The sequence below is a fragment of the Ursus americanus genome, chromosome 26 (assembly GCF_024610735.1).
Source record: "Ursus americanus isolate L20-20 chromosome 26, mUrsAme1.1.p, whole genome shotgun sequence".
NCBI classification, from domain to species: Eukaryota; Metazoa; Chordata; class Mammalia; order Carnivora; family Ursidae; genus Ursus; species Ursus americanus.
Genome location: NC_142152.1, coordinates 40830130 through 41110647, shown reverse-complemented (window position 1 = coordinate 41110647; position 280518 = coordinate 40830130). Strand labels below are relative to the sequence as shown.

General features: G+C 52.5%; 5 protein-coding genes and 1 long non-coding RNA gene across 9 annotated transcripts; 3 read left to right on the top strand and 3 right to left on the bottom strand.

The window, feature by feature from the left end:
- Window positions 1-1836: 1836 nt before the first annotated feature.
- SLC25A47 (solute carrier family 25 member 47) lies at window positions 1837-7349 on the bottom strand. Its single transcript, XM_045775435.2, has 6 exons — window positions 7227-7349; window positions 5302-5345; window positions 4899-4970; window positions 3976-4158; window positions 3002-3314; window positions 1837-2698 (listed from the first exon to the last, which is right to left on the bottom strand). Exons 1-6 carry the CDS (start codon window positions 7252-7254, stop codon window positions 2418-2420), a joined length of 921 nt encoding a protein of 306 aa, XP_045631391.1. The 5' UTR covers window positions 7255-7349; the 3' UTR covers window positions 1837-2417.
- A 10986-nt stretch (window positions 7350-18335) lies between these two features.
- SLC25A29 (solute carrier family 25 member 29) lies at window positions 18336-31512 on the top strand. 3 transcript variants are annotated; one of them, XM_087856217.1, is made up of 5 exons: window positions 18336-18642; window positions 24296-24339; window positions 27846-27999; window positions 29327-29410; window positions 29721-31512. In XM_087856217.1, exon 5 carries the CDS (start codon window positions 29757-29759, stop codon window positions 30477-30479), a length of 723 nt encoding a protein of 240 aa, XP_087712343.1. In that variant the 5' UTR covers window positions 18336-18642; window positions 24296-24339; window positions 27846-27999; window positions 29327-29410; window positions 29721-29756; the 3' UTR covers window positions 30480-31512. The 3 variants fall into 3 exon arrangements, with proteins under 3 accessions (XP_087712343.1, XP_045631356.2, XP_045631358.2); XM_045775400.2 differs by lacking the exon at window positions 27846-27999; XM_045775402.2 differs by lacking the exons at window positions 18336-18642; window positions 24296-24339 and having other exon boundaries at window positions 24492-27999.
- An 8598-nt stretch (window positions 31513-40110) lies between these two features.
- YY1 (YY1 transcription factor) lies at window positions 40111-68781 on the bottom strand. Its single transcript, XM_045775386.2, has 5 exons — window positions 67994-68781; window positions 51681-51843; window positions 43922-43982; window positions 42106-42264; window positions 40111-41279 (listed from the first exon to the last, which is right to left on the bottom strand). The coding sequence occupies exons 1-5, from the start codon at window positions 68658-68660 to the stop codon at window positions 41097-41099; spliced, it is 1233 nt and encodes a 410-aa protein (XP_045631342.1). The 5' UTR covers window positions 68661-68781; the 3' UTR covers window positions 40111-41096.
- Window positions 68782-116886: 48105 nt separating this feature from the next.
- DEGS2 (delta 4-desaturase, sphingolipid 2) lies at window positions 116887-136996 on the top strand. The gene is made up of 3 exons (XM_045775442.2): window positions 116887-117033; window positions 131945-132687; window positions 134324-136996. The coding sequence occupies exons 1-3, from the start codon at window positions 116952-116954 to the stop codon at window positions 134468-134470; spliced, it is 972 nt and encodes a 323-aa protein (XP_045631398.2). The 5' UTR covers window positions 116887-116951; the 3' UTR covers window positions 134471-136996.
- On the bottom strand, window positions 136719-280235 carry EVL (Enah/Vasp-like). Of its 2 annotated transcripts, none has more exons than XM_045775439.2 (14): window positions 279991-280235; window positions 192714-192882; window positions 186423-186600; window positions 155240-155303; window positions 151999-152066; window positions 150103-150332; window positions 149257-149378; window positions 146179-146239; window positions 144972-145035; window positions 143263-143329; window positions 143108-143170; window positions 139465-139531; window positions 139084-139141; window positions 136719-137205 (listed from the first exon to the last, which is right to left on the bottom strand). In XM_045775439.2, exons 1-14 carry the CDS (start codon window positions 279993-279995, stop codon window positions 137168-137170), a joined length of 1254 nt encoding a protein of 417 aa, XP_045631395.1. In that variant the 5' UTR covers window positions 279996-280235; the 3' UTR covers window positions 136719-137167. The 2 variants fall into 2 exon arrangements, with proteins under 2 accessions (XP_045631395.1, XP_045631394.1); XM_045775438.2 differs by lacking the exon at window positions 279991-280235 and adding an exon at window positions 207767-207915.
- Window positions 208149-215485, top strand: LOC123778195 (uncharacterized). Its single transcript, XR_006775834.2, has 3 exons — window positions 208149-208351; window positions 210145-210262; window positions 214261-215485. It is a non-coding gene; the product is annotated as an uncharacterized LOC123778195 (long non-coding RNA).
- Window positions 280236-280518: the final 283 nt, after the last annotated feature.

The following is a 280518-nucleotide window of genomic DNA, read 5'->3' as shown; positions in this document are numbered from 1 at the left end:
CTTAGGAACAGTATCCTGGGTCAGTGGTCAGGTGACCCCCAATGGTCACTATTGGTAAGGGCCACAGCCGCTCCCAGCCCTGCATTTTGCTAAAAAAGCAGATTCTGAAGGAATCCCCTGGGGTTAGGATGGACAGGTGGAACAGCTCGGCAGGTGTCAGCAGGAGGTCAAGTCGCAGCCCCTGTGGTGTGGGGACTCCTACCAGAGGAGCTCCGACTGCCATCGCAGCTGAGCTGGGGCTGGGGACAGGGCACTGCAGGGGGGGGGGGGGGGCTGGCTAGGAGCAGGGAGCACACAGTTCAGAACAAGAACAAAGAAGGGGGCTCCCTGCCATCAGACATGCAGCTCTCCCAGGGAGTTCTGTGCCCCTTGGCCCTTCACAGAGGCGCATGATTCTCCTGTCGGCTGTGGGAGGCCTGGGGACACCACCCTGTATCTCCCACTTGAAATTTCAGGTGCAGCCTGGACTTCATTAAGGTGGCCACGGTTAATGGGAAGACCCAGCTGGGCCCGCCTTCTCTTCCCCATTTCTAAAAGAGGGGGCTGGGTCAGCCCTCCAAAGGGCCTTGCCACCTAGAGAGCATTGAGGACCTGGGACCTGGCCTTCCTGCAAAGCCATTTCGCCAACGTGGGCCGGGCTGGCATCTCCAACCGGAGTCCCCACGCTCCCCAGCTGTGACTGGCAGAGCCGGGAGTGCTGCCAGTAACTCTCCTTGCAAGGCTAAAGCAAATGGGTACCAGTCGTCTTGCCAAAAGTGGACGTGGGGTCAGGGTTTTGATGAATTCTCAACATTTTGTTAGCTGGTACCCTTTTCCCAGCACCTGGCTAGAACGCCAGCATCTTTAACTTGAAGCTGGATGAACTTCCTGAAATCTAGGGCAGGACTTCCTTCATTCCACACCCCCTGAGCACCTACTATGTGCTAGGCCCTGTGCTGGAGAGTCCAAATCAGACGTGGGTGCAGTGGGGTGTCAGGGGTGTGGGGCAGATGAGTGACCAAAACAAGGAGCTAGGGCCCCATGGGAGCCTAGAAAGCAGCCTAGTGGTCAGGCTGGGAGAGCTTCCTGAAGGAGGTGATGCCTGGGATTCGGAGTTAGCGAGGCAGAGAAGGGGGAAGGGTATTCTGGCAGAGAACGCTGGGTGTAAGTAAATACAGTATGACAGGAGCGGACTGGGACCGGAAGGTCCACCCACGTGTTCTGGGAAAGAGTTTCCAGAACACAAGAGGTCCTTTGGTCCAAATACATGGTCAAGGCCAGTGTCCGTGAGTGAGGATAATCGAGGCAGGTGTTGGCCGGCTTTACCAGAGCCCTGGCCCCTGAGAGCCCCCGTGACTGGAAGCCGTGTGGTGCCAACTAGAGGACTTGAGAAGTGTAGACGCCAGTCCACCCACCACCCCCGCCACAGCGGGCAGGCCCAGCTCCCTCTGAGCTGTTTGCTCACTGGTGTCAGGCTGTTGTGATGACCTGTGCAAGGGACCTGGCACCCAGCAGTGTTCAGGACACACCACCCCCTCCCCTCCCTCCTCCAGGCCCCTGTGGAAAGGTGGCTCTCAGCCAAATGTCCGGGCAATGGAGGGACCAGAACCATTTCGCTCAGAAAGGGGTGGGTTTGGGATGAGGGTGGTGAGGAGAGCAAGCCTCGTGCTGAGGTTGAATGGCCACCTGTGACGGGGCTCAGCGCCCCAAAGGCCAAGGGAGTAGAGCCAGCCGGAGTGCTGGGCCTCAGTGTGCCAATCTGCATGGTGGGAACATCGGCCACACAGTCGTGGAGGGCTGGGCCTCTGAGGATGTGCTGATTGCCCGCCCCACAGACCACAGCGCAGCACCACGGACCAGGCTCCGAGCTAGTTTATTGTCAACAGCTCCCCGCTGAGCCTCGGGGACCTGCCTCAGGGCAAGGGTGCGTGAGCAGATGTGGCCCCACGCCGGCCATGGCCGTGCAGTCAGTGCCCTCTCCGAGCAGCCAGTGCCGGGCCAAGCGGTCCGGCACACGAGAGCTCACTGCACAGCCGAGGGCAGCCGAGGGGGGGGCCTCGCAGGGAGGGCGGCCGGTGCCAGGCCGAGGGACCGGGTGGAGGCGCGGGGGTGCTGTGAACGCGGGCGGCAGGGAGGGATGACAGAAGCGCAAACGACTCCGTGTGACGGACGTCCTCATCCAAGAGGCCCAGTCCTCCCCATGTGACCCTCAAGCCAACCCCAGGCTGACGGCCGACGGCCCCTTGACCTCCTTGCGGTGCGGAGCCGCGCGGGCGAAGCCCCAGGCACGGCCGGCTCTGGCTCGGGGCGAGGGGGGGCTCCGGCTGTCCTGGGTGGCGGCCCGGGGGGCCCAGACCCCAGCGCTCGTCCGCGCCTCTTCCAGCCACCGGGACCTCTGGAAGCCGCCCGCCGGCCAGCCCCCGGGGCGTCGGGGCTGGCTACGTGGACAGGCTCCGGACGAGCCTCAGCACGGCCTCATAGGCCACAAAGACCACCATGTTGACAGGGAAGGCACGACAGCAGTTGAGCGTCAGCCCCTTGAAGAGGACCCGCGGCCCCTGCTCCCGAACGCTGGTCACCACGCAGTGCAGAAGGCCCCGGTAGCGCCGCTGGCCCTGCCCGTCCGCCTGCAGGCGTGACTTGATCACGTCCATGGGGGTGGCCACGGCCCAGGCCAGGACCCCGGCACAGCCCCCAGCCACCAGCACGCCCCAGACATCTGCAGGGAGAGAGCCGAGAGCGCCTCAACCGCACGCCAGCCGGGGACACCCAGGAGGCCAAGCGGGGGCCCCCCGGAATGGAGCCCAGGGCTCGCACCACCGACGGGACCTGTGCGAAGCCACGCAGTGGGTCTGCCCTGACTCCCGGTGTGGAGGGCACTGAGGTGGCCCCCTGGGGAGGCTCTGTGGCACCCGCGCTTGGCACGACCGCCTCCTCTCCCGGCCCCGATGCCCACTGTGCTGGGCCCGACCCCGCCTGCCAGGCCCCGGACCCCGCCTGCCAGGCCCCGGGCTCCGCTCACCTGGCTGGCTATGGCCAGTGGGGGTGAGCTGCTCGCAGAGGAGGGTGTAGGACAGGAAGTAGGTGGCGAAGGAGTGGCCATCCCGGAGGAGCAGGGCCGAGCTGCCCTTGTAGAGGCCCCGCAGCCCCTCCTCACGGGCCACTGTGGCCAGACAGTGCAGTGGCCCTCGGTACTTGGGCCCAGACACTGAACGGGAAGGGGGCGCCGGGCACAAGGGGGGTGCAGCCGAGGGCCACGAGGCCGAGGGGCGCCGCTGCTGCGTCTGTGTCTGCAGGCGGACCTTGGCCACCTCAGTGGGTGAGGTCAGGAACACCTGCCGCAGAAGGAGCCGGGGTAAGGAGGCGCACCTGCTGCCTGCACCCTGCTGGGCCCACCCTGCCTTAGCCTCGTGTTGCCCACGGCAACAGCTGGGGCGCGCCGCTGGCCCACCAGTCACGGTGCAGCAGGGTTCAAAGCCAGGGCTTGCTTCTGCCGCACATGCCACCGGCACAAAGCGGGCCCGACACACGATAGGTGTTGGGTAAACATCTGTGACTCGGGTTCATGGAAGTATTGATCACATAATTAACATGTGAATGACATTCATGTCCTGTGTAATTAATATAAGTAGTGTAAGAAAAATACAATACTAAATGTTTTTAATAACATTCATAAGTAACATAATATTCCTGATAATACTGGCTGCCATTCTGTGGGGGCTCGTGCCTGTCAGACTCTGTGCTGGGGGCTTACACCCATAACCTTACTTGACCTTCACCACGCCTCTTAACTAATGAAGAGACAGAAGCTCAGAGAGGCTCCCTAGCTTGCCCAAGGTCAACTGAGCCCTCACCCACAGCATCCCGCCCTCATCCAGTCTCCGCACTGCCCCAAGCCTCGGTTTCCCCCTCTGTGGGGCTGGGTGGCCTCTCACGGGGTTCTCTCAGCCTCTCCCAACCCCGCAGTCCTCCCCCCGCCCCCCCCACCCCACTCACGCGGACCAGGCCAGAGGCAAATCCCGACAGGGTGATGTCGGTCTTGGCGGGCTTGGCGTCGGGGCTGCCGTAGCGAAATCGGCAGATATGCGCAAGGCAGTGGCGGTAGGTGCCGAAAGACACGGACGAGACCAGGGACACGGTGCACACGGGCAGCGAGAGGCCTCGGTAGAAGCCCCGCACCTGGCGGGCAAACAGACAGGACCCGAGGGCCCGAGTCAGGCCAGAGGTGCAGACCGGAAGAGGGCTGCCCAGAGGGGCCCTGGGCCAAGGGACCTGGGTCTCAGTCCTGCTCTGGCCTCCCTGGCCATGGGACCTCAGGCCAGTTTCTTGCTGCCAAGGCTCTGTGACCTAAACTGGGGATCGTAACACTCCAGTTTCGAGGTTATGTGAGGGACTGAAGAGACAGAGGGCCAGGCTGGACCTAGGACAGCTATTTGATGATGATGGTGATGACGATGTTGAGTAGCATGCTTTATTGTTGCTGTTTCTTCATTTTTCATCCCTGGCCAGCATCAAGCCCCAAGCTCACTTTGGTAAGTATCCCTGAGTCCCTCCTCTGGACCTGGCTCTGAGCTGGACGCTGGGGACACCTAACAGCTCTGCCCAGCACAGCTTTCAAGGGGTGCCCAGCCTGCAGGGGACAGAAATGCAAACACTCAGGGTCCCTCCCTGACCCTCAGAGGCCCTAGATGCCACCTGTGGACCCTCTCCTGAAGGCAGGACCTCATTCTGAGCACCTCCTATGTGTGGGACGCCTGGCTCTCATCCTCAGAGAAACTCAGCAGGTCAGTACAATCATTCCCATTTGGAAGGTGACAGAGCTGAGCTCAGACAGAGCACCCCCTGGCTGGTTGGGAATGGCCAGCCTGGGCTCTGAGGTCCTGACATCCTCCTGCCCATTACCCTGGGCCCCGGCCTACCCGCTCTTGGCGGTACGTGTCCCAGACGCAGTGCCAGATGCCCCTGTACTTGGGCTCTGTCTGGATCTTGACCTGTGAGAGAAGTGGACTTCAGGAAAGGGTGGCTCCAGGCTGATGGCAAGGTCAGTAGGGCTGGGGGGGGACGCGCCAACGCCTTGGTTGTCATAGCTGTGCTGACTGACTGTGGGCAGAGCAGGGACCAGGAGTCCCGTGTAAGACAAGAAACCCGACGCGCAGGTGAGAAGATGGGCTGACACGGCCCTGAGGAGCATGGGGAGGGCTAGTCTGGTTAGCAGACTGGAAAGGTCTTCTGGCCACGGATGGATGCAGGAGACTTGGAGGGCAGCCTAATCCCAGCCAGGGGCCTTCGGACGGGCAGTGGAAGCCTGCCTATTTGCCGTACCTTCACCGTGTCCAGAGGGTAGCCCACAGCAACACCGCAGACACCTGGAAGGAGATCAGAGGGACCAGGTAAGGAGAAGGAGCTGCCTGATGGTGTCTCATGGAAGGAGTCGGGGTGAACCCCGACCAGCTCCCGCTGAGAACAGACACACACTTCTTGTCCACACCGCATCTCATCAACCCTGAGCGCGTTGATGCAGAGAAGGACACTGAGGCTCAGGCAAGCGGCTAACAGTTTCTCCTTCCGTGGCTTAGCCCAGCAGTGCCTCGTGCCGAAAGCCAGGGACGCATTTTGGGGGAGCCTCTGTTTCAACACTTGCTGGGCCCTGTGTCCAAGCCAGGCAGCTCTTGTCCTCAAGCCTGTGAAGGGTCTGTCTGCCTTTCGGCTGCGGGGTGTGTGTCAGGAGGAGAGGCACAGACCCCAACAAAGGCCAGGAGGTGGGAAAGCCCAGGTCACCCAGGGCTCTGTGAAGGACTGCCTGGAACCACAAGTCTGCATGGAACAGAGTGGGATGTGAGGCTTCCTAGACCAGGGCCCTCTCCCCGCAAAGAGCCAGTGCCACCATCCTGTTCCTTTCTCCTTTCCTGACACCAGAGCCTCAATGCCCCAGCACTGCCATGAGGAAGCCAGAAAGCCACAGAGCCCTGGGGGCGACCTACATACATACCGTGGGGGCGAGGGGTGGTGAGGGCCACCCGAGGACAAAAAGGCACTTGGGGGCTCTGCCCTATTTACTAGGCATCCCAGGACTCAACAAGTGTGCACGAATGAGTGAGTGAGTGAGTGAGTGAGTGAGTGATGAACGAACAAAGGACTGACTGAACGACTTGGTTAGAATTGCCCTCCTTGACCCTCACAGAGACCTCACCGAACTATCATCCATCAAAGCGCCACCACAGCACCACCTCCTCTCTGGAGCCCTCCCTGACCCCTGCAGCTGGGCTGACTCTGTGCCGGAAAACATATCGGTCAGAGCCCCGGTCACGTGGTTTTGCTGCTGTCCCACGCATGCCATGTCTGTCCTCCACAAGGACAAGGCCCACATCTGATCTGACCTGGAGGAAAGATACAGGACTCGAGAGCCCTTCGGGCTTCGTGCTCTTGGCCAAGTCAAGCCCCTTCTCTGAGCCTCCTCTTCAGGGCCTTAACACGCCAGAAGCAGCTGGCCTCAGGCCAGGTGCATAGTCAGACCTCAGAAAGGTCACCGGGGAGGCCAGGGCTGCAGCCTGTCCTGGGTCAGCACTGCCCTCCCCTCCTGAGGGAGGAGGACACCCCACGCCATTCCCAGAAGTATCGACCAGCACCCACTGCTGTTTCACAAGACCGGCAAGGCTGAGGGTGCCTCACCTAAAATAGGGTCCCAGCCTGCAGGGGCGGGGGGCGGGGGCACCCATCGGGCCGGTTTCCCAATGGGCCAGTTACCTCTCTGGGCTTGTCTTTTGCAACCAGCCCTTTCCCCAGAAGGGAAAATAGTTTGGGAGGCCAGCAGCCTGGGACAGGGGGCAGCCAGCCAGAGGGTGTGGCCGGGGCTCGGCAGGGCCTCTCCCCCTCCCCGACCCACCCCCTGCAGTCCGTGTTTCCGGACCCAGGCCTGTTCATCCTCACTGCCCATCCTCCCTGGGCCTCTTCTTCCTTCCCACAGCTCAGCCATCCCTCTCCACGCTGACGGGTGCGAGCCTCCCCCTGGCCCAGGCAGAGACCACCCTCTGTCCCCGTTGGCCCCCAGATGGTCCCCACCCCCACCCCTGCCCGTGGGCCCCCAGGCTGAGAGGGTCAGGCCAGCGCAGACTCACCTACCCCCTGCGCCTCCTTCCAGCCCCTGCAGCCCACAGTGGGGCCTGACCACTTCCGGGGCCCCTCCCACCCCACGACTGTGGGACAGCTACTGCCGCACGCCTCCTGGTACCCCCGTGCCTGCCTCTTACCTCCGATGGCTCCAGCCACAAAATCCATGGGTGCTAGGGAAGGCCCTGGGCTCTGCCTGCCAGACAGCAGTCTGCCACCGCCAGGGTGGCCTCGACAGCAGCTTGTCAGCTCCTGGCCGACCTTAAATAGCAGGGACCGGGGGAGGGACAGGAGACGGGAGCCTGCTGACCGGTGGCCTCGAAGGCAGAGGCCGTGCAGGTCAATGCCCAAACCCAGGCACCAGGCAGCTGGACTCCCTCCCACCCACCCCTCAAAGGACCCTTGTCCCAGTGCCCTTGGGACCCAGGGGTCAGGGAAGTATGTGAGAGGCCACGGGAGATAGGAGATTCACTGTCCACACTGCCTGCAGGCCTGGGCCCCAGGACCAGGTGCGGACACCTCCGGGGCTGTGATGCCCCTGTCCCTCCAAGCCTTCATGGTGTCCTCCCAGCAGCCCTCGAAGCTCCATCCTATTCACTCAACCAACCCCATCCGAGCTGGGGCTGAGCTGAGGCTGCACTGAGTCCCTGACCTCAGAAGGCCCCAGAGGGCAGGAGGGAGTGGGGACGAGCACGGGGAGGCTGCACGAGCCCCCCTTCCCCCACCATGAGCAAACACGGGTCACAGCCCAGCGTCTGCTCCATGCCCTTCATGCTGCCCTGGCCCCACACTCTCCGGCTGCACCCATATCTGTCTCCCGCTCCCTGGGCCCCACCGGGTCTGCCTCTGCTCAGCCCCCAGCGCCCAGCACTGACCAAGGCCTGAGGGGACCAAGCCCTGAGGGGCTCACTGCTAGGGACTAGGGGCCAGGGCTGCTGATTGGGCCTCTCACTAAGTCAGGGCGCTCCTGAAGGGGAAGCAGGGCTGATGGTCCCATTTTACAGATGGAGCCACTGAGGCCCAGAGAGGGGATTTGTCCGAGGCCATGGAGGTAGCAGGGCTGGATGTGATTGCCAGACGCTCTGGAACAACCAGCCCCTCTCTGATGCCAAGGGCCAAGCCCCAATGCCCATGAGTTTGCCCCCATGGCCGTCACCCAGCGGGCCCTCCCAGAGGCTCAGCATGTGCTCCCAAATGACCCACAGGGCAGCGCTTCGAGGTGGCCACGGGAGCACTCAGGCTTAAGGAAGCCGTGCAAGTGCCCAGGGTCACACAAAATGAGTGTCCCGCTGGCCAGAAAGCTGCAGGACCGGGGTAGAGGGGCACAGGGTTCAGACCGCCTCATCCAGGTGGCCCTCAGGTGAGGGACGCATGTCTACTTGTTTTCTTGTGCTCTGACGGGTGGACACAGGCTGGCCTTGAACAGGCTGGGTGTTGATGGGCAGCCCCATCCCCACCTGTCCAGCCATTGCAGGGTGAAGGGGGGACAGACTGGCAGTGGCAGCTGCCATGTCAGAGGGCAAAGGGCAGGATGCAGCCCGCCCAAGTTCTGTCCTGATGCCCAGCCCGGCCTTTAGAGATACACAGCTCAGTGTCTGCTTGGGAGCTCGGCTGTTTGCGTTCAGAGATTTTATTTATTTACTTGTCAGAGAGAGAGAACACGCGCGTGAGCACGGGGAGGGGCAGAGGCAGGCTCCGCACTCAGCAGGGAGCTCAACGCGGGGCTCCATCCCAGGACCCCGGGATCGTGACCTGAGCCCAAAGCAGACGCTTCACCGACCGAGCCACCCAGGCGCCCTGGGCTGTGTGCATCCAAAGCCCAGCTCTGAGACCACAGCAGCAACCACACAGACAGGAGTCCCTGCCTCGTGGCTCTTACGTTCTAGGGAGGGAGACAGACCACCAAGAGATGAGGTGACAAAAGCCCAGAGACGGCCAAACAGCAGCGAGCGCCAAGGACAGAACCAGAGGAAGGAGGAGACAAGGGGCGAGTGGGGGTGGGGCGCGGGCAGCCCAAGAGGGTGACCTAGGAGACAAGTGTGTTTTCCCAGTCATTGCAGCCAAGTGTCGCCGGCCCTCTGCCTCCTGAACAAACATGCCCAAACTTGACCCTTCTCCACAGCAGACACAAAACACGCCACCTCACCCTTCGGGCCGCAGTTCAGGAGGAAAGGGTCCCCAGCCTGCTGTGGGCTTCAGGCAGGCAGGGCCGTGTCGGACCCGTCTCAGCCCACGGCACCCAGCGCAGGACCGCCACCCTGGGGAGGCTGGGCGAATAAAGGCGACGGACGGGCATGGGGCGCCTGGGTAGCGCAGTCGTTAAAGCGTCTGCCTTCGGCTCAGGGCGTAATCCCGGTGTTCCGGGATCGAGTCCCACATCGGGCTCCTCCACTGGGAGCCTGCTTCTTCCCCTCTCACTCGCCTGCTGTGTTCCCTCTCTCGCTGGCTGTCTCTCTGTCACATAAATAAATAAAATCTTTAAAAAAAAAAAAAAGGCGACGGATGGGTGGATGGACAGACAGCTGGCCGGGAGGACGGTCAGACTAAAGGATGGATGAGTGGGTGGGTGGATAGATAGGTGGATGGAGGGATGGACAGACAGATGGACTGAAGGATGGACAGATGAATGGATGGGGTGGAGGGGTCGGGGGTGAGTGGACTGACAGTGGAAAATACAAATGAATGAACAGAGTCAGCGTGGCGTCCCCTGCACATACTCGGTTTGAGCTGACACAGGAGGTGGCAAAGAGGCTGCTGGGTGGCTGGGCAGTCAGGGGTCTTGGCCGGGGAGCACCCCACACGGTCTGGGGGAGAGCTGGGGCCCCCACGGCCTGGGTTTGGCTCCAGGCTCAGCCTCTCCCAGATGGGCAGCCTTGGGCCGGTAGTGTTACCTCTCTGGGTCTTGCATGGACAGCAGAGGCAAAGCCCATGGGAGCCCTCTGGGGCCACTCCTCTCAAAGGGCCGCTTTACTGATTAGCACCAAGGCCGGCGTGAGGCCCTCCTCTGCCAACACCAGAGCCCCACTGAGTGCGGCCCAGCCTGGCTGGTCTTCCAGGAGGAGGCAGACGTTGCACAGGAAACCCAAGCCTGGGCCTCCGCAAAGGGCTCTGGGAACAGGGGGGTGGCGCTGGTCCCACTGGGCACAGGGACTTGCTGGCCAAGGGGCTTAACACATTCCAAAACGCATTTTTACATTTTAAAAGAAAAAGAATAGGGGCGCCTGGGTAGCTCAGTCGTTAAGCGTCTGCCTTTGGCTCAGGGCGTGATCCTGGCGTTCTGGGATCGAGTCCCACATCAGGCTCCTGGGCTGGGAGCCTGCTTCTTCCTCTCCCTCTCCCCTGCTGTGTTCCCTCTCTCGCTGGCTGTCTCTCTGTCACATAAATAAATAAAATCTTAAAAAAAAAAAAAAACTCTAAAAGAAAAAGAATAACTATAAGTTATTTTTTTTTAAATCCAGACTGAAGAGAGAGCATATGAAGTGAATGCCTCACCGTCCAGGTCTAGGTCCTGCTTTCTAGTCAAATGCAGGCAAACACAAACATTTCCTTTTTTGTCGTTTTTTTGTTTTCTTTTGTTTTTGGGGGGGGGTGCAGAGAGAGAATCTCAGGCAGGTTCCACGGCCAGTGCGGAGCCCAACACTGGGCTCGATTGCACGACCCTGAGATCATGACCTGAGCCGAAATCGAGAGTCGGGTGTTCAACCGACTGAGCCACCCAGGCGCCCCAAACATTTTCTTTTTTACTGTGATTTTGTGCTTTGCTTCTTCCCTTATCGACATGCCTGGGAGACCTTGCCACCACCGCCCCTGCGACCTCCCACACCGTGCGGCTACCGCAACGTGGCCGAGGGTGTGCGGGGCGGACGGAGGCTGAGCCAGGCTTGGCCCTGGCCCTGCCCGTCCTCACTGTGCAACTCAGGAACCTCGGCCTCACAGTCCTCATCTGTAAAGTGGGAATTCCATTACCCGCTGCCGTCCAGCTTTGGGAGTCCTGGAGGGTAATGTCCGTAAAGCCGTTGGAGCCATCGGCACACCACGTATCTCCATGATGATTTAATCCACGAGTGGTAGAAGCGGACTGGTTTCCAGTCTAGAACAGAAAGTCTTTTGTTGTTTCCGTGGGGCTCACTCTCAAAGGGGGACTGCTGAGCCCAAGATACCCGATCTAGCTTTCATTTTCACATATTTGCCATTGGGGCAGGATTTGGAGAGGTCGAGGAAGGGCAGCGGGCTTTCCTGCCAATGGAAATGGGCCAGGAGCCCAGAGCGGGCACGGGGGCCCAGGCTGGCTGCAGACACTGGCAGCCTTGGCATTTCCAGAAAATGGGGCTCCAAGGTCAGGAGAGCCAGATCCTCACCCAGCTCACTCTGTGACCCCCGAGTTACAGTTTCTCCGTCTATAGAACAGGACAGGAGATGAGAGGGTCCTCTCCAGGCTTGGCCCTGCCGTGCTCCGCTGTGATCTCCGTAAGGCCCCATTGGTTGCTGCAGACCACAGGGCCCTGGGAGTGGGTGAGAATGCACACACCTTTGGGACAAGAGTGTCTCTGGTGTGTGGGGTGGGATGAGCCCCTGACTCATTCCTTCCACACACCCTGGCCTTCCTCTCACATCCTGAGGGGTGAGGGCCCTGGGCCTGGGGTCTGGAAGCCTGTGTGCCCCCTCCCCACGCGGGAGGGAGGGGCCTCAGAGCTAAAAGCATATAACAAGCTTTCCCTGATGCCTTCCTGCTGGCATCTCCGCCCCGGAAAGGGCACTCGGGCCAGGCTGTGCCTCTTCATTCCTGGGCGCCCGAGCCCAGCTCAAGAGCTTTCGGGCCCAGCATCTCCCGCTGGCCACGTTTCCAGCCCCTGGCAACCCCTTCACGCCCTGCCCAGGGGGCGTCTTCAAGTCTGGAGTCCACTGGCTGGAAGGGCTGAGACAATGACCAGCCCTGGGCCTCGGATGTCGCATCTGGACAAGATGACCTCTGACCCCACCCTGATCCAAGACACAGGGAGTTGGTTGAGCAACAGGAGGCCCTCTCCAAAGCAGCACCAGAAGCCAGATGGTTTAGGGAAGGGAAGCTATTGACTTCTGCCAATCAATCAATCATCACTCATTACAGTGCAAGTGTCCCTACGCAGGCTTCCTGCTGGGCACTGGGATCCAGGAATGACCTGGATACGACCCTCGCCCACCCGCAGGCCCAGCCTGGCTGCACAGTACATGCAATCCGTTACTGCACGACAGATTATCCCCAAACTGAGCAGCTTCAAATGGCCAACATTTATTATCTCACAATGTCCGAGCGTCGGCAATCTGGGAATAGCTTGGCTGGGCGGCTGTGGCTCAGGGTCTCCCATGAGGCCGTCGTCAAGCTGTGGGCCTGGGCTGCACCATCCGAAGGCCTGACGGGGGCCGGACGACCCCCTTCCACGGTGACTCGCTCGCGTGGTTGTCAGCGGGAGGCCTCGGTCCTCGGCACAGGGGACCTCTCCACAGGACTAGTCCCGACATAGCTCCCAACTTCCCCCCAGAGCTGGAGATCCAAGAGGGAGAGCCAGGGGGTGGCCACAATGCTTTGGTGACTGCCTCGGAAGTGACACGGTCATTCCCACTGTGGCGTAGAAGCCGAGGACTCCCAAGGGGGCTGAGGACAGGGACTCCAGCAGACGGAGACCAAAGCAGCAGGGCAGGTGGCAGAGGGGAGCTTCTGGCTGGGGGAGGGGAGGGACTGTCCATGGGCAGCTGCCCCAGGAAGATGCTGCCTGGCTGAGCGGCCATGACAGGAGGAGAGCCACGGAGGAAGGAGGGACACAGAGGTAGCGTGAGGCCCTTCTGGGAGAGGCTGTGGAATAGGGGGACTCCAAAGCCAGGATTCCTGCAAGACGGCGGGGCTCCTGGATTCCAGGAGGCTGAGGGCATCTGGCCCTTCCTCTGCCTGTCTCTGGAGCTGCCCCCGGCTCCTCCTGCACCCGCGCTCCCCGCAGTCCTGCCTGCTGTGTCCATGACTGTCCCAGCAAGCCTCAGGGCTCACTCAGTACATGTGGTTCTCTCCCCGCTGCCCCGCCCCCTCCGGCCTTCCTCGGTGCCAGCTCCAGCTCACCCAGCTGCCCAGCCCAGGGCACCAGTGGGGGCACACTGCCCTCCTCTGGCCACTGCTCTCAGGTGCCTGCTCACACGGCCCTTTGGCCTGGGACAATGGTCTGCTCATTCGCCCCCCCGCCCCCCTGCAGAGTGTGTCACCCCAGAGAGGGCAGAGCCAGGCCGGCTCACGTCGGGCCCCAGCACCAGCCCGGAGTGTGGGCTCCAGGGGGCCCTCGCGCTGCACGACCTCCGAATGAGCAGCAAGCACACGGTGTGTCTGCCCCACGTGGCTGGGCGTGGCCCCTCTGTCCCGCCTGGTTGGCCCAACCCAGCTGCGGACCACCCCTGGGGCCCTCCAGGTCGGGGGGCACCCTCGGGCAGGCCCCCCGTAGGCTCTATTTTTAACCCTGAAGCATTTGCTACGAGTCTATTTATATCGCTCCCATCTTGAGTTTCTGGTCATCTCCTAATCCGGCCCGAGCCTCCCCTGCTCCGGCCTCTCGACTGCTCCAAGGCCAAGCGGGCTGGGAACCGTGCCAGGCCCGAGGAGGCCCACAGCTCACCTGGAGAGGCGGCCCCGGGGAAGGGGCAAGGAGCCCACACAGCATGCTGGCAGCTCTGGGGCTGACTCGCTTCCAGCGAATCGCTTCAAGTCTACTGAACAAGGGAACTCTGGGCCCCGTGGACTTGGGAAGACAGTGGCTGGCTGTCCCCAACAGGTCCCCGGCCCTTCAGCCTCTGAGGCCCAGAGTAGACTCACTTAGCTGGGGGCTGAGTCCCTCCGAGAGCAGACTGGACGAGAGGCCAGAGACATCGGGACGGCAGCCACTCGTTCACTGGGAGACAGACCTGTCAGAGCCGGTTCTCACCAACGTCAGGCAGCGAACCCACAGCTCAGTCCCCCAGAGCCCCTCGAAATCCCCCCCCGGCTCACTGCAGTCCTCAGCACCCTTCAGAGACCTTCTGAGGCTGGGGCTTCCCCTCCGCAGTTGGACAGTCAAAGATGCCTCTAGGAAAGCCCTTCTCTCTCCGATGAAGACTTCAGTGAACTCTTCTCGTGTTTTCCTACAAAGGTGCCTGCCCTGTGTGAGCGCCTTCACTTGCTCTGACCCCTAGGATCCTCCCGAACCCATCTTACAGATGACAACCTGAGGCCAAGAAGACTCACAGGGTCACACAGCCAGAAGGGGTCCGAGTTGAGACTAAAAAGCAAAACAGCTTGAGTGAAGCTTCCAGAACCTGTCCTTGGAGACAGTCTCAACTTGTGGTCCCCAGAGCCACCTAAACACCCCCGAAGGGGTCACTTTAAATGCTGGTTTCAAGCCCCTTTGCTCCAGGAGTCTGATTCCTTAGGTCTGGGAATCTGTGTCTTAGCCAGCATCCTGGGAGCCTCCAATCCTGGAGGTCTAGAGTGGGGAGCCTGTGGCTGGGGCCCCACAGCAGGATGGGCCAGGGCCCCCATCCCCTCACCCAGGCCTGACTCCTCAGCTGCCTGTTCACCCCCTGCCAGAGTTGGCAGGGTGACCCCTGATTTTTTTTTTTTTAATGTAGGCTCCACACCCAGCAGGGAACCCAATGTGGGGCTTGAACTCACGACCCCGAGATCAAGACCTGAGCTGAGATCAAGAGTCAGATGCTTCACCAAGGTGCCCTGTGACTCCTGCTTTTGAGTCAAAACTGACAGGCAGGGATGCAGGCGTCTGGGTTCTGCAGACACACGCCACGCATACACGCACACACACACACACACGCACCCGCCTCAACCCAGGAGAGGCACGTCCCCTTCCTGTATCTCCCTGGCTCCTTATCAGGGCAGACTGTAGCCTAGCAGGGAGAAACTTTGTTTCTGAAGTTTTTAATTCTAAAAATACGTTTTAGAAAAAACTATCACCCAGAACCCCCAGCACCCCTCACCTCTTTTCCACAGAACACAGGTCCCTGGAGAAGCCTCAGGGTATCAGCCAGCGAGGCCTCCCACTCACCTCACCCCCCACCCAGGGCCCATCCCCTTCCACAGCCCTGGCCATTCGGTGATTCCATCACCTTGCACATTTATTGAACACCCACTGTGTGCCTGCCTTGTTTAGGGTTAATAAAGGAGACAGAGAAGGTCCCTGCCCCGGTGAAGCTCACATTCTGGTGGGAGAGAGGTGATTAACACATAGAGAAACAAATAATGTCACTCTAGGAGTTGAAAGAAAGCAGTGTGGGGAGGGGCAGCAGGCTGTCCACTGTAGACAGGGAGGGCCAGCCAAGACCCTAGCGAGGCGGTGAGGAGTGGACAGGGGCCTGAGTTTTGGAGGTGATCTGGGCAAGGGAAGAGCTTCCCAGCCAGAGGAAGCAGCCAGTGCAAAAGCACTGGGGTGAGCATGGGCGTGGAGTATGAGCTTGTGGCCAGGTCACCTTGGGCTTAGAGGCACTGAGCCTAGGTTTTATTCCAGGCGAGCTGGGAGTCAGTTGACAGCCCTGCCCTCCCCACCCCACCTCACCAGGTCAAAACAGCCTCCTGTCACTGAATCCAAGTGAGAGAGAACAGAGGTGATTTTCTTTTCCTCTATTCCTGCTGGTGTTTCTAATCCTTCCACACTGGACCCTCCTTGTGTAAGAAATTATAAAAGCTGTACAAAATAAAAACTTGCTCCATGCACTTTTCAGTGACCTGGCTTGACCCCTGGTCCCCTGTGCCACTCCCTCCCCCACTCGCTGCCCTGCTACTGCTCTGGCCTTGAGCCCCTCCTGCCCCTACAAGTCTGGGGCCTGAGAAGAGCCCTGTGGGGTGGCTTCCCTGGGGCTGGGGGTGGGGCCTGGGGCGCTGGGGCAGGTGAGGAGTTCAAACAACCATACTTCCTGCTCTCATTTTATCCTCAGGAAACGAAACAGAACAGACACAGAACCCGACTGCTGATGTCATAACGCAGGCTCAAAAATACAGGCATTGCGTATTCATCAACTTGGCCGTGACTTCCCTGTTTTCCCGTTCTGGTCTCTCCTGAACTGCCACCAAAGCCCCTGGAGGTCAGGCTGCTGACCCCCAGGGAGTCAGGGCTCACGCTACCTGCCCCAAGCATGACATTAACTTCAAGGTATGTGCATTCTCTTAAAAAAAAAAAAAAAATATATATATATATATATACACACACACACATACATACACACATATATATAATTTAAATATTTAAATAAAAATCTATAAAATATATATATGTAAGCAGGGTGCCTGGGTGGTGCAGTTGGTTAAATGACTCTTGGTTTTGGCTCAGGTCATGATCTCAGGGTTGTGAGATCGAACCCCACGTCAGACTCCACACTCAGTGGGGAGTTGGAGCCTGCTTGGGATTCTCTCCCTCTCCTGTTCCTCCCCCTGCTTGTGTGCTCTCTCTCTAAAATAAATAAATCTTAAATATATATATATATGTATATGTATAAATTATATATATAAATAAATAAAGCAGGTCATCCTTGTTTCCTTCTCAGCCGTTTCATCATAAGGTTCTGACTTACTGCCCCGTTAGGGTACTTGACTTCCTTCTCAAACCTCCAAAAGCAGGGGTAGCTGCAGACATCATCGTGCTTCACCTCCGGAGGCGTTGGCAACCAGGGGACAAGTGTTCCTAGGGGTGAGTCACCTGGATGTAGTTTAACTGTCATGCCTTGGAGGCCTCCAGCCGCTGGAGTGTCCCCACAGTCAACTCCTGCCCCTGTTTTGGGTCTGGGCTTCTCCTGGGGCCCACATGCTATTCTGGTTCCTTGAGGTCAGAAGCTGGCGATATTCAAACCCGGGCCTCCAGACCCCTAGTTCAGGGCCCACCAGCCATCACGAGCACTGGACTAGGAGTCAGCAGACCTGGGTTTGGGTTTCTGCTTAATGAATGTTCTATCTAGATTCTAGAAGAATAAAAGGAAACGACACATGACTGTTGGATTCCTGGTGGCCTCCGTCTCACCATGGATCACTGCTTAGCTGACATATACCCTAGTGTCAGAAATACATAATCTGTAAAACCTTGGGTAACAGATCCATTGTAATCCCTGTCCCAATTTCAGAAACGGTACAGTGAGAATAAAAGAACTGTGTGACCTGCAATCCGGAAACACCGCAGGGAGTGTGGTCCCAACCACAGGACCGTGAAGAAGGAAGTTGGGCCCCAGGCCCGAAAGGTGTTATCTCACCCTCACTGTGAAGGAGAAAGTGCCCAGCCAAGTCCAGTCCCAACCGGACAGTCCAGGCCTCCTGAGGCGCTGGGGAACAGGGCAGGGCAGGTCTCTGAAGGGAAGGGTCCTTGCCACCGCCAATCTCAGGGACTCTCCCCGGGCAGACGACGTCGGACCGACTCCTCCCTCGTCCCCCGGCCGCCCGGCTCACCACGACGCCTGGAGCCCAGAGCCCTCCCACATGGGCCGTTTCGCCCCGTCCCAGGGCCTCGCGGGCCGCCCCTCCGCCGCGCCGCTCTCAGCCCGTCCAGGAACCTGCCCCTCTCCGCACCCTTCCGAGGCTCCCGCGGCCCCGCAGCGCGCGGGCAGGTGCGGGCCCCCGAGGGGCGCCCCACGGCCCTCTTCTCCTTTCCAGCTCGCTCCCCGCCGCCAGGGAGGGCGGGCGCGCTCGGATCCCGACACCCCGATGCCGGGCCGGGCGGGCGCGCAGGCGGAGGGGCGATTCGCCGCCCGCGGGGTATCACAGCTAGTGTCCGAGCCTGGGAGGGTCCTGGCTCTAGGCGCCCGCTGTCGCGCCTGTGTCCCCATTACACGGGCAGACACCCGGGGTTCGGCGGGGGAGTCGGGATCTAGCCCCAGGCCCCCGGGTCCGGTCCAGAGCGAGCACACCCCGCCTCCCACTCAGCGGACCCGTCTCGCGCACGCCGGGAGGTTCCCGCCCCGCACAGGCCGCCGTCAGGCCCCGGACTCCCGGGCCCGGCCCCACCGTCCCGCCGCCGCGCGCACCGGGCCGCCTCTCCCGCCCGCACCGGCGCGGGCGGGCGCACGAAGCACATTCTTTGTCTGCAGCGCCGGTGCGCCTCCCCCGCCCTCCACGTCCCCCTCACCCCGCCCGCCCCGGACACGCCCAGCCAATGAGGCGCGGCGGCGGCGCGCAGGGCCCGGGGTGTTGTCCGCGCCTCGCCCGCCCATTGGCCGCGCTCTGCACCCCGCCGGGGCCCGGCCGGCAGGCCCGAGGGGCGGGGCGCGCGGCCCGAAGTGAGGGACCGCGGGCAGCCGGCGGACAGCAGCGAGGGCGAGCGAGCCGGTCAGCGAGGGACGTGCGCGGACCGAGGACCCGCGCACCGAGTCGCCGCCGCCGCCGCCCCCCGACCCCGGCCGGCCCCGGGCTCCGCGCCAGGAGCGGCGGCCAGGCCGAGCCCTAATCCAGCGAGCCCGGGGGACCCCCGACGGCGACCCGTCCGGCGAGGGGCCAAAGGAGAAGGACGAGGAGGAAGGGCGGCCTCACCGGGTACCCGGCAATGGCGCTCGACTTCCTGGCTGGATGCGCTGGGGGTAAGGAGGCGGGCGGCTCTCGCCCCGAGCGCCCGATCTCGGGATGCCGGAGCCAGGCGTGCGGGATGGGAGGCCGGCTCACCTGCGAGCCCTGGGCCCCGGCGGCTCACCCTGTGGCCGGGGTTTCGTCGCCTGCAGAATGGGGGATAACAATGCTCTCGTCTCACTGGGCTCTCGTGGGCGTGAATTGACTGCAGGCCCGAAGGGCGTCTAGCGCGCAGTTCGCGAGGGCACGCGTCGTTTAAGTCCTTCGGGGCACGTCCGGACGAGAGGTCTGGGGCGCCGGGGCAGCACGGTGGCTTGGCCAAGGCTGGGACTGCCAGGAGGATGCACCAGCGCCCCTTGCGCCCTTCTCGCCCGAGGCCTCGGGCGCATCTCCCTCCCCTGCTCCTGCATCCCCGGCCCGCGCCCACCCGGACCAGAGCCCCTTACCAGGGCCCGAGAAGTTTGGGGTTGGCTCCACCCTCTTCCCCGCAAAGATGTCTGGGCGGGGCTGGGGCCACAGGACAACCCCCCGGCGGGCTGGCCTTGGAGGGCACTGAAGGGCGCCGGCCGGACCCCAGGCGCCGGACCCCGGGCGCCGAGTCACGCTTTGGCACGCCGCACCTTCCTACGCCGTTCCCTGAGCTGCTGGGGGGCGACTCCACCCAGGTGGCGGCGTGGACTAGCCCTCGTGCTCACGCGTGCGTGTCACTGATGTGGGGCACCTTCACCCAGGCCGGGCTGCTAGGGTCCTCCCCAAGCCTGTGTCCCGAGAAGGCAGCAATCAGTGTGCAGTGGGGCTCTGCTGTGGGGCGTCCGAGGCACCAGGCTGGCCACTTCCCTGTTTGGCCTGTAGTTTCTCTGCTTTTACTTGGAGAGTTAATTTACGCAACTGGTATTAATTGCGAGCCAGGTTTAGCTAACAGGTATTCCCCACCGAGGTGACAGAGGAGCCGCTAGGAGTCGGCTGCGTCACCCCAGGCCTAATCCTGCGCTGATGGTGGGCTTCTCTCCTCCAGCACCTGTTTATCTGCTGGCGTTTGGCGCTGGGCTCCCTGGAGCCAGAGGAGGGACTAGCAGTGGCCTCAGGCATTTAAACCTCTGCAGTTTGAGCGTCCTACTCTGGGCAAGAGGAGACTGGTGGAGAAGACAGTGTGCCAGGGAAGTGATGTGTGTGAAGAGATTTAAGAACTTCCCGGATTGTTACCCAGTCGGGCCTCAGGAAACCACCGGGCTGGAGCCTGCTGAAGGAGGGAAAACCCCAGGGCTTTTCATAAATGAGTGCATTTCTCCCAAGCCCAGGCCAGAGCAGACAGGAGGGGGAAGCCTCTGCAGATCCAGCTCTCAGCTCCCCTATCCCCCAATGACCCCACTCCTGCTTTCCCTCCTGTGGCGGCACCTGCCCCCACCCCTGCTGGCTCCTCCTGTGCCCCAGGCTGTCCTCTACCCAGCCCTCCCCCTCTACCCAGCCCCCACCCAAGTGATGGCTCCATGAAGGTGGGCTGTCCCATGTCCAAAGACCCTTCCCAACTTCTTGGGGAGTGTGGGTTCTTTCCCCCAGAGGGGCAGGATTTCTTCTGATTTCTCCTGGGTGTCCTGGGAGCCCCTTGCAAGCTGTGGGGTTTGGGGTAGGACCACTCATCCTAAGGCCGGGCCTGCGTAGGGACCCATCCCCCCAGGCACACGTGTTCAGTCACTCGAGGCTCTTGCTCACAAAGGGCCGCTCCTGGAATGCCTTCTGCCCATCCTTACCAGGCCCACCCAGGAGATCCTGTCCAGGCTCCAGGGTTGGGGCGAGATAAGAGTCCAGTACCACACCCAGCTATAGGCCACAGCCCCCGCCCCCACTGCCTCCCTCGGATCTAGGCACAAGCCTGGGGCTGGCGGTGCGCACCCGCGTCCCTGCTGTGTGAGCGGAGGCCTGAGTCTCCCAGGTGCCTGAGGATGGAATTGGCTGCCACAAAGATTCTTGGCGAGGCTCGTCAGCCCCCGCTCCCCCCTGGGATCCTCTCCAGCTCTTATTTGACCCAGGAGAAACCTTGGTCTCGAGAAGTGGAGGGACTAGTGGGACAGTGACTTGGTTTTCCTTGTACCCCTGGCTGGCCTTCTGGGTCCCTGGCATGGCGCAGCCTGCGCAGAGGGACTGTCTAGGAAACAAGCCGGGTAGCACTCCCACCTCGGCGCCCAGGCCCTAGAGGCCCCGCCTAGTTACTTCGTTTTCGACTCCTCCTGGCCTGGAGGCTCAGGGCAGGGTGAAGGCGGTGCTTCTCTTTGGTGCCCTGGGGTCCCTCTAGATTCAGATTCCTGGGAGGGAGAAGAGTACCTCACCTCTGATTGGCTGAGTGTCGGGTCACGTGTTCAATGTCGCCCTCTGGGAGGTGGGGCAGGCACCTTGATTGACAGCATCCCGGCGCTCAGGCCCTGGGACGGTCAGAAGGCCTACCTACGCTCCCTACCAGGGGGTCGGTGCCGGGTCTTCAGCTCGCTGACACCCTGTGTTCTGAACGGAGTTCTCCCTGCCCAGGGCGTGGATAGGAGAAGGTGTGGAGAGCACCTTCATGGTGGGGCCGGGAATCCTGCCTGGGGAGAGTGGACCCCCCTCCTACCCTGGAGGGCCATGATGGGCTGAGGGTGCCTCTAAGAATCCAGCTTACGTTCGGCAGTGGGCACTGGCTTTGGAGGTGGCAGAAAGGGTCCACTTGGGCCGCCTCAGTGGCCTGTTCGGGAGCTGGTCTCGCAGGGCTTCCTGGCTCTCAAGGTAACTGTGAGGTTAAAAGGATAAGGCTTTGGGGGACAGGAGGCCCTGATGGAGGTGGGCCCCAAGGCCCCTCTGTTCCTGTGAGTGGGGATGTCCTAGGTGAGGCAGGAAGCCCCTCCCCTGAGGGCTGAGAACCGAGCCTCTGGGGAAAGTAGGAATGCAAATGACTGCCATTGGAGGCCTTGGCAATGGAGGCTGATGGGGTGGGGGTCATCCCCTCCCATGCTGGAGGCTGGTGAAGGCTGGTGCCAGAACCTGGGCAAGTCTGGGGTCAGAGGCAGGACGGGCCGCAGGAAGAGAACCTCCTGCATTTCCAGTGTGTGCTTCTTGGGGACCCCACAGCTGGGCCTGGCTGCAGAGGGCAGGGAGGGCCTGAAGGGCCCAGAGCTGGAGAAGCAAGGCCAAACAGCATACCCCAGGCAAGTATCAGGTTTCCAAAACCGCAGGAAATCAGCTACAGTCCCAGAAAATAAATTCTAGAACTAGGGTGTTCAAATATAGAAAATTTACAACACGAAACGAAAAAAAGAAGGTGGGTTGCAAAAGATAGAAACGAAGTGTGTCTCAGAAGACCAGAGACGCAGGTATGGAAGTCTTGAGGGACAAGACGCCTTGGGGCTGTCTTTTCATCTTCCTGTGGATGTTACGGGTTCCAGAAGGAGGAAAAGGTCTGGAGATATGATTAGGATGAATACGTAAGAGTGGAAATTTTCTCTGTGATCAGAAAAATGCCTGAGTCTGGGGAATGAAAGCGCTGGTGTGGTACCAGGCAGGGTTACTCTTAAAAAAAAAAAAAAAAAAAGACACACCCTTGGCATCTTGGTGACATTCCTGAAATCTAGATAAAATCTCAGAGGCTTCCTGATAGAACGCATCAATTATTGACAAAGGAGAAGAAACGCACTGGCAACAGATTTCTCAGCTGCAGTAGCAGAAGCCAGAAGATTCTGGGATATTGGCCTCGGCTGAGAGCCTCACCAGAGCACAGGTCCCTTGTTCCCTGACAGCATTAACGAGATAGATTTTGCAGAGGAGCAGGAATGCGGAGGCCGTTGCCCTAAATGTTACCTCTGAGAAAAATGGCAACTGATCAGAGTAGAGACCCCCAGAAGGGGGTAGCGGTGAGGAGGAGAGGGAACAGCTCTGAGTCTCGTGGGGTCTCTGGGTGTGTGGGGTAGGGGATAGAAGGGGAAGCTACAGGGGTGGGGACCTTCTTGGGGTGGCTGTTCCTGGGGTGGGGCAGCGGGGGGCAGAGAGAGCCTTGGGGGTCAACGGTTCTTAGCCTGTGTCTACAAAATGATTCTAAGGGTTAGAAACAAGAAGTAACCTTTAGCTGAACTTAAACGTTAACAAGCAGAAGGAGGACAAATGGCAGTTTGCCCGAACCAGCAAAGATGCAGAAAGGAAAAGGAGTAAGAGAATTCATTCACATAAAATAAGATAGAGTCGGGTCAGATGTCCTGTCTTGGCAAAATCAGAGGCCAGAGCTGAGCTGTAGCTCCTTTCCAGGAGCATCGAGAACAAAGCAGGAGGACCAGGTTGACAGTTCACTGTCACAAAGCTATACCAGGCACACGTAACCAAAAAGAAAGCAGGACTGGCAAAGTTAGTATCAAACACAGTGGATTCTAAGGCCCGAAGCATGGAACAGGATGGAGAGGACACCCTACAAAGATTTGCAAGTTGTAAAGAGGCTGCATAGTGATCCCTACTAACCTCTGGGCGCCCACCACGATACCCAGCCCCAGCAGGGGGCAGGAAAGACGAGTGGTTAAGGAGGAGGGCTCCAGGCCCAGAAGATCCAGGTTCAGAGCCTCACCCCACCAACTAAGGAGCTGTGCAGCGTGGACATACTCTCTCGGCCTCCCATTCCTCATCTGTAAAATGGGCTAATAGTCCTTTCTTTACATAGAAGAGGGAGAGTTAGTATACATACGAAACTAACAACAGTGACCCCCAGGTAGAAATGTTACTGTTTGTCACTCAACAAATAGTAACTGTCTTAATTATAGATACTCCTAGCAGTAAAAGGAGAACTTTAAGAAAGTCACACACAAAATTCTCGGGAGGAAGGCGTGGGAGTTGGTGCTCGGGTTACTGCACCTCACTGAGCCTCCCCTTCTCCTTCCGTGAATGCGGAAACAAGGTGCCTGATTCCTGGTGATATTTACACCTGAACAGCACGCAGGACTCTGAAAAGTATTTAGGAGCCGATTTGGGGAGTGAGCCTTTGTCCTTCGAGGTGGGGCTGGGTTTGGGCAGGGCTTGAACCGATCATATCGGGCAGATCACAAAGGCCCACGATGCAAAGTCGGGAACTGACTCCCTGGGCGGCAGGTGCCGCCCCTGCAGGGAAGGGAGTGGCCGGCCCGTGTCTGCAATACCTCCGTGCCTCGCCTCGGGTCCCGGGTCAGCACGCAGGGTGAGGAGGGTGAGGGTGGGGGGACCGAGGCTCACACCTAGTACAGGGGAGGAGAGTGAGACGCAGACCTCGAGTTCCTTGTGAGCTGGGCCATCTGATGAGTGGCAGCGGGAAAATTCACATCTGGGTGACTGTCTGGGCCCCCGTGCCATGCTGGAGGTGTTTGCGGGGGCCAGGCGGGGGAGGGGGTTGGGGGGAGAGACAACTTCTGTTGTCAGGTGTGGTCGGAGAGTAGCAGGGGAGGGAGAGACACCAACTTCAAGTTGGACAGATCCTGGCTCGTGCTCAGGGATGTCACCCTCTTACCCTCCCTGCTCACGCAGACCTGAGGACAAAGGAGCTCACAGGGTGCCTGGCACACAGTAGGCGCCTGGCACACAGTAGGCACCTGGCACACGTTCTCTGTTCCCTTCAGGCGGCTCCCAGGCGGAAGCCCCCCCCACTGCAGGTTTCTGAGGCATCCGGGTGATGGTCCTCCTTTTTCCCTCCAGGTGTGGCAGGCGTGCTCGTGGGACACCCATTTGACACGGTCAAGGTGAGTGTCTTGTCACAGTTTTCCTCTCAGGTCTTTGTGGAGGCGCAGACCGTGCACAGAGGCCTACAGGGCAGAGGCGGCGGGAGGCCCCCTTCCAGTGACCACCTTAGGAACACCTGTGCGGTCTTCCCACAGGTTCTGGAATACAGGTAGACGCTGGGTTCTGTGACACCCAGGTGGACGGCTGTGTGTCCGCGTTCCTTCTGGGTCTGGCCTTGCCTCTCCCAGCTCGGGGCTGAACTTAGAGGCCCCTGAGACTGAGACTGAGAGGCTGACGGGCAGCCTTCCCCTTCCCAGAGCGGGGGCCACCCACTGTTCCCATGCAGAAGCCCTCCAGACGTCTTCTCGAAAGAAAGAGCAGTTCAGAGAGAGAATACAGAGAGACAAAAACCCGAACTTGTCAGTATTTCCCACGCATGCGATCTTCACCGAGTGGTAATCACCGCGGCACGAAATCGCGCAGTTGGTTCCCAAGGGCTGGTGTGCACTTGTGTGGAGTTCGTGGCTCCAGAGTGTGGCCCTGGGGCGAGCACTCGGTCCACAGCTCCTCCGCGATAAACTGTCCAAATCCAGGTTCTCAGAGGCTCACAATGGAAACAAAGGAAATCCATGTTCTCCAGCTGCAAATTCCCAAATAGGATTTTGTCCCTGTTGTTGGGGTTTTAAGTCCTGAAACCAGCCAAGTCTGGACTTTTCCTTGCAGGCTTCACCCGGGAATCAGCGCGAGCTGTAAGCAGCAGGGCACTAGGCCAGACCCTGTGACCCACTGTAAACACTGAACTTGGCAGTGCTTACTGGGGACGGCCAAGGCAAGGATGTCAGCCCTAGCTGGGTTTGAGGTCATTTCCTGTCCCCTCTTTTTTCAGTGGAAGTCAGGTGGTCCTTGGGCAAGAAAAGGACTCGGGACCTCAGCGCTGGGGTTTCCTCCAGGGCAGGCCTGAGGGCCTAGCTTCACTTACCGGCTCTGACCTGAACGAGTTCTGCCCGAGGCCTTGCGCAGGTCCAGGCCCCCTGCTAGCCCATCTGCTGTGTGACCTGGGGCCGGCTGCTTCACCTCGGGGCGCAGGGTTCTCATCTGCTGCGTGAGGCCGCGGGCAAGTTTACGGAGGCCCTTGTGGTGCCGGATGCTCGTCAGTCAAGTCTGGGTCGCACGAAATGCTAGTTCTGCAGCGCAGACCTCCTCCTATCCCATCGTATGCGGTTCAGGGAGAAGGCGGAAGGAGCAGGCTTTGCTCCCACCCAGCGGCCCGTGTCTCCACACGGCCCGCCGAGAGCCTGTCCTCACCGCTGCCTGTGCGTGGCCCACAGGCCGGAGCAGCCCAGGAGAGCCTGGCATTGTCTGCGCTCTGCTGTGTTCAGATCTCGTGTCACATGTGGTAAATGCCTCTGTATCTGGCCAAGAAGTGACTCTGGATTTGCTTCCTCAGCCCAGCTTCGCAGGGGCCAGGTCTCTCTGAGCCATGACTCGGCCTGGGCATGGCCAGGCCCCCCTCAGCTAGCCCCGCTCCCACTGGGCCCCCTCCTCAGGGACCCCCAGGCTGGGGAGGACTCTGTCCTGGTGGCTCTGGCCCCCTCTGAGCTCCTGGGCCACGACCCGCACCCCCGGCAGTGACTGGGCGCAGGAGCCTCTCCACCCCACAGAGCTCCTGCCCCTAGGACCCTATTCCTTACCTCACCCCTGGAGAATGGTCTTTGAAGAAATCCACTGGTGAGTCCTTTTGGCCACGGCGGCCCACCTGCATCACATCTGCGCACACCTGTCTTTAAGAGCCAGGCTTCTCATGGATAGGAAGAACCGCCCCCAGTAATCCGCTCATCACTCAACTCGAGACCCCTCTCATCCTAGTTACGGGCTCACTGTTGTGTTGTGCTATCAGGGAACACGCTCCTTTGGTTTAATTTAATGCTGTGTCACCAGTGGCCTTATTTTTCTGTTTTTAAGATTTTATTTATTTGACAGCACAGGCAAAGCGGCAGGCAGGGGCAGAGGGAGGGTCAAAGGGAGAAGCAGACTCCCCGGGGAGCAGGGAGCCCCACGTGGGGCTCGATCCCAGGACCCTGGGATCAAGACCTGAGCCAAAGACAGACACACTTAACCGACCGAGTCATCCAGGCACACCACCGTCCCCCCCGCCCCCCGCCCCGAGCCCAGTTGCCTTATTTTTTACTGGCTCTTTTCCAGCATAAGAGTTAAACAATTCTTATTAAAAGAAAATTGGGAAAGGTAGAAGAGCTCCTTATTTCCGTATACTGACAAATCCGTTTTCCCACTCTGTGCACTTCCTTCAGGACCCCCTCCACCATCGTGCCTGCCACGGGCGTGTGGTATTTTTAAAATATCATCGCGTACATACCCAGTTATTTAGTTCCTTTCTATTACAAAGGCAATGTAGGTTGTAAAGAAATTTTTAACCGTTATAGAGACATATAAACTAAAAACAAAACAAAACCCAGTCCTTCATAGATCCTCTCCCCAACCTTCATTAGTGATCTCTGCTGAAAAACAGAAATGTACACAGACCCATATATATTCCTGAGTTCGGCCAAAGTGGGATTGACTTCAGTAGCTCTGTTGTTTTAACTGAAATTTAACACATGTAGAAAAGTGCACACATGTCAAGTGCATGAATCTACCAGTCATCGCGAAGCACATGCCTGGGGAGAGCAGAACAAGGTCAGCCCCCCCCAGAAGTCCCCCAGTCCTCCTAGCAACCCCTCCCCTTTCTACTGCCAAGGACATGACAGTAATCAGGGACATGACAGTAATCAGGGACACTGGGTCTAAAACTGCTTTTGCCGGGGAGTGGCCATCCCAGGGCAGGGGAGGGGATGTCCCGGGAGGTCGGGGGCTGGGCCCTGGGGGCTCCGTGCCTGGATGTGATGTTGACATTTTATGTTGCTCTAACCGCCTTTACTTTCTAAGCTAGGGGCTGTCTCCATCTGTAGCAAAAGTGTAACTTTGTTGTAGATGAGCGTAAGCCTCACCCTGGGGAGCGCTAGTAAGTATAGACCAGGGGCACCCGACCCTCCTCTGTCCTTGCTGAACCACACCCTGGGCATGAACACCCCTCCTCCTCCCCACCCCACACAGTTCCCTCCCTGACTAGCAGGGGACAGGGAGGGCCTGAGGTGAGCTTGGGCCCGGCCCAGGTCCTGGGGCGGGGACCCAGGTGGGGCTGGTGGAGAAAAATCAGCCCCCTCTGGATCAGAGGGTCTTCCCACTGGGGGTCTCCCAGCCCGGTGGAGAGCTGGGAACCTTTTGAGCATGTGTGCCAATGATCACTTTTCCAGGGGCAGGCCCCCCAATCCTCAAATGGGATGTTAACCTCAACTCTAGAGATTACAAGACTCGGGCCCCATTTCACCCCCAAACCTGGTCCCCCAAACTGCCAGCCAGCGAGTGCTCAGCCCGGGTCCAGGGGTCACAAGCAAAGGGGAGGGGGCCTCCGTGCTCCCCGTGGGACCCAAGCTGGCCTGAGCCTGGCAAGAGCTCGTTCAACCTACAGGGACTTCAAGCCGCCATCCACATGTGGCCGAAATCCGCTCACATGGCCCAGTTAGGGGCTGCACGAGAGAGAGAAATGTCCTACCAGAGACCCCAGAACCCGGAAGGGAAATGAGAAACCTCTCATCGCAAAAACAACCTGAGCAGAGCTCAAGGTGTTAATACGTTATTAAGTGTTAAGGTGTTAATATGTTGTTAATAGTTGCACAGCGCTTCTGCTTTTCTCCACTGCAAATCCACCCCTTCCCTGCCAGGCCCGAGCGGGGCAGGCAGCCAGGGTGGGAAGGGGAGCTGGGGTGACCCCTGCATGGTGCCCTCGCTTGTCAGCCGCTTCTCAGAGCAGTGGCTGCCAACTGCAGAGGTCCTCGTGTGCAGAGATGGTGCTTTTTTGTTCTTCAGAAACATTCTTTTGTCAGTGCATTTGGCAAGAGAAGATCCACTGGAAGGCTCTTAGCAGCCAGCACCTCACCCCGCTCTGGCCCTGACCAACACAGCCGAGCCACTCCTGTTACTGGAGAGGATAGACAGCCTTGGCCAAGTTGCAAAACATCTCTGAGTTTCAGTGTTCCCATCTTTGAAGTGGGGGTAATGACACCCACCTTGGCTGGTGATTCCAGGGTTAGGCCCTCTGGTGCTGCCGGGCATGGAGGGGTGTTTGTGCTGTGGCCCTGGCTGTGATAGTGATTTCTGAGTCAGCTCCTGAGCACATGACTTAACCTAGCTCACCCCCCACCCCCATGACCTGGATTCTGAGTTCGGGAAATGTGCTCCGGTTCCACACTGTGGGGCCTGCGTATCAAGCACAGAGATAAGCTCTCTGTCAACAGAGAATAAAATCAAGAGGTTCTGGACAGGGCTCCAAGAGCAGCTTGGCCTGAGCCCCCACGTCCCGAAGGTGGTGACATAGTCACCAAGGAGGCTATCAGCTGCTCTCCTGTCACTGCTTTGCTAACTCATGACCACTGTCCTCACCAGGGGCTACTGGCAGAAATGAGGGGGTCCCTCAGAGTCCAGGGCTCACTGCTTTTAACACCCATTGCAGCACTGTCAGCCCCCAAGGAGGGGAGTTGGGTGATAGGAATTAAGTGGGGAGTCCCTCCGGCACCAGCCATGGTTTGCCACCAGGACAGTGGGGAGGTCTGGGAAAATGCTTTGTGCTCCGCTGTCCGCACATGGTGCAGACATACACAACCAGAGGCTTAGCCTCTACTTCTCTGAGATCTTGGGGACCCTCTACCCCCTGTGCAACTGGCTGTCTGCGGCTGTTGCCCACTGATACCCCCCGCCCCAAGAGGCATGGACACCCGGCCCTGCCCCATCCCAGAATTCCAAAAGCCATAGAAAGCTACTTGGCTCCCTGCCTCCAGCGACCAGCCTTGGGCCTGCAGAAGCGTGCTCTGCGGGCTGTCCTGAGTGCTGGGGCAAGGGAGCTGGGAGCTTCGGCTGGGCTCGCCCACCTTTCACTGGGCCCTGTCCTTGCAGGTGCGGCTTCAGGTCCAGAGCGTGGAGAAGCCTCAGTACCGAGGGACCTTGCACTGCTTCCAGTCAATCATCAAGCAGGAGAGTGTGAGTGGCCTGGGCCTAGGGGTGGCGGTGGGGAACCAGCTTCTAGAATGCTTTGGGCCCCAGACCGCAGAGCTGGAGAAGGTGTCCGGGGACATGGGCAAATGGGGACTTGGGAAATGGGAAGGTGCGAATGCCCAGGCCTCTGACATCCAGGACATGGGTTCTAGCAGAATTCGCCTTAGTCCTCTTGAACGGGGTTGGGGGGTGTGCTGGGGCTCCGCCCTCCCTGCAGGCAGGGTCCTGGGGAGGCGGGCCGGGCCACCCAAGCAGGCGCAGGGGCGCGCCTGACGCGTGTCCGTGCGCCCCGCAGGTGCTGGGCCTGTACAAGGGCCTGGGCTCGCCCCTCATGGGGCTCACCTTCATCAACGCGCTGGTGTTCGGCGTGCAGGGCAACACCTTGCGGGCGCTGGGCCGCGACACGCCGCTGAACCAGTTCCTGGCCGGCGCGGCGGCGGGCGCCATCCAGTGCGTCATCTGCTGCCCCATGGAGCTGGCCAAGACGCGGCTGCAGCTGCAGGACGCGGGGCCGGCGCGCACCTACCGCGGCTCGCTGCACTGCCTGGCGCAGATCTACCGGCGCGAGGGCGTGCGCGGCGTCAACCGCGGCATGGCGTCCACGCTGCTGCGCGAGACGCCCAGCTTCGGTGTCTACTTCCTGGCGTACGACGTGCTGACACGCGCGCTCGGCTGCGAGCCCGGCGACCAGCTGCTGGTGCCCAAGCTGCTGCTGGCGGGCGGCACGTCGGGCATCCTGTCCTGGCTGTCCACCTACCCCGTGGACGTGGTCAAGTCGCGGCTGCAGGCCGACGGGCTGCGGGGCGCCCCGCGCTACGACGGCTTCGTGGACTGCGTGCGCCAGAGCTACCGCGCCGAGGGCTGGCGCGTGTTCACGCGCGGCCTGGCCTCCACGCTGCTGCGCGCCTTCCCCGTCAACGCCGCCACTTTCGCCACCGTCACCGTGGTGCTCACTTACGCGCGCGGCCCCGAGCCCCGGCCCGACGGCGAGGCCGTGCCGGCCGCGCCCGCCGCCCCTTCGGGGTCCGGCCTGGCTCAGCCCTCCAGCCTGTGAGGCCGGCGCCCGGGGGCCGCGGGCCCTGGACCCCAGCGGGCCTGGGCTGCCCGCCGCGCACCAGCCGGGGGGCCCTGGCCGCAGACTTGATGTCCGCGGTGTCCTGCGCCGGCAAATAGGGAGCCTCCAACCCGCGCTGTACAGTCACCGAGCTCGGCGATGATGGCGTGGAGCGCCCCGCGCTGAGCCTGGCGCTGTTGCTTGGGAGTCTTCGGAAGCCCAGTCGACGCTCCAGCCCTTTCCTGGGATCCGGGCCGCCACCACCGTGGGGTCTTTGACGACCCACCGATGGGCCACCCAGCGCCTAACCTCACATCGGCCACCTGTCGGGTCTTTCTTAGGGACGGAGAGGCAGCTCCGGGTGCCCCCTGGTGTCCCGGAACCGAATGCTCTGCTGATGCACCCCAGCTGCTCCGTGGCCCAGCTGGGCATGCCCCTGCTGCCGCCACTCCCACTGACCCGCTACGGGCTTGGGACCTGGTGGCGGCTCCGTATCAGCCTAGGGGCTGGGCTTGGGGACCAGGCACAGGCCAGTGGGAGGGGAGCTCAATGGTTAAGTACAGCCGCGGGAAGGGAAGGCTTGTCACCCTCTGGTCCTCAGGCTGCCCATCTATAAAATGGGGACATGGGTCAGCCACTGTGTGGGGCTCTGGCCGGTGGCCAGGGTTCCCTGAGATGTGCAGAGGAGTCATCAAGGAGATTGGCGTAGGAGGATTCCCACTCCCCAGCAAATGATGTCTCTCCCAGGGAATCTCCTTATGCTTAGTGTTCCCATGAGGCCACGGAGGAAGGGCCTGTTAGTGGACACAGTACAGCGTGGCCATGTATTTGCACAGGGAGGTAGATGGTTTTGCACAAGCTGGAGATGACTATGGCCTCTTTTATCCTGAGCGGGGCTCAGCCTCTTGGGCAATGTGATACGGTCTCCCAGGAGGCTGACTGGGGTCAAGGAAGATAAGACTCCCCCCTATTCGCGTGGTGTCACTGTTGTATAGAAACTGCTGAAGGAATAAAATATTCTTTGTTTTCTTAAGAGTGAAGCCTTGCTTGTGTCCATTCCCCACCCCCTCCCTGGAGTCCGAGGGGCCAGCTTGCTGGTCTGTGCTCTCCAGCCCTGATGGCAGCCCGAGCTGTATGACCAGGGCACGCTCCAGCCTAGGTCCAGACCCTCAGTTTCCTCATCTGCAGAATGGGGCTGACATAGGCATGAGGACTAGGTGAGTTAGCTCACAAACATGCTGGATGACAGTGACCTTGCAGCAGTTTCCCTGGGCCGCCATAAACCAAATCCCACGGCACAAACTGATGTTTATTCTCTTGAAGGGCTGAGGCCGGGCGTCTGGGATCCCGGGGTGGCAGCTGTGCGTCCTTCTGGAGATGCTCAGGGAGCATCCTTGCCTCTTCCAGCGCCTGGCGGTGGCCTCGGCTGCTGGCCATCCTGCTCCAGTCTGCCCTTCCAACTTCACTTGCCCGCCCCTCCCCGGGCATCTCTGTCTCCTCCTCTTTTTATCAGGACACAATCACTGGCACATGGGCCCAGCCTCCTCCAGTATGACCTCAGTTTGACTAATAACATCTGCAAAGACCCTGTACCTGGGCTGAGGACTTCAACCTGTCTTTTTGGGGGACACAAATCAACTCAACAGAGACCTTCTCCCTGATGGGTGTGTTCCAGTTGGCCACGTTTTTAACAGTTGCGTGGCATTGTACAGATAAGCCCTCTTTATTTACCCCGCTAGGCTCAGGACAGTCCTCTTGGAGAGAGCTGACATCTCAGCAGGGTCGCAGCCCCCCGGGCCATGGAGGGATCAGATGCAGCCGAGTCCCACGGGCGGAGGGAGGGGCAGTGCAGCTCACGAAGAGGTTGGAGAGGCCACCGGGCCAAGTCACGTAGCAGCGCCGAGCCTCCTAGGTGCTGACCTAATAGCACCCTGCCCTTTTCTGATGGAACCCAGTATGCTCTGGGTTTCAGCGTGTCTGGATGAAAATACCCTTCCAGATTCCCTTGCAGCTGGAGGTGGCCGCGTGTCCCAGATCTGGTCAGTGAAAGCGGTGGCTGGGGCTTCTGAGGAAGGTTTGTAAGAGGAACAAATGCACCATGGCACGTCCCAAGGAAATGGGGCTGGGATGCCCGTAGGGACAGTGGAGGCAGAGGCAGCCCTGTGACCTTGGTGGACCTCTGGGCCAGCCTGGTCTGCTCCTTCCTTGGGTTGTCTGCCAGGCATCATGGCCACAGCCAGTTTTCCCCGGGGGAGTGACAGGCTCTAGTTCATGCCTTAGAGACCCCACAGGAGGCTGTGACGCACGTGGGCCACAGGGGTGAGGAGGCCTGGGGGGATGTTATGAACCACAGGGCAACTCAAGGCTGGGAAGGGAGGGCTCCAGCTGCAGACAGGCGGGAGCACGCAGGAAGGAACGGTGATGGATGAAGCCGCCGTGGCGGTTTGAGGGAAACTGAGTCAACAGAGACTGTCTTCCCCCGATTTCTCCAGTGCTGGAGGCCAGCCGTGGCGAGGAAGTGTCGGCCGGTCCTCTGGTGTGCACACAGGCATTGATGGCTTATTCTCCTCCCTCTGGGCCCCAGGTGCAAGGAATGACTACGGCATCGTGCCCCTCACCCCCCCCCCCCACCGGCCACTTTCACGGAGCTGTTCAGTGGCACTCATAAATCAAGAGACCCTCGTCCCAGAGCAGGCCACTCCGAGCCACCTATAGCTGGCAGGTTCTGCGATGTGAGGACCGCTCACGCAGCCTCCACTTCCCCGCAGCCCTCCGTTCGCAGCAACAGCCAGTCTGGGGGAGCCTGGGGTTCGCAAGCCCTCACCACCACCCCCCCAACAGGCCTGGCCGTGCATCCGCTGGGCCGTCCTCCCCCCTGCAGCAGGAGTGTCCCGAGAGCCAGGATCAGCCTGGGCTGGCCCCCTTGACTCCCGTGGTCCGCTCGCCAAGTTCTGTGGCCGCAGGGGACGACAGCCTGGAGCCATAGTTCAGGCACCAGAGGGGCAGGAACCTTGGGCAGGCCCGGGTCCCAGCCTGGGTGCTCTTGGTCTCCACTTCCTTTCTGCAGTGGCCCCCTACCCTGACCTCCGGGGACCTACCCACCCTGAGGGTGGTGGTGCTGGTGTCCACTGTGTCCCGGGCACACTGGAGAAGGGGCAGAGGCTGCGGGAGCCCAGCCTGCGGGGGACACTGACTCCCACCTTGCCCTGGCCACACTCTCCCAGGCCAGCTGACATCTCTCAGGCTGTGATGATCAGTCTCCCTTCAAGGAAGCCCCCCCAAGGGCAGGGCCATGGTGTTTCCATAAAGTTTCCATGGAAGAGTATGTTGAGGTCACCAGAGACAATGGTGGGGGCCAGTGACCGGGCATTAGAACCGGGTGACAGTGGCAGAGCGGCATGTGGAGGGGCAGGGTAAGGCGCGAGTGCAAGTGGTTAGTTGAGGGGGAACCCCGCCCACCGCTGCCTGCGGTACAGGGATGCAGGGCTTCCCACCCCTTCCTCCCGAAGTGCCACACTGAAGCCTCCTGGCCTGGGCAGCTCTTCTCCCAGGTCCTGACTTTCACCCAGGACAGGCGCGGTCGGCCACGGGGGGCCTCTGTTCGCCCTGCCCCACCTCCGGCGGAGCCACCCCCTCCGCGGTCTGGCGGTGCACCAGGAGCCCTCCTGGAACGGCTCCCCTGCCCTCCGGCCTATCCCGGCGGCTACCGGCTGGCAGCAGGAGCCTTTTCTCCTGGACTCTCGCGGCCCGGGCTACCCTCCCACGCCTTACTCGTGCGGAGGAAGATGAAACCCTAGGGACCCAAGGTCACCCGCACTCGGGTCTGCGCCCCCCCTCCGCCCCTCCCACCAGCCGTGCTCAGGCCCTGGCAAGTTCGACAGCAGGCGAGGCCGCGGGACCCCTAAGCGTTCCCGCCCCACCGAGATCCGGAAGTCGCCCAGCGTCCCCAAAAGGGCTGGCTTTCCGGGGGTCCCGGCCGCCCCCGCCACGCGCACGCGCACCCGTCCCCACCCGCCGCGCGGCGCGAGAGCAGCCGGGCGCAGCGCCCCCCCGCGGCCGGAGGTGGAGGTGCACCCGCCGGTGCGGGCGGGGCCGGGGCTGGAGCCGCACAACCACCGACCCACAGGCCAGGCGCGGCCAGAGAGAGAGAGCCGGGAGGGCGGAGGCGAGAAGGAATTGGCCAAGGCGAGGCGTGGAAGGGCAGGCAGGAGCCCCCGCCGGGGCTGTAGACTCACAGGGTCTAGTACATAAGCAACATGCTGCAGGAGGCGCTGGGAGAAGGGGACTGGAGCCCGCCCTGCCACCGCCCTGCTAGATGTAATGCAAGTTCCCTTAACCCCCAAAACAGCCTGACACACAGTTCGCCCTCCAGATTGTGAGTGAATGAGCCAACCCCGGAATTCAAGGACAGGGGAAATGGAAATGAAAACGTGCAGGGGGAAAGTGAGGAGAGGTAGGAGAGGTTGGAGAAGTGGGTCAGGGCTGGGGCTTAGCTTTGACGCTAGGTGGAAGCTTCGGATCTTATTCTGCAGGGTTCAGGTGGGGTGGTGAGAGAGCCAGCCAGGAGACTGGCACAGTACAGTGACCGCAGGAAGCTGGAGACGAGCAGCTGGAAGCAGAACAAGGGGTTGAGCGCCGGCTGGCCGTGGGCAGCCCCGGGGGCCAGCTTCCAAGGCCAGCAATGCACTGTTCCAAGACTGGGCTGGGGGAGGGCACAGAACCCTCCATAAATAGGGACCAGGGCTTCTCTGTAAGAGGTAAGAGGGGCCGCTGGCCCTCACCCCCCACATGAGGCAGCGTTACAGAACTCCTGGTGCAAAGAGCAGTTTGGAGGAGTGCATGAAGCCATGCTTTGCAAGGCCTAGCGCGGTCCTGGGCACAGGAGGTTCTCAACACGCCATGCAGCCAGCAGGAGAGCAAAGCAGGGACACTGGCTTCACTGTTATCTGGGGGCGCCAAAGAAAGCAAGTCCGCAGCCCTCGGTGATCTCAGTTCCTTCCCATCTAAAATCTGGAGGCACACACGACTTTCCACCACGGCTGCCGCTCAGCTCAACCTCAAGGCTTCATGCATCAATTCGGGGCCTTACGTGGGCCTGGGACCCGCCGCCTCAGCAGCAGCGTCAGCAGCCCCTTGCGTCATCAGCAAAAAGAAGGGAAAGTCACACAAATTGAGGAGAGTAAGACTACACCTCCCGGTGCGATCCCTCAGACACCAGGGCCCCGGCCAGGTGCATTTTGCTTTTGGCCAAATCCTAGGTAGCTGCCAGTATAGTTCATCCAGTTTTTAAGTCCATCCCCATTCGTAAGTTCTTTCCGGCACCGGAGCTCCCAGAACTCAACGCTGGGGGGTGGTGGGCCCCAATGCACGAGCATTTCTTTTGGCTGTGCCTTCTGGAAAGTGGGTGAGGTCCTCACGAAAACTCCGGCCCGCTAGTCCCTCCTGGAGCTGAGAGGTTGAGGAAGCATTTCTGGCTGGTGTGAGCGGAGTCCTGCGAGTTTCCACTCCTGTGCCAGAAGGGAACCCGCAGGGCACTGCCCCAGGAGGTACGGCGGCAGGGGCTTGCCGCCAGGTTTATTGTGTAACCAGACTCCGCAAGAGGAGCTCTGGAGGACTGAGGGACAAACAAGAACCACAGGCATGAGAAAGCTTAACAACATTATGCGTTTATTATATTTTATAGAGCCATGTTACACATGCGTGGTGCTTCAAACGGAGTTATCGTTAAAATGTTTTTCTGGATGCAAAGCCATCTGATGCTTGACGCGGATGCCTTAAATACTAGAATATTTCTGCATCTATGACCTATGAGCTAAGGAAAAACCAAGGACGACAATTCCAGAAATGGCAAAGAACATTTAAGAAAAGATGTACATGAGACACAATGCTAAGTCCTTGAGGCAGGGCCTACAGAAGTTACCAGAAAGTGGATAAAAACAGAATTGTTCTATGAAAATGGCTTGAGCAATCACCATCTGTAGATAATAGAGCCTCATAACAGTTATGGATGTCGTAGAAAAAAGGTTATTCTGTTTGGTACTGATGCCCTTTCCCCTGCGCTATGTATGCAGACATTGTGCGGCCCCCAGACACAGCAGCAACAGAATACAGCACAGCAGCTGCCCCCTCCCTGCAACATCCCAACGCGGGTTCTTACGGCGTCTGAGCGTCTTGAAGGAAAAGCAATTCGATCAAACTTGCCACTTTGTGGAAAATCACTTGTTGTGACTTAGATGAACGTGACACCACCACACACTCCCCACTCCGCAGACTCCAAGAACGCGGTCAGAAACATGGCGAGCGGGGCGATCGGCCTGCAGTGAGCTCGATTTGCCTGCTGACCTAAGCTAACGCCCACGTTCACACTCACCATTCCCTTCCAGTGTTGATAAGGGGAGTGGAGGAAGTGTGGCAACAGTATGCCACCCACCCCTCCCACGTCTCCACACCGTCCCAGCTTCAACATCCTCTCCAGCACCCTGCTGACCGGCCTGGAGCGGGTGCCGGCAGCCTTCCAGCCACAGATAGCCCCACTTGTGGAGGGGCCAGCCTCCTTCTAGAAGCCCAGTGCCGCTGCTCTTAAAGGGCTTGCACTCACACTGACTGCATGCAACCAGGGGACCTGAGCACAACACGAGCAAGAACCAAGCTGGCCAAGGCCAGTCAATTAGGGTGCAGGACACCTAGCCAGACATTCGACTGTCTGCACAGGCGAGAGGGATTCTGAAGGCGCGGAGGACCTTCTGTAACGTCCACATGCAGGCGATGGCGTGCATGCCCGAGCTGCGAGGAAGCAGAGCCTGGAGTTCAGGTGGCATGCACCTGCCATGACCTGCTGGGCTTCCACCCGTGCCAACAGGAGCCAGGACACAGGCTACAAAGTCAGACAAGTGCCGGGGGTCTGGGGCCATCCAACGACAGGAAGGCCGCTGGCTCCCACAGGGCACGAAGGGGACGCCTGTGGACAGCACCTGCTCTCCCGCTATACTGACCTTTTGGGATCCTTGCTCTTGCTCGTGGTCAGATGTCCAGAAAATAGGAGGAACTTAGGAATCCAAGATTCATAACACGGCTTCCCTGAGCCCTGCTGATCCCAGGCCACAGAGGAGTCACGCAAGAAGCGATCAATTCTCTCTGCCTGCCGTGCGGGGTGGAATCATCGGGTTTCCAACTCAGGAACTTGGAGGGGGCCAGGTGTTCCGGGGCCACAGACATCAACTGTGAGGTGCGTTAGGACAGCTAGGTTTTGCTGGGCAGAGCGGGGGATAGCAGTACGCCCCCCGACCCCACTGGGGCAACCACTCGGGCCGCCCGCAGAGTCTCTCTGGGTTCTTGCTGAATGGAAGGGACTCTCCTCTATCTGTGCAGAAACCATCTAGAACTCTGCCTGCAAACACTGGCAGGCATCAAGCTAGGATTCTGTCAAAGGGCCTTGCTTGACTCAAATTCAGCAAAATAAGCGACATTTAAAAGAACCTGCACATGAAAACCAAACGGGGGAAAAAATCTCGATTTTCCTCAAATCCTCAGGCCTTGAATCTAGGCACAGCACACAAACACCATATGAAACCAACAGTGTGAGTTCAATGTCACCTTGGAAAATAAATGTCACTCTGGGGTGACAGTTCTTTATACAAATATTATGCTTCCCCCTAAGCCCCCACTACCAAAAAAGGGGGGAAATAATAATAAATCCAAAAATAGAAAACAACATCTTGTTAACTGTAAACTTATCCTCTGGAACTTTTATATTACATATGCTAGAAACATGCATTTATCTCAGGTCGGATGTAAGAAAATATGTCTATCAGTGTTACTTATAAATCACGTTAAGCCTCAAGACAAGGGACTCACTGTTAGAACACCACTTCAAACTGCAGTAAATTACATCTTTAGCAAAATTATAAATTCTAACCACAAGCACGACGGGTTTCGGTCACAGCCAATGAGGACAACGGCTCTTCTTCCACGGCCGCTCACTGATGAGCTTCCTACACTACTGGGGACTGAGAGCGCCCCACCAACCACGAACCTGGAACATGCCACCGTCTTCAAACCCCCACTTCAATTCCTGTCAGAGAGGAACTCTGCAGACCACGAGAGAAAGACACACGGACAAAGGGGCCTGGGGAGCGACGGCTGTTCCCCTCAGAGACAGAGGGGCGGAAGAGATGACCAAGGCATCCCCCAAGGAATCAAGGCACAGAGGAAGGGGGGACCTCGCTCCACACAGGAGCCTGGCTTCTCTGTAGGTCACGGTGTGGCTCTGGGGGCCTGCGGGCGACACATCCCCACGGCATAAGTTGGCCTGGCCGTGGGCCCCTGGGCGGGAGTCCCGAAGACAGCGCCGGGCCCGGGCTCCCGTGTGGCAGTGCGGGGCGAGGGTAGCACGGCCCTGGACTCCTAAGGCGGCCACCACCCCACTGACGTGGCCTTTCAGTACGGCCACCCAGAGACTGCTGACCTGATGGTGGAGAGGGGAAAGAGGGGCGCTTACACCACGGCCACTGGTGGAGGCCTCCGCCCCAGGTCTAGTCAGAGAACCATATGGTGGCACTGGGGCGCGCAGCCCCGAAGGGACCTCCGCCACCGGCTTACCTCTCTCCTGACTGCCAGATACAGCAAAGCCGGGCTTATCCCGAGAACAGCTGGGGTCTTCTGATTAACTCAGTTCCATCAAACTACCCAATGGACACCAGATTCTGAACGAATAAGAAAAAGCGTCTCAAGTTAAATTTGTCATTTAGGATTCAGAAAGGCACTTCAAAATTCCGGAGAGCCACAGGGTCCCTGTTATTAGGTCACCAATCCTCCTGTACGGGACCGATGGAGAAGCTGTTAAGAGACAGGGCTGCATATTTGACCTGATGGTGTCCCGGACATCCGGCACACAAATCTCAGACAGTAGCGAGCTCGCCAACGACCTCGCAGAGTCCAGCGCGCAGCACACACGGCACGTCTGCGTTTTCAATAGATGGGGTTTTGCTGTATCATGGCAGTTTATAGAATCGTCTCACGAGTCTGGTATTTGACTCTAAGTAAAATGCAAAACTCATCATCTCACATTTAGGAGGTCGCAACGCGAGGGGTCAAGTACTCACTGGGTACAGTCTTCTTCATCATCGAGTCACCCTGCTGGTCTGCGCTCGGTATCCGGGGAGAAGCAGACGGAAGCCACTGGCGCGCACCTGCTACTGGGCCAGCACTGAAAGACTCCGCTAGATGGAGGAACCAAGGCTCTCCAACCAACGGCCAAGAACCCTAAGTGCTTCTCGTCAGGGCAGCCAAGGAACCGCTGGGGCCGCCCTGAAGGCAGCCCGCGCCGGCAAGCGCCCTCTGGTCTCCTCTCTGCTCGCGCCCCGTCTAGGTGACAGCTTACCTTGCGAGCACACACACAAGTTGGGGCACAACTGCTTCAGTCACACGTTTGCTGGGGGTGGGGGTGGAGGGTGGGGGGTGGGGAGCTAAAATCAAAATCCTATCACCAACGGGCCCGGTTTGGGGTACTCTGAGGTAGTTCCTTAACTCGGGATGCCTGTCACCTACTCTCTCCCACAATTCAGCCCGCGTAGGAAGTCCCGGAGTATCTATGCACCGCTGCGATCACACGTCACTATAGTTGAGTGCAAAATAAAGGGAACTTGAGTTGCTTTATTTAGCTTCCAATTTCTGGGAGGCTCGAGAATTAGAATTATTCTGGACAACAAAAGGAAATAAGACTGTGCTTACAGATCTTTTTCTGCCATTCTCTTTCCGTAGGACTGCTGTTTTATTGTTGCCCTTTTCTGTTACACGGGGCGTACACACCGGGTGGTAAAAGGTACAATACATTCTACAACGGAGCACCACTTTCTGTAACTGAACAGGCAAAGAATTACACTGAACATCAGCATCTGGCAGTATTTTTCGGAAAAAAAAAGTGACTAAAATGGGTTTAAATTGATTAACACTATTAAATCACATCTAATATTTGATACTACATGATTCGATACAGCTATACGGTACAATTATACAAAATGTGTTAACATCAAAGAATACAACCAAAATTAAGATAGCAAACAAAACCTATATAACTTTTTTTTTACAGGAAAATACTTTTGAAGTATGCATGTAACTGCCCATTCTTTTAAAGAAAATCTACTGCAAGCAAAGTTATCAACCTCCAGAAAAATCACACATAGCATTACTAAGCATATCCCCAAAAAGTGTACAATATGCACACTTGGAAAATACAAAATTAAAAAAATTGTAAGCAACAGGTGAGCTTCATATTTATAAGAATGTGAAAAGAAGTCCCATTTTTAGCACTGTTGTATAAAGAATTGTCTTTTGATGCGAAGTTCATGAATTGTCCTCCTGTTGGGACCACACTTTACAAAAACACCGTGTTTTTGAAACGAGATTACAGAGCAAGATAGAGCATCTTAGCAATGTCATCTTATTAAAGTTTTTTTTTTTTTAAATTTTTACTACTTTATCAAAACATGTCCCTTAGGTGTGTAGGATTCATTTTTAAAATTCTTTCCTAGAAACAATATACAAAGGAGAGGCATATTTATTCCCAATCACACTCCTGGAAGATGCTCCCTGGGGTCGAGAAGGGTCTTCGTCTTCTTCTCACTGGTTGTTTTTGGCCTTAGCATGTGTTAAGATGTGAGATTTCAGGTTAGTTGACTGAGCAAACTTCTTATTACAGCCGTCGAAGGGGCACACATAGGGCCTGTCTCCGGTATGGATTCGCACGTGCGTGCGCAAATTGAAGTCCAGTGAAAAGCGTTTCCCGCAGCCTTCGAATGTGCACTGTCGAGGAAAGACCAGAGATAACCCAACTCAGCGACTGTGACGGGCCCGAGAGGACGGGCGGCAGGCACCCGCGCCTGAGAACAGCCCGCCTCTCTTGCCGCGCACCTTGTCCTCCCTGCTCTGGGGGACACGCGCCAGTCCAATCCCAGGACACGGTGCTGGGCGGGGGGGGCTCGACCTCTGCACGCAGGGCAGCTCCTGAAACCCAGGCACAGCCCTCGGGAATTATTTAAATATGGGGTAAGAGAGACACTTGACAAAACATCAAGAGTCTTCCTCGGGATCGTGTTAGGGTCCTAGTATTTGTGTCGATGGTTCAAAGAAGAAGATACAATTAGTTGGGAAGGTCTCTGGTGTCAAGTATCAAAAAGAACCCTGTTAAATTGAGTGCTGCATTGCTAGTTTGCTCACTTGTGATGGGTTTCTAAAAACAAGACAAAACATGACCCATATGTATTCTTATACGGTAAAATATTGGAAGTTCCCTGTCAGTTACTAATTCAATATACGTCCACCAACTACAGGGAATGAACCGCTTCAATTCCACAGTGAATGCACCGGAAAAGCAGTTTTAGGCTTGCTCTTGAGCAACCCAGTTTTTCTCCTAATACGAAGTACACCCCATCAACAGCCCGAGGCACCCCGCCCCCCGTTCTCCAGGACCAGAGAGACTGCACACGGGGAAGGCATACGCTGGGCCAGCCCTTCCGGACGCTCCAACGGGGCACCATCCTTGGTGGCCGCGTCTGTCTGTCTCTCCGGCACCCGCAGCCCCACCTACACTTGCAGGGTTGTGTGGGGAGGGGGAAGGGACCAGCTCTACCTGAAAGGGCTTCTCTCCAGTATGAACCAGTTGGTGTCGTTTTAGTTTTGAGCTCTCAACAAAAGCTTTGCCACACTCCGCACAGACGTGGACTCGGGGGCCGTGGGTGTGCAGGTGCTTTCGCATGGCAGAGTTATCCCTGAACATCTTTGTGCAGCCCTTCGGACAGAGAGAGAGGCTTAGCGGTTCACACTGCAAACTTACAAAGGATTCAACCACTTAAAACAGCCTTCCCTGACCCGAGGAACAGAACCACCCCCGACCCCCCCCCCACTTACATTTTACTCAGTATCGCAGTAGAAATATTAAATGACATAAGACAAAGCCAGACAGCTGGGAAAGGCCTTCTCGTTTAATGCAAACCCTGTGTTACAGATCAGGAAACTGAGGCTCAGAGATGTCTTTAAGTAGACTTGCCCAAGGTCACACTGCTCGTAGGAGCCGAGTTGGGGGTAGAACCCAGCAGCCTGGCTTCCAGCCACACCAGAGCTGCCTCACTCAACTCTGTCCCCCAGACGAAGTAACAGAAGCCTTGGTAAACAAATGGGGTTGAAATGACAGCAGTCCACCACTACCTTTGGTGGGCCCCATATTCTGTGCTGCAAGAATGGGCTGTCACTCCCCATCGCCTACTGTTCCCTCTTCTCTGCCTCTTTCCCCTTCTTGACAGAGAAAGCAGCAAGAGGGTCTCCAAGGAATGGCAACTACAGAAGAAACTGATTTTGTGAGACACCAGGAAAAGCAGCAGGCACACGGACACCAGAGCGGGGGGGGGGGGGGGCAAATGGGCGTGCGGTGCTCGGGACAAGCATGGCCTTCCCAATTTCTTCTGCAGTTGTTGTCCAGGGATGGAGCGGGTGGGGGACAAGCGGACAGCACAACAGGAGGACAGCTTCACAGGCACGAGGGAGGGGGAAGCCGTGGCTTTGGCACCTTGACCCCCAGGCTGTGCTTCCATTTAGCAAATGGAATTTTTTAAAAAATGTAATTTGGAAAAGAAGTATGCAGAGAAGCTAGAGGGAGGACAGCTACTTAGGGCCTAACTGTTTTCAAATGCTTCTTTACCTACTGGGCCCCAAAGGAACTCATTTTAAATCTCAAAATCTCCACACTAAGTGTGTCAGAAAGCCACACGTAGAACCTGTGAGCAGTCATTAGAAGGCCATCGCCAAGTCAAACCCACCCTTCTTCAATTACGGATTTTTAAGAATTCTTCATCCCATTACAACTTTCTCCCCATCCACATGATTCTTCTTTTTCTGTTAGTTTTACATCCATCCAATTAGATGTGAAACAGACCAACATCTCAAAGTACTTTTTCAATGATCCTTTTCTTTGGAAGACTAACCACATTTGAAAACAATTAAGCACCCCTCTCGTAACACACAGTTAACAGGGCAAATTAAGAAGATTGTGAAGGAAATATGTAGTTTTATTAGGCTTACTTTTAGCAACATCCAAAATAATTTCCAAATTTCCATAATGAGTTTACAACCCCACAAAGGTCCATGGGTGAGACACAACCCAATGTCTTAAGACTGACTTGTTTGTGATCCAAAAAGAATAAAATCCTAACACTGTATATTCAATATATAGTAAGAGCAAAAACAATGGCGCCCTACAGTAGCCCCATTTAATAGCATTTAATGGTCTTTACTGAACAACAAAACTGACATCACAAATATAGCCTCTTGAATTTAGAAAGCAAGGATTACAGTTCCTCAATTATTAGACAGAAATAGAAGTGCAGATTGCTTATGAGCTCTCTAAATCCTCATTGGCAGTTTAGCAAGCACTTTCCCCTAGCGTTACTTACTTTATGAGGGCAAGCTATTGTTCTTGGAGCATCGTCTTCTTTAATTTTTCTTGGCTTCATTCTTACCAAAAAGAAAAAAAAAAAAAAAAAAGGAGAGAGAGAGAGAGAGAGATTTGTAGGAGTGGGTAGACTCATCTGGCATAAATCATATAGCCCCTAAAATGTTTTCCTTACAGATACAAACAACTAAGGCTACAGTTTGTGTCCAGGAGGGAAGGGATGCGACCACGTTCACTGAGTGCCCGGGAGGGAAGCACCCTTTCCATTTCACAGATGTGGGTGCCGGTGCGCGCAAAGCCCGCGCGGTCTCGCAGCGAGTGAGCTCGGGCAGCTCAGACTGGCACTGAGGTCTGTGTGCTTCAAGTATCTACGCTTCCCTCCAAGCTCTTTAAATAACACGAAAGACCACCAGCCCAAACCACAGAGGGATCTCTTGGTGGGAGCAAAGCAAGGTATCCAGGAGCAGCTGCTGTGGTAACAAAGAAAAGGGAGCAGCAGATGAGGGAGGGTCTTAAACACAGATCCCTACAAAACTGCTTAAAAAAAAAGGAGGGAGAGTTTGTTTTATACTGACAGACATTATCTTTAAGGGAGATAATTTTTTAAAAGGGTACAGAGTAGTCCTTGTAAGCAGAAAATCATTTATATACGTTATCTCTGGAAAGAAACACAGTAAATGAACTAGGTATTACTGTTTTGGGGAGGAGCCCCCAGGGACTGGTGGACAGGTGGGAACACCCCATACCCTTTCCCACTGTTGAATGTTATCATACTACTACTTTTGATGGTGGGGGTGGGAGGGAGGTTACCGGTTTTCAAAAAATAAGTTTTGTTTTTTTTTTAACGACAGAGATTTCTGCCCCTGCTTCGGGACGGGGGTGTAACGGGCGTCCTAATCGCACGGGCAGCGGGGAGAGCCCTGTGTGGACGCACTGCCCAAGAGCTTGCTAATTCGGTAGCTTACCTACCTGCTATTTCCACTGAACCAACCTTTGGTCTTTTTTCAAAACTTTCTCTCCAAATACTCCCTACCGAGCTGTGTGTGGTAGAGGGGTGAGAGATTAAGAGCTCCTAGAGAGACTAGAAAAAAAGATTTACATTTCCGAGACAGACGTTCCTTCTGTCCCGACGTGTGCCCCCTCACCGTCCTATGTGAGGACGCACAGTTAAACGAGCCACGAGGTCAACGAAGCCTTACCAGTAAAAGCTAACTTACCAGCACACTCTCATCACAAAAGATTTCTGTGGTCATCTTTAAGTTAGCAAAGGCCCTAGTGCAAAGGTCCTTCTTCACCCTTGATCTGGGAAAAGGATGACCTGAAGATTTTGTTTTATAAAACCTGAACTAACAAAGTCATCTAGTTAAACTCTCCATCCCTGGAGAAGCACTGGTAAAACAATTTATCTGGTGGCTGGAACTTACTTCTAAGGGAGTTTGTTCAAGATGGTATGAATTTCCTACTTTAAATTCTGAGAACATTTTCAGCTTAGTATCCGCCCCCCCCCCCCCCGTTCCAACCCTGTAGATATACTCGTTCTTTCTTATACTTGGGGGATGATCCCATCAGTTAGCAAATATTTTCTAAATGCCTGTTGTGTACAGGGCTTTGAACCAGCCTGTTATCTTAAACACCATTAAACCCTGAGCTCACATAACTTCATAGGACAAAAATTTGGTGCCACTGCGCCACCTGGAGGTTAGACCAGAGTGTGGAAAACAAGAGTGATTCACATGAATGGGTTCTAGTCCAATCAAGTATTAGTAGAAAAAAAAGGGTATATTAAGAACCAGGCTTCAGTCTTCCCAGTGAATAACATTTACTCTTCGATGATTACACTGAAATGCCTCTACGTCTCTCTTGACTGTGGACATGGCTACGTGATCATGTCTGTCCAAATGCGCAAGAGCAGTACTCCCCTAAAAGAGGGTGCATTTTATTGTTTGCAAATTATGTTAATAAACCAACTTTAAAAAACGTCCACTGGGTTGACAGCTAAGTCGCACAAACAACTGTTTTCTGCGGGGTCCATGTCAGTGAGGTGCCTGCTACAGCAGGACAGGTGTGCCCACTCAACCCCCCTGACATTTTCTTAAATTTCCAGGTACTGGATTTTTAAAAACTTTTATCACGGAAAATTTCAAATATACACAAAATTAAAGGGCATAGTCCCAACTACCATTTACTAAACTCTCGATTTCTTAAATGTTATCATTAAGTGGTATTTTTTCTTAAAATGTCATTTGCAAAATGTGTGCCAGCATGTGGCAATATAACTGATTTTAGAATGAAAGCTTAAAATGAATTTGGACAAACACCCCTGGATGCAAGAAGGAAGTGAAAGGTTTAATTGCAGCCACTCTTAAGCTCCTTGGCAAATCCTCCTTCTTCACCACAGAGTGGCAAATGAGGCAGTGTGTGTTGGTGCCTTTTATATTTTATTTGAAGGCAAACACTGAAAAGGTCATTTTCCAAAAACTAGATTGAAAGTGGGTTTTTGTGTGTGTGTGTGTGTGTGAGTAAAAACTAAAATTAAAAATCTTCATGACACCAACTGATATATAACCTACAAAATAAAAAAATTTGAAATCCTAAAAAAGTAATTTTTAAAAAGACTAAAATCATATACTGCTACTTGGAATATCCCTTCAACCCGCCCAAACTACTCAGAATAACCAAGATTTGAGTTTTTCCTTGACTGGGAACTTTACACAGACCGACACCGACGGCAGCGGAGGCGCTGGTGGACGTGGGGGCAGGGGGTGGGCTTGGCGCCGACTCCTACCAGCTGCACGACCTTGAGCAAATCACTGAACTTCTCAGCCTCAGTTTCTCACTCTGTAAAAAGGTGGAATGCTACCTGCTTTGTAGCTGCCAAGACTCAAAGACCGGATGTACGGAAAGCTCTCAAGGAATGACAGCTATTCTTACCCCTGGCTATGTGTTAAATGGGCCTAGCTAAAAATGAGTTCATTACTTTAAAAAAGCCAGCCGTACTGAACAGCCCAGAAGGTTCTGGTGCTCCAAGCCACCGTCTTCAACTAAAGGGCTGAGAGACTAGAGAAAAACGGCACGAGCTGGGTAGCAAGGCACCGTCCATAGGTTACAAAGTACGTGGAGGAGCCAGGTACCCAAAAAGAGCAGCCTCCTGTTCAACGAGGAGCAGAGAGCACGCTCCATGCGGCGCAGCCGCTGGTTTTGCCCTGGCTCACTCTGCACACTTCGGGGCGGGGGGGGGGGGGGGGAGGGGGGTGGCGGGCAGCGCTGTAAAGGCCCGAATCCGGGACCAAAAACCTGCAGGAATCTCCGGACACCACTTCCAGCAGACCGAAACCAGAGTTCTAAGTTACGGCTCAGTGTCCCAGACGCCAAGATGAACCGTTTTTAAATCAGAGATTCTCCCATGAAGATAAACCTGTTCACGGCAAAACAAGCTTAGCTGCCTTCAGCCTGGACCCCCGCCCCCAGGGACCTGCGCTGGTGGGGCAGAAGCTCGTGTGGAACCCAGCTTCCCTCTGCAACCGCGACTCCCCTCACTTCTTGGTGCAAAGAAGAGTGGTGCCTCAGACAAACGAGACCAAGCTCTCCAGACACGGTACCTCCTACGGAGACAGCACAGACCCCTCGGACGGTCCTCCCAGCTCTGCTACCCCAGCTCATCTTTACGCTAATCCTGGGACAAAGGCTCAGGGTGGGCGGTGGACGACAATAAAAATCACCAACTTGTGACCGACCTTACCGCTCTTAATTCTGACCTTTCCAGGCCCAAAGTTTCCGAAGGGCTAACTGTAGTTAACGAAAAAGGCAAAAAGGCTGTTCATTTAATCAGGAACGAGAACTCACCAGGTCCCACCCACTGGCCACATTTTGAAGTATTTAAAAAAGAACAAAGCCACCCCGCCATACCTGGACTTCTTATGCTTGCCCCGCCCCCCCATGTCACTGATTTACTTACTCCTAACCAGTTCCCTAGGCTCAGTGCGGCAGGAACCCCAACCATTCTTTGGGCAGTTCCAAGTCCAGTGCAGAACCCCTCACCCCAGCACACGGAGGAAAGGGAAAACCAGCTAACACGCTACCTCAAGCCAACCGCTGAGCCACGGAGTGCAGATGGAGAAAGGGGGTTCTGTGGGTCTTTACAAGAGAAGGCGGGGTCTGGCCCCCAACAATTTGATACTTGGTGCCTCTTTGTCTTTAGCTTTCAGAGTCCCAGTCACCAATGCCGGGGCCCCTGGAAAATCCTCTTCAGCGGTTGGTTACACACACTCTCAAAACACGAAGACCTAACAAAAGAGGGCATTCCAGGCTCCAGTATCTCTCACCACCGCCACCGTCCAATTAGAGACTCGATAGTTTTACGTGATCTGTCCCAGGATGCTGAGAACAACGGGGATGAGCGGGAGCCCAACCCTCTCCCCTCACTTTGCATACACTGGCAGGATGAGCAAGATCTCATTCTATTCCGTACACAAAATGAAATCTTTAACAGAACGATTAGAAAAGAAACACACACTATATCAGATGATTATGGACATAGATCGCTCCTGTAGAATGGAACTGTGTGCTAGGGTCTCATTCCTTGCTCTCTGAGTCCAACACAGGAGCTTCAGGACCAAGGAGACACTGGCAGAGTCAAGCCAAACAAGTTCTCTGCACTTCAACCATCATCAAATTTATGCCTTTTAGGCCACGGCTTTCTTAGCACTGCCTCTCTCTTCAGGGGGTTTCTGACAAACTTTTCCTTTTTAGAAAACTCTTTCCCATACCACAAAGACCTTCTGGCTTCCTACTCATTCTGTGCACTGCTGAATGAACTCAACTTTTCCTGAAGAAATCCCTACACCTCACTGACTGTCTTCTCTCAATGGAATGGGTTTCCAGGATGCCGCACAGCTGCCCTCCGGATTTTCCATCCACCAGATTCTTTAGGGAAGCCTCCTTTTGATGTGCGCCCTTGTCTTCCTGGAGTACAGCCTCCAGTAACCCCTCGGAAAAGGTAAGTGCGACATAAAAGGACCCCTTCTGTATATTTGTCTACAATTGCCACTTTTATGCGTTGTATTTGACTGACAGCTTTGCTGGGTCAAGAATTCTATGTAACTTTTCCTCACAAATCTCAAAACGTGGCTCCACGGTCTTCTAATTATCTACTGCTGGTGAAGAAAAGTCTCATTCAGATCCAGTAGGGTTGAAGGCAGCCCTAAGACAGGCCCGACGCCACTTGGGAACCAAGCAGAGGCTTCTATTCCACCACAGTGACCCGTGTGCGCCTCCTGAGTGCAGGGCTGAAACCCCGGATTTTCTAGTCAGGAAACTGGGGACAAACTTCCAGATCAGCTGCCCCGATTTGGCAAGGAGGGTGAACAAAGCCAAGGGTCACCAACACCTAATCACTTCTGCTCACTACCCCCAGGTTCCTGCTGTCGGTAAAATCCTGCTTCAGCCCTCTGCTCCTCCGCTGACATCACTCTGCAATGTGTAATTTAGAGAAATGTGATTCGTCCCCCTCTTGGACCTTCTGAGCCCTCCCCTGGCTTTTGTGATGCTGTATGTACTTCCCTGAGCCACCCCGTCTGACTGAAGGAGCCCTGTGCCCTGTCGCTGGTTCCCTCGCCCTCTGATCACGGGGCTTTCCCAAACTGTCCTCTCACAGTGCGGATGGCCGTGCCACCTTCAGCCGTAGCCACCATGCAGCAGATGAGTCTAGCCCCGACGGACTTCCTGAAACCAACCCAAGTCCAACAGCGATGATTCAATAGCATTTAAACCAAACAATGCCCACCCTGAACCCCAAACCGGCCCCGTCTCCCAATCTCATGCCACCTGAGGCGCGAGGCACTGAACTTCCATTCTGATCCCTCCTTCCCGGAGACACACAGCCGGTCTGGTTCTCAATCTTTTCTACCATCTCCTGCCACCCTGAGCTCATTTATTCTTTCACAGTCTGGCCGCCACAATCCTGGCTCAGGCCTTCATGACCTCTCCCACTTCCTGTCTGTACCTGTGCCGACCCAGCCTGGAGACAGTGGACACGTCATTCTCAAAGTCAACCTCTGATGAGAGCTCCTCTGTACTCTTCCCACACCTCTGGCAGCTGTCCACCACACACTAAAAACACCCACAGACGCTGGCCCAGTATTCAGAGAACTCAGTGAGCTCTTACACTCCAACTGTCTCGCTGTGAGCATCCGAATCCCCAGCCAAACCTACTTATTCTTTTCTGAGCGTTTATCGGATGGGGGTTGAGCACCTAACCTTTCCACCGGGCTCATGCCACGCTAGCATGAGGCCCACCACGGAAACCCCACCTGCCCCTCCAAATCTCAGTGTTTTTCAGGCTCAAGTCAGATGCCACCCCCTCTACAAGGCTTTCCTTGACTCCTGCATTCCATATCTCTACCCCTGGGGACAGCAGCCTCTACCCTCGCTAAATTCCAAGTACGATAACAAGAGATCACTAACTTTAAAAACACATGACAATGCTAAACACTGGGATGCATTTTGACTCAATCTGCTCCAAAACTCTAACCTCACTGCTGATTCTATCTACAGATTCCATTTTTATTTGTATTTTGGGGGGGAGATATGGAGTAAATCTGAGTAGCATACCCGTATTTAAAATACGAAAAGCAACAAAAGCTGGGGGACACAATGTCATTAACAAAAGGACAGAAGCCTTAACTTTTTTTGTTCAGCTGTGATCAATCAGAAATAAACTCATGTGTAGACTCCCTATGGCTACAGTTTCATGGGAGAGGAGAAAAGGGCACAAACCCTTTTATTACAACACCTCTGACTCTGACACCCATCTGACACATGGGGAAACTGAGGCTCCCAATGGCAGGTCACCCACCTTGTTTTTGGCAGGGCTGGGACAAATGAGGACACTCCAGAGCCTCCAGCTCTTATCTACTCCACTCTGCTCTCAAGAGAAAGAAAGATGAGGCCCCGCTCTGCTGCTAGATGGTGTGGGATCACAAAGATGTCTCTCTTTCTCATCCTGTCCTTGCCTAAATGTCCTGGCTATTCCGGCTCCATTCAATCTCAGGGTGGGAAAAGAAGTCATCCCTCTGCTCCAGAGTTTATGAGTTCATTTCATTTATAATTGTCTTTGAGTGCGTTCTCACATCCTCATTAAAACTGCTCAACGGTGCTGGGAAATAAATACTACAAGAGGGGGCAGAGGCTTCTGCAGGAGCCCAGCCCGCTTCAAGCACAACAAGCCTCTGCTGGGTCCAGATCTTCCTGACTGCTTACCTTGGCCGGTCACAAGGGTCCCCGCCATAAATATTTGATCTCTTCCTGTCATGCCCGCTTCAGTGGACAAAAACCCGGGGAGCTTAACTGATGACCCGCTGAAATACGAACGGTCAGCTATGCCCGCCCGGCTCCGGCCCAGGCCCCCGCAGCCTGCTCTGGCACCCCGCCCTGCAACTTCCAACGCGTCCCGGGAGGACAGGAGCTACTGTAGAGATACCCATTTCCAAACAAATTCTGAGCAGTTTTATTTCTTCACAAGCAATATCAACTACAGAATTCAGAAGTATTTGCTTCATCTCACTGTCTGCAAGGATCTAAAATGGGGCCGCGCACATTAATAGCATCGTGAGCCCTACAAACAACACGAGCTGCTTTTGCTTTCACAAGTTTCCCTGGAGCAAGACTACGAGCCACCATTGTAACTTAGGCACAAAGAACACGGCTGCCGACTCTCAAGTACTTTCTATAATTAGAACGAAAGGAAAGTTCTTAGGGCTTACCTAGCAAATTCTGCCAGTTGTTTGGGGTCTGAGAGGTCAATGCCAGGTATCCCTCCAGGAGGAAGCTTCTTCCCTGTCATGTACTCTGAGTAATCAGGAGGGGAGTTCTCACCAATGATCTGCTCTTCGACCACGGTCTCATGGTCAATATCTTTTTTTTCATCTGAAACACACCATAAGATTGATTATTTTAGCGGAACAAAAATGTGTTTGTGGGCAAATACATTTTAAAAACTATGAAAAGCGCTTTCATTAGCAGCTTCTGGAACGGGTGATTTATAGCCGCTAGCCCAATTGCTTAACCACCCAGTCTTTCTCCTCAGTCTCCTGGAATCCTGTTTCGGCTTGAAGGTCACCAAAATCCGCGATGCCAGACGCAACGGGCCTTTGCGCTAGTGCTCCTTCCGAGCCTGCCGGGAACACTCCCCATTCCTGACCTGCCTTTCACTCACCTGGTTCCGCTGCCACTTCTTCAACTGGCTTCTTGTCAAGCTTCCTTGCTTCTCCTCCCACCACTTCTCAGAGTTCTGCTTTCTGTCCACCCTACATATTTCCTGTGAACCAGCAACACACTGATGTTGACGGAGTCTGATGCCCCAGCCTTTGCCCTGCAGCCGGCCTCCTGCCTTCCCCTCTAGCCCCTCATTCTCGCTGCTCTCTCCTCACTCTTTGCTTCCGCTCTGCTGGCCTTTCAGTTCCTCACGTGTACTCCCAGCCCTTCACCCTAATCCCATGGCCCGTATGCAGGCAAGTTATAATCAACAGCAATGTGATTTTTGGTGGCCTTTCCCACTAGACAGTAAGCGCCGCGAGGAGAGATGCTTGTCAATTTTGATCCCCAGAGCCTGGTTCTGCACAGAGCTCATCCTCAATAAATACATGTTCAAAGACCGTAGGACATCTCTACTTACATGTCTTACTATCGTCACAAATCCAGTAAGTTAAAAAAAAGGAATACTGACCCCCATAATTAATCTCCTATAATCCAAACACCAAATCCTATTGGTTTTTAGGTCTTCTCCCTTTGTCCCACTGCCATCAAGTTAGTTCTTAGTATCTCAAACCTCAACAACGATCATAATTTCTCAATTCATCTTCCCAATTCCATTCTCTACCGTAATGACGCTATAAAGGATCAACTGATACAGAAAATGTAAATATTTTCTTTTTTTTTTTTTAAGATTTTATTGATTTATTTATTTGACAGAGAGAGAAGCGGTAAGAGAGGGAACACAAGCAGGGGGAGTGGGTGAGGAAGAAGCAGGTTCCCAGCGGAGGAGCCTGATGCGGGGCTCGATTCCAGAACGCCGGGATCATGCCCTGAGCCGAAGGCAGACGCTTACGACTGAGCCACCCAGGCGCCCCAGCAAATGTAAATATTTTCATCTGGTACGAACCCCTCAGAGGTATAAATTATACTTCAACTTGGCATCCTGGGTCCCTTGCAGCCCGCTCCCAGTTTACAGCTCGCCTGACCTTCCATTTCGTCTAGTCACAAGCCCTCCATAACGCAACCAGGCTGTGCTCTCGCAGGTTACCTCACAAGCACTTGGCAGGAGACAGTCTCCAAGGGCTTGTGAATCTATCGCTCTGGCCTCAGATTCTTACCTTCTCCTTGAACTCCTACATTAGTTCTTGATAACAACGCTGACAAATTCTAAATCATGCTGTTTTGAATTTCTGTTGGCCTTGCCTCTTACGCTAGAGTCAAGTGCCCAGAGGCCCAAACTGGCTGGTCTTCTTCAACTACTGTGGTGCTGAAAGCAGAAAATAGAGACGCTCCCAAGTTTTCCATGCGGACTGAAATGTGCTGCTTCTCCGTCAAAATGTTTCACAAAGGGCAGTAACAACAAATTTCTGAAGTGAAAACTGGCTTGTTCAATTCTTACCTTTCCCGCAGTGCTAAAAACACAAGACCAAAGGGGCGTCTGGGTGGCTCAGTCAGTTAAGCATCTGACTCTTCATTTCGTCTCGGATCATGATCTCAGGATCGTGAGATGGAGCCTGGCATTGAGCTCCGCGCTCAGTGCAGAGCCTGCTTAAAATTCTCTCTCTCCCTCTGCCTCTGCCCCCGTCCCCACTCTCCCTCTAAAATAAATAAAATCTTCAAACAAAACAAAAACAAAACACAAGACCAAAAACCAACCAAACCAAACCCTACAAGCGACATCACTATCAAAAAATGGTGTCTAGCTGCTTATCGCCAGGTTCTCTGACATTAGGGTATGAGGCTCAGGTGAAGACAGAATGTAGGGGCGTCTGGGTGGCTGAGTCAGTTAAGCCTCCAACTCTTGGTTTTAGCTCAGGTCGTGATCTCAGGGTTGAGATTGAGCCCCATGTCGGGCTCCACCCTCAGCATGGAGTCTGCTGGAGATTCTCTCCCTCTGCCCTTTCCCTCAAGTAAATAAATAAATCTAAAAAAAAAAAAAAAAAGGCAGAATGTAGGTTCATTTGATTCAAGTGGTAATTATCATGTTCCATCAATCACTCTCAGTGACGAAAAGCACAGAACAGGATACTTTTAAATCTTAAATGTCTCTCTTCTCCCCCTGTTCTTCATTTTATTTATTTTTTAAAGATTTTAAGTCATATCCTACACCCACCGTGGGGCTCGAACTCACAACCCTGAGATCAAAAGTCGCACGCTCCAGCATCTGAGCCAGCCAGGCGCCCGCCCACCCTGCATTTTAGAGAACAGTATACGTCACTGCCAGGAACCAGGGCACAGCAGCGTTTCTCTGGATGCCTACTGTGCACACACTGTTTCCATCCCTGCGCACATCACCCCAGAAGAGGGCAAATGAGCAAGTTCGCTCCTCACGGGAGAAGCTGAGGCCCAGAGGGGCTCTGTAAGTTGCTCAGGGCGAGCTGGCTAACTGGGCAGTGAGGGGCCGACATGAGCGCAGGAAGCCTCACTCTGGGACCCGGGGCCTTGGCTGTGAAGCCAGCCGCCTCCAGCGTGGAACCAGAACGATCTCAACAATACATCCCGGGTAACCTCTTCGCCGATGCAGCAGCCTATGGAGAACACAGCCAGGTGCCTTCACGGAGGACAGGAGCGGAGTCAGAAAGCTAGGACTCGGCCCGTAACCGGACTTTTTCTCGGGGCTTTGGCAAGTCCCTCACCCTCCAATCTTCCCGCCCAGGAGCAACGACACACGCGGGCTTTCAGGTGCCGCGGAAATGCACGGCGGGCCGGGAAGCCACCTGTCCTCCCCGACCTGTCGTACCCATGAGAGCAGTGCCAGCAAGGCTGGGCATCAGGGCTGCTCCGAAGAAGCTCCCGACGAGAGGGCGCCTCGACTCCGGGCCCAGGGAACCGCGGGCTAAGTCACACTCGTCGCACAGCGCGGCACACGCCACCTGAGGGCCTCCGACGTGCCTGGCACTGCTCCAAGGCACCGGAACAAAACAAAGTCTCTGTCCTCACAGAACTTAAGATTCTAGTGAGAAAAGCCGTCTTAGTTCGGGCTGCTCTAACAAAGAGACCACAGACTGGGGGGCTTCAACAACAGGAACTTATTCCTCGCAGTTGGGGAGACTGAGGTGCCAGCCAATTCAGCTCCTGGTAAAGGCGCTCTTCCTGGCTTGTCAAAAGAACTTTCTGGCTGTGCCCTCACATGGCGGAGAGATGGATCGTGTCTCAGTCTCCTCTTTGTAGAAAAGGGCACTAATCCCACCAGGAGGGCTCCACCCTCATAACCCAATTAGTTCCCAAAGGCCCCACTTCCAAATACCACCACGTTAGGGATTGGGACTTTAACTTATGAATTTTGGGGGACACATGTCAAATGAGGAAATGCTTCCTGAAGATTGAGACTCAGTTCTTAGTTCCAACATTCAGCATCGCCAAGCACCCAGAGGACAGTCATTAACATCACCAAGAACTATTAATACACGTATGGAGTGAGTCTAAGTAGAGACTGACAAGTTTTACGATCCCCAAGTATAGCCAGTGAGCTGGACCCAGGCTACCAACCATCTCCCCACCACCTTCACGGTTTCCTTTCTATTATTTTTTTATTGAGAGAGAGAGAGAGAGAGAGAGAGAGAGAGAGAATCTCAAGCAGGCTCCACACCCAGCACAGAGCCAACGTGGGACTAGATCTCCTCACCTGACAGCATGACCTGAGCCGAAATCAAGAGCTGGACACTCAACCGATGGAGCCACCCAGGTGGCCCTTCTTTCTACTGTTTAAAAATTTTTTGGTTAAATAGATGAACATAGTATTTATCATTTAACCATCTGTGAATGTGCAATTCAGTGGCATCAAGTAAATTCACAATGCTGTGCAACCATCACCACTATCTATACCTGAGACTTCATCATCCCCAACAGAAACTTGGTACCCATCACACAACAACTGCCCCTGCCCCCTTTCCCCTGGTAAACCTCTATTCTACTTCCTGTTTCTACGAATTTGTCTACTCTAGGTACCTTCTATAAACGGAATCAAACAGTAATCGTCCTTCTGTGTCTGGCTGACTTCACTGAGCATGTTTTCAAGGTCTACCCACATCGTAGCGTGTACAAAATTTCATTCTTTTTCATGGCTGAATCCTCTTCTTGTACTGGCATACCACATCTTGTTTATCCACTCATCTACTGATGGCCACATGAGCTGCTTCCACCTTCCGGCTACTTGGGTAATGCTATGGATAACGGTGTGCACATATGCCACTTATTTTTAGAAACAGTTTTACTGAAACACAGCCATGCTTGTTCGTTTACACGTTACCTACTTTCCTGTTACAGTGACACTGGAGCTGATTAGGTGCCTTAAGATGGCCTACAAAACCTAAAACATTACTATCTAGCCCTTTACAGAAAAAGCTTACTGACCTTCTACCTGTGTGATGGAATTTTACTTAGAAACTAGGATTTAAACTACAGTGGAGATTTTTCTACGGGAAACAAGGAACAATTTCTGTGAGGTTACCCAATAATGGGATTTATTTCCAAAAGAGACAACAACCTGTCTTTAAAACAGGTTAGATTCGAGTTTTAATTTGGAGGAGGACTACGCAAGTCTGGGTAATGAATCAGATAAGTGGGGGGTAAGGTGGGTGGAAAAGGATGTTAAGTATGCCTTCTAAGTTTCTGGTTTGCATTTCTGGGAGGAGGTCATGAGCCAAGCTGGAGAATGATGGGGGAAGAGACAACGTGCAGCAGAGGACCTGGAATTCCGTTTTAATTTGAGGGACCTGGGAGACACCTAGTGGACAGACCTCAAGGAAGTACTTGGATATGCAATTGGAGGGACAAGAGAAATGGAGATTGAAGAGAAATATATGGACATCACTGGCACATGGCCTGCGTTTAAAGCCAGAGAAATAACATCTATTGAAAAAAAAAAAAGACAGAGAGGAGAGGGTTCAGAACGAACACCTGGGTAACTCCAACGCAGAGTGAATGAGGAAGACTGCGAAGGAGACCAAAGGGATATGTCCAGATGCAAAACTAGCTTTGGCTCATGAGAATTGTACTCAGTGACTTGCCGAGTGAAAATGACACACAGTCGAGGCAGTCGGCCCCGAGTATAGACAATAACCACATGGTCTGTACATAATGTTAAAACCACAATCAAACTGATTAAAGACAATCTGTTTTTGAAGACCGCTATTCACCTGCACTTCTGGACAATGTCTGTGAGACGGTATTCTTGCCTTAAGAAATCTTTTGTTGGGTCTTTCTAGGTAATTGCTATGTGCTTTCATAACATATATTTAAACTTCACATTACCACGTTTGTTACTTATTCCTTAATAGACAGTGTATGACACGAAGGTTCATTTGGTAAACTCTTTGAAGGCCAGCACACAGAAATCATCAAAAAGGTCATTAACTATTCAACAACACAATGTCAGGAAATAAACTATTTATACAGAAAAAAAATCATATTTTGAAGAAAGCTGCTTGAGAAATGACAAAAGATGTTCAGTTTTACGGTTGGAGAAATCAAAGACAATGTTTGCCTCATTCTCCTTCCTTCCTTCTTTCCTTCCTTCCTTCCTCCCTCCCTCCCTCCCCCCTTCCTTCCTTCCTAAGTAGGCTCCACACTCAGCATGGAGCCCAACGCAGGGCTTGAACTCACGACCCTGATATCAAGACTTAAGCTGAAGAGTTGGACATTCAACCAACTGAGCCACCTAGGCATCCCATCTCATTTTCACTAAGAACTGGACACACACTAAAGCAACAAATCAAAGAATGTCAATGTCTGCTATTTTTTTGGCCATTTAATCTGATTTTTGCAAAAGAAAACCTTTGGAAGTTTTTGCAAATATGAACTTATGATGCTCTAATATTTTTATTACATTTACAGGCCACAATACCATATAAGCTTCCCCTTAGTTAAAAAAATATTAGGGAAATGTATTATTTTTTCTCTTTGTACAGTTTTATTAAAACTTGTTTTTCTGATATATATTCAAATAAAATTCCCACTGTCTGCACTGGCCATTATTTTATTCTTTTCACTTCATAATTGCTACTGAAACAGATCTGCTGCCTAGAGAGTGGAAGAAGGTGTTCACTGATCTGCTCTGAATGTCAGATATGTATGCCTACTGGCAATGGGGTAATACGGAATACACATCCAGGCAAAGCATGTTCATGAAGCGAAATATCTAAATCTCCTTTAAAAACTGCTACACATATAAAAAGACTGTTGCACATACATATGCCTCTCTGGAGTTTTCCTTGAAGGCAGGACTTAGCTAGTTCTCTCTCCACTGTTTTAGGGAGACAGGGTTAACCCACACAAGAAGTTTCTGCAATGAAACTGCAATGAGTTTCTACAAGTAGTTTACCTTAAATTTATGATTATGATTACCAGAACACAAGTGGACAAAAACAAATTAAAACCAAATTTCAGAATTCCAAATTGGAAAACGCTGAGAATACAGGTCACTGATTCAGAGGGGGTGGGGGTTGTGTGGCAGGAGAACATGTCTTAAGGAGAACCTCTAGTCAAATCTGATCAGGTGATTCCAGGACTCACGAACACTGGCTACAGACGGATGAACTACGACAACCACACCAAAGTAAAACGGCCTCAGATGGAAGCAGGAGAAAACACAGTCTAGCCCATACCACCTATAACGGGGGCACACACTTTGTATTCAATGGTTCGAAGGCAGAGGACCCCCTCTCTGAGGCACAGTCACAGGGCCAAGGGCAGCCTCCCGCTCCCGCCCGCACTTGCTGGAGGTCCTTGCCCTCACTGGTCTCCTCACATACGCGCCTCACCATCTCACACCAGCACAAGGGTGGGTGCAGCACCATGAGATATCTGAAGAGAGAAAACACATTCACATAACTTTTATTACAGCATATGGTTATAACTCTTCTATTATTAGTTACTGTTAATCAGTAGTTAAGGTTTTTTTTTTTTTTAAGATTTTATTCATTTGAGAGGGAGGAATAGGAGCAGAGAGAGGAGAAGCACTCTCTCCATGGAGCAGGGAGCCCGACCCAGGGTTCGATCCCAGGACCCCGGGATCATGACCTGAGTGGAAGGCAGAAGCTTAACCGACTGAGCCACCCAGGTGACCCCCATAGTTGTTTTAAGTGGGTGTGGTTTTAAGTGTGTTTCAGGCCTCTACTGGGAGTCTTGGAACACACCCCCACAGATTAAGGGAGGGAGGGCTCCTGTATAAATAAGCCCTTGTCCTATCCCCATCTCTCAACTATTCAGTTTACTTCTATATTACCGAAGCTGTCATCACTCCCATCCTAGCTGGAGAGACAAAGCAAAGAGACTCAAAATAATCTCTGGTCAAAAAGATAGCAATGGGGCACCTGGCTGGCTCAGATGGCAGAACATGCGACTCTTGATCTCGGGGCCATGAGTTCGAGCCCCATATTGGGGGGGGGGTGTAGACTGCACTTTAAGTAAATAATCTTTGAATAAAGACTCAAAATATATGTTTTAAAAAAAGATAGGATTAAGGAACTAAAAGGAAAGGCTGGAAGCACTCTACGGGTCCATGAGGAGGTTTAAAAAAGTGGTCTGACTTGCCTTCCCCACTCCTACCAAAGCGGCCCTCTGGCCAAGTTACTCGACGTGGGAGAAAAGGTATAAGGTAACTACAACTACACCTTCCCCTCTGCCCACCTCTCACCCCCACCCCATCCACTCTGCTTTCCAAAGCCCAGACCTCCTTCCTTCAAGAGGCCTTTCACTCCTGTCACTGACCCTTGCTTGGCTTCTTCATTTCTTAAAAAAGAGAAGACCAGTGGCATGGCTGAATCCAGAGAACGCTATAAATGGCAGCCACTGTGTCTGGGACACAGGGAGGAATGAGCCAGAACACCTTTGTTCCACTTTCCCCACCCTCCTGGGCTTAAGGGGAATAGCAGGTCCTACGCTTAGTGCTTGTGAAAGAACGCTCAACTTTTGTTAAAGGATAGTAAGCATGTAAAGAACATAGAAAATTCTGAGTCGCCTTCAATTAGGTTACATTTTAAGTCTTTGGCTGTTCCAAGACGTGAAATTCCGAACACCACACCAGCTGCAATCTGCACCGTGACTCGGTGGTCCTCTTCATATATAAGCAGTTTACTTAAGAATTCAGTCCTCAGGGGGCGCCTGGGTGGCACAGTGGTTAAGCGTCTGCCTTCGGCTCAGGGCGTGATCCCGGCGTTATGGGATCGAGCCCCACATCAGGCTCCTCTGCTATGAGCCTGCTTCTTCCTCTACCACTCTCCCTGCTTGTGTTCCCTCTCTCGCTGGCTGTCTCTATCTCTGTCGAATAAATAAATAAAATCTTTAAAAAAAAAAAAAAAAGAATTCAGTCCTCAGAAAAGCTTGATTTCCCAACAAGTTTTTCTCATGTTAGCTAGAATCAGTTATCAGTAGCATGCTTTCCTTTTTTATCTCAACTGCCAGGAAGCTCATGAGGGTTGACCCTAATCTTCCTTTTTTTCTGTGATCCTGATGTTCTATTTTCAACAATTAACATATTTATTTACCTACTTACTTACTTATATGGGTTGGCTAGATTTTGTTCCCCTGTACTTTTCATCTCAGGCCACCAGCTTCAGTCTGACCTTTCTAGGTGACATGGCAAAAACGACATCGACTCACCACTGCCATCATCCAAACCTTCACGGGGAAACGGGAGAGCTAACAATTTGAGATTCATTGCTAAGCAACAGGCAGAAATCAGTCAGAGGCTGTTTCCACGTTTCCGCACCAAGAGAGACCTTAAGATGAGATAGTATCATTTACTGAGTACCTGCTTCATGCCAGCAACTGTCCTATTCCTCAACACAAACAAAACCTCAAAGACACTAATCCCATGTGTTTGGTTTAAGAAATAAGCCTCAGAAATGACAAGTCATGTATGTGAAGCACAGTTAAGTGGCAGATCTAGGATCTGAAACTAGCATTGGCTGTGTAGTCCATGCCTTTCCTAAAAAGGGAACACTCCTGCACACCCTCTCCTCACCCCTCATACTTCTTTTCCACCTATGTGGTCAGAGAGGAGGATGGTAGTCTGCTCTCTAGGCCGTGATTCTGCCTCACTGCGTAATTTCCATGTGCTCAATCACTCGGTACGGACCGAGAATCTTCTATATGCCTAGTGCCATCCTAAGACTGACGGTTAGAGGCCCAAAACTTACTGTAGAGGAAGCAAAGAGAAGCAGGTTAAAAGAAAAAAAAGCAGGATAATTTCAGACAATGCTACAAAGAGAATAAAACAGGGTTAGGAGACAGAGAGAGAGTGGAAGACCAGGGAAGACCTCTTGGGAGTGGAGTTGTGAACAAGGCAGCACGAGAATGTGAACATCTGGGGTCACCGCACTGGAAGCAGAGGTAAGAGCAAAGAAACAAGCTCAAGAAATGGAAAGAGGGCTGGTAAGGCTGGAGCACAAAGCGAGTGGAAGGAGGAAAGAGGAAAGGAAAGCAGGGGCCAAATCACGTGTGGCCTCATGATAAGAAGTTGAGATTTTACTTAATGTGATGAGACATCAGCAGGATGTGTGTGTATATGAAAACACAAAACACAGTATTTACCATTTTAAAGTCTACAGTTCAGTGACATTAAGTATATTCACACTGTTGTGTTAGAGGGGGGTTTTAAGCAAAGAAGTGAAGCCATCTGATGGAAGTCTTAGAAAATTCAGGAAGGTAAGAGTGTGTGCCTAGATCCCCAGATGTGAAATCCAGAAGTCTGTACGTAGTCCTCTTTAAGAAACTATAAAAATCGGGGCGTCTGGGTGGCCCACCTGGTTAACTATGCGACTCCTAGTTTCTGCTCAGGTCATGATCTTGGGGTAGTGAGATCCAGCGCTGAGTCTGCTTCAGAGTCTCTCTTCCTCTGGCCACCCCCCCCCATGCTCTCTCTCTAAAATAATCTTAAAAAAAAAAAAAGAATCTGTAACATCTATTTAATACAGGAATCATATGTATTAGTACAAACTACAACTGAGTTACCAACAAAGTAAGAAATTAAAAGCCAATTGTCAATTCGGAGAAGGAGTAGCAGCTTCTCTCCCTCCAAGTTTCTGGGTGCTTAGGAGCTAGAAGACAGAAGGAAAAGAAGGAAAGAGGATTGAGTTGAGAACTGCAAAAAGATAAAGACACTTCAGGGTGTTTTCAAGAGTGTAGGGGCACCTGGGTGGCACAGCGGTTAAGCGTCTGCCTTCGGCTCAGGGCGTGATCCCGGCGTTATGGGATCGAGCCCCACATCAGGCTCCTCCGCTATGAGCCTGCTTCTTCCTCTCCCACTCCCCCTGCTTGTGTTCCCTCTCTCGCTGGCTGTCTCTATCTCTGTCAAATAAATAAATAAAATCTTAAAAAAAAAAAAAAAAAGAGTGTGATCACCTGTGAAATACTAGAAATTCTACTGAAGTCTGTGACTCTGCTAGAAGAGACAGGGTCTGGGCTCCAACAGAACAGTCTCCAGCACAACAATGGCAGCCTCCTTCCCTTCTCCACACTTCTTATATTTAAGGGAAACCACTTACACTAGAAAAAAAAGTCCTTCACAACCATTTACATTGTCCTCATGTTTAATCCTATCTGAGACCACTGCGTAACACCAAGGCATCAAATGGTTATTAAGAATTTTACTGAAGAGTTCCTAGTAACTCATTCACCAGGTCTTGTTAAAATTTTAGAGTTCTGCTTTAAGAAAGTGAGTATACTGCTTCCCACGGTCATGTAGGAGTTCGGGAAGGAGTAGAATTTCTTTTTCTAAAGGAAGTCATTTTACAAAGAAACAAGGTCAGAAGTTAAGATAGTCCAAGGCAAGATACTTTGGTCAGTGCCCTCTAAAGTGGAAATTTGATGCTGTTACTAATATGATTCCCAGAAACCACTGGGCTTGTTGTTATTGATAATTAAACACAAAATTAAACAGAATGGGACCCACTAACACAAGGCACTTGGGAATGGGAAAAAGTTCTCTCACGTACTGTAATTAAGTCCGCCACACATAGGAAGGTACAAACTTATACGGTATGGTCAAATAACTTCCAGAACCTCCACACACCTTCCTGATATTCTGCTAACAGTAATCAAATTGATGTTACTGTCAACCTCCAGGTAGCGTTTCAGATGCCAAATTTTACAAATCCAAGGTCTGAATGTTTACCCAACGATACTAGAGAATACAACCCGCTGGTAAATATTCAGATTTAAAAATTATAACAAGTTTTCACTTTCACGTACTCCTCCTATGGGAAGAGCAGAGTTCACAGAACGGTCCCCTGGGAAGAGCAGATCAGGGATTAACACAGGAATGCAGACCTCAAGAAATGTTCCTTCTGTCATTGTTTTTACTTATAACCTGTTACAGACTCCTAAACTTCTGAGCCTTAAAACAAACCCACCTTACTAAGCAGACTTTAACAACAACAAAAAAACAGGAAACTGTTGGTAAACAAACACTCAGGAGTGTAGCATACATTTTTAAAGTTATTATTTTATTTTTTCTCTTTCAAAGCCTAAAATGCTAGCTATAGGTAGGTCAGGAGCCCTGACCTTTTCCCAGTAGGGATTTTTCCTTTCCCACTAGGGGGAGTCAGCTGTTGCCGGTGGGAGGGAAGAGGAGAGGTGAACAACCTGGAGTGGAGAGTCTGACAGCACAGAGGCTGTATCAGCAAGCCAACTTCCAGGACGACTGGGTCAGGAATCAGGATCTGTGACTTAGACTGCCCTATGTAGGTCACAGGCTTGACAAGATCACTCTGGGGGTGCTTCTGTGGCTTGGCTCGGTGGAATTTTATGTGCACGGCATCTCTCGTCAAGGATAAACAGGTAAAGGAGGGGGAAGGGAAAGACCCGCAGAGGAGTGGCAAGTGGTCGGGACTAGTAACTTTTAGCAAACTTGAACCTTCTGAATATAAAGAACTGAGACACAACTGAATACTTTTCAACTTTCTTTCACTTTGCTGATTTTAATATCAATGGTTTTCTGGTCTTAGATGTTTTGCTCAATCCAGCATAAAGCACTTCTATATTTGGTCTAACAAAAGATAAGTAAAATACCAACAGCCTTGAGTGAAGGTCACAATTTCTAAAAACCTGAAACCTCAAGATTTTAAAGCCTTCTTAGGTTTCTCTCAAAATGAAATGTTTTAGGGGCACCTGGGTGGCTGAGTCAGTTAAACATTCAACTCTTGATTTCAGCTCAGGTCATGATCTCAGGGTTGTGAGCTTGAGCCCCAGATCAAGCCCCACGTGTCAGGCTCCATGCTCAGTGGGAGAGTCCGCTTGAGAGTCTCTCTCTCTCCCTCTCCCTGCCACCCCCCCCACGAAGGTGGGGGCACTCTCTGTCTCTCTAAAATAAAAAAAAAAGCCCTAAATGTTTTAACTACTCAGGTTTTAACATGAACTTCCCTACTTGGCCATGATTAAGTGGTTTAGTTCATAGTAAGCTCTATAAAATAGATGTCACTCCTATACAATACTGATGACAATCAAAGGACAAATATACATATGAGACTGTGCCCTACATTTGGCAACATGGAAATATTCATTAATCATATGCCAGGAAAAAATCCCAAAAATAAACAAGGGCCTTAAAACGGTGATTTAAGCATGTTTAAGACACAACTGAAGTGTGATGAAGCACCAAAAAACGCTAGCCTCACTGAGCCTTCAGCTTCTCCTGTGCAGAACAAGCAGGTCCTGCTCTAGGGCCTACACTACAGAATCTTATCCAGCCTTAAAGGAATGAAGTATGCTCTGCAGTGTGGATGAACCTTGAACACGGGCTCAGCCAGACACACAGACCACAGATTGTTATAATTCCATTTAAATGACATGTCCAGAATGGCCAAATCCAGAGAAACACAAAGTAGATCAGTGGTGGCCTGGGGCTGGAGGGAGAGGGCAAATGGCGAGTGACTGCTCATGGGTATGGGGTTTCTTTTTGAGATGATGAAAATGTTGTGGAATTAGCTGGCCGCAGTGCCCACACAACCTGGTGAATACGGCAGAGGCCACTGAACTTCACCCATGTGAATGACATCATTTAAAAAAGGGGAAAGAAAAAAGCAGATCTCTAAGGATCATTCCAGATCTAAAACTAGTCTGGTATAGAACCACTAGATTCCCGTGCCACTGTTATTCCATTAAAGAAATGCCAATCACACAGACTGCTGTGCTCTGTGGGCAATTAGAGCGAGACGGCACACAAGCAAAAGAAACCCATAAAATCCAAAGATTTGGTTTCCACAAACATGCTGGCTCCCACTAAGTTTGTTTTTTTTTTAGCCTAGAGGTACTCACAAGTAACTTGAGCGCTAAGAATACCCTGTGTACAATTTTTTTTTTTTTTTTTTGGTAAGGGCTTCAGGTAACTAAGCTTGGACTTAGGCAAAACTATCACCTCACAGCTCATTCCCACCCAAAGGACTGTTTTAGTGAAACCACAGTGGCGTTCAAACTCCTCGCCTGGGATCAGACGAGACTGAGTCTGTGAAAGCACTGAGCATACTGCCTTCCGCAGTCAACACACACATGGAGAGATTCAGCCTAGCAATTCACCTGCTTTCATTTCTTCACCTATTATCAATGATCTCCTTATTTCAGTTCCTAAGATTCCACTACATTCAGAATTTGAACTTGGGGCATGCGTGGTTAATCACAAACTATTTAGCTTCTCTTTGGGAATAATTCCAAACGACAAGGAAGAGGGACAGTTCACCACAAAACATGTCTGAGGAAACAGGCCTTACTATGTTATTGCCATCAAATATTTATAACTAACCTTTAGGCACAGATTACTCTGTAATGCACCAGACAACTAACTCTGCATAGAAATGGGCATTAAAATAACCCCAAACTGTGCAACTCTGTAAGCAGCCACTTGCACAGGGGAAGTAATGACTTTTAAATGCTGACTTAATTGTAAATTAACTCCCATTAGTCAGGCCCCTCAGACCTTCTCCCCTGACTGGCTGACTCGATACACTTCACTTCATCAAGTAAAGCCTCCATTACCAAGTTTTCTGGGTATAAAGAAGTAGGCAAGCTATTTGTTAAGATCAAATGCAAAATATATAAAACACCCTGGTTTTCTAAGTTTCTGTAAAACCCACATGTCCTTACCATGAGAAAAAGTAAATTTAGTTTTATGTGGTTAATTTATCTTTATATCAATATCTACTTTCAGATGGTATCCTGAATTCAGCAAAACTCAACACCCAACTTGCCCCGCTCTTATTCTGCATATTAATAGAAAGACATCACTTCTGGTTCCAACACGATCAGTGTGCATGCTATCAATTCTACAGAAGATACTCTGATGACTATGAAATAGGTAGACAGGTTTCATTTAAACATATGCCTGTTACTAAAAAACTACTCAGACTTGCAGAAGGACTCTGATATCGAGAACAGCAGAGCCTGTTCACACTTGCTATTCAATTGTGGCAGCAACTCGGATGCCTTTGCTCAGTCCTCTCCGAATCCTAGATGCATCCAACAACGTTAGTTATCTCGTCAGGGGCTTTCAGTAGATAGAACAAGACCAGCCTTCCAGTCCAGCCTTTTCGCCTTCTACATCATCTGTTTCTCTCAATCGTTAACGATCCTTTAATACTCAAGGGTCAAGACACTTTGAGGCTTCATCCGAACAACTGATTTCACAGCCTTACCGTAATGGGGGGAGGCGGGGCGGGGGACGGAGGACGAGGAGGGGGAGGGTTCTGCAACTTAAACTTAGAACTAAGTGTAGTCATCCCAAGTACTAGATTAACTAGCCACGGCAGGATCACTCTCAAGTCTATTTACTATCCCGGCAATCTAGACAGCATACGAATAAGGTAACAGAACACTGACATGAAAAAAACCAGCTTTCTATAATTATGAAGTAAAAAAGAGAAGACAAACATGTAGGTAAGTCCCTTTTGTCCTACTTATTCTCTCTGGCTTTCTAGAATCTTTCTCTTCGCAGGGAAAGTAAGTTGATCGCCTACTATCCACCAAAAAGTGAGCAAAGACAAAATACTCGATTTTATTAATTTAGTGACAGCGTCCCCAGCTGTGCAGCTAACAGACCTATCTGCAGAAACAAACACTTAAGAAAAAAAGAAAACCTTCCCCAAACATAAAGGGTTAAGAACCACCTACAAAACCTCGCGGACCCTCTCCCCAACGTGCCGCGGGGGGGGGAAGGGGGGGCAGGGGCGAGGACCTCGCCGGCAGCGCGGTGACAGGCCCTGGCGGCGCGGAGCCCGCACACGCGAGCCCTACGTGCCGCCCAAGTCCCGCCCCACCGAGGCGAGCGCGGGGAGCGCGGCCGCGGGCAGAGTCCGGCCTGCGCGCCGGGCGTGGGAGCGGAAGGCGCCTCTCGGGAGCAGCAGAGGGTCCGGGGAAGGGGGCGGAGCGGGGCCACGGGCGCCCCCTCAACTCTCAGGACGGCGGGGGGTTGGGGGTGGGAGGCGGCCGCGGGCTGCCCGGCCAGGCGCGAGGTCCGCGCAACCCGCCGGCGGCCCGCCCCGCGCGCCGCCCCGGCCTCGCGGGGAGCCAGCCGGGCGGGGGCGGCGGACAACGGGCCGGCGGCCGTCCGTTGGCCCGAGCGCGCCCCGCCCCGCCGCGCCGCCCCGCCCCGCGCCGCGCGGCCGCCCCGCCCGGGGAAACTACGCCATTGCGGCCTAGCGGGCGGCGCCGCGCCTCCCGCCGCCATCTTCGGCCCGCCGGCCCGCCGCCCGCCGCCCCCGCCGCGGCCCGCCATCTTTTGGGGCCGCCATACTTGCCCTGCGAAGAAGATGGCGGCGCCCATCACACACATAAAACATGGCTTCCCTTCAAAACAAAAACATCCCGGGGGCCGGCGCGCGCCGGCGCTCACCTGAGGACCACATGGTGACCGAGAACTCGCCCTCCAGGGTCTTGATCTGCACCTGCTTCTGCTCCCACTTCTTGTTGCCCGCGTCCGCGCCGCCCGCCGCCCCGGCTCCGCCGCCGAGGTAGCCCTTCTTGCCGCTCTTCTTGCCGCCGCCCTTCTTGACGCGGCCGCCGCCCGACGACGACGAGCCGCCGCCGCCGCTCTTGCCGGCCGCCGCCACGGTGACCAGCGTCTGCTCGATGTAGTCGTCGTCGCCGCCGGCCGGCGCGGGCACCGGGATGAGGATCTGGTCCTCGAAGCCGTCCTCGGCGCGCAGCCCGTCCGAGTCGTCGCCGCCCACCACCTCCTCGCGCGTCTGCACCAGGATCACCTCCTGGTGGTGGTGCACCTGGGTCGGGTCGTCGGTGACGAGCGGCTGCAGCGCGATCATGGGCGGGTGGTGGTGGTGGTGGTGGTGGTGGTGGCCCGCGTGCCCGTGGCCGCCCCCGCCGCCGTGGTCGCCGCCGCCACCGTCCTCGTCGTCGTCGTCGTCCTCCTCCTCCTCGCCCACCACCGTGGTCTCGATGGTCTCCACCGGGATGGTCTCCACCTCGATCTCGTGCAGCTCCACGATCTCGGCCGGCATCTCCGAGCCGTCCGTGGCGATGTAGAGGGTGTCGCCCGAGGCCATGGCTGAGGGCTCCGCCGCCACGGCCGCGGCGGCCTCGGCTCCGGGGCTACGGGCGGGCGGGCGAGGAGGCGGCCGGCCGTGGGGAAGGAAGGCAGAGGGAGGAAGGCGGCGGGCGGGCGGGGGGAGAGGGGGCGGGCGGCGGGGGGAAGGGGCGGGCGCGGCGGCGGCGGCGGCGGCGGGCTTCCCCGCCTCCTCGCCTCGGTGCGCCCCGCGCTCGTTCGGCCGCTGCTCGCCCCGGCGCCCCGCCTCGCCGCGCCTCGGCCGCCCGCTCTGGCCGCGCCTCCTCCCGCCCTCCGGGCCGGCGCTCCGCTTCCCCCTTCCTCCTGCGCCTCCGCCTCCTTCCACACAAATACCAACTCCTCACCCCGAGCCCAGATCTCGCCGCCGCCGCCGCCGCCACACTCCGCTCGGGCTCGGCCTCGCGAGACTTCCGCTCTGGCCTCGGCCCGCCCCGCCTCGCTCCCACTCGCCCGCTGGCCCTCTCGCTCCTCCCCCTCTGCCAATCGATCTGCCCGTTCGCCACCGCGGCCCCGCCCACTCACCCGGGCTCCTCCCGGATTGGGGTCGACGGGGCGGCCCCCGCGCGCGCTGGCTGGCCGCGGCGCGTGACGTCAGCGCGCCACCGCCGCCGCCGCGACTCGCGCGGCTCCCGCCCTCCGCGGTGCCAAGGCAGCGAAATCCGCCGCCCCGGGCCCGGGCCGCACTCGGGAGCGGGGCGTCGCCGCTGCAGCCGCCGCCTCGGGAGCCGGTGAGCGGTGCGCGGTCCCCGGCGCCGCGGGGGAGGGGGCCTGCAGGGGAGGGCGGGGCCGGCCGCGCGCGGGGTCTCGGCCGGCGAGCGGCCCGGGGGCCGCGCGGGGGAGCGGGCGGCGCGCGCGGGGCGACCCTGGCGCCCAATAAAGTCTGCTTTGACGAGAAACGCCTGTGCCTCCTTTTTCGCGTCGGGCGGCGTTGGCTCGTGGCGCCTGGCTCCGGGCGGGCGATGGCGGCGGTGAGTGTGGAGGGCCAGGCGAACAAAGGCGGGCGGGCCGCAGAGGAGCATGTCCGCGGGCCGTCGCGGGCCCGCATCGCGCCGCGAGCGCCCGTCCCCGTGCCGCTGCGGGCCCGGGGGCCGAGCGCAGGTGGGCCGCGCCGGGCGGCCGGGGCGGGGCGGCCGGGCGGAAGCGGCGCGCGGAGCCCCCAGGTCCACCGTTGGGAGGATGTCCGTTATCCTTTTGTGACCCGCGGAAACCCGAGACGGGGCCGTTGGGTGCCTGCTTCCCTGTAAAGCTTGGAACCACAGGGCCCCTGCCGCTCGTCGTGTGGCTCGGCTCCTTGTGGCTTTCTAGAATTTCCTTCGGAGCTTCCCTTTCTTCGCTCTCCAGCCAATCAGTGTTTCCCTTGACCACCGTCTTCACCTATTTCTCACTTTCGTAGACACTCCTCCTTGTGCCCACCAGGCTTTGCATTGGTCTCATCCTTGAGAGCGCCACAGTTTACCCGCTGTGTTCTCCATTTTACCTGCCCCGCAACAGAGCCTGGATTTTTCCGGGCACGAATTAACGGCAAGTTAAGCCTTCCTGAATCTGATACAGCTAGCTATGTTACCCCGAAGTGATTTTGCCCTTGCTCAGCCTTTTGGTCCACCTGACAGTTGGTTTAAAGCAATAAAAATAAAGACTCCCTGGTTTTTAAGAAAATCTTGGAAAACTGAAAATCTGGGAAGGCGTTATCTCTGTTGTACTCGTTTGGCCAGTTAAACGCCGTGCGAATTCCTTGAGCTCTTGGAACAGTGTTCCTGCAGTTGAAGCCCATGATCATTCTGGACCGTGATCCATTAATTTTAGGTCGACCTTGCTAAAACAAGCAGGTGTCTTTGATAACATGTTAGAGAAAAGATGATGCATTCTGATTAAAAAGTGACTCGATCAATTTAGTTCTTATTTTTACATGCCGTTTAACTTGACTTTTGGGAATTTTAGTGTAAGGAGTGAAAAATTAGATCATTTTCTCTTTGAATCTGAGTTTCAAAACCTGAGTAATTCCCCTTGGAGTGCTGCACCCACACAGTTTGGCAAAGTCAAATCTGTTGAAATAAGTCATTTCTGGCTTTGTAGCTTATAAATTGTGCATAAATATTTCACAAGTGAAAACCAATTGTGGGAGAATTTTTTATGTGGCTTAATTTCACTTTCCCCACTCTCCAGTAATTGACAGGAAAATGTCTAAGTAGTTCCCATACAAGAGAAACGGTGGGGGAGTACCTGCTTAGGTAGCCTAGCTTCTAAGTGGTAGATCTGTCTGTAGATGTTCACCATCAAGCGGAGAAAGCTGGAAAGGGTTTAAAACTTGGGAAGGGTGGCAGGTGTGACATCGCATTAAGATGTCCCTAAGTGCTGTCCCAGCACCTGCTCCACAAATAGCTTTTTAGAGATTTATTTTAGACTGTGCAAGTGCAGGGTGGGGAGGGGCTGAGGGAGAGAAAATATCAAGCAGGCTCCACGCCCATTGAGGAGCCGGTCGCAGGGCTCCATCCCCCAACCCTGAGATCATGAGTTGAGTCGAAACGAAGAGTCAGACACTTAATTGACAGCCACCGAGGCACCCCTAAACACACGAATAGCTTTTAAAACTTGCCCCAGAGCAGGGGTGCCTGGGTAGCGCAGTCAGTTAAGCGTCCCACTCTTGATTTCAGGCTTAGGTGGTGATCTCAGGGTCGTGAGATTGGGACCCAAGTCAGGCTCTTCTCTGGACTTCCTTGCTTGAGATTCTTTTCCTTTGTCCCCCCCCCCCCTGCCACCCCCACTCACTCTTCCTCTCTAAAAAAAAAACAAAAAACAAACTTTGCCCCAGAGCAGGTGACCTGTTAACATAGGCCTTGAGTTTTCTGTGGTGGGAAGTATCCTTGCCTTCAGTTCTTTAGCTATGAAGGATCGTATGACTAGACGTGCAGAGATGGTGCGCTGCGTGGACTCCAACCTGCTTGCACTTGATACTAAAGGTGAAAATCAATTTAAAAGGACAGGTTAGGGGCACCTGGGTGGCTCAGTCATTAAGCGTCTGCCTTCGGCTCAGGGCGTGATCCCAGGGTCCTGGGATCTAGTCCCACATCAGGCTCCTCCTCTGGGAGCCTGCTTCTTCCTCTCCCACTGCCCCTGCTTGTGTTTCCTCTCTCACTGGCTGGCTGTCTCTCTCTCTCTCTGCCAAATAAATAAATAAATAAATAAAATCTTAAAAAAAAAAAAAAGGTTAAATTGCCACTTCACAGCCATGGGACTCTAAAAGTAGGGATAATTTTACTGCTTTGACTCTTCTGTTCGGGCAGAATGAATTGAGCCAAAGAGCATTCCCTCTGAATGTCTCGAGTCCCTTTTTGTTCCGGCAACAGGACAAACGATTAACGTTATTTAATTAAGCTGGTATTTCTTACACCAGCATTTGGGTGCTTTTACCCTTCCCACTGTGAGGGCAAAGGTCATGCATGACTGTGTCTGTCTACAGCTGAGTGCCTTGCACATGGAATGATTGTTTGCTTTTTTGGTTCATCAAAAAATGAAGTTGAAAGCACCATGACAGGACTTGTGTGTGATCGTGCTTGACCATTTCAAGGTTCTCAAAAGCTCTGACTTTGCACAAGGCTTCCAGGCTACCACAGAAATGAATGTCAACAACTGCGGAACAAACTAGAATATGGGAAGAATCCTAAAAGCCATGCAAAGTTTTCTCAGAGCTGGAGAAGTCTGAGCTTACTAATGGCTGAGGAGATGTGGTGACAGATATCCTGCATGGAATGTGCCCTTTGGCCACCTGATCAGGACAAAGATGCGGACTGTTAGCCACAACTCTGAAGTCTCCTGCCTCCCTTGTGTTGTAGTGGTTTTTTTTCCCCCGAAACCTTTATTAAATGTTCAAACTCCTTTAAGAGTATGTGGTTTAGGGACACACGTGAAGAGGATGAAGGTCAGGGGTGAGCAGAAGAATAAAGGATGTGAGTTAAAAGATTCTGGTATTATCTCCCCTTTTCAGACAGCGTCTTACTTATGGATTATAAGGAGGCTAGCTGTTAAATCTCATTCTGCCTTATGTGTATCTCTGACAGATTGGGAATGACTCAGGTAATGAGCTCGTGGCGCTAGATAATTTCCCTTTTACCACAAACGAATGTAGCTGCTTTGAAATCGCTTTTGGTGAGTTCTAACGTTTAGTCCTTGCGAGGTTACCTTCGGTAGGCACTGCTTTCTGCTTGAGTCCCAGGATGAAGAACGTTAGAGCTCTGGGCATTTTTGGCATTTCGCCCCCAGGGAAAGCGGCTGAGGGAGGAACCGCTCAAGGTCACAAGGTGGTAGAGCTAGCATCTGCAGTTTGGGGTGGGGGGGAGGTTGAACTTTGCCCTCAGAGTCAGAAGGGTAAAAGCACCCAAAGGCTGGTGTAAGCGAAATACCAGCTGTTTGGGGTGGGATGGGGGGAGGGTGAATGCCGTTGCAATTTAGGTCCATGCTGAGTTTCCAATAAAATATTTCGGAAAATCAGGTTGAAATTTCCTGCTTGTGAGTCTAAATTAGTTATGCCTAATTTGTATCAGTACAGGTCAAATGAAACACTATAGGTGTGTACCTGTTGTCTTAAACATCTAAACTCTAGTTCTTGGTTGTGGGATCTGTGAAATCTGGACTATTAAAAGGATACTCCCCTCTCCATCAATACATATGTTAGATTTGGAGCTTACGTTGTGGTAAGGTACCCTAACGACGTGTCTCTTAAGCTCACATTTATGTAACATTTTATGTCCTTTACTTTTATAAGATCTTCGGCAAATTCTCTTGCTGAGGTCAAGTGGGTTATTTCAGTGAACAGATTTGGTTACTGCCCATAACCCTAAGGAGAGTTGGAGTCTTCAGTAATAAATTAGCCTAGCTGCCCTCTGCTTTGCTGGTCGAATGGCCCTTCGAAGAGATGCTCAATCGACTTCTTTGCGTTCTAGTTACTCCCCCCACCTGCCCAGCCAGGCACCTGCGGTACCTGCGGCACCTGTGGCATGTGCACCTGAACAGAATGAGGAGGCATCTCTCTTTCAGTCCTTGGTAACTTGGTGCCAGCCATGCTGTTCCACGGCATACCCGCTGCATTTGAGTGTGTGAGGCGGGTTAGGGTGGTGGAACAGAACAGCTTACAAGGACTAGGGAGTCAGCTTGGCCTTGCTGAGGGGGTGGGGGGGTACCAGCCTCCCTGATGGGTTTCTTCTGTAAAAACGAGTGACCCTGGGGAGTTCGGTGAGTCTGGCTGGTCATTCCCCTTGCTGAGTGCCCCGAGGACACAGCCGTGAGCGGGACAACACACGTGTCCTCATGGAGCCTGTAGGCTGGAGAGGATAGGTTGTGAACGGGTGGCCATGATTCTGGTTGTGTGAAGTCCTAGGAAGAAGAGAAGAGGGCAGGGACACTGTCAGGTAAAGGCCTTCCTGAGTAAGGGACAGCTCGGCTGAGACTCACAGGTTGAAGGAACCAGAAAGTACCTGACCCAGTACTTGGCTGCACACCAGCCTTTTTATCTTTTATGTTAATTTCTATGTGAAAAAGGAGTAGATAAAATAAATCAGGTGATAAACTTGTAAATATTGGGGCAAGCCTGTAACACTCATGTTTAGCCTTGAAAATTCGAATTTAACAGACTGATCCATTGAAAGTGCTGCTGGGATTGGCTATGGTTTTCTCATTCCTACTTGGTCCCTAACATCATATCTTCCTTTGTTTTGTCGTTTTTTTATGAGCCATTCCCCATTCATAATTGACACTTAAACTTGGGGATTCATAGCGGAAATCGTTGTGGAACTCCAGGCCTTGCCGGATAGGTCAACTGCGAAACTGATGGGTGTGAAGGGGAGGCTGGAGTCACCAGAGCTTGGGTCTGCGTCCCCGTGGTGCCACCAGAGCTTGGGTCTGCGTCCCCGTGGTGCCACCAGAGCTTGGGTCTGCGTCCCCGTGGTGTCACCAGAGCTTGGGTCTGCGTCCCCGTGGTGCCACCAGAGCTTGGGTCTGCGTCCCCGTGGTGCCACCAGAGCTTGGGTCTGCGTCCCCGTGGTGCCACCAGAGCTTGGGTCTGCGTCCCCGTGGAGCCACTTATCATCCGTGTAACATCGGCAAAGGCTCGCAACCTCCAAACCCTCCATTTCCGGAGCTATAAAACAGGCCTAATAATGCCAGTCTCGGGGTGCTTTGGGAGTGTGTGGTCATGGTGAGTAACATGCCCAGCTTGGGGTGTGGGGTGCTTGTGCTCTTCAGGACCAGTTACATTTTCTTCCTCCCCTTGTCCTTCCTAGGTGAGCCAGTTCCGGCCACTCACCAGAGTTTGCGGGCTTAGCCTTGCGTTTGGGCACTGCTGGCTTTACGGCCGATGCGTGTAGACAGGACCCAGCGCTCCCTTGGTTTCTGAAAGCAGATGAAAAATCACATACTAGCCAGACTTTTTTTTTTTTTAAGAGATTTGCCGTATTGGTGGTAAGTATTTAATCTCTGTGAGCTATGTGGATCACTGTCTATTAAAAGTAGAACAGCTTGCTTTTGTGTTTTCCGTGTCAATCAGAACTCGGTTTCTCCACATTGGAACTCCCTTTGGAAGGGTCTATACTGAGATCCAGCTGCTGGTGTCTTACTGCTCACTTTTCTTGTGACGGGTGCTTTGCCTGGGTGAACCCAAGGGGACTTGGCAGGGCCGTTGTGATGATGGGGTTCAGCAGCTGCCCCGGAAACAGCAGCCTGAGGTGAGGTCAGGGAAGAGGGAGGCTGTTGGTCTCTCCTCCGTGTGCCAGTGAACCACATTCTCGTGCAGTTACCACCTGACTTCCTTGGGACACTTTGGTGCGTGGTTCTGTCCTCCCTTTGGTCAGGTACAGTTTTGAACTTGAGATTTAAAGGATGGGGGTAGGCAGGAAGGACTACCCTGTCTACACTGTGCCATCCTCTTACTACCCGAGGAATGGGTTGGGAGTGCCCTTGCACTGTTCTGCCCAAATGGCATCATCCTCGTGGCAAGAATGCAATCATGGATGGCCTGCATCTTTTCCTAGTTGATGTCTTGACCAAATCCTTCCAAAGGCAGTGCCCGCCCTGACATGGTGTGAGGCTAGTGCCATTCCAGATGCCGTGCTACCATCTCCTTGCCTGCTCCCGTGTTCCTTCATGACCTGGCACTTAATCTACACTCTTCCTCTCGAACCTGAGCCACGCCAGCCCTTAGCTGACTTGAGTCACCAGCACTCAGGTCTGTATTTTGGCCTCTGCGACTCCATTACCTCATTTCCCCCCTTCAGCTGCCATCCTAGTCCTTGTCGTCCCGAAGAGTAGCACCACATCTGGAATCTCAAACCCCCGATACCCTGTCCTCTCCAGCTTCCGCCTTCTCTCCCGTTGGCCCTTTACTTCAGCCTCAGACTTTTGGTTTTCTGATCCCTCCTTTCTTTCCCAGACTGGAAATCCGTGATTAATCACCAGCATCCTCAGCATCCCGTCCTGCTTCTGTCTGATAAAACTTCACCCTTGGATCAACCCACTTTTGTCTCTATACTGCTGGAATCCCGGGACCTGCTGGAGGAAACACCACTCACATAGGTAGACTTTTGCCGTAACTTACGGCCTCTCGACTCAGCTCTGTGTTTAATGTCACTTGACAGTTTTTCTTGCTTGTCCTAACTGCACCTTCCTCCATCATTTTGTTCAGCAAATTCTCTAAATTACTTTCCTCAAAGTCCTTAGGAAATGTGCTTGTGTCCATCCCTCCCCCCCGTGGCCTCCTACTTGAGGAAAATTGGAGGGATCACGATTCTTATGTCCAGATGCCAGCTGTCCCTTTGTGGCCATCTCTCTTACGTACTGACCAGCCAGCTCCCTCCGATCTTCCACGCTGCAGTGCTGCTGGCCGAGCCCGTGTCCTCCGCCTGTGCTCTGCTCCCCGCTCTTGCTCTTCTGGGCCCTGCTGCCATCGCTTGTCTTTGCTCCCAGACTCTTCTCATTGGATCATGTCTCTCCAGGGCTTTAAAAACAAGGCTGTCTCTCTAGCCGCTGCCTCTCTCCTTCTGGTCCCAGCTAGGTGTCCTGAGCCCGTCTGGCTTTGCAGCCTTGACTTGGTCTGTGCAGCCCCAGGCCCCGTGTCTCCTGGCAGTCTTCCTGCTGTTCCATCGCCGACCAAACAGATGAAGGCTTTCTGACCTCGCTTCCTCTCCTCCTACACCTGACACCAACGGCTGCTCTGTGCCCGGACTTCCCACTGTGGCTGTCCTCACCACTCTGCTTAGTCTCCATCTTCTCGCTCGTGACTTCTCTTCCTCCTGCCACTCTCCTGGTTCCACATGCTCCCCTGGATCATCAGATCCCCACGTGTGGCTCCCAACAGCCCCCTGCATGCTGACCATTCTCAGCTTCCACGTCTATCCTGGATTCACCCCAGAGCGCCATTGCACACCCCACCGTTCCAGACAGCCCTGCTCCGTGTCCTGTGGCCCCTCGGACACCCCGCCTGCCTGCCCCATCTTTCCTACTGCACCAGCCCTGCCTTCCAGCGGTTTCCTCTCACCAGCACACCCCTTGCTCAGGACCGAATTTGGGAATTCATCTTGGACTCCTCCCTCTTCCTCATCCCCCATGTGTAACCACCAGCTGCTAGCGAGTTGACTTAGGTATTTCTCAAAACCAACTTTTCTCCAGTCCCGCTTCTGCTGTCCTCAGGTAGGCTCTGGCTCTCTGTCACCCACACTTCTGCCAACCAGCCGCTCCACCCACCGCCAGTCCCCCTTCTAACCTGCAGGTGGGACCACATCGCTCCCCTGCTCGAACTTCTCAGGGGCTCCAGGAGCCTCGGGACTGACCAGCTCCTCGGCGAGGCATTCCTGACCCTGCAGCCTCTTTTTCTAGCCTTCACACCCACCTGCAGGCATGTGCACCATGCTAGCTCATACCTTGTTTCCAGACTGTTCCTTTTCCTCTGCCCAAAACGTCCTTTCCTACCTCCTCCAACTTTGGTCATCTTCCACAGCTGCTCAGGTGACCTCTCTGGGAAGCTTTCTTTGGGAGGGTATTTCCATAGTTACCATCATTCCCACATTATAATGAAAGTGGCTGTTACCAGTTCTGCTTTCCCACAAAATCGGACAGTCTTTGAGGGCAGGGACAGTGCGTGGCTTGTCTCTTGTGCCTTGGAGCGCATCAGGGCCAGCCCAGCGCAGGACACCCCGTGGGCCTGTCTGAGCAGAAGCATCTGCTGACGCCGCTGCCTTGTCCTCCTCCACCATCCTGCCTGTGGAGTGAAGTTCGAACCTTAGCTGGGTTTTAAGGTAGCAGGGCAGAGCAAAAACTACAGGAGACAGACCTGGATTTGAATAGCTGTTTCACCATTTATTAACTAAGTGATCTTAGATGAGTTTCTTAATCTCTGTGGTCAGTTTCCTTACCTGTAAACTAGGAATATTGATTGTCAAGGTAGTTGCAGAGTTCAATTGGAATCATATGCACGGAGCTCCTAGCTGTAGGAGGTGCTAAATACATTTCCTCCTCCTGGGTACTGGTTTCCCCGCCCCCTCCTGCCCCCTCCTGCCCTCTCCCCCCCTCCCCCTCCCCAACATCGATCCTCACAAAGTTTTCCCCATCTTTGCTGGTTCTCCTTCTGCTAAGGAATGCCTTCCTCAGGTCCACCAATGACCCTTCCCGGTTCAGATTCTGCCTCAAGGAATGCCCAGATCCTCCAGTTAGAAATAACTCCCATGCAGGTGGTATTCCCCCCCACTGACAACACACTTAGAGGTCTTTTAATTACCTGTAGACAGTTCCTGGGTTGAAAGCTTCTGAAAGGCAGGGATGTTTCTTCAATTTTGCAGCTCTCCATGCTTCCGAGCTCTCAGGGCCTGGAATATCCTAAGTGTTAAGTGAAGGGCTGTTTACTGTGATGGGTGCTGGGAGGACGGAAGAATGCTTCTTCGCTGGGTTAAACTGTTGTCTGCGTCTTAAAGGAATCAAACCCTCTGAGAACTCGATATTCTAGCTTACTCACCCGTGAGATTTTTTGCGTAATGTGAATGTCCACGTTTGCAAGCAAATAAACAAGAGCCTGGAAATTAGAATTCTAGAAGATTCATTTCAAACACAGAGATCATCAGTCTTGAAATCAGTTTATAATGTGAAGAAAGACTCTTGTTTGCCCCAAGCTACAAGAAAATGATGTTATTTCTAATTATTTCTCAAAAGAATATTCAAAAAGGAAATTCTGTAAGTAGACTGTGCTTTGAGAAGATAATCTTATTTTGACCTGCTCAGTGGAAGCAGACCCAATCTTTCATCCAGGCCTTTTATTTTTTTAAAGTTTTTATTTATTTAAGTAAACTCTACTCCCAACGCGGGGCTCGAACTCACGACCCCAAGATCAAGAGTCGCACACTCCGCCAACTGAGCCGGCCGGGGGCCCCTCATCCAGCCCTTTTGAAGAGCATGGTATTGCAAGTCCGGTCCTGTCACAACCACCACAACAAAGAGAGTCCACATAAAAAGACCGTTTCCTGGGGAAATAAATGCCCTGTTGATTGATGTATTAATCCAGCGGTTAGCAGGCTGACAATGCCGTTGGCGTCCGGCAGCTACAGGTGTCGTATAGACCTGCTCAAACGTACATCTCACAGCTGTTCAGCAGTGATTTCCCTTGGACACCGCTCACCCCCTCTTCTCCCCCAAACCAGGGAACTGGAGCTGCCAAGCCTACTCGTTGAGAGCACGGAAGCAGCGCACTTCTGGCTGCAAGCGAGGCCCGTGGCCATGGCCAGGAGCGAGCTCACGGTGTCCGAGTTCACCTGCCTTCCCCTGTTCCACTGTTCTGGGGCCAAACCAGCTTGCTGCTTGCTTGCTCTTCACACGCTGGCTTTTTTTTTTTTTTCTTTAAAGATTTTATTTATTTATTTGACACAGAGACAGCCAGTGAGAGAGACAGCCAGTGAGAGAGAGACAAGCAGGCAGAGTGGGAGAGGAAGAAGCAGGCTCCCAGCGAAGGAGCCTGATGTGGGGCTCGATCCCAGAACGCCAGGATCACGCCCTGAGCCAAAGGCAGACGCCCAACGACTGAGCCACCCAGGCGCCCCCACACGCTGGCTTTTAACTCCCCTCTCCCCATCCTCTATGCAGACTGTTGTGTTTACAGGAACCAAAGATAGCAACTTACCTGCCACGTGACAAAACGTACTGTGTAAATAAATCTTCGTCCTAGTAGATGTGTCTGTCCCACAAACGTGGAGATGGGGAGGTGTCTGGACTCATGCTGCGTACCCTCCCGCCGGCTCGGTACCAGCAGCCAGCTCTCAGGTGGCCCTCAGGTAAACTGGGTCCTACCGCAGAAAGGTCTTCTAGAAGCGACCTGGAGGAATGGCTGAATGGGTTACTGTGTGTCACCTACACGTATGTGTGTGTGTGTTTGTGGAGTGGGATGTGTGGGAGTCCCTGTGGCGTCCACTTTGTTGCTGGCTGACGGCAGCTCTTAGCACCCAGGGCCCCCTCCCTACAGAGCCCCAGCTCTTTCACGTCAGGGAGCAGGGAGAAATCTGATCCCCTAGGAAGGGGCGAGGAACTACCTTTGCTTAGCAGATAAATCACGCTTAGCTAAGCATCTGGGGCCATCTCCTTTCCTTTACCAGTGACTGTTCTCAGAAAGAGTCGGAGGGAATGTGACCCAGTTCTGTGAATGAAATGAAATGTGAAGGACAGTGTGTATTACCGGGGTGGCTTTGCACCCCTAATGAAAAGATAAAACCTCAAGAGAAGACAGCCCATCTTCCTCCTTCCTGCCCCCAAACCAGCGTGATGGCATTTTAGGACCGTGAGGAAAAGACTAGGAGAATTCGGGTCGTCCGTCCAGCACCGTGGAGCTGGGAAGCCACTGGTGCCACCAGGCTTGTGTGAGCCATGGCACAGACGCGTTCTTGACACTGAAGCAGGTCAGGCTGTCAGTAGTTCCCTCTGGGAACAGGGTGGGGAGTGGAGTGGAGGGGTTGGTGCATCAGAAGGGGAGTCTTCTCTGTGTGGCTGAAGGGTTTTCTCTTGGCAAGCTGATGGTCCATCCGTGTGGAATATTATAAAAGCACTGATTGTTGTATGCCTGGGTTTTAATTTTGTAAATGGGTTTAATAATGTAAAGAACTGATAAAAATAATCTGAATCAGAAATGTAGAACATTGGGTTATATAGTGTAATCCCAACTTTTTTTGGGGAAAGGGAGAGAAAAAACGGGAAGGTAAGTATGGCAAAACAATGGTTTGCTTTTGGGAACCAGGATTCTGGGCAGTTGCTTTCTTTTTTTTATACGTGTGTGTAGTTTTCACACGCGAGGTTTTTTTTTTTCTGATTTTTTTTTTAAATTATTGCAGTAAAAGAGCATAAAATTTACCATCTTAGCCATTTTGTGTGTGTGAGCCCGATGCAGGGCGCGAACTCACGACCCTGAGATCAAGACCTTAGCTGAGATCCAGAGTGGGACGCTTCACCGGCTGAGCCAGGTCCCTTCCTGAGCTGAAAGAGTAGCGTGTCGCGTGCACACACCGCGTCGTACCTGCTCGTTCGTGCCTCAGTGGACACTCGGGACTGCTTCCACGCTGTAGCAGTTGTGAATGCTGCTGCTGTGCACACACGTGTGCAAAGAGCATGTATTTTGTAATCAGTAAAATAGCAGGGGCGCCTGGCTGGCTCAGTTGGTAGAGCATGTGACTCTTAACCTCAGGGTCGTGAGTTCAAGCCCCACGTATAGCCCAGCGTCTGCTTAAAAGTGAGAGACAGAAAAGTAGCAATGAAGAAAATCTTGGGGAAACCAAATCATCTATATTGAATTTGCACTTCCCCCCCCCCCATTTCTCATTTTCTATCAGATCTTTCGAACGCTCAGCCAACAGTGACACTTCCCTGCCAGAACGGAGAATTAGTACCTGGACGTGCTCGCCCCACTCGAAAGCCCGATGGCCACACTGGGTGAGCCACGTCCAGGCGCTCCACCTGCTTCCTACACGGGTCCTTCCTGTCCTTCCCTCACTGGGCACAGTGGTGACTCCAACCCTGACACCGCTCCCAGAGAGGCTGGCGCTCTGCCCCCAGCCCTGTGCGCTCCTTCCTCGTACTTCCAGGCTGTGTCGGACTTTCCGTCTGTTTCCCCAGCAAACTGTACAGAAGACAAAACAGCTGCAGGTCAGTTCACCAGTGACCCGGGGCTCCCTATCAGGTGCCCGGGGCTCAGGGGGACACACAGGGCGGCCAGGTGCCAGGTGCACTTCACCCAAGCCTCTTCAGGTGGAGAGGTGCCATTGGAGCTTGCTAACTTGGTGGGAGGCACAGCACTCGAGTCATAAAAACCCTCCAGGGGCACCTGGGTGGCTCAGTTGGTTAAGTGTCCGACTCTTGATTTCAGCTCAGGTTATGATCTCGGGGTCGTGAGGTGGAGCCCCTCATTGGGTCCACGCTCAGCAGGGAGTCTGCTTGAGATTCTCTGCCTCTGCAACAAACCTTGAATTGATTTAGTCCAACCACTTGAGATACCCGGGTCGGGTGTCCCCGTGTGAGGCTGCACTGAAAGCGCCTTTCCTGCCCTCCCCGCAGTTGACCTGGCAGCCCGCACCCCTGCCAGCCTGAGCTCCGGCCCTCCGGTGAGCCCTGCTTCTCTGCCAGCTGGCTCTCACTGCCACTCCAGGCTCCCTGCAACCCCCGCCACGTGCCTTGGCCCCCCCCCCCTGCCTTTCTTGCCATCTGCAAGACCTTCCTCCCCAGGCTCTGGCTCTGCACACTGGCCCTTTAACTGCCACCCCCTGTGCCCCCTGCCCCCCCAGCACCACAGCGGCAGAAGTCCGCTTCCTCTTGAGCAGCCGTGGTCCAGGCGGTGGGGTGCCGGCGCAGGGCTCTATGCTGGCGTGTGTGCTGGGGCCTCTGTGCCTCTCTCCACTTGTTACCAGAGTCAGGAGGAAGGGCCCAGGGACGCACCGCAATTAGTACTGGTTACCTTTGGCGAGGCTCCGAGAGGATGGAGAATTGAAGACAGGCCTCTGTGTTGAATTGGAGCAAGCTGGGGAGGGAGGGCCGGGCTGGAGGGAGGCTGGCGGCCTACCCCTGGCTGCTGGGAGGAGTGCACCAGTGCTGCTCCTGCCAGTTAGGGCTCTGGAAGCTGCTTCCAGAAGCACGGTGTTATCTTGTACAGGTACAGTGAACTGAACAGGGTTCTTCCAGAAGGAGGAACAAACTCACCCCTCCTTGCTTGTCACTGCCTCGGCAGCTGTGCGCCTGCCATTCCCGTTCCCTGCTCCTTCCTTTTCTCCCAGCAGCTCCCTCTGTGCCCCTCTCCACCGCTGCTGTTGGCCCTTCCTGTCCCCTAGCATCTGCCCCCCCAGCTTCCCACAGCCCCTCCCTCTCTGATGCAGAGGCCCTGCGTGTACATCCCACACCTGTCTGCCTGCCAGCCACGGCTTCCTGGGTTATTAATAGAGCCAGTAGATGACTTCTGGTTTGGAGCTTTTTATTCCCCTAGAAAAATTCCACCCGGTTATTTTTTTCAGTCAACGGGCTTTCATCGATTTTTCTCCCCATGGATCAATGATCTTGTGCGGAAAAGCTCGCCACCACCCTGAGAAATGCAGGCCTGGGAAGGAGTCCCAGGGCCTCTGAGGTCTGTGTGTGCCAAGCTGAGCCCCCGCCGTCTTGCTCGCCCTCACCGCCCACCCACGGCACACACCCATGCACCGGAAGCGGGCACCTGCCTCCTTCCTCCCCGTCCAGCCGGTGCTCAGGCGGGGTCACTGCCTTCGGGTCAGGTCTCCGGGCCGCTTTCCTCCGCACTGCTCCCGGCCTCGCACTGGGCGCCCTCTTCCCTGCGCCGCTCCTGGGAAGGCAGATTCCAGGCAGGTAAAGACCGCTTTCACGCTCCCTGGTAACTGGGGTTCTGGGCGACAGTCGGGGTCCTTCCATCAGATGCCCAATTTGCGAGGCCGATGTTAAGGGTCGGCTTTGGAGTGGGTAGGCCTGTGCCGCGCATTACGGGCCAACTTGAGGCAGAAAGCGGCTCTGCGCCCTCCCCCACGCCGAGGCCGGCTGTGTCCCGGGAACGCAGATGCCCCTGTCCGCGCGAGGCTTCCCCAGGACCTGCTTTGCAGGCATCGCCAGGTGGGCCGCATGGTGCACTCGAGTCCCCTGTGCTGCTTTGTTACTGCAGGGAGAAAGGGACCACAGTAGTGGCGTCCCTGCAAAGAGCTTGCGCAAGGCCTGCTGAGGAAAAGCTGGAGCCAGCCTGGGCCCCCCCCTCACCGACAGCAGCACCTCTGGCTGCTGCGGTCTGCAAACAGCTCCTTGGGAACCGGACTGAGAGTCACCGCCCCTCCAGGAGCCTCTGCTTTTTTCCAGCGCAGACGGCCCTCGGGGTCGGGGAGGGGGCAGAGCGAACTTTCCACTCTAAATTCCAACTATACTTGCAGATGCCGGCAGTTGCTTGAAGCTGGCCGGGCCCCAGCCTTATGCCAAGTTGCGGGTTGGTTTTACAAGGTTCTGATCCCAGGAACAACCCAACCCAGGCTGGAATCAAGGAACTCAGGGCCACGGGTGTGACTCTGTCTAAAGAGCGGCTTTCGAGACAGACCTCAGGGAGAGAACTCGGCATTAAATGAGGCTGGAGCCTACATCAGCTTAAATGTTGTAAAACAAGTAAGGCTATCTCTGGAGTGGTGCCACGGTCTCCGGGTCAAGGGGAGGTGAGGAAGCGCCTGGACCCACAGGGGAGGTAAGTGGGGCATACGGGGTGGAGGAGACTTCTCGGGGCCACTACCAGGCAGTGCCTCCACCTGGGCATCTGTCCTGTGTCGGGCTTCAGGACAACTTCACAGTTTGTAGGAAAGACTGTGCAAGTTACGGGGGTGTCTGCCTTCGGCTCCGGTCATGATCCCAGATCCTGGGATCAGCCCCGCATCAGGCTCCCTGCTCAGCAGGGGGCTGCTTCTCTCTCTGCCTGCTGCTGGCCCTGCTCGTGTTCTCTCTCTCTGTCAAATAAATAAATAAATAAAATCTTCAAAAAAAAAAAAAAAAAGACGAAGTTAAGTGGGACAAAGCGTGAGAGAGAGAGGGCTGAGGAGCCTGTGCTTGCATTCGAGAGCTTGCATGGCTGGGGACCCTGCTCTGGAGCCTGATTCTACCCTACCTTCTGGCTGTGGAGGGAGATGCTGGTTCGAGCGATCGCACAGCCTGCGTCTGGTGGTGCTCCGGCCAGGGCTTTTAGGGGAAGCACAGAGCAAAGCAGGGGGGCGGGCAGCACTGGCCCCCAGTCAGAGACCTGAATTCTATTTAACTCTGCTGCTAACTCTCTGTGTCCTCGGGGAGGTCTCCTCTGGGTTGAAACACTTATTTTATGGTATCTATGAGAAGCACCCACCCCCAAATCACAACATGGCCCATTTCTGCTAGTTTTTACGTGGGCTTTTATCTCTGACTTACAATAGCATCCAGAGGCTCAGGACCCAGGGTGGGGAGACTGCAGACCAAGGAGCACCCCTCAGCGGGACTAGGGCATGGGCTCCATCTAACCCGCTTCTGTGGGTGGGATCATCTGGCTATGGAGGCTGTCCTTGTGAAAGACAGCTTTCACTTGGGAGCTCGGTTGCTAACCTGCCCAGGAGCCCATGAATGCCCGGGGCCAGGGGCCACCTGTCTTTCACCCTGAGCCCAGCCAGCACAGGAAATGCAGGAAATGGTAGTTGGTCCAAGCGGATGTGAGCGACAGTGGGTGGGCAGGCAGTTGCACTGAAGCCAGGTCCAGCCCAGACCTAACAGGTGTGTGAGCAGGTGCCGTGCTGTGGACAGGTGCTGCTGCCTGCTCTGGTGAGCCCTGACACCTGGCACGAGGGGGTGGGGTGGCTGTGCTGGGTAGTGACAGCTGGACCTAGCTGGATCCTGTTCAGGACGGGGCTTGCAGGTGGGTGCTTATCAAGCCGAAGTGGCTAGCAGAACCACACTGGGGTGCAGGAGGCAGGTAGCTGGGGTGAAGCACTGAGAGCAGAACGGTGGGGGTTTAGTGCCGTGGGACATTGTCTCCAGTGCACCGGGGCAGCTGGCCAGAGCCCTGCCGGCTGCATTAGTCTCAGGTGCGTCATCCCCCAGAGGCACGGGGCAAGGGAAGGGGATTCAACCTTCGTTCTTCCTCCAGAGGCTTCCAGGGGCTGTTGGCTGGGCCCAGGTGCCTTGCAATCATCCCGAGGGCCTGGGTACCATTCCCACCATTTCACGCAGGAGGAAACTAAAACCCAGAGAAGAGGGGTGCCTGGGTGGCTCGGTCGGTAAAGCGTCTGCCTTGGGCTTGGGTCATATCTCCAGGTCCTGTGATTGAGCTCAGCTGAGCTGTGGACTCAGTGAGGGGTCTGCTTCAGATTCTCCCGCTCCCTCTGCTACTCCCCCCACCCCCCACCGCCACTCACAAGGGTGCGCACTCTCTAAGTAAAGAAATAAAATCTTTAAAAAAAAAAAAAGGAAGAGATGCCTATGTGTGATGTCATTGTACGTAGCTGTTCTGCATTTTCTAATTGTGGCTACAATTGTTGAGATGTAGGAGGGTTTGCATGTTGGTTTTAATCCCAGCAACCTTGCTCAGCTCTTGTGTTCTGGTAACTTATCTGTTAATTCTTTGACTTTTCTGTCATTTCTAAATAATGCCAGTTTTGTTTCTTCCTTTCGAGTCTTTATACCTTTATTTCCCTTTGCCTTAGTGTCCTGACCAGGACCTCCAGTGCCGTTTGACCCGCACTGGAAGTGGTGACAATGGGCCTCTTTGTCGTGTGTCTGGGCTCACAGGAGGGCGTTCAGCGCCCCAGCAGGGCCTGCGATGTGATGGGGGTTTGTAACCGCCCTTTATCAGGGCGAGGAAGTCCCCTCCATTCCTGGTTTTCTAAGGGTTCTTCTCATGAATGGATCTCCAATTTCATAGGCAACCATAGAGAGGACGGCATGACTTCTCCTTTTCTCTCTAAAGTAGTCGATGACGCTGACTTTTCCGTTTACCGTCGCAGTCTCGCACTCCTGGGACAAACCCAGCGTGACTGTGTTGTGTTATCCTTTTCATGTCTGGCCAGGTCCGCTTTGTGACTCGTGGAGGAGTTTTGCATCTGTGTTCACGAAGGAGACGGCCCTGCACTTCTTCTCACGTTTCCTGCATCCGATTTTGGTGTCAGGGTTAGGATTGCCTCACAGGCGAGCTGGGCAGTTCCCTCTTTCTCTGTGTTCTGAGCTTACCTAAGGCCGGAGCTCTTTGCTCCCTAAAGGCATATGAGGGGGTGCCTCGGGGGCTCAGTCGGTTAAGCGCCTGACTCTTGATTTCGGTTCAAGTCATGATCTCGGGGTCGTGCTCCTCGCTCAGTGAGGAGTCTCCCTCTCCCTCTGCCCCCCCCAACCCCATTCTCTCTCTCTCAAATAAATAAATAGTTTTTAAAAATGCATATGAGAACCCCAGGCGGGGCCCTCTGGGCCTGGAGTCTGCTCTGTGGGAAGGTCAGCTCCTTGTCAGCTTTCTCTTCCAGAAATCGCATCCCTTCCTTCCCATCCTCTCAGACCACACCAGTTCCAGCCGGACCATGTGCCCCCGTCAGGGTCACTGCCCAGGCCTCCCTAGGGAGTCTTCCGGAAGTTCCCCTGCAATCCTAGCTCTCTCCTGCTGCAGAGAGCCCAGCGGTCTCCAAGTCCCGATCTGTAGCAGGACACTCTGGGCCCTCATCGGTGGCCGCACCCCCTGGGCGCCCCCCTGCTGCTGTGCCCCACGGAGCTTGGGGCGCATCTGGGCTTCCTTGTCCGGGCCTCTGTCTGTTCAGATCGCTACAGAAGGCTGTCCCCCTGGACCCTTGGGCTACTGATGCCACCTCTTCCATCGAGTGCCCCTTTGCTTTAGCTCCGGGTCCCTGCTCCTGTGGCTCTGTATGTTTGCCTCTCATCAGAACCACTTTGCGTACAAGTATTCTCTACTCAAGTGGGTTTTCCTGGTTGTTCACTTCTGTCCTCGGTGCCTAAGATAGGCGAGTTCCAGCCATTCTGGAATTGTCCAGGGAGTGGGCAATAAAACAGCTGGTACTGTATAAGTGAACATAGAAAAAACCAAACCCACAAAATTAAATCACCTAGAATCCCACCGTTAATGTATTAGAGCATTTCTTTGCAGCTTTAAAAAATGCTTATAGGGGCGCCTGGGTAGCGCAGTCGTTAAAGCGTTTGCCTTCGGCTCAGGGCGTGATCCCCGCGTTCCGGGATTGAGTCCCACATCGGGCTCCTCCACTGGGAGCCTGCTTCTTCCTCTCACTCGCCTGCTGTGTTCCCTCTCTCGCTGGCTGTCTCTCTGTCACATAAATAAATAAAAAATCTTTAAAAAATGCTTATAATAACGTACCTGAATAGGTAGGTCCCAGCTTGTTTTACAGATGAGCAGACTGAGGCACGGAGCATGCCAAGGTCACAGGAATGACTGGGTCTGGAGTTTTACTCAGGCAGCCTGGCTCTGAGCCCCTGACCTTACTCCACCCCCCCCCCACCTTTAAAAAAATGTAATGGGTAGAGCTGTGTGTCCCTGCTTGGGAGCCCCAAATTTTCGCTTTTCTTACTGCGTACATCTTACCTTGAGAACACGGAAATGTGCATTCTGTGCCCTCCCTCGGCATCACCCCAGACCTGTTCTCCCCACTGCCTTCACAGGCTCTGGTGGGGACAGACCCTGCTGGGGAGTCCAGAGGCCTGGGTTCTTGTGGCCCTGCCATCAACTTGCTGTGTGACCTCAGACTAGTCACTCGACCTCTCTGGGCCTCAGCCTCCACATCTGTAACAACGCTGGGATTCAGTCACTGTACTGCAGCCCTGAACGACCCTTCTGTGTTAAGGGGGCCGTGCCCCTTGGAACTCTACCTGGCATAGAACCCAGAGCTCTGCGGCTTTGGGCATTCGGGGGAGAGGGGCTGGAGCTGTGCCGGGTGCTCTGTGGGACATCTGGGGACCTCTGCTACCTTTCCCGCCTGGCCTCCGAGGATGTCCTCAGAACACCTGGTACGCCTGTGGCTGTATCCTCACAGTTGAGGGCTTGGGGCTGTGCTAGATGACTCGGGGTGGAGGCATGCCTAGTGACCTCCCGCCCTGCCAGGCCTGGGGGTCTCTTTGGGCTGAGTGGTTGGTCCTTAGATGGTCCTGTCCCTGGCACTGTACCCCTGCCCCGCCTGCTGGTTCCCAGCCCACTGCAGTGATTGTCCTCTCTCTAGAAAAGGCACCTTTGACCTTTGCATGCCATGGTCATCTGGAGAAGAGTATGGACTCCTCAAAACAATATTTTTATTTTTATTCAGTTTTTAAAATTTATTTATTTTAGTCATCTCTACCCCCAATGTGAGGCTCAAATTCACGACCCCAAGATGAAGAGTTGCCCACTCTTGCGACTGACCCAGCCAGGTGCCCCCTGAAACAATATTTTTTAATGAATAAATGGAGGAAAGCAATCACATAGAAAAACAATTCGGAGCACCTGGTTGGTTCAGTTGGTTAAGTGTCTGCTGTTGGCTCAGGTCATGTTCTCAGGGTCCTGAGATGGAGCGCTGCTCAGTGGGGAGTTTGCTTCTCCCTCTCCCTCTGCTGCTCCCCCTGCTTGTGCTTGTTCTCTCTCTCTGTATCAAATAAGTAAAATCTTAAAAAAAAAAAAAAAAAGCAATTCGTAAAATTCTTAAATACATGTACAGTGTAGTACTGTATTTATTAACGCATTAATTACAGGACCGAAGCTGCAAGTCTACCATTTATCATTTTGAAGTAGCGGTGAGTGTAAATGAGATTAATTTAGAGATTTCTGCTTCAGTTGCAATGTGATTTGAAACTATCAGGATTTCTGTTGGTGACAAAGTCACAGGTGCAGTTCACACCACTGAGGTTTGGGGCCCCTGTTCCTGATGGGAAAGTAAATGTTAGAGGTGGGTGAAAATGAGGATGTCAGTGTTTTCTGTCCAGTTTCAGAAACCCCAGACTCCCATCCCCTGGCCTCCCCCTCCCCAGGATTCTCCCTGTGGACCCCAGGGTGAGAAACCCCATCCTGGGTAATATGGTTGTGTAGGAGGAGCTAAGAGAAGTGGGTGGGGTGAGGGGTGGAGAGGGAACGCATGGTCGATTGAGTGCGGCTTTTTAGAAGGGGGAGACTGGGTGGCTCAGATGGTTAAGCCTCTGCCTTCGGCTCAGGTCATGATTTCCGGGTCCTGGCATCGAGCCCCATGTTGGGCTCCCAGTTCAGTGGGGAGTCTGTTTCTCCCTCTGCCTCTCCCACCCTCTGCTTGTGCTCTGTCTCTCTCTCTCTCAAATGAATAAATAAAATCTTTAAAAGGGAGAGACTGAGACTGGGCCAATTTTTGTGCTTTTGGGCCTTTGTATATGCTGTTCTTTCTGCTGGGCATTCCCATCCACTGCCCCATCTGCCTCCCTCAACTCCAGTGTCTCCTTGGAAGGCTTCCATTTGTCCCACCCCCAGCACGTGCCCCCCCCCCCCCACACACTCTTGCCCCTGGTGTCTGCTCAGAGCATCGACACTGAGCTCGGGGGCTTGCGTGCTGGACAGACCCAGGCAAGGCGTCTGCTGGGGCTACTCCATCTCTAGGTGTCCAAGGCCCGGCTCAACACTGGTGCTCGGTTGGTGCTTGCTGAATAAATTTACGAATGAGTGACTGAGTGGGTGAATGAATGATCAATCAGGCCTTGCAAGCAACAGGCACTCCCCATGGGTCTCACATTTCAGAGAAGACTGCTTGTAGCGATGTGTTACCTTCCTAATACACTTTAAACAAAGTTATTTTTAAAAAGATTTATTGATTTGAGAGAGAGCAGGTGAGTGCAGGCAGGGGGAGGGGCAGAGAGAGACTCCCAAGCCGACTCCCCACTGAGTGCGGAGCCTGACACAGAGCTCCATCCCAGGCCCCTAAGATCATGACCTGAGCTGAAACCAAGAGTCAGATGCTCAACCAGCTGAGCCACCCAGGTGCCCTGAAAGTCATTTTTTTAAAGCAGATTACAACAATGTATAAGAACAATGGAATATTATTTGGCCATAAAAAGGCATGAAGTCGTGATCGGTGCTACAATACGGTTGAATCTTGAGAACACGGTGTTCAGGGAAAGAAGCCAGCCACGAAGGGCCGCATATGGGGTTCCATTTATATGAAACATCCAGAATTAGCAAATCGGAAGAGACAGCAGATCAACAGAGTGAAATCCTCATCTTTCAGCTGCAGGCAGTCATTGGATTGTATCTAAAGGCAGAAAATCAGCCACTGTCAGCAGAAGGCCGTCGCACGTGTAAAGATGAGAGCCAGAGAAAACATCTAGAGGAGCACGGATGAATGCTTCCGGGGGAGGACTCGGGCTGTGCGGAGCGGGGGCGGGGACTGCCGCTTGTCCTTATAAGCCTTACAGTTCTATTGATCCTTTAAAAATGAGTACCTGTTACTAATTTTATTGGAAGTGAAAGCTAGAGGAAGCAGATGGAGGCTCAGAGGGGTGAAGTAACTTGGCCGATGTCACACAGGATTCAGAGCTGAGCCTGTCTTGAGCTCAGGCTCGAGGTGGAGGTGGACCCCGAAGGCCCACTGGCCTGATGCCGGGCGTGGGTGGTAGGCCGTCTGCGCAGAGGGAGCAGCCTCTGGGGAAGCAGGTTATTTTCACTCTCAGATGTTGCTGAAGTGAGAGGCGTTCATGTCAACAAGGCTTTTGGAAACCGAAAGGCCCTTTTTGCATGTCTGACCTTGCAGGCTGTGTCCTGGGGATTCAATGTCCACCAAAGCCTCAGCTCAACGCCAGCGAATCAGCAGAGCGCTCCCTAAGTAGACCGCCCTGTTTTGCAAGCCCACTGATAAGCTGTTCTCTGAGGGCAGCCACACACGTGTCAGGCAGAAGGGCCGGGTTTGAATTCAGGTCTCAGCATCTCCTTGTCCTCAGGACAGTGGTGGGGCCAGTGCTGAGCAGGATTTGATCTGGAAAGTAGGCACGGGTCCTGACAACGTGATGGAAGCAGGACTGGGTGAACCCAGACAGGAGTAGCATGTGCAAAGGCCCAGGGGCCTTGGTCTGGGAGCTGACATGAGTCAGTGTAGCTGAAGAAGGGGTCAGGACAGCAGTTGACGAGATGGGGTTGAGGGGGGCAGCAGGGCTTTGAAGGATTTTCAAGGTGGCCATCTAGTCATTAGCCACTAGAGGAGGGTTGTGGCTATGCTGAGTGCACACAGCACTTATCTCCCCAAGTCCCCTTCGCTTTCCAATCTGCCCCAGTCCCTGACCCTCCCATGGGGGGGGGTGCTGCCCATCAGTTTTCCCCAGGAGAGACCCAAGGCCCAGGCTGCCTGGCATGGGGGTGTCCCCCACCCTCTAGTCCTGCTCCTAACCAGTGTAGCTGAGGAAACCTGGGCCAGCCATTCAGCCTCTCAGCCTTCCCCGTCTCCCCAGGAAGAGGGCACCTCAGTTCCTTTCAGGGCTATCACATAACTGAATGTCAGTCAGCCCTGTGACGTGCCTGGCACAGGGCCTGGTACTCAGGTGATGCCTGGGGGTGTTAGTTCCTTAGCCATCATCTCTCTCCTTGGTTCATATCCATACGGGGGGTAAGTGCCTACCATGTACCAGGCTCTCTGCTTGGGGAGGGGAGATAGATGAAAGATCATGGGGTGTCTATAAGCAGGCCAGCAGCCCAGAGTTAGGCGATCGGTGCAGGGAAAAATGAAGATGCCCAGAGTGTGCACCAGCCCTCAGTGGAACCTTAACCCTACGCCAGCAGGGTCTGGAAAGACCAGCCAGAGCAAGCCAGGAGAAGGGGGAGGAGTGGGGGGGAGGGCAGGCTCAGGAGAGGACACAGGCTGGGGTGTAGGCCTGGGGCTGGCGGGAGCAGGTGGCAGAGGGCCAGGGTAGCGGGAGCAAAGGAGCTGGCGGGAAATTCGAGACCACAGGGCTGAGATCCGAAGGGCCTGGGCCCTGGCAAGGATGTGTCTTTATCCCCAGAAAGCCACTTCGGGGTTTGAAAACTTAGCTACGGCCGTTGGATGGGGAAGGGAGGCGGGAACGGAGGCTCCAAGGCGCTGGGGCCTGGGGTCCCCCGAGGCCCAGTGCAGGCACAGCTCGCTCTCCCCAACACCCCACCGCTCTGGGCGGAGCCGTCAGCCCTGCCGCCCCGCCCACAGCCCGGCGGCGAGGCTCCGCCTCCTTCGCTGGTTGGTTGGGGCGGGGACACCTGATGCGGAGCGGCCAATCGCCGCGCTGGATTCCAGAGCCCCGCCCGTCCCGGCCCCGGCCCTGACAGTGCAACGAGCCGCGGCCAGAAGCACCGGCAGGGGGCAGCACAGGGAGGGATAGGCGGCCCGGACGCACCAATTCCGGCCCCAAGGCAAGTCGGCGATTAGCAATTCCCCGGACGTCCACTTGGCAAAATGACCAGTTCCTACGAACTTCCTGTGACGTGTGTTCCCCGAGGCCGCCCCGCGTCCGGCGTCCCCGGGCCGGTATCGTTTCTTGTGAGGTCTGGCACCTTGTCGCCGCCCCACCCAGCCCTGCCGAGCCTCAGCTCCTGGCCTCTGACGGTCGGGGGCCTGCGGGGGCCGTTGGAGTTACAAGTCCCTTCTCCTTCTCCCCCACAACCCCCCTCCCCCCTTTGCGAGGTCCCGATCTGCAGGCCGCCTCCTCCGGGAAGCCTTCCCTGCAGCCCGGGCGACGGACTCCTGGGCATTCCCGATCTCCTGGCCTGGAAGTATCGTTATTTGGAGACGTTTCTCCCAGAGGGCACGGCCTGGCCAGGGGCCCCGGGCTCGTGGGGGGCCCATCAAGGCGAGGTGAAGGGCGGAAGTTGGCCGGGACAGCCTCTCGTCACCTACTTCAACTGACTGGACGGAGACGCAGATGGGGAGGCTCCAGCCAATGCCAGCTGTCCCTCGTGAAGTGCGGGGCTGGGAGGCAGGGAATTGCCCCCTGGCCTCTCCAGACTCCCACCCGCTGGGTCCAGATGGGGACCGACGAGTGGCCTGGACCCTTCAGACGGTCGGGAGTGGGGGTTAGCATCCCTAGCACCCAGTGTTCAACCCACGGAAACAGCATGCAACCTAGCAGCAGGAGTAGGGAAATGCGCTAGGAAGCGCTCAGAGCACAGAGCAGACTCTCCTAGAGGGCAGCAGGTTCTGCTGCGGAGGCCACTCGCCCCCAGGCAGCAAGGGCTTTGGAAGCAGGAGGCCACTCGCCCCCAGGCAGCAAGGGCTTTGGAAGCAGGGGACGTGAAATCATGAAATCGGACCTTACTGCTTTGTCTTGCGATGGCCTCTTCCCCTCCAGAAGGTCAGCCCTACAGGCACCAAAGGTGGTACAGTGAAAATGTACCCCGTTATCCTTTTCTTCAGTGTGTTTGTATTTTATTCCTTTTCTATTTTTTTTAACTTTTTAAGTAATCTCTACGCCCAAGGTGGGGCTGGAACTCAGAACCCTGAGATCAAGAGTTACACACTCCACCAACTGAGCCAGCCAGGCCCCCTTATTCCTTTCTTTTTTTGACTAGATCAACTACTGACTTACTATTTTAACAATTTTTTAAAGATTTTATTTTATTTATTTATTTATTTATTTATTTATTTATTTATTTATTTGAGAGAGACAAAGAGCACCAGCGGTGGGGAGGGCCAGAGGGAGAGGGAGAAGCAGACTCCCGGCTGGGTCCTGACTTGGGCTGAAGGCAGAGGCTAAACCGACTGAACCACCCAGGTGCCCCAGCTATTTAAAAATTTTCAAAAGTCATTTCTACTGGATTTATTTTATTTGGATTATTTTGCTGTTATTTTTCTTTTCTAAATCATAGTTTTACACTTTTATCTTTATTATTTCCATCCTGTTTCGTGTGTGTGTGTGTGTGTGTGTGTGTGTGTGTGTTTACTTCTATCTTGAGTTAGGTACTTAGTTCATTAATATTCATTCATTCTTGTTAATGTAAGTACTTAAAACTATGAATTTGCCTCTGAGTACTGCTTTGGGTGTTTACCTTAGGTTCTGATATGCGCTGTCTCAATTATGGTTGTTTTCTAGATATCCTGAAATTTCAACTTGATCTCCTTTCTTACTCTAGAACAACTTGAGAATTTTAAAATTTACAGTTAGTAAGGTTTATTTTTGGTTTTGTTTTGCCTTGTAGTTTGGTTATTTACATTGTGATTGGAGAATGTTGTCTGTTCCAGATCTACTTTTTGGAATATATTATTTTTTTTAAATGATTTAACATATGGTCGATCTTTGTGAATGTTCAGATGTCCAGTTACAAAGGAGTAGTCTGTTTTTAGGGTAGAGAGTCTGATATAAATTAATTAAATCTAGCTCAATAATTATGCTTTTAGGTCTTCTCTAATCTTATTTAATTGTTTTTTACACATATCTGTGAGAGATGTATTAAAATTTCCTACTACTGGGGTGCCAGGGTGGCTCAGTTGGTTGGGCATCCAACTCTTGGTTTCCGCTCAGGTCATGATTTCAGGGTCATGAGATTGAGCCCCATTTTGTGCCCTCCATGCTCGGCGCCCATTCTCTCTCTCCTTCTCCCTCTGCCTCCCTCCCCCGCCCTCTTCTCACCAGCACACATGCTCTCTGACTCAAATAAAATCTCAAACAAATACTTCCTACTATAGGGGCGCCTGGGTGCCTCAGTCGGTTAAGCATCTGCCTTCTGCTCAGGTCGTGATCTCAGGGTCCTGGAATTGAATCCCTGTCTGGCTCTCTGCTCAGCGAGAAGTCAGCTTCTCTCTCTCCCTCTGCCCCTCCCCGCTCCTCGTGCACTCTCTCTCTCTATCTTGCTCCCTCTCTCAAGTAAATAAATACAATCTTAAAAAAAATACTTCCTGCTATGCTGTACTTTTTACTCTTTCTCCTTGTACTCCTGGCATTGTATGAACGCAGGTACCGTGTTACTTGATGCTACGTAGTAATGTGTGCTCGTTAGCACATAGTAGATCTGCTCCATCATCATCGTGACTTGCATTCATCATCATTGCAAAATGTTCCCCTTGACCTAACCAATATTTTGCCTTGAATGACTGCTGCTTTCTGTGTGTTGGCATTGCCCCTTGCGCCATCGTTTTATTTTCATCTCTGAGTCTTCTTGTTTGGGGAGTGTCTTTTGCCTCCAGCTTACAGCTGAATGTGAACCATCTGACAGGCATTTCCTTGTACAGCTCAGTTAACCCATGTGCGCATATCAATGTGACAAATCTGTCTCGGTCTTAATTAAGTCGTCTTATTTTATGCTTTCTATTTTTGTAGGTTATAAAATATTGGCTTAATTTGGGTACAAGTGTTTCTTTTGATACTTTGGAAATTTTGTAGCTATGTACTCGTGATTACCTTTATAATTTTATATAACACACTTCATCCTTTATTTCTCTAAAGATTATCCATTGACTCCCAACTATGAGTAATGATGACACTATTAAGGTTTTTTCTCTCTCCTTCCTTCCACCGTCCTTATCACAATATAATTTTAAGTGGAAGCAAACATCATATATACCATAGACATCCTTGTGTCTAAAATGTCATTGATTTTAAGATGCTCCCCTGAGGGGCGCCTGGGTGGCACAGTCGTTGAGCGTCTGCCTTCGGCTCAGGGCGTGATCCCGGCATTCTGGGATCGAGTCCCACATCGGGTTCCTCCACTGGGGGCCTGCTTCTTCCTCTCCCACTCCCCCTGCTTGTGTTCCCTCTCTCGCTGGCTCTCTCTCTGTCAAATAAATAAATAAAATCTTAAAAAAAAAAAAAAGATGCTCCCCTGAGGTAGTAATAGCTTCTCGAAGGAAAATAAAACTCTGTCCCATCCCACATTCCCTGAGGAGGCTAACAGTGGCCATGTTTGAGGTGGAATTCAAGGGCATCTTGACTGTCTTCCCTCTGAGCCCTATGTCCCTGTGTCCCTGCCTAGACTGCCTGAGATCCTTGTCTCCCTACTACCACTTGGAGGAGGCATCTGGTGTCCTTACCAAGGACCACAGCCATGAGTGTCTCAGCAGGAGCCACCCGTGTGGAGGGGCTGGGTTGTGTCACCATGGATTCCAGGCGGCCCAAGCCTCGGTGTCTAGGTAGATGACCTCAGGTCCATCCCGCCTGACGCTCCTCTTTTCTGAATCTAGGCATGGCTGCCTGACACTAGCCCTGAAGCAAGTCATGTTTGATATCATCTTACTAAAGCATTCTGGATGTTTCTTGGGGCCCCAGCGTTTCTAGAAGAGCCCAGCATTCCCCAGCTCCTGCCTGTGGCTGTGCCAGTCACACCTGCCCTGCTGAGCCTCCTTTAGCTCTTATGTGCCAGCCCAACCAGGGCACCCCTGTCCCGTCCACACCTTGTGGTCTCTCTCTCCAGCTCTTTGCTTCAGGTGTTTCTTCCACCCGGGCTGCTGTCTTTGCTGGTCGAAACTTCACCCATTCCCTAAGACTCAGCCTGCACATCACCTCTCAGAAGCGTCTCTGGCTCCTCACGTCCTGGCTAGGGGAGCTGGCCCCGGAGCTCACTGGAAGCCGAGGCTCCATCCTCTGACTCACATCTCTGTCTCCCCTCCCAGAGCTGGGGTGGCCACAGAACTTTCTGGGAAGAGCTTTGGATCGGACAGGACCGCCTTCCGCAGAACTGCAGTCTCCATGTTGTATAATGGAGATATTGATGAGTGTTCCCCGTTGTGAGGATGGGTGGAGAGAATTGTGCTTGGTCCTGGGGACACGGCAGTGGAGACAGCCCTGCCTGCCAACATGGAAGGGGCTCGAACTAACATTAGTCCTCGTGGTATGTGATTCTATTAGCTTTATTGGAGTATTTACATTAAAGTACAAAATCTTAACGTGAGCAACTGGATGAATGTTTCCATATGTCCACACCGCGGCTCCCTGAAGATCAAGGGATTGCACGTTTCAGGCCCCCCGGAGCCTCCACCAGGGGCACTGCTCTTTTGCCTTTTGCCACTACAGATTAATTTTGCCTGTTTTTGGTACTTTATTTAAATGGCATCATTCAGGATGTGCTCCCTCCGATCTAGCTCCTTTCACTCAACATTCTTGTATGTTATTTATCCATGTGTTGTTGTAACGATAATAATAGCATGGCAAGGGGTTAGTTAATGGAGCCTTGGTTGAGGGAACTTGACCCATTCAGCTTTTTGTGCACTAGAATGTGACCTGAACTAAATCCATTGTTGAAAAAGACACTGGAGGTGGAAATCAGAACATCAGAGCACACCAAGGAGCTCATTTTACAGGTCATTGGTATCTGCAGTTTGGCTTGGCTGTTTATAAATGCCCCTGGCAGCGTCCTGGGGTCACCTTGGGCTGGTGGCTGTGATCCTCCCTTGGGGTCACTCTGGGCCCTGCCCCTCCCCCTGCCCCTGGCCCAGCAGGGGGAAGGGCCTGCTCCTTGCCTAGGCTTGGTGTCTCCACCTATCCAGTGGACCCCTGCTCTTGTCCTTTGTGGTCTAGACTGGGCACCCAGGAGGTGAAGCATGCAAGATGCCCCTCGTCCTGCTCCAAAGCCCCCGGGTAGAAATCTCTGGGCTGATGGCAGCCCGGAGTCTCCTAGGGGGTGGATCCCCAATGGTCCCTGTGCACCAGGTCACTTCTGGAGGGACAGGTCATGGCTGCTTTTCCCAGGATCTATTCCACAGCTGGGAAACCATGGCTCGGAATGCAGACTGAGTCTTTTATTCAGAGTTGGATGAGGAAAGCACTCAGTCTGCACCTATTAGATACCTACTGTGTGCCCTGTATTGGCACTGACCACCCAGAGATAAGATGACCTTCTGGGCCAAGGACAGCCATGCTCGGGAGAGGTGTCTGGGAAAGCTTCACCAAGTAAGTGGCCTTTGAAGTGTGAGTGGGACTTCTGCCAGGCCCAGGTAAGGACACTCCAGGCAGGGGAACCATCCAAGCAAAGGCATACCAGCATGAAAGGTGCCGGGCTACACTGATGAGCAGAGCATTCAGAAGGGAGGTTTGGTTGAAACTGGTCAAACACCCTGCTTGGGGGTGGTGCTGGTGAATGCCGAGACTCTTTTTGGGGCAGGTGCAGGACTCCAGCTCTAGGCTTTCCCTTCCACCCTGTGTGTGACCCTGTGCTGGCCCACGATAAATCCTTCTCTGTGGCAGATGAATGAATAGGCGGTGGGGTGCAGTGAGTCAGTGAGTGGGGTTTAAAAGCAGGCAGGGCCGGGTAGGCAGATCGGGTTGAATGAGCCAGGACCCTCGGCCCGCGAGATGATTCAGTCATCACAAGGGTTAGTCCCAGGCATGCTTTCTAGTCTTGCCTCCTGGAGCAGGCCATTCCTGCACTCCACTCTCCAGAGGAGCCAATATCTGGTGGGGCTGACAAGAGGCTTGGCAGCCCCTGGTTCAGTCAGTGACCAACAGGCTAAATGTACCTGTCTCTTTCAAGGTCTCAGTTGCAGTCCCCCATTTGACTTTGCTCTCTGCAGAGGTGGAAGTGTCATTGACCCAGCTCCTGCCAAGTTGGTCCCAGGAGCAGGGGACCCAAGAAGAAATGTTCAAGGAGGTTTCACTCATGGATGGATTTGTTTTACAGGACTTTTAATGGTCCTCTCTTGTGGCTACATCTCTTCCATACCTCCTTTCACCACCCCCCCCCCAAACGCTAGAGACCCTCCCAAGATTCTTGTGATGGCCCTTCCCCACCCAGGAACACCACAAGCTGGCTCCTTCCCACTGCCAGGACTTTCCTCTGCTGGGAATCTCTTTTCTCTCGGTCAGGAACTCTCTCTCTTCCTTGTCCTTGGAGGCCCGAACCCACAGACCCACCCACACCTTCAGGACCCAACTGTCCCCAACCTCAGGCTGTGGCACTGCCTTAGCCACCAAGGATTCTCCCCTCCACCCCACCTGGCGGGTGCACCGAGCCCTAACCATGTCCCAGGGTGGAGACGGGGGGATGGGGGGGGGTGTTACCATGGGTCCGCCCAGATAGGGGACCTATGGACCAGTGGAAAAGAGGTTAAAATAAGAATTCCAAAAGTGAAGTTCTCTGCCCCTCCTTTTGCCCAGTACTGAGACGCTCTCCGCCTCCGTGGTCCTCGCTTGCAGGAAGGTGGGATGGGGGCCCCTGGGCACGGGCAGACTGGCTGCAGGCACATCCCGGCCCCAGGAGAGCCCCGGGGGCAGAAAGCAGGTTCCTGGGCGGCGTCTTGCTTCTGGGCCTGAGGGCGATGCTCCCAGGGCATGACCGGGACGCAAAGGCCCCGGGGGCCATTGGGACCCTGGCGCAGGCGTGGGGTGCGCTGGCTGACCTCCCGCCGGCAGGGGGCGCAGGGCGGGGAGCTGGAGCAGGGCGGGGAGCTGGAGGAGGGAGGAGGACCCTGAGGGGTCCGCTAGTTTTAAAACATTAATTAGATTATCTTTTATTCTTTTAAATGATCGGCGCTTGTAAAACAGAGCAGAGGCGTTGAAACAACAACCTTGCTTCCAGGGCCTCACCTCCAGGAAGTCATCCCTGCCTCCGGCTTGGGAGCTTCCTTCCAGCTTTTCTCCGGAGCAGTTGCTCTCAAACCACGCACGCTCTGATGCAAATGCCTCCACGCTCGCAGACAGACACACACCCCCGTGGGAACGCTGGGATTACAGGAAGAGACTGGTCGGAATATTCCGCGCTGTGGGTGTATTCGTGCAGGTTTCCCGGCTCTCCTCCCGCGCCCTCAGCAGACATTCCAGGTCCCCAACCCATCCTTCCTGCGGCGGGTGAGGCGGGGCTGAAGTTGCAAAGTGCAAGGTGGCCGATGACACATTGCCAGGGCTGTTTGGGTGGTGGTGACTGCGTGCGGGCTTGGGGTGTCACCCACGCCTTGGGATTCAGGAGGATGCCGGGGGCGTGAGGGCAGAGCCGACCAGAGGAGAAGGCAGAGGTCAGCAGCTGGGCAGGGGCTGACCCTGGACCTTTGTGAGGGACATGTCGGAGGCGTTTGGGGCTCTCCGGATTTGTGTCAGCCACAAACGTGGATTATCCCCCTGAAAATGCAATTCCGCTGAACTGAGAGCCCTAAGGAGAGGTCTCTCCCATTCCAGGGGCCTTGGTGTATCTGAAGCTGTGGGGCCCCGCTCACTCTGCCTGCCCTTCCACATTACCCCCCAACTCTGTGGAGCTCTGGGGAGTTTTCCTCTTTAGATCCACTGTCCTACAACTGGGATGGTGTCCTTCAACCCAGCAGAGCCCATCAGTGGGGCCAAGCGGTTGACTCTGTCTTCCACCGTGAGTATGGGTACTGGGGGGGGGGGGGGAGCTGAGCATCCTCCTGCCTCCCCGTCAGCCTTTGAACCATCGGCCTCCTCTGTCCACAGACCGGCCCCAGGCTCCGGCTTGTGTTTCCATTGGTTCATGCCAGCAGCACCGCCCACACGATCTGAGCTTCTGAATGGGTCTCTGCAGACTGTCAGGGCCAGGAGCTGAGCCATGCACTGTGAATCCCGACAAGACCCACAGACAGGTGGCCGGGAGGAGATGGGAGGGGAATGAGTGTGCAGTGTGTCAACCCCAGGCTGCTCCAGTGCCTGCCGGCCACGCTGTCACACCTGGGCCTGGGCTGGGGACCCAGTCCTGGAGACCAAGAACATTCTAGAGCTTTGATTTGGAACCTACTCTGTGGCTGTCAATATCCTGGTGGAGTGCGTACCAGCCAGACAGGCCGGGCCGGAGCTCCTGCCTCTGCTTCTAGCTGAGCCCAGTTCCTCCACTGTGACATGGGAGAGTGGGGGTTCCCAGATTACAGCAGGGCAGAACTGTCACTGTTGACCCAGGCTGGCCCTGGCGCGGATCTGGAGAAGGGCCTGACTTCTAGGGCTGATAACACATGACATGCCCCGAGTGTCCACACCCGACTAAGTTTGTTTGTATGTGGTGTGCAGTTGAAATCCCCCTCCCCTCCCCAAAACAGGGCCGACTTCTCCAACCGGTTTTTATTTTGTCCTTAAGCCGCACGTCTGAAAATGACTTAATCAAAGAGATGCCATGAATCCAATCTCAGGGCCTGGCTCTGTGGTGGCCCGGCTCCCAGGGCCGGATGCAGGAGGCCTCAGGTGATCTGGGGAGCCCCACTGGGCCGCTGATGACTTCCTACAGTCCCATGCGCACGCCGGGCCGTGGCAGCCGGGCTCTCCCCGCGGACCACTGCCGAGGACTAAGGGCCTTGTGCGTACCGAGGCCTACGGGGATGGTAGGAAAGATGAGCCTGGAGCTCGGGCTGACAGACCAGGAAGCTTCTGGGAGGAGGCGGCACCTGGACTGGGCATGAGAGAAGAGGCAGGTGGGCGGGATGAAGGATTTGGAGACGCAGGGAGGGGTGTGGGTGTGCACTCTGCCGTGTGTGCGCACGTGCGCGCTCGTGTGTGCGCATGCGTGGGGGGGCGCTGGGGGGGCGAGGCGCGAGGGGGCCGCCGGACCCCTTTCTCCACCTCTGCCCTCAGGGTTGATGGTGAGGTCTGTGGCCAGGCTGACGTTTGTGCTTTTGCAGGTAATGCCTTTTCTGTTTCTTCCTGGAAGCTTGGGATGTTTCTCTTCGTTGGGCGCTCAGAAATTTCTGTACAGTGTTTCTAGATGGCGATGTCCAGCATTTTGGTTGTTGTTATTTTACTTAGGGTTCACTTTTTTTTTTTAAAGATTATTTATTTATTTGAGGCAGAGGGAGAGCGAGCGAGAGAGCGAGAGGGCACGAGCGGGGGAGAGGGGCAGAGGGAGAGGGAGAAGCAGGCTCTTCACTGAACAGGGAGCCACTGGGGGCGGGGGTGGGGGGTGAGGGGGGTGACTCCATCCCAGGACCCTGGAATTATGACCTGAGCCAAAGGTCAACGCTTAACTGACTGAGGCACCCAGGCGCCCCTTGTGTTCACTTTTGAATTAAAGTGTAATATATAAAATGCACACATCTTAACAATACAGCTCAATGAACTTTTACCTTTGTCTACACTAGGGTAATCACCACCCAGGTCCAGATGCAGACTACTCATTTTGAGCCCCTCTCCACTCCCCTACTCCCTTTCATCCCCAGAAGAAACCACTGTTCTGACCTCTAATTCCCCTGACTAGTTCAACTATTCTTGAACTTCTGGTAAATGGAAACAGAGTGGTATGCTTTCGTCTACCTTTTTTTTTTTTTTTTAATAAACTTCTGAACTTTAGAACAGTTTTAGATTTACACAATTACTGGGAAGGTAGTACAGAAAACTCTTGTATACTCCATTCCTGTTTCCCTTTTTATTTATTAAAAAAAAATTTAAAGTAATCTCCACATCCAACATGGGGCTTGAATTCACCACTCAGAGATCAAGAGCCCTGTGCTCTACCCACTGAGCCAGCCAGGAGCCTCTCCTCTCTAACATCTCACATTAGGATGGTAGATTTGTTACTACCAATGAACAAATCTTTATACATTGTTACCAACTAGAATCCATACTACATTCATATTTCTTAATGTCCTTTTTCTGTTCCAAGACACCGCATTGCATTCATTCGTCACGTCTCCTTTGGCACCTCTTGGCTGTGACACGCTCTCAGCTACTCCTTGCTTTTGATGATCTTAATGGTTTTAAGTAGTACTGGCCAGGTATTTTGTGTCGTATTCCTGAATTGGGATTCTCCTGATGTCCTCCTCAGGATGGGACTGGAGTCATGGGTTTGGGGAAGGAAGACACCAAGGTGACATGCCCTACTCGTGAGATGATTTCATCATTTCAAGGGTGCATCTGTCAACCTGCTAATCACTGTCCTGTTGACCTTGGTCACCTGGTAGAGAGAGGTGTGGTGGTCAGGTTTCTCCATGGTAAAGTGACTCTTTTCCCAGCTTCCACACTTTGGAAGGAAGTCACTGTGCAGCCCACGCTTGAGGAGTGGGGAGCTGTGCTCTACTTTCTTGAAGGTGGGGTATCTGCATAAATTATTTGGAATTCCTCTGTGTGGAAGATCTCTCTTCTCCATTTAGTTACTCAATTATTTATTGATACCAGTATCAATACTCATGAGATTTATCTAATACTTTGGGCTATAATCTAATACTGTCTCACTATTTTGTTGCTCAAATTGTTCTAGCTTTGGCCATTGGGAGCTCTTTCATTTGGCTCCTATGTCTCTTTGATGTACCCCATCATTGCATGTGTATGGGGTGTGTGTTTATGTGGTGTGTGTGTGTGTATGGTGTGTGTGTATGTGTGTGTGTGTGTGTTCTGAGCACTTCCTTACTTTCTGGTGTTGCCAGATGCTCCGGACTCGTATATTTCTTGCTCCAGTCCTAGAATCTGCCGTTTATCCAGGGAACCCCTGGTTCCTTTTCCTGGAGAAGGGTATTAGACATCAAGAGCTCCTGTGATCAAAGCTATTGGGATGTCCTTGCTTCTGGGTGCTGTTGGCTGACAAAGAAGGAAATATATGTATGTATTCTAACCCCTGCCTATACGCATCGTAATTATGTCTACAAGTCACCATCTGTATCTATGTTAAGCTAAACATAAGTTTATATTGGTGTTTCCACCTCTAATCAATTATCACATGGAACATTCTAGCCTCTTCCCCTGTTCATCTGTAATCTTCCGCTCTCTGAAACCCAGCTCTCACCATCTGCTTTTTTTTTTTTTAACTTAACTGTTCAATTCCAGTACACGTTTAGTGGTTCTAGAATTAACTGGTGTCCCCTGGGAAGCAACTTCATCGACTAGACTACAGTCCTGTGTCTGTCATTTCCAAAATTACTCGGGGCAGTGTCTGATTCTCCCCTGCCCTTCAGCCAAGCTGTTTCAGATATTTCTCATCAATTAGATTCTTCTATTGCATTCTGTGTTCTTTCCTGGGATTCCTGACTCCTAAATGGTTTTTAAAAATTGTGTGTGCATCGAGGTTCGCTCTGTGATATCAAGGTCTAGGAGTTTGACACACGCTAATGTCTTCTATCCACTGTTACGGTCTCCTAGGCCATGATTTCACCTCCCTAAAAACTCCCCTGTGCTGCTCCTGTTCAACCCTCACCACCCCCAGCACCCCTGACAACTACTGTTCTGTTTACAGTGGCGATAGTTTTACCTTTTCCAGAATGTTATAGAATTGGAATCATACAGTACATAGTGTTTCAGACTGGTTTCTTTCACTTAGCTGTATGTATTTAAGATTCCTGCACGTCTCCTAGGGACTTGTTAGCTCATTTCCTTTTTTTTTTTTTTTTTAAGATTATTTATTTATTTATTTGACAGAGAGAGAGACAGCCAACGAGAGAGGGAACACAAGCAGGGGGAGTGGGAGAGGAAGAAGCAGGCTCCCAGTGGAGGAGCCCGATGTGGGGCTCGATCCCGGAACGCCAGGATCACGCCCTGAGCCAAAGGCAGATGCCTAACGACTGCGCTACCCAGGCGTCCCCCCCCTTTTTTTTTAAGTTTATTTATATTTTAGTGATCTCTACCCCCAATACGGGGCTCCAACTCATGACCCGGAGATCAAGAGTCGCATGCTCCTCCCATCGAGCCAGCCAGGCGTCCCTACCTCATTTCCTTTTATCTCTGATTGCTCTTCCCTGGTCTGGATGGGCCACCGTTTGTTCATCCACGCACCTATGGGAGGGCACCTCAGCTGGTTCACATTTTAGGTGACTAGGACTGAAGCTGCTGTAAGCGTTCACACGTGGGTTTTGTGTGGGCATGAGTTTTCACATCAGGTAAACACCAAGGAGTGAGCCTGCTGGATCCTGCGGCGAAGCCATTTTTAATTTTGTAAGCTGCCACCACGCTTGGGGCGCCTCGGTGGCGCAGTCAACTAAGCAAGCGTCCACCTCTTGGTTTCGGCTCAGGTCGTGATCTCCAGGTTGGGCGATCGAGCCCTGCATCTGGCTCAGCGCTCCATGGGGAGTCCGCTTGGGACTCTTTCTCCCTCTCCCCCTCCCCCTCCCCACTTTCTCTGTTTCTCTCAAATAAATAAATAAAATCTTAAAAAATAAAAGAAGCCACCCCACCGTCTTCCAGAGCGGCCGTGCCCTTGTGCACCCCCACCAGCGATGAGCAGGGGTCCCTGTCGCTCCACATTCTCGGTAGCAGCTGGTGTTGGTGTTGTGGGTTTTACCCATTCTCACAGGCCTGTCGTAGGATCTCATCATTGCTCTCGTTTGCACATCCCTGATGACAAATGACGCTGAGCATCTTCTCACGCGCCGTGGTCATCCATGGCTCCTGCCCGGAGGTGTCGGTTCGGGTCTTTTGTGCATTTGTTGATTGAGTTATTTGTCATCTACTGCTGACTCTTAATATTTGTTTATATATTTTGGATTCCAGTCCTTCATCAGACTCGTCTTTCGCGAATATCTTCTCCCAGTCTGCGGCTAGTCTTTGCATTCTTATAACATTGTCTTTCAAGAACCAAAGTTATTCATTTAATAAAGTTAAAACTATGTATTTTTTTCTCTTTCATGGTGTTGTATTTAAAAGCTCATCACTTGGAGCACCTGGGTGACTCAGTTGTTAAGCGTCTTCCTTCGGCTCAGGGCGTGTTCCCAGAGTCCTGGGATCGAGCCCCGCATCGGGCTCCTCTGCTGGGGGCCTGCTTCTTCCTCTCCCACTCCCCCTGCTTGTGTTCCCTCTCTCACTGGCTGTCTCTCTCTCTGTCAAATAAATAAACAAATAAATCTTTAAAAGCTCATCACCAAACCCAAGGTCATGTAGGTTTTTCTACTATGTTTTCCTCAAGAAGTTTTGTCATTTTGCATTTTATATTTAGGTCCGTGATCCATTTTGAGTAAATTTTTTTTAAGATTTTACTTTTAAGTTATCTCTGCACCTACCATGGGGCTCGAACCTACAACCCTGAGATCAAGAGTGGCATGCTGCACCGACAGAGCCAGCCGGGTGCCCCAATTTTGAGTATATTTTTGTGTAAGGTCTGGTTCATTTATTCTTTTGCATATGGACGTCCAGGGGTTGTAGCACCATTTTCTGAGGAAACTATCCTTTCTCCGCTGAACTGCCTTTGCTCTGTTGTCAAAGATCAGTTGACTACACGTGTGTGGGTCTGTTCCTTTTCTTTCTTTCTTTCTTTCTTTCTTTCTTTCTTTCTTTCTTTCTTTCTTTCTTTCTTCTCTTCCTTTCCTTTCCTTTCCTTTCCTTTCCTTTCCTTTCCTTTCCTTTCCTTTCCTTTCCTTTCCTTTCCTAGATTTTTTTTATTTATTTGAGAGAGAGAGACAGAGGGCCCACGCACAAGCAGGGGGAGCAGCAGAGGGAGAGGGAGAAGCAGACTCCCCGCTGAGCAGGGAGCCCATTGCGGGGCTGGATCCCAGGACCCTTGTCTCGTAGTTCAGTCTAGAAATCGAGTCCTGTGAGTCCTCTGACTTTGTCATTCCTTCCAGTTGCGGTGCTGGGCTGGGGATTGATAAATGTGCACGTGAAAGGCACACTTCCAAGCTAGTCATTAACTATCTCTAGGAACTGGCGCTGGGAGGGGCAGTCTCCTCGGGGTCGACAAGATTGTGTAAGGTGAGAATGACATAAAAGAAAAAGGCCTGATTAGTACAGTTGGCCTCTGATGCTTTGACATCACCTTAAGGAATCTTTGTGGTGACGACGATAAGGGGACTTTCAGAGAGTCCGGCCTAAGTTTTCCTGAGCAGCGTAGAAAAAAACTGTATCGTAAAATAGAAAGGAGGGACACAAGTAGAAATATGAGGAGCCGTTCTGGGCTGGCCCACACCTGAGTTTCTCATGTAGATGGCACGGTCCGAGAAAGCCAATCCGGAATCCCCAGGGTTTCTAACGACGTCTCAGTGGGTGAAGATTGTTAAAAACATGCATATGTATAGTTGTTGGTTTCATTTTCTTTCACTAATACTATTGGGGGGTCAGGCTGGCAAGTCCGGCTGTGACACTGTTGGGAGTATGAACTGTTGGTTTAGTAAAGTCTGTGAGGAGGCGTGGTGCTGTGTGTGACCAGGGGGAAGGGTGGTCGTGGTCATGGTGGGAACCGCAGGGTCTTGGTGGAAAGCTGGAGGGCTTAGTAGGGAAAGGCACTAGGGGGTAAGCAGTCCTCTCCCCAAGGGGGTCGTGGGGTTGACTAGTATGAGGCCGGTGTCCCCTGGGGAAAAGCATTATCTCCATGAATTGTTAGACTGGCCCAGGTACTAGTGACCTTGGCCAGATTTCCCTCTGGGTGTGGAGTGTTGGCACATACGTGTAGGAGTGTATGTTTCCACAGAGAGCAAGGAGTTAACTAGGATCCTGGTGAAGCAAACAGCAAGCCCAGAAACATCACAGAATCCCTAATCCCAAAGGAAGGAAAGCAGTCAGGGTCTGGGTGTGCCTTAGCAGAGGCAGTCTGCCGGCGTGGCTGGGGCAGGGCCTTGAGAGTGGGGGTGAACTTGTCGCAGTGATCTCCAGCAGCCAGCTCCCGGGCCATGGGGACGTCATCTGAAATGTGGGCCTGGGTCCCTGCTCAGGGAGATGTGGCTGTATTCCTGTGGCTCCGTGGTGTTGCAAGGTTGGGCTGGGGCTCCTGCGTGAGCCTGCAGGCAGGCCCTCCAATCTGGCCACTTACTGCTGGCTCTTTGCTTCAGTTGTTGGTTTGGTTGGTGATAGCAAAGTGGCGAGGTCTTCGGGTTGTGGGGATTGTATTAAGCAAACGCAGTGCTTGGTTGAAGCCGTGGTTCCCTTGTGTGGGCCTTCGGTTACAAACCAACGAAAGCTCCCGGACAGACAGTACTGAGACCAGTAGTCAACAGAAGGGTGTGTGGTTGCCCTTGACAGGTTTTGTGTTTATTCCGTGTGTGTGTGTGTGTGTGTGTGTGTGTGTGTGTGTAAGTTTCGGCTCAGATGGGCCTTCTTTCTATCAGGTGAGCAGCTGCCTGGCCCATGGGACAATCTGTGGTTAATGGGTTCTAGGAGAACAGGTGCCCTCGCTCTGGCCTCCAGCCCTTCTGGGATGGGGACAAGATTGGAAGTTTATAAAGATGGGGGGAGACAATATTAGAGGCCTATATATAATATATGAGTCTTTATGACCATGGAGGGGAGACAAATCCCACTTTAAATGTAGGAAAAGGAGCGCAGGACATTTTAAAAACTTGACATTGAATTTTGAGTTGGCCAGGGATCTTGAATTAAGAGCAATTAAGGCCTGGGGCAAGAAAGAGGCCCTGTCTGGGGTCCATTTGCTGGACATCGGAGTTTGAAAAGAAGGTGTTTGAGGAAACCATTATGTCTCTGAGCTCAATCTCTCTGGCATCAGGGACGGGAAAGTTCTATTGAGTGCCTTTTCCAAGAGCCCAGCACTGTGTATTCTGAGAAGTGAACTGTGTACCTGGTTACTACCAGTCCTGTCTGTAACTCGAGAGGGGAGAGGAGTGGGCTGGCCAGGCCTTGTTTTGTGGCCTTTGGATATGGGGAGACAGGTGTGATTTGGGGTGTCTGTGGGGCAAGAGATTCTGAGTCCCTTACCCTCAGTCAATGACCCTACAGTGTGTATAATCAATGAACCGGGGCGGGGGGCAGTTGTTGGCCAGGGTGCCAGTGCCAAGACGAGTGCCCGAAGTCTGGCCAGCTGTGTTGACCACTGGGTCCTGACTCTTGTCTGGGACAGCCTAAGAGGAGAAAAGCAGCCGTGTTCCACTGAGTGCTGTCATCTTTATGTTGGCTGGTGGTGCAACTCACACAGTCAGCCAGCTCTCACTGATGTTCATTCAGTTAACGGGGGGCTTCTGGTTAGCCAAGGGCCTGGGGGAGGGGTGACCGTCCCCCCGGGAGGAGCACATGGCATCTGGCCAGGGATTAAGGACAGGGGAGGCCAGGGGAGTATGCCAGAGGGCTCAGGTTTGGCTCCTTCCTGTTGTAGGAGGCCTCGCCAGCCATGCTGAGCTTGTGGGGTGCGGTTTCCACGACCCAAGCAGGGGGCAGCTGCCCTGGGAGGGTCCCAGGCTCAGGGTCTGTGGGTGCCTCTATTTCCAGGAAAGCCCGGTATGTAGCCAGCAATTTTGGTTTTAATGGTGTTTAGCATGAGGCCAAGACTGGCAGTTTCTTGCATCAGAAGCCCTTGGACAACTAAGGGCCATCCTGGGTGGTCCCGGGAGCCCGGGGGCAGGACAGGAGGTTGCCCAGGCCGCTCAGGGAAGGATTCTCGGAGGCCCTGCAGGGAGAGCCTGCTGACTTAATTTGGACGGATCTTCGAGCCTTTCATTGCGGGGCCCCACTGATGCTGAGCTAGTTCTAAGGAGCAGCCTGAATCCAATTGCGGTAGAATTTCTAAACGAGGAACATGTTGCCGCCGGAAGCCAAAAAGGACTAACAGATGCTGGATTCGTAGGACCTTGAGGAGTGTGTCCGATGAATCTCGCTAGAGGAAGGGGTCATCCCTGTAGCGTCACAGCGGTGCTCCCGGAGGAAGGTGGATGCGGTCAGGTCTTGTCTGCAAGGATGGTGTGTGAAGGCAAAGCTGTTGAGGCCCACGGGTACCTGGAGAAGGCGTGTGTCCCTGAAGGGGTGAAGGCAGCCAGGCTGAGGGCACTGAAACGGGCGCTGAGTAGAACACACTAGCCAAATGGCTAAGAGCAGAATCTCTAGGGGGCTTGATTGGGTGAGTTAATTTTAGCAATATTGGGTTTGGGGTACGGGGCCTCTAGGCGGCAGCCACTCCTGGGGTGATTCCTTCTTCTCCCCCTCTTCTCCCTCTTCCTCCTCCTTCCATCCCTCCTCTTCCCCTTCATCCTCTCCCGCCTCCCTCCCTCCAAATTCTCTATGGATGTGATCCCTCCTACCCCACCAAATCAGTGAAGAATCAAGACTTTAGCAGGCCAACAGCATAGTTAGGGACCTGCGGGGTGCCGTGGTCCCTGAGGGGGGTGGCCTTGCACTGACTCAGTGTGTGGTTCGAAATTCATGGGTACTTCGAAGGAGTATTCCCTCTGGGCAGGCTGAAACGTAGGGAGCACGGCACCTCAGTTTGCCCACCATTGGTCAGTGCTGCCCGCTCAGGCCTGGCCACACCCTGGGAAGGAAGTAAGCCATAGCTCTGTCCATTCCGAGGAGCCTTTCAGAAACTCAGCTAGATCCCTAAGTAAAGGGGGTGCCCTGCGGTGTTATCCTGGAATCTAGGCAGGTAACAGCTCCAATCAGAACCTAGGGAGGACCTGGCTTCCGAGTTCCGGGTGGGAGTCCGTGGCCCCACCAGGCAAGCTCGCCGGCCCTGGTGGCCCCAGCAGGTGGCCCCTGGCCAGGCTGCAGCTCACACCGGTGCAGGCAGTAGGTTCCCCCCCCCCCCCAGGTCTATCAGCTCAGTCTGAGCCCAGCCTCCCAGCTCCCCGCTCGCTTGTTTTATAATGTTGATTTTATTATAATTCAGGTGCGGTAAGGCCAACAGATGAGGAGCAGACTGCCATTGGCAAGAGAGTCTGTTAGGTATAGTTCCCGGGAGGAGGGGACGCATGGGAGGCAGGAGCAGAGGGCAGCGGGAAAGCCTGGGCAGGAGCCTCCAACGTGGTTTCCGCGGGAAGGAGTGGTGAGGCCGGGTAAACAGGTTTAGGACTGGCCAGTCTGTCTGTCGAGGTGTCTGGTTCCTGGCTCTCGGGTGATGAGGACCGGGGAACACTGGCCCCGAGTGTGAGCGGCTGGAGGAGGTGGTGAGGGGCGTGGGCCCTGGACTGGTGAGTTCGCGTAGGGAAGGCTCCCCGGCTACACACTTACTACGCTAGGAACTGGTTAGCCCTGGGAAGGTCAGTCTCATTACGGTCAGGGGATGTCCAAGCATCAGAAATACAGAGAATCGGGGGCCTCCATCCGTGGAGCATGCGACGCTTCATCCTGGGGTCGTGAGTTCGAGCCCCATGTTGGGTGTAGAGATGACTTAAAAAGAACTAGAGAAAATCAAAAGGCCTGAATAGTACACTGTGTGGGGGTGTGTAGAGCATTTCTGTTTCGTTGTTGCACACCCTTCCAGCGTGTGGACTGACCACGGGATGTCTGTCTGTCCATTCTGCTGTGCTGGGCAGCTGGGGTTGTCTCCAGGCTGCGGCTTTGACCAGTAAAGCTGTTCCGAATATTCCTACCCGTGTCTTTGGTGGCTGTTTTCATTTCTTTGGGCCACGTGCCCGGCAGTGACATTCCTGCCTCCCGAGGCGGTGTATGGGGTGCTTTGGAAGATGTCGCTGCAAGTTACCCAAAGTGGTTCAGCCAAGTTTCAACCTTGTTGACACCCTTAAGCCTTTTCAGGCTGAAGGCTCGTGTCTTCTGATCTGGGGAGTCCCCATTGATTCCTTGTTTGAACGGGTCCATCCATTCTTTCATTTAGTAAATTGTTATTGAGGGCATCCCTGTTCTGGGCATTAGGGACACCACGGGTGAACCCCTGAAAACAAGACGCTCTAAAGGAGGGAACAGACAATAATCAAGTACGTAAGTACATGCTCCAAAGATTTATTTCAGATAGGAATACTCATGCTTCCATATAATTAAATTATAATTTCGGTAAGAGATGACTTCTGTGAAGACAGTAAGGCTGTGGAGGTACAAGTGTTGCCTCCTCCTTTTCTCTGTCCTCCTAGAAATCACTCGAGACAGATGTCGGGATTCTGTATCTGTCCTCGTGTCTCTTTTCTTTCATGTGCTTCTCTTTCAATAGAGCGCTGTTGGGTTTGTTTTTTTTTAATTGAAGCATGATGGACACACGACATCCTAGTAGTTTTAGGCGTACGTTGCAGTGATTCGGTATTTTTATTTTTTTAATTCTTAAAAAATTTTTTAAAGATTTGTTTATTTATTTTAGAGAGAGAGAGCGTACACACAAGAGGGGGAACCGTAGAGGCAGAGGGAGAAGCAGACTCCCCGCCGAGCAGGGAGCCCGACATGGGGCTCGATCCGGGGACTCTGGGATCATGGCCTGAGCGGCAGGCAGACGCTCAACCGCCTGAGCCTCCCAGGCGCCCCGTGATTCATTATCTTTGAACGGAACGGTCCCCACGATAGGTCCAGTTACGCTCTGGTCCGAACGCAGTCACTGCAGTATTATCGCCTGTGTTCCCTGTGCTGTGCATGGCGTTCTCGTGGCTTGTGGCTTCGTACGGCAAGTTTGTACCTTTTCATCCCCTTCACTCTGCCCGCCCTCCGAGCCCCCTCCCCTCTGGTAACTGAGAGTTCGCTTCCTGTATCTGCGAGTCTATTTCTGTTCTGTTTCTTAGATTCCACAGGGAAACACAATCCTGCCGTATGTCTCTTTCTCTGACTTATCTCACTTAGCGTAATACCTCCTAGGTCCATCCATGTTGTTGCAAATCGCAAGATCTCGTTCGTTTTTACGGCTAATATTCCACTGTGTGTCTGTGTGTCTGTATATCTCCTACCTCTTCTTTATCCAGTCATCTGTCGATGGACAAGTAGGTTATTTCCAGATCTTGGCTATTATAAATAATGCTGCAGTGACCATAGGGTGCATGTGTCTCTTCAAACTGGTATTTTCTTGGGTGTGTGGGTGGCTCAGTCGGTTAAGTATCCAACTCTTGGTTTCGGCTCAGGTCATGATCTCAGGGCTGTGAGATTGAGCCCCATGTATGGCTCATGCTGAGCGGGGAGTCTACTTGAAATTCTCTCCCTCCCTTCAGCTCTGCCCCCGCTTCATCCTCTTTCTCTTTCTCAAAAAAAAAAAAAAAAAAAAGGTGTTTTCTTTTCTTTAGATAAAATCCTGAAGTGGGATTACTGGATCATAGGGTAGCTCTGTTTTTATTTTTATTTTTATTTAAAGATTTTATTTATTTATTCGACAGGATAGAGACAGCCAGCGAGAGAGGGAACACAAGCAGGGGGAGTGGGAGAGGAAGAAGCAGGCTCACAGCGGAGGAGCCTGACGTGGGGCTCGATCCCATAACGCCGGGATCACGCCCTGAGCCGAAGGCAGACGCTTAACTGCTGTGCCATCCAGGCGCCCCTAGATCATAGGGTAGCTCTGTTTTTAACTTTCCGAGGAACCTCTGTAGTGTTTTCCGCAGCACCTGAACCAACTTACATTCCCACCAGCAGTGCAGGGGGTTCCCTCTTGTCTACCTCCAACACTTGTTACTTTTAGTCCTTTGGTACTAGCCCTCGCCACAGGTGTGATCTCTCATTGTGGTTCTGATTTGCATTTCCCTGATGACACATCTTTTTGTGCCCTGGTGGCCGTCGGCAAGTCTTCTTTGGAAAAATGTCTATTCAGGTCCTCTGCCCATTTTTAAATCAGGTGTTTTTTTTTTTTTTTAAATATAAAGTTGTGCAAGATCTTTATATGTATTTTGTAGTTAACCCCTTATCAGGTGTATTACTTGAAAATCTCCTCTTCCACTAAGTAGGTTGCCTTTTTGTTTTGCTGATGATGTTCTTCACGGGGCAGAAGTTTGTAGTTTGATGCAACCCCCTTTGTTTATTGTAGCTTTTGCTGCCCTTGCCTGGGGAGACTGCCCGCCCCCGTCCTATGTTTTCTTCTGCCTATGGTTTCTTCTAAGAGAAGATTTTTTTTTTTAAACAAGCCACTTATACCTGTCCGTCTCTGGTTTATTTACTTATTTACTTTATGGGTGAAATGGCAATAACCTTGTGTGTGTCCTGAAATGAAAATATTCTCATTTCTCAACCCGGTTCTGCTTTTCCAATAGCTCTGTCTTCCCAGATGGGAAGTTCTTCTCTTTCTTGGAGTGGTTGCCCTCCTTTCCCGCAGTGCCTGCCTCCCTTGTGGGCTGACCCTGAGTCACGGGCTGTTAGCTTCCCCGGCTTCGGGCAGGGGTGGGAGGGGCTGTACGGAATGCATTCTGGCCTGTTCCCCTCGGGCACGTGCGAACGTGCCCCGTGCTGCAGAAGAGGGCTTCCTGCTGGGACAGCAAATACTACACTTAAGACTTCTGGGTGCAGGTAACCCCTGCTCCTCGCAGGCAGTGCAAGACACCCAGGCTTATAGTCGGGGTCCCTCCCGAGAGTCAGTGAACCCCCCACCCAGGCTGCTGCTTCTCCCAGGAGAAATGCGGGTAGGGAAGGTTGGGGGGGTCACAGAGAAGTGACTATACATACAATGTATAATAAAGATTTTTGAAGAATAAACGTCGTTTTAAAAATAAACTTTATGATCTATAGAAATATCGGGAAGATGGTATCAAGAGTTCACATAGCTTCCACACCCCACATCCTTTATTTTAAGATCTTATAATAGTATGGTGCATTTGTTATAATTAGTGAATCACTATTGATACATTGTTATTAACTCAAGTCCATACTTTATTCAGATTTTTTACCTAATGCCCTTTTTCTGCTCCAGGATCCCACCCAGGACACCGCCTTACAGACAAACGTGTATTCTCTGTCATTGCTGGGACCAGGGGCGTGGTGGGGAGGCTATCACGTGTGCTGGATCAAGTTCACCATCTTGAAGTCAGTTTCTCTGGTTTGGGGCTGCTTTGGGGACTTGGGAATTACTTGGCCAGGGTGCTGGATTGGGAGTCATGCATGTTGAACTCCCGTTCTACCCTCCTGTCTCTCTCTCGTTTGTCCTTTGACTTGTGCCCTCTTTGGCCTTGGTTTCCTTAATAGAGGCACTGGGCTAGTTTCCACCCGGACAGATTGAGTCTTGGGGTAGATGTGCGAATGAAGTTTTCTGATCCCTGTCCCTGGGGCAGGGTGGCTGGCAGTCATGATGGTATCCCAGAGGGCAGAGCCGGGACCCAGATCTCACTGAGTGGAACATGGGGGCCAACATGCTGACTTTGGGCTTTTCAAGTCAAAGATCAGGGGCCTGTCCCTGCTTTGCTGCTTATTCTTGTGTAGTTAGGCAAGGCCCATTTGAGCTCTGAGCCTCCGTTTACTCATCTGTAAAGTGCCAGCTGGTGGGAGGGTCCCTCTGGCTGAGAATAGGACAGGTTGCCCTGGGGAGCGGTGAGTTCTGTTTTTGAGGCTGTGCAAGCGGGGCCAGGTGACCCTGTCGGGTGCTGCAAGGGGTGGTGGCAACACTAGGCGCCGAGGGTCTTCCTGTTGGATTGGAAATCCAACCTCTGTGCGGGCCCACTTTCCTATACCTGACCCGGCAGGTGGCTGGCTGCCACGGGATGCCCACACACAGTTGCTTTGCTCTCCAGCTCAGGCCAGGACCGCGTTTGGCCCTGGGCTGAGGGAGGCCTGCCAAGTGTACCACACCCCTGGGCCATGGACTTCCAGGAGACTGGAGGGAAACTCCCCACTATTGCCTCCCTGCCTTGTGGCACCTGTGGCTGCCAGGCCGGTCTGCTACCCAGACAGCTCCCAGTACAGGCCGGGCATTACAGGCTCTACAAAGACGAACTGGCCAAACCCTACAAAGCTCCCAAGGAGTGAGAGGAATCCCTGAAAAGGTGAAAATGAGGAACCCTGTACCCCCACTCCCCCAAACCCTGGACTCTATTATTTCAAAAATGTCAGGGTTCTTCCAAGCTTCTGAGCCTTTTCATCTGCTGTTCCCTCCACCCGCAGTGCCCCTCCCCTTTTCTAGCTGTTGACTCCTACTCACCCTTCAGGGCCCAATGCAAGAGACCCCTCTGCGGGACCCTAGCTAGCTACCCCTCCCTGTGTCACGGCTCATCTCACCCTGAGTCATAATAGGCCTCCTCCGTGTCTGTGTCCCTGTGTCCCTCGATTTTCCTGAAGGTAGGGGTGGGGCTCACTCACCGCCCTGCGGTTGCCACAGACATGTCATCTGCCACCGGGTGGTGGTGGCTGCGTGAGAGGCCCGGGGAGGGGACAGGTAGGGGAAGGGAGCTTTGCTGCGGTGAATCTTTCCTAGCACCTTCCGTTTGCTCGCGCGGTCGCAAGCATTTCATCTCTAGCCTCCTGACCCCTACCCCCACCCCAAGTGGGCGCTAACCCGGGCTTGTCCCGGGAGGCAGGGGCGTCGGGCGAGCCAGTGCGTCTGGGCCGCGGGGAGAACAGGCGCTCCGCCGGCTGGGGCGTGCGTGAAACCCGACGACCGGCCGTGGGCGAGCCAGGCGGGGTGGGGGGTTGCGAGCGCACCGGGGCGTCCCCGCACGACCTGGGGGCCGGGGACTCCCGCGGGTGGCGCGCTACTAGTCCCACGTCCAGCCGACGTGATCGAGGCTGGGGAGCCGCCGCCACCCGCCTCAGGTCTGGGCCAAGCCCCTGCCCCGCGGGCCCCGCCCCTCGCGCCTCGGGGGCGCACCTGGCCCCGCCCCCGCGAGAGGCCCCGCCCCCGGCCCCGCCCCGAGCCGCAAACTGGTCCCCGCGCAGCGCGTGGTTGGGCAGACAGGTGGAGGGGAGCCGAGCCGTGCACCGCGCTTTGTGCAGCGCTCCTGGCCCCACCATGGGCAACCGCGCGGGCCGGACCGACTTCGAGTGGGTCTACACCGACCAGCCGCACACGCAGCGGCGCAAAGAGATGCTCGGTGAGCGCTGCCCGGGCCCTGCCGCGGGTGGGGACAGCCCCGCGGGGCCGTTGGGAGACGCGGGCCAGCCCGAGCCCGGCGGTGGCTGTGGCGCCGGCCCCGGTGCCCAGCGGGCACTCCTCGGCCCCTGCTTCAGGGAGGGTGGGAGCGCCACTCCTCCTCCCCCAGGGATCCTTGGCTCGGGTCCCGAGGGTCCCCCTGCCTGGGTCGGAAACTCCTCTCGGCGTCTCTGCCTCCGTCCTGGGGTCCAGGATCCGAGGACCCGAGCCCGGATCCGAGCTCCTGGGGAGCGCGCCTCAGCTGCAGCATCCCGGTGGTGGGCCGCGGGTTCTGGGCACGAACTCGGGGCGCGGGGACGTGGCGGGGCAGGGGTGCGTCCCCAGGGGACCGTCCGTGTGCGGGATGCACCGTCTTCCCCTCGAAGGGAGAGCTCCTGGGTCTCCAGAGGCCGCTGAGTTCAGCCTGGTACCGGAGTTTAGGGCAGGATGAACGCCGGGAAGGAAGCAAGCGCGGAACGAGAAATACACCTTAAGAAAAAACCCACAAAGATTATGCCAGAGAATGCCATTTGTCCATCCTGCCATGTATTTTATAGCTTAGTACATGGTGGTCGCCCCCCTTTGTCATTTAGTGTCCTGCAAAGTCGTTTTTACCAACGTAGTTGTGGTCAGTCAAGCCAGTGGCGCCTTTTAGACCCGGGATGTACATACAGTCTCTTTACCGGGAACTCCGCGTAAAAGGGCTCACACCTCCAGAACGGTTTTTACTGGATGTCACCAAATTGCCCCCACAGCGCCAGGCCTGCTTGCAGCAGGGTGGACACACCACCCTCCCTCCCAAGAAATGCCCAGGCCGTGGTTTCCACACTCCCTCGCCTACACCTGGGGTTGGCAAACCTTTTAATCAGACTGACTAGGCGACATGTGCTATTTCATTGTGTTTAATTTGCAGTTTGGGGATGATTGTTTCCAATGCTTATTTGGCCACTTTAATTTTTTCTTTTTTCTCTTGGGTTGGTCTCTCACTTGTTGATTGTTAGAGCTCTTTGTACAGCGGGCTTTTAACTCTTTGTCTTACGTGTTGCAAATATTTTTCCCGTTGTCTTTTGCTCTCACGGAAGCTTTTTTCCCCCCATGCATTCAGATGGATTGGTTTTTTTCTTTAGAGTTTTCCCTTTGCTGTCTTCCTGCCCCACTCCAAGACTATGAAATATCCATCCTGTTACGTTGAAAGCTCTCAGACACCAGATACACTGCATGGTTAGTGCAGGGCTGTGCTCTGTGGCTGCCCCCTGGCTGGAGACCACTGGGTGGGTCTGTGACTTTCGTGGTTTTCTGCTGTGAGGTGAACAATAACCCAGCACTACTGCGGTCTGACCTGTGGCAGCATCCTCCCCTACACCTGTGAACTTCTCCAGGTGGCTCGGAGGGGTCTTGGTGATCATCTGGTCCTGCCTCTCCCTAGAGGGCAGGTGTCTTGGCTGCTCCCCTCAGCAGGGCTGAGGCAAGCCTCCATTTCCTTCCCCTCCCCTGGCTCCCCTACCTTGCTGTTACAGGGCTCACTGGGCACCTGGGCCCAGGTGGAGAAGGCTGGGTGACTCATCCAGGCCTGCAGAGCTGCCTGGAGGGGTCCAGACCCTCTGGGCTGCAGACTCACTTTCTGAATCTGCAAAACGGGCATAGTCATCCTGTTTAGCAGAGAGGGTGCAATGTTAAAAGGAGATCTTGAATGTTAAAAGATGCCCAGTGTGGTACCCAGCACCCCAACACATGGAGAAAAGGATCTCTCTCTGAAGAGAGAAGGCATGGGCCCTGAAACCAATAGGGGAAGCTTCCTGGACAGGGTGGCAGGGAAGCCTGGAAGCCTTGGAGGAGAGGAGGTGATTTGGGCCAGCGGGGATGGCACCAGATCTCAGGGGCTGACACTCCAGGGAACTTCAGCTCATTCCAGTTTCCACTGGGTGCTGTGGATTCCTCTGTTCACGTCTGGTTTTGAACTCATGAACTTGGAATGTACCACTTCCCCTTACTCCCCAGCATTTGACAGCTCGTGCCTTGCCTGGATGTCCAGAGCAGGAAGAACTGCTCTGCCCCACTGGCTCTTTGGTTTTGTAAATTTTATTGAAGTATAATTGACATATAATATGTTAGTAATAAGTTTCGGGTGTAAGTCTAGTTACTGTTAGTCACCGTACAAAGTTACCACGATTTTGTGGACTGTGGTCCCCTTGCTGTACATGATATTCCCATCACTTATTTACTTTGTAACTAGAAGTTGGTACTTCTTGATCGCTTCACCCATCCCTCCGTGCCCCTCCCCTCTGGCAACCGCCAATCTGGGTGGGTTTGGTTTTGTCTTTTGAGTCTGGGTTTGGTTTGGTTTCGTCTTTTAGATTCCACATATAAGTGGGATCATGCGGTATTGGTCTGTGTCTGTCTGACATTCTTCACTTATCACAGTACCCTCAGGGTCCACCCGTGTTGTTGCCAAATTTCATTCTTTGTCATGGCTGAGTAGCTTTTGACTGTGTATGTGCCGCGTCTTCTTCATCCCCATCTGTGACGGACACTGATTGCTTCCCTATCTCGGCTCTCGTACAGAATGCTGCAATGAAGAGGGGATGCATGTATCTTTTCGAATCTGTGTTTCTGCTTTCTTTGGATAAATACTGAGACGTGAAATTGCTGGATCGTGGTAGGGTAGTTCTAGTTTAATTTTTTTGAGGAACCTCCAACCCCTTCCAGAGTGGCCGCACCAGTTTGCATTCCCACCGACAGCGCGAGGGCTCCCCTTTCTTCGCATCTTCGCCAGCACCTGTTGTTTCCCGTGTTGTTGATTCTAGCCATTCCGACAGGTGTGCGGTGACCTGTTTTGATTTGCTGATCCTTATGAGTGATGCTGGGCATCTTTCCACGTGCTGGTTGGTACGTCTTCCGTGGAACAATGTGTATTCGAGTTTTGATCAGATTTTTGTTGGTTTGCTGTTGAGTTGTATGAGTTCTTTGTATACTTTGGATATTATACTCTTCTTGGGCATGTGATTTGCAAATATCTCCCCATTCCCTGGGCTGCCTTTTTGTTTTGTTGTTGGTTTCTTTCACTGTGCAAAAGGTTTTTAGTTTGATGCAGGCCCATTCGTTTTATTTTCACTTATGTTGCCTTTACTTCCAGTGTGAAATCCAAAAAGATTATCGCCGAGACTGATGTCAAGGAGCTTACCGCCTAAAGTCTTTGGCTTTCCCGTCTTACATTCAAGTCTTCAAGCCATTTTGGGTTTATTTTTGCGCGGGGTGTAAGAGAGCGGCCCGGCTGCCTTCTGCACGTCGCTGTCCAGTCTCCCCAGCACCGTTTGTTGCTGAGCCCGTCTTTTGCCCGTTGCCTGTTCTGCCTCTGTGGCTGCGGATCAAGTGACCACACGCCTGTCGGTTTGTTTCTGGGCTCCCTATTCTGTTCCGTTGGTCTGTGTGTTTATTTTTATGCTCACTTGTACTGTTTTGATTACTTCAGCTTTGTAGTCTGGTTTGAAATCCAGGAGCGTGGTGCCTCTGACTTTGTTCTTTTTTTCTCAAGGTTGCTGTGGCTATTCATTGTGGTCCCATAGACATTTTAGAATTATTTGTTCTGGTTCTCTGAAGAATGCCACTGAAATTTTGTTAGGGCCCTTGCTCAGTCCCATTTCCTGCAGGAAGGCCCCCTGACTGCCCTCCTGGCCTTTAGCCTCGGCTGGGTAAGGGCATTCCTCTGGGATTTCCCTCCGAGGCTGCCCCCATCAAGGTTCTTACCTCCGTGGGCAGCAGACCGCCAGGGGTCTGGAGCTTGGCTGTGGAGCTCATCTCCTGGCAGGCACCTCACGCTACTCACTCATTAGCCGTGTGACCCTGGGCGGGTCCATCATCAGATGAGCAAATGGAGGCTTGGTTGAGTTAAAAGGGGTTATTATTCCTTACAGAGTTGTACAGATTAAATGAGGTAGTGTTAAGTGCTTAGCTAGGCACGCAATAAATGTTACCATAAATGTTAGCTCCGACGATAATTACTACCTCTGGCAGACAGGCCGGAGTTCTCCCCAAGGACAGGGAATGCCTTTTCGCCTCTCCGCCCGTGCCCTCCCAGCCCGAGAGTAATTGTGTGTGTAACTGCTAGGACCTCTTTAGAGAAGCAGAGGGGAGGCTCAGAGAGGGGAAGCGACTTGGATGGGGCCGCACAGACGGGAGACTGCCGAGACCGGGCTGGTGTGCAGTGAACTGCTTGAATCTGTGTTCCAGCCCCACCCGGAAGGCTGCTGCCCCTGGGGGCCATGGATGCTCGGTAAAGATCCCGATCTGGGAGGGGGTCAGAACCCGGGGGAGGCCCTTGCACCTAGACGGCTCTGCCGCTCTCGGAGGCAGAACCAGAGTCCGTCTCCAGCTCCTGCCTCAGTGGGGACAGGCTCCCCCAGGGCACAGCGTCCTGAGTAAATGGAGTCCCACGCAGCCCCTAAGAGCCACGTCTCCCTGGCCACCGCTGAGCCTCCCTGTACTTTGAAGGCAGGAACAGAACCAGCAGGACTGTGATTCCACGGGGACCAGAGGCCAAGCCAGGCGTGGCTGTGTAAAGAAGCAGGCTTTGGGTTTGTCTTTAAAAACAAATAGCTTTGTGATTTTTTTTTCTTATGAAAACAGGGCACATGCATGATAAAACAAAACAAAACAGAACAGAACGAAACACAAACAAATTCAAATAATCAAAGGAAAACAAAAGAGGAAACAAGGAAGTAAGACTCTTGGCAATTGTTGGGTTATTTGCCTAGGAAAGGCCCCTGCTGGGGCTTTCTCAGGGCCAGTGGTAAGATCCAGAACAGAACCGGCTGAAGCCCTTGGTGGGGGGGAGTTCGTGAACTCTCCCCGCCCAACCACAGAGATGCTGGCTCCAGGGGTGGGGAGCAGGCAGGCCAGGAGGCCCTTCTGTCCTTGTCCCGTGTCCCTGCCAGGCGGGGTCCACCCAACTCTGAGATTCCACGGAAGAAAGAGAGTGCCTCCCTGGCCTCCTGACCCGAGGAGCATGACTGTGGAGCCACTGTCTCTGGCCAGAGCTGTGAGTCGGATGGCTGGTCAGTGGGCAGGGGCTGTGATGGGCAAGCCCCCACCATATCACATAGTCAGGGCAGAGAGAAGTGGCTGGCCAAGTAAAGAAGAGGTGCTGTAACCCTGAGTTGGGTGGGCAGGGAGGGAGGCAGGCTGGAACACGGGGGCACGGTAGCACGGACCGTGGTCACTCAGGGCTGACTCGCGGACCCTCTTTGGCCTGATTATATCCTCCCCTGCTGCAGTCCTGCAAGGGCTTCCCCTTCTAGAAAAATCTCACCTCTGCCCTGGCCTGTGGGGCGCCCCATGTCTGGCCCCCGCCCTTTCTCCTGACTTGTTCTCTGGCTGTTTTGTGGACAGTACCCCATCTGCCCATTTCCGTTCTCAGGGTTTTTTCAGTTGCTGTTCCTTCTGCTTGAATTCTTTCCCCCTGTTCTTCATGTGCCAAAATCCTATGTGTCCCTCAGGTCTCAGCCTAAATGTCCTTTTCTCAGAAACATCCTAACAACACACACACACACACACACACACACACACACACACACACACACACACACAGAGTATTATGCTGGTACTCTCTGGAGGGAACAAAAACCCCTGATTTGCAAATTGGCACTTGGCAGTTTCTGCAAATATTTCTGTCGTGGCCAATTTCAAGCGACCAGCATGGCTTGCTGAGCAGGGATTTGGGAAAAGAGGAGTGCATGTGGGTGGCCTGCAGTGCTCCCCTCCCCTCCGGGCACCTGCTCCACTGGCCTCCCTCACCATCCTGCAAGGTGCCTTCAGCTCCTGGCCCTGGCCCTTCTGTAACCATGGGCGTCTGTGGGGCTGCTGCTTTCACTGTCCCCCGCCTGAGCCTCCTGAGGGCAGGCCTGCCCGCCTCTGCCACCACTGCGTTCCCTGGGCCTGGCCCGCAGCGCTCCGCTCCCCGGACAGGTGGGCGACAGCACGGCTTGAGGGTTTAGCGCTGCCAGCGCAAAGGCTGCCAGAAGCCCCGGGTTTCCCTCCCTCCCGCACTGCCTGGGACCTGCCAGCTCCGGCTCTTCCCTCCGGGGCTCGCCCTGGCCAGCCGGGGAGCTGGGAGACAACCCAATGGAACCCACATCTCCAAGCGGGTTTCTGAGGCTGAGGATTCTTGCTTGATCTCACTGTCTGTCTTCCCTTGGGAACTTTCTTGTCCTGTCCCGGCTCCTTTTTCCACCCGAGCAATCCTAGTCCTTGTTCCCGTTGGGTAAGGGTTCCTATATGACTTCTAGTGGCCCTGTGTTTGTCACATGTAAGGAGCATCTTTGCCTTTCCTTTCTTCTGTCTGCCTTCTGGACGCTCCCTGTGGGGTCAGTCACTTGCCGGGGTCCCCAGCCGTTGCAGAGGCAGACAGGCCTCTCGTCCACCCTCTTCTGTCCCTGGCGCCTGAAGAGAGCCACTGCCCCTGCCACAGGACACAGGCACAGCTGTGGGCTCCGGATCCTGGCCTCCACACGGCCGTGCGTGCCACGTCCTTCCCTGGCCTGCCTTTCCCCTTGCTCGTTAATATGTACCAGCTTTTATGAGGCATGTTTTACATACCGTAAATTCCCTCATTTGAAAGGCACAGGCCAGTGACTTTAGTGAAATCATCTAATCCAGTTGGGGAGTATTTTCATCACCTGGAAGATCCCTTGGAACTCGGGCAGTCCCCCCACCCGCCCCCCGGGTTCTCACACCCCGACCCTCCATCCTCGGGGTTTCGGCTCCGATGTCAGATGCCTGTGCGTGTGTGTGTGCGTGTGTGTGTGTGTGTGTGTGTCCCCCTTTCTTGGGACGCCCCGTGGGCACAGCACCCCACCCCACGCAGCTGGGGAGCCCCTCCCATCTCTGGGATCCGGGCCTGGCTGGCAAAGACCTTCAGCAAATACTGGTCACTGAACAAAAAGCAGGTTTAGTGAGAGGCCGGTGAGGAGGCGGGTTCAGTGGTTCCCAAAGGCACTTTGGGCCACTTTCCACACGTTCCGCGTCGAGCCATGTCCCCACAGTGCCTCCCACACTGACCAGACAGGGTTGGGCTTGCCTCCTGGCTCTGAAAGGAGCAGGAGGAGGGAGACGTGCGGTGGGAAGGCCGCTGAGCTGGGGCAAGGCTGCGAGGAAGCCCTTTAGGAAGGAGGGGATTAAGAGGGCTTTAGGTGCCTTTGTTGGGAGAGTCGTCAAGTTACTTACCAGTGGGTGGGGGATGTGAGGGAAAGAGCTCTGGGCACCTGGCTGGGAAGCAGGTGGGCAGCAGTGAGCCGCCGTGTGCGATGGAATGTTCTAGAGTTGGGTGTACTTAGGTGATGAAGGGCAATGACAAGGACCTCCCCTGTAGCTATCGGTACTGTCACACGGTGGCATTTGGTCTCTTTGGGGAGGTGGTAGGAGTATGCAGTCCAAATAGTGCCAGGCCTGGGCGCACAGAAGGGCCCAGAGTGTTGGTGGGAAGAAGCCCCGTGTGCTCCTGGGACCCCTGCCAGAGGCCAGCGGTCAGCAGCGGGCGGGCAGAAGGCCTGCATCTGGGAGGAGGAGCCCGGTGCTCGGCCTTGGGACCTCCTTGGGTGCCTCTGGAGGGTAAGGGCCCAGCAGCCTCCCTGACCAGCTGCCTGCTTCTGCCTCCCCTCCCGCTGGCCAGCTTTGTCAGGCGAAGTTTGGGGATGACCCAGTGTCCACGGTAAGGCTGTTCCTGGGGACTGGTGCGGGGGCACTTGGGGCCCAGCAGGCCTGTCCTCCTGCTCTGCTCTCTGGGTCCTGTGAGCGAGTCTGTGCGTCCATGTGATGCATGTACGTCAGAGCCCTATTGCACCAAGCTTCCCCACGCCCAGCGGCCCGGGCATGCCTCCACATGCTCACAGCCCCAAGACCGTCAGAGCCAGCACCTTCAAGGTGGAGAGTGAGAAGTAGGCCCAGATCGGGACAGGGACATGCCCAAGGTCACCCCGCAGTGGGGCTGAGCCGGGCCGCATGCAAGTCTCCTGATCTGGGACCCGGGATTTTCTCTGGACGCTTTGCCCTGGCGACCACAGGGCTCGGCCGCAGGACACGGGTCCCCTGGGGCCTGAGTATCCCGCAGAGTGCTCTTTCCAGCTCTCTGGGGGGTAGGGGAGGCTCTGGAAATGAGGCACGTTGTCTCACCGTGGTGGAAACGCTGTCTCCCCATCTCTGCAACGGGGGGATTGCCCCCTCCCGGGCAGGGTGGTGAAGGCAGAATGAGTGTGTCAGATGGCCTGCACAGAGTGGCTGCTGGCGTCCCAGCCCTCGCCTGGGCCCCGGCGTGCATCCTGCAGGCCTGGAGCTGGGGTCCTGAGGCCAAGTCTTGGCAGTATGGGCCTTACCCTGCTCGGTCCGACGTTTCCCTGAGCCTCCCTGGACCTCAGACCCTCCTTTCCGTGTCAGGTCCTGGCAGCGTGACTTCTAACAATGGCTGTTGTTCATGGCCAGTTGCCCGGTTGCCTTGGGCCGCGCCCGGGGCCTCCGCTGACAGACATTTGCATGGGTCTGTTTGTCTCTGGTTCCAGGTGGCTGTCCATGCTGGGCTCTAGGCTCCCCCGTGGAGCCGAGAGCTCTCGAAGCATACCAGTCCTAGTCCAGCTACTGCTGTCTCTGAGCTGGAGGCCTGAGTGGGCCTGGCACCCCTGAGGTCAGCTGGGGTCCCACAGCGGGGCAGAGCCTGGGCTTGGGCCAGGCTTGGGCGTCCAGCTCAGGGCCGGGGCTCCTCCACGGGGCTGCCAGGGGGCAGTATGTGCTTCTCTCCCTCCTCTTCGGGCAGTCCCCCTCTCCGGCGGCCCTGAGAAGATGGAGCCCAGCGCTGTGCAGCCCCACTCCTAAGATGGGGTCTCCCTGGGTCTCCACGGAAGGCCTGGGTCTCCAGCAGGCCCTGCCAGCCCGTGCCGCCTCCAGAATCCACTGGGCTCCCAGCTCCCTGGGCACCATCTTGGAGCCCTTCTGGTGTCTCGCCCCACATACACTTCAGCCAAGGCCCCTGGGCTCTGCCTTCTCATTGGTGGCTGCTGGGCTCCTCCCTGCACGGTGGTCCGGGAGGCATGGAGGTGATCTGGGGCGCACGTGCTTGGCCCCTTGTAGGGGATCGCCCCTGCACAGCCTGGAGTCCAGCTTGGATGTCGGCCCCATCTTTCATTGCTTCCAGCAGGGTGGCTGGGCCTGTTGCGTAGGTCACAGCAAGCTGTGCCAGATCGCCTGCAAGAGTAGCACCCACGACCCCAAAGATCAGAAGTAGGACATTTTTACCTTCAGCTCAGAAAGCTTCATTTAGTAACAGTGAAAGAGCTTGCAGGGCCCAGAACCATCATCCCGCCTCACCATAGCCCTGATGGGCAGGCAGGAGTGTCTTGCAGGTGTGGAGACAAGGCTGGGAGGCAGTGTGGCCCCCCGAGTGGGGGGCAGCTGAGTCTTTGGGAAACTGTTAGGAGAAGGAGGAAGGGGCTCTGGGCTCCCTGCAGGTGGACTCGGCAGGGGTGGGACCTTGGGGGTGCACTCCTTTGCTTCTCACCGGTAGGATTACTGCCTTTGTTGGACAGATGGGGCATCTGGAGCCCACCGTCCAAGGTCAGAGCTGCTTCCGGGGAGCACAGGAGTGGCCTTTTTGCTGGCCTCGATCCCAGAGCTGGGGTCCCTCTGCCTCAGAGCATGCCAGGCTGCTTACCTGGCGCAGGTGTGGCCTGCCCCACCCTCCTGCCCCAGGCTTGGCCTCTTTCCAAGGGTGAGCCTGGGAACCAGCCTGAGAGAAGCTGGTGGCCTCCAGCTACCTAGGGCTTCTAGGTGTGCCTGGGGAGGTGAGGGCCAGGCTCCTGGTTGCCCAGAGGGGGAGGCTGGTGCCCAGGGGCTGCCCCTGGCGAGAGGGAGCCCTGTGACCTGTGGTCCCAACCTGACAGGCAGCTGTGCAAAGGTCCAGGGGACCCTGCACACGGTTTCCCTGGCCCTGGGCTGTGGGTGGAGTGCATTCCTGATGGCTGGGGTAGCCAGTGCTTCCTCGTTGCCCTGGCCATCATGAAGCCATTTCTTTGTCCTGCTGCACCTCACCATGGCTGCTGGACCCCCCCCCCCCGGAATCCCCTCTCTTCCCAGGCAATACAGGCGTACTTTCTAAAGTGGCTGCTCTCATTCTGACCCCCTTTTGGGAGAGAACAAGCTGGGATGAGGCCTGCCCCCTGTTCCCCCTCCCAAGTGGGGCCCACATGGCCGCCCGTCCGGCTCCCAGACTTGGGACCTTTTGTTTCTTGTCGCACCTGGTGGGATGACGCCAGGCGGGCTGGCTCGTCCCCCTTGGTTGGGGCTGGTGGGCTGTGGGGCCTGCACCAGGTGCCAGGACGGAGGAAGGCCAAAGGGTAGGCCCCGTGGCTCGCCCAGCTGCGGGGGCGCTCACCATTTCCTCATCCCTGGTCTAGGTGCCCTGAGTTTCCTTGGGTCGCGGTGACAGGTGACCACAAACTGGGGGGTGTCAGACAGCACACACGTGTTCTCTAACAGTTCTGGAGGGTCGGAAGTCTGACACGGCTCTCACAGGGCTGAAGTCAGGGTGTGGCAGGGCCACGCCCCTGGGGGCTGCGGGGAGGAAGCCATTTCCAGGCCTTTCCAGCTTTGCAGGCACCTGTACTCCTGGGGTCGCGGCCCCTCCTCCACCTCCACCTGCACAACCCGCAGGGGCAGATGGGGTCCTTCCCAGTTCCCCCGGGACCCGCTCTCCTGCCTGCACCTGCACCGGGATGATCCGGGTCACCCTCCTGTTGTAAGGTCAGCTGCTAGCTCGCCGACTCCCCTGTGCAGCCTTGGTTCTCCCTTGCCGGGGACGGAACCCGCTCAGGTTGCGGGATTGGGAAGTGGGTGTCTTTGGGGGCCATTATCCTGCCCACCCCCTCCCCCCCACATTGCCAGTGGTACCGCTGTCCACCTTGTGAACGGGGTCTCCTGGGTTAAGGTGGCACGGGCCACCCGAGTCTTCCTCTGCCTGCGCGGGGCGCCAGGCACGCGGCGGGGCTCTGGCCTTCGGGGCAGCCGGCTCACCGCCCAGCACGCGGGCGCGCCGCCAGAGGCCACGAGGCAGAGCGGGCAGGCCCGGGGGGAGGCCGCTCGGCAGCCTGGTGCTCTGTCCCCTTGCGGTCCCTGTGCCCCGACGACACGGCTCCGCGGGGCCGGCCTCCCAGCGCGCCCGTGGTCGCCCCGCAGCCGGGCCGCTGTGCGCACCTGCCCGGCCACTGAGCCTTACCTGTCAGCCCCGCCGGTGGCCCCCAGCCCCGCCGCCGAGCTCACCGGCCCGAGCAGCCAGGTTTTCTTCAACTTTTTTCTCACTGTGGTAAAATACATAGAACCGACATTTTGCCACATGGAACCACGTTGACGTGTCTGATTTGGTGGCATTCAGGGCGTCGTGAACCGTGGCTATTTCCAAATCCACCTCATGGCTCCACGCAGACCCGTTCCTGCCCCCAGCCCTCCCCAGCCCTCCTCACCCCTCCTCACCCCTCCACCCTCCCCAGCCCCTCACAGCCGCTCCATTCTGTCTCTGGGAACGGCCTGTTCTCCATCCCTCTCTCGTTGTAGGCACGTGGCCTGTGTGGCTGGCGTCTCTCACGCGGCCTCAGGTCTTCGAGGCTCATCCGTGTGTAGCCTGGATCAGCACTTCCTTCCTTCTAAACAGTTTCGTGGGGGAGCCGGTCGTTTGCTTGGGAATCAGTTTCAGGGAGCAGGAGTGGGGTGCCGGCGGTGTGAAGTAGGGACGGTGGAACGTTCAGTAGAGACGTTTTTTATTGGGTGTAATTACATAGAACGTGGTATAGTTTCAGGCGCACGACATGACGGCTCGGTCTGCGGTGAAAATGATCGCCACCGAGAGTCTGTTTAACACCCGTCACCATACGGAGTTCTAAAAACGTCTGTTCTTGCGTTCTCGGGTGAGAAAAGCTCTTGATGAGAACTTTTAAGATCTGCTTTTTTTTTTTTTTTTCTAAGTAGGCTCCACGCCCAGCGTGGGGTTTGGTCTCGCAACGAGATCGTGACCTGAGCTGAAACCAAGAGTCGGACGCTCAACCAGCCGCAGCACCCAGGCGCCCCCATCATATGTTACTAACCGTGGTCTCCCCGTGTTACACCTTACACCCTCGGGACTTAATTATTTTTTGACTGGAGGTTTTATTCCTTTTTTGGCTGAATGACCTTCCGTTGCGTGGACAGACCACATTTTGTTTAGCTGGTCACCTGTGGAGGGGCTTTGGGGTCGGTTTCAGCTTCTGGCTGCTGTGAATAGTTCAATGAACGTTGGGGTCCAAGTATTTGCATGTGTCCCCGATTTATAGCCCATCGGGTCTGTATCTAGACGTGAAATTTCCGTATGGCACTGAAGTTGGCACTGAAGTGTCGGAGGAACTGCCAGATGGTTCTCCACGGCAGCCGCCCCCGCGTTGCATCCCCACCGGCAGCGTCCGAACGAGGGCTCCGGTGTCCCCACAGCCTTGCCGACACTCGCTCTTGTCTGTGTTCAATTCTGCCCATCCTGGGGGGAGGTGGGATCTCATCTGTGGTTTCAGTTTGCATTTCCCTGCTGACGACTGACGGGGGGCATCTTTCCGTGTCCTCCTTGGCTGGTTGCACATCTTTGGAGATGTGCCTGTTCCAGTCCTTTGCCCATTTTACATTGGGTGGTTTGTTTTCATTATTGAGTTGTAGGAAATCTTTATATATTCTGGATAGTAAACCCTCACCTGGAGTGAGGATTGGAACCCGCTCTGAATGCTGCTCTCTCCCGGCCCCCTGGGATGCTGTGGCTCCTGTGCTCCCTGTTGAGTGGGGCTGAGGTTGGTCACCTGTCGCTTGGCTGGCTTGCTTTTTCCGAAGTCCTGCGTCTACACGTGTGCTCTGACCACCATCCTGGCGGGTGCTTGGCCAAGCCTCAGGGAGAGAGCTCTGGGATCAAAGGGCCCTGTGGCTTTGTGCAGCTTGGAGGCCCCAGGGGCAGGGGCTGCAGCTATCGCTGGCGCCTGCGGAGGTGGCCTCTGTGTGCAAGGGGAGGGCAGCTGCAGTGGGAGCTATGGGCGGGGGAGCAGGGAGCCCTGGTTCTGTCCACCGTGGGGTTCAGACCCCACCTCGGCCACTTGAAGGCTGTCCTTAGGGCCGTGGAGAGCCACTGCTCGCTGGGGTAGAGCCCAGACCGCTGTAGCTGCCAGATGAGGCGAAGGCTTGGTGGGGGCGCTGGGGGAGCGCTGCCTGGGGGATTCTCTTGGCTTTCGGGGCAGAGGTGGCTTGGGGTTCCTTGACTTGGGAACCCCAACTCCCCGTGGCATCTCCAGCAGATATGGGCGTTTTGCTGTCATGGAGCCAGGAATCGTTCTGTGCGGACAGATACCCTGTGAAGCACATCACACCCCTGCCATCACACACTGGGACACCGAGGTCCAGAGAGGGTGGCATGTAGCCCCGGGCACACAGCAAGATCACGACTAACTGCAGGATGGGCTTGTGGGGTGGCAGCTCAGGCAGGAGGATTTCAAGCCTGAGTCTCCCTTTGGACTGGGGAAGACTCCCTTTGCCCCTGTTGTGTTTCTGCTTGTACACTCCCAGGGACAGGCAGCTCACTACCTCTAAGGCAGCCCGCTCATTGCTGGGTGGCTCTCTCAGAAAGGTTTGTGGGCTGGGAAGAGGGCGGAGGGGCCTGGCTGTGGGGACCTTGGGCAACTGAGGCAAGCTGTCACATCCTTCCCTTCTAAGCACAAAGGGGAAGTAACTTCCTGGGTCAGTTGGAGGACAGGGCTGGGCAGGATTTGCCCTTTGTCTGGCTGGTTCCAGGCCCTGTTCCTGGGCCCCAGCCTAGGGAGGGTGAGCCCGAGGCTGCCTGGCTGCTCTGGGGGCAGGAGGGGTTAAAACACTGGAGACCAGCACTGGCTTTGTTGAGGGTGCCCGGGATTGGCCCCGCTGCCATGAGCCTCAGTTTCCCTATCCGTGAAGCACAGCGCGGCTCTGCCTCAGACGGCCTGGGAACCAGGGCACAGAGCAGAGCCGGGAGCCTCTGCCACCCTGAGCACGGGATGACCCCCGGCCCTGTCCATCCCCACCCCTGGACACAGCACCAGACTCCTTCCTCCCTCCATGGAGCAGCCAGGGAGGTTTCTGGAAGGCACAGTTGTCTTGCCCCAAGGGCACCCCCCCCACTCTTGTGCTACCCCTGCAGGGTCTGGCTGCTTCTGGCCGGAAGGCCCTCCCCTGCTTGGCCCATTCCCACCATCATTGTCTTTTTCTTTCCTGTTAAACAAAATACAGAAAAGTACAAAGGATTCTGTAACGAGCACCCCCCCACCCCAAAATAAATGCATTCATCATTTTATCATGTTTCCTTAGATCTTGTTTAAGAGCTGAAACACTGCAGCCAGAGCCAGAGCCCTCCACGCCCCGCCCCTGCCCTCCACGCCCCCGCCCCTGGCCACCCCCGTGCCCTCCAAGGCCCCCCTCGCTCGGCTGGAAGCCCCAGCAGCACCAGTGTGCGTCGCCTGCAGCCTCGGCCGCTGCTTTCATTTTGGCCATTACGTTTCTGTGACTCGGGGTGACACCTGCTTTTTCTGTAGGCCAGTGGCAAAGACCCCTTCCCCCGGCTCTGGGAAGTCTCACCGGGGCCCCCAGGTGGTGGGGAGGCAGGGGTGCCTGCCTCTGCGGCTCCAGGGGTCCCCCGATGCTGGGTCTTCGAGGGACCCTCGTGTCCCTGCCCGGGGCCTTCAGGGGTGGTGCGAGGAGGGAGGGAAGGCGGCAGGAGAACTGCGAGGGGGCGGGGGGAGGCCGAGCCGCATGGGGGGGGCCCTGCGGCCAGCGCCCCGCCTCACCGCGCCGTCTCCTCCGTCCCGCAGCCAAGTACCCGGCCATCAAGGCGCTGATGCGGCCCGACCCCCGGCTCAAGTGGGCAGTGCTGGGGCTGGTGCTGGCGCAGCTCCTGGCCTGCCGGCTGGCGCAAAACCTGGCGTGGCGCTGGCTGCTCTTCTGGGCCTACGCGTTCGGCGGCTGCGTGAACCACTCGCTGACGCTCGCCATCCACGACATCTCGCACAACGCGGCCTTTGGCTCCGGCCGCGCGGCGCACAACCGCTGGCTCGCCGTGTTCGCCAACCTGCCGGTGGGCGTGCCCTACGCCGCCTCCTTCAAGAAGTACCACGTGGACCACCACCGCTACCTGGGCGGCCACGGGCTGGACGTGGACGTGCCCACGCGCCTGGAGGGCTGGCTCTTCTGCACGCCGGCCCGCAAGCTGCTCTGGCTGGCCCTGCAGCCCTTCTTCTACTCGCTGCGGCCGCTGTGCGTGCACCCCAAGGCCGTGACCCGCATGGAGGTGCTCAACGCCCTGGTGCAGCTGGCCGCCGACGCCGCCATCTTCGCGCTGTGGGGGCTCAAGCCGGTGGCCTACCTGCTGGCCAGCTCCCTGCTCGGCCTGGGCCTGCACCCCATCTCGGGCCACTTCGTGGCCGAGCACTACATGTTCCTCAAGGGCCACGAGACGTACTCCTACTATGGGCCGCTCAACTGGATCACCTTCAACGTGGGCTACCACGTGGAGCACCATGACTTCCCCAGCATCCCCGGCTGCAACCTGCCGCTGGTACGCGGGCCGGGGGCGGGGCCACACCCGGGCTCTCTAGGCCTTGCTGATGGCCGTCTGGCTGCGGGGTGGTCCCAGGGCGGCGGGAGAGGCCCCATGGGATAGGCAGGGGCCTGGCCGCAGAATAAGCAGGAGGATTCCGGGAGGGCAGGGGCTTGAGGGCCGGCGGGTGGGGAATGAAAACCTGTATGAACCCAGGCTGGACGTCCTTGGGCAAGCCCCTTGCCCTGTCTGTGCCTCGGCTTTCCCTTCCTTAAGACGGGGTGGCATAGCCATTCTGCATGCGAAACACCTCCCCTTCCTGGCTCCCACGTCCCTGTCCCTGATCATTTCTCGGCACTGCCTTGTGGCCCTCCAGGGCCCCCTCATGGCACACAGAGGGGGTGGGCCTGGTCCTTTGTGACCCCAGGGTCTGGGCCGGAGCTCTGGTCTGACGCTGGCTTTAGAGAGAGCGGGGGTGGTGTGGACCACAGGGTGGCTGGAGGGTGCATCAGTGGGGAGGGTGTGGGAGTGTTGGAATAGTCTGTGTGTGCCGGCCCTGTGTGCACGCCCGTGTGTCTGAGTGTGTGTGTGGTCGTGTGTGAGCACCTGTTTGGGCATGCCCTGGCCATGGGACTCTGGAGTCCGACTGCCCGTGTGTCCAGCCCTGGCTGTGCAGCCCCCGGCCCTCCTCCCCTCCCGACGCTCCTGAGGTCCTGCTGTGTGCCAGGCACCATCTCAGCCTCAGCCCCGGCCTGTGCAGCAGGCGTTCTCATTCCCCATTATCCACATTTCACAGACAAGGCGGAGGCTCAGACGGGACGGCCCTGCCTCGGGAAGTGGCAGAGCCAGGATCTGGACCCCAGGTGGCCACAGAAGCACCCCTTAGCTGTGACCTTCTCTACTTCTCCCAGGCAAAGTCAGGGTTCCCTGCTCACGCCTCAAGCCGGTCGTCTGGTCTCCTGAGCCCCTGTGTTTCTGAGCACTGGGTGCAGGCCCTGAGCACTGGATGCATCCCCGTTGGGGGGAGTGAAGGGCGTCCCCGGCAGATAGCGCGCGGTGGTGGCGCCTGTGTAGGCTGAGGCTGGGAGTGCTTCCTGGAGGAAGCGTGCTGAGGGTGTGGGAGCAGAGGGGGGCAGGAGGCTAGAGGCAGAGGTGTGCGTGATACGCATTTGGGCAATGGGAAACACTAAGGCTGGCAGGAGGGCCGTGGGGTGGGGGCCTGGTGTCAGCTGAGGCCAGAGGGGCAGGAGAGGGCAGGGGACGCTGGGCAGAGGAACGTGGCTGTGACTGTGGCTCAGCGGAACTCAAGCCAGGCTGGGTCTCAGAAGTCCGCAGGTGCTTGGGGGAAGGAAAGCCCGGCCCTGGGCTCCTGGATCAGAAACTTGGCATGGGCTCCAGGGAGGGGAGGGTGCATTTTTAATTCCTCACCCCTGCTTGGGGCAGGGGGCTCAGGGTCTGTGGGGTGTCCCAGGCCAGCGGCCCCTCTCCGTCAGGCAGTACCCAGCTGCCTGGCTGTGCTGGACACGGGTGCCCTGGGCGGCGACCGTGTGTGTGCGTGTGTGTGTGCACGCACGCTCGTGTGCTCACGTGTGTGTGTGCATGGCAGGGGGCGTGTGCCCGGCCCCGGCCTCTGAGCCTGTCGCCCTCTCCGCAGGTGCGCAAGATCGCCCCTGAGTACTACGACCACCTGCCACAGCACCACTCGTGGGTGAAGGTGCTCTGGGATTTCGTGCTCGAGGACTCCCTGGGGCCCTTCGCCAGGGTGAAACGGGTGTGCAAGCTGGCCGAGGACCGTCTGTGAGCCCCGGGCTGCCTAAGTGGACGGACCCCGCGCAACCCTAGCGGCGCTGCCCCACCTGCTCCCCTGCGCAGACCTGGCTGGCCCTGCCCGCCCCACCCCCAGCCCAGTGCCTGGAACTGGTTTGGCTGCATTTGGTTCCCACACCCTGGCTGCGCTGTGTCCCAGAGCCCGGGACCACGGGGCACAGACTGCAGCCTGGAGACCCCCGGCCGGGCCCTCCTCTTCTGGGCCTTGGGGAGAGAGGCCTGGCCCCACCCTGGGGGCTCCGTGCCGCAGTCTCCACGGAGGGGATTTCTCTGCTGTTCCCAGAACCTAAATTCGGCTCAGTGTTTGTTTTCACACCCGCAGACCGTGCTTCCCAGCGGCAGTCAAGGCCCCAGCCCCCCCCCCCCCCCGCCCCGTGGACCTCAGGCCTGCGTGCCTCCTTCCCGGCCAGCCTGGGACCACAGCACCCCTGCTTTCCGCCCTCAGGGACTAAGGCTCTCCATGCTCTGTGGTTAGGCAGTGTCCCCGGGGGTCCTGCCTTTGTGGGTGGCCCCTGCACACCCCGGGGGGGTGGCGGTCCATGGGGCCCCAAAGCCCCTCCTTAGCAGTCTGTCCTCCGCTCCGTCCCTGCTGAGTGCTGCAGACAGCTGCCTCCCCTCAGCCGGGCCCCTGCTCCTGCTTCCCCTTGAGGCCTTGGCCTGAGGGAAGCCCTCCCTGAGCCCCCGAGGATTGGGGCGGGACGGGGTGGGGTCTGTCTCCATGACCAGCTCCCGTAGGACTTGAAGAGATCTTCAGGAATGGGTGCTGCAGGCCAGATGGATGGACGGAGGGTAGACAGGTGGCTGGACAGGTGACTGGCTCAGTGAACTGTAGCTCTGGGGGCAGCAGGCTGGTGTCCTTGGTGATGACCCTGTCCTGACTGATGGGGGCAAGGCTGAAGCCTACAGGGCTGCAAGGGATGGGGTGGGGTAGGGTGGGGTCTTGGTCTCCCGGAGGCTGCCAGGCAGGCAGCAGGAGGGGTGCCTGGGCCCCTGAGCCTGGGGAGGCTGAGGACCGCTTCCTGGAGGGGCGCAGTGGGGCTGTGCTAGCTGACCCAGGAGAGGGAGGGCCGGGAGGAAGGCATGTTGCAGCCCCCCTGCCTGGGACCTGGCAGGTGCTGAGCAAGGACTTCCCGCCCAGGGCTGGGAGTGGCCTCGTGGTGCCAGGCACCCCTGTCCCCTAAACGCTGAGATGGCCCCGGGAAGAGGCCACCGGTGTGAGGGAAGCGCAGCTGCCTGGGCGGGCGGTCCCTCCCCATGCAAACAGGCTGGCCTGAGTCAGGGGATCCAGGAGCACAGCTCCTCCAGCAGCAGGCCTGGGGGCTGCTCGGGGGCTGTACGGGGAGAGGGGTGTGCTCTGTCACCACCTGCCAGCAACCCCCCACCCCGCCGCCAACCCAAGACGACAGGATTCCCGGGTCTTGGGGGGCAGAATCTGCCACCCTGGGTTAGAACTGCTGCTGCACCCGGCGGGGGGGCAGCCACTCTGAGATCGGGGCTCAGGCTGCTCACCCCCAACAGGCAAGACCCTCCTACTCCCGTCTTTAGGGTTGTTGGGAGCAATGAGTTGGGGTGTCCAGAGCCTGGCCAGAAAACAGCAGTCCCCTGTTAGCCAGACTGGGGGCCCCCGCCTCATCCCCTCCCCCTGAGCCCACCCCCGACCCTCCCACCCTGGACGGCTGGGCCAACTGCTGTGTCCCTGGGGGCCAGGAGATGGTGCAACCTTTCCAGGCCTGCCCACTGGCTGGGGCCTTGCTCCTGGCCCAGGGGCAGTCCTCTCTGGCTCCAGAGGGGAACTCGCACGGTCTGGGAAGTTCTGGGATGTGCCTTTGGTGGGGGTGCAGGGCAGGGCCATGGTCCTCCCTGGACGACGCAGCCTGCCTTTCACTTCACCGCTGCCTTGCTAAGTCCAAGCCGCCAGTCCCCGCGCTGTGGTCAGAATGGAGCCAGCCCCTCTGGTGCTCCAGGTGTGGGTGGCACGCGGCCTGGCTCAGGGGAGGGTGTGGGGGGCGACACCCCCCCCCCCCGACACCCGGCTGGAAGTGCCTGAGCGCCCCGGCTCTCCCTCCACCTTCCCCTGTCTGCATTCAGCCCAGCTACCCACCAAGGCCGCGGCCTCTTTCCTGCTGCTCCTGCCCACGGCGTTGTGGGCTTTTACCCAGAAGGGGGCATCCTAAGCCTGAGTGGCCGAGAGCCGGCGTGAGAGACTGAGCCAGAGCCGGGGGTGTGGACAGTAAGCGTTTATTACCACGTGGACACAGACACCGCGGTGCGTGGACAGACTTCACCACCACGACGCTGGGGACGGCTCGCCACTGCCAGCCGAGGTGCTAACAGCATCACCTAGGAGAAAACTCGGAAACCATCTAACGAAGCGCGTGATCTGGGGAGTCCTCTATAGACCCGGAGAAATGTACACTTAAATAGGCAGATATAAAATACAAAAAAGGCGAGTGACCTGGTGTTCTGTGTCAGGTAGAATCTAAAAAAATCCAGAATTGAACTTGTTTCCTCATTTTAATATTTTATCACCGGTTAAGACTTTGAAACGAAGCCCACCCCGGCTTCAGTGGGTGCCTGCGTGTGCTGGAGGCCTGGGGCCGGCCGGGCTCCTCGATGTCCCCCGCCGTCCGCTGGCCTGGTGTCCCGGCGGCGGCAGCCGGGGCCGAGGGCGTTATGAGGTGCTGATCCCGCTCAGCTCCTGCCGGATGGCTGAGGGACAGGACAGGCGGCTCAGGCGCGGCAGGGACAAGGCCCGCCTGGTTCCCCACAGCCCTGGGGAGGCCCTTTCTCGTGTCTGCCCTGTTCTGTCTCCTGAGAGCCTCACCCAGGCTCCCGGAGCTCATGAGGCACAGGCTCAGGTCAAGCAGCGCGGCGGACTCTGGCAGACTTTGGGGTGACCGCAGAGCTGCGTGGGCTCTTCCCGAGCCGGCAGTCTGAGGGCGGTGCTGCCTCTGCCAGGGGGAGACTGAGCTGAGGTTTGAGGGGGTGGCGCTCGACCTGCCTCCCGCCTCAGAGCTGGGCACCCGGTGCTGCTTGGGGGACCCGGAGCCCCGCGTCTGGCAGCGGCAGCCCGTAGGGCCTGGCCTTGAGCAGGGGTTCCTCTTGCTCTTCTCCCCAGTGTCCTGCTGTCCCCGCCCCTCCAGGTTCTCCCCCAGACTGGGGCCTTTCGCTGGACAGACCCCACTCGGCCTGGAACCGAAAGAGTAGAGTGCTGGGCACTCATCCAGTATGACGGGGATGCTTCTCGGAGCCCCCACATGGCCTGTGCGTTCCCTCGGGCCTGTCGGCCACAGGCGGAGCCCCGCCCACGAGGCCACTTCCACTCGCGGCTGCGCCTGCCCAGCCCGGAGAGCGAGGCCTGGGACGTGTTTCCCACCTCCTCCCCCGGCCTCCATCCCTGCCTGTTCCCTCTGTAGACAGGCGGGCTATGCAGCCTGCTTCTGGCTGCACACCAGCTCTGGCCCTGGGGCCAGCTGGCCGGCCCCTCCCAGGTGGGGCCCCCCAGCCATAAAGCAGAGTTAATAGATGGCCTGTGTCTCCTCTCTGGCTCCAGCTTGGCCTTGCTCTTCATTCATTAACTCCTTATCTGCCCAGCCCAGGCCCGTGGGGGGACTGGACAAACAAGAACTGAGCTCGCTCTGCTGGGGCAAGGACAGGGCGTGGCTGGTCAAGGCTCTGGGCACAGGGTCCAGGTCTGGCGGCCCCGCACGCGGACTCCCACCTGGCCTCCCCTCTCTCCATCCCCCTGGCATCAGCGCCCACCCGTTTTAGTTCTCAGAGCCCTCTCTTGCCCAGGTCCCCGCTGCTGCTGTGGGGGCCAGGCCCAGCCTCTGGTCCGGTGGGGGAGGGAGGCGGGGTGGGACCGGGCTGCACCTCACTGCTGGGTTCCGGCCTGAGCCAGCTGTGCCTAAACCTCTCCTTTTCCTCTGGCCCCAGACCTGAGCCCGTTGTATCAAAGGCTCTGGCAGGAACCGGAAGGACGGATGTGATCACTGTGACAGGGCCCTGACCTCTGCAGCCAGAGGCTCTTGGAGCGGGAGACCCATGCCTGCTCCCCAAGCCCAGCGCCAAGCAAGCTGGGAACTGCGTCAGACCACAGGTAGTTCTGTGGCTTCGTGGTCCCCGTGACACCCCCCCCCGAAAGGCAGCAGCTGCCCTCATAACCCAAACCCGGGGATCAAAGGCGGCAGAGTCAAGCAAGGCAGTCCGCACGCACGGATACTGAGACCGGCAAGGGACAGACTGTTCAGGTGGCTTCAACTGCCTTGCTCTGGAATGCACTCTCGGAGTTCTCTCCCCTTGCACACATCCCCACGCTCATCCCGGGGCGGAAGCTGGTGAGTGCAGACCGAGCTGCCACCCGGCCAGGGAGGCGCGTAAGGCAAGTCCCTTAACAGCCTCAGTCTGCCCGACCAGAGAATGGGGGTGACGTGGTTGTCAGGAGGGAACGGGACAGCATGGAACCTCGGGCGACGGTCTCCTAGCTGGGCCACTACAGATCTGCTGCCTTGCAGCCCTGGGGCGACAGGCCGCCTGCCGCTCCCCCCGGGACCCTCAGTGGCGCCCCAGGGCAGGCCCTGCACTCACCGTCGATGATCTCCCCCTTCACTTTGTGAAGCTCTCGGACCACCTCCTCGAGGATCTCCTGTTGGGAGCCGAACTCAGAGTGAAGGGACAGGAAGCAGAGTCGGGGAAGCTGGCTTTGCCAGGGTCTGTGTGTCCCCACAGGGCAAGGTCAGAGTGGACGGGAGACAGGACACCCCGCCCCCCAGTCCTGCTGCAGAAACCAGGGTCAGAGCAAGCTGCAGTGTCCAGAAGGGCGGACGGACGCTCTCCTGCTAATGACGGGGCTGGGGGCCCGGTGCGGAGTGTGGGCAACCCCTCCCCCCACTGCTGGCTCCCTGACAGCCTTCTGGCCACCCACAGCCTCTGGCTCCGTCGGGGCCTCGCAGGGAAGGTCACACTCACCTGTTTCATCCGATCCAAATCTAAGGCATCCAGGGCCACGTCATTCACGCTCCCCACCGGCTTCATCCTGGAGAGGATGGCAGGGTGCGGTGAGGGGGGCAGCAGGGCCGGGCGGGCGCCCCCCACGTGGGGACAGAGCGTGAGAAGGCAGGCTGGCTGTGCCAAGCCTCCAAGCGCAGGGCGGAGGACCGCGGGCCAAGCACGGCCCTCTTCCCCTCGTCTTTCTAATGTTTTCTGCTTTACCTCTGGCCTCTCTCGAGCTACTCCGAAAGGGTTCTAATGGCCTGTCTCCACCTCAAGAGGGACTCCTGGATCCTGTGACCATACTTGCCAACTCGGGGCTACGACGACGGGGCTGTTTTCTGATCTGAGAGCTCGTACACAGATGCGGCCGTGCAGGTCACATGCCCTCCGGAAAGGACCCCCGGCTACTCCTCTGTGAGGGGTGTGTGTTCCTGGCTAGACTGAGGCTTGGGGACAGCTAGTGACGATGGCATGAAGCACAGTGCAAAATCACAAAACCACACAGTCCGCACTCATCCTAAAGGCATCCACTTCCGACACAAACCAGAGTCCCTGGTGCTGGAAACTGGTCCTAATGTGTAACTTTTCAGGAAACGTCCTTGGAAGTGGTTCTGCTCCTTTGAGGCAAAGGTCTCGGTCACATGGATTGTACTTCTTTGAAAAGCTGCTGAACTAAGGCTGCCAGTTTGCTATTCAATGTCTCTCGTACCGGAACTGTCCCTGGAAAATCCTGACAAAACGCTCCTCTGACCACTCAGCCTCTTAACAACAGGGCAGCGGTGCGGAAGGTTCCACTGTCTGGATCCCGCTTCTCTCCCAGTCGGAGCCTGCGGGGCCGGGGAAATGGTGTGGGTGGGTGACGGACGGCGATGCCCACGCGACACGGCAGGGCCAGCATGGCTGCGGGGGCCCCTCTCTAGGGCGAGAGCAGGCCCGGCCGCTGCGGACGGCAGCGGGGAGGGCGCTCGACAAGCCGGACCAGAGCTACTTCTGGGTGTGTGTCTGATGGAGAGGAGAGGAGACCGCTGTCCTGAAGACAGGGCGCCCCCGGTCACGGCAGCATGACGGACAATAGCCTCGACGTGGAAACAACCCTGTGTCTGCTGACGAACGGGTGGATGAAGGTGTGCCGTGTACACCGCCACCCGGCCAGAACAAAGGAGACCTGCTGTGTGTGACAAGAGGGGTGACCCGAGGGGCGACGCGGAGAGAAATCAGCAGAGAAAGACAAGCCTGGTGCGGCCTCACTGACATGTGGAATCTAAAGGAGCCAAATGCCCGGAAACACAGGAGCTTGCTGGCGGCCCGGCGGGCGCAGGTGGAGACAGGGAGTTCTGGGGTCGCCTGTGCGGGGAGCCGACTGCAGTTAAGCACATGGCGTCGTACACGTGCGAGCAGCTAAGCCAGTGGATCTGGAAACTGAGGCGGTGGCCGTGTCAGCCAACCTGGCCGCGGGAGCACTTCTCTGCACGCACGCGGATCGCCATGCTGTGCGCCTTCAGCTCAATGTCAGATGTCACTTATGTCTTAACAAAGCTGACAAAACACACCCCTGAGTAAATCAAGTTTAGTGGTCCAGCGCCCAAGCCTGGATTACAAAAAAAAGCAGGGGCGCCTGGGTGGCCCAGTCGCTGAAGTGTCTGCCTTTGGCTCAGGTCATGATCTCAGGATCCTGGGATCAAGCCCCACGTCGGGCTCCCTGCTCAGCGAGGGGTCTGCTTCTCCCTCTCCTCCCAGTTGTGCTCTCTCTCATAAATAATAAAATCTTATTTAAAAAAAAAAAAAAAAAAAGCACAGAAGAACGTTCTACGCCCCGGCTCCTGGCTGAACTCAAGGAAGAGCTAAGCATGGTTCAGAAGGAGTCTGAGTAACTGTGCATCCCGACGGGGAAAGAGGAGCAGCCGGAGACCCTGGCTCCGCACGGCGGGCCTGGGGGTCCGTGTCTGTTCCAGCAGCAATTTTCCAGGCCACCCGGGCCAACTGCTTCACCTCTCGGGGCCTCAGTTCTCCCACGTGCACACTTGACAGTCCCCCCCCACGGGCACCCCGAGACAGACTGTCGCCACACGCCCCCTTTGGAGCCTTCTGTGAAACTAGAGAACAGACTGGTCTCAGAGGTGGAGAGCCCCAACCCGAGGGGGAACGGCCCCTGACAGTGTCCTGGCCCGGGTGAGGACAGCTGGCAGCCCATCCGCGCTCCACCTGCAGGAAGTGCTGGGCAAGCTGCGCGTGCAGCCCCGGCGGCCCGGCCTCCTCCCTCCTCCCGGGGCCCCTCCTTTGGCTCCTGCCCCAGTCTGGTCCCCCTGCCCCTTCATGGCCAGAGGGAAAGTGCTGGCTCAGCACGGCGCCCTGTGCTTCAAGCTCGAGGACTGGGGTCCTGCACACAGAATGAAACCTAGTCTTCCGGCCACGTGACCCCTTCTGACGCCTCTAAGCTTACCTCCCTCGGCCCTCCCCACCTTCGCCACCTGCTAGCCACGCGGGCCAGCTTTCTGTCCTATGAACTTGCCAGGCTGGTCACAGGGCCTCGGCACTTACCACCTCCTCCAGCGTGGAAGGCTGTCCCCACGCTCTTTGCAAGGGCAGGCTCCTCCTCCAGGTCAGCTCAAATGCCACCTCTGAGACGCCTGCCCCAGCCCACGCGCTAACGCCCCTCCCCAGCGTGGCCTGCCACGCGACCCTGTCTTCCACACGGCACCTCTCAGAACACACGGCTGCCTCGTGCATGGGCTTTCCCACTGAAAACAGGCTCCTTGCTGGCAGGGACGTGCAGGGCCCAGCTCCGAACCTGGCTGACCACCGAGACCTCATTCCTGACACCCGGCATCTGCCACCCGCACTCCTGCCAGAGCCGGGCCCAGCTCTCTCTGCGAGCCCCGCTCTGCTCCGCTCGGCAAAACCAGGCTCCAAAGCCGCCTGGTCCGCGGGAAGAGCGGCTCCCCTCGGTCTGTGTGGGCAGTGGAGGCCTTTCCCACTACAGGTTCCAGAGACCGGCAACTCCAGGCCACACCCGGCCTACGGTGACTGTGCGGCTGTTTGCCTCTCACTTTGGGGGACCGCTCAGTTTTGAATATGCCATCCTGCTCTCACGCCAGCTTTTGGTTTGGGAAATACGGCCAGGGAAACATGGTTTCTCTGGGGGAAGATGGCTCTGTGTGCCAGGGGCAGAGGAGGGAGGGACGGGAGGCCAGTCCCGGGATCAGCTGAGCGGCAGGATGCGGCCGTGGCTAGTGAGCACTTCCTGTGTCCAGCTGCTGCCCACCACACAGCTGTCACGCGACGCAGGGATTAACAGACCTCTTTACGGGGCGGGGGAGAAGTGGAGGCCGGGAGAGGCCACCCGGCTTGCCCGAGGTCACAGCGAGCCTGGAGCCGGGGTTCGACGACAGCCTTACTTCACTGCCCTCCCCAGACCCGGGTCTCTCCCTCTGTGAGGGGACAGCCAGGAGCAGGTCTGCACAGCCCCTGACATCCCTCCAGCCCTGCCTTCCCCAGGGCTGGGGGGACAGGCCACCCTTTCCCAGAGCAAATTGTTAGGTGACAGGGCACGGGGCGGGTTTAGGAGTGTTAGTTACGGGCAGGGGACAGAGGAGGCCCCCGAGACGGGGTTGTTCGGTACCTAGAGTGAGGCTGCGCCTGAAGGGGGCTCTTAGCTTCGGGGCTCTTGGCCACAGACGGGGTTCTAGGGCACGGAATGAAACAGACATGTGAATCGCCCCGTCGCCCGCCTTGGCACCACCGGACTCGCAGCTCCGCCTTCCCAGGGCAGCTCACCTGGACAGTAACGAGGACACAGGTTTCTCCACCGAGTTGCTCCGCTCCCAGGGCTTCCGGCCAGCCTCTGTCAATCCATACAGTGGACGGAGAGCCTCAGAGCTGGGAGGACTCTCAGTGGCCACTCCCCCCACCACACCCCAGGCCGGAGGCCCCCCAGCGCTGAGGGCCCAGAGCTGCCTGGCTGGGAGGGTTGGCTTTGGGTGGAGATGAAACCTGGCTCTCTGTTCCCAGTCTCCCTTTGGGCCAGGTGGCCCTTGCAGGGTTGGGGACATCACTGCTGTCACCCTGCGTCTCCCCCCTCGGGACACAGCTCCTATTCCCTCGACCTGGTTGACCCTAACTTGTGGCCTCATTCTGAGTCCTCTCACCATGGTTGGGTCTCTTCTTGGGAGTGTGAACCCAGCGGTCAGGGAACCTCTTAACTGTGACTCCTGGAGTGGACCCGTGACTCCAGCAAAGGGCCAAGTGGGGCAGAGGAAGCCCTTGGCCTGGATGCTCTCAGGGCAGCCCGCGGGCCACATGTCCACCTGCTGCCCCGAGACGCTTGTCTGCTCCACACGCTGCAGCCCCACACCCTCCACGCTCCCTTCCCCCTCGGGCCCTGAAAGCCGGTTTCTCCTTCCGCTTTCTCTTGTAAGTGGTGCTACGTTAATATTTCATTTTACTTCAAGAGATTGTTGGACTCAATTCCCTGACTTTGCAGGATAAGCAGAGAGGCAGGAGAAAAACGCCTAGGGGCCACAGGGAGGCCCCCTGTGGGTCAGAGGAGGGTCTCCCCAAAGCCACACTGTGGGGCACACGCTGGGCCCACAGGCACAAGAGCGGGGACCACATCCAGGCTCCAGGTATGTGGCCTTGAGCAATCGCGTCACCTCCTAAACTGGGAAACACATAACCGTTCACTGGGGTGGGAGGCGTTCGTGGAGTCATTCACCAAGGACCCACGGTGGCAGCTCTGAGAAGGAGGGGACACAGAGGGCAGTCTCACGGGGCGGGGTGGGCAGCCACACCGCCAGAGCATCAGGACCAGAGGCCAGTGCAACAGCTGCTCAGAGCCTCCCTCTGCTGTGGGGGCCGAGCGTGGCCGGCCTCCCCTCTGCTTCCCCCACCATGCTCGGGAGCACGGGCCTGGCTCGGAGCAGGCACCGCGCAAACGTCTGCTGACCGATGGAGCCCGGCCCGGTGGCTTCCTCCCTGAGCTGCAGCCGCGAGGCGCTCCGAGCACATCCCCGCATCCCGGAGCTCACGGGGGCTTCGGGGCAGGGTTTGGGCCGTGTGTCCCCTTACCCGTGACTTCACAAGCATCACTGGGCACACTTCTTCTGAGCACCGCAATGAGCAAGACAGGTCCGTCCTGCCCCTCGGAGCCTGACGGGCCGGGAAGCTGAGCCCTGACGCAGTGTGCTCCCCGCCCCCGTGTGGCAACGAGAGGGCCGGATGGGGCTTATGGTCCGGCCGCTCCGATGCCCTTGGGCCGTCGGCACACCAGCACCCGCTCCGGCTCAGCGTGGACGCCACGGCTGCGCCTGCCCTGGCTCCTCCTGGAGGCTCAGGGCTTCTAGAAGGTGTCCGGGAGACAGGCTAGGGCCACCTCACTGGCCCTCACAGCTCGTCTGTAAAGTGAGGCGTCGGGCTGAGTCATCTCCCTGCAGGGGCCCCCTGCTCTAGACCTCGTGCCCGTGGCAGGGTGGGACGGCGCCCCTTACCTGAGGAGTTAGGTGGCTGGCTGGCTGCTCGGGTCCCCGGAGATGGAGAGGTGCTCGGCTCTTCCTGAAATGGAAAAGAAAGCTCTGCCCTCCGAGTCTGCTTAGGAAGGCCAGTCGGGGCAAGGGCAGGGTGCCTCTGACCGGGTCGCAAGGACAGGTCTGTTTCTCACGTTTTCTAAGGAGCCCTTGTATCATCAGCCAGACGAGGAGCACCGTCCTGAACTAGTGAGAACACCTGGTCTTGGTGGGGGCGGGGCTAGCCTGGGGACAGTCAGGGAAGGAGAGGGCTGCAGGGGGACACGGGTCCTGCAAAGCACGGCACACTGCCTCTGCGGCCGGTGACTGAGCCCCACCGGCTCGTGTGGCCGGCGCCTCTGGGGCACAAGCATGGCCTGAGCTCCCGGGGAGCTTTGCCCCATTGTCCACTGGGACTCTTCTGCTGCCCGTGGGAGTAGCTGGGCAGGACCATGGCAGGGACCTCCCTTCTCCAGGCCTGGCTCGCATCTCCATGGGCTGCTGTTGAGGACCAGGTGGCAGGTGACCCTAGAGGGGTCTGTGCAGGTGGGCTACAGCAGGGCAAGGCCCGGGGAAGGAGGTTCTAGTCAGCCCTGTGGGTCAGGGCTGCCCAGGGCACAGCCCCGGTCCTGGTTGTGGAAGACCCCATTCACGTCTCTTCCACCAAGAGAGGAGGACATGGTAAGAATTCATTATCTCTATTCCCAACCAGCCCACAAGTTCTTCAGCGCCGCGGCCGAAGTGAGCTCTAGAACCTAGCTCTGGCCTCCGTGCCCCTCTGCTAAAAGCCCCTCCTGCTGGGGGAGGCAGGCTTGACCGGCGGGCCATGCAGAACCCTGAGCGTCCTCTCCTGGCAGAGGCGAGGCTCTGTCTGTGGGGCCATCTCTGCTCCCGGACTGCAGGCTTCCCCTCATGGCACTCCTGGGCTGCGGCCTGCCCTGACGTGGGGAAGGTGCGAGCTCCGGGGCAAAGCGGTGCTGCTAGATGCTCAGAGAGCACAGGCCTGCCACCCGGAGCGTGGGGCGCTCCGCAGCCTCTTCTGCCCCCGGCCTCCCCAAACTCTCCCTCCTGTGAACCATCTGGTGAAGTTTCTATCACAGGTATGTCCAAATTGGGTGCACGTCAGTGCCCCAAAGGCCCGGTGTCTCCCACCGGCGGGCGCCCAGGGCGGCAAGGGCAGGGGTCTGCTTACCGCTTGGCTTTCGTCCTCCTTTTTATCAGCCGGCTTGTCTGTTTGGGAGGCCGCTTTTCTCCTAACGCAAGGAGGAAAAAGGTGCAAATCAGCTCCTGAAGGTTCTCACACTGACCCAGATGCCTCTGCTGGACACACCCTGGTCCACGGAGGAATCTGTGGTGGGATCTGACCCGTTTGGTGTGAAGGAGGCAACAGAAGGCAACTGTTCGAGCGGCCATGGTGATGCCAAGGTGAGCGTCCAGGCCTGTGCTTGTCCCATGACCCTGAGCACAAAACTGGTCTGGGCAGGGAGAATAGGGTCCGGGGGACTTTCCTATTTATAGCACCTGAGGGCTGGAAGAGGTTGGTTTGCACCCTGTCTAGGTTCCCTGGGGGCCTGGGTTTGGCCACATGGCAGCTACGTTCCCAGGACACTCAAGGCCAGGACAGATGGGACAGGGAGAGGTGGCCCTGGTCACAAGTCAGGGCTGGGGGAGCATTCTGTCTTCAGGCTGACTGGCTTAGGGAAGGGAACCCCACTACCTTGTGGGAAGAAGAACGACCTCTTCCTACCTTGGAACTCGGACGTGCAGCCGTGTCCACCCTGCTCTGGAACACCACTGTGAGCCTGCCCCTCTCAGAAAGGGGAGAGAGCTGGAACTGGTGCCCTCTGGTCAATCTGCCTGCTCCCCACTTGCCTGGACCCCTTCTCTTAGCCTCTGAAGCCCACCCTTATGTGCTGGCCTCAGTGGTCATCCAATCTGGCTAACTCCCACATCTACACGTGCCTTAGTAACCCCGAGATAGGCCGTCGGGGCTCTGCAAGGCTTCCCGAGCTCACGGTACTCGGCACTCAGGATGTGAGGCTGTCGCAGCCCATGGACAGGCCCGCGGGGAGTCGTTCCTCCTAGAAACCTGGGGAATCCTCCCTACCAGCCTCTTCCTCAAAAGAGTGGAGCCAATTCTGGGACGCCTGGGTGGCTCAGTCGGTTAAGCATCTGCCTTTGGCTCAGGTCATGATCCCAGGGTCCTGGAATTGAGTCCCGCGTCAGGCTCCCCATTCGGCAGGGAGTCTGCTTCTTCCTCTCCCTCTGCTACCCACCCGTAATGCTCACCCTCTCAAGTAAATAAAAATCTTAAAAAAAAAAAAAAGTGGAGCCAATTCCACCTCTGCTTCGTATTTCAAGTCTGTCCCCATCCTCACTTCGGACACCTAGCGACAGCCAGCAGCACCTCTTCCTGGACAACAGGGGCTCCCCATCACCACTTCGCTCTATGACACTCTGTCCCCACCCAGAGCCAGCCTTTAATTTTCTGAAGCTATGCAGCAGGCAGGCATGCCAGTCCCAGGAGGGCCCAGCACACAGCTCTTGGCCGTGATGACTTTCCTGCCTGTACCCTGCTGCTGGGAGACAGACCTCACCACAGCCCCCCGAAGGAGAGGCACAAACTCTGCGCTTCAAAGAGTGACTCGCTGACCCCTTGTGGGCAGGGTGCACTCATACTTGTTCTTGGCAGGGCCTCGACTGTCCCGCCAGCATCTGGGCGTCTCACTGGCTTCTGGCGACACCGACCTTTTCCTGTCCTCAGGAGCTTCCTCTGCGTTTGGTCTGAACCATCTAGGCCTAGTTGTTATTGTTGACGCAGATTTTGGACTTGGGAAAACATGAATATTTTCTTTTCGCAAAACATCTATTTTTACACAAGGCCCCGCTCACCTCTGAGAAGATGGAGCCCGACGCACCTGCAAACAAGGCTATCTCTTGCAGCCTGACCTTCGGTCACTCTCCTCCACACCCTGGGCTCAGGCCCAATAGGTTTGCTCAGCCTTCCTAGTATTATAACACTGCCCACTCAGCCTAGACGAGTGTTCTCCTCCTTCTAGGCCCTGCGCGTGTGGAACCTCCTCTGTGAAGCCCTCCTGGCTTTCCCCAGGGAGTGGCTTGCACTGGTGTGTAGCCATATTACCCTACGAGCCTCCATTCTGTCATGTGACAACTGCTCAATCTGTCCCTGCTCTTGGTGACCTATGTGTGCCGTGGGTCCACCTCACCGCTCCCTCTGCTGTCCCTGGCCATGTGTGCAGAGGCCCTGGGCAGGAAACGCTGGCTCTGGCCCTGCTGCAAAGCCCCAGACCAACCACCTACGGTCTGGGGCCCTGGGTCTTGGCGTCATCCTCAGAGCTGTGTGCTCTTAATGAGGGGACCCTGCCCCGATCCAGTTCTCATGCAGGCCGAGCCCACTTGGAGGGCAGGGGAAGTACCCAGGCACTGAGAGGAGGTGGGTGGGTGTTGGGTGTCCCTGTTGGAGTGAGGCCCGGGTGCTGCTTCCACCGACAAGAGGAGCATTCTGACAGGCCCAGCGGAGCCATGGCCTCGGCAACCTATGTCAGCACATTCCTGCCGCCACGCCACATTTACGAGGAATGTCCGAGCTCCGCAACCTTCCGAGAAGGAGCTGCCTGGCCTCTCTGCCTGCTGCAGCTTCAGCTGGGGAGTGACTGTGAGGCCCGGTGACAGGCTGATGGCCTTGGGCAAGCTGGAGCCACACCTGCTGGTGTGGTGGTGAAGGGGGTGACCAGGCCCCAGCGCCCAGCCAGGACATGGGTGGAACTCCTATTCCGAATCCCAGGATGGTGTCGTCTGGGCTCCTGCCACTTCAGAAGGCCTTTCCCTGTGCCCTCCACAAGGGCCCCCGCAGGATTGGCCGCGCAGCACGCATTCGCCATGGGCGGCTCTGGGAGGCTCCAGCGCTGACACATCTCATTTATGTTGGGATCTTAAGTGTGGGGAATGAGCCTCTTTCCCCCTGAACCAATATCCGCGATGATCTCCAAATTTCCCTCTGCTCGGAGCGAGGCTGGTACATGGCGCTGCGTCAATCAAGGAGACGAGGAGGGGCTGAGAGCTGAGAGGATGGCATCTGGGCTTGATGCCTCAGGCTGAGCCCTGGAGAGGGGGAACTGACTGACAGTCCCCTGCTTAGCTGAGCCCAGGTGACAATGGGCCCTGGGGCCGGGCAAGGGCTGCACTTTGATGGTGAGGGGCAGGAGATCCCTAGAGAGTCGCTGAGTCTGGGGGGGGCCTGAACACCCACCTCTTGGCCAGCAGCTTGTTCATTTCTTCCATGAGGCCTCCTCCTCCACCCCCACTGCTCGCCCGGTTGGCGTCAGACTTAGAGGTCCCGCTGGGGCCGGAGCCTCCGGACGCATCTTCTGGCTAAGGGGTAAGGACGCAGCGTTTTAGTCTGGTGTCTGTGGCGGGACGTCCCTAGAGGGGGTACATGCAAACGTGGACGGGATTCCTGTAATGGTGGTGCCGGAAGAGGCCCAAGGCTCTCAAGTCCCATCCCCCCACAGCCCCACATGCGACCAAACCAGAGTCCAGCAAGGGACCAGGATTGGCTGGTCGCCGTTAAGAGACACTGCCCAGCTCTGCTGGCTCGTGTCAGTGCCCTTGCTAAGGTGGGTGTGATGTGACGGGGAGGAGGCAGTTCTTGGGAAGGAAGCCAAATTCTGTCTTGGAGGTGTTGTCAGAACCACTGTCACAGTCAGCTGTCCCGTGGCAGTTCCCCCTTCCAGGCTGCCACAGATGCGTTGGGACAGGCAGCCGGGCACAGTGCAGCCAGCATCTAGGGTCGGAGTGGGAAACAGGAGGGACCCAGATGTGGGAGACCTGGGCTTGAGTCCGAACCCTGCAGCTGACCGCCACCTGGTGGGCCAAATGCTTCCATGCCCGTGCCTCAGTCTCCTCATCGGCAAAGGGGGTGCTTCTCGCCCCGCCCGTGACAGTCAGCGGGAGGGCCAGCAGCAACTGACAGCACTTGGGGCTGCCACAGCGCCAGGCGTCAGAGGTAGCATCTAGGTCGGCCAGGGAAGGCACTGCTCGTTGGGCAGTTAGGAAGAGGACCCCAGCCGGCCCACCCGCACCCATGGACACTTACCCGCTGGACTCTCCTCAGCTTGGCCCCAGCCAAGGCGGCAGCCAGTCCGGACACAGAGCTCTCGTCGTGGCTGGCCCCCTGTGCTCCTCCGGCTGGCAGGGGGGGTGGGGGAGGGGGGGTGGCTCCCGTGGGCGGAGGCGGGACAGGGGGTGGGGGCGGGGGTGGGGGCCCGCTACAGGAGAGGGGGGCGCTGGCTGCAGATGAGGGGTGCCCCGGTGGGAGGATGGGTCCTGAAAGGCAAGGGTGGGGCTTAGTCGGTCCCTAGTCCCCAGATGCTACTTCCCTGGAAGGAGGGACGAGGGACAAGCTCAAGGTGCTTCTTCCAGGAAGCCCCTGTGGGATGCGCCCAGCCCTGGTCTGTTACTCCTGACCCTGGTCTCCCCAGCATCCTGGGGCTTGGCTGGACCCATAGTGTCACATACTTAACATCCCTTGAGCTCAGCTAACTTTCTCTTGCTCTAATCGTAGTCTTCCCATGGGAGATGAAGTGCTTTGGTGGCACAAATTGTATCTCTTTTTCCTTCCCTGTACCCAGCACCACCCCAGGCACCGGCCCCTGTCGGTCCCTGAGATGCAGCTATGACTGACCCATGGCCTGTGGGGACTGTGGCGGGTAACTGTGGTTGCAGGGCTGAGTGGGGCATACGTTAGGGAACAATGCCGAGTGCTGGGCAGTCCTCAGTCCACCATCCACACAGCCCTCCATCCAGTGCCCAGCGAGCCCCCACCGTGTGGCCAGCACGGTGCCAGGCTCTGGGGAAAGCAGCCACAGGCTCTCAGCTCACGGCCTTGTGAGCAAGCAGGGAGCCAGTCACACAGATGGTCGCATGTCTGTAACGGTGGCAGGATGGCGTGTGCTACTGGGAGTGGGTACATGGCGGCCTACAGAAGAAGGGCTCCAACTGCAGAGTCGAAGTTGGGAGACTTCCTCAGGGCAGTGGCCACCATGCTGGGATGGTGACAAAGAGCAGGAGTTGAGTCTGGTGAAGGAGGCGTGAAGTCGAGGTCGGAAGAGGATGAGACATGCCAGAGAGGTGCTGAAGGATGTGGAAGGAGCCGCCAGGAGGTTGGCTTGGGCAGGGGTGACGGGAAGGGGTGACGTGTGACAGGGACAGCTTTGCATTAGGAATGCGGACAGTGGGCCAGAGCGGGGCAGGGGGCCCACAGGGGGTCTTGGAGCAGAAGTCTAGCTGAGACGGGGTGCTACCAGGCCAGCGTTTGCCCGACTGCGGGCTCTTGCCGCTGGGCGGGGGATGGTGCTCGGCCTTCCCATCAGCGAACCAGGCAACATTTCCCCGCTTACGGTGCAGGGTGTTGGAGAGAAGAACGTAAACTGCAGGCTCTGAAGGCGCTTGCTGGGCTGGGAGGTCCTGTGCTTACTCATCAGCGTTGCCACTCTTCAGGGAACCTCCTCTGGCCTCCCTGAGCTCAGGTCCAGTCGACGGTTAGGACGATCCAGCACCTCGGCTGGAGAGCTTCTGACTCTCGGGGCAGGCGGGGCCCTCCCGTGTGTGGCCTCACACCTCACCCTGCCCTGGTCGCCCTGTGCGCACCATGATGGTTCCGTGTTCTGCACTTGCTTGCACCCCTGACCGGACACTGAGCTCCCTGGGGCCGGGGCCGCACCTGCCTGGCTCACTGCTGTGTGCCCCGAGCCACGGCCTATGCCCAGAGCATCGGCTCCGGCGGCAAGTCTGCGGGACCAGAGGCCGGGGGGCAAGGGCCGGGCCAAGCTGATCCCCTCCCCCCAGCTCTGCCCCTCGTCCCCCTGCTTTCATCCGACGTGACCGTCACACACGGAGATCTACGCAGCCAGCTGCTCTTCACAGAGGGCGCGAGGTGCCCAGGGAAGGGGCCGGGCGCGGCGGGACGAGCAGGCCCCAGAGGGGCCCTCACCTGTGGCTGAGGTTCTTCTCTCCAGAGACTCCTGACGCTGCTGCTGGTGCTGCTGCTCCATCACTTGTCTGGAAAACAACAGCAGAGCACGGCTGATGGCTCGGAGCCGAGAACAATGTGGCTCTGTGTCCGGGAGCCCGGGCTGCGGAGTCGGGTCTCCCTGGCACTCCGAGAGCCGCTGCGTGCCCTGGGCTGGGGGCCTCCGCAGCGAGCTCGCCCAGTCCGCCCCCACCCTGTCCGCCGGGCTCGCTGTCCTCACTGACGGGCAGTGGGGCACGTGACTGGGCCCAAGTCCCCGAATAGGTGTGTGCTGGCAGCACCCCCTGAACAGTTTCAGGCACACCTGAACAGGGAGCCCCTCATGAAGGCTGGGGCGACCATCTGGCTGAGTGACCAAGCTCTTCCCCAGGCTGGACGTGCTCATCTGGCTTTTGGGGGCCTCTGGCCTCAGCAGACCTGACCTCAGGGTCACCCATTCTTATTACACCTGACTACATTTCCTGGAACAATTTTCAGGCATTGCTGGTTGCCGGGAGAAGTGGACACTAAGGCCGCATGTCCTCATTCTTTTTACCCCAGATCCGGCCGCAGGCCAGGCCTCCGTTAGAGAGCAATGCTATGTGTGCCTCAATGGGCACGAACGTCCTGGCTCCTTAAGGCAGAGTGACCTCGGTGTTCTTGAGGGCAGGTCGAGTGAGGCCAGAGGCCCCCAAAAGCCCACAAATATGTCTACAGAATCCAAGACTGAGATGCCGGGGTAGAAGGGGGCTCAAGGAGTCATGTAGACCCCGGAGAGCGGCCAGGCTTCAGTGGGTGCGAGCCAACTCTAATTCGCTCTGCCGATGAAGCACAGGGTCAAGGGACGTTGGGACACCCACTCCGGGCTCAGGGGCAGAGCGCGCTGGAGGCAAGCAGTGGTCTCTGCAGTGGCAGGGAGCTGGCGCTTCTCTGGTGCGGGCAGCACGCCTGGCACGTAGCAGCGGCTCAATAAGTGCTTCGTGAGGCAGTAAATACAGAGGGAACAATACAGCTGCTTTCATCTTCACGAAAGGTCAGTGATACAGCGCCTCCTCCAGGGGGACCCAGAGTTCACTGCAAAGACCACTGAAAGGTAGTGAGTTTTCTGGCTCCTGTTCTGGGAGCGTGGCTTTGTGAGTATGGACAAGTCACGGCCCTTCCTGGGCCTCAGCTTCTTCGCAGAGGAAGCGTGACAATACGTGTTCAGGGGGCTCTCGGAAGGACTATCTGTGATCCCTACAAAATAATGGAAAAGATCTTTCTGGCACAAAAGGTGTTTGAAAAGCTCCCAGCAGTGCTTGCACCAGCTTCTCTATCCAAACTGCTGAAACATCACACCAAACTCCAACCTTCCCAGCAGGATTCCTATGCTTAGGTGCCCTCAGCAAAATGAAGGCGCTTGGAAATCCGTAAAAATCTGGTGCGGACTTAAGACCCTGTTTGTGAGAGAATACGAGGTTCCTGTGCTTGGAATCAGTATGTTGTGTTCCGCCCCGCGTAAGTCCTCTCTCCCCTGGGCCTTCCTCTGTGTGAGGTGACTGACCAGCAGGGATGCGGGGGAGCAGGGGCCCCACCCTGTGGCCCGTGTTGACTCCTGCAGTCCACAGCCGGGCCTCCAGGGGGCGCTCCGGCCCCCGGGCAGCAGACTGCAGACGGCTCCAGAGGGAAAGCTGGAGTTGGGTGGCGGGTCAAGGTAATGCACAGTGGTGTTAAACCAGTTCTGAGAGATCTGTTTAGGACCCATCTGTTCTGTACGTTCATTTCCGAGTCTGGTGGGGCTCACTCATGCCCTTCTCAGGGTGGAGGCAGCCCCAGGACCTGGCAGAGAGCTGAGCTGGGGCAGATAGGCCGCTGGTCCTGGTTCCGCCTCTAACTTCTCGTTACTTTGGGCAAGTCCTTTCCATTCTCCTGGCTCGTGTGAGGAACGGTACCAGTAACTGGAGCCCTGGAAGGTTAGCGTGAGGAGTAAAACGAGCCCTTCACTGACAGCAACGTGCTATATTCCTGAGAGGCCAGAAGGCAGGCCCACGGGATCAAGAGACCCATGGGGCTTGATAAAAGGACTCTCCCCTGCCCACAGGCAGTGCAGAAGCACATTGCCAGTTTTACCTCATTTCTTTGAGGTAAGCGCAGTGAGAAATACCACTGTTACGTTCCGACGGGAAACTGAGGCCTGGAGCAGGAATCTGCCCAGGGTTACAGAGTACCCCATCAGGGCCAGAAGGCGCCCAGAGGTTACGGAGCCACGGCCTTTACTCCTCAGAGTGGGGGAGAGGCTAGAGGAAAGAGGGCCCCGGAGATCCTTCCACCCAGCCGAGGAGCGGGGACGGGGCCTCCTCAACTCCCAGGCCAGGATTCCACACAGGCCTAGCTGCAGGCCCCTGGCTCGGCCCCTGTTCTGAGAACCTGGGTGGGGAGGGCCTGCACCAGGCCCACGTCCTGGACACAGCTCCCGCAGAGCCCAGTTCAGAGCCTGTCAGAGATGCAGAGCCCCTGCCAAGGCGATGGCAGGCTGGGTGCACTGCCTGGCCCTGTCTTCCCTGGCAACGTGACCTGGGGCGGCTGCTCCCTCCTTGGCCACCGTGACTCTTCTGTAACTTCAGGACAATGACACTGGCCCTTCCTCCCAGTTTAAGTGCTTTAGAAGCTCCCTGGAGCGGGGGTGGGTGTTGCCCTACCGCCCACATCCCATGGGAGCTGCCCCCCCACAGGCTGGCACACGAGGACAACACCACGGCCCTGGCCCAGCCGTCAAAGAGCAGCTGCGGCCCCCGAATGGCCTTCGCGGCCTTTGTCCACCTTCGGCTGAGCTCAGAGGTGAGTTGGCTGGGGTTCACCTCCTCCTGAGAGGCCGTGGTCCCCATCCGAGGCATCCGGTGAGTGAGGGGCAGGACGGGGGTGAGGGGCAGGCAGCACAGGACGGTGCCGAGGCCGCAGGCCTCAGACAGACAGCCCTGGCCGGGTCTGTCTGCCCATCTCCAGCAGCGCGGCCCTGCTCATGTTACCAAACCCCTCCACACCGTGACAGCCACCTCCATGTGTGAGGGCTGAGTTAGTAAGAGGGAACAGCATCCAGGATGCTGCAGACTGGCAGTCTCCATGACACCACACATTCCCTTCCTCACTCTGGCAAAGCTGCAATGAACTCGCCCCCTCTTCCTTCCGGTCAGGCCTGTCTCCAGGAGTCGAAGGGTGCCACTGGCCCTGCTGGGTGGGGGATTACCTTCTCTGGATGTCCATCTCTTCAGGAGAGGGGCCATTCTGCACCTGACGCTGGGTGGAGGGGCCTGTGGGGCAGAGAAGCACAGAAGCGCCGTGGTTAGTGGAGAAGAAAGGCCCTGGCAAACCAACCTGGAACTCTCCCGTCTCTGCCCTCCTGGCCCACAGGAGCTGTCCCTGACCTCTCAACAGGTACAACACTGTCCCCATCCTGTGCCCTCAATCACCTCTCTCTCCCTGTCTCGGGGCTCTTCTCTCAGAGCCCACAAACCAGAGCGCGTTGCTCGCACCGCTCAGAGACAGTCCTTCAGGCACTGAGCCCTCTCTCCTTCCCTCTCGGACTATGCTTGCTGTGTCCTCTCCACATCCCACAAAGCCGTTTCACCTAAAATCACCAGAGCGCTCGGCATCACCAAACCCCGGAAATCCATTTTGTCCTGCCCTTTGAGCAAAGGAATGACCCTCACGGTGGGTTAAGCGTCAGAGCCAGGGATTCGCACGGTCTGGTGCAGCCACAGCCCGGGCTCCCCGCCACGGTGCGGGGCCTTCCTGCCCGCATCCAGGAGCCTGCAGCCATGGGTGGGAGGGACGCAGTGAGGCACAGGCGGCAGAGGCTGTCACTGACCCAGCGACTGTGGAGCCTTCCGGGCCACACCCTGGCCAGGAGGCAAGGGCCCAGAGCAGCCCAGGTCTGCTGCCAGCGCCCCGTGTTCAGACAGGGGCTGGTGCTAAGCCACATTCACAAGAAAAGGCAGGCTTCTGCCCCAAACTGAGAAAGAGCTGATTGTTCTTCTCTTTGCTAGCTTGCGTGTCACTGGGGAACTGCACAGAGTCACAGGGACAGGGCGGAGACTCTGGGCAGGCTGGTCTCATGCCTCCCTGACTACATGGGGAAGGGGCTTGTCTCCTCCCCACGACAAAGTGGTAGCCTGCTCAGCCCCCCACAAAACCCATGATGTGGAGGAGGCTTCTCCCACAAGTGTTTGGAGCCGCTGAGGGATCAGCAGGTCGTCCCCTGGATCAGGGGCACAGCGGGGTAGAGAGCAACAGAATCTCAAAGCTGAAACGGATCATGTGATTCTAGGGCGGCCTCCAGCCCAGCACAGGATTCTCCTGCGTGCCTCCCAGGCCCGTCCTCCCGCCGGATCCCAGCAACGGAAGTCACTACCTCCCGTGACCACGGGGGCTTTCTGCCACGGAGGTCTCAAACCTACCCGTCCTCAAAGGCCCTGTCCCCACCACCAGGTGGGACACAACACGGGTCGAATCTTTCCATGCCCAAAGTGAGCTTCCACGGTTGGTAGCTTCCAGATTTTGCCGTCCTGGCCCCCAGCATGGGCTCTAGTCTTCAGGGAGCCACGCCTTGCTGCCTTCCTGGCCCCCGTGTCAATGTTTCCGCTGGGGAAGAGGGATCCAGATGGCAGGCAGTGGGCCTGCTGCTTGGGGGGAGGAGAGGGCCCTCCAGCGCTCAAGGAAGAATGCTCCCCTGGGTGGACCTGCCTGCCCCCGGCCCTGCTTGCCACCCTCCGCAGCGCTCAGATGATGGGCTGCAGAGAAGGTCGGCCTGCACACTTCCACAGACGTGACTTCTGGAAACACCTGGCGTGGCGGCCGGCGCACGACAGGCATGACAGCAATGTCAGCTTTCTCTCCCCATCTCCAAACACATTGTTAAAAAGAAATAATTTAACATATATCATTTTGCTCTTTTTTTATAAAAATTGTTTTTTTCTGATTATAAGTAACATATATGTTCGGTACAGACCTTAGAAAATTTAAAACACATTAAAAAACAAATCCTTGACAGGGATCTCTTTTGTCTCTTACTTGGCAAGTCCAGGTCCTGGTGCCCTGTCCTCCTTGTTCTCAGGAAGCAGGGGCAGGAGCAGAAGCAGGAGAACCCTGCTACCGGCAGAGCCCAGGCCCTTTTCTAATTTAACTTCATTTTCATTCTCACAACCCTGCCAGCTACCAAGAGGACATGTCATGGGTGAGGTGGGCTGGAAGGGGGAAATGACTTGCTCCGGGCCGCACAGCAGCGCGTGGCAGAGCCAGACTCACAGTACAAAAGGCCACTCTCTCCCATTCACTCACACCGTGGGCGACTGAGAGCAGCTTAGGAGTGAAGAATGAAGGGGGCAGGCTGGCACGCCACCAGAAGAGCCACAGGACAAGGGCCTACAGCCCTCAGACAGCACCTGCGGTTGGACGGGTGTCCTCTGACCCCCACCCGGAGGCTCTGTGCCTCCACCTGCTTGTCCTGACTGAGGCACAAGGGACTCAAGACACCTCAGCCTCCCCTCCTCGCCCCATTCTGGGACTCAGGCCTGAGCTGCTCTGCCACCGGCTGGACTTCTGGAAAACTGAGCCGCTCTGCCTCACTGTAGCGCCTGGCGTTGGCTGCGGAGACCGTGCCTGAATCTGGAGTCGCCCTTCTTCCAGGGCTGAGCCCGTTCCGGAGACCCTGTCTAGCACCTCGTCTGAGGACTGGAGCCCACCGCTAACCTAGCCAGGCCCACCCTAGCACTGAGGTCGTGTGATGCTGCTCAGACGTTTGTCCGCCTGGTCTGGCTTCGGTCACTGGGACCACTTCCCATCCCTTTGTTAGGACCCCCGATGGCAGCCAACGGCCTACACAGCGGTCTGTGGTGGTCCTGTACTGGGGTCCCTCAGTCTGCCTCTTGGGCTGGACTTCCTCCCCATACCTTCAGCCAGCCTGCTCCTCCAGAGGGTGGGGGACATCCGACAGAAGCCTGGGTGCTCCCTGGAGGCTCTGGCCCCCTGCACTGCAGGCATACTTCAAAACCAAACGGTTGGAATTTTAGACACTACAGAGCAGGAGAGACGATGCTTGGCTGCATAAGACCTTCCATTCTTCTCAAATTAAGAAAATGTGAGTCTGTTTTGAGCTATGAGGATCCTTGCTATTAGGAAGCAAGGTCCTTCTGTCTTGGAGGTGGGAGCTGGGGCCCGGGACCCGGGGCAGGGGCCTGGCAGTGTCACTCGGAGGTATCTGCAGCCGACGTGAGGCTCCTGGCCTCCTTAGTCCTGGCCTATTCCCCACACTGGCCCCAATGGCCCAGTGGCAGAGGCGGGGAGGAGGCGCAGGGAGGGGGATCTCTCCTGTGCTGTCTAGGGTTCCTTGGGAAGGCCCTGGCACAGCCCCCTCGCAGGAGCACCTTCAGGGGGAAATCTCAGCGTGGGAATACTGTCCTGTGTCGAGTTATTTCTGATGAGTCCCTGTGTGTGTGGTATAATGGGAAGCCCACGTGGAGGCCAGGCAGAGTCCCCGGCCACGGAGTCGCCTCAGTCAGCCGCACCCCTGCCTTCAGGATCCGGGGGGAGGTGGGAAGCAGCTGGGGAGCCGGCTCTCCGCCTCCGCCTCCCACGTCGAGCTGGTTATTAAGTCTTACTGGGGCATGGTCTGAGATCCGCCCCTCCGTCCCCACGTGGCCGCCTCAGCATCTGTCTCCTCGACGGGTGCCTCGGGCCACCAACGGGACCCTCTGCCTGCACTCTCTCTCCTTGTTTCACGCCCCTCTTCTGCACGGTCATCACAGCCTCCGTGATACGTGGAAAACCCAAGCCCGACCCTCAGGGGGTTGGGTCCACACCCCACAGAAGAGGATTCCAGCCCCTCGCTCCACAGCAGACCTTTTGCATCTGCTCCAGAAGTCTGACCGCATGCTGTGCTCCCCACCTCTCTGTCCTTGTGTGTGCGGCACTCAGTCTACCTGGGGTACCATCTGCAGGGCTGACTCCGTCGTCCGCTCTTCCAGGAAGCCTTCCCACATCCTCACGCTCCTCGCTGCTCCACACGCAAGGGCCTCTGTCACACCCCGACTCTCTCACTAATGCAACAGAGGTTTGAACACAGCCTTCTCTTCCCTATGAGCTCTCGCGCTTCTTACTCACCCCCCGTGCACAGTGCCTGGCTCACGCCGGACCCCTGGTCTATTCTGCTGAGTCGAGGCGGGATGGTTAGAGGGAACTCGTGACCACCTGCCCAGGTGGGGGAAGCACAGGTGAATGGACGGGGCTGAACTCACTCAGATAAAAATAAAAATCGCTTGGGGCACCTGGGTGGCACAGCGGTTAAGCACCTGCCTTCGGCTCAGGGCGTGATCCCGGCGTTATGGGATCAAGCCCCACATCAGGCTCCTCTGCTAGGAGCCTGCTTCTTCCTCTCCCACTCCCCCTGCTTGTGTTCCCTCTCTCGCTGGCTACTCTATCTCTGTCAAATAAATAAATAAAATCTTTAAAAAAAAAAATCACTTAAGAGATAAACCCCAGAAACACAAGCGATCCCCAAATTCAGGCTTGTTCAGAGAGGAGGCCAACCAAGGGATAGTTCCCGGGCTAACTATTCCCTGCCATAACCAGGCCCGAGAGACAGCTTGACCCGGCCTTTGTCACAGGGCACGGTGTCTTACGTGCTCTGTGCCCAGTTGTGCGCTGACCTCTTTGTACACGTATGACAGACACTCGTTTGGGGAGATCACATTTAACTGCCTTGTCCCCACAAGGTACTGATTTGGGCAGGCAGGCGGGGGAGGGGGCCCTGAGTCAGGAGGGAGAAGGCCTGGCCAGAGCTCTGCCCCACACCCGTTAGCTGGGCCTCCCTATCTATAAAATGAATATAAAGAGGACTCCTAAAGCCAACAGTGGCACTTCACATGAAAAAGTACTCTGGAAACCATAAAGGCCTGAAAGCTATTTGTTTTTATTAGTATTCAAAGCTAATTCTTGGGGTGCCTGGGGGGCTCAGTCGGTTAGGCGTCCAACTCTTGATCTTAGCTCAGGTCTTGATCTCGGGGTCATGAGTTTGAACCCCGTGTTGGGCTCCATGCTGGGCGTGGAGCCTACTTAAAAAAAAAAAAGGCAAATTCTTTGGTTGGCCTCTCCACTGAGTCCAACATCTCTTGCTAATCATTGACCTGCCTGTGTCCTTGCACACTCCAACGGCCCTTGACCCCAATCAGGCTGCTGGTGCTTTTAGGAAGGCACCGCACTCCCCATTTACAGAGCGCTGCCTTCTCTGCCAGCCTCCACCGCCTGCCTGCCCTGGTCCCATGACAGCCCCACAGAAGGGGTGGTGTGTCTCTGGGAGGTGAGGGGACTTGCTGAGGCCAAGGGGCTCCTGAGCGGGCCTCAGCATCACAGCTTGCCGAGTGTGGGAGCTGGTCTGGGGCTCCAACAAGGACAACCCTCATCCTCTCTCACCTGCCTCAGAGAAGTTTTGCCGAAGTCAAAATAGAGAATGCACTGGCACTACAGACATCTGAACGAGAGAAAGAGAAATGTGAGGTGGGGAGAAGCAGGGTGCCTGGGCACGACTGGTGTGTGGGTCCAGCCCATGGCCTGGCAGAGGGTGGCCTGTGCCCTGGCAGGCTCCCGTCTGAACAGAGTGAGGGGCAGGGGACACTGGGCGAGGCCCACACTGACACTTGCTGGGCCTATTTGCTCCAAGTCCCCCTGGACAGTGATTCTTCTTGGGGAAGGAGCTGACTTCCTGCTGTCTCTGAAGCCCACTTTCCAGATGGCCTTAAGTGCCATCAAACAGCTACCCCTACAGAACACGGGGGTGACCCAGAGGAAGACTGTTCCTCCTTAGGGGTCATGAGGTAGGAGAAGACAGAGAAGAAAACAAAGCTAGAGGGGTTGAGGCTGGGCCAGACTCCAGCCATGAGCCCACCTGGGAGGGGTGATTCGGGAGTCTGGCTGGAGGGGATGGGGCTGGCCCCCACGCCACAGAGGCCGAAGCACTGAAGGGAGCGTCAGTGTGACCGGCCTGGGGCAGTGGTATCACCAGAACAAAGGAGAAAGTGGGGCCAGGGGGTCTGAGGTCATCTCCGAGGGGCGGCACCGCTCTCTGGGACTCCCGGCCTACTTGGGGTCCATGAGCAGGGTGTTAATGACCACAGGGCTGTTACGAGGTGGAACGAGAGCATCCCTGGCACTGGTAGTTTCTAAAGGCTTCTATAGAGTCTGTCCCGGACGTGAAGATTTGACAGAGGATTTCAACTCAAGGTACAATCATCTTGGAGAAAGCCACCCTTGTTTAACAGAAAGGGGTGGGGAAGAGCTGCTGAGAGAGGAAAACCTGCTTGCATGACCTTCTCCAGGAGAACAAACCAGATGTGGGCAATGCCCCAGTCCCCCCAGGCTCGCTGCAGAGCGGAGAGGCGCATGGGTAACAGGCTGGGCCCAGGTCCCGCTTGGTTGTCGGGGGCGCCCCCCTGTGGGGACTCTGCGAGTGCCGAGCTCTCTGTCCACTAGGGCACCGTGTGTCCGCCCGCACGGACCAGGAAAGACAGCAAAACGGACCCAGGCAAACAGAGCGGTCTGACTTTTACTCTCCAGGGACACAACTTTCGTTCTCTGTACTCCCGGCACCACATTGTAGTTCTTGGCATACGGTCAACACTCAGTCAATATTTGTTGAATAAGCGAACGATTAGGCCCCAGGCAGCCTGTGTGAAGCTCTCCAACTAAATGTTGAGACTACAGCAGGCGACACACTCTTAAAGTTCTCAGCTCACGGCTGGAAACAGTCAGTGGCCAAGCCGGCGACGGTGCCTCAAAGCCTTGAGCTATGACGGCGGGGGAGACGCTGCAGGTGGCCAGCAGAGGTGGTGCTCGGAAATGACCGCAGATGGGCTGCGGGAAGAGAGAGCCCAAGTTTACTGAGTATTATTACGTTCTGCTTACAGGCTCCTTGCAGGGCCCTCACTGCTAGTCCTCCTCCTCATGGGCTGGAATCTCGCTAGCACTGCTCCCCAGGGACTGGACAGGCAGTCTTTCAAGTGCGGGCCCAGAGGCCTCTGGACAGTGGACAGTGCTCATGCCCCCTCCAGTCCCCACCCCCGAGAAGACAGCCCAGGCCTCCCACTATCCCTCGTTCACATATTCCAGTCCCTCCACGCTCCTGGCCGGCCTCTTCTGCATGACTCCAGTTTATACAAATCCCCTTCAGAGTGAATTTGGGGCCAAGAGACCCAACTTCTTGTTGGAGTTCTGCCCTAAGTAGTTAGGTGCCTTGGGGAGTCCCTCCCCTCACTGGGCCTCAGTTTACCATTAAGTGAGAAGGACCATCTAGTTCTAAATCTCTATAATTGAAAAGGACAAAGAAGGAAATACACCAAAATGGGGATAGTGGTTATCTGTAGATTGTGGGATTCTTTCTCTCTTTTTGAACTTCCAGATTATGTACAAATGGGATGTGTTACCTTATAATACAGAAACACATGGTTGAGAGTCCCCACGGAGGGAACGAGTGGGGACTCTGTGACTCTATCCCCATGAGTCCGGTGGTGCAGGGCAGGTGGAGGCCTTTACAGCTCCTGGCCCAGACACCCCACTTTAAATTATACAGCCTGAGGTGGGCAGCTAAGCCTAGGCACTGCTGACGCCTCCTTCTGAGAGAGGCTGTCCTCCTGCCTGTCCATTAACATTCATGAGGCTCTGGGACACTGGCCCCCCAGCTCCTCTGGGACAGAAGGGACAGGCTAGGTTTCGAGTTAGTCTCTATAGGAAAGGCATCCCCTGGGCCTCCTGGAAAGATGGAACCTGAGATCCCAGGAGTGCCAGGGACAAAGGACCCAGCACCTGCTCAGTGATGCTTGATGGCATTTCTGGCCAGCAAACGACAGCTACCTAATCTGGGCTGGGCAGAGTCCCAAGCCCCTCGAGGCCCCCTCCTCCCCTCTGGCATCTCGCTGGCTGGCTCCTTCCCCTCTCTCTCGAGGGCCCCTGCATTTTGCATTGACTTAAGAGAGGCATTTTGAGATGGAGGCAGCCTTCCCAGACCAACGCCTTAGCACTCCTTCCCCTCTCATTTCGAGGCCTCCACTGCTGAGCAAGCTAGCGTCCGTGTGGGAATGGAGTCTGTGATCTGGGCCTGAGCCTTCAGAGTCGCTTCTCCAAGGCCACACAAGAATTGGTGGCAGAGCTGGGACCAGCACCCAGGACAAATGTCTCCCAGCCCAGGGCTCTAGTTGGACAAGCAGCTGTCTCCCCACTTACGCGCTTACAAAGCCAAGGTGGCTCGGCAGTAGACAATCCTGACTGCCACCTCCTGCTCTAATGACGGTTCAGTTGCTTGCCTGAAGTTACCCTGGGTGAATCTTCCAGTGCCTTTCCTACCTAGGCCTTCCTCATGAACCGAGGCTCACAGTGGGCTGATTATGTGAGGCAGCTCGTTTTCTTTTAGTCAGATCACTGGAGGCAGCTGTGTCACCCACTGGATTTTTGTAACAGACCCTCATTCCTGAGCCTGCCAGTGATGGTTCAACCGTCACCCCATGGTGACCAATGTCTAAAGCTGCATCAAAGAGGCCAGTGTCTGAATGACCTGTAGTCCTGGAAGGGCAGCCAGTGCGGATGCAGGGACTGATTCAGAGAGGGAGCTAAGGCCTAGGCCACACAGGGAGAAGCACCTACCAGTCCTGGCAATGAAGTGCCCACCTGGAGTCTAGAGGGCAGACCTTTGCATTGTGCTGATGGCAGCAGGAGGCCTGTGGGGGCAGCAGCCCCACCTCCCTATCCGTGTCCTTGCACAGAAGGCCTGGGAGCTTTGGAGAAAAGGAGGATTTGCTCACGGGAAAAGTGGGGCTGGGACCTAGGCTCCTGGCTCCCAGGCCAGGACACTGCCCGCCAGCCTGCCTTACCCCCTCAGGCTATGTCTCAGGCCACTTATTTTCCTGCTGAAATAATTTCTCTCCCTTTCCTAATAAGCTCACTTCAGGACATATAACAAACCTTGAAAAGAATCTCAAACACAATGAAGTACAATAAAAACCTGTCACACCTTTACAGTGTGCGTGACAAAGTGCCTTTGCATGGTTTTGGTTATTAATCTGCTCAACTATCCAGGGCGGGGCCTATCGGACCTCCTTATAGGCGTGGAGCCTGAGGTTCCAAAAGGGTGAGCAAGCACCCAAGGCCACACGCGCCTCGAGTGACCGGCACTGCTGGGACAGGAGCCCACGTCTCCAGAGCCCAGTCTGCACACTGCTGCTTCGGTCCACCCTTCTGCAAGTCCTCAGTGCAAAACAGCGCTTACCCTCTGGTCAGCCACTAATGGGTGCTTTGTCCCAAGATCCAGAGATCATGCCCACCACCCCAGCAGACAGGAGCAGGAGGAGAGGCCCGTGAGGCGCGCGGGGGGGGGGGGGGTCCATGAGGAGGAGCAGGGAGGAGCCCCCCGTGAGGAACAGGGAGGAGAGGCCTGTGAGGAGCCCCCTGTGAGGACCGGAGGAGGCCCCCTTCCCACCCTGTGAGCAGGAGGGGCCCCGTCACCTACAGCTCACTCTGCAAAGCACGGTGCAGTCGCAGTGGCAGAAGCAGAAGCAGTGGAAGGTCCACTCTCTGCTGACCATTCCGGGCAGGCCCCCGGGCGCGGTGCAGGAGGGCGCCTCTCGCATCCCGGCCACTTACCTCTCCTTCCTCAGCCGTCCGGCTTATGCAGTGGGAAACTGATACGCCAGCCAGCCGTCAAATGGGCTTCACTGCCTCAATCTTTAATGAGGCTTCCCAGCTAACCTATCAGAACCCTCCTGCCTACCTGATTCCAGCAAGTTCTGGGGGCTGTGGATAAGTGTCCAGACCCCTTGTGGGGTCAGCACTCACAGGCCTTGGTGACACCAGGTGTCTGACAGAAGAACACCCCCCCCCCCGTGGCTCCCCTCTTGTCCCCTGTGGGCAATGGGATGGGGCAGGGTGGGCACAGAGCCAGAATGGAACAGGTGAGCGGCCAAAGGCAGAAGCCTGGGCACGGTCTGCCTGGGCCACCTGCTCTCCCCTTGTTCCCCCGGCGTCCTGGCTGCTGTTCCTCATGCTTCCCCTCCTTGCCATCATGTTTGCTTCCCCCCAACCGATCCCCGCCACTCCTGGTTTCTCTCTCAGCCCAACCAGCTCCAAGGCCTGCAAGAGCTCCGTCTTTGAACCTGCCAGCAGGCATGCATCTCTGCCACTGCCCTGGGACCCCTTCCTGTCATCACACCCGTGGGCACAGAGGCTGTTCCTTCTGCAGGGAAGACTTATCCGCACTTCCCTGATTGGCAACCCCCAGGACCCACAGAGTCCAGGTTAGGTTAGCATTCCCTGGCTCCTCAGGTGGCCGTGTGGGGAACGTTCCCCCTCCTTCCGCCACCCGCTCTGCTGTAGCGTCCTGTGCCGTTATGCTCCAGGGAACGCACCCACTGCCAATACCTGAGTTTCTCCTCTGTTTACTCCACTGAACTGTGAGCTCGAGAGCAACTCCCATGCCTCTCCCTTCTTGGACCCGAGCACCCAGTACATGGCCCGGCAGGAAGTGCAGAGCACGTTTGTATGGCCAGCCCAAAGCCCGCAGCACAGTCTCCCGGTGGGAACTGGACAGCCCCAGTCCGACTTGGCTTTCCACTCCGTGCTTTCTACTGGTCTCCAGGAAATGCTGGCTCTCTGGAAAACTGCCCTTCAGGTCTGCCCTCCCTGGGCTGTCTAGGCCCCAGCCTCATGCTCTCGAGTTGGGGGGTCTCTCGGCCTCAGACTTCTTCTCTTGAGCCATTTTTGCAGACGAAACATTAGGAAGCATAGCTCTTCCACGCAGATCCCCAGCCAGGGCCCTAGCAGGTCCTACCAGCACCCACGGGAAATCCTCACTCTCAGACCTGGGGCCTCCTATGCTCTAACTTGCCTGGCCCAGCCGCTAACTGCCTTCTCCAGCTCCCTATTTTCCAACCAGTGACTTACTTGGGCCAGACCCCACTTTCCTTACCATCTTCCCTTGTGGTGGATACTGACTGTTCCCTCTTTTCTTCCTGGGCCTAAAATGTAAATATGCAACATATGCACACATTTGTAAGGGACAACACTGGACTTCAAAGGAATCTGGCATTTCCCTCTTCCCCAGACACTACCTGGGAGGGTCGCCTGAAAGCTGGCACCTCATCTCCCCCTCTATTTCTTCCTTGACACAGGGCTCACGCGGTCCTGCCTGTCCCGATACTTCCCCAAACAACTGACATCCATTCTAAGGGTTTTTGAGACCTGAGGCTAGCCAGTCACGGTCTGTCTTTGGAACTGTATCTTCCTGTCCGCGGGGCTGAACTAGACAGGTGGCATCACAGTGCTGACAGTGGCCCCACTGTGTACTACGTGCTCACCACATGCCAGGCACTGTTCTGGGCGCCTGGACTTGAAGTCACTTACAGCCAGATGCAGCCCTGGCTCTGTCCCTTACTCTTGGCCTTGGACGGGTTACCGTAACTCTGTTTTCTTACCGGAAAAATAACAAAAGCACCATCTGGCTTGGGGTGCGGATCAATAACGTGTGGGTGTCAGCCTCAAGTCTGATGCGGTGCGGCCCACCGGTGCGGTTCGCTTTCTGTTGTAGGTAGTCCCGCGTGAGCGATATTTTGTGTCTGTGAAGTTCTCATGACACATTCCAGGAGGGGTGTGATCATTACCCCATCAGGCCAGGGATGTCCCTAGACATTAAAAACTTGCCTACATCAGGGGCGCCTGGGTGGCACAGCGGTTGGGCATCTGCCTTCGGCTCAGGGCGTGATCCCGGCGTTATGGGATTGAGCCCCACATAAGGCTCCTCCACTATGAGCCTGCTTCTTCCTCTCCCACTCCCCCTGCTTGTGTTCCCTCTCTCGCTGGCTGTCTCTGCCGAATAAATAAATAAAATCTTTAAAAAAACAACAAAAGGGGCGCCTGGGTAGCGCAGTCGTTAAAGCGTCTGCCTTCGGCTCAGGGCGTGATCCAGGCGTTCCGGGATCGAGTCCCACATCGGGCTCCTCCGCTGGGAGCCTGCTTCTTCCTCTCTCACTCGCCTGCTGTGTTCCCTCTCTCGCTGGCTGTCTCTCTGTCACATAAATAAATAAAATCTTAAAAAAAAAAAAAAAACCCCAAAACAAAAACAAAAACAAAAACTTGCCTACATCAAATCAGTGAGTGACAGAGTCAGACCCAGAACCGGGTCCTGCAGCTTCCAATCCCAGGCTGCCACCTCCGCGATGGTGACGCTATAGAAACTGCCCGGAGGAGAGGCTGTCGGGGCAGGCTCTCCTGGGTGCTGAGTCAGAAAGCCAGCTCAAGGCCTGCCCGCCAGCCGTGGTCCACTTCTCCTTAAAAAGCAGTGCCTGTCAGGGAAAAGGAGCTGGAGGAACGGAAGGCGAGGCCACACAAGCATAGGCTGCAGGGCCATCGGACCCACGTGCTAATTCTGTTTCAGCTTCAGTCTCTTCCCGACTTCCACCTGAGGAAGGCTCCCTGCATGGCCCTGCAGCCCTGAACACCCTCCCAGCGGGGCAGGGCTCACACCCACCAGCAGGGCTCACCCTGGCTGAGCTGCCCGCTCTGCCTCCAGACGCTGGGCGCCCCGCGAGGCCAGTAATGAAGTCTCTGTAGCAGTGTTTGCAAAAGGGAGAAGAAGGCCGTGTGCTCCCAAACACGGGCAGACAGGTAGCTAGCTGGATCTGAGCACCGCCTCTGCAGTCTAACCTTCCGGACTAGTTTCTCCATCTATGAACCTGGGGTCTTGGAGCGCCTGGGTGGTTTGGTCAGTAAAGTGTCTGCCTTCGGCTCAGGTCATGATTCCGGGGTCCTAGGATCGAATTCCGCATCAGGCTCCCTGCTAAGTGGGAAGTCTGCTTCTCCTATGTCCCTCCCCCAGCTTGCGCTCTCTCTCTCTCTCTCAAAAAAAAAAAAAAAAAAAAAAAAGAACGAACCCGGGGCTTGGCTGATGCGGTCTATGAGGCCTTCTGCAAACTACTCGATGAAATATATTTGCTTCTTCAACAGGTATTTATTCCCAATTTTTCCTCTGATGGAGGAAAGCAATAGAGGGAAGTAATTTCTAGACTAAATCACGTCAGAACATTCCATGAGTGGCGCCTGGCTTGGCTAATCTCCAGCTACGCCTGAGTCCCCAGGGTCAAACCCGGTGGCCAGCAGTCCCCCTGTGCCAGTCACTCTACCCTCTGCTTCTGAGGCCGGTCTACTCTCTGCCCTCTGCTCCTAAGCTGAGATGGGCTCCTACGCCTGCAGCAGGCCCTTCCCACCGGGGGTGGGCACCCCAACAGCTTGGTGGTACTCTGGAGGTATGTGGAGGAATGGAGAACATGGACCACCTGGAGTATCAGGTTTACTGAAAGGTAAATAATTCAAGCTCAGGAAATAAGCTCACGGAGTAGAACACAAAATCTGCAGAAGTCCAGAGGGACTTTGGGCCACACCACAACCAGCACAGGAGGGGCGGGCCCGGGCCAGCGCTCCCGGCCCACCCGTGCACTCTGGCCTAGCCCCAGGGGCCCTGTCGCCGAGCAGCTGCTGCTCTTCAGTGGGTCACCTGCATCTTCCTGAAACGTTTCTGTCTTTCCTGCCTCTCCCTGGTGGTCCCTCTGCTTGCGACACGGCATGTCCCCACTTCTGCCCCACAAGCCTGCCATCCTCTGAGGCCTGCCCTGGGCTTGCGAGAGGCACCTCGTGACATGTTCACAGGGAACGCTCTTCCTGTGAGCCCTGCCCGGCCTGGCGCCCAGGCTGCCTTTTATTAGAGCCATGCAGGTGCTGGTCTGTGCCCCTGCTGGACTTCGAGCCCCTTGCATAAGAGCAATACCCTATATTTATGCTTTCGCATCACCGTGTTGAATTCTCAAAACAATGCGACAAGCTGTTATTATCGCCCCATGTAAAAGATCAGAAAATGGAGTTTCAGAGGCATGAATCACCCATCTAAATCGGTGGTAGAGCTGGCTCAAGCCAGGAGTCTTTCAGCTACACCTTTCTGCCAGTGCAAACAGGGCCTGTATCACGCTAAACCTGGGTGCCACGCAGGGGTGCTGTCTGCACTGTGCTTACCGAGGCCAGCCTCCAGAGCAGACCTCACGGACTCCACTGGGAAGAAGACAGAGCTGCTCAGAAGCGGGGCAGGCGGAGCCTGAAGCTCCCAGGCCTCTGTGAGCAGAAGCTGCAAGCCAACTGCGAATCTGCTGGGCCCCTGCTCAGAGCCATGGTGCCCCGGCAAAGAAAGCTGGGCTGTGATTCTTCACCTCTGAACATCTGTTTGGCAGGGAGAGGAGGCTGTGAAGGCCTGAGCCTGGGGACTCCTTCCTCACAGCTCCGGGGGGAGTGTTCCACCTTAGAATGTTATACTCAGAGGCTGTCCTTCAGGACCTGGTCTGGCCTAGTCTGTGTTCTCGTCTCCCACAGCGCCTGGGACGGGCAGTGCTCCTGTGAAGGGCGCCAGGCTCTGGCAAGTCTCTGTGCTTTGCTCACGTAGCTGCCTCCCTTCGGAACTGCTTCTCTCTTCTCTCACTGGCAAACTTCTCCCCACACTTGAAGACTCAGATCAGGCTTGCCTGCCGGCCCCGTCCCATCCCCCACCTTAGCCCACGTGCCAGGCCTCCTCCCTCTTCTCCCGCAGGCCCTGCCTGCCCTCTGCCATAGCAACTGCCACGCTGTGCTGTCAAGCCTCCCTTCTCCCCCTGAGCCCCAGGAACCCCGGAACCTGCTTACTCATCTTCGTGTGCTGGGCACCGCCCAGAACGGGTGCTCCGTAAATGTCTGTGCATTCATTCATCACACAAGCATCGCCACGTGAGGCATATAAACTGCTCCCCTGGAAGTTACATGACAAACACACACATGTCACGAGAACACAGCAGGGACGAGAACTGAATTGCAGGTGATGATTAGGTGACATATGAGCAGAGGTGAAGGAGCCATAGGCTATTTCAGGGAGGAACATTCTAGGCCAAAGGGATATCAGGTGTAAGACCCTGTGTCAGGAGCATGTGTGGTGTGCACAGGGAAGCAACAAGGAGGCAAAGTGACTGGAAGTCAGAGGGTGAAACAGAGTTGGGGGGAGGTGGGCTCGGAAGGCGCCAGGGCTTAGTCTATGCGGGCCTTGCTAAGGATTTGGGTTGGATTCTGAGTAAGACTAGAAGTCTCTGGGGAGTCTTGAGCAAAGGCTGACCTGACCTGAGCTAGACTACACTTGAAAAGAGCAATCTGCTTGCACGTGAAGAACAGACTATCATGGGCTGAGCGGAGAGGCAGGCAAATCAAGCAGGTGTCCGCTGTGAAAACCCAGTTGTTTGCTGAGTGAATCATGGCTGAATGAAGGCAGCAGCACCACCGGTGGGGGCAGGGCCTCAGATGCTCATGCCTGGGCCACTCCAGAAACCGCAAGTCGTACTTCAAGCTCAGCACCTGGGTTCCTGAGTCCTTGCAATGGTTACTTGCTAAGAGATATGAGCTGGCTCCTATCCTGTATGAGCTAAACTTGGCAGAAAGCTGGCCTGTGAAACGATCATTCTTTAGGAAAGAAATAGATGCTAGGTGAGGAAACAGACCAGGGGTGCTAATGAACTGACTTCCTTCAGAAGACACAGGCGTATGGCCACAGAGACGGGCCAGGCTGAGTGCCTGTAACCATCCACCAATGAGCCACGTAGAAAGCACGGAGGCCACCAGCTGATGAGCGTGTCTTCTGAGAGGCAACCCGTGCGACGGGAGAGACCTGAACTGGCAGTTAGGAGGCTGGGGCTATGTCCCTCCCCAGTGTGGCCTTGGGCAACTCACTTACTCCTCTGAGCCTTCATTTCCTCATCTTTAAAGTGGGGACAACAATCCTAACGTCTCCCTGCCGGTCCCAGAGGATGCTGTGAAGACCCAGCGGGATGAGCGGGCATGACGGCACGTGGGAAAACGGGGCACGTCCTCTCCTCGAGGAGCAGGTGGGTGAGCCCCTGGGGCACGTCACCGCTTCTCCACACCAGGGTAATGACCCTGCCACTGCTGAGGGGCAAGGTTCTAGGACCGCGTTCTGGGACCGGGTGCTCCAGGCACAATGACACGCTGCTCGTACTCTCACGGTACTTTACAGTGGACGAATCACATTCCCCTCTACTGTGTCACTGGGTCTCACCACAACATGGTAGGCAGCTACGCGTAAGTGGTAAAGATAAAGAAACTGGGGCCGTGTGTGGCACGGTGACTTGCTCAAGGGTGCCCGGCTGCTCCGTGTGCCGGGCCAGCGGTGCGGGCCTGCCACCCTGTCATCTGCCCCCGGTCTGTGTCACTTCTGCCAATCACCATGCCCCAACCCCAGGCGTAAGGGCAGGAACTGGCGAGGCAGACCATGCAGCATCCCAAGGCCCGACTGGGCCCTGGTGTGTAGGCCACAGCCACGGAAAACCAAAAGCCCCCCAAAAATCTGCCCGCTAGTGGTAGGGAGAACATCCTGGGGCTGGTAGGAGGGGGTCTTTCTTCTCCAGGAAGTGAAGTGCAAACCAGCCAGCAGCTCTTTAGAGGAAGACAATGGTGGGATGTTCGGAGATCAGGGGCCCCCAGGAAGGATACAAAGTGTTGTCAGCGGCAGAGGGAGACCCCAAGGTCAGGCAGAGCTTTTTCCCAAAGCCTCGATTTGAAGTCCCAAACCACAGAGACCTGCTTGTGTCCCATCCTCATCCTCGGCTACTCGCCCCCCCCAGTCCCAGCGCCACAGCCGGGTTCAAGCCCCCCCCTCTCCCCCCGCACTCTTGACCATCCCAGTCCTGAGCCCGGCCTCTGTGTTCCAAAGCAGGGCGGTCAGCATCACTGCAGTTGATATTGTTAGCTAACTTCGTACATATGAAAAAAAGGGTAACTTCAAATTGTTACAGTAATTTCCAGGTGACAAAGCACTTTCAGGAACGCCATGTCCCGTTACCCTCACAACAACCCTGTGAGGTAGGTAGGATGAGCCTGTCGTACAGAGGGAGAAACGGTCTCAGAAAAGCACCGTGGCTTGTCCCAGGGCACACCCGTGGCATAAGCAGTGTTTGAACCCCGATCCACCTGACTCCACGTCCGACATGCACACACCTCAGGGCCGCAAACCCCGTAGGTCCTCGAACACAAGGCTGCTGGCCAAGGAAGGTGCGCTCCTTTGTTCAGAGACGGTGGTAGGCGGGCCAAGGTGACGGGTGCGATTTCTGTGTGAGACAATTCTATTTGCCATGTCCCTCAATCACAGATAGCACCCCTCACCTTGCGCCCAGTTTCACAGGCTTGCGAGCGATGCTGGTTCAGGAATGCCGTCCTGGTCTGCAGATGATGGCGTGATGATGGCAGGAAGTGCCAGGCTATGTGAGGCACACAACACAGACAGGGGAACGGAGCGGCGAGCTCCCCCACTCCAGGGCGCTGGACAGGTGAGGAGCAAGATGCCTGCCCTCGAGGGGCTCACAGTCTAGCCCAAGTGGGACGATGACGACGTGCTGGGAGCCACGGAGCAAGCCCTGAGGTGCATGGGGGCACCGGGAGGCTCCCCCAGCATGGGGTGGGGGGTGGGCCGGCAGCACGCACACAGGCAAGGACCCACAAGTACTGCAGCACCGAGAGGGGACAGCATAGCATGGTTGGTGCAACTCATGCATAAGGGATGGGGAGAATGTAAGCAGGGCTTGCCGACCTGACCCCCGTTCTGCAGAAAGGTCAGGTTGAAGAAGGGAAGAGAGGCTAACCAGTTGGGGTCCTGCTACGAGCCTTCAGGGGACACACAGCGAGCATACGGGATGAGAGGGTTTGTCGGGGTGGGGCATGGTGCACACCTTCGTCGGTGTAAGCTGTCTGGCGCAATGGAGCATGGGACTGGGGGCCTGTGCTGAGTGCCAATACATGGCAAGCCCCTGGGTCTTGATCTGTTCACTCAACCCGGTATGCATACAGCAAGAGCGCCTAAGTTAGACAGTGTGCTGGTTTCTGAGGGTCCGGAGACAAACAGAACACTTAATGACACCCAACCCGACTGGATTCCCATGGGACAATGCCAAGGGGTGTGAACCTTGGTGATGGAGGCAGAAGGAAAGCATGGGTGTAGGGGCGGATGAGGCGGCCACACTGGCTGGAAAGGCTTCATCGAGGGGGAACGTTCCGACAGGAGGAGCAGGGCCTGAAAGCGTGCGGCATGGATGTGCGGCCATCTGTGAATCTCGAGCACAGACGCTCGGCAGGAACTGGCCACCAGAGGGAAGTCAGGAGGGAGGGGGTAGGACTCGGAAGGAAGTTCGTCATCCAGGTGGGGCCCTGCTGTGTCAGAGGTGAGGCAGAGAGTGCCAACGGCCTCAGGAGGTGGGAGACGAAGACAGCCAAGTGTTTTTCTTAAGGGAAAAAGGTCATTTTTCCACAGAAGTGTTTACGAGAAGTGAAATTCAGCCCCAAGTCTAAGAAGCCATGAGGAGGAACAATGTGGAGAAATGGAGCTGGCCCCGTCTCCAGAAGAAGGGGTGTCTAGAAGTCCCTGGCTGCGGGGCGCCTGCGTGGCACAGCAGTTAAGCGTCTGCCTTCGGCTCAGGGTGTGATCCCGGCGTTCTGGGATCGAGCCCCACGTCAGGCTCCTCCGCTGGGAGCCTGCTTCTTCCTCTCCCACTCCCCTGCTTGTGTTCCCTCTCTTGCTGGCTGTCTCTATCTCTGTCGAATGAATAAATAAAATCTTAAAAAAAAAAAAAAAAAAGAAGTCCCTGACTGGGCCTCCTTCCCACGTCTGTGTCGTTGCTGCTCTAGGGATCGGCTAAGGACACGGGACGTCGGGAAAACCAGGAGAACACTGCTCGTCCAGCACCAGGACAGTCAGATCTCGGAATGTACCGATGATGTTATTACAAGCAAACCAAGAGAGGAAAGGCTATTCCATTACATTCCTTGAGGCCAATGAAAATACATCCTTCATCATGTGTTTTAATTCACTCCATGTGGATTTCCACTAAGCTACCAGGTTTTTCTTCTTTTTCTTTTGTTTTCAGAACCCAAATGGATGACATAGGTAAAGCAGAACACTTCCAGCTGCAGCAGGGTGAGTTCCCTGGCACACCTAGCTGGACCCCTGGAACTCCTCAAAATAACAGTTTGAGACTCACTGCATTCCACCCAGAAACTATAAACAAAGTTGCCTTCCACACTCTCCTGCTCTGTTCCAGCCCCTGCCCAGCCCTCCAACACGAGGCTTTAACATTCTGGGGCATTCCTGGGTCTAGTCTGCACCTCAGGCCTGTAAAGGAAACCTGCCCTCTACCACTGAGTTGGATACATGAGGCGTGAACTCCTCATTTCTAGACAGCCAGCCTTCAGCTCCTGCCGTCAGCACTGCACTTTGGGGACACCCTGGATCTCACTGAGATAGGTGTCACCAGCTCATTCTACAGATGAAGACACTGAGGCTCTGAGGGACGTGCTGCCCGAGGCCAGACAGTCTACCTGCAGCTGTCCCGCTGCGCCTGACTTCGACCCCGCGATGCGGCTTCACGTGACCGTTGGCCGGACAGCCGCTGTCCCAGGCAGCCGGTACTGCTATGGAAGTCCGGCTGCTGGGACCCGTATACCCCCTGGGGAAGAGGCTCCTTCCTCTAGCTCTGGGACAACGGCTGCCTACCAGAAGTGTTCATGGGCCCCAGACCCCGGCAATCTGTGTGTAAGGCCTCATAACTATTGTGGGGCTTTCTTTTCTACCCTTCCTGACACATTCTGGCTCAGTCACAACATGAAGTTTGTCCAGCCCTCCCCCGACTGCCCCCACTGCCCGTCATTCCCGGTGACCTACTATGACTTTGGCATGAGTTGGAGGTTGCTGGATCTTCTGATTTTGAAAGTTTCTTGGGGTCTTAGTGGGAGTTTGAGAAGTGAACCCTCTGTTTTGGTCTGGGGTCTCCCCACTCTGTGCTGAGTTGACAGTAGGAAAGGTGAGGCCCTGGGCTCCTTGAGGCTAGAACAGGGAAGCACCTGCCAGCTAGGGCAGGCTGCCCTACCACCGGGAATGTCTGACTCATCGGCCTCAGAACCAAAAGGGAAATAGTGGACAAACGAAGCTATTATCTCAAGCCCTCCTGAGCACTGACTTCATGTTCCTCAGGTCTCTTCTGAAAGAACCCCTGGTCCTAAGTCCCAGAGAAAACCCTTTTTTAGGAAGGAACAGGTGTATCAAACCTGTGTCTCTGGGGCTAGGAGGAGAGACCTTGGGAGCAGCCCCAGCTCTGCTCCTGACTTTCTGTGTGACCTGCAAGTCCTTCCCTCTCTGGGCTTCAGTTCTGTCAGCTGCAGAATGTATACTCCGTTTCACGATGCCCAAGGCTCTCTCCCGGTTCCCACTCATCGGCCCACCTGGGCCTCAAATATCTGTCTTCCACACCAGCAGTGGCTTCGAGGGGAGGCTTTTCTCAAAAATTCCCTCTATGAGGTGGCTGGATCCCAGCAACCTGGGGTCTTGCTTTAAGTGTCGCTAGGGCCCTACTGTTCTGGAACAGTGGGAGATGAACATACGGTGATTGTGGTAAATTCTGAGAGAACCTCCAGTAGTCTAACAGAAGAATACTGGACCTGGGGACAAAAGGTGAAATTAGGCTGCGAGCAGCTGGAAGGAAACCAGCTGTATTTACTGGACACCTGTGAGTGTCTGACACAGGAACTGTGTCCGGTAATCCTCCCACAATCAGGGGTGTTATTATATCCACTTTACAGATGGACTGACTTGCTGTAAGCAGTAGAGTAGAAATCTGAGCCCAAGTGTGGGGAGAGCACACCCAGAGGGCATGGAGGCTCCTTCCCTCTTCCCCACACCTCGCCCTTGGCATCTCATCCATCGGGTTCTTCCTGAGTTATATACTTTATAATAAACCAGTGATCTTGTGAGTAAAATGTTTTCCTGAGTCCTATGAGCCATTCTCGCAAACTACTCAAACCCCAGGGGGTTGTGGGAACCTCCGATTTACAGCCTGTTGGCCAGATACACAGGTGACAACCTGGGCTTGACTGGTGTCTGAAGTGGATGGTGGGGCAGGCTTGTGGGACAGTCTTAACCTGCGGGGTCTGACGCCACCTCCTGGTGGACAGTGTCAGGACTGAGGTGGCACTCGGGACTGCCTGGTGTGTGGAAACCGCACACATCTGGTGTCAGACGTGAAGGACTGTGGGCAGAGGAGACACACAGGAGTGTAACAGGAGTGGCCTTCCTTCAACTAAGGGATCCTGGTGCCAAAATGGACGTTCTTCCCACTGTGCCATGTTGTTTTCACCACATCTCCTTGTTTGGGGAGGAGAAGAGGAAAGTGAGCTAATCCAGCTTCTCTTACTGCCCGGCCAAGGGCTCACCTCCTCCCTCTGGGGCTCAGTTTTCCTCCGCTGTAAGACGGGCACAGCCATGGTGCTATCTACCTGGCTCTGTCACGTGACAATTATATGAGACACCAGCCGTGATCAAGAAGGAATGAGTCTGATCTTCACAGAACTTCTGGCCCACCCTTCTAGACTCAATAGCCTCTTTTTATTACAAACATTTTATAATGTTCCTTGTGTTATCGTCGGTGAGATTCATTGGTTATACAACCTACCTACATAAGTTAGAAAAAAAATAATGCCTTCAGTGTACTATAAAGGAGACAGAGGAGTGACCCATAATAAAGTGCACACGGCAGGACGTAAGTGCGCAGGCCTGGCTACGCTAGGAGACGCGGTTGCCCGATGCTTGTACCTGCCCCCAGACTCACCGTGACCAAGGGGAGCCGCGTGGATGACAAACAGTCTCACAGGTGACAGTGCTTCCAAAACAGAAAACAATTCTTGGTAAAGTTACCAACAAACTAAAGCACAATTTTCCTTTGAAGTATGTGGTAGTTGCATTTCTAGAAAATTCAGCACACATTAAACCTGCTTAAAGGAAAAAGGAGTACTTTTCTTAAAACAGAGCTAAGTTCCGGCTCAGAAAATTAAGTTTTTTACCTCCATGTGCTCAGGGGGACATGCAAACTATTCCTCACGTGGAGGCCTGCCGTGCACACTGCAAGACATCCAGCACTCCTCGCCCCCTGTTCACCATGTCCCTGTGTCTCACCTGTCCCTGATGAGAACTACTTGTCTAGTCCAGCCCTGCCACTCAGCTCTAGACTACACGGGGGCTAGAGCCTGCCTGAAGTCACGCGGAAGGCAGCGGCTGACTGGGCCAAGAACTGGACTCCTAATGTCTAGGCCAGGCTCTCCCACGGGCTCAAGCGAACTCCTGGAGGGTTGAGTTTTCCCAGAACTCAGACGCTGAAGCAGGAGAGGCATCTTCCTTAGTCAGTAGGACTTGGCCAAGCGGATCACCGACACAGACCTTCCCACCTGTGCTGTGCAAAAGGCCTCAGAAACTGTCCACACCCATGACCTCCCTGCACTCCCATGCTGGGAGGCACACGTGCCACCCACCTTACAGATGAAGAGATGGAGGCCCAGAGAAAGGAAGTGACTGGCTCAGGGCGCCTGTCGGTTAAGTGTCATGCCAGGCCCAGCATCTGGGTCTGCTGACTTCCCCAACACCATGGCCTCTTAATCCCCGAGCAGACGGCAGCTCACCCAGCACCACACAGAAAGGGCTGTGACTGGGCACTAGCTTCGTAAGAGACCTCGGGGGACAACTGACACTCCATGCTCCAGCTGAGGGAGTGGAGGCCCACAGAGGTCACTGGGCCTGACTGAGGTCCCACAGTGAGTGAATGGGAGAACCAGGACCAGAGCCAGGCCTCCTGAGTCCCAGTCCAGAGGAAGAGGACCTGGGGACTGTGTTCCTTGCACACCACTGAGGGCCACATCAGAAGGCTGACACAGCCCCTCCCACTTCCTGAGCTCCTGCTGGGTGCCCCTCCCACCCCACAGGAGTCCTAGAGGGCAGTGGTGACCTAGGGTAGGCAGGGTGCATGTTCAGGGCTGGGGTGCTAGCTGCAGCCACCCAAGCAGGGGGCAGTGGCGTCGCAGCAGGTACGAGACTGGGCTGCAGCATGACCCACCGAGGTCTGTGCTCTCTAGAGCTGGGGACTCCCCCATGTCCCCCCCTTCAGACACAGAAACAGCTCCACAGTCAAAACGGAGTTCTGGGGAAAAACATAAACGAAATATCTCTAAGATCCTCCCCATCTTTAACCTTTCTTTTTTTTTTTTTTTTAAGATTTTATTTATTTATTTGTCAGAGAATGTGAGAGAGAGCACAAGCAGGGGGAGTGGCAGGCAGAGGGAGAAGCCAACTCCCCTCTGAGCAGGGAGCCTGATGCGGGACTTGATTCCAGGACTCTGGGATCATGACCTATGCTGAAGGCAGATGCTTAACTGACTGAGCCACGCAGGCGTCCCTAACCTCATTTCTAAATATAAGTAAATATAAACACATAGCTCAGCGTGGGAGTAATTTACCTGCACCTGTGGTTTTCTCAGGGAGAGGCTACATTTCTTTCCCTAACAAATAGGAGAAAAGGAGCACCATGGCCAGGGATCTAAACAACGGTGAGAAGTAACGGGCGAGAGCTTGAAAGAGAGGAAGACTTAAACCACCACCACCAATCAACAGGACAACTTGAAGAGTAAAGTCCTCCGGGGCTGAGGACTGCAGAGGCTGGTAACTCCCGTACGCGTCCCCAGCCCAGCCCCCCTGAAAAGATCACAGTGGGTTTTAAAAGAGTGTATGTTTATCAGGCATGTACTGTGTGTCAGGAACTGCTCTGGGCACTGTACAGGGATGAACACAGCTAATCCTCAGGACATCCCACGAGGCACGATGGGATGAGTAGCCTTCCGTCTTTACGGTTCAGAAGCCTGCGCATGGGGAGATCAAGCAGCTGCCTCCCACACCTGTATCATTCCCAGCAGGGAGGGCACTGGGCTCCTGGCTGTGAGCACAGAGACAGGAAGGGGCGACCCCTGCTCTCTGGGGCGTGCGTTCAGGCACTCAGCACTCTACAGCTGGTTCTGGGTGCAGTGAATGCGGAAGCACCGCAAAGGCGCTGGGCTGCCTTGGGGACATGACAGACATGACCCTGCCTCTCACGGCAGCCAGGCTTGAGCATTACGTCGGCAAAGGCCACGTGGACAGGGAAGCGCCGGGAGCGTGGAAAGGGGCATGAGAGGCGCAGACTGGGGAGCGGGGTGGTGCACGGAAGTTTCAGTGAGAGAGAAAAGGTAAGTACACAAGGAAGCACAAAGAAGGAGGAATGAATAAAGACAGGCCAGAGGAGGGAGCTAAGAAGGTGGAGGAGGGCTTCTGAGCGGAGGGCTGAGGTGGATGGGCAGGACTGGATGGGCACAGTAGGGAGGGCAGGGCTGGGGAGGGGAGGGCTGGATGAGCAGGGCTGGAGAGGGCAGGGTAGGGAGAGCACAGCTGGGGAGGGCAGAGCTGGGGAAGACAGGGCTGGATGGGCAGGGCTGGGGAGGGCAGGGTAGGGTGGGCTGGGGAGGGCAGGGCTAGATGGGCAGGGTAGGTAGTGCAGGGTAGGGAGGGCAGAGCTGGATGGGCAGGGTAGGGAGGGCAGGGATGGGAGAAGTAAAGATGAAAAGAAATACCCCCAGGGAAGGAGCAATATTTGAAAAAACCTGGCATTAAGCTGTGATGTCTGCCCTTTCTAGATTTGTCCTTGGCTATGTGCCCTTATTCTACTGGTCGCATATTGTTTGAAAAGACCACAAGCTCATCAGAAGGCTCTCTGTGTGCCCTTCTTGTCATTTTTGGTATCCTTTCTCCTTTTTTTTTTAAAGATTTATTTATTTATATGAGAGAGCGCACATGTGTGAGTAGGGGGAAAGGGCAGAGGGAGAGACAACCTGGAGCAGACTCCCCACTGAGTGCGGAGCTGGACGCAGGGCTCTATCTCACAACCCCAAGATCATGTCCTGAACTGAAATCAAGAGTCAGACGCTTAACTGACTGAGCCTCCCAGGCGTCCCTTGGTATCCTTTCTTCTTTTAAAAAATATTCCTGAGATAATTTAAAATGGTAATATTTCCAGCCTCCTCAAACCCCAGAGCCTCGGAACCCTGCCCCTCTGGTTTCTGTCCATTTTTAAAGCAGAGGACAGTAGGAGGGTGGGTGCCAGGGCCAGCAGGCAGCAGGGAAATACCCTGGCCAGACATGCCCTTGAAGAGGGGGGCAAGGGTGAGAGGGGCCTGTGCTAACCGGGAAGCTGCCCCACCTGCCAGCTGAGCTTCTGGCAGAATCTAGGTCTTCTAACTCAGACCTCCCTTTCCTCCAAGAAGCCAGCTGAAGGAGCAGCCGAGGAATCTCCCTGCAACCTACCAACATGACTCTAGATACTGAACTTGAACAAGTTCCTCCAGTGGAAGGAGAGGTCCAGGGAACGACAGACAGTGCAAGTGAGGATTTTCTTCTACGGCTGGAACAGTAACGATGCCTGAAACAGACAACGCAGGTGCGACTTCACAGGGGCTGCTGGGGAAGGTGCATTTATGATCTAGCCCATGCCTGATTCCCACCACATGACGCCAGACTGCCTCCACTCATCTGCCCAAGCAAACGGAAGATCCCGCTGTCCTTCGAGGACGCACACCCTTCAGGAGTGGGAAGTCACGCAGGTGTGACTAAAGGTGCAGGAAGCTCACACTTGGCCACGCTGTCCTGCATCTACTGCAGCCATTGCTGCAAATAACAGAAAAATGAAACTGCCAACTAACATTCAAGAAAAGCTCACCCATACTAGCACACGAAGGCACAAACTGAAAGGATCCGTCTTCTCTTGCCTGTGCTTCCTAGGGTTAGCAAGAGTGTGAATGCCCAGTACTGAGGAAGGCTGGGGCAGAGGGTGACTGTCACACGTGCCAGGGAGAGTATCAGCTCATGCACTCATTCTGGGAGGCATTTTGGCAAAAAAGATCAAAGCTTTAAAAATGTATATACTGTTTGATGCAGAAATATGGCCAAGAAGCAACTGGACAAGTGTGCAAGGATGCGCTGTAAGACACAAAGCACACTTACAAGTACGTTAACTGTACAAGGAGGCCTTCCACTACATGAATACAACAGGGAAAAATGGGGACAGCCTTTACATGCCTTTACATTTAAAAGCAAAAGACTGGTGACATCATGGCGCATCTTCACAGGGCACCCGACGTGCTATTCTGGCCACTCAGAGGATGTGAAGATCTGACTATCTTGGCATGGAAAGACATCCATAGCCTGGCGCTAAGTGAGAAAGGGTTACGAACAGATGTGCAGACTATTTCCGAGGAATAGCCGTTCACTCACATACGAACCCAAAAATGTCTGGAACGATGTACATAAGTGTCAACAGCACTCATCTCTGGGTTGTAGGGTTACAGTCCACTTTTGTTTGCTCGTCTGTATCTTCTCTTTTCCATGATAACCAAGCACTGACTTGCTCAGGGACCCTAGATGCCGAGGGGCCCTGTCTCCCGGGTGTGCTGGGGGCCCTTCAAGGGGTGAAGAGGGCATCCCACTGCTCCGGTTTCTGCACAGGGCTCTGCCCGCTCCCAACAACGGTCACAGTGACATAATGTTCCCTCAGCGGTGAACGAGAACTCACTCCTGCCCGACACGGTGCACAAAACCGCCAGGACTTACAGAGATCTGCTCAGGTCTGCAGCCCTCCTTCCCCGGATGGTCCACAGAGAGGTCCGTGTTTAAGGTTACACGGTGGGTCAGAAGCAGGCTCACACAGAAGCATGTAGAAGCTGTTGCATTTATCAGGCTACTGAGCTGTGAACTGGCATCTGCTGAGAATACGCTGTGGCACGAGGAAAGCCGAGCTTGGCTGGGTGTCCAAGTGCAGCCTGTGAACATTCCTCCCCCCGCCTGGTAACTGGCTTTACCCAGGTATTGGTGTGTTCCCACTAAAGACAGCACCAGAGCAAGTCTAGGGAAGCGCTTTCTGGAGCTGATGCCAGTGATGCAGGGGTCGAGATGATGCGGATCCAGGGCACAGAAGCCCGAGTCTCCGGCCACCTTGTGAGCGACGGTAATGCGCCATGTGCCGCGCCCGCTGCCCAGCCCAAGTCCCTGTGATCCCCAAAGTGAGGACACCCCAGCTGGCCTTCTTCCCCGACCTCCTGGGGCAGAGTTGTAGAAAAAACACTGGTATCTAACCAGAAGCCCGAAACTTGTAACTCAGTTCCACTGGTAGGTTCTGGCAGACGCGCCACCTTTTTAAATCTCCCGTGCCCCCGCCTCCCCGGCCGCATAAACATGTGTAACAGTAGCCGGCCCAACTACCTCCTGGGGATAGAAGCCAACTTATAAGCACTTTAGAGTGTAAGGAAGTACTTACTTCCTTAGCCAGACAAGGTCTTTCTGTGGCCCTCATTCCCCCCACCCGAAGCTGTTTGATCAGTGGGGACCTTTCCTTGAGAAGGGCAGGGGAGGGGCATGTGGGAGAGGCAGCCTGGTAAAACGCAAAGTGCCCAAGCTTTTAAGAGAAAGTACAGATATTATTATTTACTCTACTGTTATTACTCTGTGATGTCCAACTAGCCAAAGAAGCCTCACTCGGAGTTCCTACCTCAGCACAGACACCATCCTGGGCCATCACGCCCTGTGGCGTGGCATCCAGAACCCCAGGAAAGCAGAGCATACAGTGTGTGAGCCAAGCTCTGTGAAGAGCGGGAACCTGCACGGATAGCGGTGACCACAGCGAGGAAGGACCCACCGTGCCCACCGACGGGGGCTGCGAGGAGGTAGTGCTCTTCTCCACTAAGACAGCTCCTCCCACCCCCCCCAAACCACCTCCAGATGTCAGTTCCTGTAGCAAAAGCCCCAATAACCCAGTGATTGACTGAACCCAGAGACTGTGGGTCCCCAGAGAGCCCCAAGCTGGCTTTGCACCCCTGTCCTCTGCCCAGGGAACTAAAACTACCGAACTCCAGGGTGATTATTTATTTTACTTGCTGAATTGACTTTAGGCTCTCTGGGTGGGGCCTGAAGCTGACGAATGAGTCTCTAAAAGTCGTTGCAGAAGAAAAGCCGATTTTGTGGGTACAATGTACAATGTCAGTAAACAGATCCTCCAAGTGTCCCATGCCTGTCACTTTCACGTAGGCATGAGGCAGCACAAACAGGACTGTGTTGTGCCCATTCTTTCTCTAGCATACCCTTAAGAACCCTGGCCGACAGTGAGCCCCATGCGGTGGAGAGGCAGGGAGGGACAAAGAAAGAGCACAGGCTCGTGGTTCTCTGCTGGTCTTCAGCACACGGATGGCGCAGATTACTGAGGGAGCACAGCTCTGGGCTGTGCATTTCAGCTACTCTCTGGCCCTGTAATCACAGGGAAGTCGCCTTCCTCCCTGAGCCTCAGCTCTCCAACCTAGACGTCATCTGGGCCCTCCGCTCGCAGGGCTGTGGCAAGAGTTGGGGTGGGGGGGCGGGGAGACCGTTTACTACACAGGGCTCGGAACCCACGGTTTGCTCTGATGGGGGACCTTCAGGTTTGTATGTAGGCGTCTCGTCTCTGCCAGGCTCTAAAGACCCCAGAGGGGCCCCACTCGTATCTGCCTCCATGTGAGGAGGTGGAGGTGGGAAGTGCCCAGCAGGATTCAACGTGAGAGTCCCTGAGTCTTAGAAGACACAAGCCCCAGAGGCCTGCCGGGGGCGAAGCCTGCCGGGGGAGCACTGTCGAGGTGCCAGGCACCACAGAGGGCCCTTGAGTCCCCTCCGCAGCTCTGTTGTGGGACCGGTAACCCTACATTACCAGGAAGGCCACCGGAGCTTACAGAAGATGACCATGTTTAACACGATCAAAAGGCAAAGAACCAATATTATTTGCGCTCCCATCACACACCAGGCCCTGGATGCTAAGTGCTTTATCAACATCTCAAAAAGAATCTCATGACAACCCTGGGAAGTAGGGCCTGTTATCCCAGGGCCACAGGTGGCAGAACGAAGACTCAATAGAAGATCCGGCTGCCCTCCAACAAATGCTTTTTTCACTACGGTGAACCGCCTCCCACCAAGGGAGGGTAGGCTGGGATTTCCCGACACAGAGGGGATTCACTAGAAAACAGCACAATGATCTGGCAGCATGAGGCCTTCTGTGGTGGCTGATGGATGGAGGTGGGTGGATCCACGTGGCACATGGCAGCCACAAGCAGCCTGGGAAAGAGATGAACCATTCCCTGCGGGACTCCCTCCAGCACAATGTTGAGGGAGAGAGGTCAGGTACAAGGTATGCACTGTACGAAGTACACACAGTGAAGTTCAAACACAGGCAAAACTGCTCTGTCGTCTCAGAAGCTGTTGTCCCCATCCCTGGGGGAGGGTGGGAGGGATACGGTCTCTCTGGGGACCGGTGGGTGTGGGGGGTGCTGGCATATACACGTATAAAAGCTCACCGAGCCGCACATCTCCAGCTGCTGCACACCTCAGGTGAAGGAAAAGCAAAACTCACTCAGTGGGCCTGGATCACCTTCCACCAAAGGTCAGGCCTGAGCAGCAGGAGCTCGGGCCTCGGCCCACGCACGAACTGGGACAGGCCATTGCTACTCATGGTGCGGGTGGCCACCCGCACACAGTGACCCCAATCCGCCCCGACAAGGACATTGTCCAGCCCAAAGGAGGCAGAGGAGGTAGGGGGTCCCAGCTGACACGGGTGAGTGACTTCCTCATAAAGGCCACAGGTTTCTCACTTGGAAATGAGGGTGTATTAGCTTAATTAATTAATTAATTTCCCTGTGACTATGGTAAATTTAATAAAGCAACTAGTAGTTTTTATTTAATGGGCAGCTGCTCTCTGATTAAATTAAAACTGTTTTTGACCCTCAATGTGTCCACTCGTACAGATCAAATAAAGCTGAGCGCTCACATTCTGGGGCAGGTGAGGTGGCTGAGATCAGAAACCTTAAACCCAGCTCACTTCGCCAGCAAGTACAAGGCTCTTGGGTGGAAAACAGTGTCATAAACGTGCTGGGTGCCTGCGATGCTTCAGGTACGGCTCCTGTCACTCAACACAGCCGTGCTCAGGCAGCACCCCACCACGTGTCCCGAGTTTTCAGTGGGAAATCCACACACCTTGGAGCCTTTCTGAGGTGGGGAGAACACTCCACACATACCCATTCTGTGTATGACCCCGGGGGAGCATACTCAAAACATGTTCTTTATTTACTTAGAAAAATTCTCCTAGGGTTTCCATTGCGTCCCAAAGCTGCCATCTATGAGGCCCAACAGATCTATACAAGCCATCTCCCTCTAAGTACCACATCCCCGAGTTACCCTGACTCTGGCAGCAGCCGCAATGGCAGTGACACTACAGACAAGTGCCAATGGCGGTGACTGCTGTGTGTCGGGCAGCCTGCTAAGGATTATACACTCTGCCCACTGAAACTTAAAAGCAACCCTTTATCACCCCCGTCTGACAGATAAGACAACTGAAGCCCCGAAAGTGAACTAACTTGTCCAAAAGGTACTCAGCTAGAATGCGGCAGAACCAGGACTCAAACGTAAACCCAGTTTGACTAGCTCTACCAAGGTTAAGACCTCTAACAAACCGCAGGACCTTCCCCGTGGACGTCAAGACACCTGCACCCTGGAAGGCTCTGTGTTCCCTCCGAAGAGAACGCTGTCAATCTCCAATAAAAGCCACGTGCATTTTTGCCCTGCTCAGAAGCTTTTGCTAGCTCTACCCTGCCCCGCTCCCTCCTCCAGGCCCACCATCTACCCCCAGCATCAAGCCCATTGTCTTCTAGGTCCTTGGGGCCCTTCACTGTGAAGTTTCACATCCAGCTGCCTCCCTCTGTATGCCCGAGGCCCCCACAAACACTGCCGTGCACTCTCCCACATACGCCGGGCTTTCAGGCCTGGATGCCTTTGCTGTCCCTCCACTGCCTGGCGTGCCCTCTCCTCCTCTGCCTTGTGAGCTCCTCGCCCTTCCAAACTGCAGCCCAGACGTCCCTCTCTGCGTTCCCTCAGTAGCCTGCCTGCACCTGGCTGGAGCACTCCCCACGACCATGGTGTGAGCAGTTTACGAATCTATTACTCAGGCGTGTCTCAAGCAGAAGGACGCCATCTATTCATTTCTTACACTCAGTAAATACTTAGTAAAAGTTCATTAACAACATGAATAAATACTTTCATTCAACAATAAATTATTGCTTGTTCCCTCCCACCTCTCCTAAATACGTGTTCTAGAATACAGAAGAAAGATGACGCACGTAAAACAGATCAGGGTCTATAGCTTCGAGAACACGACAGTACAAAGCTGGATCTCACAAAGGCAAGAAGATGTGAACACCATTCTTTCTTCCTTCAAATTGTTAACATGTCCCTTTGAGCTGGAGTCAGGCAGCAGGCCTGAGAACCCACGTAACGTCAGCCTGACGCTGTTGTGGGGCTAGGACACCAGCAGCTAGTGCCGGGGGAGGGTACGGGTGAAGGAGAGGGGTCTTGGCAAAGTCCCACTTACCTCCTTCTTGGGAATTCATGATGTTCAGGGCGAACAGCATGGCATTGGAGAACGTGGTTGCCTCTTCCTTACTTGCAAAGTTCAAGCCGTAGACCTGGCGGGCATCTCGCCACTGGTGGAAGGTCGGCGTTGCCTGATTGTACTTCAGCCCTTTCACGATTGAATAATTGATCACAACCTGGAGAGGAAAGAGACAGAAATACGTGTAAATAAATACAAGGTAAGTGAGCGGGAGAGCGCGGCTCTGGGGCAGGGTTACTGTGTCCCCCGGGGCTAGCAGAGGACAGGGAGGCGGGGTGGGGTCAGCAGAAGGAGACAATGTGGCCAGGCAGCTTTTCAGTATACCTACAGAACGGGGAGGGTTTGAAAACCAGCTATTTCATCTCACTAACAGTGCAGTGTACTCACGCCCTCTAGACCAGAGGCCTGAGCTGGGAGTCAGGTTCCCAGGGTCCAGGGGCTGGTTCCTCCTTCCAGCCATGTCACCCAAGATGGTCATGGCACTTTTTTGGGGCCCAGTTTCTCCAGTTATAAAATGGGGGTAATAATGCTTTACCAACCTAGTGGGGTTACTGGGAAGCCCACGCTGCGATGTGTATCTTATCTAGATTTCTAGGCATGGTGACCCTAAGGGTGGGAGTCTTCTAGCTCCTATCTATGCCTCCCACAGCTGCGTGCACAGTGTCTGGTACTTGGATGCATTAACAAACAGGTTATTAATTAAAAGGATACGTCAGAAAAACTAACGCACTGCACAAATGCACAGCATTATTAGTCCATCAACAAACCTCAACTGTCTGCGAGGAGCCAGCCAGGCCCAGTGGGGAAGTCCGAGCCCAGAGCGTCAGGGGCTCCCAAGAAGCTGGGGCAGCTGCTCAGGTCGGCCTGACCTCACAGCTACTCTCTCAGACATCGAACAAGGACTTCCAAGTTCTCCAAGGTGACAGTAGTAAGTGCAGCTCAGGGAAGCCAGTGGGAGGGCTGGAGTGGTTAGTCTCCTCAGAGTCACGTGATCCCACCTCAAGGACTTACGAGCCATCAGTCTTCTGGCCTCGGAAGTGGGAAGAGTGCACCCTGACTGTGGGACGGCACCCTCATGGCGTGCTGTGAGGATTAGACCCTGTGTGTGACACACACAGTAAGTGGTCAGTAAGCGCTGAGAGATGGCCCGCTCCCTCCAGACGGAAGTACGCAAGCAGAGTCTGGGTGAGGCTGTGGGCAACGCGATGGGAAGATCCTGCTTTGGGAGACGTTTAGGAGGAAGACTGCTCAGATCTCCTCTGGCGGAGGCTCCAGGGTTCTGCGATCTGAAGCTGGAGACAACTCTGTCTCCTGTCCCCCCTCCCCCCGTCAGGAAGGTGAGCTCAGGAAAAGAGTCAGAGATGCAGAGGGACGTGGCCAAGCCCTCTGCTAGCGGGCAGGGCCCTAAGACGTGACCTCTGCTCTACCACTCTCCTCTACTGCTCCATTCTGCTGTGCTGTTGGGTAAGGTCAGAGGACAGCAAATACAGCCAATATCCACAACAGCTTTTTTCCCAGGTCTTAGCCAGGTGGAAGGTGGGGTTGGGTCATTCTATACTGGAGAGAGAGAGTGCACGCCAGTAAGCAGGCGAGCTGAATCAGCTAAAGAAATACAACTGTTTCACATCTTGACACAAGGAAATTGTGGCCAGCATCTGTACCCAGGCTCCTGGACTGGTTCTCTCTCTAAGCTGAGCTCCAGATCCTCAGAAAAAGGGCTGGAGGTTTTGTGACGTATATGCACGGTAAGGAGCACAGTGACCTCGGGTTAAAATGCTCTTAAGATGACAGCACACTCATGGCAGCGTAGAGACCAGAGGGAGGCAGCAGGCCCTGTCCCTTCCGCCACGGGAAGACCACACCAGAAGTTCTGCGTTCAAGTGTTTCAGTTTCTGCTGCTGTACTTTTAGTGGGTGTGACAAAACCAGAGCAGCCTGGAAGGAAGTGTTTCCAATGGAAGGAGGTCTGGAAACCATACTGTATTGAGAACGGCTGAGGGATCTTGAAGCAAGATGACAGAAGACTCCAGTGTATCACGACTGCTGTGAATGGTCTATTTTGGTAAATGTTCAGTGCACATTTCAGAAGGCTGTATATTTTCCCGTTGTTGGCTGTAGTTTCCATAAATGTAAATTAGGTCAAGTTGGCTAATAATGCTATTCAAATTTTCTCTCTCTTTACTTTCTTTCTGCTTGTTCAGTCAGTTTGTTGGAGGTTATGAACTATGGATGATTAGAACCTCCAACTCTGCTTCTGGATTTGTCCTTTTCTCCCTTTAGATCTGTCCGATTTTGCTTTATATGCTTGAAGCTATATTATTAGATGTGTACAGATTTAGGATTTTAGGTTTTCCTTTTCAATCGACTCCTTTCATCATTGAAAAGGTCCTTCTATACCTTTACTAATACTTCTTGTCTTAAAGCCTACCGTCTATAACATGAATAGAGTCACACCAGCTCCTTCTGGTTTGTAGGCTGTCATTCCGGTGTTTGTAAGGTTTGCCTTTTTCTGCTCTCCCATGTTCAGCCTGTGTCCTTATCAGCTTCATTTTTAAAATAATTCTCCAAGCTCTGGAAGGACTGATCTGGACAACTGTCGAAGGATACACTTACTGTATTTTATTTTATTTTAGACTGAAAGTGTGAGAGACAGAAAGACAGCCCACAAGTGGGGGGAGAGGGGAAGGGGAGAGGGAGAGGGAGAGAGAGAATCCCAAGCAGGCTCCACACTCAGAGTGGAGCCTGACGCAGGGCTCAATCCCATGACCCTGAGATCATGACCTGAGCTGAAATCAAGAGTCGGATGCTTAATTGACTGAGCCACCCAGGTGCCCCAGGATACACTTATTTTAAAAGGTCCTACTTTTTCTTGTTCAAGAGCCCACAGGCACCGTGTCTGGGGGAGGGGTGTAGGACTGAGCGACAGGGCCTTTCCTGTCTTCCCAGGAAAGGCCCTGCAACTTCAAACACTGTCTAGCATGCTTCTGAGGCCTCTGAGTACAAGTAGTCAAGAGCCCCCTACAAAAAAAGAAGCTTAATGGTGGAAAACAATCTTCCTAACCCATACATTCACCTAGATCTAACACCCTTTGGGGCACCTGGGTGCTTCAGTTGGTCGAGAGTCCAACTCTTGATTTCGGCTCAGGTCATGGTCTCAGGGTCATAAGATCAAGCCTCGTGTTGGGCTCCTCACTCAGCAGGGAGTCTGCTCGAGATTCTCTCTCCTCCCTCTTCTCTTACCCCTGTGCTTGCTCTCTCACACTCTCTCTCAAATAAATAAATCTTAAAATAAAATAAAACCCCTAGGACCCATTGGTTGGCGAAGGCTTTCTGAGGTCTCATCTCATCTGAGTCTCTACCCTTCAATGAAAGCACATCCTTCCCAGGATTCTTGCTAGGCGGACAGCTAGCCTGTGGGCTTGCAAAGCAACGCAGTCCACCCTCCAACAGTGTGCGTGGAAGATCATGCTTCCTGCCACGGAGCTCCTATCTTCTTCCTGGTAGTGTCCACACAGCATTCCTAGCCTTGTCTCAAGGGTACAAAGAAAAGCATGCCTTCTCCTCCCCACGCAGCCCGTCAGAGGTTTGAGGACTGTGGCCCTGCCCCCTTCAGTTTTCTTCCCTCCCAGTAAGTATCTCTTGTTCCCCCTTCAGCTGTTCCACAGGAGACGCTGCCTGCAGACCTCTCACCAGACCAGATGCCCTTCCCCTTACAGATTCCGGCTTGCGGTGCTTGCGTTCGGTCCCAACGTCCTTGGTCTAGTCTCACCAGTGCGCAGCACAGCAGGACTATAATCTCCCTTCTGAACTTCTACTGTTAATTCTGCCTGAAAACTCACTAACATTTTTGGTGGCCGTAGTTCATTCTAAACTAAAAATCTTTTGATACTTTTTCACCTGTAATGTGAGATTCAGGTTAGCCCTTAGCTAATGATACTGCAATGTATTAGTCCTTTCCTCCAGAAATGATCACCTGGCTTTACACCTACCTATTCAGCAAAATGGGGGTGATAATGCTTATACTTTTATCCTCTGAGAGACTGAAACAATAGACATGAAAAGTGCTCCATGAACCATAAAGCACATTAAATGTATAAGATATCCCGACTTGGTTATAAACTGAGGGATCTTAAAATGTTTGACCTTGCAGTCCATATAGACTGGAAAACAGACCTGTGAAAATCAATCTTTTCTCCTGAGGTCCACCGAAGCTATTGTGGACCAGGCTTCCTGCCACGTTCTCGAATGCCTTGGCTTACTGAGAATCCCTTGCATGTTGCTGTGCATGCATACACATGCGTGTGCACACGTATATGTGTATGTATGTATGTATACTATGTATGTGTGCCGCTCCACTTGGGGAACAGTCTCAACCACATTCTAGGAGCCTGTCTCTGGAACATGCAAGTCCAGGTGGAAGGCTGTGCTGGTAACTTCTCTGTCGGACTCTGGGAGTCTCTCAGTTACAGTCAACACAGCCTCCGAATTTACCCAGGAGGCCACTGAGGACAGCCGCCAGTCCCTCCCGGCATGGGGAAAAGTCTCCTCCCACATGAGCCTTGGCATGTGGTTTCTGCGAGGGGGGCAGTGAGGCGCTGAGGCCCCGAGAACAAGGCACATGTCGGCTGCAGGGACTCCGGTTCTCCAATGCGTGTCATTTCCATCACACCGTGTGCTCTGGAGGGCAACCACGAGGTGTGAAGGGCGGGGAGGGCTTGTCACCATAAACGCAATCACTCGGGGAACACCCACTGTGATTCAGGAGCTGCACTAGGTAATGGACCTTATGTCCGAGGCCCCTAGCAGGGAGGTACTGCCTGCCGGCCCCCACCCATGGGTGTTAGGGAAACGTGTGCAATGCTTGCTTGTCACCATAACTGGAGCTATATATCCTGCAATATATAGCACAGAGCCCCCTCTAAACGGCAGAGACAGAACAAACGAATTGGAAGAACAGGGAAGCAGCTTCCAGAAGGTTTCTAGAAAAACCTTCCTATCGGTAAGGCTCATTGACAAGGGAAAGTGATACCCCTGAAGGTACCAAGGGTTCCAGGTTGGACCTTTCACAGGGGTCCTAAAGTGAGGCTGTCCCTTTCAGCCACAGGAATCTGAAACTTTTAACAGGGCCGTTTTGGCCAAAGCAGAAACCCATTCAACAGGCAACATACTAAAAATAGAGTCCTAAGTTTTTGTTCTTTGTTTTCTAATTGCTAACATGCTCATTCTTACAGAGATAGCAGCTAACCTGCTGCTCGATTTAGCAAGGCCTTGACCAATAAAGGATGCCAGGAGGGGTTATTTGGGTAGAATATTTTCATAAATGCTGAAACCACAGAACTGTTAATTTCACTGCTAAAAATGTCATTGTCGATCTCTAAGAAGAGAGCTGGAGGCAGAACCGTGAAGTGGTAACCAAAGTCACTGTGGTGAAGCTACACAGCCCCTTCCTCCACGTCTCTGTTTCAGTCCGAGTCATGTCGGATTTCTCTCAGTTATGTGCGCTCGGCTACTTCTGACACAGGTGGACTTGTGTTTGCACAGAGACTTACCAGGCATACTCACAAACGATCTAGACTGATTTGCCCAGGAGGTACCCTTAGGGACGGAAATGATCCCAGATTCTTCAAATCATCTTTTTTTTTTTTCTTTTAAGATTTATTTATTTATTTCAGAGAGAGAGAGAGAGAGAGCGCGCACAAGTGGGGGGGGGCAGAGGGAGAGGGAGAGAGAATCGCAAGCCGACTCAACACCCACCATGAAGCCCGACTCAGGGCTCGATCCCACGATCCTGAGATCATGACCTGAGCTGAAACAAGAATCAGACGGTCAACCAACTGAGCCACGAAGGCGCCCCCCAATCATCTGGATATTCTTTCCAAAATAAGACTTGGGGGCTGAGGAGTAAACATCTTCACAGCATGTCACTTATGGCTGTGCAGGTGGAAAGACACTGACGCAGCCCCGCAGTGTCGTTTTCACAGCTGTTTCCCGTCTATTATTTTATTCTAATATGATAATAACACAGTGAGGCACACAGCATGTGGATTACTGTTCTCTGTAAGACTGATGTGAAAAATGAAGTTCAGAAAAGACAGTTTGCTCATACCTTGGAGTATGAGAACATGCCGGCGGAATGTGAACCCAGATCTTCTGACTCCAGATCCTGACCTGATTTTTTCTTCTGACCTCTTTTCACTGTACGTGTGTGTGTGCGTGCGTGTGCGTGTGCGTGGGCACACCCATGAGTCCAGCCTGCTGCTGCAGCGCTCACCTGCTGATCCTGAAGCTTGACCCCGACGACTCTGAAGGTGTTGCTGGCAGTGTTGTGGTAGATGTTGATCCGGCTGAATCCCTGCTGGCCGGGTTTGATCGGTACCCATTTCTTACTGGTGTCATCGTAGACCATCACGGAAGCCCGGGCTTGGCAGATACTCTGTTCACTGCGGACCAAGAGAAAAGCTAAGCGTCAGCCTCAGCTATAAGGGCTGGAAGAGGGCTTTCCCCTTTCTGACATAGAGGCCAACTGCTCCTTGATACAAAGAGCGTCCAACTGTCCCTGGAAAGGCTGATCTACAAGGACAGGACTTTTCATTCTCCAAAGACCATGGGGAGTAGAGAGGAGGTTCTGTGCCAACATCTTCCATAGCTTAGAAAAAAACTCACAGCTTTCCTCTCAGGGAAAAAGTGCTCGAATGAGAAAGGAATTCCGATTCCAATTCGCCAACCGTCTGCAAAGTTCTAGGCTCCGTGTTAAACAAGACACCACATTAAAGCATCTGAGTGTCATGACTCAGGACACAGCCATTCACTGCCCCCATTCTGTAGATGAGAAAAGAATGGCTCAGAGACTTGGAAAGATTTATACAAATTCACACAGGTATTCAGGGATTACGTTTGGGATTTCCAACCAGTTCCATCTGCCTCTAAAGCACATGACATACACCATATTCTTCACAACATCCAACAAGATGTTCTATTTATGAGAGTATGACCGGATAGGATCCTACAAGCCATGCAGACAACAAAATGCTTAGATGAAACTAAATAGATGGCCGCACCCCACTTTGCTGAAGACGTTTCCCCAACAACTTCACCTGTTCAGAACATGACAGAAAACCAGGGAAGAAACACTAGGAGCCCCTAGAGAGAGAAAAGGGTCATGACCAAGATCAGGGCACTACAGCTCCTGCCAGGGTGTTCAGAGGCAGTCTCTCAGAGCCCACTGGCCTCTTCATTCGCATATGAGCCAAATGACTTGGAACATGTAGTTTCTTTCTTTTTTTTTTTTAATTTTTTTTAGATTTTATTTATTTATTCGACAGAGATAGAGACAGCCAGCGAGAGAGGGAACACAAGCAGGGGGAGTGGGAGAGGAAGAAGCAGGCTCATATAGCAGAGGAGCCTGATGCGGGGCTCGATCCCATAATGCCGGGATCACGCCCTGAGCCGAAGGCAGACGCTTAACCGCTGTGCCCCCCAGGCGCCCCTGGAACATGTAGTTTCTTAGTCTCTAGCATATTAGAATCCCCAAATTAAAAAGGGCATTACTTAGCAAAACATGGACTTTATAAGTCAGAGGGATCTGAGCTGAAATTCCAGCTCTACCACTTGCTGGCATGTGACCACGAAAGCCCTTGAGAGGATTCCGAGGAAGCAAATTTGGAAAGTACTGTGAGATGGACAATGCTTTCTAGAATCCCTGTGTGGCAGCCACTGAAGTGTGCCCTTCAGATCTCCTTCAGGAGAACCTGTTGTGGGAGCAGAGCTGACCACCGTCCCAGCTGCCGCCTCCCTGGCTGCCTGCCCCCCTGCCCCCTCCCCGGCCAGGCATGTGCAGAGGCCATGCTTCTCTGGGCTGCTCTCTACCAATGACTAACATAGCAGGGCTGGCGGTGCCAGCTCAGTCCTTCCTGACATGTGGCTCTTCCATGGGGGAAACCTTCACTCAGGGCCCTGCATCAGCTGAGATGCCTCTTACTCAGTCCTTGCGCCCTTCCTCCTTCCACAGACGGCAGACATGCCTCATGGCCTGAGGCTCCCCCTGCCTGCTCCATCCTTCACTGACGGTTCCCCATAAATCTCTTGCACACCATCATCTGAGGGGTCTTGGTGTCTGCTTCCTGGAACACCCAAAGTGACATGCCCTGCTATAGGGAGGTGGGGTACGCCTGTCTCATTCTCTGCAGGCCCAGAGCCTGGCATGTAGCAGAGGTTTAATCGACGCTCACTGCAGAATCTCAGGGCCTAGAGATGACACTCTCATGTCCAACACAGCATGCCTTCTAAAGCAGCCCTATGTGCAGACTACGCCTTCAACAGAAACTGCTTTCCAAAGCAGTCCATTTTGTTGAGACATGGCTTCAGCTGTGAGGCTGTCCCCCCTAGTTCTGAGTGACACTGCAGTCACCGTCCTCCAGAGTTACAACGATGTTTTGGATAGGCCATGACAGTCCACTGGACAACTGAAGAGACACCTGGTCCTCCCACCTGTTATCCATAGGACAAAGCTACAAGCCCCCTTGTCATTCCAGTCACTTCTCCAGTGAGTCCCGCTTTGCCACGTGTTCCCTTTGTGTCTGGGCCCTACGACTGGGTAGGATATTTTCATCTCAGTCCGACAAGCACAGATGCTAGTGAATCAAAATCATTTAGTGATGCAGAGACGAATATGACAGTTCCTGCCCTCAGAGAGCTCGCAGCTACCCCAAAAATGAGACAACTCATCACACACTTCAGTGAACCTGGAGGAGCTGGGGAAGCCAGGAGACTTTCTGAAGAAAATGCTGTGCGTGCTTCAGACAAAGAGCTTCAACCCCAGACGAGCTGAGGAAGGGGATGTGGGATTCTCGGTGGGGGAGGCACAGAGCCGGTGGAGGCAGGGAGGCCAGAACAGTGTGCTCTGCAAGGAACCGCAGCTCCCGGGGGCCGGCGTGTGCCTGGGGTCACCACACATCTCTTAGGGCAGTGCAGGAGACGGTGGAAGGGACCCTCTACCGTGCCTGCCCCAAGTAGGTGCTGAAACACCAGGAACTAACTTTCTTGTCGTAATTATAGCCACGGCTCCTTGTTAACACTTCAGGTTCAAACTGAACTTGGAGTTAACCAAAAAACCCTAATCTTTTTTCCCCCACTTGAATGGTGCTTGCTTGTCTTGGCTTATTTTATCACCACTAACAAAACCTAAATGCAAGAAAATACCCATTTCTTCTACTTAAGATTCATTTTGCTTATATCCCTTTGGGATTTTTGTTTTAATAAAATCTTGATTGCTGCCCAGCCTGGACACTGTCTCTGAGCTCCATCTAGACGACTGTCTTCTCTGCCTCTTCCCTGGACATAAAAACTCTGTACTATCCACAAGCATCATACACTTCATTTCTCCAAATCAGTTATCATTTGAGCGCAAATATTTTCTATTTAAAATTAGTGAATGAATGAACTATTTATGATAACATAAAGTTTCCTTTATTAAATGAAAACAGACAACTCCTCCTTCCCCCCAGCAGGCAGCAAGAGAGAGCAGAGCAGGAGGGAGGGGCAGAGAGAGAAGCAGGGAGCTTGACAAAGGACCCAGGATCATGACCTGAGCTGAAGGCAGACGTTTCACCGACTGAGCCTCCCAGGCACCCCCATACTTTCTGAGCCCAGAGGCGAACAAGGTCTTGTTACTGGTTCAGCACTTAACTCTTCTAGACCACACATCAGAGAATGCTGTTGAAAATCTGCTGAAATCCCTCGCTTAAGAAGAAAAAGAGCAAGCCACACCCCAGACTTTCTATATACAACCAGGGATCTTCCTGGACTTGACATAAAAAAACCACTCCCGTGTTTGGAGAGAAAACGAATAGGCAGGGGCAGCCTGTGGCACAGCGTGCATTGCTGGCCGCCGGAAGTCCGCCTCACGCTCTCGCTCTATCGGTGCTTCTGGAAAAATGCAGGATCTCTGCCCCAGCAGCTGTCAGACCTACCGACATGACGTGACTGGGAAGGGGGTTTCTGAACTCCTCCCAGGCTCACATGCTCCATCCCAGCCACGCGCTGTCCAGGGCAGTCAACTGGGAACCTCCTTCCACCCTCCAAGTATCGTTCAAGGCTTTTTCAACAAACACTTAAAGGACAGTGTGTAAACTCACATAAGGACGAAGGACGGAAAGCCAAAAAGGGAACAGAGGAGAACAGGGCTAACCACAGGCGCTTGCTGGAGAACTTGATCTGGGGTTGGGCTGGGAACAGTCCGGCACTGAAACCCCTCCAGCAAGAGGCGGCTCCCGCAGCTCTGTGCTGTCCTGTGGCTCAACACAGCATTCTTCGTTTGGTCCTGCTCCTCAGTATCTGTGTAAGCACCCCCTTCCCCACTAGCCTGCGAGCTCCTTGAAGGCAGGCCCCTGCTGCTTTCCCCTCTGTAACCCCAGTCCCTTGTATGTTGTAGACACTAGTAACTGTTTGTTGAATACACAGCTCTGAGTAAGTGTGTTTATGATTGTGAGCCCGTGGGAACATTCCATTTACAATCCTACTCCATTTATTCTCAGAAAGCAAGTAGCTGCCAAATGAAAGCATCTGTTACAGATTACCAACACTGTTCTGTCTCATGACGCCTGGGATCGGGGAGTCGGGAAGCTGCAACTCCACGGTGGGCCGACCATGCCTGGTGCCGGTGAGGCAGCTGCCTCTGCAGGAGCCCCTTGGCCTCACCCACCTGCCCGCCCAGGCCTGGGGAGACAGAAGGCTGTTCTGGGCTAGGGCGGGCTGCCCTTCCCAGCCCCTCTGGCCGAGGACCTGCATGCCCCGTTCTCAGATCTCTTCTGCAAAGTCGAGGACTGTACCTCCCTGTTCCCCAGCTCTGGCAAAGCCTCCTGCTCAGCCCAGTGCCCTGACGTGGTTGCCCCCTGCAGACTCATCACACTGTCCAACTCTGTCTCCCCAGCAGGACTGGGGACTGGGTTTGCCTGGGACTGAGGGGTTTCCTGGGAGGCAGGTTATTTGAACAGGGCAGTCCTGTCCAAAACCTGGACAGTCCCAGGTAGACCAGGGTGAGCGGTCACCCTCCTGGGAGCATCTTCTTTATCTTTCACTCAATAGCCATCACAGGGTTAAGCACCTGATAAACACCCACGAACGTGAGTTTGGCTGATGTGAGTCGGTGTGAGTGGGTGCCCACTGTCTACCCCGAGCTGCTCCCTCTGGCTCTCCCTTCTCTTTCATCAGGCTCCCGCCTGCCTGCTTCCCCCCTTTCACCACTTGCTCATGCTCCAGGCCTCTTTGGAACCTGGCTTCTGTCCCCGATGTACACGTAAACAGATCCGCACAACGTCACTGACATGCACTCCCTGTGCAGGCGGCTGCTCCGCGGTTCTCAAACCTCTCGTCTCTCTCACCGAACAAATGCTGCGACAACGTCCATACTTTTGAAAATCTCTCCTGCCGCTGCCTCTGTCTACTCCCCGCCTCCCGTTTCTCTCTGGTGGCTCCTTGAAGGCTTCCTTGTTTGAGGTTTTCTACTAGCCACTTACAGGAGGGGTGTTAAAGTGGGGCCACAGAAGGGCTTAATGAGACTAGAATTCCCTGAAATTATTTGCAAAAGTGAGTGTTCGAGCTTTTCCTGAAGGCTTTTACCGTGTTCTCAAGGGGCCTTTGCTCCAAAACAGACCGTCACACCACTTTAAATCCTGGTGCTTCCCAATGTGAACCACTTAGAATTTCTTCTCTTCTCACTTTGCGCCATGGTTCTCAAAACTGTGTGCAGCATAAGAATCAGGGAAGGTGCTTACTCAAACGTCAATTCTCAGACCCCACTTCAGGAGATCTTGGGAAGGTGCTTACTCAAACGTCAATTCTCAGACCCCACTTCAGGAGATCTTGGGAAGGTGTTTACTCAAACGTCAATTCTCAGACCCCACTTCAGGAGATCTTGGGAAGGTGTTTACTCAAACGTCAATTCTCAGACCCCACTTCAGGAGGTCTTGGGAAGGTGCTTACTCAAACGTCAATTCTCAGACCCCACTTCAGGAGATCTTGGGAAGGTGTTTACTCAAACGTCAATTCTCAGACCCCACTTCAGGAGATCTTGGGAAGGTGCTTACTCAAACGTCAATTCTCAGACCCCACTTCAGGAGATCTTGGGAAGGTGCTTACTCAAACGTCAATTCTCAGACCCCACTTCAGGAGATCTTGGGAAGGTGTTTACTCAAACGTCAATTCTCAGACCCCACTTCAGGAGATCTTGGGAAGGTGTTTACTCAAACGTCAATTCTCAGACCCCACTTCAGGAGGTCTTGGGAAGGTGCTTACTCAAACGTCAATTCTCAGACCCCACTTCAGGAGATCTTCGTGTGTGTCAACACTTGGAGCAGCACCTGCAGCCCTACAGCACTGACGACTAGGACTCGAATCCTGCTCTTGGCAGTCATGTGGCCCTTCACAATCTGTGCCTTGCCCACCTTGTTCATGGCCCACTGTCCCTATTCTCTATGGCCTCCCTGCTCTGGCTCATGCTATTCCCTCAGCCTGGGATGCTATTTCCAGCCTAGCTTACCAGTAATTCCGCCTCATCCTACAGACTTGAGATACGTGTTACTTCCGTTAGAAAGCTCTCCTGGAAGCTCCAGGCTGTTAGATGGTCCTTCTCTGAACCCAGCTGGGATATCCTGTGTCTTGGCACAGAACAGCTCTCACAGCAGGGGACTCCAACAGCCTTCTACCTCAGGTCCCTCTCCTGGGCATGAGTGCCACCGAGGCAAGGACCACTTCTTCAAGGCTTCCCTGTAGGGTGGTCCAAGGTGTAGACCACAGTTCCCGTCCTACCTGTTTATCTTTGGTGTTCCGAGACAATAGGGCAAATTCTTTGTGCTCTCTGGGCCCTGGGCTGCACACACTGTGCCTGGCACCAACTGCGAGGAAGGGCAGTCTGTCCGCACAGCCCAACTGGCAGCCTGGTGGTAAAGTCAGGTCTAACGGCAAAAGCATCCTCCTGATGCTGGGCCAGTTAGAATGACTTGCTGGTATTACTCAAGAGATTGAAGAAGAATGGCGTTCCCTCCGCCTACGGTGCCTTCTCCCTCCTATGTCCACAGGTCTGCCCCTCACCTTTTCTTAAAGCTCAGGCCAAGTGCCACTGCCTTCAGCAAACATCTGGTTCGTACACATTTACTTGGAAACTAAGGGAAAGGCACACTGCGAGCCTCTGGGGATGAACAGGACATGTCTCTGCCCTGAAGGAGATCACAGTCCAACAGGAAACACGAACAGTTACGAAATGGGCAATGCTAGTGCCATCACAGTGAAATCATGGGGTTCTGTGGGAGGAATTCTCTTCTGCCAAACAGAGCCAAGCAAACGTAGGTATTTTTCTCTACGCAGGTGTCCAGTACCCAGTACAGTCCGTGTGCTCAACAAGTGTGTGCCTACCCCTTGCCTCCCTCGTTGGCCCTGTGTCCTCTCATCACTTGCAAACTTTGGTGATAGCTATTTCGAGCTCACCTTCCTCCCAAGAAGGGGAGCCACTGGAGGGCAGGCCCCAGTGTGAGCCATCAGCTCCCCCCATGCCCTCCCCGATGTAGTCCGGTGCCACAGCCCTCACGAGCCTGGGCTCAGCAGCTGCTAAGCGAACTAACAAGTGACAAGGGAACAGGGGAGGCCAGAGAGAAGTGGCCATAAATAAATGTTCCCAAAGCCAAGCAGAAACAGAGCCAGACTCTGAGGCGGCTGGTAAAGTCCTGACTTGTTTACTTTCAACATGCAAGCAATGAAAGTGAACTTGAAAAGCGGGCTGAGATCATGCGGAAGGAAGCCCCCCAGCTGGCAGCAGGGCAGCCGCCACGCGGGAGGTGGGGGCCACGGAAACCTGTCTGGGCGCTCCAGCGTGCGAGGCTACCCCCCAGCACCACGGCAAGGAGCAGTGGGGAGGGGACCGTCCTTCCTTCGCCACCCTCTCTCTGAAGCATGAAGTGCCCCTCCTGCCCGATGCGTAGGACCCCTTGCAGTCAGAGCCCATGTGATGTCGTGGGATGCTCAACAACCCTCGTGAGCAAATGATCACATCTGTTCCCACGTTACAAGAAGCGACTTGTCCCCAACAGACACCACTAGCTGGGACCGTGTCTTCCTCCCTTCTCTGGAGGCCTCTGCTTCGGCTTCTCGGGCCTCACTCCCTGGGTGCTCCCACTCACCCTTCAACTCTGCCTCCATGAACACACGCAGCACCCCTTCGCCCCTTGCCTACTGCGCCGGCTCCTCCGGGGCCCCGCCAGCGGAGCGCAGGCTCTCCACCCGCTCCACTCCAGTCACTCTCCAGGGCCACTGGTGACAGACTTGCCCTTGTTCTTGTCCTTAGTCCCCTTTCTGCAACTTTCCATTGGCTCTTCTGACAGCGCGAGCTTGGTTCATCTCTAGACTGCCTCTTTTCTGACCCGTCTTTCCCAGTGAACAGGGGCAGAAAGAAAGTCAGGAAAAGTCTGGGTGGCTGGTGCAAGCTGGGGACCAGAGGTATATCAAAAACCAGGCCAGGGGCATCCCATCAACACTGGCCCTCACGGAGACAGTGTGGGAAGTGGAGGGAGCCCCACATCAAAGTCCGAGCTCTGCCTGGGCCTGGCCTGTCATTAGTTAGCCACGTGGCTTCAGGAGAGCGCATGCAAAGCTCTGCAAAATGAGGGACATGATCTTTCTTGACTGGGGCTGAAGTTTCTTGGAGCTTGGCTAAGTCTGAGGAGATACACAGGAGCCCAGATTTACTAACTGTTTACTAACAGCTTACTAACAAGCTACCATCTCGAGCGAGAAACGCGGGCTCTGGTAATGGCAGATTTGCACGAGTGGAGACGCAGGTGGAAAAGAGTATGAAGTGACTCTGTACCACACGCAGAGCTGTCACTACCTCTTACTCTGTCTGTCTCTACAGAGAAAACCAAGGTCTCCAGCAGGTTCTTCACTGTGGCCTGGAGAATCACCTCGGGTGTCCAAGCGGGACTTGGGCTGTCGGGTTCTGTCTTGTGCAGTTTTCCAGAGCTTGGGCTCATCCCCTGGAGGGGCACGTGCAGAGCCCACCAGCCAGGCCTTGATACCCGGGGCAGCCCAAATGCCAGGCCCTGCTCTGCCAGGACTCTCCTCCAGCCTGTCCTCTGGGTTACCTCCTGGGAGAGTGATCCCTTCCCACTGAGAAGAGGCCACTTCACTTTTCCTTATACTACGTATCACTGTACTGAGGTCTGCTGGTTTTCTCTCTCCCCCAGGAGGATGTTCTTCTTCTGGTTTGCTTTAAAAACACTGTTCATCTCTGTAGCCCCAGTACCTGTGGCCAGCGATTGCTCAGTAAATACCTTCAGATACATGTCTGCTTTAGCATTTGCCTACACACGATGTCCCAATTCAGTGACAGAAGAACACAGGGACTTGGAATCACAGCTTTGTCAGAGCTGAGAAATAATCACAAGTGCTTTATTTAGAGGAAACGGGCCTGGAGAAGGAGAGTATGTTTCCCAGGGTCTTGTGGTGTTATGTGGATGGGCCGTGTCTAGACCACAGATGTTCCTTTCTGCCATACAACGGGGCTTTTCTGCTTTACTTAGTAAAGCATTTTTGCCACATGTGACTTGTCTCTTTTATGTTTTTTTTCCCCTGAACCATCTGATAGTTGCAGATATCATGATACTTCAATCCAAAGGTTTTTAGCACACATTTCTTTAAAATAAGGACATTCTAATGTATAACTTAAATACCATTATTACATCTAAGAAAATACTTTACTAGCAGCTAATACAGAGCCAATATTAAAGTTATCCAATTTCCCCCCAAATGCTTTGATTTTTATGGACCCAGGATCTACTCATGCATTGTATTTGGTTGGGCTGTTTGCTTACTCTCTCTTAAGCTAGAATGTTAGGCCATTTTTTGTTTTTCGTCAATGTTGACTTTTTTGTGTCAAGAGTTCAGGCCAATTGCCTTGTAGGCTGTCCACATTCTAGACTGTTCCCTTATGACTAGATTCAGAGTCAACGGCGAGAACCCGACATAGGAGGTGGTGGGTACTTACTGGATCCCAGCCCATCAGGAGGCACGTAATGGTGGTTGCCTCTGGAAGAGGACGATTAAGGGAATGACTGCCAGATGTCTCTAGTGGAAAGGTACCTTCCCCCCTTGCGAATGAGCCAGCCATTCACGGGGTGACTTTCCTCCTGCCTTAGTGGCAACAGGCTTGAAACATATTTAATGTTATGTTTATTTCATACCCGTGAGAAGTGGGTTCCCACAATCCCACCACTCAGTCTAGGAATGTGGTGTCACCTCAAGTGAAACTCTGCACCCTCTCCCCAGATCTCAGGGCCCCTCCTCTCCTGCAGGAGCCGCTGTCTTGAACTGGGTGCTTACTAATTCTATGCATGCTTCCTGCAGTACAGGCACAGAATGGACTATTTTACAGAAGTGGTTCTCGAGACTTTTTTGTTTCAGGACCCCTTTACGCCCATAAAAACTGAGGGTGCCAAAAAGCTTCTGTTTATGTAGGTTAAGTCTATCTGTATTTACCATAGTTGAAATTAAAACCGAGAATTTTTTAAAACACAAGAACGCACAAGCATACATTTCATTACCTGTCACAGTGACAACGTCAACACATGTCATGTAGCCTCTGGAAAATTCCACTGTGCGCTTATAAGAGTGAAAAAGGCAAACAATGTCTTAGTGTTATTATAAATATAGTTTTGACTCACAGACCCCTAAAAGGGCGGTTCTCCTGACCACATTTGAGTATGGCTGAAGTTCAGCAACGAAAACAGCGGGTGAGGTCTGCGTATTTTCACACGCACTCAAATGCTAACAGTGTGAGCCCCGTTTTTGTGAGCGTCAGAATGAAAGGAAAGCTTTGGGTGAATGAAGTCTAAATTCAGTGTGAGCCCAGACATCTTTTCTTCCATCCAAATTGGTTGGGAAGATAAGACTGCTACGTCACCTGCAATCAAGATGTTTGCCTTTGCTCTGTTATAATGCCACCGGCCCAGATGCTTGGACAGCTGCTCTCCACTTCTCTGTGGACTCTAGTGGAATCTGGAAAAAACCCTCCAACCAACTGTTGGGAGAGTCTGATATTCTTAGATGGAAGCTGTCTCACACCCACTTCCCACAAATTCTTTCAAGGCCACCAACATAGTCCTTTCTGTGGGGAGCCATCTGATGGTCCATGTGGACACTGGGGCTACTCAAACCTCGAAAACATTTATAAACTCTGATACAGGCCTGTGTCCTCACAGTCTGTGACTTCGCTCGCTTGTAGAAGTAGAACAGGTTTCAACACAGCCTTGGGACAGCTATAGAGATCTGGCTGGACCAAGGGCTGGGGCAGTATGCTTATCTCCAAGGGTAAATTAATAGCCGGGGAATGAGACCTGGCTGAGTCCCAGCTAAGATCCCTGATCATCAGCACGGCAATCGGCTCAGTTCACTACACATCTGAGTAAGTGCAGGGACAGGCAGAAAGAGTGACACCATGTCCTGCTGCAGGCTGGGTGTGCAGATGATTAATTACAGAGACAGGCACAGGGTGCCACAGGAGGACAGAGAAGGTCTCCTTGTCTCTCGTGGTATGAACAGTGTGAAATCAGAGACTGCAGAGGAAAGCAGAAATTAGGAGGCCCTGGTCTTAACCTTGACTCTGCAATTTGGGGCAAGTTCCTTTGAGAGGCGACAGCTAAGCTTAGCCATTGAGAACACAAGCGATCTGGTTTCAAATCCAACTCTGTCAAGTGATACCAGTGTGACCTGGAATGAGTGACCTCTTTGCTGACCCCTGTTCTTACCTGTAAGTTGGGACTAACAGTACGACACCTCAGAGGATGAGGATTAAATACAGCGTACATCATATGATGAGAACAATGCTTGGCATGGAACACTCTAGAAAGGGTAGCTGTTGTTCTTTCTCGCCATATTGGGAAGCTCCAGTGAGCTGGAGCTTTGGTAGCCCGGGTATCTCCAGTATCATGTATCAAAAGTAATTAATTAAATCCAGCAATTCAATAAATGTGTATCGTTTTTGCATCAGTGAGCAAAACAGACAAAAGCCCCTCCCTCTTGGAACTTAGATTCTACAGGTACGGAGAGATAAATAATAAAAATAACAAATAAGTTATGTAGTATGTTGGAGGGTGATAAGCCTTTGGAAAAAACAAAACACCAACCAAGCAAAATAAGGACAAGAGGGAGACAAGAGAAGAGACTGAAATTAGCTGGCTCCACCAGAAAGGGGCAGACGCACTCTCCCCTGTAGCCTTTCCTGCCGCACTCTCCGATCAGCTGGCTCCCCGTTAGTGCAGACTTGTTCGACCAACATTTACTGGGAGCCTGTCTTGCACAGGCTCAAAAGCCCTATGGACCCCCCAGCTGGCACTCCAGCTGCTGACATCAAGCCCCCCACCCCCACTGTGGCAAAAGAAACCATAGGCCACCTGAGTCGCGTTTGAGTCACTTTCCTTCACACCCACATGTGACCGAGCAGGAGGTCCTGGAGGCCGCGCCTTCAAAGCACATCCCGAATCCGGGTGCTGCTCTGCACCCACACTGACTGCCCCAGCCCAGCCCCCACCGCCCCCTTACCTGCACGACTGCAAGCGTTCCCGGAGGTCTCCCTGTCTCCACTCCTGCCACAACACAGAGCACTAGCCACCCAGCGGCCAGAATGAGTTTTCTTAAGCCTCCACTGGATGCCTTTTCCTGTGCTTACCACCCTCCAAAGGCTTCCCGTGACACAGCGAATAAAATCTAACCTCCCCCCAGGCTTGCCAGCTCCGCATGAGGCCTGTCCGCTTCTCGGGGCCGTATCGCCCTTCCCTCTCCCCTGGTTCATGTAGCATCAGCCTCCCTGTTCTTTGACCCCTTGGCTGACGCTGACCGGGATGCTTCTCGGTTCCTTTCTAAAAATCATGCACTATCCTTCAGAGTTCATCCGAGGTCCCACTTTCTCCTCAGAGTCATTCCTGACAGCCCAACTTCTCAACTCCTGCTGCTCTTCCCGTCTACGCTCATCACTGTGTGTGCCTCGTGCGCTGGGGACTCGCGGGCTCTCCACTCCTGAGTGCTGTCTCCCCGACCCTGCGCGTCTCTACATCTCTGAGCAGAGACCAGCTCTCAGTCAGTGCAGAAGGGCAAAGAACAAAGCATCTGGAGTCAGGAGCCAGGAGCTCAAGGCTCTGTTTCCTGGCAAGCCGCTGCTTCTCTGCCTTGGTTTCTTCCTCTGTGCAATGAAAGCAATAAAAACAAAACTTACTGCCCTCGGGATTGCGGACAGAATGAAAGGCAACACTGCCAGTGGGGGCAGGCTGGACGCTGTCGTGTGCTCAGCGCACTCCCGCTCCCAGCCCACGGCTAAGCGCTCGGGGAAACGTTTCTTGGTTATGGGTTGCCAGAGCAGGGGCTGGAAGGCAAGTTTTCAAAATTCGAAGGCCCTGTGGATCCCCGCCACAGGCACGACGGTGACCCTGGAATCTAGGTGTTGTATTCCTGTTAGGTCAGCAGGAGGAGAACCAAAAGGCTTCCAGATTTTCTCACCACTGTGCTTGTGGCGACCGACGCTGCGCGCCAGCCTCGCGTGGGGAGCAGGTGCAGGATGCCTGGGCCTTCCGTTTGGTTGGGCCACTACTCCATTCACCAGACCAGTCCTGCCTGCACTCTGGGCCTCCATTTCCTGATCTGTATACCACAGGACTGGACTTGCTAGGAAGTTTTCAGACTTCGAAACCAACATTGCCAACAATACACATTTTTTTCCCCTCAAAGAAATACTGAAGAATACTTAAAAAAGATAAAAGACAGTTAATTTGGTTGAAGTGGAGGGTAAGAGGCCTACAGCACCACTAACCTGCATGATTGACTGTGGATCGGCTCTAAGGGCCTTTCAAGATGGGAAAACTCTAAGACTCTTACTATTTTAAAAGACCTTTACAAAAACTGTTTGGCTTCCTCCCCATTGACTTCAGATTCGCTTTCCTGCAGCAGTTGACAGGACAGAGTAAACTGCCTGAGCTCTTCACACCAATTCACAGCGGAAAATGACTCTGGTCCTTACCCACTCCAGAAGTTCACGTGCCTTTGGAATGAAAGTGTTCTGTTCTCCACAACTCCACCCCCAAGTCCTTTAAAGTTATAGGAAAATTACTAAAATGATAGAAAACGGGCGCAAAGGAGCAGGAATAAAGCCAACCATAAAGAGACAGTGTTTCCCCGGCCCTGGCCACTCTGGGCCTAGAGGAAAGGATTCCAACAGCCTGGCCAGGGATGCTACGACCCCTCACTAAATACCCGCTTCTGCTGAGCAGAAGGAATATCGGCCAAGATCTACTTACTGTAGGGCCGGTTTTATTAGCTCACTGCCAAATGCTTCCAGACAGCCTGAGCGGTGCCCTGGAAAAAACGCAGGGTGCGGCTGTCCTGCCTCCCCCAGCCATGCGACCCTGGGCCAGCGCCACTGCTTTCCAGAGGTTGGGCTTCCTCCTCCTCAAAACAGGAGCGATAGTACCTTCCTGATCCACCCAACACGGCTGAAAGAACCAAGTAAGAAAACTGGTGAAACAGCACTTTGGAAACTGTGAAGTACTTTGTAAGGTGAGGGATTATCATTTCATGCTGAGACACAAAGTTGTAATGAGTTAATCAAGTAAACGCCAAAAACCCCAGAGGATAAAATTGTCTTATCACCTACAATCTTTCATGGGGTCGCAGGGTGGGGAGACTCACATCCAAAGTGCCACCCCATCTTTAGAGAGAGCACCACAGTCAGACGTGCACAGTGTGGACGGGCTGCCGCCTACACACGGACTGAGCAGCAGGAGTCTGACTGGCCGATGGCCTAAGTCAGTCACCAGCCTCTCAAGCAGGTCAGGACTCTGCTAGTCAGTTCATGAAGTTTCTATTAAAAAAGGAATCTTGGTGCTTCCCTCAGAGAAAACCAACTGAATGTTGTCAGGCCATTCTGGAGAGACGAGCCAAGGACCACAGAGCCAAACCACAATCCCCTTAGACGGTTCAGACCCCCTCTACAATCTGAGGCAGCTGTCTGACTTCTGAGTAAGCTTTCAACACAGAAGCCATCACAGATCACAAACATCAAGAGACACGGGCCCGTGTAATGACAGACCAGCAGATGGAGAGTGGGTAGGCTCTGTGACCAACTTGCTGTGTGACCCTGGGTAAGTCCCTTGCCCTCTGGTCCCTGATCTCCCTGTTAGTATACTAACAAGGGGATCTGGGATGATTCCTATGGTCCCTACGGCTCTACACCATGATGATTCTAGGTTTCCTCTTGACATTCCTCTGTCGCCCCTTTTTGGTCCCCATACTCACCCCGTGGCCATGGCTGAAAGGCTTTAGCACAGGGAACCCTGAGGAGGTGAGTCCTGTACTCCCACAGGCTATGCCGATCACAGGACCACAGACCCTCAGAGGGCAGCAACTTGATTTTTAGACTCTACTTAAAACCAAACAGGAAAAGGAAGCTGAACCAGAGACAAAGGGGAAACAAACCCCAGTTACAAACCGAAACCTAGGGAGAAGAGAGAGAAACGAGAGGCTCAGAGCGTAGAGCCCCACCGGCGTGGGCGGCGGAGCCGCTGCGCCACCCGGAACTCCCATGGCCTGGCCTCGAGCCCCAGAGCACTTCCTGTGCGGGTGCAGCAGCGGGGGGTGGGGGGAGCTGCGGGGGTGCGGGTGCCCCACCTGCTCACTGCCTCCCGGCTCAGCCGCCGCCCCCAGACAGGTCTAGGCCTAGCTTTTCCACCTGCTCCAGACAGGGGAGGGTCAGTGTGGACGGCTTCCTCAAGGCTTTTATGAAAAGCCTCCGGGAACTCCGAAGTGCCCTTGCCGATCCTCCGGAGAGAGAAGGCTACATGACGATGTCGTGACAGCTGCTGAAGTTTAACATCGGCTTTGGTATCAGTTTTGCACCTCCGTCGAGGAGACACTTCTCTCTAACGCTACAGCTCCGTCAGCAGCTGAGGGCCTGCCAGGGACATGCGTGAGGAATACCGGAAAACTGGTTCTGTCACTTGTTCACTGAGTGACCCCGGGGCTTTGGTCTCCTCAGCTGTGGGGACGGGGCGCACAGCCCTAACTCTGCCTGCCTCCACCAGGCTGTCGTGGAGATGACGTGGAGATGAGGCCCATTCCCGATCCTTCATTCAGGCCTTGTGCTAGAACCAAGGGAGGAAACACTGAAGAGCACGGCAGTCTTTAAAGTCCTTGAAGGGCTTTAGGAGTCTAGAAAGGAAGACACTGGAATGCTAACGAATACATGTATTAAAATGCTATGACTGAGAGTGAAAAAGCCGCCCAGAGTACTGTCCGAAAGGAAGGGCAGTTCTCGCTGGACAGCTGAAAGCACTCTGAATGTTCAAAATATCTTTTAAAAGGCTTGCAAAAATATGCCTTTCCCTTCGAGCACTGCTTTAGGAGCAAACCACACATTTTGACATAACTGTGCTTTTCATTTTCCTTTAGTTCAAAACATTTGCTATTTTTCCATATGATTTCTTCTTTTTTCTATGGGTTATTTAGAAGCATTTTAATTTCTAACTACTTGGTGTTTTTTAAACATATGTTATTGTTATTTATTTCTAATTTAATTCTATTGTGGTCAAAGAACATACTTAGTATAACTTCTTCTTTTGTTTTTCCTAGTAGGCTTTCAATCCTTTAAAATTTATGGAGACTTGTTTAATGGCCCAGCATGTAGTTTATCTTGGTGAATGTACCGTGTGCACAAGGACGTGTGTGCTAAATTCGGGTATAGTGTTAAAAAACTGTCAGTTAGGTCAAATGGTACTCAGATCTAAGTCCTTTCTGGTTTACTGATTTGTTTTGTCTAATTGTTCTATCAACTGCTGAGAGAAAGGTTTAAAGTCTCCAGCTGGTGACTGTGGATTTGTCTATCACTCTCTTTAGTTCTGTCCGTTTTTACTCCATGTATTTTGAAGCTCTTGTTCGGTACACATACTTTTATGGCTATTGTATCTTCCTGATGCATTGACCCTCTGATCAGTATGAAATGTCCCTCTTTATCACTGGCATCGCTTTTTGTCTTTAAGTTTACTTTACCTGGTATCATGTAGTCATTTGGGTTTTCTTATTGCCTGGTGTATCTTTCTCCGCCCGTACCGGTTTTCTGTTGCTTCCGTAACAAATTACTGCACACTTAGAGCTTAGAACACAAATTTATCTTAGTTTTGTGAGACAATAGGTCAGAAGTCTGACCTAGATCTCAAGGGTCTCACTGAGCTAATATCAAGGTGTTGGAAGTGCTAGCTTTCCTTCTGGAGGCTCTAGAGGAGAATAATTTCCTGGCCTTTTTCAGCTCCAAGAGACCCCCTACACCCCTTCCTCGTGGCCCCTTCCTCCACCTACAAACTATAGTATAGTGTCACTATAACTCCTTCTCCCACCCTAATGTCTCTTCCTGACCACAGCCAGGAAAGGGTCTCCCCCGCTAGCTCTTCCTGTGGTCAGATCTGGATTTTGTGGAGGGAAAGGGGCTTTTATTTTTTCCATCCTTATTGAGGTATAACTGACAAAAATTACATTTATATATATAATTTATATTTGACGTATATGACTGATGTTTTGATAGATGTATGCACTGTGAAATAATCACCATGGTCAAGCTAATTAACATGTCCAGCACTTCACACAGTTACCATTTTCTTTGTTTTTTTTCTTTTCTTTTTTAGGTTCACTGCCTTCAAGGACTCATGTGATTAGACCAGGCCACTGGATAATCACGATAGTTGCCCCATCTCAAGGTGCATCACTCTGATCATACCTGCGAAGTCCCTTTTACCACATAAGGTAACATAGTCACAGCTTCTGGGGATAAGGGTGGGATGGTAGCATCCTTCTGTCTACTACATTTCTGTCTACTTTCAGCCCCTTGTACCTCTGTATTTAAGGAGTATCTTACAGACACTGTACGATTGAGTCTTGCATTTTCATCTGGTCTGACAATCTCTATCTTTTAATTGGAGTGTTTAGTCCATTTACATGTAATTTACTGATATGGTTGGATATAGGTCTACCATTTTGCTATTTGTTTTCTGTCTGTCTCATCTGTTTGGTTTCCCTGTTTCTTTTTTCCTGCGTTCTTTGGGTAAATTAAATACTTTTTAGAATTCCACTTTAATTTCTCTTTTGACTTTTAGCTATCCCTCTTTACATTATTTTTTAGCGGTCTTTCTAGGGATTGCAATATACGTTCTTAACTCTGTACTTTGTATGCTTAGAATTACTTAGTATATACTTAGAATTACTATTGTACCACTTCATGTAAGCATAAGTTTGTAGCAATTGTGTAAATGCACCCCCATCCTTCACAAGTCATCACACACATTCCACAGCTACAATACATTATATGTTATAAATTTTTGCTTTAAATGGTCATATACACATATATACAAATATACATATTTTTAATAAACGGTCTTCCATATTTACCCATTTACTTTTCCTTTCTAGTACTCCTTATCCCTTCCTAAACATCCAAGTTTCCTGGTATTTTTCTTCAGCCTGAGGAGGATAGATCAGGTACACCAGCAACAAATCCACTAGTTTTATTTTATTTGAAAAACACCTTTATTTTGCCAACATACTTGAAGGTACTTTTTTCTGAATAGAGAATTTTGAGATTTCTCTTTTCTTTTATCAGTTAAAAAAAATGTTGTTCTACTCTCTCTGACATCCATGGTTTCTGATAAGAAATCAGCCATCATTTGTATCATTATCCTCTGTATATAATGTATCATATTTCCTCCGGCCATTTTTAGTATTTGCCTTTTCTTTGGTTTCCAGCAATGTGACTGTCATTCGCTGAAGTGTGGTTTTCTTTGTATTTTTCCTTGAGTATATAAGTTCCTTCCTTATATATGGAATTCCTTATATATGTTGAGATCCTTGAATATATAGGTTAAGGTTTTTTCAGCAAAATTGGGAAGGTTTTGGTAATTATTTCTTCCAGCATTATTCTTCTGCCCCATTCCCTTTCTCCTCTTCCTCCGGGATTCCAATCACACCCATGCAGACCTCCTGGTATCATCCCACAAAGCCACCAAGGTTCTGTTAATTTTTTTCAATATTATTTCCCTGGTTTTCAGATTAGGTGATTTCTATTTATCAGTATCCAAGTTCACTAACCCTTTTTAGCACAATCTCTGATCCACTTTTGATCTCATCTGGTGAATTTTAAAATTTTATCTCTAGTACTAGAATTTTTATTTGGTAAATTTTTTACAATTTTCATTTCTCTGTATGTTTGCTCATTTTATTCATCTTCTAAGTCTTTGAACATATGTATAATAGCAACTTGGAAGTACTTGTCTGAAATTCAAACTTCAGAGTCACTTCAGGGTCTACTGAGTGCTTTCCCCCTAAAGTAGGGGCCACATCTTCCGACTCTTTATTTGTCCACTAATTTATGATTGTATGTTAGACACTGTGACGATCTACTGCAGAGAGTCTAGGTAATATGGTCTTCCTTTAGAGGCACTGAATTTGTCCTGGCAGGCAGGTAAATTACTGGCAGATTCTTCTGGTGAGGTCAAGTGTATATTAATTCTTTTTTAAAGTTCTATTTCCATTTTGAACTTAGCCCCATGGTGTGGCCCTTATTCAAGGGCACAGTCTCCACTCCTAAGGTATAGCTGTTCTGGGGTCTCAACTGAATGCCTGCATGCTCTCTTCATTCAGCTGACTAGAATTTCCTACATTTCCCACCACTGCATGAACTCTGGCATCATCATTTGGTCCTTAGCCCTACAGCAGGTAATCTGTGCTAGGCCTCATAGACAAGTCTCATTCTAAACATGCACAGCCAGCCAGCCCTTAATCAACAACCGAAAGTGAATCCCTACACAAAATTCTATCCTTGCTGCTACCACAAGGCTTCCTGTTCTCTAATTCTTTGTCCTGCAACATCCAACTATTTCAGTAGACTAGAGTTCCAATATCTGCCTTCCGAGCTCATTAGGATCAACTTTCAGCTTGAGCCCCACAATTCTGTGCCAAAACCAGAAAGAGGCCCCAGGCAGAAAGCCAGAGCCCTTGTGAGGCTTATCATGTCTCTTCACTCAAGACTCAGAGTCCTGTGCTACCTGTCAATGCCTGAAAACAGCAAGAATTTAATATTTTATGTGAGTTTCAGTATCTGTATATTCAGGTGCTTCATATATTTTGTTCGGTTTCATAGTTTTTGTCAAGAGAGCAAGTCCACGATCATTCCTCTGTCATGGCCTGAAGCAGAAGTCAATGATGATTATTAAACTACCAAAGGGTATTCTCTTTCATTTTCTGAGCATTTCCTGAAGATGCTAGCCCAAGTGTAAACATCTTCACTGTAAGAATATGCCTTTCACTTCCATCTGCTATCCTCCAGTCATGTTATTACTGTCTTTTCTTGGTTTCAATAAGTAGATAAGAGGTAGAGTGATCTCTCTGGGGGCATTCTTTTAACCCTGCCATCTAGTTTTAATAAGGCACATATGTAAAATTATGCGGAGTAAGGAATGTGGAAAGATTTTTGGCTAGGGTGTTATGAGATGTGGATTCTAACCCATGCTTTATCGACATGCTATAGATCCTTGGACATTTATTCCCCCACTCTCAGTCCCGGTTTCCTCATCTGTTCAATGAAAGGAATGTCCATGTTAATAATTATGAACTGCAGGTACAACACCAATTCCTAAATCAATTGTGTCAAGGCAATAGAAAATGTTTGAAAAATAGGATAGGAGCTGTTGACATCTGAAGATCTAGTCAGTGAGAAAGTTAAGAAATGTCCTGTTTAAGGCAGCACCTTATAATGTGTTACTATGAATTGAGCTCAGCACTTAGTACACTGTTTAGGACGTAGCACGTGCAGGGTGAATGCGGACCGCATGATGAATATATGAATGAATGAATGAATGAATGAATGGATGGGAAGATCACCAAACCTCACACAGGATACTAAATGCTAAGGCATTCGGCTCTGCATCTTGAACATAGTAAATGCTCAGTAACCAACAACTGTATTGACTTGGATTGAAAGAGGTGTTTTCCATGTGTCCAGATCCCGAGAGAGCAGAATGGTTGACATCAAATCAGGGAGCTATACTACAGGACACTTTATTTAAGAGATCAAATTCAAAGACTTGTTTTGTGGTTTGGGAAAGTCATCTAACTTCTGTGGATCTTAGCTTCCTTTTCTGTAAACAGACTGTTCTCTTTTCTATTCTCTCTTGGTGGGATGTTTGAGCATAAAAGGGTCTTTGACTAAGAAATACACACAAAAAAATTTGCTTTCTAATACTAGTTTTTCATGAGAATTTGTTTTTTTAAAAAAGAATGTTCTGAGTAGAAGGTCCTCATGTCCTAGGAGTGGAGGAAAAGGGGATGGAGAAAAGGTTGTACAGAATTAGTTACCATCAGTGACACATTATGAAAATCTCCTGGCAATGTTGCATGACCAAATGCAGTCACACCTGGGTTTGCCCTTCAAGACCCAATTTACATATCACCTCTTCAACGAAGTGTTTACTGAGCCCCTAAGATAGACAAAATTACTTCTGCTGTTGTGTTTCTCCTGTATTGTACAATACTATCAATTTCATTGTCACAGATGATTGTCCTTTAGGGAGGGGCTACCATGTTTTATTTATCTTTTATCACCAGTTGTGCTCAGCACCATTCTTGGTATACATACTGTGTGTTCAGAATGTTTGTTAAGCTGCTCTGCGGAAAAGACTGGTGCTCAGGAAGTATGTGAATTGCTAGTGTACACAGAGGGTGCTGATATAGTCTTGTTTTTCAAACGCCAGCCTTTGGAAAGGGAATGTTTGAATCTGGTCTGCCATGCAAGGTACCCTGCTCCAAGTAACTTCCACCCCGACCGAGCTCCTGACCAGACTCATCTGCAGCATAAATAGACATTACTAGCCAAGTCAACTGAATGTTCCAAGGAAATAATGATGAACTCAAGGGGAAGATCAGAATATCTCTGAGAAGTGAAAGCACTATAGAAACTTGGAAGAGAAAGAACAAATGAAGCAACCTCTGATATATAATAGGAAATACATATTTGATCTTTGTTCCTGTTTCTGAACACAGATTAGTGTCATCGTGGGTGGAAGCAATAATTTGTGCCTGGGTCTTAGTTTATAAAGGTGACTGAGTGATGGCGATGCCACTAAAAGAAAAGTTTAATGTTACTCACAGCTCCCCTTGAAACAAGAGGCGTAGTATTAGGGAAGCACCAACATTGTCAGGAGGCAGGAAGGAGCAAGGGGAAAGCACAGGCCACAGCCTTTCTGGGGGTTTCTGTGGGAAAAGCACGGCAGGGTAAGCAAGCAGATTAGAATTGCTAGTTTGAATAATTCCAGCAGGCTTGAGGGGACAGGGACTGTCCCTAGTTGTCTGGGGTAGCTTGGGGCAGGGGAAATCCCGGCTTGGGGACTGTGAGTCAGATAAAGGAGGTGCTGGGGATATGGACTGGGATGGGTTGGCTTGTACATGAAAGGTGCCCCACCAACAGTTTATGGTCTGTAGAAATTGGCTAGCTCTGTGAGGGGCAGCCTCTCCCCAGCTAACAAGGTGCCCCAAAGATGTCAAAACATCAAAAATCTTAAAAAAAAAATACTGGGGATGGAGGCATGGGAAGAGACTGCTTAACAAGTACAGAGCTTCCTTTAGGGGAGATGAAAATGTTTTGAAACTGGATTGTGGTGATGGTTGCACAACACAGAATGTACTCAATAACACGGAACTGCAGATTAAAATGGTTTTTAAAAAGTTTTAAAAAACTGGGGGAAGCAAAAATCTAGTAAAGTTTCTTATTGCCTGAGGTTTAACTGATAAGCAATGATAAGAACCATTTTTAAAGAAAGTGTATCTATAACTTAGGACAGAAATTCCAGATACACCAACTCTTGCGTGTCTGGGTATTAGTCTACACAGAACAGAGGGAGGTAAGAGAATCCTGAAGACTGAGGAGGCCATGGATGTTGAGAAGCCTTAAATCATTGACAACAAAAAATAAGTGTAAATGGGGTGCCTGGGTGGCTCAATCAGTTAAGCATCTGCCTTTGGCTCAGGTCATAATCCCAGGGTCCCAGGATAGAGCCCCACGTTGGACTCTTTGCTCAGTGGGGAGCCTGCTTCTCCCTCTCCCTCTCCCTCTCCCTCTGTCTGCCACTCTCCCTGCCTGTGTGCACTCTCTCTCTCTCCCTCTGCCAAATAAATAAATAAAATATTTAAATTCTTAAAAAAAATAACTGTAAGCAGGGCTCACAATAAGTTAGGAGTAGCAACCAGGAGAATGAAAATAGAGTGTACAATTTTGAATTTGTTTGAAGAAAATTTAATATATATACCCAGAAGGCAGGGCAGGAGGAAAAAAAACAGAAGAAAAAGCATTAAAAACATATAGAGAGAGAAAATATAGAATAAGACAGCAAAAGCAAGTGCTGTTACTCTGGTCTCCAAATATTTTCTGCTTGTGTACCCTCTAGAAATATTTAGGAAAATTATGTATCCTGTTGCATATTTTTTAGGGGGCATCTATAATTTTTCCTGGTAAGTTTAGTTGGCTGCAAAGGATTTAACATTTAGAAACATTATATGCAGTGTATGTGCATTAAGTATGTTAAATTTACATATACAACTTAATATTTGAGCTTAAACTCTTCCTCGTTTTATTTTTTTTTAAGATTTTATTTATTTATTTGAGACAGAGAGAGCATGAGCAGGAGGAGGGGCAGAGGGAGAAGCAGACGCCTTGCTGAGCAGGGACCCAGACATGGGGCTTGATCCCAGGACCCTGGGATCATGCCCTGAGCCGAAGGCAGATGCTTAACTGACTGAGCCACCCAGGTGACCCCAACTCTTTCCTTTTTAAAAATATTTTATTTATTTTAGAGAGAGAGAGCAAGCGTGTGCACAAGTGGGGAAAGAGGGAGAGAGAGAGAGAATCTCAAGCAGACTCTGTGCTGAGCGCAGAGCCCAACACAGGGCCCGATCCCATGACCCTGAGATCATGACCTGAGCTGAAGCCAAGAGTCAGATGCTCAACTGACTGAGCAACCCCGGAACCCCTAAAGATTTTATTTTTAAGTAATCTCTACACCCAACACAGGGCTGGAATTCACAACCCCGAGATCAAGAGTTGCACTCTCTTCCGACCGAGCCAGCCAGCCATCCCTAAGTTCTTTCAATTTATGAAAAAGGTCTGTCATAAAACTTAATTGGCAGAGTCTGTTTACTCGGTCAAATTACTCAGCCAAATCAAATTTACTTGCTATCAGAGAAATTTCAACTAATTTTCCAACTCAGACATGCTTGTACATATCAGTGAGAGCACTCCACCTCTGAAGTCTTTACACAGACAACCAGCGAGGTGAGGCGTGGCGCTGGGCCACGAGTTGGTGGCATTGCTGAAATGAAGGCTGCCCTCTTCGATGCTCTCCATAGCTGCTTCCCCTGCTCTAGAGGACTCTCCTTCAGGGCCAATGCATCCTCAAATCAGTCCTCTGGTCTGCTGAGGGCTGGGATAGCCGGAGGCGCTGAATCTTCCTAAGGTTTGGAAAGGCAGGTGGAGTGCCCTTCTACTCCAGTGAGAACAGAGGAATCCTGAATGGTGGCGTGAGGAAGGGGAGCCAGCACGTCACAGGCACACTGTCATGACAGATCGTGTCGGGATGGAGTGTGTATGGAAGTGGGAACTCTGGAAATGGATTCCTTCACACAGTCCTTGCCAATGTAGCCCCAGGAAGTCTCACCCCCAGGAACACACGTGGCCTGGTTTGTAGGCGGCTGTACTCACGTAATAGTAGTGACCTACCACAAATGGATTAAAAATCACTGGTCAAGAGACAGGGACTGTTGGATTTGATTAAAAAAAAAAAAACAAAAAACAAGAACCAGAGTCATGCAATTGACACAAGACAGTTAAAATGAAAGGATAATTCCAGAATGAAACTTTGAAAATGGAAAAGTTATAAGGCAAATATAAATAAAAGGATACCAGGTTAGCAATTCTGATATCAGACAGATTTTAAGGAGAAAAACATGATTAAGGATCCAGAGGAATATTAATTACTAGAAAAAATAATCAAGACCATGTATGTATGTACTATAGACCCAACTCTTGGTAAAGTAACTGAAAAATTTGGGGGAGAAATAGTTATATAAAAAATCCTACTGAAGACTTAAAAAATACATGATTTCTTAGATATTTTTAAAAATAGATTCAAAGTAAAAAAAAGTGGCATTAACTCCCCACTCAGATGGCCCTTATTTTAAAGTTGTATTTGTTTAAAGTAAGAAAACTCAAACTGTAGAAGATACAGAAGTTAAATTAAGGTCCCTCCCCTCTCCCCTGGCCCTCTCTCCCCAAATATAACCCTTGTTGACACAGGGAAATGGTGTGCAGACTCAGTTCTCATCATCCCAGCCCAGTGTTGCTCCTGTTACATCTCTGTGTCCCCTTGAGGAGGATGGACTAGAGTCAGTCCTGCTTTGGACAGCGGGACCTGAGCAACGTAACATCTCAAACAGTGGTGCACACGCACTGTAACGTGCACGAGCCATGAAGACCAGGCAGAGGGAAAGAAGCCAGGCACAGAGAACCATATTTTCTATGATTCCATTTATGTGATATGTGCAGAGCAGACAAATCCATAAAGACAGAAGCAGATCTGTGGTTGTCTAGGGCTGGGGGAAGGGATTAACAGAACCTGGGGAGTGACTGCTAATGAGTACAGAGCTTGCTTCTGGGGTGACCAAAATGTCCTAAAATACATTGTTGTGATGGTGGCAAGACTGGATATACTAACACCGTTGAACTGTACGGTTTAAGTGGGTGGGATTCCGTGGTTTGTAAATTACATCTCAATAAAGCCATTATTAAAAAATGCTCCAGGGGCACTTTGGGTGGCTCAGTCGGTTAAGTGTCTGACTCCTGGGTTCGGCTCAGGTCATGATCTCAGGGTTATGAGATCGAGCCCCGTGTCAGGCTCTGTGCTCACTGTGGAGTCTGCTTGAGAGTCTCTCTCCTCCACTCCTTCTGCCCCTCTCAGCCCCCCACATGTACTCTCTCTCTCAAATAAATAAAAAAAATTTAAAAGATGCTCCAAATGCAGATGGAAAATGCTTTCAAACGGGTTATAAATTAACAACGTGACTTTAGGATTGTTGGAGAAAACCATCCCGTCATTTTGGCTCCCATCAGAAACAATACTCAGTAGAAAGGACCACCCAGAGTGACAATTCTAAATTATTTCAGCTTTCCAGAAAGTGAAGAGAAAATACAACGAAGCAAGGGCACTTCTGACTACAAAGGTCTCCCCAGAACACAGCAGGTGCAGTGTCCGAGCTCAGGCTTCAAGGCGAGTCTATGAACTCGACCTGAGAACTATTCATTTCTCAGGCCGTACGGTGAGTACTTTAATGTTTCCAAACCTTCTGCCTCCTTTCAGTGGCTTCTAATGGTTTTACTGAGCATTTGAAGAAAACAGGACACTTGGCTAGATTTGGTTGATGACAAATAAAATCAATCCAGAGGAACATAATAACGACAAACCAGCTTTCATCATTCAAATTACTGGAGCTTTTTGTTTGTTTCTCAGAACTTTTTGTTGCGTTTGGTTTTGAATGTATGTCGTTTCTATGAATCTAACAGCTGTACAGGTCTGTGCAATCGCTGCCATGGGAGATTGCCTCCATCCCTCCCCAAACTCCCTCTAGCTATCCCTGAGTGGTCACACCCCCCTCCCCACTCCCAGCAGCCACTGATGTGTCCTCCAGCTCAGTCCCTTTCTTCTGGAGAGTGCCACACTAATGGAAACATATGGCATGTAACCTTTGAAGACAGCTTCCTTCACTCAGCATAATGGCTCTAAGACTCATCTGAGTTGTGTTTATTAAATGATTTGGTTTTGTCTTTTTTTATTTTTGCAGGCTAGTTTTCTGTTGTAGGGCTGTATTACAAATTGCTTCTCCATTAAGTTGAAGAACGTTTGAGTTGGTTTTGGCTGTTATAAACGGAGCTGCTATAAACAGCCCCCCCCCACACATACGGGATGCAAGTTTTCATTTCCATAGGGCAACATAAAGGATCAAGGTTGCGGGGTTCAATGGTGACTGTGTAAGCAACAGTCGCCCTGTTTTCCAGACGGGCTATACCGTTTTCCTGGCTACCAGCAACGCAGGGGCGATGCTGCTGCTCTGCACCCCCGTTGGCCTCTGGTGTCCTCAAGATCTTCCTGCTTCAGCCATTCTAGCAGGTGTGCGGATAGCTCGGTGTAATTTTACTCTGCATTTCTCTAATGACAGCTGGTGCCATGCACCCTTCCATGTGCTTGTGTGCCATCTGTACACCCTCTTCGGTGACATGTCTACTCAAGTCTTTTGCCCACTTACACAGGGCTGTGTTCTTACTGTTAAGTTCAGAGAGTTCTCTCCCATTCTGAAGACAAGGCCTTGTGATGTGCAAATGTTTTCTCCAAATCTATTTCTTGTCTTTTCATTCTCCTAACATTGGCTTTTACAGAATTAACAGTTTTTAATGTTAATTTAAGTCCAATTTGCCTTGTTTTATCTTTCGTGGATGGATGGTGCTTTTGCTCTTACGCATGCGGACCATTTGCCCAACCCAGTGGTCACGAAGACCATTGCAAGTTTTCTTCCAGAAGTTTCATGGTTGGACATTTAGATTTAGAGTCTATTTAGAGGTGACCTGGGTACAGTGTGTGAGGATTGGGCCAAAGTTCATTTTTTTTGCATATCGATGTCTGATTGTTCCAACTCCATTTGTTGACAAGACAGTACTTTCTCCGTTGAATTGCCTCTGCCAGACATTAACTGACAACTGATTTCTGGACTTTCCATCTACGTGTCCAACATCTCCACAAGTCATCTTGAAAAATCCCCAGGCGAGCTGGTTGATACTGCATACGTGTCTTATCAGAGCTCAACCAGGAACAGTGATGGGGGCCTGGACTCATCTATTTTGTGACATAGGCTGTGGAGTATGTAACCCTTTCTCTCTGCAGGTTGGTCTGCACATGGAATATTGAGATCAGTTTTTGGTATCACAATATGAGAGGTACTTGCACCTGAAAGCATTCTGGAATGGGGATTGAGCTGAGGGGGCCAACAGAGATCCCAACACAGGAGGATGGGCTGAGGAAAATGGGGCATCAGCCCGGAGAGATAAAAGGAGAATAAGAACACTTGCTCTGGGCCTCTGAAATGGAGCTCCCTGGAAAGAAAGAATCCTTCTTTCCTGTGATCCCTAGGAGACGATTAGGGCCAGTGGCTACAACCAGGCACTGTGCTAGGTACTGGGAGTTCAGAGATGGACAAGATATGCTTTTGCTTTCAGTAGAGGGGAGCCACAGGGAAACTATTTTGGTTTGACATAGGCCATCCAGCCAATTTTAAGAAGCCAGATAAAATGACTTGCTTTGACTTTGCGCGATAGCTAAAGATGGCCTATCAGCTCTATGTTCAGCAAATGACTCGTTCTGCCTTTGGGTTTAATGGCCAAATGAAAGTACTGAGGTCATGTGACAGAAAGAGATCTGCCCAAGGTCTCAAACAGTGCTTGCACAACTGAGCTTGGAAACCAAGCCTCCCAATGCTGAGACCAGAATTCCTTTTTATTATCTGTTAAAATCTTTTTTTTAAAAGATTTTATTTATTTATTTATTTGACAGAGAGAGAGAGAGAGCACACAAGCAGAGGGAGAAGCAGGCAGAGGGAGAGGGAGAAGCAGGGCTTGATCCCAAGACCCCATGATCATAACCTGAGCTGAAGGCAGACACTTTACCAACTGAGCCACCCGGGTGCCCCAGAACCCTATCTGTTAAAATTCTTAATCAGCACTGTGTTTGCTGAAGAATAAATAACCCAATGCTTTTTTGCAAATCCTGTTTCTGGGCTTCCTCTGACCCTTCAGGTTTTCAGTCTTGCAGGCTCACTGTCTCAGAGAGGCCTTTAAAAGAGAAAAGGATCCTCTACTTTGAAATTTCAATCCTTGTTTTCAGTGACAAGATGAGAAAAAAAAAATCATATCAAATCAGACAGGTCTTTTCTGAAGATTTTATTTCTGCCCTGAGCTGCTTCTGGGTCACCTACTGCTCTAATTATGCTGGACGTAAACCTGGCTTTCATGAGATTCAGGATATGGCTGGAGGAAAAAGTTGTCAAGACTACTTAAGATCATCAGTGCTCACACTGGGCTCAGAGCATTCCAGGAATTCACTGATTCATTCCATAATTCATTCCACTGGTTAACCACAAACACAGACACACAGGGAGAACAGACATCACTGACGGATTTAGTCTTACTAATATACCCAGGGCAGGACAGAGCTGGAAAACAGTAACACTTTGGTTTAAGGCTAGTCCCATCCCCAAGCTCCTCACGTGAGCAGCATGGAACAGGAGAAAGCTAGGACTTGAGGTTGCCAGCCCCACTTCTTCCCTTCCAAAGTGTCCTCACTCCAAAGGGAGCAGTAACCCCAGGGCTTTCCAGCTGACAGAGCTCTGGTGAGGATCAGCAGAGATGATGGATGGGCAAAGTGCCTTGCACCCTGAGAAGCACTGCACCTAGGTGAGAGATTTATTCATTTAACAAATGTGTTGGGCACCTATTAAAAGACACGCATCGTGCTGAACACCAAGGATATCCAGTTAAATAAAACAGATCCCTGCACTCGAGAAGACAATGAGATGTGGCAAGTTCGATGATGAGAAAAGCACAGGGTAGGAGGACCAGTGGGGGCCTTCGCCAGTCTGGGCAGGAAGAAAAGACGACTGTGAAGACAGGGCAGGAACAGAGGATTAAGGCAGGAGACAGTGTACTAGGTTCCAGAAGGTTCTCAGTCTCCTTATTTTATTTACTACTCAAAACCATCTGCAGAGTGGGCAGACCCCTACTGTATCACAAAGCAGAGGCTTCAAGGAAGTTGCTAACTAGCCCACAAGGCACAGCCCTCACAACGGAGTAACCCAACCCCAGTGTCAACTGTGCCAGGCCGACAAAGCCTGCTGTGAAGGAAACTGAGGCCCACGGAGGAGAAGCAACTAGTCCAAAAGGCTGAAGTCAGTTAGCGACAGGGCTGAAACCTGAACGCAGGTCTGTGACCCAGCACCTCAGACAGGTTCCCAGGTTATATGGACACGGGTCTGCAGCTGGGCAGCACAGGAAGGGAGCACGGTGGCTGATGGGGCTGAATGATGGGACAAGAAAAACTGTCTCCATGGAGGAACACCACCACCAGACAGAGCCATGATCGAGGAAGGCAGAGAGAAAGGGGGGACAGGAAGCAGCAAAGGAAGGAAGTGGGCAGCCGTCAGTCTATTTCTGCTCTCAGATAGAGCACCCTCTAACATTTCTATAGTGATCTGCATTTAAAGAAGCTGGTTGTTTACATAAGAAACCAGGGATGTACTGTATGGTGACTAACATAATATAATAAAAAAACATTAAAAAAAAAAAAGAAGCTGGTTGCACACCCAATTATCACAACTAGGGAGGTGGGTGAGGCAAAAATTAATATTCTTACTTTCTGGAGCATAGAAGAGCGAAGCACTTTACCCAGAGCTATGCAGAGAGGCAGAACTCCATGTTAGATACTCTCGCAGGCGGCAGGTGCCTCACGCCAGCCCCACCCCAGACACCTGTTCCTAGATTTGCCTGCAGTCCGTGGAGGCAGGACAAGTCTCTGAAGGGACTCTCCTGTGAGCTCAAAGGAGACACTAGGAGCAGGAAGGCAAGCCCTCAAAAGCTGAGGAACTGACGTAGGAACAGAGGCACTGCAGACTGGGCTCCACGCCCTGGGTCTCAGGATCGGGGATCTAACTGCAGGTGAGCCCCTGCCTTCCTCCTGACGGCGAAGGAGCCACACGACTGCCTTTAGGAGCACTCCCTGCTCTAAGAATGCAGTCCATTCTATTTTAAAATTCTCTTGTCCTGGAGCCAAAGATACTACTTTCAAGGATGGCTAACAAAAACCATTACTACTAGGAGGGCAGCTAGGATAGCTTAGTTCCTTAGTCTAGGCTGACAGGAAATAAAATCACCTTGTTAATAAATCAATTTTCAAAAAACCGAAATCCTTAAAAAGTCTTGGCCCAAGTTTCCTGACGGCTGTTTCAAGCAGTTTCACAGAGGACTGATTTAACTCCCTCTCGTGCTAACATTTCTGCGACAAATGATGCACTGACGAATGAGCCAGCCCAGTGGCGGGCTGGGCAGCAGGACACAAACTATAGCTGCTCTAGGGCCTTCGGCAGACCAGGCACCTCTCAGGGCCTTGCTCCCCTCCTCTTTCACGGGAGGGACTGGGTGTGCAGCCCTCCAGAGCACGCCCAGCGCTGACGCCCCAGAACTATTCTAAGCCTCGCCTGGTCTCAGCCTTGGTGTCTTCATTTCTACTCTGCTAATGAAGATGAAATACAACAAGGAATGGGAAAGGTTCTTGGAAAGTAGACCACTTCACTTGCCAGAGAAGCTTGTCAGGGAGCTGGGATGCCGAAAACTGCTTTATTAATAATACGAACGGCCGCCTGTCCAGACGCCAGCTGACTCCTGAGCAGGGGCCCTGAGCGCTGGTTCCTAACTTAGGAAGCGCACTCACCGGTGTGTCAGCAGAGGTCCTGCACCGACTGCTCCCAAGTACTGACCGTGTCAGCGTCTGCAGGAGTTACCCCGTCCCTGTCACAAAGCCAAACAAAAGCTCTCCCCGTGGCATCGTTCTACCTTACATGGTAATGGGGTCTTCTTAGTAGAGAGGGGGCATTACATTCCACGTAACCCTGGGTGTGTGTTCTCCAAGCAACAGCCACCATCTGACACTCGCGTCCTAGCCTGCAGCACTCTCTCCAATCAACTTCCAGTGAATTCCACTTCCATGTCATCAGTCTGGATCTGGCTAATAAGAGTTCGGGATTTAAAAATTAAAAAAAAAAAAAAAAAATCCCGTCACCCAGGCCCAGAATCTATGAACCAGTGTATTTGTTTTTGACACATGCCACTAAAAGCCTTCCATATTAACAACAGGCACCCAAGTCTGCTGGGCTCTGCCTCCTCTGGGTGTCCACGCATGCAACACTCCAGTGGAAACTTCTCAAAGTCATTGGTCTTGAAGTCACCTATTAGACAGTGACTCGATGCAGCTTCTCCCTTTCACAGAGCCTCAAGGAGTTCATAAACTGTCGTTCCTCACACAAATTTTCAGCTCTTGCTAGTAACACCCTGCCTCTACTCCCACCCAATCTCCGTCTTTATAACACTGAGTTCACTGACAGGAAATGGGCCCTTGATCGAGGTTCTGCCCAGACTGCTTCAGAAGAGACACAGCTGGGAGCCCTGCAAGGGGCCTACGGAGGGGCAGATGCCCCGCTACATCCATCCGTGTCTATCACCGCCATTCTGTCCTCTGGGGAACCCTGGGTGGCAGCCCACGCACTGCACGTCTGCAGGGCACGGCTGGAGGTGGGGGACTGCAGTGGGCCCTTTGAGGGGCTGGGCGAGCTGGGGCAGGGCCTGTGTTGGCTCTTCTCTGCAGCCCCACCCTGAGTGTGCCCAACCCATGTTTATTTTCCTGAAGACTTTGGTCGAAGCCCTCTGGACACTTTTCACACGGGATCGCAGAGCAAGGGATTATTGTTCTGTGTGTATGTGTACATGTTTAAGCAAAAGCTCTGCTTAAGAAATGTTACATGTCATGAAAAATTTAAATATTTAAAAAGAGAGTAAAACAACCCCCGCCCGATCCCAGCTCCCTCAGCTGGAGGCAACTAGAGGCACACGCTGAGAGATCCTGCGGGTTCGGTTCCAGACCCCTGCAGTAGAGTGGATACTGCAATAAAGCGAGTGCCCACACAAGTCATGTTTATACTCTTACTGTAGTCTAGTAAGTGTCCACAAGAACAATGTACATACCTTAATTTAAAATACTTTATTGCTAAAAAATGCTAACCATCATCTGAGTTTTCAGCAAGTTATAATCACTGATCGCAGATCACATAATATAATAATGAAAAAGCTTGAAGTATTGTGAGAATTACCAAAATGTGAAGCTCCTGAAAAAATGGCACCCACAGACTTGTTGGACGCAGAGTTGCCACGGACATTCAGTTTGGAAAAACACCCTGCAGTACCTGGGAACTGCAATAAGACGAGGTGCACCTGTCCTGGGTACTAGTACTCGGTATTCCTTTTGTGTACGTTCTTGCCCAACCCTCTCTTGCGCGCTCAAGCCTGTGTGTGCACCCTGCTCTACACCCGCAGTGCAGAGATGGGCTCTGGGAACCACACACCTCCTGGAACTGTAGGTAATTCTGTCGTTTGAGCATGTTGTAGTTTTTAGGGGATTGTATTAATAACTTCCAGTAATTTCTCAAAGGTGCTCCTAACCTCTAAGAAGAGACCTTCTCATCACAAAAAGCATATGAATTGCCCTCAGCCCAGGACTGCTACGGAGCACGTCATTTCCTCACCCTGCTAGATCACTGAGCCCACACGAGGGGGTTTCAGGAGGCAGCGTTTCCACTGTGCTCCTGCCGGTAACAGAGAAATCTGGAGCAACCTGTAGAGTATTTGGAAACTTTGAGTATCTACACAAATGTGATACAGGGCAAGGAACACTGCATAAACCTGGGAATTCTGTTTGGCCGGCTCTCTGAAGTCCATTTGCTAAACACAACAATGTAATAGACGTCTGTGAGTCACTTTCTAGATCTCAGTTCCCTGGGACTCTGGAGCTGCACTGCTCATCCCACAGCCTCGAGCCACACATGAGCAGGAGCTCTTGAAATGTAGCAGTCCTACCTGAGAAATGATGCTGACCTAAAAGACATACCAGACTTCAAAGGCTTACTACAAAAAAGTCAGGCAATATAGCTCATTAATAAGTGTTCCATTGATTACATGCCGAAATTACACTATTTGGGATATGTTAGTCACATCATTAATTTTATCTGTTCTTTTAACTTTTCTTTTTCCTTCCTCCCTCCCTCCCTTCCTTCCTAGATTTTATTTATTTATCTGAGAGAGTGAGCACAGAGGGAAAGTGAGAGAGAGAAGCAGACCCCCTGCTGAGCAGGCACCCTGACACCGGGGCTTGATCCCAGGACCCTGAGATTATGACCTGAGACGAAGGCAGACGCTTAACCAACTAAGCCACCCAGGTGCCCAAATGCTTTTTACTTTTCTTAAAAGGGCTCCTAAATATTTACAATTCCAGGCATGGCTCACATTTGTGGCTTGTGCTATGTCTCTGTTGGACAGCACTGGTCTATGTTCTCCATCAGTGAGGACTTAATTCCCACCTTATGAAATGTTCTACTCTCTGCAAATCAAAAGCAAAGCTTTCAGATGGAATTTTCTAAGGTAGGTACTATAATTGGCACACAAAAAATCAGTTCACCAAAGATACCAGGGAAAATACACTAAGTCAGCTGAATTTATTTACAGGGTCCAAGTTCATGGTGAAGTCTGTTTGGCAATACCCAGTTAAAATTGAAAATGTCACATCCAGGACATACCTCTAATATAATCTCTTTTAGAAGACGTTTATTGAACTCCTACGGTGTGCTGGGCCCTTCACATTTATCATTATGATTTCCATTAAATGGAGACTCAGAGAGCAGCCCAAGACCACTCACCCTGTAAGCACGGCGTCGTTGAACCCAGGTCTGCGCACCACAGCATGCTCTGTCTCATCGCTCCCTCAGCTGACATTCTGCTTTTTTATGTTTTCACCACACTTTACAGTTTACAAACTACTTTCAGATATATCACATCATTCAATTATCCAAACCGTTCTGTGAAGTAGACATGGAGGTTATCCATCACCATATTCAAAGGAGGGCATCACAAGCCCAGGGGGAAGAACTTGCCCTATGTCTCACGGCTAACTAGAGCATAATCTCACACCAGGAGTTCCGAAAAAAAGTTCACTATCTTCTCAAAAGTTTCCTCTCTGCTCTACCAACCATAACTTTCTCCTTTTAATTAATACTGATTGCTTTCCTGGTCTCAGAGACCAATGGAACAACAGAAGGAGGGCCTTTATTGTCAATAATAACCATGTTCATATTCAATGACAATGCAACTATTTCTAAACACATATTATATATTCTTATGTTAATGTAGTAATAGCACGTGACCTTATAGCATGCTAGTATATGTATTATTACACCCACTGTTTTGTTTGCATTGGATCCTACCTATGGCATCATAACAATTCGAAAGAGGAAGAAACTGAGGCATAGAATTACTTATGGATCAAACAAATTAAGAAAATAGTAGTAAAGGTAATGAAGGGTAAAACGGAGAAGCATCGAGAAGATATGTTTCCTCTTGGTCCCTAATGTCCCAGGGAAGGTGTCTGGCCAGCCACACTTTGGTGCAGACAGGGGATATGTAAAAGCAAAAGGACAGAAAGAGCCATAAAAAGGCTTAATTTCTTGGGAGTGATTGTATGCATTGTGTGGGAGTCAGGTTGTGCTTTATTGTTTTGTTCTGTTTGTCCAGGTGAGTTTTCTGAAGAGCCGCGAGCAGCCACCCTCTGCCCTCTCTGTGCCCTAGTGCCTCAAGTCAAAACTTGGGGAAAACAGTGAGAACCGGAAGTGATGCGAATCCAAGAGGAGCAGGTGCAGCCTGAGTGCAGCGCAGAGGGAGACTGGTCGAGCCCAGAGAGAGGGTGCGGGCAGAGGAGTAACCGCCCCGTGTATTACGATCAGGGAGTAAGGAAGAGTTCAGAAGAGAAAAAAGTACAATAATTTTAAAAAACAAGCAGGACAGAGAAAGCAGAGAAACAGACGGAGCTTGTGGGAGTCTGTAGAGGGGAGTAAAGTGCCCGCAACACCACCACCCTGTACGGAGGCATCTGGAAGCTCGCACAGGAGTGGAGACCAGCAAGGCCACGAGCGGGGCCTCGGGGTCGGCCGCACCACCCTGGACGCACAGCCAGAGAGAAGAGATGGGCTCAGAGGCTGGTCGAGTCCCGGTGAGGAACCCACTGCCCCCTTCAGTATTGGGGATGGGCCTCACTGCGGCTGTTTCTTTGGAACTTTCCTGCGTGGGGTTTACTGGACACTCCAGCAGCTGTTCTTTTACCCGTATTGTGCATTGGACCTACTCATTTTGTTTCAAGTTCCACCTTATGAAGCCTAACAAGGATTGCTGTCATTAGAAAATGACTGAACTTCATCTTAACCAATAGTGGGAAAGCCAGAAAACTGAAATTACGGGGTAGATGAGGAACCTTGTTTAAATGGCGTTTATCATCTGTGGGTTCTCCGAAAAGCCAGCCTGTTCTTCCCCATCTGTTTTCCCTTCACGTCTCATGCTCTGCTGGTGTCCTGATGAATGACTATTTTCTTCTCTAAACTGTTATGTGCAGGGGCCAGTCTCTTGCTATATTCAAGAGAACCCAAAGGAAGTCATTAAAATATCAAGAACTTAAAACTTGCCACTGAATTTCTAATCCCTATGGGTAAACACACAGCCATATTCTTTCTTGACAGCATCTCTCTCTCTCTCTCTCTCTCTCTCTCTCACACACACACACACACACACACACACACTGACATCCCAGGGCACGCAGAGTCCGAAGTTGTACCTGAAACCATCCCAGATAGCTTCCCACCCAAGCTGGGTCCTTTGCAGAGTGTTTAAGGATCTCAGTGGAAGTTCTAATATTATTAAGCTCTGTTTGAGCTTTTTACTGTGAGCTGTTATTAATTTTTCAGTTAATAAAACTTACTTATTAAAAAGAAAAATGTTTAAAGGGGCAAAGTGACAGGTGAAGTGCGAATGGGTCGCAGCCCTGCTTGCCATGTTAAGAGAACACCTGATTTAGGATTCAGGCCTGGCGGTCATGACCGAGTGGGCATTAAAGGGGCAGTGGTGTTGGCCTGCTGTGCCTGCCGGCCTCAGCCCCTCACCCCTTCGCCCCCGCTTTTTAATACGGCAGGTCTGGGCGTCTTCAGCCGAGCAGAGCTGGGAAAGTCTGCCCAGACAATGGCATGATTAAGATCAGTTTGCCTGAAACCTGCCGTATTAGTTTTGCCCATGCTTAGCAATTCTCTCCACTTGCCACAACTTCCTTAATTTCTGGTTTCTTCTCCTAATTCTACAGGGTATGCTCAGTGTGTGTTTTATTAAACGGATGGAGCTGGTCACCAGTGCCTCTGGCTCCCTTGGCAGGGGCCCAGGATCCAGGATTCAGCTCTCCATCCGAAGGCATCCTATCCAGGGCTGATTTCTGCACAGCCTTCCCTTGTCTATGCTTTCCCCTTGTTACGGGGCCAGGGAAGAAAGGCAACAGAATAGGAATTAGTAGACATGAGCTCTAGTCCTGGCTCTGCTAGTAACTTCCCTGGTGACCAGGACCAAGTTCTGACCCTTTCTAGGTTTGTTCTCATCTGTAAAACGGAGGTAATTTCTAACTAGCTGAGTGTGGTGTTAATTAAATAATATATTGTAAATGAGCTCTGGGCACTTCATGGCTGAATCAACAGAAGCTAGCCCAGCTGTATCCTAAGGTCTAGCTCCGAATGGATAAAAGGAGCTAACTATGGATTGCCTGGACACAGAGGGCGTTCACTATCACCTCTCTTTCCCACTGGAAATGCCTCAAGGGACCCTGACAAGCGTGCTTCAGGGAAGTGAGAAGTAAACACTGTGTCCAAACAAGTGTCTCCTAGAGCTCTAAACCAGGGGTTACTTACGGAGCTCTGCTGGTTCTCACACTGCCTTTCTTCCTCAGAGAGCTCACCCCAGGCCTTCATGGGCTGTCCCTCATGGTCTTGAGTACGCTTAACAGCCTCCTTTCTTTCTTCTAAGGGTACCTGTCTTACTCAGCTCAGGCTGCCATAACAAAACACCAGACTGGGGGGCTTTGAAGCAGAAATGTATTTTGTTACAGTTCTAGAGGCTGCAAACCCAAGATCAAGGTGCTGGCAGGGCTGGTTTCCCCTGCGGCCTCTCTCCTTAGCTTACAGATGCCTCCTCACCCGTGTCTTCATGCGCCCTCTTCTCTGTGTGCGAGCACTCCTGGCATCGCTTCTTATGAGGACACCGATCCTGCTGCATCAGGGCCCTACCCTTATGACCGCATTTAGCCTTAATTACCTACTTGATTAACTTACTTACCTAACTAATTAAGCTTCATTACCTACTTAACTCCAAATACGGTCGCACTGGGGGTCAGGGGCTTCAACCTCTGAATTTGGCCGTGGGGGGGCGGGGGGGGGGACACACACAATTCAGTCCGTAATACGGTGCTAGACCACAGTCCTCAGTTAAACACCCAGATGGATACAAAACTGCAAATGTGGTCTGAAGACGGAAGGGATGGGCATCTTTCTGGAGAGAAAAGTGATACAAGTTTTAGTCTGCTTTTTATCTCTCTTGCACAGTCTTATATATTCTTTGGGATTCTTTAGGTTCTGACAGATACTAATGGAGAAAAATGGAATTTATTAGTTCATACAGTGGGAAAATAAGAGCTCCTGAGTAAGCCTGGCTTCAGCAGGACTGAGAGCCTGAAGCACACGTGCAATGACGCCATGAGAACTCCGCGTCTTTGGCCATCACTGACTTCTGCCTCCCTCTCTGTCAGCTTCATTCTCAGACACTCTTCCCCACATGCTGGCTGCCAGGGTCTCGAGGCTTTCTTCGTCCCGACAGCTCTTGGTCCCAGAAAAAAAAATACACACACAGAAAACGGCATCTTTCCTAACAGTCCTAGCCTGAGTGCCATGGAAGACTCTCGGATAACAGACCTGGCCCCAAACCAATCCCCACGGCCAGGAGACTCGGCCCAGGGGGAGAGGAGTGCCATGCCAAAGTGGGGGGCAGGGTGGGGGGCAGTAGGACTGCTGAGGGTGGAACGCTGCCCCCCCACACCCCCCTCCTCTCCAAACAGGCCGCTGGCAAAACACGGTCTCCGTAGGAGGAACGGTGCTGCTCTTCCAGCTGTAGCTATCTAAGAAATGATCTGATTGCCTCTCTCCTTTTTAATTTCTAGATCTTTGTGCAACACCTTACCTATTAAAATGATCTCAAACTCGTATCTGTCTCTTTTGGCCAGGTGGTAAAACACAAATGACTTATTTGAAGCAGGTAAAGAATGCCCTCACCCCTCTCTCCATCAGTAGGAACTGCACTGGTATGCAAACTTGCAGCAAGTTTCTCTTCCTGACAGTCTTTAAAAAGAGGAAACATCAAGAGTAATTACATCAAGAGTGTGACACATTAGAAATTCTTTTAAAAAACACACACGCAGATGGGCACATCTGAGGGAATGAGCAGTGTTAAAAAAAATTCTAACAACAACAACAAAACCAACACATACACACTGTTGAATGAAATTTAACATTTTGGAACTGTCCAAAACATTTCTTGCTGCCAGGGACATGTCAGAAAAACACAAAATAAACTGCCTCAGCAGTCCAACTTGGGGTGCAACAAAATGAATGAGAAAAATATGGTTCCTGATTTTCCAACTGCGTGATTTCACTAAACTCCAAAAACAAAAAAATCAGCAAAAACACAATTTAGAAGGAAAATTCAAGGAACAAAGTATCATTTTTTTAAAGAAGTTTCACTGTATGTCAGTTAGATCTCAATAAAACTGAAAGAAAAAAATGTTCAGTTAATAACATACCAGTTCTAGAGCCCAGAGATAAAGAAGGCAAATCCACTCATTCACCCAACAACTGTTAACTGTCTCTCCGATAGCTAATAGGTGCTCTGCTAAGTACTAGGACAGAAACGAACAGGTAAATAACAATTAAAAACAACTTCGAGTTTCATTGTTTACAAAGTATTTGTGCATCTAAAATCACACTTTTCCTCACAATGACCCCATTTTACAGGTAGGGCAAGAGAGACCCCCAAAACAAAAAAATGAATAGCCAATAAGAGCAGGAGCCTGAACTCGTGCTCATACGAGACTTGTTTTAACTTCTTCCACTTAAGGATCTGCCCTGAAAACTCTCTCCTTCCCATTTCTAATTTCCAGGCTCTGAATCTCCTTCCGCTGTAGCACGATCTTCCGGAGCGTCGACTAAAAATCAAGTGTTAGGCAACAAAAGTTCCTTCATTAAATGTATGTGGGAAAGTCGGGGACGAAACTGGCCCCCACTGTAGCCCCACCCCACGGGACTTCTCAGAGCCTCTGTTACTGTACACTGTGCTTTTCTAGGGGAGTTGGTGCACAGTTTTTCTTAAACAACTGACCACGGGACTTGTGTTCCCCACGAAGCCTTCTACGTGAGGAAGAGAGTCAAAAGCACAGGTCCCAGAGGCTGATGAGCTTGGGTTCGAATGCCAGCTCTGTGTGAGGCTGCTTCCGTGATTCACCTGCTGCGTGCCTTGGTTTTGGTCATCTGTGAAACAGCAGCTATGTCCCAGGATTCTTTTTTTTTTTTTTTAAGATTTTATTTATTTATTTATTTGAGAGAGAGAGAGAGAGAGTGAGAGAGCACAAGAAGGGGGAGAGGCAGAGGCAGAGGAAGAAGGAGAAGCAGGGTCCCTGCTGAGCAGGGAGCCCAACACAGGACTCGATCCCAGGACCCTGGAATCATGACCTGAGCTGAAGGTAGACGCTCAACCAACTGAGCCACCCGGGCGCCCCGTCCCAGGATTCTTATGACGACAGTGGTACAAATATTTATGCATATAAAGTGCTGAGCAGGTTGCAATGTTCGTAGTTAAGGTTAAATAGATGTGACATACTCATTTTTTCCACAAAACAGTGTATAAGACAAGAGTACCTGACAGATTTTCCTTGTTTTATGAAATCAGGGTGGGAGGCAGCAATGAAATGACAAAGTGAGCACTGGCTCTTCAGTGTGAAGATTTAGATTCGATTTCCAGCTTTGCCACCTAAGCACATGTCTGACGTTAGGAAAGTGCTCTAGCCTCTCACAACCTACTGGGGTGCTTCCAAGGGGAGCTGGTAATGCTAAACCCCAGCCCGCAGACCTGCTGGGGACATGATGGGCAACAACAGAAGGGCCTGCAATACCCATGTGTGATCTTGTTTGTACTGGAATCAGGACGAGTCAGAAATATCTCATTTAAATACGTAAGGGCATTTTAAGCTTCACATGCATTTTTATTAGCTCACACCCTTTTGTAAATCCCTACAGTTTTGAAAATCTACCATCTAGCACTTTTAGGCCTTCCTGTCAATTTATTGCCTGGACCAATTCTCCTCGTTCGAAAGCAGGTCCTGGTCACTGGACTCAGTAGCTCTTTCGAAATCCTAATCACGCCTCCATGCTGCAAAGTGAACAGACATCAAGAAGGCAGCAACTGTCCTCTTTACTGCCATTCCCCCTTCCAGGGCCTTTAACAATGACTGGCATATGGCGGGAGGTTAAAGAGAAAAGTAATAAAAGGTGTGGAGAAGGCACAATGCACCCAGCCCTCCTCAAGTGGGATAGATGGGATGCAGATGGATCAAACATTCTTTCTCCCTTCAAGTGACCCTCATTGTAGTCGAGAAAATAAGACTGAGAAAGATTAAACATCAGATTACATGTGATGAACCTCGAGTGCTGTATGGGAGTTTAGAAAGAACAGAGAAATTCATGTGGATAAAGAGGTCAGGAAAGGAAGTGTGCACAGGGCTGGGTTTCAAAGGACTTCACGGGCAGACGACCAAGGCTTCAAGATGGGGAAGCGAGGTGGTGTGTGCCGATCTGTATCCAAGCCAGGTTCCCTGGGGCAGAAGGAAGGTTCCTGGGAGCTGAGCTTTAAGAGAGCATGCAGTCAGGCCACGGAGGGCTCCACGTGCAGAAGACGAGAGGAGCTGGACTGGCAATGGACAGAGTTATAGTATAACTTGGTCCCCAAAGTAGTAGGACACGTTCTCCTCGGTCACCATCTTTCTTGAAGCAAGCTGTACAGAAGTCTTCAGTCAGGGCAGGGGAGGAGCTGATTCCCACTTGGTTCATACCAGGGATCTGATTATCATGAATCTCCCAACCAACCCCGGAAAACAAGGTTATCACCTGTAGCACAATGCGTCTACCCTCCTCTACCTTGGGAATCTACTTCCCTCACTTCAGTAAGTTGGAGAATAATAAAAGCACTCAGTCATCACTCTACGGCTTGGGAAGTGCTCCAAGTTTCTGACTATGGAAGCATCCTCTCTCCAGAAAAAGGTTTCATCACTGAGTACAAAGACTTCTTGAATTCAGAGTCTGTTGGACGTCCAGATCATAATAAAAGTGCCCTAACCACATTTTATCATCTCCCATCTCCCTCAAGATGGGTCGATCTTGACTTAACACACAGCTTCTTAACTAATGCACCCCGTGAAAGATGGAGACCGGACCACAGCTTAGGAATGCTCACGAGGGAGCACTGGAGCAGACGCCCATCTTCCTGCACATGGTTCCTTCTTGGCACCCCCCGCGTGCAGCCTGCACACCAGTGGCCAAGAGGTGATCTTTGAAGATGGAAGAGCTCCAAGGTTTCATGTTCTCCCCAGGACTCCCCAAGGAAACGCAGGTTGTCTTTTTCTCTTCTAGCATTTGTGCTGCTGAAGATGGAGGGAGGCTGGTGGTGAAGAAGACACAGCCAGATCAATGCTGGCACTCCGCAGGCTCTGAACCGGCGGACTGGAGTGAAAACAGTCCGCTCGCTTATAAACAGGTACAAAATGAACTCCTCACAGCCAAACGACTAGTCGTGCAGTTACCGAACCCAAGAAAGACCATGAACCAGCAGGAGTTCAGTGCAGACGGGATGCTGTAGTCTGTACCGGCCACACACACCGAACACACCTGGATTCATGAGTTCTAATGCACATGTAACAGTATGTGTCTGGGTCCGGGACTCTCAACTTTCCAAAGCTACCATATGGCCATTGTCTTATTCTCTCTGAACCCCATCTCTGTAAACAAAATGTGATTTCTGTTTTCCAGGGGGACAAACTAAATGTGAGCGAAGGTAAGTGACTTCTCCACTGTTACACAGTATCACTAGACCTGAGGGTTTCCAGACTCCCAAGCTCAAGTTCTTCCTGCAAACTCTAACTGGGAGCGTGCATCAGAGTTATTGACAGAGCCCGACACAATGCACACACCCAGGTTCTATGTCTGGATCTCTGGACTAAGTAGGGCTGAGGTGCAGCCTGGGCCCCTGTGTTTAGATCTTGATGGGCGCTCCCAGTTGAGAACCATCACACAGAATCCTCCACCTTGAGGATCTTCAGTAGCTTCTCCTGACGTCCAGTGGAACAGAAGCCCCCTCTCCAACGCATCCTGTCATATGCGCAACAGCTCCTTCTTGTTGGACAGGTGCTCACCACCGTGTTGTCTGTAATTCACTCCGCCCCCCATGGAAGAGACCTCACGCATCGTCCCTGTCCAGTACAGCCCACGCTCACTCAACAGACATTTATTTCTCACGGCAGGCTCTGGAAATAAAGAGACAACACAACACAGAGGGGCGCAGAACCACGAGTTCTCGGCTGTGGCCAGAGTATGTCGGCCCTAGGAGTGTCCACACTTGGGGTGGGCTCCGGCTCTGCTCTCCTAATTAGACAGAAAGCACTGGACTCTCAGTCTGTCAACTGCAAGGAACCTCATCCATCTCTCAGACGGGGAATCTGCGAGCGGACCAAGTGAGGGTCCAGGCGTGCAGCTGCTGAGTCACATCATGGTTGGCTCGCTGGGGCACAAACATTTCAACCAAGAGGGTTATCTCCCAAGGCCTGATTTCTGGCACTCTGGGGCTGCACTCTCAGGGAGGTGCTCCTCTCTTGGTGTGGCAAGCCTCTTTCTTGGCTCCATGCAATTTCTAGTCCAGGATAAGGGTGTCACTAAATGCTTTGCTACTTAAGGGAAAGTAAAGGAATTAATTTACTGAGTATCTGCTAAGGCACCTTGCTAGATGCTTCATGTAAGTTACGTCCTTTAATAAACACCATAACTCTGGTAGACAGGCAATACCCCCATTTTACAGACAGGCAAACCAGAGCCTAAGTGACTTGCTCAAGGTAGTAATACTAGTGGGGAGGCAAAGGCGCTAGCCCCGCGAACTGTCAGGCACCGCTTCCCATGAATGTCACATGCGCCCTGAAGGTGAAAAGGGTTTACCTCCATAAATAGTAAACCTCAGGGCAGAGAAGTCACCAATCGTGAGGAAAAGACAAAACAAACTTGGTTACTCTGAGAAGGAGAAAAATCTCTTCTCAGCCCAAGCGCAGCTGGGAGCACACACTGTAGCCCGCTCCCACACCTCAGCTCCTCCCCCCCACTTATTTTCATCCACCCAGACCCCACACTTCTCCAGGACTCACTCAAGACATACCTCCTCCTAAAAGTCCCCCTTAACTCTCCATACAGCAAAACCACATCCTCCTCTTGCCCATGCACCCTATCAGGTCCCTAAGGAATTTATCTTACTTTTCAATGTTCCTTTGTCTTTGGCTACCCCCCTCCACACTTCCGGTGTTGGTTCAGCACCTTTCCAGGATGATAAATGTCTGCATATTGGCAGTTTCTACTATGGCTTATATTTAGTAAATGTTTAGGAAGTGTTTTCTCAGTGAATGGTTATCCTAATGGCAAAAAGGCCCTCCCTCCTTCCAAAAGATATATACGGAGTGTTCATAACCTACACAGTTGGGAGATGCTTTTCTAAGTACCCTAAGTAGCCAGGAAGAATCGCATGGATCCAGGTTGGCATTCTATTCCGGAACTCATTCCTCTGGGTAATGAGTCCAGTTAAAGTCTTTCCGCTAAGTTTTGTTCTGTTGTGTTTAACGTAAGAGATTATGACAATGCTAAGCGACGAAAAATGGGGAATGGAAATCAGGACTGTTTTAAAAAGTAACATCTGAGCCAGTTAGATATTAACTGATCAAGCTTCCACTAATTCCAAAATACAAAATACAAACATTACAGCAAAATTTTGTCATTTTATACACTTCTTTCCTATATATTATCCTCAAAGTAGCCCTTTTCCTATAAGTAAAGTAACTAAGACCTAGAGAAATAAAGTGACTTGCCCAAGGTCACAGCTTTTTAAGTTTACATTATATAAACTGAAGCCAAGACTTTGGACTCCAGATCCACATTGCCCCTCTTTGAGCAAAACTCAACAATAATTTTAACATTTACTTAATAACGGACGATAGATTGGTATTTTTAAATATGTCTGCTTTGCCATCCTAACAGCTAAATTGTTTCCCAAAATAACATTTTGCTTGTGGCTAGTCAAGCACTAGGCAAAACTGTCAAGTCAATGCAATCTGTCTGTCCTTCCCCTCTCCTGCTCTACTTTTCTCTCCCTCAACTCTCCCTCCTCTGCCACTTCCTCCAACCAGGTGCTCCTGCTATCACCTATGAAAGACCCACAGTTGTGCTTTCTAATAGACCCTGGGGGACCAAAGTCAGTGTGATCATAAGCTCCTTTCAGGGACTGTGACTTATATAATTCAAATTATTTTAATACCTGCAATATCAATCTTGTGGACATTTACTGATCACTCCTAACAGCCGGCAGTGATAGAAGATGACTGAATTATGCTCCCTGACTTCCAAGAGCTCAGACCGTAGGAGGGCAGAACGGTGTGAGAGAAACAGTACCGTACAATTACCCTGTAGGAAGTACCACAGAGACACGGGGTAGAGGAGCGGAGGGAGTCAGGACAAGGGGTCAGTCTATTCCACCCTACGTGGGGGGATCCTCTACTCTTCTGTTCTCCACTTTTCCACAGACGTAGAGGTGCGCCAAGAGCCAGGCACTACAACCGGCTCCGGGCCCACTGGGAGACTCTGGAAGGTGCACTGCTGGAAGACAGGAGGTCGATTCACAGCATGGCACTCCAGGCACAGAGTGTCTGGGAAGACGAACTGAACTGAAACTGACTAGACCTCCTTGCTGGGTGACTTTGGGCATTTTACCCAACCTCTCTGTCTGTTCTCATTTCTTTCATTCATTCAGCAAATATTTATTAGACACCTGCCATGTGCAAGGCACTAGGGATACAGCAGTGAACAGATTTTTATTTTTATTTTGTTCTTTTAAAGATTTTATTTGTTTATTTGGGGGCGGGGAGAGAAAGAGATAGAGAGGGCACAGAGGGAGCTTCTCCCGCTCCCTCTTTGGACAAGCAGACCCCGGCTGAGCAGCAGCCCAACACTGGGCTCCATCCCAGGGCCTTTGGCTCCTTGGATCATGACCTGAGCCAAAGGCAGATGCTTAACCGACTGAGCCTCCCAGGTGCCCCTCAGAAACAGATTTTTAAAAACCCTACCTTGTAGCACTTACATTCTGCTAAAGGGAGACAAACAATAAACAAACACAAAATTGAAATCCATAGCATGTAGATGGTGGTATGTGATCTGGTGAAAAAATAAAGCAGAATAAGGGGGAAAGGGAGTGCCTGGTGTGGGGAGGGGTATGTTAAAAAGAGAACTTGTGGCCATAGCTTAGCAAAGACCCCAGGAGATGAGGAAGCAAACCACGGGGGCATCTGGAGGCAGAGGCCAGGAGAGGGGATGCCTGGCGTGCTCGAGAACAGTACGAGGCCAGTGCGGTTGGGGTGTGAAGGACACGGCAAGCTGTTGGAGATGGAATATGGTGGCAACACAGCCAGGCTGAGCAGGCCTGCAAGCCACCCAAAAGCTGGGGCATGCGCAGGCAGGCAAGAAGCCACTGGAAGGTTCTAAGCACAGGACTGACACAACTTGATTTGACATTTTAAAAAGAGAAGAACCAGGAGTAGGAGGTCAAGGCAGACAGGAAGCTGGGAGGCCGGTTACAAGGCCATGGCGGTGAGTTGGGTGTGAGATGGTGGCAGTGTAGACCAGGTTGGTGGCACTAGAGACGGGCATACTTTGAGGTAGAGCTGACAGAACTCCCCCTGACGGCTCAGACATGAAGAGTAAGAGAAAGAAAGGAGTCAGGGATGACTGAGCAGCCGGAAGGAAGGCCAGGCTGTGGACAACTGAGGAAGGAATGGCTTAGTTAAACACGAGAATGGTGTTAGATGTGTTAAGTTTGAGATGCCCGATAGACTTCCAGAGAAGTCTGGGGTTGTCCACATCCCGGAGCTTCTGCTTTCACTGATGCTATGTGGCTTAGAGATACCATGGGTGAAGCAACTAGCGGTGTGTGGGACACAGAGGCACTCAATGAGCCAGTCCTGCACCTTCCCAACCCCAGCCAGCCCAGTCCCCATCTCCTGTTGACAAGTCTTACTTGCTTGCTGCAGCGTGACAGTCATTGTACCTAAACACCTGTCTCTTTGGTGAACTGCAGGGCCCGGGAAATGAGAGGGGTGAAGGCTGGCTTGGGCTCGACACTGGGTGGGCTGTCCTGGCTCCCAAACTTTACGTCTTCCCCAATACCACTCATTTTGACTCATTTCCATAATCCAGTGAAAGAGCAAGAAAAGTTAAAACACTTCCCAAGACTAGATATGAATCTGAATAAAGAAAGAGCTGGCTGGAGTTTGACTGAACCTCAATGCTTCCATAAAGCAGACAGACTCAGAGTAGTGACTTCCCGTTTTTAGGTGATTGACACATTCCAACTGTGGATTTTAGATCTTGGAGTTGGTATACCACATTCCTTCTAGAAATAAATCAGAATAAGTATCAGGAATTCTGAGAAACAGTAGTTTCTGATTTGGGTTCCATTCTCCCTTGTGAGATTATAGAGCCAAAAACCACATTTAAAAATGTTTATTCTGGGGAGGGCAGGGAATGCAGTCACCGTTCTGGGTCTAGAAGGGGAAGGAAAACTACAGAATACTCCACAAAGCTGTCTCTAGGGGGGGCTCAGAAGGCAGTCTCTGCGGTATGTAGTAACTGGTAAATGCTTACTAAACTATGAATTCAGTAAGTTTCTCATGTAAGAAGTTTTTTCAAAAAGGTAAAAACATAGGTGAATTGCATCTACCACAAAAGCCAGCTAGAACAGCTTGCCTGGTGTCAGAACAATACAGTCTTGAAGTCAATGGCAGGCAAAAAAATACCCTAACCATCTGGAAAATGCAGCCAACCACTCAAGCTCTCAGGGTTCTGCAATTGTGTGGGTTTGGCCTCAGCAAATCATTACGATCATCAGCACGTTCTAGAGTGAGATCATCTGCAGAGATTCCTTATGAAATGTGATCGGAGTTCTCCGGCACTCCAGTAACTGGGGTGTGCTGAGGACACTTCCCATTTTTCTCTGGAGGTCAGCTGTCAGCTTTTCGACATGCTCTTCGGAACGAGCATGCTCAACGGGCACCATGGCACCAATATCAGGCCTGCACCGAGCTAGCCAGATCACTTGCTTGTTTTTCCTTCCTTATTAAACCCTCTGAAAACGAACTGTGTCAACTGCTTACTCATTAAGGCCTTACTGTGCGTCAAGCAGTTTTAGGCACAAAGGAGACAAAGTTAAAAACAAAGGAGACTCAAAAGCTCTCAAGGAACTCACAGTCCGATACGGAATAACGGTGTGTACGTGTGTCCATCAAAATGAAGGCCCATGTGCGCTCAGGGTAGGGGTGTGTGCGTGGAGGAGTGTGTGCAGCACGAGGCCCTTAAACACGTGTGCATCAGCTGACAGAGCGGCCCCCAGTCCTCTTCTCCATTATACTCATGTAGAAAGAACTTACAATATAATGTATAAAGTTCTTGTCATCTCATTTAATTCTAACAGCATTATAGACTTCCTTATAGAAAATTCATATAGAAAATTGAGACTAAAGAAAGATCAAGAAACTTGCCAAGTCACACAGGCTGTACATGGCAGGACCTGGGTTATAAACCAATTCCCCGACTCTCATCCCTCCCCAGGAGGAGGGGACTGTTGGGACTGTAACCCCCCACGAGCATGCACGCTTCTGGTCCACCTGCCTGAACCTGAAATGCGGCTTCTGGCTCTGGATTTCTTTGCTCCCTGTACCTCCCTGTCTTTGCCTCAGACTTCCCATCTCAATAATGACAGGCTGTCTGCTCTCCCCAAGCCGATGGTTCTGAAAGTCTGGTCACCAGACCTACAGCATCAGAATCACCTGGCAACTTGCTAGAAATGCAGATCCTCAAGCTCACCCCAGACCTACTGCTGGATCTGAGCCTCTGGGAGGGGGGCCTAGGAATGCAGGGTTTCATGGGCCCTCCAGGTGATTCTACTGAAGGCCAGACCTTAAGCACCACCCTGGCCTAAGCTAAAGAGCTAAGCTCCCCGACACTGCCTGTGTCGCGCCACCATGATCAACTGGCCCCCACATAACGAAGCCTGTGACTAAAGAAGAAAGCCATTTGTCTGGTACGCGCAGCAGTCACAAAATGCAGTCGTACCCGGCAGAGTTCTTCAGGGCCAGCTGAGGTAAAGCTGGAAGCACAGGTAACTGACGTCCCCTTTGTGGTCTACTTTTCACAGATGGCCCCACTTTCTCAGTTCAGCGGTACAGTGGCCTTCAACCTGACCCCCTTCCAACTCATGAGACCCAGCTTTTGGGCGAGGAGCTCAGCAAAGTGGGAACAGGCTTGTGGATACATATCCCTCTTCCCTAACTAGGAAAGGAGGTGAACAGCTCCCAGCTCTGCTCAAGGCAGTCAGCTAAGGCTCACTCCATCTAGAATCAATACTAACAATAAGGTATGAACCTCACAATTGTATTACTTTCTACGATCCCCAAAACTCCTCTGTACCTCTCAGAAGGATCAGGAAAGCTAATTTTCAAACTGGGATTAGAACCTGGGACTCCTGATTCACTATGGACCTATCTACTGTAACATGCCAAGCATAGAACAAATCCTTGTTAGTTATCTAATGGAGCTACAGTAAAACAGTAAGTTCTGGTCACTGTGTAAGGTCACAGGCCCACGTCACCAGAGCATGCTGCCACACGGAAAGAATGTCCTTTTCACAAGCCCGGTCCATTAGAAATCATGCAGAGACACTCTCTTAAACAAAGGGTAACTTCCCAGATGCAAAGCTCCAAGTTTACAGAAAGGGCGGGGGACAACCCTTATAGCCCTGCTTCTCTTCGTGCAAATCTGGGGATCCCCTCATCCACTCCCTTGATTTTGTTTAAAAGGTCTCTAATTTCCTCTTACAAATAATGAAAGGTGGTTATTCTATTGTCATTTAAATGTCTATTGCAGCAACGTCCTTCAGAGGGAACAAAAAAGGTCTGTAGAGACAGAACTGAGGTCCCCACACAATCACCCCCTTGCCCATCAATATGGTATTTACACTCTGTTCTAAAATAAACCAAAATTCCATTTGAGAAATGAGAGGCTGCTGGAGGTTAGGAGCAGACACACACATACACTCTCTTCCATATGTTCCAAAAGGTGGAAATATGCACACGAATGATCAGATCACCATCCCATTCCGCCTCCTTTATTTTCATTTCTTAGAAACTATCTCTGTTGGAACATCCCTTCCCACAGTCATACCCAGAGACAGATCCGTGGAGAGGAGATGGAGGAGAGAGAAGGAATAAGAGGCACAAAAGACTAATTTGGAGCATCGATAATTACAGCAGCTGAAGAGCTTACGAAAGCAGAGAAGGACCCTGCTAACAAAACAGCATCAGGGCACTTCCCAGAAAACTGCCCAGGCACGAGATTACTATTAACAATGAGGAAAAAATCAGAGCCAAAAATCAAATCTCAACTAAGCAGGCAGACTTGCAGGATTTTTCACCTTCCTTGCTACGATTAGCATTTTTTAAAAGAGCAGCAGACTCCATGAGTTTGACAAAGGAAGAAAAACAAAAGAGAGCATGGGACTCATTCTGGATAAACAGTTGCTATTCTGCATTCATAACTCCACACCACCCACAGCAGCTCGAATGAGGCACAAGGTGGGGTCCTCCGCAAATTCACACACCATCAACCAATTATCCACGCCGCACTTGTGCTTGCAGTAAACACCCCGACCTGCACCACCTCTCTGCCTCCCACCCCCACAACCGGGATCAACCCCACCACATGCAGAATAAAACCCTTTTTTGGGTGAGAACCAGCCAGAGCCTAAGCTGTCATTACACAGCAAAAACCTAGCGAGAACAAAAACCCAGCGGCAGACTGATGTAGGAAACCCAGAACGTACCTGAATTCTTCAAATGCAAACATGACCTAGTCAGAGACAATTTCCTTAGATTGTCTGGTAGCCTTTTTGGTTCGGAGGACAACCATTTAGTCAGTCAGATGGTGCAAAGTGCAGAAAAAAGAGGCGGGGTTTCCACACCCCCCCAATATTCTGAAGTAAAAGGCTTTCTGCAGACAGGGGCCTGCAGCCTCCAGCTCCGCCAGCTGCTGACAAGCGGCAGCTAACAGGGGAGGCAGCTAGAAAACCATGTGATCATTCCAGCAAGTCTGATTAATGCAGTGTATGCTTAGGCTCCAGGCTGGGAGCTGGATTAGCCCAGAGAAAGAAGTCGAACCCCGGGCATGCCTGGGATCCTGGGTGAATCACATATATGTCCCACCCCCCCAAACTAGGAATTTGCAGGTTGTAAGTGGGAGGCAAAAGCCTAAAGGAATGTCACCGGCTCCACTGTGACCTGCCCAACTACCTCATCTTCCGTGGCTGCTGCTGTCACCATCAGGTATAGCCAGTTGGTCAGTGAACAGTATAGAGTGATACCATTTTACTGAAAATTCTTTAGAGCTTCACTAGCAAACATTTGTTCAGCACAAATGCATAAACTGCTTCAGAATCACAGAAGTCACATTCTGTGCTCACCACTTTACCATGAACAGCGTGACCTTGTAGGTCAACTGTGATGAATGAGCTCATTTACTTAATTATTCATTTATTGAGTATCTAGTATGTACCAGACTCTTATCAATTCCTTGAGATACAAAAATTACTGTAATAATTTCAGAACAGAAGTTGAGAAAAAAGGAAAAGATGTCAGCCAAAAAAAAAAAAAAAAATGTTTACCAGTTTGTAAAGCCCAAGCTGGCAAGATTTGGCTGTATTCTGAAACTTGCCATTAAGGAGCTGCTCGGCACTTACAGTGCAGATCTTTACGAAATAAGGGAGACAGATCTCAAATAAAAACCTGTGAGTCACTCTTGACTTTCTCTCCCTCATAACACAAATACAATCAGTCACTAATTCTGATTCTGCCTCCAGGTTTCTTTGAGTCCAGCCCCTCCCATTCCATGCCCTCAGCACTTCTCACGCAGCCTTGTGCCTTATAACTGGTCTTCCTCATTCTGTCCTTCTCTAAAAATTGGCCCAAGCCATTTTCTAAACCTGATTCTGATGCCCCTGCCCCTTCCAACCCTGCATTAGTTCCTCAGCACCCATGGGTATGCAAAAATGCCTTAGCCCCACAAAGAAAGTCTTACTTCTCCAACTCTTTATTCCATTAAAACTCTTCACAAACCCCCCAATTCAGGCAGACATTCCCAGTTCCCAAAATGTGCCAGGACCTCCTTCCTTTGGTCCATGAGGCAACTGGCCCAGATTATTCCTTGTTCCCTGTGTGACCTGTGTCCTCTCACGCATGCTCTGCCCCCCAGGAGCCTGCACCACCCCAGGCCAGTCAGCTGCTCTCTCTACGGCCACCGAGCCACCGCCCAGCACTCTGCCTGCCCCACGCATCCCTGAGGCCCGTAGGGCAGTGACGTGCATTCCCAGAGCCTGGCACAGAGCTGGACAAAGAGGAACCGTTTAATCAGGGTCTGCAGCAGGAACCTCCTTTGCCTCTGCCTTCCGTTAAGGAGGAGAGGGATGGGAGTACAGGTACCCACACACAAAGGTGCTCTGGGATGACGACGCCCCCTTCCCACGTTCTCTCTACCTAGAAGAGCAGTCAGAGTCCAGAGCCTGATTCAAAGAAATGAAGCGGTAACAGCAGACTGATTAGTGAGGACGATTTGGGGGGAATCCTGAGATCCCTCAAACCACACAGCAATCATCAACTGAGCTGATCCAGAATGCCTTGCCCAATATTCCTGACAAGACTCTGCCTGGGACCCTCCAGCGACAGCAGCTTCTTGGCAGCATCAGGATATAACAGAAAACACAAGAGATTCGGAGTCATTAAATAACCGAGTTTACGTCCCAGATCTGCCACTTCCTGACTCTGTGATCAATGGCAGGCGACGTGAGCTGTCCGCGCCCTGCTCCCCGCATGCACGACTGGAGAAATGCAGATGCCGCCCATGCCTCTCTCACAGGACGGCTGTCGGGACCCCACAGGGCAGCACCCAGGGAGCCGCGAGAGCTCCTCGTCGAGTGCATCAAGTTGCAGAACGTTCTCCATCATCGTTACTGCCTCACAAGGCCGCCTCTCCCTGACAGTGCTGATAGGTGGACGCTCTTCTCTATGGTGAGGCCGCCCTCCTCAGTGAAGTGTTCTGTCTGCTCACTGCTAGCTCATTTACTTTTTGGGTGGGGGTCAACGTATTTCTGTCCTAGGATTCTCAGGATAAGGGATGTGTGTGTGTGTGTACATACATATATACACCATGTATGGATATATGCTTAGGATCCTTGCCCTAAAGCCCAAGTTTAAAAAAGCAGTAAAGACTACCCAAGTCTTAGAGCAATTCGCCCATACCAAATACAATGATACGATGTTGTTATTTATTAAACTACCTGGGTACAGTCATAGATGGATGGGGGTAGGGGCAGCTGGCAAGCAACCAGAAGCAAGCTTCTTGAGGGAAAGGAGATTTAGGGCATTGTTACCAGTCCTTCCAGCCTCAAGAACAGGGCTAGTAAACAGTGGACACTCAACACTTACTTCTGACTGAGAGAGGTATTGGTTGGTCTAATGGCCAGAACCTACATTCTTGGCACTATCTGCAAGGTATGGGGAGGAGTAGCAGTAGTCTCAACTCCTAGACATCTGCCATGGCGGGAGCTGGCCAGATGTGCTTTAGCCTGGCCGCGAGGCAGGTCCAATGTGGCAGAGGCCCAGGGGATGGAGACCTCTGGATTTCAGGCCTGTTTTCCATCGGTAATGTAAGAATCTCCTCTTGGAATGCTGGTTATACCTTTCAGGGTAATTCATAAAGTCCTAGTACAAGCAGAGTTGGTGAAAAATGGTGAAAAATCTCCAAATCCAAGCACCAAATGTATGGTAGACAAAATTTTATGAGATTCCCCATTTTACTAATAGGGAAACAGAGGTCAAAGAAGTTAAGTAACTTGCCCAAGGTCATACTGCTATCAAGTGGCAGAGCAATGACTTGGAGCCATGTTGGCTTAATGCCATTGTTTGCCAGCCCTGTGCCCTCTTGGGTCCCAACACCCACAATCCAACGGCCTCAGGCTGCCTCGGGCAGAGCGCTTATCCCATAGTCGGTCAGGCAGCCTGCGGCTCCATGACAGGGCTGGGCCATGGTGACCATCTGGGGTTCTTCTAGCGGGCTGGTCCAGGCTAGTGCCTGAATGTCATGGCCAGGCACGCATCTTTAAGGGCTGCAAGGGTGTCAGCTGCTGCACGAAGAAGGGCTAGAATCCTGTGTTGACATGGGACCAGACCAGGGATGGAGTCATCTTCAAAGGCTAGGCACTCCATTTGCTCACTGATAGCACCAAAGTGCCAGGAAGAGGGCCACAGTGAGGGTCCAAGTCTCCTGACAGCTCCACTCCTCCCTGAATAGACTGGGAAGGCACTTCTGTGACCACAGAATGTTAAAAAACAAAAGGTCATCCCAGGTCATCCACTAATGACTCAAGGCTCAGACAAAGCCTGTTCCTGCCATGGGACCTTTTTTTTTTTTTAATGGCCCTTATATGGGACATAAAGCTGATAAGTGTAGAGGGTTCTGGTTGAAGGAGGAGTGGAAGGGCCCAGAGTCCCCTCCGCCAGGCTCTCTCCTCCCTCTAGCAGGGGCAGGCAGACTCAGCCTGAGAACACCTGGCTTAAATGACTGGCAGCCCCCTCAGTGCTGATGTTCTGGATGGGGTGGGGCTCTCTGAGCTCAGGTCATCTCTGAGCTTGGACACACCCCCTTTTTCTACATCTCCTCCTAAGAATAAAGGCCCCCCTGACTGGGCCCTGCTGTCCTCCTGCAGTGACTGGCCATGCAGGCTGCCTGAGGAGTCCCCAGAGAAACAAACGTGGAGATACCGAATACGATTGTTCATAGGAGGTGTTTCTAGGCCCCTGACAAGGTGGGAAAGCTAACATTCCTGGGCATGCAGTAGGCCTTTGGTCAAAAACTTGCTGAATTCACTGAATGCACTTGTATTGCAGTTGAATTAACCTTTCCAAATATTTAAAAACAAAACAAAAAAATCCCTTCTTCAATTGATATGAAATGTGAGTCCTACACACTGAACTAATTCTTTCTCCCAAATTACATAATTCAAGCAAACTTCTACAGTGACATCTAGCTTTAAAATAAAAGTTTTAGGGGCGCCTGGGTGGCACAGCGGTTAAGCGTCTGCCTTCGGCTCAGGGCGTGATCCCGGCGTTATGGGATCGAGCCCCACATCAGGCTCCTCTGCTATGAGCCTGCTTCTTCCTCTCCCACTCCCCCTGCTTGTGTTCCCTCTCTCGCTGGCTGTCTCTATCTCTGTCAAATAAACAAATAAAATATTTTAAAAAATAAAATAAAATAAAAGTTTTAAATAAAGCCATCCCTCACCTCTATTTTCAGAATTCTATTTAAACTAAGAACTACCCCTAAAAAGCATTCTACTACAAAGCAAACACAATTGTATTTTTCAGTCTACCACTACTCAACAGTAGGAGTTATTGGTAATTATTTCTGCATTCCTGTCTACATCAGTCTCCCTCGGCAAATAAGCACTCTCTAAATACCCGTGCCAGGTTACTGGAGCTTATCTTCGCATTCATTCAACAAGCAAGCTGGAGGGCTACTATGCTGGATGCTATTCCAGATGCTATGGAGACAGCAGTCAGTCCTCAGTCTCCCAGTGCTTGCTTCTAAGTGGGGAAGGCAGATCACGAATGAATAACGACGAGATTATAAAAGACAGCAACGTGCCACAGAGTGACGGGAGCTACTGAACTTAGCAGAGGTGACAGGAAAGACCCCCTTAGGGAGTGATATTTTTGGCGAGATTTGAATGACAACCAGAGGACAGTTGTGCAAACCTCAAGGAAGGATGACTGCAGGCAGAAGAATCAGCTGAGGTAGGATGAAACAAGCTTGGCTGTCACCTGCTCATGCAGAGTGGCTGGAACGGAGGAGTAAGGAACAGAGGAGACAGGAAGACAGAGAGGTCAGCAGGGCTTTAGCAGCCAGGGATGCCACTGTAGAGTGTTAGGCAAGGGAGTAACATGACTAGATTTTCGTTCTTAGAAGGAACGTGGAAGTGGGGGGACATCAGAAGCTGCGGCAGCAGTCCAGGTAAGAGCTGACAGGGCCTGGATTCCGTGGGCAGCACGACACAAGAGCAGAAAACGAGTTGATGGATTACAGGTATGTTCCAGAGATAGTCTTTCTCACAAGCCCATTGTTCCATGTGGTTCTTAGGTTAGTAACTAAGCAGAGCAAAGGTGGAAAATACTTCAACAGAAATACTAAGCACCCCATGAGAACCATGTGTCAAAGAAGTGTAAGCTCCATGAGAGGAAGGACCTTGTTCCGTCTTCACCACTCTGCCCCGGGGGTGGCACCCGGAATCACTCAATAAATATCTGTTGAATTAATGAACCAGCAGTTTGTAGACTGAGAGAGAAGGTTTCATAAAAAGATGAAATTGGATGAAGTCAGCATCCTCTTTCCGGTGCAACCGTCAGATAAAAGGGCAGATTATCCTTTTGAATAAACAAGTGCAGCTGCTCCAATGTCACCCGGATAGACAGAACTTTGCCAAGAAAATCTTACCAGGAATAGAGGGAGAATCATGAAGACAAAAGCATGCAAAGCAAATTCACATATTTCATCAAGTACTTCCTGGGCACCTGCCAGTACGTCTAGCACCCTACCACCTGAGAGAGATGAGGAGGTGAAAGAAGATTCAGACACACCTGAGGCCTTCCAACAGCCGGGAATAGACCACAAGGCCTCAGAAAACCCAAGGAGAGTCAGTGTTGGTAAATCATTATGAAAGTGTCTGCAGCTGTGACAAAGGATTTCCTAGTTACCCCGTTAGCACTGGTTTTCTTCCCCACCTCAACTCACTGGTCTTACCAAGATCCTCTTGCATCCTGGTTCCGGCGTACAACAGCCCATGGGCCTGGAGTGTGAACAGCTGAGCTGTGGTCTGAGCTCCACCTCTTACCAGCAGAGCAAGTCACTTCACCTGTCAGAGTCTCAGCTTACTCACCTATGAAATGTGGGTAATAATTCCTGTTCTGCTCCCTCACAAAGAAATTTCGAGGGCCAAAGACAATAGTCAGTGTTCCAGTGTTTTGTAAATTAGACGTGCTAGATAAATAAGTGATAACATTATCATCAACAACACAGGAAATCGCCCTTTTCCACTTGGTGCCACTGAGGCCTTGACAAAGCAGGAATTTTAAGTATTTATCCAGGTCACATAATTAGATGATCTATAAACGCAACTGATTATCCAAGTGACCAAGAGAGCTTATAAACACACATAACTGTGGGAATTCAGGACTAAAAGGAGCTCACAGTCAAATATGTCAAACCCTACTTCGGGCAACAGCCTAGCTACCTCAGATGCTTATCTCTTCAATATGTGTTCACTCTGTCGACGTGCAACTTGGAAAAGCTAAAAACCTAACGGTCATACAAAAATACAGTATGCTTGTATCAAGGACTGATTAAAGTCATTATGAGGGAGCAGCAGGATGACAGAGCTGGTTCAAAAGGTTACACAAGAAACACACACACAGAGTCAACGTCAAAAAAGAATGTTGTGATAATCTTGTAAAGTTAGATCCCAAACTGGCTCACGTCCCACAAAGCAATGACACCATAAACTTTGTAGTTATCTTTTCTACTAAACACAAATAACCATTTAGATCTCTACCAGACAGAAATCACGTGTAGTTTATCCATCTCCTACAAGTTAGCATCTAACTTTACAAAAGGAAGTCTTCTCCAAGAACATCAGGTGTCCCTTAGGCGGGCTTGCGAAACGATGCTCTTGAGGGATACCAACACGATACTTTCTGCCTTTGTCCAAGTTGTAGGTCATCTTCCTACCATATCTCACCATAGCTTATCATCCTTCCCCATGAACTGGTGGATAAGAAGTTCTTTCCTATCTGGTCCATTTTTGCTCTTGCCCCATTTACATCCTCTTATTTTGCGAAATCCTTCAAATGACTGAAGTTAATTCTAAATTACTGCCTAGTTTTCTTAGATCAAATCATCCTGAAATGGGGGGGGGGTGCTATTTTCCAGAACTTCCAGCCTTCAGTGCTTCTCCGAATTCTCTCCAACTATCACACTTGTGGGTCTCTTAAAAAAGGGATGGTCTGATTCATAGGCGCTGATTCACAGAGCCCCTCCCCCTCCCCCAGATCTGGCTATTCTGAGGCACTTACCATAATTAACTCTAATCCCCCAACTTCACAAACTCACCCCTATCATCCCTTTGCTTCCCATATAATAGTGCTTGGAAGTCACAAACCAACCCACTACAGAGACACAAACCCAACCCACACTAACTGGCACAATAATATGAAGTCAAAGAAGAAAGCGAGTGAATCAGAGAATGTCTTGCTCATATCTGCATTTTCCACAGAAGGTAGGGAATCGGAACGAATGAACTAATTAATTAATTAAACGTTCTACAGAACTGCAAGAATGAGTGGATTCCAAAGCCTCTGGCATGTTAAGTGTCTTCCAAGAAGCAAGTGAAGAAGGGAATTTCTGGGAACAGTCCAGTGGGGGCCTTTGGAAGGTGGAGAATGCCTGGTCCACTCGGGCTCCAGCATAACAAAATGCTGCCGTCTGGGGAGCTTGTGAAGACACAGGAATCCCTCACAATTCCGGAGGCTGGAAGGCCAAGATCAGGGCACCAGCACGGTCAGGGAAGGGCCCTCTTCCAGGCTGCAAGCTTCTCTTTGTATCTGCACATGGAGGAAAGGGGCAGGGAGCTCCACAGGGTCGCTTTCATAAGGGCACCAATGCCATTCCTAAAAGCCTCACCTCCTAATGCCATCGCATTGGGGGTTAGGATCCCAACATACGAATTACGGTGGGACACAAACATTCAGACCATGGTAGAGACCGAGTGAATGAACGACGTGGGAATTTCTGGCACCTGCTGGCAAGGCAGGGATGGATATTTTATTTCGAAGGTAGGGAAGTAAAAGAGGGGTCTAAATAAATACATCTAAAACCAGACCACAGAGACATGAGGTCTATGCCGCCTTCAAAGAGGGGAGTTGCCCCTGTGTTTTGGGCACCTAAGATCTAGAGTCTAGGCACCAATCCTGACCATGCAATCCTTTCCCAATAACACAAGCACTAAAAAGGAGAACCTTTATTTAACACGTGTTCTGTCTAGAGAAGGACTTAAAGGGAAGACATAATGGTAAAGAAATTATATGAATATATGCCTAAGAGAGCTGTAACTTGAGAAGTCCTGCTTTAAATTTGTTCCCTCAAAAAGCTAGTTTTTCTTTCTCACATTTTATTTCTGATAATCAGGCTTTCTCTATTTCTGATTCCCTACTAAAATGTACAAGGTGGTGTTTTTCCTCCTCCAAAATAGCACTGCTTCTTAGTTTCCAAAAACGTTCCATTTGCATAAGTCTTGCAATGGTGTTTATACTCCTTCTTACAAAAAGCTCCGACGCCCAGCCTATATAACCCTGGTGTTTAAATTAATAGGTATCGGGACAAAGTGATTAAGACCTTCCGATGCAGCCCTAATGCTGAACTGGGATTCGCCAGGAAGCTGACTGCATTTGGAACTGCGGTTCTTTTTATAAAATGTATTTCCATGAGCACGAAACAATATGAGCCCCTGGTTATGTTCCATGCCTCGTTCTCAAACCATTCACTCTCCTATGATGCTACCTTCCTGGGACCCCACAGCAAATACTGAGAGAAAGGAGGGCAAAAGGGACACAGGCACTGAAGGAACCAAACTTTGAGAACCACTGTACTCTATCAAGAGAATGTGGAACTTGCAGGGCTTCATAGATTTCATTAAGTGGCATCAGCGACTCTAAGAAAAATGCCCGTCTCATTCGGACCACAGAAAAAGAACAGAGCACCTTGTCTACGGTCCCACAGCTACTGCCAGAGATGGACTCAGAACTAGTCCCCTGGTTTCAAATGGAGGTGCTCGTCCTTTAAACCAGCGCCTCCCAAAGGCAGGCACCTCCCCCAGCGGCAAGGGCATCACCTGCGAGCCTGTCAAAGATGAACGTTCTCAGCCCCTCCCCAGACTAACCGAATCAGAGACTTCGGGAGGGAGGGTGCAACCCAGCCATCCGTGTCTTAGCAAGCTCTCCAGGGGGCTCGGGTACATGTTAAAGTCGGAGACCCGCTCACTGCTCAACCACCGGAGTCTCACCTGGGGCCATCTCAATGCCTCAGGGGCCATGGACCGTGTGGAGACACCGTCAGCCATCACAACTGGGGACGCAGGAGTGCTACGGGCCCCCGGTGGGCAGAGGCCAGCGGTGCTGCTAACCACCCTACTGTGTACAGACCTGCACAACAAAGAACTGTCTGCCCAAAATGTCAAGAGTGCAGAGGCAGGAAACCCCACTCCCTTCCTCCTACTGGGACGGCAGGAGACAGACGCTGCTCGCGCTACACGCTCTCTCTGAAAACTATCTCCCTCAGTCGGAGGTTGACTTCTCTTTCATCAACGAGTCCTCTCGAGCGAGCCTCCCCTACTGCCATGCCTCCACTAGGTAAGGGGCTCTGGCATCTGGAGCCCTCGGCTCTCTGTGAGGCCAGTGCCCCAGGCCCCAAAGCCAGTCCCTCCCATGGCAAACAGCTACATTCCCAGGTGTGCCAGACAAGTATTGTCATTTCCAGGACAGCCATCATGTGATGAGAGATTAGAAATCAGCACTGATCTTTAAATGAAGTCGGAGTGACCTCCCAGTTCCAGTGACGATGAACGGGGTTATTTAGATCAACTCTTCTAGTGAAAATAACCAAAAAGCCAGGTAAAACTGCTAAAAAACAAGCAGACATTTCTAAAGGCATCAGATTGCTGTCAAGATGGCGAGGAATTTCTAGGCTAAAACTGAAAAGAAAGAAGAGGGTCTGAAAAGGCAAGTGGACACAGAAGCCCCTTTTTGCCCTGAGGGCATTGGTTGATCCTGGAAAATATAAACTTTCATGCTGACCTCACAGGACAAAAGAGTCACCCTCTCACGATGCCCCCTCTTCCTTGGAAGGGATCCACCGACATCTTCCCAGAAGCGATCCATGGCACCTTAGTCGAAAAACTCCTACCACCTCCACCAACCAGTGCCCCATAAACAAGGGCTAACAGTCACCGAGCAGTTATTATGTCCCCTGTTCTGCTCTGCCTATTGTATCAATGACCTTAATCCTGGGGGGGGCGGGCAGCATGGAGTCAGGTTCTCTTATTTTTCCCATTTTACAGATGGAGAGACTGAGGAACAGAAAGATGAAATAATTTCCCCAAGATCACACAGTTGAAAGGTGGCAGAGCTGATCACACTCAAACATAGGTTGCCTAACTTTTAACCACCATAGAACAAGTTAAAACCAAAAGAGCACAAAGATATTGATTTTTCTGTAACTTAAAATAGCAATAAACAAAATATCCATCAACAGGGACTGGGCAAATAAAATACAGTGTATATAAAGAATCAGTACAGGGGCACCTGGGTGGCTCAGTCAGTTGAGCGCCAACTCTTGGTTTCATCTCAGGTCATGATCTCAGGGTCATGAGATAGAGCCCCGCACTGGGCTCCGAGCCCAGCATGGAGTCTGCTCAAGATTCTCTCTTCCTTTCCCTCTGCCCCTCCCCTGCTCATGCTCTCACTCTCTCTGAAATAAACAAAATCTTTTAAGAAAAATAATAAAAAAAAAATATGGAGTCACTGCAAACGCAGACCTATTGTTAATATTGTTGAGTAAAAACATGATAGAGGATTGTTACAAAGTATGAATTATTGTTGTGTAACAAACACCTCCACGAATCAAACAAAAAAGCAAGTTACAGAAAAGAACCTCCAGTACAGGGCATTCTCAGGGATGCACTACCAGGTACAGCCCGGCCCAGTGGTCACCAGCTCAGCCTTCAGACTCAGAGAGCTTACCGTGACTTGACCTTGGGCAAATTAAATTACTTCACTGTTCTAAAATATCAGTTTCCTTCCAAGTAAAATGGGGAACATTATTATCTCAAAGGGGGTTGGGTGAGAACCATGGAGTTGCTCAGGCCAGAGCCGCTATGGAACAGCTCAGTAAACATAGCTGTTCTGTTACTGTTCTGCTTTCATGCGTGTATGTATACGCATAGAGAGAGGTGTGGAAGCATGTCAGCCAAATGCTAACAATTGCTTATCTCCAGGGAACTGGCATCCCTGGTCATTTGTACTTTATTTTGTACTTTTCTGTATTGCTTAATTTTTACAATGAATGGATATGATTTTTATAAAAACAGTAACACTATTTTATATATACCCTCCCAACATACACAGAAGTGTACAACCTGAACAAACTATTCTAACACCATTAACGTGATAGATGACATCTCAAGTTAGAGATCCATGGGAAACGAGAAGAGCAAGCTAGGGCAAGTGAAACCCTAGGCCTGGGACATCACCAGGCATACAATAAATATGCATTGAATGAATGAAGGAATCCACGACTTGAGAGACAACAGTGTGCAGCAGTTTGAGTTCTGGAACCACACACAGGTGGAGTTAGGACCAGCTCTGTCCTTCTAGCTGTTACCTTTGAAACACTAATTTTTAACCCTGCCGACCTTCAGTTGCCTCATCTATGAAACAGGACGGTGCCGATCTGTAAGGCTATCACATGGCCACATGAGGTCATAAATGTGAAAGCGGTTTGCAGTTAGTAGCAGTTCAATAAAAGCTAGCTCTTCTTCCCCCCCCCCCCACCCCGCCCCACGTGTGCCAATAACAGACTGAGTGACACTGGACAAGTTGTTTCTCCAAGCCCTAGCTCTCTCACTCCTAAAATGAGAATAATATTTACCTACCTCTTGGGATGCCGTGCTAATTATGTAAAAGATTTTTGTATAGTATAAATGGGAAAACTTGCTATGATCATTACGGGAGTTTTTTTTGGTCAGTTTATTTTACAGCCCCTTGGCTCCAATAAACTAATTTTAGGAAGCCTTTAAAATCTAACAAACATGCAGATTTTATTAATTAGTAATAATTTACTGAGCTTCATGAGCTTTCCCAGAAGAGCCTAATCCCTGTCTACCTGAAAATAAAGTCTGCCTTGATGGGACTGGAATCAGAGCCTCCCAAGAAACCCTGCTCCCGTATGGCCCAGCGTCCTGACCACACAGCACAGAACGTGCCGTGGACACAAGTGCCGGTGCCCACGACTGCAGGTCTGTTTTCCTGACGATAAAGATGGGAACTCTTGCTTCTTTCCACGGTCTAAGAGGAAGTGCTAACTTCTTTGAGGTGCCACTCGCTGAAACCCTTACATAGCTGCATGTCCCCATGCTCACTGTGTCGTACCTTAATGAGATCTAACATTTACAGAGCGCTTTGGAAGCGTTTCTCAGACATCGTCTTCTATGGTCAAAGAACCATCTAGCATGGTGGGCAAGTCGGGGATTACTACCCTATCTCGCAGAGAGGAAACCATGGATCCAGGCAGTTAAGTGAACCTGATCAAAGGCAAGCTCGGCACTGTGCGCCATGCTCGACAACAGAAAGGGAACAGTCTATAGTCCGTCCCTTTGGGAAAGTTGAGGAGGGAGGAAAATAAAGCCGTGACTTCAGCCCTACTTACGAGTCTGGAGCATACTTCCATCAGAATCACGTCTCCTTAATGAGACCAACCAAGAAAAGGAGAGATTTATGTCTATGGCTCACATGACTTGGTTCTGCCCTAATTTTGGATGTCCAGCACCCTGAATAATAAGTCTGTCCTCCCGAGTCAGAAAGTCCTCCCAGAACCTCAGGCTGAGGAAGTGGAAGGGCCCTGAGACATCAGGCAGTTTGATCCCCTTCCTTCATAAACAGATGCTTGGTAGCGATGAGGTAGCAATGAGGTTTAGCAGAGGGGACAATTCTCCAAGATCAGCAGCAAGTTCAGGCAGAGCCAGGCCTAGCCCCTAGATCCCCTGAATCTAAGCCTAGCTCCCTTCTCCCATCCCCCACAGACAACCACCCATTCCCACTCCCTGGACTCCCTGTGCTAACCCTTTCTTCTCCCAGGATTGAAATCACTCACCCTGGCCCATGGACACTGAACAGATACGATACACCCAACTGTGGCAGTAAAATTCCCGTTTCCTGACTTTTACTATATAAAGAATGTGCCTACCTGCCAATTAATACGTGCAGGAGGCCATGACCCTACCTTTTAGGCAAGAAAACAACTGACAGAAGAAATTCAATTATGAGTCTAAACATCTGCATGACCCTTTCCTTCTGGCTTCTTTACTTACTCAAAGCTTGAAATTCCAGATGAGAAGCGAGATAGCTATGCCCGCCCTACCAGAAATGCCAAGAGAGTTACACCTAGGCAAGTGATTATACTTACAAGTGATTAAAAAATGAACACAATAACAAAGATGGGAAATACAGAGTACAAACTGGAGGCTTGGACTGCAGATTAAATAAGTGTCTCTGGAACTCTCTGGAACTCCACAGCCGTGAATTTTTGAGCAGTACAGAGCTGTGATTCCCAAAACTGGGACCTGCTGGGGCCCAGGCTTTCCCCAAACACACAAGTCACTTGTCTTGCTGTGCCTCAGACTCTTCACCCATAAAAAGAGAGCAACAGTAGTACCTACCTTCTGAGGTTATTGCAAAGATTAGAGACAACGTACGTAAAGTGGTTAGAAAAGTGCCTGGCGCAGCAATACTCATTAATACCAGCTATAGTTATCATTATCACCAAGTACACTAATTAGGAAATAGAGTACAGAACTTCTTGCCAAACTACACTTTCGAACTCAAAGTTCACATTTTGTCACATTTTCACAAACTGTAAAAAGGGATTAAATTATTCCCCAAAGAAAGCAGACTTCAAAAGAGAGAGCACTGGAAAAAAGGAACTTTTAGTCTTAAGGAAGATTTCTGAGCTTTACTGATAACCTGGTACATGCCAGAAGATGTTTTTTTCACAATTAAGGCATTTACTCGATCACTGTTCTTGTGAACACTTCACCAAGTATCTAGTTATCACCCATGTTCCTAGGCAAATAACCAACTGTAATGACAGGGAGAAGGGGAAAGAACAGGGTACCCTTGATGGTATTTTCCCAATTCTTTACAACTCGCCATACCTTTGCCACCCACCATCAAAATCAAGATGGGATCTACCACAGAAAATAAGCCGTTTCCAAAACACTAGTTATAAATGAAGCCATCAGAACAGAGGCAAAACACAGTTAAACAGAAATGAGATCTATTCTATCCTGTACCAAGTTAAAAATGAATGAGTAGAGAGTCAAATGATTTTCAGTACAGATGCTAAGAAAACTCATGGGGAAAAGCATGTGTTTTTCAACGAATGGCACTGAAATTACTGGAAATCCATATACAAAAATGTGAACTTAGGCCCTTACCTCACACTACACACAAGAATTAACTTAAAATGGATCACAGACTAAGTGTAAGAATGAAAACTATAAACATTCTAGAAGCAAACATAGGAGAAAAATCTCCCTGATTTTGGAGTAGGCAAAGAATGATCCATTAAAGAAAATACTGGTAAACCGGACTTCATTAAATTAAAAATATATGGACACCACTAAGAAAATGAAAAGGCTGGGTGCCTGGGTGGCTCAGTCGGTTAAGCGTCTGCCTTTGGCTCAGGTCATGATCCCAGGGTCTTGGGATTAGGCCCCCGCTCAGCAGGGAGTCTGCTTTTCCTTCCCCCTGCTCTTGTGTGCACGTATACTCTCTCTCTCAAATAAATAAATAAAAACTTAAAAAAAAAAAAAAAGCAAATGAAAGGGCAAGCTACACACTGGGAGGAAACACTGTAGACTATAGATCTGATAAATGACTTCTATCTAGAATGTAACAAAATCTCAAAAGTCAACAATGAGAAAACAACAATAATGTAAATGGAAAACAACCTAAGTACCCAACAATTGGTTGACAATGTGGTTAAATAATCTAGATACCTCCAGTCAATGAAATACTGTACAGTTGTTAAAAAGTTAAACTTTTACAAAAAAAAATAAGATGAATTGATGGAACGATAGAAAAATAAATACATGGATAGAAAAGGGACAAAGCAAATTAAGTAAAATGGTGATAGGTATATAGGTATTTACTAGATAATTCAATTTTTCTAAGTCTGAAAATTTTCATGATAAAATGTTGAGAAAAGGTAAGCTCTAGAATATTTAATGACACAAATATGTCATTAAACATGGCGTATGTCATTAAACAATAATATACAGCACAAATCTGCAGTATATACGTTTTTTTAAAAATGTGTGGCCATAGAAAATGGACACAAAGCAGAAAGCTACAGTGACTATCTCTGGATGATGTGATAATGAGCACTTGTCCTCTAATTCTTGCTGCTTACCCATATTCTTTAAATTTTCCACAATGATCAAATATTTTTATGATTTAAAAAAAAGAGGTGCCCTAAGAGCAGTTAAGAAACAATTTCAGGGGCACCTGCGTAGCTCAGTGGGTTGAGTGTCCGACTCTTGATTTCGGCTCAGGTCATGATTTCAGGGTCATGGGATTGAGCCCAGAAGTGGGCTCTGCGCTCGGTGTGAAGTCTGCTTGAGATCTTCTCCTTCTCCCTCTGCCCCCTCCCTGCTCATGCGTGCTCTTGCTCAAGCTCTCTCTCTCTCAAATAAATAAAATCTTTAAAAAAAGAAAAAATTTCAGATCTGATTAAAATTTAGGAGAAAACACTGTACTTCAAAAAAATTTAAAAAGTCTTAATTCAACATACATTCAATGAATAATTCTTTCAGCCAGTTCCTGGGCTAACTGCTGAACTCTGTGGCAGAAGCATCTGCCACACCTATAATTAGGGCTGCACAACTTGAAATGTATGTATCAGAGAGAGAGTTGATACCGCCCTGGATTCTGCACTGGTCACACCACATCTGTAGTCAACAACTGCAAGAAGCACTAACAAACTGGAGACCGCTGACTGTTACACAAGGCTTACATGAGCCAAGTGTTTCACCCAGGGTGGAACAGATTTTGAGGAAATGACTGCCATAGTCTAATAGCGTGGGTGCTGTTTTGGATGATGCAGAACTTGAATCAATCAGCAGAAATTTCAGAGAAGCAAACACCAGCTAAGTGTAACCAGAAGAAGGAAGAGATAGCTAGGACCGATCGAGGTGTCCAATATGCTGACTCATGACCCAGGGAACACGAAAGCAGAAGCTGGTGAATGCCTGTCACAGACAACAGCTATGATCACATTCATTCATTCAGCAAATATTTACTAAGTGCCTATGATATAACGTGGAAGTTCTACAATCTGTGTGTCCAACATGGTAGCCACCAGCCACACGTGGCTGTCACAATCACTTGAAATGTGGCATTACAATCAGGAGGAATATCATATGCAAAGAACATGTGAGGGTACATTCCTTATAAGGCGAGTAGAGGAAATTAATCTGAAGAGGCAGAGAGAGGCCAGTTCATGCAAGACTTTAAATACTATGCTAAGGAGTCAGAGAGCCTTTTTAAGAAGTGGAATGTAATTAGAGTGTTTTAACAATGGTGAAGACCTGACTTAATTCAGTATCATGGCTCTGGAGAAGGGGACAGACAACAGAGATTTCAAGGAGGAAAAAACGACAACATGGGCACCTGACTGTGGCAGGAGGGAACTGAATGACTCCAGTAAGTCTCCGTGTCTCCGGTGGGGATCACCAGTGTATGTCTCACAGAGAATGGGGAGGAAAGCAGTGAATTTGGTTTAAAAACATTTAACCGAGAAACAAATTTTTATTCCATGATAGTCATCCACTTAAAGTATACAATTCATGATTTTTTAGTATATTCATAGCATGGTGTGACCATCACTGCAATCTAAATTTAGAATGTTTTTGGGGAGCCTGGCTGGCTTAGTCAGTGAAACGTGGGACTCTTGATCTTGGAATTGTAAGCTTCAGCCCCATGTTGGGGGTAGATTACTTTAAAAAAATTGTGGCTCAGCTGGTTAAGCATCTAACTCTTGATTTTGGCTCAGGTCATGATCTCAGGGTCGTGACTGAGCCCCGAGTCGGTCTCTGTGCTGAGTGCTTAAGATGCTCTCTCTCCCTCTTTCTCCGTCCCTTCTCCCACTCATGCACTCTCTCTCTAAAAAAAAGAAATAAAACAAAATAAAATGAAATAATAATATATATTTTTTTAAGTTTTCACCATCCCCCAAAGAGCAGCCACTTCCCATTCCCACCCCCATGCGCCCCAAGCAACTACGAACCTACCTTCTGTCTCTATGAATTTGCCGCTGCTGGACATTTCATATAAATGGAATCACACAGTATGTGACCTTCTGCGACAGGTCTCATTTACTCAGCATCATGTGCTCGAAGTTCATCCACACTGTGTCAGTGCCGGTACTGACTAATACTCCAGCGTGCGGCACACCACACCTTGTCTATGCAGTCGTAGGCCATAGACGTGTAGGCTGTCGCCATTGTTTGGCTGTTATGAATAACGTTGTGATGAACATCCATGTGTAAGTTTTGTGTAAACCTGTGTTTTATTTTCTTTTGGGCATATGCCTACGGGTGGAAATGCTGAGACCTATGGTAACTCTGTGTATTTAATATCTGAAGACCTGCCACACTGTTTTCCAAAGCTGTTGCACCCTTTTACGTTCACCCCAGCAACGGCTGAGGGTTCCAGTAGGGGATTTACCCACGTTGCCACTTACTCAGTGTGTGACGGTCACGTATGTCCTCACCAATCTTTGCTACCGGCGTTTTTATTCTAGCTCTCCCAGTGGGTGGTGAGATGGTGTCCCACTGTGGCTCTGGTTTCTATTTCCTCACATCTAAGGAGCCTAAGCACCTTTTCATGTGCTTCCTGGCCATTTGTATATCTTCCTTAGAGAAGCATCCATTGAAATCACTTGCCCATTTTTAAGTTGGATTATTTGTCTTTTAATTATTAAGTTGTAAGAGTTCTTTATATATTCTAGATGTAACTCCCTTAGCAGATATATGATTTGCAAGTATTTTCTCCCATGCTGTGAGCTGTCTTCTCAACTCCCTGACAGTATGGGGTGCGCGTAGCACACAAGCTTTTAATTTTGATGAAATGCGATTTATCTATTTTTTCTTTTATCATTGTGTTTTGGTGTCATTTCTAGGAAACCACTGCCTAACCCCAAACCATGAAGATTCTCTCATATTTTCTCCTACAACAGTTTTAAAGTTCCACTTCTTACACTGAAGTGCATAATCTAGTTTGAGTTCACTTCCGTACATAGAGTGAGGTAGAGATTCAACTTCATTCTTTTTTTGTGGATATTCATTTGTCCCAGCATTTGTCAAAAAGGCTATTTCCCCCATTCAATTATCTTGTCATTTTTTTCAAAAACCAATTGGTCATAGGGCGCCTGGGTGGCACAGCGGTTAAGCGTCTGCCTTCGGCTCAGGGCGTGATCCCGGCGTTCCGGGATCGAGCCCCACATCGGGCTCTTCCGCTAGGAGCCTGCTTCTTCCTCTCCCACTCCCCCTGCTTGTGTTCCCTCTCTCGCTGGTTGTCTCTCACATAAATTAAAACAAAACAAAACAAAACAAAAAAACCAATTGGTCATAAACTTAGCAAGAGTGAGGCCAGTGTCAGACATGCCGAACCGAAGGTGCCTGCGCTCCGTCTCCTTGGGACTGAGCTACCGTGCAGAAAACTGTCTTCCGCCTACAGCCCACGGACCAGCACCGTGCGCCCCATAAACACTCGGTGAGCGATGACCCGTCTGAGATTCACGGTAGCGCTGCCTCATCAGCCACAGACTCGGGCACTCGAAGGCACTTTACTCTTTGCTCTTGTGAGGGACCAGCTGCTCCTCTTCCCAGTGCTGCTCTTCTATTTGGGACTCTTTCTCTGATTCAGTGTGTCGCTTACAGTTCTGTTTTATGTAGTGACACAAACTGAGGAGAGCGTTCTCCCTCTTGCCAGGAAAGGAAGTGTTTATAAACAGGACCCTGACGTTGCTCAGTCAGAAACCTCAGCTGGCACAAGATGGCGGTGCCAGCGGTACATCTGATCTGTCTATAGGTATATGGGCTCCAAGGTGTGGTGTGTTTCCACTTTGAACAGAGGGTTTTGTTTGTGGCCAGGGCCAACATCATTCTCTGACTAAGCCAGTTACAGAATTTAAATTTTTACATTGCTAATGGGGCTTCAGCATGTCAGAGCTCAGTGAAAGGAAGGCCCTCAAAAGGGACAATAATTAGAGATAAATCATGAAAAACTGGAAGACCGGAGGATATTTAATTAAGATAAGGCAAGACGTTCTGAAGACCACTGGTCTTTAAGGAACTTAAAAGCCAACAGGAAGAAGATGAACCAGCTCAAAGAAGTGCAAAAGGGAAGAACCGGAACAGAAGGTAACATTCCCTAGCCTAGCCCACTGCAAATGCAAAAATATAAAAATAAATAAAACCAAAAATTCCCACCTCCTTTCTGGCACTTTCATCTTAGGCTCAGCCCCCCTTCTTGGCTCTCTAAGGGCCAGCTCTTGCTGGAGTCTGTAGCCTTGTTCCTGGGCCACTGCCTTGCATGTGGCCGGTACTGAATATATATATATTTCCAGTAAAAATTTAAGCAGATCTGATACATGAAAATAGATAAATAAGTAGTAGTTATGTAGTTATAATACAAAGAAGTCTATACTTTTTAAAAAATTCACATTTACTATAGTAAATTTGAAATTTAAAAGTATTTTTAAATAATTCACATTTACTGAAATGCTATTTATGTTAAATATTTAACACCACCTTTAGTGTATAAAATTACATCCATGAGTGTTTACATTGCCTAACCCAATCACAATGTCCACGTCTCTCAAGGATAAAAAGCATAGTAAGATCCAAAGACTGACCTTCAGGGGCTCTTCTGGTTCTCAGGTCAAAGAGCCTGTGGTCATCATTCCCAATTTCTCTCCTGTCCCAACCTCAAAGCTACCCAGGATGGGATAAAGCAAAGATGCTTACCACCATGCAAATATACCTGAGGACAAGAGGCAGACACACCTGCTCACCACAGTCAGACTAGAAACACCCTTGGCTGGAGTCGGAGTCAGCCTCTAAGCTGGGCTGGCCATGATGAACAAGGGAAGGAACAACACAATTTTTCCCTTAAACATACTACTCTCAGTTCTTTTAAAACCCAAGTTGATGATTTTATTTTGTCTATTACTATTGTCAATGCTTTCCCTTGTTTTTGGTTAAGTTCTACCTTCTCAAAGCTCTATCTGGTCATTTCTGACTGAGGGCCACTCGCTGCATATGAAAACTGCACAGGTAGTTGGAGACTCCTCTAGAAAGGATTTACTCTTGCTTCCAACAGGCAGGTAGGTTGGGGGATACAAACAACCGCATGTCACCTGAAGATAATCAGATACTGAGGTGACTCAGAGCAGTCCTTCAGCTTCTAAAAGGGCCAGTCTCTCTCTGGTTCACCCTTGTCCCTAAGCAGAGCCCAAAGGAAAAACCTGGCAAGTTTACGAGGGCTCCTCCTCCTTGGCGAGTTCTGAACACCAACATCTCCCCAGTCCCATGAATCTGCCTAAAGCTCTAATCATCTTCTCAGGTGGCAACTTCAATGATTTCAGCAATGTTTCAAGGGGAGAAATGGTGCCAAATGTCAGGCATACCCGTCTGCTCTCCTGAATCTTGGTTCTGCAAATCCTTCTGCCTGGGAGCTCTCCCATGCCTTCAAACTGATTTTCTTTCTTAACTTTCCACCTTCTCCTGTTCTTAGTAAGACTGGTCCAAACAACCTGAAAAACCACTGCCAGAAGAACCCCCAAATCCAGCAAACTTAACACAACCTTTGTTTAAAACCACACCAGTTCTGAAATTTGAGTCTTTCCCAGGGGACTACCCAAATCAAGACTGAATGAAGCAACGTGGGCTATGGGAAAACAGATTGGAATTACTGTTGACTAACAAAAAACCATACGTCCTAACTAAAATAAAGCATCAATTAAAAGTAATGTCATCACGCATTCTATTTCAAACTCTAATGTGCTTTATGGCTACAATCGAGGGTGTGAAACTCCCATCGAAAAAATGAGACAGCTGTAAACTCGCAGGCTCAGAGCCTAGCACATAGCAGGTGCACAGGGAACAGCACTTGGCCGTGTCCTTGACTCCTTCTCTTCTTGGCCTCCCCCGTCCCACGAGGTGGGCTGACACCGAACACAGGCTGACACAGTCCAATGATCTTATCACAAAGTCTCAGGCTCACCCCCGAGCTGTATTGTTTGCCGGACTGAGAAGGAAGAGCTGGGGTCAAGATCACAACACTGGACAACACATGAGTCAAGAGAGCAACTGCTCTTGCCCACTTCTGCCTATAAGTAAAGGAGAGGATGTGGACAGAGGACGGTGGGGAAAAAAGACCAAACCTGTGCTTCCTGCCCATATTAGCCCACTACCTTGTGAGCCCCAGGCAAGAGACTTCTAGAGTCTGTGTCCATTTTCTCATCTGAGAAAGGAGGGACTCGCATATTATTCAACAAAATCTATTGAGCACTTTCTACGTTCCAGTCTACTGCTGGGTGTTGGAAATGCAATGCCAGAAAAATCAGCCTTGCTCCTGACCTGGTGACTAGGTCAGTAGTTCTCCACTCTGGCTGCACATTTAATAATAATCTAGAGACTTTAACAATAAAACAAAACAACAACAGAACATCTTATCCCAGATTAACGGAATCTTCTGAGGTAGGGCCCTGGCATGGGAAGAAGCCAGGGAAGAGGGCCTTTTCAAGCGTTTCTGATACCCAGTGAGGATTAAAAACCACCAGACTTAGAGGATTTCTAACTTTCTATGGTTTTATGAATGAGTGTTTTTAACAGGTCAAAAATCTCTAAAATAAACTGTGGTTTCATCAGTAATTTGGGGGGAGGATGACTAAGGATAGGGATTGCCTTGACGTGCTAACAGTCGTACCTGAAAGGACACTGCTTGTGAGTGATCTCTAGCCTCACTCACATCTCTTGGATTCTTACTCAAAAGCCACACGCATCATGTCATCAATGAGAATTCTCCCCAGGGGGCATATAGATGCCTGTCATGCCATTCCAGATTTGTTCCTTTGGGGCGAAGCACTGTTTCCCAAACTCTAGTCATTCATGATTTTTGTCATGTCTATGTAACATGAGTGCTATTACTTAGACTTCTTTAAAATCAACACACCAGGGGGCGCCTGGGTGGCTCAGTCATTAAGTGTCTGCCTTCGGCTCGGGTCATGATCCCAGCGTTCTGGGATCGAGCTCCGCATCGGGCTCCCTGCTCAGCGGGAAAGCCTGCTTCTTCCTCTCCCACTCCCGCTGCTTGTGTTCCCTCTCTCGCTGCCTCTCCCTCTGTCAAATAAATAAATAAAATTTAAAAAATAGAATAAAATCGGGGCGCCTGGGTGGCACAGCGGTTAGGCGTCTGCCTTCGGCTCAGGGCGTGATCCCAGCGTTATGGGATCGAGCCCCACATCAGGCTCTTCCGCTATGAGCCTGCTTCTTCCTCTCCCACTCCCCCTGCTTGTGTTCCCTCTCTCGCTGGCTGTCTCTATCTCTGTCAAATAAATAAATAAAATCTTTAAAAAAAAATAGAATAAAATCAACACACTAGAACAACAAGAGAGTACTAGCCCTACTAAATATTAAAACCTACTGTAAAACCTCGTTAATTAAAAGTGAAGTACTGGCACATGAATAAATATAGGCCAATGGAATGTAACAGAAAACCCAGAAATAGGTCAAATTAGTTAAAAATGACAAAGACAGCATCTTAAACCAGTGGGAGAAAATGAAACTTTTACTAAGTGGTACTGGGATAACTGAAAAAACAGACAAAAAGGGTAAAATTGGATACACCCCTCCAACCGTATATGTCATTGCAACTGGATCAGAGATGAAAACGTTTGGGCACAACAAAAAGAAAAGAAAGCACACAAGTACTAGAAAGACACGGATGAAGTCACCCTGGAAGGCTAGGAAACTGCAGCAAGGGCTGAAAATCAAGAAGCAATGCACCAAGAGATGAAACAATGAAATCTATTTCCTCTCTATTTAGTGATAATATTTGCAAATCCGCACGCAAGAAGCACCTCTCCTGCATCACTGCCGCTCCTCCTGCCTCTCTGGCTCTGATTCCAGCCACCACGAAGGGACCAGGCTTGCCCGGGCTCCGACCTGCCTCCCTGTCCCCGCTCCGGCGGATGCCATGGGACCCTCGCAGGGCCGCCAGGGAACACCTCCAGGGGCAGGGCAATTAATGTCAATCGTTTGTCAGAGGCAGACAGTAGCTGATGGGCTTATGCTTCTCCCTCTCCCCCACAAATACGAGTCCTGCGCAGCGGAGTCCTCATCAGTCGGCGGCTGAGAGCAATGGCCTGATCAGGACCAAATGCCTATGTTGGCTCTTCCTCCTTCTGCTGCCCTGCCCTCCCCTCATTCCTGCTCCCAGAGGGAACACTCCCTCGAAAGCTCCTCTCACGTGGGCCTTTGACTCAGATACAGCTCTCTGGGGAACCCAGTTAAAATACCATGGATGTGATGCACTATTTTCTTCTAATGCATATAAAAATACTTAATTCTTAATATTTTAAAAGCACTCATCAGGAGAAGCAGCGTAACTCCCTACTCCTTAAGTGTGGGCTGTGAATAATAACTTCTTTTCTTTCTTTCTTTTTTTAAGATTTATTATTTATTTGACAGAGAGAGAGACAGCCAGCGAGGGAGGGAACACAAGCAGGGGGAGTGGGAGAGGGAGAAGCAGGCTCCCAGCATAGGAGCCCGACGTGGAGCTCGATCCCATGACCCCGGGATCACACCCTGAGCCTAAGGCAGACGCTTAACGACTGAGCCACCCAGGCGCCCCTGAATAGTAACTTTCTTAAAAAGGGGACTAAGAGACTAACTTTATAAGGACGATACCTGACAAACACTACATCAGCCAGGTGACTGCAGTCAACATCAACAGCCATAAGCCATGTTGGCACCTTTTCTCTGTGATCTTCCCCCCCTTACGACCCCACTCTAACCCCGAGAAAAACATGAGACAAATTCCAGTGGAGGGGCATCCTACAATAACCTAACCAGTACTCCTTAAAGTCAAAGTCATCGAAAATAAGAAAGGTCTGGAAAACTATTAAAGCCCAGAGAAGGTTAAGGAGAAACAACAATGAAATGTAATGTGGTGTCCCTGACGGGGCCCTGGAACAGAAAAAGGACACAAGGTAGAAACAAGGAAACTTGAAAGAAGTATGGACTTTAGCTAATAAGAAAGCATCAATATTAGCTCACTAAGTATTACAAATGTCCCTCAAATGTAAGATGTTAGTACCAGGGGAAATTACACAATTTATATGTGTGCAGGGTATATGGGAACTCTCTGTACTATCTGCTCAATTTTTCTGTAAACTTAAAATTGTTCTAAAATATAAGTTCTATTAATAGAAAGAGAAAAAAAAAGGTTTTAAGAAGCATTCCTCCACCTCTGGCAATGGGATCTGCATTTTGGAAGAACATTCACAAGTGATTCCCAGGCACGGTAAAGTCTGAGAAACATCCAGGACACCAAAAGTTACAGTACATACTGTCCTTACAAGGAAATAACCAGGAAAACAATCCATCCACACATCAACGAACAAATCATGTCCTATGGCAGCAGTAGGGGAACAACAGACTAAAGCACCGTCACCCTAGTTATGCAGTAAATCTTATTTGGATGCAACTCCACAGTTTGGGGGTGGCTGCCTGGAATGTTGTACTTGGAAGGACCCAGGCCAAGCTGGAATGAATGTCATAATTTACTATCCATTTTAGGTATAAGTGGCAGCATCAATATTTATGACGTATTTACCAAGTGCCAGGCACAGTGCTAGGCTCTACGGATCCAACAGTGATCGAAATAGGCATAATCCTTCGTGAACTATAGGAGGAAAACTGCAAGTAACTACAAATATAAAGAGTTACGGAAGAGGAGACATGGGATGCCACAGAGGCAAGTAACAGGGAAGGGCCCTCAGGGGAGGGGTCAAGGATTGACTCCTGGAGGAAGTGACATTGAAACTAAAGATCTGAAGGCTTGGAATTTAGCAAGGTGAAGGGGAAAAGGAAGTAGACTTTGGTCAACTAATTAGTCTATCAGACCTTTTCTTACTTAGGATCCTTTGAGGGAGAACAGAGAGGAAAAGATCAGAGCAATAGAAACGGCTGCACAAAGAGAGCCCAGAGGAGGGCAGGAGCCGGGGAATGTTCACAGGGGCTGAAAGCATGTAGGGAAGGGGCCCAGGTCAAATCTATCACCAGGGAGAAGGGACTGGAGGAGGTGTGTAAGAGGCTTCTGAAACCAAGCTCTGGTCCGCTGTCCCTAAGATACTCAGAAACGTCTTAGAGCTCCACCGAGGAGTGTCTGCGTTACCGCAGTACACATCGGCTCACGCACCGCCTCTTCAGGAAGCAGTCTGGCTTCATCCGTTCCAACTGAAGCCGTGTACTGTATGACCCAGCCCCTCTGTGTCTTGGTCTAGACCCAAACCAAGTTCAAACTCGTACATCAGGACTGCACCAGAACGTCTCTGGCAGCATTGCTGGTTATCGCAAAACACAAGAAACAAACGTCCTTTAAGAGAAGGAAAAGTGACATATGCATGCAATGGGTATTAGAAGAGATTCTCAACTGGGGGTGATCGTGTCCCCAGGAGCCATTTGGCAAGGTCTGGAGATAATTTCAGCTCTCGCAACTAGGGGTGGGGATGCTACTTCCATCCAATGGATAGAGGCCAGGGATGCTGGTACACATTCTAGGGTGCATGAGACAGCCTTTCTCTGCCCCCACGCCAAAGACATAAAGTCCAATATGTCAACCTTGCTACACAGCCAAGCGAGTGAGCCAACTACAGCTTCCGTGTGTCAGGGAAATAATGAGGGAGAAGAATGTTGCCAAAGAACCAGGAAGCACAATACGTTTCTTTTTTTTTTATTTTAATTTTTTTTTTAAAGATTGTATTTATTTGTCAGAGAGAGAGAACACAAGTAGGGGGGAGCGGCAGGCAGAGGGAGAAGCAGACTCCCCTCTGAACAAGGAGCCGGATGTGGGGCTCGATCTCAGGACCCCAGGATTAAGACCTGAGCCGAAGGCAGACACTTAACCGACTGAGCCACCCAGGCGCCCCGCAGTAACTATTTCTTAATGTAAATGTTCTGGTACAATGATCTCTTTTCCCCAAAAATAGCCAGCCTCCTTTTTGCCTTTATTTTAACAGCTCTCCTTTGAATCTTTTATAGATAATCATTTTTAGAAGTTGAAGCATTAGGGGAGCCTGGGTGGCACAGTGGTTAAGCGTCTGCCTTCGGCTCAGGGTGTGATCCCGGCGTTCTGGGATCGAGCCCCACATCAGGCTCCTCCGCTATGAGCCTGCTTCTTCCTCTCCCACTCCCCCTGTTTGTGTTCCCTCTCTCGCTGGCTGTCTCTATCTCTGTCAAATAAATAAATAAATAAAATCTTTAAAAAAAAAAAAAAAAGAAGTTGAAGCATTAGTAGCAACTATGGCTTCTAAACCAGATAATTACCACTTACGGTAGATAAGTGATATAGTGATTGACAAAGGGCAGAATATCTGAATTCAGAATTGTTCCAGATTTTCCAGGGTTTATCTTCCTTGTAGACATAACAAATTGGGGTGGGGGAGGTAGATAATTAACCTTTATTGAACACCACAGGCTAAGAACTTCTTATGCATTCTCATTTGATCCTCACAAAACCCTGTGCAGGAAGTGGAATTATCTTCAGTACGTATGAGAAAAATGGAGGCTCAGAAAGGTTAAGTAATTTGCTCAGTCAGGTAAGGAGTGGCTCTGGAGCAGAATCAGGTCTGACTCTAAAACCCAGGCTGCTTAGAAAACAAGGGGGGGAAATGTGGCATAACACAACAGTTTTTTAGAAAGTTTGTTCATACTCCGACATTAACTCCAAACTGAGGAGAAAATGTCTTTCACACAGCCTTAAAGACAAAGACAGACAGTCCACCTTCATACCAGCAGCTACAGAGGACTCGGGAATAGGGCTCCCCCCACTGGTGAGCACGTGGAACCACACCATTTACTTCTGATTCTCTAGTCCTTTGTTTTTGGGGGGAATCTCCAAGTTAAGACAGGATTAAACTTCCTTTTACTAACTTTATCTCTTTCTTTCTCTCTTCTCTGTTTAAAATTAACATTCTGATAATGTGTATCAAGATCCTTTAAAGTTTTTATACCCTTTGATGCCAGTAATAATACCATTTTACTAACTTATCTTAAGTAAATAATCAAAGAGTTACCTTAAGAATTGTGCACAGACATTAACCACTGTGTTATTTACAATGACGAGATCCTAAAAGCAAGTTCACGGTCCCAAAATTGGGGTGCTGATAAATAAATTATTGTATACCATAAAAGAGATATTATTCACCTATTTAAAATATTATCAAAGACTATTTAACAAGGGGGTAATATATACATGTTAAATGTAAAATGTCCAATACAAATACGCTGCACAATATCAATTTCGTGAAAATGTTCCCTTACACACGTAAAGGAACCACAGTCCATGTTTAATGTGGTTTTCCCTAAACAGCAGGATCAAGGCTGATTTGTACCGTCTTCTCTACCTTCCTATGTTTTCAAATTCTCTGCATGCAATATATACCACACTTAAATCAGGAAAAAGTTATTTTTCTAAAAAGTGCGAGAAAATTTCCACTATGGGGATCTTCTCCTTTGTTCACTGAGGGGGCCATTGCCCTTCCCACCCCCCACCTTGATGTCAGCGGGAGGTGTTCTTCACGTTACTACAGCACTTATGATGTATTCATTTAATAACTCAGAATCATCAAGCTTATAGTCTACTGCAAAGTTCAAACTTAGGTTTGATTCCCTTTAAAGGGAAACTGATTTATTTTCACACAGTTTATTTATGTACAATTACAAATCTAAGGTTAAATTTATTATGTTTATAAAACTAGATACAAACAAAACTACCAAACCAGCAAAATTCAAAATGACAGTACTTTAACAAAAGGATGACTTTGCTCATATTAAAAATCATCATCAACCCACAACTATATAGTCAATTAACCTTTGACAAGGGAGGAATGAATATCCAAAGGAAAAAGACAGTCTCTTCAACAAACGGTGTTGGGAAAACTGGACAGCAACGTGCAGAAGAATGAACCTGGACTACTTTCTTACACCATACACAAAAATATATTCAAAATGGGGGTGCCTGGTGGCTCAGCTGGTTAGATGTCCAACTCTTGGTTTTCGCTCCTGTCATGATCTCAGGGTCGTGAGATCGAGTCCAGCTCAGACGGTCAGGCTCCGTGCTCAGTGAGGAGTCGGCTAACGACTCTCTCTCCTTCTCCCCCTGACTCCTGCCCCCACCTCGGTGCACATGCATGCTCGCTTGCTCTCTCCCTCTTAAATATTTTTATTTTTTAAATTTATTTTTAATTTATTTTTTTTTAAGATTTTATTTATTTGACAGAGAGAGGGACAGTCAGTGAGAGAGGGAACACAAGCAGAGGGAGTGGGAGAGAGAGAAGCAGGCTCCCAGAAGAGCATGGAGCCTGATGTGGGGCTCGATCCCAGAACCCTGGGATCACGCCCTGAGCTGAAGTTAGATGCTTAACAACTGAGCCACCCAGGCACCCTAAATAAATATTTTTAAAAAAGAAATTCAAAATGGATTAAAGATCTAAATGTGAGACATGAAACCACTAAAATCCTAGAGGAGAACACAGGCAAAAACCTCCTTGACATTGACCATAGCAACTTCTTTCTAGACACATCTCTGGAGGCAAGGGAAACAAAAGCAAAAATGAACTAGTGGGACTTCATCAAAATAAAAAGCTGAAGGAAGGACGGAAACAACAAAATTAAAGGGATCCTGTGGAATGGGAGAAGATAATTGCGGATGACACATCTGATAAAGGGTTAGTATTCAAAGATATAAAGAATTTATACAGCTCAAAAAACCCCACAAACAATCCAATTAGCAAATGGGTAGAAGACACGAATAGACATTTTCCCAAACAAGACATACAGATACATGAAAAGACGCTCAACATTACTCATCATCAGGGAAATGCAAATCAAAACTACAATGAGATATCACCTCATACCTGTCAGAACGGCTGAAGTCAACAACACAAGAAACACATGTTGGCGAGAATGTAGAGAAAGGGGAATTCTCATGCACCATTGGTGGGAATGCAAACTGATGCAGCCACTCTGGGAAACAGTATGGAGATTCCTAAAAAAGTTAAAAATAGAGCTACCCTATGATCCAGCAATTGTACTACTAGATATTTACACAAAGAATACAAAAGTACTAATTCAAAGGGGTACAGGCACCCCGATGTATACAGCAGCATTACCGACAATAGCTGAAGTACGGAAAGAGCCCAAATGTCCATCGACAGAAGAACAGATAAAGAAGATGTGGTGTGTGTGTGTGTGTATGTGTGTGTGTGTACCACACACAAATAAATATATATAATGGAATATTACTCAGCCATAAAAAAGAATGAAATCCTGGCATTTGCAACGTCGTGGATAGAGAGTATTATGCTAAGTGAAATAAGTCAGAGAAAGACAAACACCATATGATTTCACTCACAGAATTTAAGAAACAAACAAACAAACAAGAAATGAGTAAAGGGGAAAAAAAAGATAGAGAGAGAAAGGCAAACCAAGAAACGAGCTCTTAACTATAGAGAACAAACTGGTGGTTACCAGAGCGGGGTGGGTAGGAGGATGGGTGAAACAGGTGATGGGGATTAAGGAGAGCACTTGTTGTGATGAGCACTGGTCATGTATGGAAGTGTTGAATCACTAAATTGTACACCTGAAACTACCACTACACTGTATGTTAACTGGAATTTAAATAAAAATTTAAAATAAAATACAATAAATGCCACTATGATTCATGGTGACTTCTTTTCATGAGCTTGGGCTATCACTCGCATAAGCTACTAGAACCATCTCCATATATGTCTCATACAAAGAACACTGGAATACTGCTGGCTTGAATGAATATTTTCTCAAACACTCTGAAATAGGTTTCTAAACTGCTCTGTATTCCTCGGCAAATTACTGATATTAAAACTTCCATTAAAAGTAAAACTTGGGGTGCCTGGGTGGCTCAGTTGGTTGTGAGTCCAACTCCTAATTTCAGCTCAGGTCATGATCTCAGGGTCCTGAGACTGAGCCCTGCATTGGGCTCCGCACTCAGCATGCAGTCTGCTTGTCTTTCTTCCTCTGCTCCTCCCTCCCCCCACCCCGCTTGCATGCTCTTTTTTTCTCTAAAATAAATAAAATCTTAAAAAAAAAAAAAAGTAAAACTCAAAATTTAAAAAAAAATCGTCATCTACAAGGTCAATAAAGCAGTGGCACTGGCCTAAAGACAGGCAGACAGAACAACAAAAGAGAGCCTAGGAAGATACACAGAAACCCCACAATTCTATAGCTGGTCTCCCTAATATGACTTCCAACGATTCCCTCCGTGACTTGGAGAAATGCTCTTCTGTCCCCATTCTTCAGCACTAGGTTCAGAAATGTACTTGGACCCACGTGCTAGCTAATACAGGCTCACGGTGATAAATAAGGACTGTGTTTGTGCCTGTGTATCTTCTACTGTGCCCTGTAATCGCACTGCATTCTGTATAACTCCAAGATTAATAAAATGCCCTCAGCCCAGATGAGGAGGTTCCCTGGCACAAAACCAGACCTGCAGGATGCTGGACCGGCCAGGTCTTACATACACAAGGCTGGCCCTTTTGGGGGCAGGTAACTGTTCTGAGGACTGGGGGGTGATCCTCATTCAGATGTTACTGGTTGCAACCATGCACCCTTGAAGACGATTTTGAGATCCGGATGTCTGTATTGCCATCTAACTTAGGAAACAGTCCTGATATCTCTGCCATGTATCTACTGATACAGTCACGTATCTGATCAGCAGTTTTGAAGAAAAATGTAATTTTGATCTTCACCTCATATTCCAGACAATTTGAAGGATGACTTTTTTACATTTTATACGTAAAAGAGAAAAACAACTTAATGCTTATCAAACTTCTAGAAGAATGCTATGTTAAATGTAAGAAATGACAGGAAAACCACAAAGAAAAAGACTTAATGACATAAAAATCTTAACCTTCTATATATCAAATCTTCAAAAGTTAAAAGGCAGATAGGGAAAATGTTCAGAGAAAAGAATGTTCCCAACAGATAAATGACTAAAGCATATAGACAGAAATACACTGTATACCGTGTATGGGGGGGGTTGGTTTTTAAGTAAAAAAGGATGCAGAAAAGGATCTAGTAAATATCTGTAAATCATTTAAGGATGGGGACTATTTGGGAGGGGAGGTCTGGTTCTTTTCACCTCCTTACCCACCTAATCCAGCATCAGGCACCAGTAAGCCCTCAAAAAATGATTTTTGAATGAAAACATTAAAATATATAAGGTCTTAGGAAAAGGGAAGAATTCAGGCAGTAGTTTATAAAATAAAGAAAAACTCAGATCCAGCCTTAATTATCTGAGGAGTTTGATTCAAAAGGAATTTTTCCTAAAATATGTGAAAATATGTGCCTCAAATGTTCAGTTTATTCATGAGAATGCATCTTGAGCCCTATGCCTTTCTTAGACACTCCTTAAAAGAGATGGTTTGGAAACTACCTTGCAGACCTTTATGAATGGTCACATCTCTATACTTCCATGAGATTATCTAGCAAGAAAAATAATGTGTTATTTCCATTGAAAAAATTCAGGATTGAACAGAAAGCAAAGTAGTTTTCATGGATGAACCAAGTTGCTTATAAATACCCCAATCAAATGAGCTGAAAACAGAGGTAATGAATAGACTCCCTTGACTAATTTAGGTCCCTCCACAAAAGCCAAGTACTTGAGGTACGTGTCAATATACATGCATGGGTGCTTAACTATAAACAGTCTGTGACAGAGAACCATGGTAAGCTGTCAGCAGCATTTAAAAGAATCTGTGAAAAACAGACAACTTAAAGAAAAGGAATAACTGAATGGCTCACTTTGGAAAAGCCATTTACAAACTTCCATTTCTACAGTCATGCCATTTTATCTGATACAAAAGAACAGGATATGAGAATGCTATTATGCTATTGTTGATCAAAAGATTAAATATTCTATTCAAGAGGACCAAATAAAGGGTAATTTTTATCAAATAAACAAGGAAATCAAAACAGGAGAAAGAAAGAAATATGAAAAAAAATAGAGGAAAGCATCTGCTTCCAAAATCCTTTGCATTATAGTAATGACCTGCACTGAACCACCATTTTTTCCAACTAATTATATATAAAGGGGAAATAAAGATTTATTCTTAAGATTATCTTGATTCTAAGAGCATTTCTGAGACGATCTAACACAGTTGACGTAACACAAGGAAATTGCTGTATTATTCTCCCCAGCTTCTGTAGCTGCTAGCTTAAATCTCCTGCAGAATTAAATACTGACTCAAACTGCCCCTAACGTGCATGCATGAGGGGCTTTTACTGCCAGTAAACATGGACTAAGTAAATCAGAACAATCTCCAGCTGATGAGAACTAGAAAAGCCGGGAAAAAATATAATAAATATCCTAGAGGAGGAACAAACATCAGAGAGTCAGGGAAGTGAGCTCAGTATTCAAAGCAACTTTTCTCTGGGGGTGTTTGCCAATTCCAAATGGAATGCTAAAAGTTTGGTGTTGCCTTACAGGGAGGGAAGGTGCTGGTGAAGAGCTGAACCCTGGGAGTAAAGGTGGACCAAACAGGTTGGCCCTCACAGGGACTGCAGCTCAATTTGGAAACAGCCTAGGGGCGCCTGGGTGACGCAGTCGTTAAGCGGTCTTCCTTTGGCTCAGGGCGTGATCCCTGCGTTATGGGATCGAGCCCCACATCAGGCTCCTCTGCTATGAGCCTGCTTCTTCCTCTCCCACTCCCCCTGCTTGTGTTCCCTCTCTTGCTGGCTGTCTCTATCTCTGTCAACTAAATAAATAAAAAAAAAATCTTAAAAAAAAAAAAAAAGAGAGAGAAAGAAACAGCCTGATTCCTGAGACTGCACTGAAGTAACTCCAGATCCCAAGTGCCCCATTCACCTGACAAAAGCAAATGTGAATTTTCTCTGGCAGAGGAAAACATCATCTTAGATCTCAAATAATTTCTACAAAATAATTATGCAAATTCAATGGCCAGCACAAACTTAAAACAACAACAACAACTAGGCACATAAAGAGACAAGACAAAATGAATGAAAACCAAGAGAAAACAGACACTGGAAAAGACTCACAAATAATGCCATAATCGGACAAACTTTAAGATAATTATTCATACCATATTTGAGGAGATAAAAGACAAGACTGATAATTTTGGCAGATAATGGTAAACTATAAAAAGAAAATCAAACAGAAATTAAAGATTCGAGGGGCGCCTAGGTGGCTCAGTTGTTGAGCATCTGCCTTTGGCTCAGGGCATGATCCTGGGGCTCTGGGATTGAGCCCCACATCAGGCTCCTCCACTGGGAGCCTGCTTCTTCCTCTCCCACTCCCCCTGCCTGTGTTCCCTCTCTCACTGGTTGTCTCTCTCTGTCAAATGAATAAATAAAATCTTTTAAAAAAAGAGACAGAAATTAAAGAATCAAAAAATATATGGCTGAAATGAAAAACTCAACTGAGGCATGCCCAGCCGGCTCAGTGGGTAGAGCATGTGATTCTTCATCTTGGCTTATGAGTTTGAGCCCCATTGTGGGTGTTAAAAAAACAAAAGCCAAAATAAACAAAGGGGCGCCTGGGTGGCTCAGTCAGTTAAGCATCTGACTGCAGCTCAGGTCCTGATCTTGGGGTCCTGGGATAGGGCCCCAGGTTGGGCCCCCACCTCAGCAGGGAGTCTGTTTCTCCTTCTGCCTCTTCCTCTCCCCCTGACTTGTGTTCTCTCTCCCTCACTCGCTCATTCTCTCTCTCTTTCTCAAACAAAATTTTTAAAATACAAAACAAAAAATCCACCCTCAATTGATGGTTTAATAGGTCATTTATAGCAGAAGAAAAAGAGATAAGTGAGGAGATATCCAGAATGAAGGACAGAGAGACAGACAGAAAACACAGAAGAAAGGTTAAGAGACAGAAAATCCAATGAATGATCTAACATGTGTAACTGGAGTCCCAGAAAGGTAGGTGAGATAGAATGGGGCAGAAACAATATCTGATGTACTAATGACTGATGACTTCCAAAACTAATGAAAGATATAAGCCCACAGATTCAAGAAGTCCTAAGTACTCCAGTAATTAAAAAAAAAAAAAAAAAAAAAAAAAAGCCCACCAGGGACAGCATAGAAAAATTGCTGAAAACCAAAGACAGAGAATGTTTTAAAAGCATCCAGAGAAAAAGACTACTTTCAAGAGAACAACAGACTGACAAGTGGCTTCTCAAAAGAAGCAATCCAAGTCAGAGATAATGAAATATCTTTGAAATGCTTAAAGAAAACAATGGCAAACCAAGAATTCTATAAGTACCTAAAAGGCCCTTCACAAATGGAGGAAAATGTTCTAAAATTAGATTGTGGTAATGGTTGCAGAACTCTGTGAAAACACTAAAAACCACTGAATTGTATACTTTAAATGAGCAAATTTTATGCTGTGTGAATTCTATCTCAATTAAGCTATTGGGTTTTTTTTTTTAATGCAGTGTAAATAATGACATTTGCAAACACACTGTAAGAAATCTCTCACCCCAGACCTGCACTAAAGGAACACTAAACAGTATTCTTCAGGTGAAAAGAAATGGCCCCAAATGGAAGTCTGGAAAGTGACAAAGAAGGCACTGCAGAACTACGGGGAAAAGATGACCTTTCTGATACCCAGTGCTGAATAAATGGTGCTGGTAAAAGTGAAAGGTAACCCCCTTTTCCACAAAAAATCAATTCCACAAAAAAAGTTACACACACCACACACACACACACACACACACACACACAGTTACACAAAAAGGAATTCCAAGCGGACCGTATATCTTAATCTGAACGGCAAAATAGTGAGATTTCTGCAAGATGTTATATGAAACAATCTTCCTGACTTTGGAACAGAACTGCAAATTAGGGGAGAAAAGACATGTAAACCCTAAAGAAAACTGGGCAAAACATCTGAACAGGCACTTCACAAAAGAGGCTACCAAATAAATATGACCTCATCGGTCGGCAAGAAAGTACAATTTAAAACCACAAGGGGATACCACTTCACACTCACCAGGATGGCTAAATTTAAGACTGACAATACCTAGTGCTGCCAAGGATGTGGAGCACAGGAACTCTCATACACTGGCTGGAAAGAGTATAAATCGGTCAAATGCTTTGGAAACTTGGTATTATCCATTAAATTTGAAGACATGCCTATCTTTTGACCTAGAAATTCCACTGCTAGGTATATACTCAACAGAAATGAGTGCACCGAGAGACATACAAGTGTGTTCATGAGAGCCAAAAGGCAGAAACAACTGACACGTCTACCAACAGTGGAATGGAAAAACTGTGGTATAGTCATACAATGGAATACTACAGATCAATAAGAAAATGGATGAACCTCAAAAACAACTTGAGTGAAGGAAGGCAGACACAAAAGAACATTTATCCTATTGTTTCGTTTACATAAAGTTCACAAAACAAACCAGATGAAACCACAGACACCGTAGGTGCGATAGGCTATGTGTTTAGAAGGTAAAATTACACAGAAAAAAAAGGCAAGGAGATGATTATCCCCGACAAGTCAGGGTCGGGTTACCTCTGAAGGAATTCCGGGCTCATGGGTGCCGGCAGAGCTGTATTTCTTGGCCTGACACCCAGCAGAGCCGGGGCTGGGGGATAAATCAGGGAGGGCTGGTTTGGGGTCCTGCACTTCCCCGGCGCGCGAGAAGCCAGGGAAGGGGGGGCGAGAGAGGGGAGCGGGTGAGGGAAATCGCCTCACCCAGGCAGCCGAAGCGGGGCTTGCAGCGCGGCCGAGGTGGGGGGCGGGGGGGCGTCCAGCGGGGCCGCCGGGGAGGGGAGGCTGAGAGGCCGCGGCCCGGCGCCGCCACACCTGCCCGCGGGCCCGGCCCCCCGCCCCGCAGGTGCCCCCCACCGTCTCCACCCGCCGCCCACGCCGCCACCCCCGACCCGCCCGCAGTCCTCGACGCCCCCCACGCCGCTTGCGAGGCTCTCCCGCCAACACCCCCGCGCCTCCCGCCCAGTCCTCTCCCGCCGCGCCGCTCGCGGGACTCACCTCATTGTCGCTGCCGGGGCGGGCGCGCGGGGCCGGGGGCGCGGCGCGGGGCGCGGGGCGTTAGCGGGGGAGCCGGCCCCGGGCGCGGCGGCTCCGCGTCTCGCTGGGCTGCGGGGGGCAGCGGGGGCGCATCTTCTCGGGGCGGGCGTCCGGGCCGCTAGCTGCGGGGACGGGCTGCGGCGGCGGCGCCTGACAGCTGGGCCCCGGCCCCTGCCATCTTGGCGGGCGCGTGCCCGGGCCGGCGTGTGCGCGCGCCGCCGGGGGCAGGGCGGGAGGCGGAGGGGAGGGGGCGAGCGCGCGCCCGCCTTTACTCGGGGCGCCGGCCCCGGCTGGCGGGTGGGGGCGGTGCGAGGACCGCCGAGGGGAAGGCGGGGGCGTGCGCGGGCGAGCTCCGCCGCGAGCCAGGACTAAGGGGGCGTCCCTCCGCCCGCAGAGGGGAGTGCGCGCGCGTGCGTCCCTCCGCCCCCGGCCGCCGAGGAAGAGCGCGCGCGGCGGCCCGAGCCCGACACAAAAGGCGCGGGGCCCCGC

Excerpts from the sequence above, each read along its gene's own strand:
- SLC25A47 (XM_045775435.2), bottom strand. The coding sequence starts at position 7,254 with ATGGATTTTGTGGCTGGAGCCATCGGAG. Across the intron at positions 4,971-5,301 it reads ACCCTCTGGACACGGTGAAG|GTCAAGATCCAGACAGAGCC; the intron begins GTACGGCAAATA and ends CTTCTCTCACAG. Across the intron at positions 2,699-3,001 it reads CACTGGCCATAGCCAGCCAG|ATGTCTGGGGCGTGCTGGTG; the intron begins GTGAGCGGAGCC and ends CTCTCCCTGCAG.
- SLC25A29 (XM_045775400.2), top strand. The coding sequence starts at position 18,609 with ATGGCGCTCGACTTCCTGGCTGGATGCGCTGGGG. Across the intron at positions 18,643-24,295 it reads CCTGGCTGGATGCGCTGGGG|GTGTGGCAGGCGTGCTCGTG; the intron begins GTAAGGAGGCGG and ends TTTTCCCTCCAG. Across the intron at positions 24,340-29,326 it reads ACCCATTTGACACGGTCAAG|GTGCGGCTTCAGGTCCAGAG; the intron begins GTGAGTGTCTTG and ends CTGTCCTTGCAG.
- YY1 (XM_045775386.2), bottom strand. The coding sequence starts at position 68,660 with ATGGCCTCGGGCGACACCCTCTACATCGCCACGGACGGCTCGGAGATG. Across the intron at positions 51,844-67,993 it reads GGTCACCATGTGGTCCTCAG|ATGAAAAAAAAGATATTGAC; the intron begins GTGAGCGCCGGC and ends GGTGTGTTTCAG. Across the intron at positions 42,265-43,921 it reads CAATAGCTTGCCCTCATAAA|GGCTGCACAAAGATGTTCAG; the intron begins GTAAGTAACGCT and ends CTCTGTCCGAAG.
- DEGS2 (XM_045775442.2), top strand. The coding sequence starts at position 116,952 with ATGGGCAACCGCGCGGGCCGGACCGACTTCGAGTGGGTCTACACCGAC. Across the intron at positions 117,034-131,944 it reads GCGGCGCAAAGAGATGCTCG|CCAAGTACCCGGCCATCAAG; the intron begins GTGAGCGCTGCC and ends TCCGTCCCGCAG. Across the intron at positions 132,688-134,323 it reads CCGGCTGCAACCTGCCGCTG|GTGCGCAAGATCGCCCCTGA; the intron begins GTACGCGGGCCG and ends CCCTCTCCGCAG.
- EVL (XM_045775438.2), bottom strand. Across the intron at positions 150,333-151,998 it reads GAGAAGAACCTCAGCCACAG|GACCCATCCTCCCACCGGGG; the intron begins GTGAGGGCCCCT and ends CTTGCCTTTCAG. Across the intron at positions 139,142-139,464 it reads ATTTGGATCGGATGAAACAG|GAGATCCTCGAGGAGGTGGT; the intron begins GTGAGTGTGACC and ends GGCTCCCAACAG.